Consider the following 275000-nt stretch of genomic DNA (forward strand, 5'->3'; position numbering starts at 1 on the left):
TGCCCATAATTATGAAAGTGGTCTAAGTCAAAATTAAAAAAAAAAAAAAAAAAAATTAAATAATTCATATATTTTCACGATATTGTCAAAAATGAATTATTAGATAATGTTTGTTATTACAATATTATATAGAATTCATTTAATGTTCAAATGTAATCCTTTAAATATCTCTAAACAAGAAATATATGACTTAGACCACTTTCATAATTATGGGCACAATTCATATTCCATCATTTTATAATGTGAGAGAGATCAAAAAAAATATTGTTTATTTAATTAACTCACCTTATATGTATATATATATATGTATGTTTAGCTTCGTTTAACTTCGTTGAATCTTTCTTTCTCTGTTCATTCCTTCTTTTACGAATAATCTTACGTGAAGTTCAATTAATTGTCATTTGTTTACACAAACGTATCTTTTCACCGAGTATTTTCACCAGAGTTTTAAATCACCATGTATATATATAGGATCACTTATTATAATCTATGATATCTTATTAATTGTATGAAATATATGTATGGGGGAGGGGGGAGAGAAAAGAAAAAGTTTCAACAAATCGTCACACTAAAGTTTGATACAAGTTTTCGATCACTTTTCGATAACTAAACACATTGATAATCTTATTTAGTATATATATATATATATATGTATCAATCTACTTTATAAACAAACAAAAAGATCGGATATTAGTATGCACTAATTATCACCGAATATATTTGTTCATTTGTTTCGTATCACCATATAATAACAATCACTTATGAATATAATATAAATAATCTAACGTCTTAAAACAAACCACCTGATATCGCGCAAAAATTCTCCCACGAATAATAATTCTTCTTCTCGTAGACGAAAATAACAGAATTAAACTACAACGAATCTTAATCGACAAAAATATATTTTATCTATCTTTATTAACCAACAACAAAAATGTAGAATCAAATTTATTGTTAAATAATTACAGAATCCGATTATACGCTAGAGGAGGATATATGTGTGTTGTCAATGAAATTAAAACGAAAACAAACTGTATCTCTCTTTTCCCAACACGCGTTTATAATCGGAACTAACAAAAACTACAAAAATGGGGATAGGTGCTTCTATTTTCTCTAATATTCTTCGATTGATGAAACGTTAACAAAAGTTTGAATTGAAGAACAAATTTGAAAGAACGAAACGAACCCACTACTCGCACTACTCGCAAACGTTGTTGCCGTCGGCAATCGACGATTGGTGATAGCCACTACCAGTTGTAATATACGCGTTGGAAGTTTATTCAGGATTCAGGTAGAAAAGAAGAAGAAAGAGAAATCGTCTCTTCTCACAGTGTATCTCTCACGGTGTCCTCTGACGGTGTAGAATCGATCGTAGCGAGACGTAAACTGTCTTCGCTCGCGCTGGGAACTGGACTTTTATAAAGTGCATACCTGTGTGTGCTGCTTGTATTCTCTCTCTCATGCACTCCCCTTATATATATATATATATACATATATATATATATATCTCTCTTTCTCTCTCTTTCTCTATCATGGTGTTCCCCATTGGTCTCCGCCAAATAATGATTACTTCTGGCCGGCGGATAATGCGTTGGCCTCGCCGGTCATTATCATAACCGTCGCCATTATCATCAATCATCATCAATCATCATCATCATCATCAGCATCACATCATCATCATCATCATCATCATCATTATCATCATCATCATCATCATCATATCATCATCATCATCATCATCATTGTCGTCGTCTCGGACGTAGTGCATAGTCGTGTTTTAGTATCCCAACATATCTTCTTCGCCATCATCATCATCATCAATGTAGTTACGATCATCATCATCATCAGCAGCATTATCGTTATCGTCATTATTACATTCGTTCCAGCAAGGAAAAGAAATAACGCCAGTGAGTATATAGTTCATCTCGGTGATTCAGGATTAGTCATTCCATCTCTCTTTTTCTCCCCCCTCCTACCCTCCTCCAGCCCCTTTCTCTCTTCGGTCTATTTCTCTCCTCTCTCTTCTCTTTCTTTTTCTCGTTCTCTTTTGTTTTTTTCATGAATTAACATTCTTTAATCTTGTTTATCCATTATTAGGTCTATCTCCTTTCTACCTGAGTTTTATATATTCATGGGGTTATTATTCTCATGAGAAACATCGATAAGGAAGGGTAGAATAAGATGGGGGTGGGTGGGGGGGAATATATTAATATATTTAAGAGACGGGACGAGAAGAAGGATTTATTTCTCGTTGGAAAACATATTCGCTTGGTTGATCTGAAAATAGTTGACCTATAAAGGGTCTCTGTCTTTTTCTCCCTCTCCCTCTCTCTCTCTCTCTCTGCGCTCTTTCATAATCCTAAATCAAGAGCTAAAGTTTTATTTCTAATTGTACGAATATCAGGATAATCTTCTCATTATCTTATTATTTGTTATTTTTTTTTTCTTTCCTTTTTACAAGGTTAACGAGTTAAAGATCTTTCGTTAGAGTTTGATGCGATCCGATCTGATCTGATCTGATCGATCGATCGGTGGAGGAGTAGTCGATCAAGTTGGTTGACCTTGAGGCAGGTCGTCGAAACGGTCCATCGTAAAATCTATAAAAGAAAGCAAAACATAGTGGGAAGGAAGAGAGAGAGAAAGAGAGAGTTGTTAAGTGAGGTTGAGTTAGGTGTGTGGGGGTGGTGGTAGTGGTGGTTGGTGGTAGTAACATAGTGCCAGTTTACTATATTCATTCTTTGCATTCTATCAACTCGCTTGTAAACCGGATTATTTCTGTCGATTACGTAACCTTCCTCCTCCTCCTCCCCTTTTTTCTCTTCTTCTTCTTCTTCTTCTTCTTCTATTACTACTATCTCTTTTTCCTCATTCTCTTTCTATTCATATATAAATGTCTCCCTACTTGCGAGTTGTTTGACTTCATTTTCTTTGACAGAAATATATTTAACGATGCATACATACGTTTTTACATACGTTATTGTAAATAGCGATCTTGAGTATTTTAATATATTTCTTTTTTTTTTTTTATTTTTCTTATTTTTATTTACCCGTTGAGATATCTCAGGAATATATCCTTGCAAGTTACCGACCGAGCAAGGATGCACTACGTTTGCGTGACTTCTTATCGGCTTGCGTACAACAAACTTTCGTAATGTCAGACAAATTATAGGAAATGAAGATATAACGTGATTTTAGTCTTTACATTTCGTATTAATATTTTTGAAAAACAAATAAAAAAAAACAAATTAGGTTATTACAATTTCCTTTGATTCAAGTAGTGTTCTATTTGAATTTCGCGCCATTTTGTAAAAGAAAAAACAAAAAGGGAATAAACCGAATATGATCGACAAATTTTGAAAATAAAAAACAAATACAAATTATTCAGTACTACGAGAAGAAGAATAAAAAGAGGAGGAGGAAGAGGAAGAAGAAGAAGAAAAAGAAAGTATCAAGTAATAGATTTTCCTGGATCGAATCGAGCGATCGAGCTTTTATTGAAATTGGCGAAGATCCAAAATGGCAGCCGGTCTAGCTTCTATTTTATTCGATTCGAGTGGATTGAGTGGTGGACGCCCACCGTATGGAGTTCTACGTCGACTGGCGAATCTGAAAGAACAACCTGGTGCTCTTAAATCGTGCTGTGAAAAAGAAAGAAAAAAGAAAAAAAGAATCGTCATAGATAATAATTGTGAAGAGAAGAGGGGGGTGAAAAAAAGTAAGAAGGAAAGAAATAAATAGAAATTCCCCCCAAAAAAAAGTCATACGTAACGAACGCGTTTACGTGAGCTTATAGTTATATATTTTCGTAAATCAAGATAAAAGAGAAAAAAAAAGGAGAAGAAACGAAAGCATCTATAATTAAATTTTAACATCTGACGCGTTCGTGCGAACTTTAATCTTCTTCTAATGTAAAAGAGAGAAAAAAGGAACGAGAAATAAAAAAACGAGATGGAGAACTTATGTAATGAAAGTTAGATGATTAATGTTTAATGAGAAGAAAAAAAAATCTCAAATAATATATATACAAATATATAAGAAGAAAGAAAAATAATCGAAACAAAATTAAATGTTTTAGAAATATATATTGCGTTTGTACAGGAATAAAAAAAAAAAAGAAGACGCCATTTTTTAAAAGCTTCACGCGAAGTTTTATCGACAAAGAAAAATGAAAAGTGTATTATCCTCTGCGTATATAAATGTGATGATACGCATATAAAATCTCGAGGACGACTGCTGAAACGACGAGAGGAAACGGGATTTGCACGATTCGGCACGAGGGTGAAGTTCATTGAGCACGAAGGCGAAAGGTTCAAGGTCGTTAAAGTACTCGGCACGGATTAACGAGAAGAGGGGAGACAGACGAATGAAAAGAGAGGTAGAGAGAGAGAGAGAGAGAAAATAGTAGGGGAAGTCTGGATCGGTAGGGAAGATTATGATCGTATCTAGGAGGCATGAAAAACGGCCAACAAGGGGTCCTTCGGAATTGAAAAAAATCCTCGATAGACGTGAAGCTATACTCAACAAATGGCGGAATGGTATGGTTCATAAAAAATCATTAATCAGTTATATTATGCTTCGTTAATTCCTTTGAAAAGCAATTCCGCTTAATTTATCTCCTCGTGTATCTCGTGTTACATGTTTGAATTAACGTAATGTAACTTCGAGAGAGAAAAAGAGATTACATCAAAGAAACGTTGCAAAATTTATCAACTAAATCGATTGTGTGTTGCCTCGATTAATTTGTTTGTTTTTTTTTCTTTCTTACTTCGTTCGATTCGATTAGTCGATAATGAAGTTACCAACCATATCGACCGTAGGAATGTCGATACGAGAAGTTTCAGTGTTCTTCCGAGCTGTGGCAGCACTTGTACTAATTTTCTATAACACTCTGTTGAATTTATTTATTTATTTATTTTCGCTTGGCTGCGCGGAGAGTGTATTATATATTATCTCGGATTTAATTCTTCGTATTGCATATTATACATAGATTAAAATCTGGAATTTGTTTTCAAGCACGAAACTTCGATTATCTTTCACGCGATCGGGATAACGTTATCGACGGTAAATTATAAAACGTAATTATTATAACGCGTTATTCTATTTTTGAATTTTATTTTTCAACTTTGAAAACAAACATCCCTCGTTTAGCATATCTCCAAAGTAAATCATAATTTTGATTGTACTTATCGATCGAATTTTTACTCCAAATTAATTTTTATTAATATTATTATTATTATTATTATTATTATTATTATTATTTTCATTTAATATTCATTATTAGAATGAACAGTTTTTTTTTATTAATTAACGATCGATCTAGATAAAAATAATAATAATAATAATATGTAGAAAGTTCAACCGAGGCCAGCTGTGCGTGTGTTGTATCGGTTCTCTCGAGTTTTTAGTTGCATCAACGGCTGCTGCAGTTCTTCGCGCCGACGCAGTTTAATACCTGCAGCTGTCTGTACCCTCGAAAAAAGTGTCATCATCTTTCTTAATTTTTTTTCTTTTTTTTTTTGTGTATTAGCCTCGGGCGTGCGTTGTTACTATGTTTTTTTTACGAATAAAAATTACCAAAGATAAATAAGCCATTTCAAAATTACACCCTTCGTTCGTTGTTAATTTGTGCGAGTGATAGCGTAGGATGAAATAATAGTGTTGGTTTGTTATAATTATTCGTACGTAACTGGATTGTTATTGATCATTATACGGATGAAACGAACGACTGCAAGTATGAACACAAACAATATATTTCAAATATATTTTAACATATAATTTCAATTGCAACTTAGATTGCTATGATTTGTTTTCTATAGAATCATTCGTTTTTTATTCTGCAAAAAAAAAAATAAGTATAATAATACAATTTTTTAACAGAATTAATCGTTAAACAAGTTATTTCACAATTCTATGATCAAGTATAAATTAATGTAGTAATATAATAGGTGACCACCCCCTACATTGACCCCCATTGAAAAAAACAACAAATAATGGTCACGGATAATTAACGAGACAGTAAACGTGATTGATTTTCATTAGTTTCAATATACAAAATAATTGCAAAAAACCTGATGTATAATATATATTAATATTATTATTAATATATATTGCTATATATATTATAATAGATATAATTATTAATATATATAGATATAATATATTAATATTTAATATAATATAATTATAAAAATAAAATATATATATGCTAATAATTATATCTATTATAATATATATTAATACATATATAATATTGATACGAATATACTTGAATAAGTTATATTTTAAAAATAATATTTAGAAAAAAGAAAAAGTAAAAGAAAAAAAGGAACAGTTAAATACTGTTGTCATTGAATATCATAGTTGACACGAATTGAATGCAACACTCTGCAATTGTCGGTCATGGTTCAGTCGATTTATCCGGATCTACTTGATAGCATTGACAGCAGAGGAGGATCCGGAATTCAAGTGGTATCTAATAAATGATTATACGTGAATACCTACAACCGTATAGATAGTTATGGTAACTCTAGGCGTTCACGGTTGCGCGCTTTAAAAGACGGTCGTCGAACCTAACAGCCGATACGAGTACGTTGACTTCCGTATTATGCCTCATAAAAGTCGGCCGTGCGATTGAATTTTTATGAATTTATTCTATGCAACTTTGTTTAATCGATCGTCCGAGAAAACAATTGTTTCTTGAAAAAAAAATAAAAAAAAAAATTTTTAACCTGTATCACGTGGCACGATAGGTGTATTAATAAAAATTTATTTATTTATATATATATATATTTAAATTTATTAACACACCTATATATATATTATTATATATTATAATATTAAATAATAAATTAAATATTACATATATATATATATATTATTGAATATATTATATTTATTTAATTAATTATATATAAATAATAAAATTAATTAAATTTTCTTTTTTTATTTATTTATTTATTTATAATTTTTTTGCACTTAAGGATAGACAATTTTTGAGAAAAGAATAGAAAGCAGCAAACGTGTAGAATATATATATGTATATATATGTAAAGAAAATAATACGTGGAAGAAACTGTTCTGTACTCGATTTAAATTTGTAAATTGTGTTTTTCTCTTAACATGATATCTATAAATCACGCGATCGAGGTAATAATCGCATTGTTGTTATTCCGCTTAAAGAGTACGAAAGTGATCTTTCTAATATCGAGATGAATAATACAAAAATCGTAATTCATCATCAATTTCTTTTTTTCTTCCACATGCTTCTTTATTTCTTTTTTATTATTTTTTTTTTATATCTGCTCACAACGATCATCATTGTCTTCCTTCTCGTTTCGGTTTCACTTTAAGTCGAGCGTGACTGCAAAATTGCAATTGCAACCTCTTCTCAACATCGTAACTGACATCACGATTTCGTTTAAATCCATTCAAATTGTTAAGATATTTTCGCCATTCAATTTTTTTAATCAACGTTAAATCGTCGTTGGACCAATTTGATTTGTTCGAATAATCTAACTTTTTTTTTCACTTCAATAACAACAACAACGAGAACAATTGTCGTTGCAATTAAAAAAAAATTTTTTAATATTATTTAATTTATTATTATTATTATTTTTATATTATTATTATTAATTATTTAATATTTGTCGATAATCTTATTTTATCTATAAAATATGCAGCAGTGTTCTTTGCAAGATAAAAAATCCAATCGCAATTTTTAAGGTTATGAATGAAAAATATTTGAATTGCAAAGATGGCGCCATAGGTCTATCGATTTTCTTCACACATAATTTTTAAGGTTATTATTGAATTATTTAATCATTTATTTTTCGGGGGTGGGGGAAGGAAAAGGAAAAAATTGTCTTGCAATAATTTGTATGCGTATAAAAGTAGTAACGTTTCCTATATGAATAAGTAACCTCGTATTCCATATATCCTTTAAAGGGCAAATGATCGAACTGCGAGTAATTTGAATGCGTGATGATATTCCTTTTCGCTCCAAATAACTTCTAACGTCCGTTTCCTATTTATTTTCTCAATTCCACGATCATTTCTCGGTTACTTTATATGATGCTTGAAAAATTATTTATAAAAACTTTTCTTTTTAATTCTAAACAAACAGATAAACTCAAAAAATAATAAAAAAAAACTCAATTGACTTATCATTTAAAATAATTAAAATTTAATTGATTTATTATATCATATGTTAATAAAAAAAAAAACATTAAAACAAAGTTTTGATAAACAACAAATTCAATTGAAATAATAAAGAATAATTGTAATTTTAAAATCTATTCTGAAATTCATATACTAATCCAATATACAATAAATCAAATCTATTTTATTGTTGTTGTTGTGTTGAATTAGAAAAAAAAGAAACAAAAAGCAAAATCACACAAAATAAATTATCAATTATGTCAAATAAACTCTCATTCATTTACAATTACTAAAAATCACATATTAGATATCAAAAAAAGGAAGAAACATTAGCAAAACAAAAAAACAATCAATTCGTCTAAGGACTACGAAGTATCGTATTAAATTTTCTTTTTAATATATAAACGGTTACACGATTTTCCACTACCACCCCATATTAAATGGTACAACAGTAACACGTACCATTACAAAAGAAAAACAAACAAACATAAACAAAAAGAGAATATAAAAAGGATTTGAAAAGTGGTAAGAAGGTTTTAGGTAGGTAGGGATCATTTAGCAAACGTCGACGAGTCGGTTAAGTATAATCAGTCGTGTGTGTTTGTGTGTGTGTGTGTGTTTCGTAGTGTTTGCAGTCAAAGTATTTTTTTTTCATAGTAATTATTATCGACCCTTTAAGCATAGGTAAAACACACGACGCGTGTTAGAAAATTTCTCCTTCGTGCTTCGTAGATTAGAGATGGATAAAAGGAAGATTAAAAAAAGAAAAAGAAGAGAATAGTTGGAAGGGGGATGGAGAAGAAAGAGGTGTAAGGGGGGGAAGAGGAAGGTGATGTTTAGATGATACTCACAGACCGACGCTAATCGTTCCTCCTTCGAGCAATGCACCTCGTAACTTTTAACTCGAAAGAAGATGAGTAGAATATAAGAAAATAAAGAAGAAGAAGAAGAAGAAGTAGATGTAGAGAAGTAGATGTAGAAGAAGAAGAAGAAGAAGAAGAAGGAACGAACGTTAAGATAATATACGATGCGTTGCGTTCATACTAACGTAATAACCGAGTGGTGTGCATCGTGATTTGTTTCAGAGGTGTGCAGCGGAGGTGAATTGCCAGAAGTAGAGATCATAAGTCTGCTGGAGGAACAGATTCCCAGGTATCGTCTACGTGCCGACACTCTCACGGAATTTCAAGGTCAGTGAACTTATCTTTACTTAACTTTAATTATCATATGTATTTGATATTAGATATTTGTTTTATTTGATTTGATTTTATTTTAATTTTATATTAAATTTATATTAATTTAATTTTTTTTTTTTTTTAATTTAATTTTGTCTGTCGTTTTCTAATTAATATTCCGTTATTAGTTATTACGAATAAATGTTAATTAATTTTCTAATTTTTGTTTAATTAGCATTTATAAATAATATTTATTTGAATCGATTTTCTAACAAATGGGAAAAACAATTTTTGATTTTTAAATGAAGGAAGAAATATTATTGAAGATTATTTTGTTTTATTTTTAATTTTAATTAAATTTATATTGATTTAATTTGATTTAATTTTGTCTATCGTTTTCTAATTAATATTCTGTTATTAGTTATTACGAATAAATGTTAATTAATTTTCTAATTTTTGTTTAATTAGCATTTATAAATAATATTTATTTGAATCCATTATCTAACAAAGGGTAAAACAATTTTTGATTTTTAAATGTAGGAAGAAATATTACTAAAGATTATTTTGTTTTATTTTATTTTAATTTGATATTCGATTTTGTGTTATCTAGAAAGTTTTGAATATTGATCGAAATCAAATGAATAATTTCGAGATTAGTTATCATTGAAATGTATAACATCGATTGGACATTTTCTTTAAACCATTTTTTTTCCCGATATACGACTTTCACGTTAGTTTCTTCCTTACACGAGTTAGAACCTGTATATAAGAGAGAATAATTAGCGTTGTGATAAAAATTCACCTAAGCAATGTGATCTCCAGACTCCTCCCCACCGGATATTATACCTGCATAAATACACTATCGGCTAAAAGTTTGAAAATTCTTATTTTAAATTCGTAGAATTAAGAAGAAATTAAATACATTTTTAAACAATCCAACCGATGTAAAATTATTTATTTATCGAGAAAAACTTACGAGTGGTACGTGTTGATTGAATTTAATTTGACAATAATTTTATACGGTAAAAAAATTCGATTCGAGAATTGTTTTAAATTGATTATGTGTATATGTGTGTGTGAGTGTGTGTAGAAAAACTATGCAAGAGTACGAACACAAAAAATACTAAAATCTCTTTTAAAACATTGTTCAACTTATTAATATTTAAAATATATATATACAGCAAATTTTTTTTTTTTATGCAAATAAGCAAATAATTTTTAAACTTTTAGCTGGTAGTGTATTCATGCATGTCCACTGCTTTCACACGTGGTTTTTTTTAAACATGCAGTTAAAGAGGTACTCTCGTAAGAAGAAGAAGAAGAAGATGAAGATGATGAAAAAGAAAAAAAAACACGTTATAGTCTTTACAAGAAGATAAAAAGAAAAAATAACAGCTTCTTTTTTTTAAAAAAAAAAGAAACACCAATCTTTCTTCCCCTTTATTTGCTTTTGTTTTTTTTTTCTTCTTTTTTTAAGACCTGCAGTTTCATTTAAAGTCAAACAAAACGGGTTCGCGTTGCAAGGTCTCGTCAAGTATCCAACCTCTTCAAGGTCACGGCATGTTAGCATAAGACTGGTTTAACGATGAATAATAAAAATTATGAGGAAGGTGACTTTGAAGTATACATGCAATTAGAAATTAAAAAATTAATGTTGAAAAAATAAAATTTGCAATCACAATTGCATTTAATATTTAAGTATAGCTGTAGTTTTTAAAGCCCTTAAGCATTATTATCTATATTTCTCGGTTTCTTAACAACAAAGATCATAATCTTCATGGTATAATTAAAACATAAATTGGATAGGCGTCGTTAGAGATTAATGAAAGAGCCAGGGGGAACCTTTGTCGATCACTATAATTTCTATTCATTATTTTTCTGCTTTACAAGCAATAAAACAATCACTGCTTCTGCTACATCTTCTTCTTCTTCTTATTTTTCTTCTTCTCTTTTTTTTTTTTTTTTTTTTTTTACATTATTATCTCGACTAATTTTGTTTATTATATTTTCTTGTTACGTATAAAATGTGTATAATATTGTATGCATAAGAAGAAGTAAGAAATTTATAGTATGGTAATAAATTTACATATTATAAATATCTCGTGATACGTTTAAATTGTTAATAATTTAAATAATTTGTATTAACAATACTGAATAGTTTGATATCTTATAAAAAAAAATATAAAAGATATTTATTATTGTTATACTATATTAATATCTTCTTTTTTGTTTCATAATTTAATTAACAGAATTATAATTTTTTTACGATCAATGATTTTAAATGGTTCACCTTGTAATTTTAAATGTTAATACAAATATATATTCTTAAGATATATATATCGTTTCAATATTCTAGCAAATATTTGAATCTTTATTTGACCGTGAGATTAAATCGATATTACATTTCTATTCGTACATTTATTTATTTGTTTGATTTTTTCCATTTCGGTTAACCTAAACAACCTTATTTCCCTTGACACACCGGTTCCAACACTGATCGAGTTACGAGTCTCCAAACTAATTAAACTGTATGGCCCGGATATATGGGACACCATGAGAGGAGCGTGACTAATCGTTTGCTTCTGTTGTTGTGAACTATGAGATCGTATCGTGTGTCGAGCTAATAAAATGAAGCTTTAGAACGGGATAGGATATTGGACCGCACCTTTCTCTTTCGTGTGTATTTTACAAACAAAACAAAAATAAAAACATACCCAAATGAACGTGAAAAATAATAATAAGAAAATAAATTTACTTAACATAACTTTGGACGTACATAAATTTGCGTGCTATAAAATAATTTCGTAAAAAAAAAGGAAAAATACATCGTTCGAATGGTCTTTTTCTGTTGTACGAGAACCGCCATCTTGTTTTCTTTTTGGTTTGTTTTGATTTAAATAAACAGAAGAAGAAAAAAGAGTTAAACGAAAGGAAAATATAATTAATTACAAGAATTTTTTTTGTTTTGCATGATAATAATAATAATAAATTAAATAATATACATAAAATGATTGATTTCCGAAGAAAGTTACTTCCTGTTGTAAGAAAGCGGCCATATTGTCGTTTTATTAGAGATAAAATGATTATATTTATTTACTTATGAAATACTACGTGAATAAGCATGAATGAAATTTTTTGATTAAATCAACGTAATCGGGAAACATCGTCGAAGCGGAAAGAGTTTATTTGTAATCGAGTGACTTTTTATTTGATAATTGTTCTTAATCGAATATTTTTTCGGTTTTTTTTTTTTTTTTAGGTTACGAGAACGCCGATTGGTTTGTTCCATCGCCGGCGCTAAAAACCGAGGACGTCGATTTGAAACTAACGCCGGATCAAATCCGAGAAACGCTCAACTATTTCCGTGAGTACAATATAATTATTAGTTTATTTATTTATTCAATTTTTTTAACGGAGAGAATCAAACGAAAAGGCTGGAACACAACGACGTTCACGTTTTTCATATTAAATTTTTTTAAAATGAATTTTAACAAACGATAGAACGTCAACTTTATCGGAAATATATTGACGTTTATTTTTAGAAACGATTAAAATGATTGCGTGAAAACAAATAAAAAAATATTCACGGCGCAGAATATGGAATTGATGGGATCGAATATAAATCGCATTAGATGTTAGATAAATTCTTATCTTAAGGGTGGTTATAGCGATTCTTCTTATCTCTAATTACGTGACACTTCAGTTAGCGTGCCGTCGTAGTTTTTAATATTTTTTTAAATTATTATTATTTATTTCTTATTTGTTTTTTTTCTTTTTCGCTGTTACTTTCATTCCTGCACGTTCTTTCACTCTGGTTCACGGAAAAGATAAGATTCGTTGACAAAGATAGGAATCTTATTTTATCTAGCAAAGGTATTTAAGAGACAGAACCTTCTACGATATTGATTGGTCGATTTTTGATGTTCCGAGTTGCGCAGTCGATACGATCTTGTCACATGTCCATCCAACGATGTTGCGATTGGTGGCGATAAAAGAGCGCGAATCACGTGACCACACAATGTATTGTAGGAGAAATAAAGAGTACGACGAGTGTTAATAAAATGAAAGTCAATTTTCAATCAAATATTTATTATACGTTATGTTGGAAATTAATCAATTTGTAGTAAGGATATTTTTCTTGTTCAAACGGCAAAGTGAAAGATCGTTTGTTAGATAAAACTTTAATCACTTCTCGAGTTACGATACGATCGATTGATTACATTCTTATTACCCCAGATACAAACAAAAAATGTTGATTTCTTCTTATTAGAAAATAAATATGTAATGTAAATATATTTGTTTTAATTATTATTTCAATAGTTAGATTGTGTGTCGAATAATTTGCAAAAGATTTTCTTATCGGTATCAAATTTCTTCTTCATCCTTTTCTTTTTCTTTTTTTACTTTCGCGATACTTACTTTTTTTTACTTTCGCGATAACGAGGTATTCTTATTCGATGAAAGAAATGAAAAGCAATAATTAAAAAATAAACGTAGAGAAAAAAATCAATACGATAGATAAGAACATTCACACACACGCGCACACGCATGTACACGCACACATATTTAAACAAACAAACTAATTTATCATTGTCGATAATAACTAATCGCTGGGCTTTACAATAGAATGTTTCATCGATGTTTTCGAATATCGACATTTATGTTAAATTAATCAACCGCGAAAGAATAATTTATTATATTATTTGATTGCAATAAATAATATATCTGAAAGTGTTTGATGAATTAAAAGAAACGTATTTTAATATTTAATTATCGGCAAATCGTTTGTTGATTATATCGAAGTTCGTTGAGAAAGTTCTACGAAGATTGGAAGTATCACTGCATTCCGTTAGGTTTTTTCTAATCTTATAGGACAGGTACTAGTTTCACCGTTTGAAAGGTAATTCGTAACGAGTAAGACGAGTTATTGAGTATTTTCCTTTCCTTTTTTCATTTCTTTGTTTGTTTGTTTGTTTACTAGGTCAATTTTATTTAAATGGATAGTTTAGATTTGAATGAAGTCAATGGAAAGAGAAAAATCTAAGAAAATGAATTTACTTGTCAAATCGTTCGAATAATTCAATGATATTAAATAAAATCAGATAAAATATAAATAATTTCGTTAATTAAAGTCCCCTACGGTTTTAATAAAAAAGAAATATATTCCCATAATAAAAATAATAAGATATATATTTTATTTCGATATCAAATAAATATAAAATTATAATATATGAAAATATATTTATATATACTAATTTTCTTTTTACATACAATAAAAGTTGTTCGTTTGTTATAACATTTCAAATAAGTATAATAAATTTAAAACACACAAATTTAGAACGTAGAAATAATGATATAATATATCAAATATTAAATTAAATGTTCAAGTTTATATGTGCAACGATTGTATAATTTGGTTTTTTTTTTTGTGTATGAATGTACGAAGAATATTTTTCTTTTTCGTGATGATGTTGTATCCCTCCCCCTCCCCCTCCCAAGTCTATTTGATAATTGGCGCATGAAAATGACTATGTCACCCTTTCTCTTCGCATTTGTCTCCAATTTATCTTGTCTTTCATCTGTATACCTTTTATTCTTTCTATTCTTTTTCTTATTTTTTCTTATTTTTTTTTTTTTTTTAAACAATCCATTATCCATAATTTTAATCAATTACCAAAATGTGAGCTCGTTAGAGTGAAGCTCGTTAAAGTATACACACTACACGAGAGTATTCATCTAATTAAAATTATCAATTAATATTCGATCAATCGATTTCACGACATGAATGTAAAAAAGGAAAAAAGAAAGAAAGAAAAATAAAGAAAAAATGTACTACTTCAACCGTGGATGTATGAATATTTTATAAACGACAGCTTTCAGCTCTCCTGACTTTCTATGTTTAATTATTGAATCTTGAAGTACCAGCAATGATTATGAAAAAAACAAAATTTGCTTGAAGTAATAATTAAGAAAAATAAAAATTAAAAAATGTGTACACGATGAGATATATATATATATATATATCTTATATAAATCATATAGATTAAAAAATAATTTATTACTATGTACACGTGCACACGTCGAAATAAAAATCCGATTAAGTGATTAGATTGATTTTGTACAAAAATTCGCGATGAGTTTTATATCTCAAAGGAAAATAAAAAAACATCGATATGCATGAGCCAATAATAATTATGAAAGACAATTTGTTCGACGTATTTTATATTGAGTTTTGATCGATAATAAACGTTGGAATTTTTAGTTTTTTATTTTCTAAATTAATAATACTCTAGAATATGTATATTTTTGTTTGTGTTTAGTTTATTAATATTTTATATCTAAAATAAAAATAAATTGTACAATTTACACTAGTAGTATGATCAAATAATTTTTCATATTTTATATTAAAAATATTTAAAAATATATAACACCGAAAAATAACTGATATTAAATATCTAAATAAAAAATTAAATTTATAATAACTTACATTAGTAATAAAATACAAAATTCGAAATATTTTATATTTCCAATTATTCAAATATAAAGTACATTGCTAATTTTGCTTTCTTTCAAGTATTTAAAAACCACTAAAAATATATTTAATATCAAATATTCCAATATAATACCAATTAGTTCGACCCAATAAATAAATAGTACTCTTAATTCAAAAGAAAAAAAAGAAAAAAAATAAAAAGGAAAAAAAAGAAATCAGAAAGTGTTTCTATTCTTCGTGTCTTCTTTCCACTTTGTTAAAACAATACACAATACATTTAGAAGTTAAATGATAAGATCTCATCGATCGGCTACACAACAGTTTGTTATTTAAATTTTCTACGTTCCTTTTATTCCACCGAGAATACTTCCAGATAGAATATTGATACCTTAATGGGTACTACAGATACATATACATTAGTCACACACATACACCCCTATTTTTACATTTTACTTATGTTAGATAGAATGAAACATTTAGGTTACTTGGTTCATAGGTCATTCGGTAAAAGAGTTCATCTCGTTCGAGATCAACGAATTAGAAAGTACCCCTCTCGGTCCACTTGTTCGACCTCATGACCGTACAATTTTTCATCGACTCCCCCCGTACCTCCCTACCTCACCGCCACCCCCTCGCATACATTAAAAAAACATCATTCACAAAATTTCTCTCATTATTTATTGACCATCGCGTAAAAAAAAAACCCATGGAAAATGCAAAATTATTCATGAAAAATTCATCGTATCACGATTTTTAATGTTACTTCATAGATTTAAGTAAAGCATAAATTATTTCTAACATTTATTTCAGAGTAATATTTGTGTGCGCGTGCGAATGCGTGGGTGTGTGGGTAAAAAATTAAATTTACTTTTGTCTCGCCGAGACGTACGTGTGTTTGTAAACACATTAATATTTTTTCTTCTTATTAAAGAAAAAAGAAAAACTCGTAAAAATTTATGATCTTTTCGAAAATAGACAAATTTTTATTAACTAACGCAAACTAAAAAAAAATAGTATTATATTATTGTAATAATTATTCTACAAAAAATGTGTGTTTATCAATTAATTTTGTTTCCCAACGCATTAAATACATTTTTTATAAAATCTTATATATTTCTATTTAAATTTTAAATCAATACGAACCAAGATATATATATATATAATAATAATAATAATAATAATAATAATAATAATAATAATAATAATATTTTCTTATAATATACGTAGAAAGTAAAACGCATTATATTCCAATTACATCGAGCTATCATTTCTTCTAAAGAATCTAACATACTCACCAAGTAAAGAATTACATTCGCTTTATCTAATATTATCTATTTCTCAACTTGATAGATCTCCAAACGTCGCGTCGTTTAGAACGAAAAACTCTAGTCACGAAGGTTTTCTAAATCATGTTCTAACGTTCCCCACGTATCTCTCTCTCTCTCTCTCTCTCTCTCTCTCTCTCTCTCTCTCTCTCTCTCAAAATCCATTTATTCCAATCTCTAAACGTGTTTTCCGTTAGTTTTGTCTAAAAAAAATACAAATATTGACCATTAATTTATGTACTTTGAATAAACTCACATTCACTTCCTTCCAAGTGGTGAAGGAGAAGGAGGGGGGAGGGGGCAAGAAAGAAAAGTAAAATGATTTAAAAATAATAAAAAAAAAACAAAAAAATGAAACAAGAGAAGAAAAAGCGTTAGAAATAGTGAAATGTGTCCGTTCGCACTATAAATTAAACGCTAAAATTCAAACACACTTTCCTCCAATCGTTTTTCCTTTCTATCTTTCTTTCCTTACTTACTTCCTTCCCCTTTCCTTTCCCTCCGTATTCCCTTTTTTGCATACGTAAGAGGGTGTAACTGGGCGTGATGGCGACAATGATGACGATAATGTGAGTGATTAAGGGGGAAAAGGAATTGGTGGGAGTACTAAATTTCCCTTTTTAACATTCACCGCTCTGACCTTTCACCTTTTTTCCTCTCATTTCTTTTTTCCTTGTTTTCTTTTTCCCCTTCTTTATCCGAGGAGACTCGAGAGAGCAAGAAAGAATACCCGTCGGTGAAACTAACACAATAATGTTAAAACTACTTGTGCCGCATCGTGAATAATGAGATGGCGTGATACCGTAAAACAAAACAAAAACAAAACAAAACAAACAATTTCCTAGAGACATTTTTTCGCACGGTTTTATTATTTTCCCCATTTTGCATTCACCTCTCCCTTGGGCCTACCCATCCCCCCCTCCTACCCCCTCCCACCTCCTCCTCCTCCTGCTTCCTTTCTTCTTCCTCGAAACTCATTTATCGCTCTCGTTTTCTTTTCGTCTAACTCACACGTGACTTTCCCCATTCATGAAATTATTTTACACCGGGAATAGAAGAGTTTAAAACGTAGTCATAAACATTCAACCATAATCACTTGTCCTCTCTCTCTCTCTCTCTCTCTCTCTCTCTCTCTCATAGATTATTTTGTTTTATCTATTATTTTTTTCGCTTTGCTTTGCTTTACTTTTTTATCTTTTTTTTCTACCACCCCATTTCCACGGTAATCTCTACTATTAACAATAAGTCGAACTTAATTTTTTAATGGCGTGCAACGGTATTTGCTGTTGTTGGTTGGTTGGTTGGTTGGTTTGTTAACGGTACATGTGGTAGGGCTTGTAATGTCTTAGATTTGAAAGTTTATTCCTGTTCAGAAGAGAGAAAGAAAATGGTGACATTTATGAGCGATCATAAACGTTCCAATTGGATTCAAGGCTAACTTCGTTCACATTATTACGATTAAATTTAAGATTTGTTATGGTAGATAAGAATAATTCATCTCTCGCATTGTTTCACGTTAGATTCGTATGCGTGTCATTTTATTTTGATGTGTCTTCTTTTTGCTTTTATTAAAGGTTTGTAACAACGATAACGCCATTTTGTGCCTTCCATGTTGGAGGGTTAACCGGAAGTTCCTAGATTTTTAAAATCAATTATTCTCTTTCGAAATTAAATATTTATTTCTTAAATTATATTAACAATAAAGTTTTATATTCTGTAGAAAAAGTTAATTTAGTTTAAACATTATCGTGAAAGAGTAATTGATTTTTAAACTTAACTAGGAAATTTGTGATCTCGTCTAGGAACTTTTAGTTTATCTAATATTAAAACTTCCTACATTACTTATTGATTAAATCCTATATTTTCCAGTATTCTTATTCTACTATTATTCTACTATTATTTAAATCTTCCAATTATAAATAAATCATTTAAATTATTTAAATCTTCCAATTATAAATAAATCATTTCAATTATTCTCATATTCTTTTCCGTGTTGATCATTGACGCCATATTGTATCTTCCATCTTGAATAAATGAAAGCATCGTGTTGTTGTTGCATTTGAAAATAATTCGATTATTCCAATTATTAGATCAATTCGATTGATGCCATTTTTTCTTTCATCATCTTACCTATGAAAGAAAGATAAAGAACAATGAACAGATCTACAACGAAAGGGAGAATTTAACGTAAATATTTTACCCACGGATATTAAGCATCGTCGTGAGAATGATGGTTCTCCATTGAAAAGTTAGCTGATTTGATACAAAGAGCACGGCTTTCTCATAGGCCCTCATGTAACGGATTGAAAGTAACTTTTGCTGTATGCATTCCACGTGTTTGTAAGGAAATAGGGATGTACACCTCCTTCCTTCTCTCGATTTTAAACTTCATAACCATAATAATTGATTGCCCCTTCTTATCTATCTTCGGGTTTGTATTTTTGCCGATATTTACTTCGATCCTATTGTTTTCTTCTTTTTGATTATAGTTTGGAATAAATAATATACATGAGATCCGTTGAAAATAAAAGTCAAATACAATCTCGTCGAATCTCACAATATTCTTACTCAATCATTTCCGCATTGATGATGCATTGGAATACATGAAAATATATCTAAGTGTTTATGTTTTTTTCGAAACCTGATCTCTTCTTCCGATATCGTCTGCAATTTACAAATTTTTCTTTTCCATTCTTGTCGAATATCGAGTATATATTAAAAAGGAAAAAGAAAGTGGGGGTGGGGGCGGGGACGGTAGGATTTTGAAATATTAAATTTAAAACTAAAAACCATTAAGTAGAAACTACAGTTTCAACGAGTTCCGTATATCGATGACGTTATTTGAAATTCTGAGAAAACATCATCCCTTAATTTAGAATTAATTGAATACAACATAGACTTTTTTTTATTGTTAACATAAATATTTAAATATTCGGTATAACATTACGGATTGAATCGGATAGATTTCGATACGTTCAAATTTCATGGTTTCACTTTCGAATCGATGATCGATTTAATAATCATAATCATCATTATAATGTGAGCTAACACAATAAGTGAAAGAAAAAAAAATATATAATTCCTACGGATGCGATAAGAATGGAGAGAGAGAGAGAGAGAGAGAGAGAAAGAGAAAGAGAAAGAGAGTGAGAAAAATACGGGCTAGTTCATTCGTACACACACATACATACATATATATATACATACGTGTGGTATGTGCACACGTTCAACGCTCTCAGCGCGAGAGGAGGGAGGTTGCCGGGCGCGTCGCGCTCGACCAATCACAGGCCGCGCAACGGACCGAACCGTGGTACTACTCGGAGCTCCTCGGCTCCCCTCGGTACCCCTCGGTACCCCTCGGCTCAGGCTAACTTCGCGGTGATCGGTTCAGTCACACTTCCGCTACCGTCCGGGTACGATGTCGTTCGTGCCTCGGCTCCGGTTCAAAGTTTCGTATTTTTTTTTTTTGAAAATATCCGAGTGATATCGTCTCGAGTAGTGTTGTCTGTGCATCCTTGATTACATTCCTCGTCATTATCTTTTTATCTCCGGTGAATGCATAGTGTTTCTACGATTCTGTGTTATCAAAGGTACGAAGTGCGAACTCTGGATTATTATACATTATTTATATACAAAGATAAACAAAAAATAAGGGATCTAAAGATTATCACTAAAAATCGAATTATTATTTAACTATTCGTTTTACATCATTCGGTTATTAATACACAAAATGTGAGAATTGAGAAATCGAATTTATTAACCGAGCGAAAATAATATTCTGACAAATTAACGAAGAAAAACGTTTCGTATTATTTTTATATCGTTTCTTATCATATACACTTGTTCTTATCCGATCTTATTTTATTATTATTGTTGTTGATCGATCTTTTACTTCCTCCGTTCTTACATATTTCATATCTATAAAGTTTCTTGACGATGATTAAATGCTTGAATAATCACAGACTCGAGGCGAATTTTCTCAACTTGTTGGTCACAAATAGAAAGGAATAAAATATGAAATAGTTTCAATGTGTATAAATATATGAGATATTGATTAACCCGGGAAATGTATATCGCAGTTAGATTCGTAAAGGTTTGGCTATGTGCGAGAATAGGTCAGTTCCCGTGTCCTCGTGAACGATAAAACTAGGATGCTGCGCAAACGTCGTCCCAAAATGAAATACTCCCTTATTCCTAGTCGAACTTAAACTTTAATATTATATTCATTTATTTCCATAGAATATACACATACGACGAATATAAATAGAAAAATATATAAAAACTAATGGTATACGAACGAATTCGTAATCTTGTTTCATATATATTAGAATTTATTTTGTATTTTGTAGATGCTAGTTAAAATCGTTTAGAGGTTATGTTTGCTTACTCATGCGTTCCGAATACTTTTCTCGATACGTTTCCATCTCTTTCTATCTATTCATCCACATATCTATCTGTCTCTTTCTTACTTTGAGGCGCGCGCATACAGTAGCAGCGCAGTTGCCGAAGAAAACTACGAAGATTGTCGAATACGCACGAGAAAGATAAAAGGAGGGTCGTAGAAGTTGGTGAAACATTGACGGGAGATTCAACGTTGGATATTTTCGTCTCGGTTTCCCTCTTTTCTTTTTTCTTTTTCTATTTATCCACTTCTCTTTCTTTCTATTTTTCTTTCTCTCCCCCATTTCAGTAACGCACATACTCGACCTTGAGAAACCTCCTGGAATCTCTTCCAGATTCTTGCGAAACGATTCTTACCGAAAATACACGAGAGATGTGTTCGGATCGGGACATTTATCTTTTCGATATTATATTATTCTCGATTAGTTTTGAACTGTAAAATTATTAACGAATAAATATTGTATCGATTTCTTTTTTTCTTTTAATTAGATTTATCCGATCGATTTCCCCTAAATTGATTTATTTTAATAATTTGTTTTTCTTCGTTTAGTTTATCCTCGAAATTAAATGGCGGGGGCTGCGAAAAATGGCGCGCGCATTCGAATTTTACAGTTCGTTAAGTTTCCTCAATGTTTTTTTCTCGTCTGTATTTTCCCCTTCATATTCTTTTTATTTTATTTTCAAATTATAGCCTCGTGTCTTCCACTATCGGCATTCAAACGATTAACAATGAAGCGTTGCGCGACAGTTTGGAATTACGCAATGTGGCTCGTGTCGGTAATGTTAGTTTAATTCCAACGAACTCGTGCTAGATTGTCGTTAATTTTTATTCCCTCTTGTATAAATACATATATTAATTATATTTATTATTACTTTATTATTATTATTATTAGAAAAAGAATGAGAAAAAGTAAGAAAGAAAATGGGGAAAGTTATTGTTAAATGTATATGAATTTTAATTTAAGCGATTACGTTCGAGACTCCTATCACATTTACATTAAATAACTTTACGCATATTTGTAAAATATATAAAATTCCGTGAATATTATAATTTTTATTTTTCCTTTTTATGAATATTTGAAGAAAAGAATTTGATTAGAATTAGAAATCTTAGATACTCCATTATCCAACACTTCGAGGAAATAATCTAATCGGGAATTTGCAAAATAAATCTAATACATTGAATTGTTAATATATTTTTTTATTATTTTTTTTTTTCTATCATATATATTAAACTTAATAATACGCGTTTTCTTTTTACTTCCGTAAATATTTGGAAGAAACAATGCAGGAAATAATTTAATCATGAATTTGCAACGAATGCAATAAAAAATATTTATAACAGTATAAGAATAGTTTACTCTTATCTGTGACGTATTGTTCGCATAAGTATCGCACAATTTTGTATTCTATAATTACGGTAAAATAAAAATAAGAAAAAAAAAAGAAATTGATTATATTAATAAAAAATCTAAGATAAATAATTATCTAGCAACATTAGAAACTAATCTAATCGATAACATGCGATAACTTTGAACATTAACACCAAATAAATTTCTCATACCTGTAACATAATTTATAACCTTTTGTTTCAATATTTATTTTAGTTAATAAATATCCGAAGAAAAAGTATAACAACAAATCGATGACACGTAATCATCACTTACATTACTTTTTTTTTTAATTTCTATTTGCGTTTAATTGAATATAAATCGATTTAGATTTAATAAATAATCCCCAAAAATAGAGAAAACAAATTAATAGAAGAAAGACGAATTTTCGTTTAAGTATCGTTTATAGTAATTTAAAGATGAATTTGTAAAGTCCCGTTGATAAAAATGAAAAGAAAAAAAGGAAATAAAAGGAAGGGTTAATTCTATAAAAAAAATAACAAGGTGCAGTGACACATGTTCTTGTCATTGTGTGATGAAGCCTCGCCTTACTTCAAATGTTGAGGTATTGAATATGTGTGTGAGTGTATGTTTATTGTACCATTAGAAAACGTAACACACTCCACTTCGCGTCAATGAACAGGCTTTCGTCCGCTCCGATTATTTAACCTAATTAACTCGCCACTCGGTATATGCAGCTCATTATGAGTTTTTAATTACGTCCGAGTATTTACGATCATGTGTTGGCAATCGATCTTTTTATTTTTCTTTTTTCTTTTATTAATATTATTTAAATTCCAAATTCCCTTTATATTTCGAATAATAAATGTATTAATCGTTTGTCGTTAAGAAAATCTGATTAAAATAAGATTTTAAAAAATTTAGATATTTTATTTAAATTATATTCTAACGTGGTGTGGGTATTTAGTATGATTTGCATATATGCAATAAAGCTACAATCAAATTTTATTTTTTTTTATTATATTATATACAATATTATATAGAATAATTTGTATACACGGTGTATATAAAAATTTATATATATAATTTGTCTATGCGTAAATATATAATAATAATATAATATTTATGCACCGTGTATTAAATTAAAGATCGTTGCAATTAATTTTAAACGAAAAAAAAAAACTAAATTTTATTTTCTCTCACAAATTAAAAACCATCTAACTCGAGTAATAATAATAGTATCAATTAATTTTTAATTACTACGAATAAACGAGTACGAATTTTGGTTGAAACTTTGGATATAAAAAATGATTAACATATCCTAGCTCGTTGAAACAATTTATTTTACATTTCAAAATCTACTACTTTCACACACTCGTTCGATAATAATATAACATTATTAAATCACTATAGAAATATACATATCTATACAGAGACAAAAGTGTGTTCCGTATTGTCTTCTGATGATTGTTAATTAAAATAATTGCTTTTGCTTAGTACACACGTTGGAAAGTAGAGATTAATCAGTTCTCATTGTAAGAGAACACTTCTTTCTCATTCATTGAATAATTTAGTGAATACAATACAATGGTGATGAAGTTAGATGAACCGTTCGATCGTATCTAATAACCGTGGCATCTTCTTTTCGAATAAATAAGATAAAAATTACGTCAAGTGAACACAAAGAAAAAAAAAAGAAAAGAAAAGAATCGTGAAATCATTTCAACGTTTTAATTATTTTGTTCGATACTTTTTTTCTTCTTTCAGATTTTTATTTTATCCTATTTTATTTTTCGTGTTTCTAAAATATAAAAGTAACTTCAGATTTAGAATTTTTTTTTTCTATACCTAAAATTATATATATATATATATATATATTATATGAAATATATAGATAGTAGAGAAATATATATTATATATATTTATTTATTTTTAAATATATATTTAAATATATATTACTAATTAAATATATATATAATTTGTATATAATTAATATATCTTATATATCAAATATTATATAAACTCGATATGAGTTTAACTCAAACACACACAAATAAATATCATATATATACTATATATATATGTGTCAACTTTCTTTATCAAAATTCTACAGTCAAATTTACCAGTCAATAAAAGCAAAGAGCACGCGTGACGTAGTACACTCGTTTAAAAAAGAATTCCAAGGTCAACAGACTAATCGTGAGATTAGAAACACTAAAGAACTCAAATACGTGCATGGAACGATTGTTAAACTTTCCAAAAAAAAATGTGATTGAAAAATGTGATTAATGATTTTATAATGCAAATCTGTTAAGATAAATTCTTAACGCGACTACGATTACAAAGACGAATGAAAATGGCTTCCTTCTTCCTCTTCTTCTTCTTATTCTTCCTCTTAAACTTTATTAGCACGTTCCTCTTCCTTTCTTTCCTTTTAAGACGATGCACGATGCATTCTATCAGGTGACTTCGTGTTTATTAAGTGCTAAGAATTTTCTTATGCAATTAGTTCGATTACTTTTGTTATACTTCAAACACGAAGAAAACACACACACATACACGCATACACTTGAAACAATCGGTAAAAGTATTCATTTATTAATAATTGTTGAATCTTTGATTTTTGTTTGAATATTAAATCATTTAAAATTTTATGAACGTGTTGCGTTGATTTAAATGTTTAGATAGATTTTTGATAGAACTTTATTGAATCGTTGTAATTTAATTCATTCGAAAAATAATACTGCAATTGTTGCATTTTCTTTTTTCTTCATTTAGATGTTTTTTTTTTTTTTTTAAATTTCCTTTCTTAATTCATTAAATCGATAATTCTTATCGTTTCTCGTATAATATTATCAGATAAAGTCGAACGCTATCATTCTTATAAGATGCCATTAATTACTAAATATATAATTTTTTTTTTTTGCTAAAGTATAAGAAAATTTTTGTCGTTATTATTGTTCATTGTTTTCTTCTTAGAAAAAAAAAAAGAAAAAAAAAATTGTCTACATCTATTGATCATCGATTGATGATGATTCAGCTATCATCTACGTGACTCTAACGATAATTAAAAGAAAGAAAAAGATTGTGTCTGTGTGTGTATGTGATACGATAGAGTCACTAAGAAATAAAAAATGGGCGGGAAATTTACAAATTTATCTTCCTCGCAAATTTTAATTTACGATATGAAATAAATTGTATTTTTCGACATTAACGAGGACACACCGTACGTTTCGAATTTGCGTTAATCATAATTAAATTATGATAATTATCAGCATCGATAAATCTATCCAGTAAATTTATTGTTACGTATTTTCCAAAGTATTTTCGAATGATCGTACACGTACAATCGAGTTATCGTTCTTAACTACGTTAAATGTCACGTCATGTAACCTTGCATATTAGTATCAGCTAAAGTCATTTTCTACGCTAATGTATATTCGACATTATGGTTAACTTTATCAAGTTTACTCGAAGTTTCTTAACGTTTATTGATTTTTTTTCCTTCGACATACGATTACGCAACTCTTTAAACTTTTATTCTAATTTTTATATAAAAAAAAAAGAAACAACAACAAAAGAAATAAAATCATCATGAAACATGAATTATTTTAAATATTTTCGAATAAAATAATTTCATGCGTAAATGTATCAAATTCAATTTTAATTTTAACGCACACGATTGTTTCAATAAACAACAATTTAACGATTTTTGTTCAAATATTTGTTATTATCAAAATTAAAAATACATTTCAAAATAATACGCAATAGTCGACAATTATAATGTGTTACTTAACATTACAAATCAAAAATTCCAATTTTATTTCGTATTTAATCAAACAATTTTCACATTTTTTATTCGATTATTTAAATATTATCTTTTAAATTACAAAAGATATTTGACGAGATAAATGGATGGATAAAATGGGATTTAAGAAGCCTAAAAAAAGTATTATGAGAAATATTTTCGTGAAAGTATATTGGCAAAAGAAAGTTACGAATTATTTCGATCGGGGTGGGTGGGGGGGGTAGGGGGTCCTTTTGTAAGAGAGGTGTCTTCCAATCGAGAGAATGCATCCGTTTTCGAAAGCTGAATCATTAATCTCTTTCTTCTCTCTTTCTCATGGAACATTTTCCTGAAGGGGTCCCTTTCTCCGATTAAAAAAAAATTCCCTAATTTTCTCCAACGCACACGAGTGTACTTGTATATATTTTTATATATAAGTATATTGACGTGTATAATACATACATGTTATATTGAAGATGGGTATCTTATAACCAAAAATGGTCTCAATAAATGTATCACATTGGAAAGAGCGAAAGCGAGTTGGTAGTTCCACCTTTCGACGGAAAGGTGAAGATTGATCGTTTTCAATGTTCGTTTAAAATCATGTCTTCGAGTAGTGAAAGAGTTGTATGTATATATATGGTTAATGTATGTATGTGTGTTGGGTTTGTGTGCGTTCCAATTACGTCCAGTTTGATAAACGTTCAATTAATATCAAATTTCTTTCGAAAAAAATTCGTAATTCGATCTGTTAAAATGTATATTCCGCGTATTTTTATATTTTAATATTTCATTCGTATTAATTGTAATTTTCATTAAAAGTTGTAGATTAAACAACAAAAAATATCTTACCTTTTTTTGTAGTTTCGAATTTAAATTTGGTGTATAAAGGATTTATATATAATTATAAGAAAAAGAAAAAACAGTAATTTTTGCGTGTAACAACAAAAAAATTGATTAAGTTAATAGACTAAGAAAAGATTTAATTGCGACCTTTTAAGCATGATCGAACACGATTTACAACAAAAAAATAAGAATACATCGAGTACTGTTATATCAGTCGTCATTTTTTGTCCCCCCCCTCGTCCCCCCATTAGTTTTTAGAATTTAACAAAGCTTCAACAAAATCCTTTCGTTTCATTGAATTTGTTTGCATGAATGTAAAACACCAATGGGGGAGAGGGATGGTGAGAGGTTTCCTTCGATTCTCCGTTATCATCATGCGTATCCTGTTAGGATCTCGGATTTGTTCTTTTTCGAATTCTCGATTCTCGATCGATAGAGTTCATTGAACCTAACAACCGATGCTTCGCTCACCGGTTTTGTGATAATCTTTAGATCAAATTCAATTTAGATTAATTTCGAATTAAATAAACCGTAATTATTTATTTTAATTTTATATTTTGAAAAAAACAAATAATATAGGAAACATTCTGATGGAAAAAATTACTGAACATCTTCGATTTCCAATCGAAAAACATTGATAAACTCGATTAAAATCTGATATCTCACCCAACGATTAATAAAAATCATCAGTGGGGGTTGGACTGTGAATAGAAGAAGAAAACAAAAAAAAGTGTTGTGAATAAAAAATAATGTAAATATAATTAAGACAATGACAACAAAATATTAAACGTGTATTGTCAGTGAATTATTAAATAAAAAAAAAAAAAACAAAGACTCATTTACGCACCATCAAAATAAGAAGAAAAAGAAGGACCAATCCGAAATCCCGATAGACGAATTCAATTGGATCATGAGGACATGAACGACACGAGTTTAAGTGAATCCCAAGAAAAAGCGCGTTTAACGGCACCACCAAATCAAAGTAAAGATGGAGGTGGTTCGAGATGGTTCGTACCACCGATTGCCACCACAACCACCGCTGAATCAACGTTCGAAAGTCTCGCATTGGACGTTTCTTACGCGGGATTGGATATGTCAGGGCATGATCTTGTTGATCATGCTACGAGTAGTTATCGAGAGACGAGGAATGAGAGGAGGGGGGTTGTCAGAAAAGAAGAAATACAAGGAAAAACGAATAAGGTAGATAAGAAGGAAGATGACTTGTTGTGGGACGACATTGGTGTCGTCGAGTATTTGGAAAAAAAACTTGGACCACCTGACGAAAGTACACCCGAGGAACGTGTTGAAGTTCTTAAAGAAGTTTTAGCCGAAACTGACATTCACGAGGGCGACGGGGATCTATCGGATTTTCTCTTTCACGTAGCTAGAACAAAATATGGCAGGATTTACATCAGAGTCATTCGTACTCTTCTACTAAACCGAGGTAGGATTCCTCTGATTTTTATCATGCGATTTGTTTAAATGAGAAGTTAGGACAATTTATATTTCTTAGGTTTTTTTTGTACAGTTTTACGTAATATAATTTTGAATATATTTATACAACCCTTTCACGAAGGCGGAATTAATGAATGAATCTTTGTATCATTGGTATACGCCTTAAAAAAGGGTGTCTCGTATTTTAAAAATTTTCATTACAATATGTTTCCTGTTGTAAAACAAATACACTTTTTCTTATTTTCTAAATTAAATACGTGTATAGTTGCTACAAATTTCTTTAATTAATTTAGTATTAATAATTCATTGGATGCCGTATATAACCGGCGCCAGTCGTGAAAGGGTTAAAAATAGGTTAAACAAAGTCTTAAAAAGAAAATCTTAACTTATCTCAGTTACCATACTTAAAATCCTATGAATTCAATGGGATGATAAAAAATATTCGTTTAGCGTTTTAAATTAATCGAGAAATTATATCATCAATTCTAGAATCTTATCGACATTTCGTGTTAGGGTGATTTAACTAACTCGTTTATTTACCGAATGAATGAGGCGTCAATGAATTGTAATAATAGCAAGATAAATAAAGAAAAAAAGAGACACGTTGGGGAAAGAGAGAGAGGGAGAGAGGTTTAGCTAGCAGTGGTAATAAATGTTTTCGATTTTCTTTACGATTATGGTAGGTGTAATCTGTGCTCGGGTAACCGTGTAATTGTAACTTGCACTGCGTCTCGCTGAGTGACGCGAAGCAAACGTATATATCTGTCTGTCTCCATTATATTTCCTTAAATTTTTATCAATTTTTTTTTTTTACATACACACATGCGAAATATTTTCTTATGCACGTATTATATTCATTCCATTTCATGTTACGAATACTTCGGTACATGTCGTCAGAATTTAAATTTCATTCGTATGGAAAATTTGCAATATAATAATTTTATACGAATAAGAAAATGACTAATATTTTCATAGTTCTGCTCAGTCGTTTATGATTCCTGATTACTTATGATACGACGATTGTGTTACGTGACATTAAAGAATAATTTTTATATAAAGTAATTATACATTCTTGTTGGTTATTTCGCGTGAATACTTATGAAAAATTTGTAAATTACATTTTTCGTACGCCTTTTCTCGTGCAAAACACACCTTCGTGAAATATATTCGCAAGAATTAGAAAAGATTTTTATCGTTCGACCTTGAACACGAACGTATCACGAACGTCTCGCAATTAGTATCGAAAATCCGACTAGATTTCAAGAATTACTTATCGAAAATCGAAAATTGGATTCTTTATCATTTTTTCTTTCTCTTTGATTGAATATTTAAAAAAAAAAATTATATTCTTACAAGATGGCGGATGGCGGTTCATTTTCACTCCTCGTAATCTTCTTTCATCTTTCGCATAGGTAAACGCTAGTAAATAAATTATCTTAAGAAAGTTTTTACATCTCTTCGATGTAATTCAAAATTTCTTATAATTGGTTCCACGGGGCATATTTTGTCGTAAGAAGTTGGTAACTGTATTTCTCATAATAATCGACGAAACTACCGTTCGCCATTATTTCCATTGCCTCATTCAATTCGACTTTATAATATTTCCTGTAAGCTTGAGAAATCTTCTTTTCATCGGATCTTTGAAGTAAACATTTTCTCTGATTTTTATTTTCTTTTACTTTCATCTTCGCTTTTCTTTCTTTCGATATCTTTTTGTTCTATTTATAAAGAATTTCCGGTAATTATTTTTTTGTTATTACAATTTTAGCGGTTCACTTCTCCCGTTAATCCAATCACGTCGATTCCTATCTTTCAACCAATTGTATTTGAACACAAGCTTTAATCGTTGTCATCCATTTTTCTTTTTCTTTTTTTTCTTCTTCCTCTTTTGCAATATTCTGCGATAATTGTTTCTGCACGGAAATACATTTATTCATATGTTTCTTACGTAAGAAATTTCTTCTCGACGTCACAAGAGAAAATAATATATCAATTTCTCACACATATTTCTATAAATGTAATTGTAATTAGTTATTGTGTGTCAATAAACGCGTGCCATGCTACTCACGTTCTTTTAACGTTTTTATGATCGATATCGATTGCTATGCCAAGTTTTACGTGTGTCGACTTGAAAGAATGAAAAATATAGACATAATAATCGTAATGTTTTGTTAAACGAGAAGAAACAAGAGGCGCCTTAGGACAATGAACCGATGATCGATTCAAAATAAAAATTAAATTCCCTTTTCCCGCCAAAATTTCGCCAAATCAAAATAATAATATTTTATCGCATTCTGTGGAGAATATGTTAATTAATTTTTCTTTATAAAAATAAAAGAGACTCTATAGTATTTTTATAATAATTATATCGGGTGTTATATAAATGTGTGCTATCTTTGTTACAAAAGATCTAAATTTAAACCCGCCAAGTTTAAACGCGAAAAATATTCTTATGTTAGTTAAAGAGAAGAAAAAAAAATAAAATAGAAAAGAATTCATTATTCTTCAGTACCAAAATAGCTGACACATAAATCGAAGTTTTATCCCTGGTTAGTATAATAAAACCGATCTATTTTCATGTGGGATTCATTCATACAAATGTCAGGAAAACTTAAACGTTGAATGGATCGATGCGTGGTTGGGTGGCATACATGCAATAGGTCACAAAGTTGTATATTCTCTTTAAACCCTTTAAGGCCGACCTGTGAACGCCCTTTTAAGAGAGAGAGAGATAAAAAAAAACGTATAAAATTATTTTCATAAAACATAAATATACCGTTTACCGACGAGGAACGTGAAATTCAAATAAACGAATTTTTTTTCTCTCTTTATATAAAAAGCATAAAATAAAATTGAACAAGTAAAATAATCTATCGAACGTTTAAGAAAGAATGAGAAAGAGAGAAAAAACAGGGAGGAGGGATGTTTTTGTTCGGTCGGTAAAATACCGGCCTATCGGTATAGAAAGTAACGACATCTGCCGTGAAAAAGGTGCAACCTTTAGAGAAGAACGTAAAGGAGGGATACATTGAAAGGCAACATGGCGGATTGATCCAGTCGTGGAACGTTTCTGACTACGTTCTGATGATCTCTCTAAACAGTGATCATTTTCAGTTAGCACAGTATCGTGACATTGAAAGCAGCTTAGTTTTTATCGTAAACGCAAACAGGATAAACGTCATTGGCAAAAAGGCCATTAAAACAAGTTTGAAGGTTATTGCAGTGTTTTCAAGAATGTCTACTTTTAATCTTCGGTGCGATATCCTCGAAGGTTGAGATATATATATTTTAATACACGCGATTAAGGATCGCTTTTTGAACGATACTTCGTTATTGAATGGTAAATATATAATTATATATATTTTTTTTAATTATTCTTATTATTTATTTATATAGTTTAAAAGTATACAATTTAAATATTTATATGTAATGCGTGTTGCACCGGCTCACAAATAATCTTGTCATTGTGTGTCGATGTCGTTGCCATCGATGATTGGCCGATGAGTAGTTTAAGATCGACACTGATTGGTCGGATCTCTCGGTAGCTTTTGTTTTAAGATAATATTAACCCCCCACGAAATCGCGGGATTGAAATTTCTACCCCCTGTTTCCAAAAACGCGCGCGCGCGCGTATTTTGGTGTCCTGTTTTTATTAACGAATAATTTTACTTGTCTTCTTTATTTTTCTTTTTTTTCGCGCGTTTTTTAAACGCATTTGATAAAATTCATTAATTGGAATTTATTCGTCGCAACGAAGATTATCTCTAGACAAGAGTGATACTTAACAGCGTCAATTTAACGATGATGCGCTTTAAATATTTCGTATGAGTCATTTACGAATGTGTATTCGTAGCGTATGACGATAAGAATTTTAATATATTCCTATTAATCTTCTATTTACTATTTTTTTACACAACTAGTTAAAACGTTTGAAGAGAAAATAATAAAACGATGAGAATTCAAGGCCATAGAAAAAAAAAATTCATATCACAAGGAATGTTTATACTCTTTTGCAAGATTTACTAGCTTAATTATTTTTATTAATACGTTCGATTATTTATATTCAATAAGGAATTTCACAAACGAGATAATAATTAAAACAAAACAAAAAAAAATGACAAAGTTAGAATCAATCGAACGTGAAGAAATAAAAGAAAATGCACAATTTATAGTGTACTTGACCGTGTGGGGTATATTACAATGAGACAAAAAACGTTTCTTGACGATCCTTGACGATCCTTGACATCGTTGTTGCACATTGTTTTGCGAGTATTATTTGAAATATGATACATATATTTTGTAAATGTACGTGTATATATATATATATATCTGTGTATATGCGCAACTACGACGATTTGTTTTTAAGGCAACGAACGAGGCTATAATAAGTTAAAATTGTTTTCTTTTTGAGTTATGTGTTTTATTCATACTGGAGTTCTAAGATCGTGACAAATAACCTTTAACTTTTTTTTTCCTTTCTCTCTTTTTATCTGTCTATTAATATACTACATTATTATGCAGCCTGATAGATACGTATAAAAAATAAGTTTACGAGATAATCTAGAAAGATCATTTATGTATATGTACGTGTATATATATGTATATGTATAGGTTCGTATACGTAGAGTTGATTCGCGTGTAAAAAACAACTGATTTGTAATCAGTCTGATTCTTCCCAATGTTATTAATACCGTGCCTATTTAAAATACGAAAAAGGCTTCGTGGATTTCATACAATCAGTTTGGTTGGTGCAAAGTCTTATGCAAGACTCGAGCTACTACCCCCTCGAAGAAAATCAATAATTACCTGTATCGTCTGCACCTTTGTTTTCTTTCGGGATACTCTTATCATGAGAAAAATAAACTAAAAATGATTTTTTTTTTCTTTTTTAAATAATATATAAATATATATCATATATACATGATATCATAAATTTTTTATATTTTTAACAAAAATAGTATAACTACAAATTATTATATATGTATTTAATTTTTTTTTCTTTTTTTTTTTTTTTTTTTTCTTTTAATTTGGAATAATACAAAAAAAATACATATACACATTTGTATTAATTTATTAATTACAAATGAATATCAATGTCATATGTTTTATATTTGTTTGAAAATATTTTTCTCTTTTTAACTATAGCTCATAAATGCATTTAATTTGATCACGTTTTTAAACTTGAATCAATTTCGTGATTTAATGGTAGTGGTTTAACAAGTTTATCAATAAATGAAAAAAAATAAAAAAATCCTCACAACGTGAACTGGAAGATCGTTTAAGAAAAAGAAAATCTATTTATTTTCGATTTAATCTAATTTATCATAGTTGAGATCAAAAACCGTTAATTTTATGAGTAAATTGCATCAGTTCTTACATTACATACGATATCGATCGTCAAAGAAGTATATATGCACATATATATATAGTTATATGATATCATGTTGGTATATCACTCCACACGGAAGTAAAAGTAATTTGAATCTGAAATCACGTGAAATAGGGTCATTCGTATTACGTCAAGACGCGTTTAGATAATTGATATTAATTAAAAAATTAGATAAGAAAAAGAAGAAGAAGAAGAAAAAAAGATAGATTAAAAATAAACTCAAAAAAAGTTTTGATTTAAAATTATTGATTTTTTTTTTTTGATTTTGATTAAAAAAAGTTTTGATTTAAAATTATAAGCGTAGGAGAGAAAGAAAACGTTCGATTATTGAAATTCAATATCGTCATAATCAGATCGTGAAATATACTAGCAACAATATTTTCATGATACATGGAATTAATAAACACTAATATATCTGTGTCGTTAACATTAAACTCGGTTTAACTTTACAATCCGATGCAACACGCATATTCTATTACATTTATGATTATTTATAATAGACTTTTATACGCTCGTTACTTCGAACAAACCCCAACGTTATTATTATTATTATTTATAAAATTGAAAAATAATAATTAAACATATTTAAATATTGATATTACAATTGGAAAAAAATAATAAAACAATATCGATAATTAAATAATAACTTTGATCAAAGTTATAAGATTGCACTATCAAGTTAATTGACACCAATTATGTTGATTAAATAATAAACATATATGTGTAAAAGAGCCTAATAATAAATATAATCTCTTATTAAATTGGTTAATAACAATATATATGTGGGATGCGAGCGCCTTCAAGCCAAACACTTAAATAGGCATTCGTGAGGAGATTGGACGGTGGGCCCTGGATAGCTCAATGGTTAAAGAGCAGTCGCCCGGAAAGCGGAAGATCCGGGTTCGAGTCCCGGTCCAGTCGGTCCAACGGCCCGATTTTTTTCACGAATCCTACATATATGATAAGTATTAGATTAGTGTAACTAATATGGGGTTTGCGAATTGGGTAATGAAATGGTGATATGGGGGTAGTTTTTGGTGTTGGAGTTGGTCCGTGTAGGACCTCTTTTGGTGTACCCTGGAGGACGAAGAATCAGAAAAGCAAAACTGGAGTGCCAAGCTGGAGGAAATCGAAGAGGAAGCAACCTCTTCGAATCTTCCTCTTCCTCATCATCATCCTCCTTATCATCCTCATCATCATCTTCATCATCATCATCCTCATCATTACCAATCACAGTATTATCAGCAACCACAACAACAGCAAGAACAATCTCAACAACTACAGGAAGAGGAAGAAGAATCCCAGGATGATGATCCTTACGAATACGACGAGGACATCAGACCTTCAACGTCATCAGTTTCATCCGAGTTTGATTCAACTTCGGATAACTATGAAAACGAAGTGGCTAGAGTACTTCGTCTCGAGACATACTACTCGCAAACTGGTTCAGTACCTAACGACGTACCTACAACTAGAATCAGCGCGCCCTGCTGGGACTGCAAAAGTTGTGTCGAAGGGACGCCATTGTTTCTTCTCGGTTCGCCAACCGACACACCCTGCACTTGCATATCCTGTCAGTACTATATTATCCTATCAAAACAAAACGCATATTCTTCTATCCGTCCAATTATATTTATATATATATATAACAGGATTAATCATACTAAATTATTTTTCACGAATATTTTCTAATTTTTTTTTATTATTTTTTGATACAATTCTTAGAGGTAATCGTTTTACCTCGCTCAAAGTTTTGGCCTATTTTTAACTTCTTTTGTATATAACAGAGTTTTAATCATGCTAAATTATTTTTCACACAAATATTTTCAGTTCTTTTTTATATATAAATTTTAATCGAGGTAATCGTTTTACCTTATTTCAAGTTTTGCCCATTTTTAATGGGATTTTTTTAAATATGACGTTCATTGGAAAAAGAACCTCCCCCCTCCCCCCTCATCATTTTTAAATAATGGACGTATTTTTATAACTTACTTCGAAAACTTTTTAAAATATTCTAGTGCTAAATATTCTTTGTTGTTGTTGTTTTCAAATTTGAATATTACATTTATTTCGGTATTAGAATTTCAAACAGAGATATTAGAATTGCAGAGAGAGAGAGAGAGAATTGTTTACAGAGTATGGAAACTACTGCAAGGCATATCAATTTTTAAAATTAAATATTTTGATAGTAGTTTATATACGAAAAGTGCAAGTTAATAATATTTTGAAAACGTTTCGATAATGTTGTTGAATATGTAATAAAAAAAAAAAATAATTCTTATGCATTCGAGATCAAATATTTTTATAGGAAACATTTTATGGAAATCAGTATTACGATGGACACTTTTTTGAGTGATAAATTTAAATGATTAATCCTGGATATATATATTCTTTTTTATCCCAGAAATGATTCAAAGAAAAAATGAAACGGATCAATTTATGATCTGCTGATATTTTTCTTCGACGTGACGAGACGAGTTTTCTTCTTCTTCTTCGTTTTTTTTTTTTTAAAGATCTTTCTTGTCACACGTTAATTCATGTGATTTAAGTTTGTACAAAATGATTGCACGTTTGTAAATCAAAGAGAGTTCGTTCTTTTTTTTGCAAAGAATACGTAATCAAGTTTGATTCACTCGTCCTGTTTAGTTTACTTTTGTTTTTTCCTTATTTATATAGTGCCAAAACCAATACTTGCTTTTTAAGGTTTATTAGTAAGAAGAAGATAACGATAAAATTGACATGATCACAAGTAGTGATTGTGGTAGTAGTAGTAGTAGTAGTAATAGTAACATTGTGTCAGCGTGTCCTTGGGATTTTTTTCTCTTTTTATTTTGTCATTCTCACGACAGAACCAACCACAGATTTTCCTTATTCTTATTGCGTACGTCACGAACAACTCGAGATTTGCATTGAAACGTTATTCGTCTCGGAAAGTGAATAATAAATGATGTATACGCGATTTCAATATTACACAGTTAACCAAAAAAAAAAGGATATTTAAATAATTTCATTAAAATAATAGATTTGCATTCACAATTTTTGAACTTGAAATTATTGATTAAATATTTTCTCACCTGTAAAAATTCATATATTTTAATATAATATATTTATTTTATAAATTATATGATTAATATTTTACAAAACAAATATATATTATAATATAATTTATATTTGTTAGAAAAACAAAACAAAAAAAGTTAGAAATTCACAAAACAAGTAGTATATTAATTGAAAAAATAAATTACATATATATTTATTTAATAATAATTAAAGAAAGATTTTCTTTAGATCATCGTTGAAAGAAAAAGAATATAAAAAAAATATGGCGGATGCGTCTGACACTATAAAAAAAAAAAACGCATAAAAGTGCTTCCAATCCTCCTCTTCCTTACCTCCCCATCCCCCTCTTCCTTCCTTTATCGTTACTTATTTTATCTTTAATATCTAAGTGATAAAACGTGAGAAGATCGTAAAGTTACTCATAGTTCTTCATTCGCACCTTTAATTAAATGAAAACTCGTCTACGTTCTCGTCTTCGCTTACAATCCTAAACTTTATCACGCAATTTCAATGCTTTTCTTTTTTTTAATCTTATTTTTATTTATTTTTTTTTTTGCTTTAGAATTAAAGCTGCTGCTTGGTAAAAAATAATATATACGTTTTGTCGAACGAGAAAAAAAAATAAATATATATTTTACGCGTATTTTTTTTTTTTTTTCTTTTTAGAGATGTAGACACATTTGACACGCACACACACACACATACAAGCATGCTTGTCATACTTTTTTAGCACGTGTCACTGTAAATATATCGAGTGCTTTGTTTCACTATTGCAATTTATTCAATTTTGACTTTTTTTTTTGTTTTTAAATAAATTATTTTATAATTATTTATTATACGTTTGAGTGCCAGTAATTGCGACAATGGTATCAGTTAAATAATTAAAAGAAAAAAAATAGAAATAATGTCTTTGTTTTTATTTATCTTATATTATAAATTTATTTTAATGTATATATATAAAACAAATTGATTATTTTTACAATTACCCAATTACATTTATATATTTATTATATACATGATTTCCCCTAAGTTACTTTAATGAATAATTGCAATTGCATAAAATTGTTAGAAGGAGAAAAAAATCATATTATGCAACGTCGTTAAAATTTTTATTGGTAAAAATGTTCTATTACGTGGACAAAAGAAAAAGAAACGTGCGGTTAACTTATGCAATTTTTTTACTCATGCGAGATAAGTAAATAATGTTAATAAGTAAAATACGTCACATACGATATTTTCTAAGTAAGATAAAACAAAAAAAAAATATATAAGAAAATATAAGAAAAACGTAATTGGTTTTTCATGGTTGATGGTTATAAGCGTGTGTGTGTATGTGTGTATGTGTGTGTGTTTAAATCGATTCGTGCATTGTTCTTTGAGATTATTTTCGATCATAATCGCGAGAATGGGTCCACCGTCAGAAGTATGAATCATTCTCCTCTCCCCTTACTTGGAATATTCGCACGGATTCCAATCCTATTAGATTAGCCGTATATCGAAACTGGTTCTGGTGACAAAATGAGATAAGTACTCCATTTTAACCGGTTTTCAATGTCTTTCAAATTATTTTTTTGCACGTTGTGTCGCGTTATGGGGGTTACTAACATTAATCGAACATTATTTTGCAAGAAGTAAACATTTGTGTGATTTTATTCAGAAAAAATTACAACAAATAATTCTACACAAAATTTATTATTATTATTATTATTATTTTCTTTTTTTTTCTAAATTTAATTATAGTAATTAAACAAATTCTACAAAAATAAAAAATTATGCAATATAATTATTAATGTGGTGTTAAAATTTTTAATGAAATACCATTTCGAGGATTTCAAAAAAAGAAAAGATAAGAGAAAATGTCAAGGAGAATCGTAGCTAATGTAGTAGTTTACTTTGATAAAAAAAAAAAATAAAATATGGTTGGTATTAGACCATGCATCATAAGATGTGATTCTTGATTCGTCGTCTTCCACCGGTCGTACTGGTTCGTTCAGGTAAAGGAAAAGGAAGAAAAATACCGATGCCCAAAGGGAAAGCCATAACAACTATAATAATAATAATAATAGTGTAGGATGAAAAACATCAGGGACTAGTTTTCGATGGCCATCTTATGGCCACAGTCTAATTTCTTGTTTAGAAACTGAATCTGTTGCAATCGTTGGAATTTAAACAAGGTTTTTTTATCCTCTTTCCTATTAAAAAAGGAAAGTAAAGTTTCAAAAACAGAAAAATAATTTTTTTCTTTCCTCCTAATAGTAGTTTTACATATCAAATTTTATTTTGATCAATTTTGTTCTGGAATTTGTTCGATAAAATTGAATTAAGTATCATTAACAAATCTTTCTTCTTCAAAGGTTTAAAAATGAATCCATAAATACGTATATACATTTAGATGTATATAAATGAATTTTTATATTTATAATAAATATATTTAAAAATATATTTTTTTAAATCCTAATAATAATAATAATAATACAATTCAAACAATCGACAAATAAAATATTCAACACTCGTTTGATCCTTTGAACTGAAAAATATGAATATAAATAAAACCAACACAGGGCCGTATATTCATGGATATGCAAATTGTTCCACAGCACACAGAAAGAAAGAGGAGAGCCTTGAAAAATATCAAAAAAATTGAAAAAAAAAAAAAAGAAACTTTTCAAAACGTACATTTCTTGATGAACTACTCGATATTATTTTCCTTTATTGAAATCAATACTAAAGATAATAATTCTTATATATAAATATGATTTATATTTAATATAATAAACGAATTAATTATATCAAAATTCTATCAAAATACATAAACTGGCCTGAACACATACACATACACATACACACACACGAACAGAGACACACGTGTTTAACATGTTGTTGATGATGCTGATGAGTTTTCAACACGTGCTTATACATTTACCCGGTTACTATGACGCCTATGTAGAAGAAGATGATGATGCGTCTGCGCCGATACCTCGGCTTACAGTTTCCCTTGGATCGATAGGATGCAAGAGAGTAGTTTATTCAGATATGTTGCCGGTAGAAGAAGAGTTGCTGGTGATATTATACTAGTAGACTTCACTTAGAAAACAGGGAAGAGACACATAACACACAAATCTACAACAACACAACGCCTTAGGGGGGCAGGGGTTTGATTGGTTGGTTGGTTGGGTTGAGTTGGTTGGTTCCGTGCATTCACCCAAGCGCGTCTTTCAACTCTCTTACACCTTCTCACGTTTCGTCCAGTTAGTAGGATTACTATACTACCAACAACACGCTATCCGTCCTACAAGTTTCAAATTTTCTTTTGAGAAAGGAACGACGAACCTAGCAGTTCAGTTACAACACCACCAACATTCTGAGAGATCTGATCGTATGGTCGGCAGATGGATTTTATGTGAATCACACATTCTACTTGTTCAAATAATCTTTTAACTCATATCTTCTTATTATAACGAGTGATTTTTTCCTAAGTGTATTTTATTAACACTTGCTGATGGATTGTTTGTGAACAAGGGACAATGTAAATATTGGACAACTATAAACGAGTGGTGGGGTGGGGATTCATCTATGTTTACATGGGCAGTCTGGACAGTCTGGGCAGATTGGATTTGTTAAGTTCATTTGTTGAATGTTTCATCTTGATAAATTATTAATATACATTTAATCATCGACAACACAACATGTTGTCCCGTACTTTAGGCGTATTTACTATGCGGAATAGAAAATCATCTTCTTCTTCTTCTTCTTCTACTTCTTCTTCTTCGATTACTAATAATACCGGGAATGATAATCAAGGTATATTTAAAAGCAATTAGCAATAATATTTTTCTAAGTAATTATAATCATTGAGAAAATATTATGGGATTTGATTTATTACTATGGTCAAAGGTTGATCATTATAAACGGTATTTATGTGAAATTGCTTAATGACCCGTTGCTATACTTGATATTAATAGTTAGGTATAATCGGCTTTTTTCTTTTTTCTTCTTCTTTGATCACACGTGCGTTGAACGAGAAGAAAATTAATATTATACGTCACGTAATTTATTCGATATAAAAGTGCATCTGAAGAAATGTTCTAAAACGCGTAGGAGTTTTTTACGTTTTCTTTTTTCTTAATTTAATTTTTAATTTTTTGGTCAATTCTTCAAAGTAATATCATCTTAATTCAGATCTTAAATCACACAGTAGATATTTATTATTATTATTATTATTATTATTATTATTATTATTATTATTATTATTATTATTATTATTATCGTTGCACGTCAAATTTTTGTTTCAGCCTTCTTCGCATTTTAATATCAAATTGATTTTATTTTCTGCAAACATTTGTCACCAATGTACACAATGTTGTAATATTCCAATATTAATCGTTTACACGTTGTATTTAGTTTTATACATAAAAACATGTGGTTTTATTGTAATTGGTAAAACTGTGCATGCATCAAAAAGTCGAATGAAATTATTATTTGTTTCTAGTTCTATGCAGCGACCGTGTGAGCCAAATGACCAAGACCTATAATGACATTGAGGCAGTTACAAGGCTTCTGGAAGAAGTAAGATAAAAGAAAAATAAACTTTTGACACACAAAAATGAACAATAAAGATTTCAACTTTAACCAATTAATGATTTAATTGATTAATATATTTCCATATTTTTCTTATGGAAAAACAAGTATTTAAACATTTGTTAATTTATTTAATAAACTATAGTAAACTTCTTGAACAAAAAAAAATGTATAATTAAATGAAATGATAATAGAAAATATTTTACTTTTATCATCTATAACGATCACAGCATTAATTGGTTAAACAACATTAACATTCTTAGCAAATAAAAAGTATCCTATACATTATTATTAACTGTTTATTATTTTCTTGTAGAAAGAAAAAGATTTGGAATTGACGGCACGCATTGGTAAGGAACTGCTGACGCACAATCAAAAACTTGAGAGTACTGTTAACGCCCTAGAATCAGATTTGAAAGAGGCAAACGAAAAGATCACACAATTGAATCATGAATTATACAAGAAAACCGAACTCATTCAAATTCTTACAAACGACGTTGACGAGTCGAGCTCTGAAAGTGGTACACCAACGGGTTTACGTGGTATCAATTTGGACATGATGCAAAGGAAGATAAGTACATTAGAAGATGAGAACAAACAATTACGTAATGAATTTTCCAAGTTGATAAACGAGACGAACGATACCGAGGAACAAGAGGCCCGCCTTGTAAAGGACATTGCTTCTCAACTCGGTTAGTTGTAATTATTATTTCCAAATTTAAACGTGTTTAAGTGTTTAATTATAATAATGTATTGAAATAAAATAATCGTGTTTTGTTTTTTATTTTTTTTTTTTTTTTCATAATGTAACAGCAAATGCCAATATGGAGGTGGACGATATGGCCGATGAGCTTGGTCGACAAAAAGAAGAAAATAGGTTACAGCATGAACAAATAATTAGCCTGACTGCTAAATTAGCTGAAACTGAGCTCAGGTTAGCTCAACTCTTGGCCGAGCATGATGAGGTCGGTGCGACTCTAGTCATTACCAGAGATAATCAGAACACCCTTGCTAGTGAACTTGCGGAATTTAAAGAACGATATGCTGAGGTATTACTACTCGTAATTTATATATTCATATTTAACCGAGAAATTTTTGATCAACATATTATTCGAGTACACTTGCGGGGTACCAATGGTGGTACTTTAATGATAAAAGGAATTGAAAATTTGACTAAATCCTCATGAATTATTTTTCTCTTTCGGTTTTCTTTTTTTAGGTTGTTAATCTGCTATCTGAAACGCAAGAACAGTTGCGTAAACAAAGAAAACGTGGAATGCCAACCGTAAGAGGTGGATCGCTGTTTCCTTCGATGGGTGCTGCACCACAACCAGACTCGATAGCTTCGGAATTGGAATCTTCTCTATATTCGGAATTGAGTCTTGATTCTGGTATCATTACTGATCGAACGTAAGTTATAAAATGTCATGGTCATTCTTAAATACTTTCATGTGTACGTGTGTGTATTATTAATGTATTATTTAACGATGACAATTTGTTTTCTCTATTTGATTTAGGCCAACCTATAAGAAAGTATTCGAAACAGTTCGTTGTGCTTCGCGAGCGTCGTACTCTAGTGCAGATATGAATCAATTTCCTCGTATAGGTTCAATGACAACATCAACATTATCTAGCGGTTCGATGGGTCCACGTATGAGTTGTACTCAAGTTAAATCTAATGTATCTTTTGGTTTTCCAAGTTTCGATTCTACCGGTCACAGTGAGAGCGAAGGTTCCCTTTTCACTGAGTTTGATGATTATCCGTATGTATCATAGTAAATACGTATAAAAAAAATAGTCTATGAGAAAATGATTTCTAATAAGTGTTTATTATGTTTGTCTTTGTTAACAGAGGACCACAAAGGATTGGAGTGCCTGGTGCACCGGGTGCAGCCGATTTGGAAGCAGCTCTACGTCGATTGACACCTGCGGAGGTGCTAACAAGACGAGCATGTCTGAGTACTGGTGCTGGATACAACTATGATTACGATGGTGGTATCGCACATTCACCGCCGAACTTTTTACCGTTTGGTTGTCGAACACCTGACAGTATAATGTCAACTGGTAGCAGTGGTAATCTAAGCGGTTTCAGTGCTAATGCCGGAAACGCTTGGAGAGTTCCAGAGAAATTACAGATAGTAAAGCCAATGGAGGGTTCGCAAACGCTACATCATTGGTCACGATTAGCTACGCCTACTTTAGGTGGATTATTGGAAGATAGGCCAGGTGTTAGAACACGTGGTGGACGTGCCCTTGAAGATATCGGTTTATTGACTTTTACTTTGTCGGATTTAGAGGAAGACGAGGAGTACGCGAATCCTGGTAAACTCTTCCAAGATACAGGCTCGGTGTATACATTTACGAATAGCACGGTACTTCATCCGGACGAGCATACGAGCGTGACACCAAGTATCGTTGGTAGTAGAGTAGCAACGGCACCAAGTAGCGCTGGAAATTCTGGAAAGAATAGTCCTAGAACTCGTAGCAGGAGTAATTCTACCTCGACTTTCTCGACTACACTCGGCTTGGCCAAGATGCTCAATGAAAGAGGAATCAAGGCTGTAACACCTTCCTGCGTAGGTACTTCATGCGGGGCGACACCTAATAGTGAAAGAAACTTCATACCAACGGCCACACCTTGTAATAGCCCAGACGCTAGTCCACCAGCAACGAGATCCACATCACCACCACCTGCAACGTCGCAACAAGAAAATACTTCTCTATCTTTCAGCCTGTTAAGTAGCGGAGCTGAATTATTGAAGCGTACATTCAGTACCGAATCCTCCACTCAATCGCAACCTAACAAAAGAACGAGATCAAAACCGTCGCTTTCAAGATCCGAGAAAAAAGCACTTTCGGGAATACGATTGGTCGAAAAACTTGAAAGAATAGGAATAGATGCTATCATGTCGACGACTGTTGGTTCCTCGATCTCACCGTTGGCACTTCAGGGTGCTTTGTATACGCGACGTTCGATGAAGAGTCCAATGGCACAACTGACCTTCCTCAAAGGATCGATGCCTTCGAGCGTCAGTCAGGAAAGATTGTTCACATCCTCGTCATCCTCATCCTCGGTTTCCTCTGAATTTAGATCGAAACCAACTTTGGAACGTCATATGAATGACGACGATCCTAGAAATAAGATGGACGATGACGACGATGGTGGTTCTTCAGTTGTGTCCTCTGCTAATTCTAGTTTAGATTCGCCAATGAGATCGTTCATTTTAGAATGTGCGTTTGCTACTCAAGATAAACGAGATAGCGATGCTAGTAGTAAACCAACTAGATCAGATTTAGGAAAAGTTATGGCAGCGGCTAATATTGCAACACCAGTTACCAGAGAGTCCATTACTCAAACCGCCCTAGGTTCCATCAGTTCATTATTCTTTGGACGCAAGGGTGGTCTTTTGTAAAAATCATCTTTCTATTTGTTTTTTTTTTTCTTTCTTTCTTTTTCCTTTTTTTTTTTATTTTTTTTGTCCTTCTCTTTTCGTTCCATTCGATTAGCCATCGTGCTAACGATAAGTTGAACGTGTAGTAGTCAGGATCTTAGCAGATTAATGGAGGTGCATTGATTCGTTGGCAGCAAGAATGATTCCGTTGGTTTATTCATTCATTCATTCATTTGTTTGTTTGTCCGATTAGAAAACTTGAAACATTGTTCGTGTTATTTAACACAAACACATTCTACACAGTGCTCTCATCTGTGCGACACTTTATTTCGAATTGAAACATTCGTGTATGTGTATATGTACAATTACGTATACTCATACACATCTACACACATCCACATATATAATTATATATATTTTATTTTGTTTGATAAATACTTAATCCTTTGCAGTCCGACGTCTTCTCATTTTCAACTTCAGTATCTTCACGCATTTATAAAATAAAATTTTGTTTTGTTTTGTTTGTCAATAGTTTTCTAATATTAACGAGATTTGTAATTAGTTTACTTAATTAAATTTAATATTCTAATTTCCTCCACAATATTATTTACGTCGAATTTAATTTATCATTTTATGTTTAAGTTAAACAAATTATCACTGCTAATTCTATATCAATTAATATTTAGATATCAAAGTTAACAAAAAATCTGATCGGACAGCAAAGTATTAATATTTTTAATAATCATTATTAAATAGAGTACTAATAATCAATCCTCTCTATCAGTACAGTACATACGAATCCTTTTAGTATCGATCACAATGATCATATATAGTGACAACAACAAAAATATCTTTTAGTCTAAACAATGGGAATGTGTCGAGTAAACCAAAAATGATGAAAAAAAAAAGAAAAGAATAACGAGAAAAAAGTATATATAAATATTAATAATAATAAAACACAAAAAATAAAGATATCACACAAAATAATTTATCGATCAATCGTTTATGTATTCGATGATCGTAAGAGAGCAATATAATTCAATACTTGTATGATGATAATGATGATGATGATATGAATTACATTGATCGAACATGAGTGCGATCTCTTCGATCACCTAAAATGATTGCTTAAAAAAAATCTATTATGAAAAAACACGAAGGCTGCTCATATAATTATTGTATATAAGAAGACAAAGTTTTACCGCTAGTAAGTTAGGAAAACGAATTTACCGTGAAAAAACAAGTATGATGTGATTTCAAAATGATTAAAGTTATTACCGATGATTTTATTCATAATTATTATTATTCAAAAACTAATGATGACAATGATTTTTTACAAACAAAAATTCGATGTTTACTAAAATACTGATTTTTTACAATTAAAATAGTTTTTCTTTATTTTTTTATTTATTTATCTTTTTTTTTTTTTCAAAGCACAAAGAATGATCAACTTTTTCTAAATCGTTCTCTTCAATTTTTGTTTACTCGGTGCTAATTTATTCTCTTGTTTTCCTCCTTTTTTTTTTTTTTTTTTTTTTTCGTTTCCTCACTTTTAACACTCGCTTTTATTATTAGTATTATTATTTTTATTATTATTATTATTATTATTATTATTATTATTATTATTATTATGATTGTGATTATTACTATAAATGTTCTCTCGAAGATTGTAGATTTTTCATCGGTCAGATACTCTTAAAAACGACGAATTTATATTTGTACGTACGTGTAATGTGTGCGTATACAGTAGAATCATTTCCAGTATATCTGAATGAAATTTGAAAGACAAACATAATTGTTCCGGTTATTACAACACAGTGTTTAGATAATAATAGAGATAAGTTATTCAGATAACTGGAAATATTTCACTGTATATATATAAAAATGTATATTTTAAATCGTCTCCAATGTTTCTTTCTTTTTTTACTTAATTTTACGCGCACGATATTATTTGTTATTTTATATGATTTTATTGAGTAACGATTATACTCGGTAAAATGATATTTAAAAAAAAGAAAAGACGAAAAATTTGGTGCACGTTAAAACCATTAATAATAATAATAATAATAATAATAATAATAATAATAATAATAATAATAATAATAATAAAGCAAGAAACTTTCGAGACGAAATATTAATCTTCACGAAAGAACACGAATAATAAAACGGTATATGGTAATCGATCGATGCTATTGTCAATCTTTGTTTATTGAAGATTGCACATTTAGCATCGATTTTTAACTGGATTCGTGTTGCGATAATATTATTTATGTATTAGAAAGAAGAGATATCTTTTTGACAAAAAAAAAAAAGGATAAGAACAACGTTAGAAAATCCTTTCTTTTTTTTTCATTTCTATCTTTCTATCATAAATATATCCTAATTATTATTATTATTATTATTATTATTATTATTATTATTATTATTATTATTATCATTATTATTATACTTTCTAATTATCTTTTCTTTTCCTTCCTTCTCTTTTAATTCTTTATTTATTGTCAATTATATTATTTCAATAGAAAGAAAAAGAGAAAGAGAGAGAGAGAGAAAAAGTGTGATTATTTTATGTATGAAGGCAAACAATGTGTTGTATTATATAAATAATAATTCGTCGGAGGTTTTTATTTGGCATTAGAGAATGAAAATAAAGAAGAAAGAAAGAAAAACACAGAAAAGAGAGAGAAAGAAAGATAGATTAGATTAGATTAGATTAGATAAATAGATTGAGAAAAGCAGAAGAAGAAGAAGAAGATTAAAAACATTGGGAAAAGAAAAAAAAAAGAAAAAAAGTAAAACCGACAAAACCTGGAGCCTTGTACATAAAACGTACAAAGAAGTATATAATAAAACTATGTTGGAAATCTTAAACGTTAAACCTTAGTTTACTTTACCGTCGTTCGTTTAAGCTTTAATATTTAATTTATTTTATTCCGTTATATATATATATGATTCTTTTATGTTTTTCCCCTTTCTTCAATGATGAAACATTTTACGATTAAACGGGCCTAATAATAATTCGTTGTTTAGCTTAGAATAAGAGAAAAAGAAAGGGTATTACATGTAAAACCGTAATTTAATATCGTCGTATAACGCCAAAGAATTATTAACTTCTTAAAATTAATGGTGGAAAAAATTTTTAAACATTTTCGAGAGAAGTTGGTTTTTTTTCTCCTCTTGAATGATCATTTATTTTTTTTACATTATTTTCCGTTTGTGATTTTGTTCTACATTGTTTTTTTTGTTTCTTTTGGTTTTTTTTTTTCTTATTTCTCCCAGGATTGATTTTGTAATTGATTGATTTTTTTCATTTCTTTTTTTATTTTCGTCATTGTTTTTCGCCTATCAGCGAAGAAAAATCGTGAGAAAAGAAAGAAAGAGAGAGAGAGAAAGACAAAAAGAAGGAAAATATACAAAAGTGAAGATGCAGGATGAATAAATACAAACGACCGACTGACTATGGCAAATGTAGTTAACTTAAAATGAAATAATGTATGTCGTAAAATTAATGAGAGACTTGCAAAGAGGATTTAGAAACGTAAAATTTATGAGAGGACACACTTCCTTTTTTTTTATTTTTTTTTTTCAAAGCGTTCTTTTAATTTTTATTAAAATTATAAGATAAAGAAAGAGCATTGGTGATATAATACGTCAATAATACAATTAATATTATTTATTTTTTTATCATATCAATTTTGAATTATTATTATACAAAATATTAAATTGTGCTTTGTATTCTTTTAATATTATTATTATTATTATTATTTAATGGAAATATCTATTACGATCTTCTCAGATCGTACAAAATATTATATCGAAGAAAATATCAAACTAAATGACACTACCAAAGTTATAAAGAAAAACAAAACAAACAAATAAATATAAAAAGAAACATCATCTATGCACAATTCGTATTACTTGTCAATCATTGAAAAAAAGCAAAAAAAAAGAAAAGAAAAAAAAATTAATACACGACGATAATGAGACGCAAATAATTGTCGCTCAAAGCAAAGCAAAGCAAAGCAAACAAACAAAAAAAGAATGTAACGAATAATAGTTAAAAATTAACCGGATTTCATACATGTTGCTTCCGATTTTCAAGTCTCTGATTATATACATGCGTATTTACCTGTACGTATTATATAAAATGAAACTAAACGAATATTGACCTATGTATCGTTGTTAGAGGCGATATATCTGATATATAGATATATATATAGCTTATGTTAGTAGTTCGAAACCGAGGCCTTAGAATAAATCCCATGAATCCCCCTTTCCTCCCCATCCCCCTTTATATATTTATTTTTTTATTTTTTATTATTATTATAATTATTACTAATAACAACACACATAATACGATTTTATATTTTTAATTCATTTATTTATTTTTGCCCCTGACACCCCCCCCGACGACGACTAGTCTTCTCTGAGATGAAAAGAAAAAAAAAATATATGAGAATAATAGAAGAAAGAAAATGAAGATTAAAATAAAGCATCCTTGGAAAGATTGTTCTCGTAATAATTTGAGATTAACGCGGATTATATAATAATTATCAATTATATTTAATATTGATAATTTAGTTTTTGATGAACACGGATTTGTTTTGAAAATATTTGCCAATCATTTTTTGCTTTCACATAATCCGATCGTGCCCCCTTCTACCCCCTTTTACCCCTTCTACTCCTTCCCCACTTAATTTCTCGATTCGTTGAAAGAGAAAGAGAGATTAACAAAATAATACAATAAAAAACACTTTTTGCATTTGTTAATTAAAAACAGAAGATGATGATGATGATGATGATGATGATGAAAAAAGGTGGTCGGAGATGGGAGTATGTGTACGTTTAAAAAAAAATTAAAAATTAGTTAAGATCGATAAGAAAGTGTTTGCACTGTAATAAAATGAATTGTTGCAATATAGCGATCTATGCGCAATACATACCTCCAAATCGAACAATAAATATATTTAAGTATATAGGCTGTGTGGTTTTATTCATACCTTTCAATCGAGACAATTGTTTAATGCACAAAACAAATTTAGTTTAATATTTAGTTTGTTTTTTTTTTACGACAATGATGGATTCAATTTATATATTTCATCAATGTAAAGTGACAATCGTTTTGTAATTTAATTGAAAGTCAAATTTTGCGTGGAAGATATTTATCTATTTATTTATTTATTTATTTATTTATTAACTGGATAAATTGCATACATAAAACATCTTGAAAAGAAATAATATATAATGATAATTTATTCGAATGATATATTTTTAAAAGATTAGATCAATCATAGTGCACACACACACACACGCGCGCAGCGTGTATTTCTATTTAATTTTACTTTAATTATCATGTAATTTGTATTCTACCCTGATCAGATTAACTATAATTTAATGATATACATAAAATTTGTTATATGTTATTTATTTATTTATTTATTTAATTATTTAGTTATTTATTTAATTCATAAAATATTTATTAATCCCTGTCTCGGCAGGAGGGAATCTTTTTGGAGCCAGTACCCACGTTCGAATAATTCATTTTGTTATTTTTAACTACAATCGAAAATGACAAAATGAAAAAAAAATATACTTATACTCTCTAGGGGTTCTAAAATATCGGTCTAATAATTTATTTTGTTATTTTCAACTACAATTGAAAATTGTAATTGTAAATTTTCAACTACAATTGAAAATAACAAAATGAATTATTAGACCGATATTTTAGAACCTCTAGAGAATATAAGTATATTTTTGTTTTTAAATATTTTAAGTAACAATAACATTGAAAAAATCAACCAACCTACGAAGGGGGTTAGTTTGTTCCACCATGGATCCACTCGGGCCAACTTTCCATTTGTTTGGCTAAACGATACCCAGGACTGAGTGTTTGTGATACTTCTCTAGCAGCAATGGCACGAATATTGTCACGAAATACACCATTAGAAACACCACATCTAAACAATTTATGTGCAGCTTCTACCATTTGATTGCTCGCATTTTTGTCTACAATACAACATAAAAAAAAAGAATAAAATATAATCGAATTATTTTTATTTCGTTTTGTTTTTGTTTTCTTTTCTTTTTCTTCTTCTTCATAGTTAGGGTGTAAAAATTATTTCGCACATATTACATAATTAAAATTATTTCGTACCTTCGAAATTACCAATGAAAGCTACTCCGAGAGAATTTTTATTGAATCCTAAAGTATGGGCCCCTTCTTTGGTCCATCCTGCACCTTCGTAAACATTACCATCGCCACCGATGATGAAACTTTAATCAAATAAATTATCGATTTGAAAATATTTATAATTATTTATGTTAATACGGACATTTATAGTCGCGTGTCAAAACAAATTTTCTAAAAAACACCAAAAAATATTTTATGAATTGCCCTAACAAATTCGTGCCGATTTATAAAATATGAAGTTGAAAAAGTTTATATCGATTTATAATAAATATTTTCAAAAGTATCATTTTATATATTTTGAATCTACGATATCCGATGATCTGAATTGTTCGAACTTTCTAGTATTCATATGCATCATTATTAAAACGTTTTTATTATCCGAACACTGTGTAAACACTTTCCTCTTTGCTTCGTTTATTATCAAAAAATCAACATCGTAGTATACCATTTGTAGAATATTATATCTTTCTTATTGTTTCAATATAAAATTGATATTAAAAACACATTTAAAATAATACTCAATATAACGAAATAACGAAACGGAGGCCATTATTCATATTTTCGTATAATACCCGAAAGGATTAATAAACAACAATAATAATAATAAAATCAAAATTTAAAAAACAACTTACTTATAACCAATATCATTCCAACCAAGCGTGTCCATGTGATAAGATTGAATGGATTGTACTCTTTGTGAACATTGAGATTGTGTGTAACATTCCGGTGTAACAGTATGATGTATTATTACATATGGTAATGGTAATATAAGGTAATTAATACCTTTCGTCGCCCTTCCTCCCCAGGCAGCCTTACTTATTATGTTAGGACAATCGCCATCTAAAAATATTAAATAATAAAAAATATCACATCGATAAATTATTACAAACATGTCGCAATAAGAGTGCACTAATTCATTTTATATTTATAATCTTTTATAAATCACTTTAAAAAATCTTTTAAACTTGTTTCAAAGTGTCTCAAACTCAAAACAGGTTTCTTACTTACTAGTATAAGACACATGAAGTATTAGAAAAATGGCTAACAATTGTACGATCATTTTTTATATCAATTTCCTTTATGTGTTTTAATAATTGTTTCGTTAAATTGTAATAACCCACCACTCGATGATACTAAGAGTATTTTACGGAAGATTGAAAATTGAAAGAGTTATATACAAGTTTAAAAGATCAAAGGTCAGAGATAATGATTGACGCAGTAATAGTTTTCAAGTATTTGTAATTCTGTAAGTGATAATTTCTTGGAATATTATCCTCATATATGCAGAAAATACTTTATTAACCGGATGAAGATAATATCATAATATTTATTGAAATTATCTATTGATTTTTCATTTTGAAATTGTATATAAAATTAAACGTAATAAGTGGAGGATTTTAGATAAAAATAAACATTAAAGAATATACGAGTACAATAAAAAAATGACTTTTGATTTTTTTAATATTTATTAAACATTACATAGATTAATCACGCATACATACTTATGCAGTAAGTATTGTTTTAATTTAAAGAAAAACTTGTATTTATGAAAAATAGAGATCATACGACCATAAAGTGAAACAATTTGCATCAAAGGTATCATTTCTCTCTCTCTCTCTCTCTTTCAATTAGAATTTGATGAGAAATTATATATAATAAAATTATATACAAATATATTTTTAATTTCTTCTTTTCTACATTTTTTGTTTTCAAATTGTGTCACTCAACGTTTATGCTATTACCTCACAAAAATTTCAAATTTGCCGCCTAATATTCTTATGATGGCAGGGTGACGTATATATGTATTATGTAGTAAGTAACCTAACCTGTCAAAGAAATCTAATTTGATTTTTTAACCTCGTAAAAATTTAAAGACAAACTTGTGTATTTTTTAAATAATGGAGACCGTACGTCCATGTGGTTGTAAAGGAATACGTAGTTGCTTGATTTGCGAAGAAGAATTTAATATAAAAAAATTGAATTTAAAAGAAAAATTACAAGTAAGCTATTACTAACCAAGATTTAATTATAATTGTACTTTATCTTTTTTTTAGAATTATCTTTTTCTGATTTATTTATTTGATAAATTCATTATAATGTTAAAAACATGTAACATCTTATTCATATTTACAATCCTAATTTATTTTTTAATTGTAGGAAAAATCCTCTTATGTTTATTGTCCGTACTGCGATAAGGCATGGCCTGGATGGGATATAGAATTGTACAAGCAACATCCTCATCACGAGGGACAACCAATAGATTATCCAGGCGTTTTTATTCAAGTAATTTTGATATAAAAGTGATCACATTATGTAAACGTGTATTATTCTGATATTTGATGATTTTTCTTTCGCGCAGTTGGATTTTTTAAATACAGAAGAAACATCGACTTTAATGAAGTTGCTAGATGAGTTACCGTGGGAGCCATCGCAAAGTGGTAGAAGAAAACAAGTGTGTAAAAATGTTCACTATAGTTAACATTAATTTTATCATTTGTATTAACTTATTAAACATTAACTTTTAGAATTTTGGTCCAAAATGTAATTTTAAGAAACGAAAATTACGTTTAGGTACATTCAATGGATTTCCTAAGATTACAGAATTTGTACAAAAGAAATTCAACGAAGTTCTAATTCTAAATAATTTTCAAACGGTAGAACAATGTACTCTTGAATACAATCCAAAACGAGGAGCTTCTATTGATCCCCATATAGATGATTGTTGGATATGGGGAGAGCGTATAGTCACGGTTAATGTCTTAGGTGATTCCGTATTAACGATGACACCTTATACTAAATCGATTACATGTTACAATCTAGATTGCATAGAAAATTATTCTTCCGAAGTTGATACGAAAGTAGAACCACCACAGGAAGACATTGTAGTACGTTTACCTATGCCAGCTAAATCATTAATGGTTTTATATGGACTTGCGAGGTATATTTTATCAAACTTCTATGCAATATTTTTAACGCATTAGTTATTTAACAATACAATTATTTTTATAGATATAATTGGGAGCATTCAGTGCTTCGAGAAGATGTAACGACAAGACGCGTTTGTCTTGCTTACAGAGAATTAACACCGCCGTATCTTAAAAATGGTAAACACGAAAAAGAAGCATCTGAAATTCTTGAAAAAGCAACCAATTTTTGGTAACAATTAAATAATACCATTGAATAGCGTATTTGCAAAACAATTTTACTGTCGCATTATCACAGTTTCATTTTAAATGTCATGTGATATGGAATATAGCAGCTAACAAAAGAGGTATCAAACGTAAAGCAACAAGATTAAAATAAAAGTTATACAATGGAATATATTAATACAGTACGTGTGAATTTTTATATTTTATTTTATTCGTCTCTTTGTTTCCTTACGAACTAATACCATGATGGAGAGAAAAAGTGAATAAGTTGTAGAAAAAAATTTATTCTCGAATTAATTACAATATATCTTATACATGGATGACACCATCAAAATTTAAGTATTATAACTATGAAAAATACTTTCCCGTAACAGTTATTTAATTGTTTATTAAATAATACTGTTACATTTGTAGATTTTTATTATAGACAAGAGACAAAAAAAAATCTTGTATAAACATTGCGAAAATGTGAGCAAAGATAAATTCAAACGAATGTTTAATTTATAATTAAAAAATGTCTATTGTCTTTTTCTATGTATATATATATATATACAATTCGTGAAAGTAATATGTATTATTTTAACGTGACATCTATATTCTATTTAAAAATTGCTCGATAGTCTAATATTAAATATATAAACTTTGGTATCACATTAAATTAAACTCGCGTTTATTTAAATACGAGCTTGGGTAGAGAAATATACGTATATTTATTAGTTATTAAATTACTTTCTCGTTCTCAACAAAAAAAAAAGATTTATAAAATTTGATATGATTTTTATTTCGTTCGGTTCGGTAGAACTTTGTGTAAAATGTTATTGCTAAAAATTGTGTATAAGATTTGTTTCGTTAATCTTACGATTGCAATCAAAAAGAGCAAAGAAATAAAAATGAAAAAAAAAGAACTACAAATGTTTATTGTAAAATAGACAACTGATAGAAAATACTGATATCTTTATTTTGTAGGATAAGGATCGATCGTGAATAATAAATCGTCCTTTTGATATACCTCTAAAATGGCACACAAATAACATATTTCGCATTAAATGGAAATTATAAGACTAGCAATTTGCAGTGCTTTTCAATGGATAGTCAGGAGACTGCATGTATACAACAGGGAAGGTTGTCAACGGATCTGCCTTTCCAAGAGGTTGATAACCGTTTACGATACTCTCTCTCAATTCCCACTTACGTCTTTCTCTTTCTGTCTTTTGTCGTCTGATGGCTCTACCCAACATACACGCGAATACTATTCCAGTCAGCTGAAAATACGACAATATTTATATTACAAATAAGTTCATCGAAACATCTTACAAATGATTCATCGAATTTCAAATAGTATTAATGATAAAATACTGAATAATATATGAAAGAGAAAAATTTCAATGTAACATTGATGAATCATTTGTAATTACCCTGTATTATTATACCAGACAATAGGTGTGGTAAATCTTTTTAACAATTATATCAAATATCAACCTTTCGCACTATGATTCAACACGCAAAGCTGTATATACCATATTCGATATTATATTTTATGGTTCTCATGTTTGGGCTACAAAACTTATAAATATAAATATGTATCTTGTTTATATATTAACCAACCTGAATAAGAGCTATCGCTATAGCTCCTGTACCAATGTAAAGTGCACTGCGATGAACTATGATGGAAAGTCTGCTCATGCAGCCTATTTCATAAGGAATCTTACACATAGTGTTATTTCCATCTAATTCGGTAATTCCACAGCAGGAGTTAGGTATACCTTTGTCGTTTTCTTGATCAAATTTAATTTCATCCCAGTTGTATCTACTATTATAGCCACAACAGTGTAACTGTAAATACAAGTACAACGTGATTACATGTATATTAGAAAAAAATGTTAATTCAGCTAATTAAACTCAAGTTCTTTATTGTTTATAGATTAATCGTCGAATCATTAATAATCTTACCCTGGATTGCATGAAATTAACTGCATCTTTAGTTTCTTTATTCGTATTGTATTCATGCATTGTGGTATTGATTTTACTCTCCAAAAGATCTTTCACTGTGTCTTGTAAAGTGTACGCTGCAGTTGCGGCAGACAATTCCATCACCAAGACAACTGTTAAGGAAACAGCAAACTAGGGGGAACAAAAGAGATAAATATTTGCACAAATTTATTCGATCATTTTTAATGAATTGTTTTTAGTAATAATATTTGCAATACTTACGACAAGAACCATACAAGTACTTTCTCGAAGAGCACCGCAACATCCGAAGAAAGCAATTATAAAAACCAATATGCCAACTACGATTAAGAGTGTGGCTGGTGAGAAGTATCTGGGATCCAAGAAATGAGAAAAATCTTCGTAAACGGCATAGATCGTTGAACCAACCGATATTATCATTACACCCGTCAACTGAAATCAGTAATGAATTATTATTAATTAATAATTAATGTAAAGTTTTGTTTTTTTTTTATTCGAAGACACGTGGATCGTCGAATTTCTAGTGTTGATTAAAATAAAATCATACGTGTTATTTTTTCATTTTAAAAGATTTCTATAAATCAATATTGTATCATCATTGAAAATACATCGGAGCGTTACGTTCATCGTTTAAAAGAATGCTATCATCGTTGAAAGCGATAACGTATCGCTGATTACAATTTCCAATCAATGTGAACCAATCGAGGTGTTAATTGTTAATGCGAAATTAAATAAATATTTTATTAAATGTTTTATTAATTGATCGATGATGTTTTTATAATTAACCAAAAACCGTGTCGGGGGGGATTGTAAATATTATAAAATTATGTAAGAGAATTTAAAATAGAATCTTTGTTTTTTTTTCTTTTTCATTTTTTCATCATTTACTTTAAGCAAATTTAAAAAATGTTTCGATATGACGTATTTAAGAGATCGATTTAATTATACCGCACATTAAGAACATTCATTTCTTGAATTTGTTCTTTTTCATATATACTTTGTGAAAGAAAAATAATAGTTAAGGAAAAGAGATAAAATAAGATCATCTATCCGATGACGATTTACCAGAAAACATTTTGTTTTCGTTCGACATTAATACGTGGATCATAAAATTATCTCTACTGATAAACCGTTCTTCGTGTCCTTAAATATATAATCGATGTTAAATATTTTTCTTGGAATGATTTTTAATCTTGATTGATATTTTAAACACGTTGCAGACAAATTGCACAACATTTCGAATTTGATATTACAAGTGAAACTAATTTTTATTATTTACAAAATTAGTAACAAATGATAAGTAAATTTTAATTTCGAACAGAAAACCTTGATATTTGTAACTATTTAATTATAATAATCACATCTCTCGATATTATAATCAAATAATTATCTAGATATAAAAATAATGCAAAGGAAATATTTTCTCATTTTTGACACGTAATATATGATTAATACGTATAAATTTATTATTTAATAATTAATTAATTTATTATTTAATTACGATTAACGTATAAATGATTAATAATTAATTTACAATAAGAAAATAATAATTGCAATTGGTGTCGCCATTCAATGAAACCTGACAGTAGAAAATGGCGGCACGATTATATATATATATATATAAATGAACACACAAAAAAAATATTAGGAACGATAAAAAGAGTTAGCTGGTAAGTAAAGTAAACTTTATTTAACCTTTCTTATTTCTTGCTATCAAATGAGAACGAATATCTCGAGCAGATATCTTTGAACGTCATATTATCTTACAATTAGTTGATAATTCATTTGGTATAACAGAATTTACACAAATCGCGGATAAAGAATTGTACGTAGAACGAATATTAAGAAAATTAACAGATTTAAAAAAAACAGGTATATAATAAAAATATGAAAAGTATTAGATAAAATTTATAAAAAGAAAAAAATGGAATAAATTTTAATCTCAAACGTCGCGACATACAATAAACAACAAAATATAATTTACGTATTACTCATCGGACTTGTGTGACTATCATTTTTTTTCTTTATTATTTTTCTTATCGCAAATTGCACCACATTAAAACTTAACGTTTTGGTAAGGAAAAGAAAAACAAAAAGAGAGGAAGGAAAAAGGCTATAACAAAATATTTTTTTCTTGAATTATTATTATAAGCATCGCAGGATGTATATGTGTTTTTATACAATTAACAACGATGCAATCATATTTTTCAGAACGTCATAATTTGAAACAAATATTGAAAATCCTCTTTCTATCGTTTTAAAACATTAACTGCGTTCTTTTTTTCTTTCTTTTTCTCTCTCTCTCTTTCTCTTTTTTATTTTGCTATTTTTTTTTGGATTATAACGACGAAGTTTTATGCACCGAGACGTATGGTTTTATCAAAATAGCTTTGAGTTTTTTTTTTTTTAGAAAAGCTCGACGTTGAGCTCAGTAAACATTTTTTTTGTACGAAATGCATTGGACTACAACAGTTCATAGAAAGAAAGAAAGAAAGAAAATAAATCGTCGGTTTATTTCCTCGAATGAGAAAACAATGGTGGTAGTAAATGGATGGAGGAAAAAAAAAAGATCAATAATAATGACAAAATCTAAGTATTTATTCTACGAATTCGTTCGTTCCTTGTTTCCAAAAAAATTAATTAACACTGACGAAAGACGTTGAAAATATTTCTTGAATATTTTTTTTTTAATTTCTACTGTACGAATATTTGAATTATTAACTATATACATAATTGTACGAGTGGAGGGGAATGTGTGTGTGTGTGTGTGTTAAGTATTATGTAAATATAATTAAAGACATATATTTCGGCATTAAGAAGTAAGGAAAATTTCAAAGGTTCAGTTAGTGTTACACTCAAGGACAAACGAGACGATCAATGAGGAAAGAAGGAAGAAACGATCGAACGTACGTATGTATAGTACTACTACACATATATATATATATATACACATATATATATATGCATATGTATTCATGCATCGATGTACACATTATGCATGTAACTACGTATTCTCTAATTACAAAGTATTCCTATTAAAAAAAAAAAAATAAAGAAAAGGAAGCGTGACCAAAAAAAAAGAATGACAAACAAATTTCGCGCACGTAAGATTCTAAGTAAAATATAGTATTAATAATTATAATAATAATAATAATAGTAATAATAATAATCGAATAAAATGAACGCGGACAGGAAAACGAATATGGACGAGGAAAATTTTTCAAGGTCAAGTATACGAAGTTAGCTTAAAAAGAAAAGAAACAAAATGAAAGAAAAAAACAATATGGCTTCTTTCTTCTTTTAAACCAAATCAAAATCAAATCGGAAATATATGGTGTAATAATTTGTTAAATCGTAAGATTAAAATAATCATATGTAAAATTCGTGTGAGCGTGCGCTTATGCGTGCGAAAATGTAAAGAAAAATAAAAAAAATAAAAAGGAAAAAGAAGCATTATATGTACAAACCACAAAAAGTGAGTTGACAGCGCAAAGAAGATATTTGATGCAACGTAGGCCAACATCGAGATGTGTGGCCGCCATTTTGGTCCTCTTCTTAAATTCAGGTAATTAATAATGGTCCACAGAGAGAGAGAAAGAGATAAAGAGAAGGATTGATATAAAAAAAAAAATAAAAAAATAAAAACAAAATCAATATAAATATATCAGTTATAAGGAAAAAGAGAGATCCGTGCACTTCCACGCTCGGAACAACACCGACTGCTGTTGCTTCTTTCAACTATGGCAATGACTATGTTATCGTCGAGGAGGCTATTTTGCCTCGCCTTTTCGACGATCGAGCGCCTCCTTCGATATCTTTCCGCACAATTGATAACACACACAACACAACCAACCGCAAGAAAAAATTCATCTAGAATTAATTATACATTCTTACAAATAGATATTAATATAATGACATTATAATGTTCTACGTGTGTTTTTCTTTTCTTTTTTATTATATTATACTATATTTGAATTTGTTTTTCTTCTTCTTCTTTCTTGTTTTTTTACATTCGTCATTTTTTTTCTATTTTTTTTTGTTATGTTACAAAGTCAAGAATCCTGTCGATCCTGTCTGTCAAGGATCACATCGATTACAACCGTGTATATACCTGTTTTCAACCTAACTTCTCGATTACATCAGTTTTTTTTAATGTGGCTTCTAATGGAACGTAGACGTAATACTTTTGCAGTGTCGTAATTACCTACCGTGTTCAAAGGAAACGGAGAAGAGCAATAATGTATGCTTCAATATCTTATTCGATATCAAATTATATGTTGGAATGAACATCCAATTAATGGTTTTAATGATTCATTTTCATTTTATCCATTAAAAAATAATTATTTTTTTATCTCGTATATATATATATTATAATATATTATAATTGTTTTTAATCTATAATAAAAAAAAACACGTAAAATAATATATTATTATATTGTAATTACAGTTTTATTTTATAATATAATTATATAAAATTATATTTTATTATTAATACACGAGAAGAATAGGGTATATCAAGTTTTATAATAAAACGTAATATACATCGTATTATGTTGAAAGGTTTTGTGTAAGGAAACCGCGCTATCAGGTGCTAGAAAGATATACGCGTATTTGCGAACAACTACTATGATCCATTGATATCAGTATACATATGTTATACTTGTATGCATGTATGCGTTATCGTTAAATGGTTCGCGTATGGTCGAAGATAAGTAAAGTGAGTCTCTCGAGTAACAGGTGGATTCAAAAGTTCTTCATAAGTATCAATCTTTCTTATAATGAAATACCTAATGAATTTTATCGAATTTTATTCTATACGTTTTTTTATATACTTATGATTATTTTTTCTTTTTTTTTTTTATTTCAATGAAACACACACTAGTAAAGTTATGATTTTAAGTACACGCGAACTAACTACGTCATTATTTATTCGTAGACGAAATAAATGATAAGGTGTGCATGTTACCTATAAGCGTGACAAAGAAACACGCGAACTTTCTAGTAAAAAAGCAAAAGTTTCATTTTTTAATCGTCATCTATGATTCATACATTCTTTTTCTTTTTGAAAATAAACTGACATAGTTCTATTCGTCATATATATATATGTTAAAATTATTTCATAACAACGCTATTGATTTGGAATAAAATATTTAATTTAATTATATAATTATATTAATAAATATTTAATTAATTATAATTCCAATTTATAATTTAGAATAAAATGTACATTTTCTATTTTTTGAATAGGTAATATTTATTATGTAATATAATGCAAAAACCGATGATTACGTTTATATTTAATTTATATTTTTGTTTTGTTTATTATTAATTAAAATCAATAAATAAATTTGTTTCTAATTGTCAATCGTTAGTTGAATTTCACATAATCATCGGCTCGTACGTGTACATATATATACGTGTGTGCATAAAAATAGAAAAAAGAATTGGTAAATATGATTTTTATTAAAAATCTATAGAATCGTCCACAATGGACGTTGACATTTTTGTTTTACATAAGCATTACAACACACACATCAATTTTTTTAATTATAACAATAACTTACTAAATCGTTGCCAAATGACGCTTTTTTCTTTTCTATTGCTTGAAAACACAATATATATATATATATATATATATATTATATATATGTATAATGTAATAATAATAAAGTAAAAGGGGAGAGAAGTGTGTAATATAAAACGATCGTACAACATGTGTAACTATACACGTATAAATCGATCAGACTATTTAAAAGAGGAAGAGATTACTTTTATGTATACGCACATATACATGTATATATGATAGTATATAAAAGTATATAAACGAGAAATCTGTTGAAGTCTCGTTTATGATGGAAAATTTAAATCTTAATATTTTAAATGGAATTCATTGCTGCGTCTTATTTAAGATATATTTTTTATTTCTTTTTGTTGTTGTTGTTGTTATTGTTATTGTTGTTACTTTATACACTTTCGTAACTATTTCTAATAGATCGTGCCAGATAGATGGAAAAAAATATGCCTATTGCCTGTAATCAAATTTTATTTTTAGTCATTTATTCATTTATTTATTTATTTATTATTTCATTAATTAATAAAAATAAGAATAGAGTCTTTAATAACTAATTAGAAAAAGATTTACCTGAATAAATGCGATACCAAGACCAACACCACCTAGTTGCACAGCATGTGCCTTGATGTATTGTTCGAACGTGTATTCACATCCTTGCTTATGAACAGTGTCCGCCGTATTGTTACAAATACTGGAACCAAACTGTCCATACTTTGTAGCACAACAACTCAGCGGAAGATCGGTATTGTTAAATTTGGCCATCCAATCGGTGCTATTCGTAACACCGCAACATTTAAACTAGAATTTGAAAGAAAAGAATTTTATTGTTTTTCCTTCGTAGGATAATTTTTTGATGACGCACATCACCTTAAATATTACAAATTAAATATTTTAATATACGTTTATGTTTTTTTTAGATTGTATCTCTCCATATACAGAGTTATATACAAGGTTTCCTGTAATCGGTGGTACAAGCAAGCAAGCAACAGCAGCAGCAGCAAGGAATGATTCTACATGAAAAATTAATTCGAAAATATAGAAACAAATTTGTTCATGTAAACAATTGGTTTAGAGAAAAATAAGTTTGAAAATTTGTCGAGTATACCGTACACACTACGATTATAGGAAATTCTGTATATTTTAATATGTTAGTATATTAATTATCATATATATATATATATAATATTATTACTATTATTATATAAATTATAATAGTATATACATGGGAATTTTTTAATTACGTATATATATATAAATTAACATATTATAAAAATAATAGAAAATACATTACTTCGCGTTGAAGTTCGTCCCAGAATTTAGTAATCTCTACACTCTCGTTATACCTCGGTATAGTAGCTTTCATCTTGTTTTCAAGAACTTCGCCTGCATCTGATCTCAGAACGTAACCAGCAATTCCGGCAGAAAGTTCGAGTATGAAAATAAATATTAATAGACCCGTGAACTGTGAACAAAAAGAAAAAAAACATAATTATTAACGTTTCAATTTATTCGATAAGAAGTTGTAAAAGTTATTGTTTTTTTGTTTTGTTTTAATACTTACGGTAAGCAGCATGCAATAATTTTCTTTCACGGCACCGCAGCATCCGAAGAAAGCAATGAAGAAGATAATAATACCGATCGCTATCATCAACGATGGTACCGACAAATATTTATTGTCAAGGATGTGATTGTAATTATAATAAACCGTATGAATAGTCGTACCCAAGACCAGGAATACTATTCCCGTCATCTGAAAATAAATAAAATTCAAAAATAAACGTAATGCTTCTTGTTAACTAGTCTCATCGACGTATATACAATTAAAAAAAAATGTAAGAAGAAAGATTATATTAAAAAATAGATACGCACGAGTATTCATATTCGTCGTTAATAATAATAAAATAGAAAGAAAAGTTATAACTTTACGATTGTAATAAATTAATATTTAAGCGGATAAATATTTTCCCTATATTTTGATTTAATGAATTAATTAATAAGATATCCTGACACAATTAAAATTTCCATAAATGTTATATAAATATTAACTTTACATTTCGCACAGGGCCCAGCGAAATGTAGATACAGGTCTGTTTTTATGAAACAGGCTCAAAACTTTTCAACCTACTCACGTAGCTATATCTAATTTATAAAAAAGTAATCATTTACGATTAGATAAATTGATTAAAAATATATATTACATACATGATATATCATAATGATTTAAAATACGATAATACGAGACTCTTTTTATTAATTTTTCTTTTTGTTTATTATAAATTACGTGGAAATATTCGCGGAAGTTATGCGAGCAAAGGTGGCGTAACCATTGTATTATATTTTACGAGCTCAAACATTACATCGTTAATAGATTCCAACAACTTTTATTTATTCAATGTGTAACGAGTACTGTTAATTATTTAATCAAGCGACACTCACAAAATGTTCCATTTAGAATCGTTCGCTTTTCAATTAATCGATAAAATACTAACATAAGCGAATTCTTCTTCATTCTCTTTCTCTTTCTCTCTCGTGATAGATTCTCGCCATTTTAAAATTGCATTATTTAAATTAGCAAGAAAGTGATATTCTCTTTTTTACAACTTAATCTAATTCACATGACTTAGAGTGTTGGGGACATGTTACTGATCATTTATATGGCTTCTTTACCCCCATTTTCTCTGTCTTATCTTTTTCTTTTTGCTTTTCCTTTTTTTTTACTATTTAGAACTATCGTTAACAAGATAATATTCATATATACACCCGTTAAGCATACGTGTGTATGTATTTTTTAAGAACAAGTTTATATTGTTTATCGTGATATCGTAGACTAGACAAAAAAGAAACTTTTCTTTATCGTTAGATTAACTAACAAAAGTTATTTTTAATGATGTAACGAGGAAGAAGGAAAATTTCAAGATTTTCAACGATCAATATTTTCGACAAATATTAACGTTTCATCGAATAATTATTGCTCGAATCATAATGGGGAAAGTTAGAAAAAAACGAGCTTGATATATAAATTATCATATGCTATTTCTATCTTCAATAATACTTCAAATGTTGAGTCATGCGACCAATCAATGTTTACAATATCATTTTTCGAAGAAATATATCAGGTTTATCAAGGGAGAGAGAAAGAGAGCAAAAAATAATTATAGGTTAGAATTTTTCAATATAAGTTGAAAGTGTTGATTCTTTGTTTACCAATGATAACATTTCTTTTTGACTACGCCATCTTGCTTTCGTGGCAATTAAGTATTTCTTATTTATAATGAACAATGAATAAATCTTTCCCTTAATCATTATCATTTTCAGTCCCTCTTTCTTGTACTGAAAATAGTTTTGTCGTTGACAAACAAACAGAAAATAGAAACATCTATTATTCAGATAACCTATAATGAACTAGTAATATTCTGATGATTTGATTAACATTTCTAAACATTATAAAAGCATTAATAAACGAAAATGCATCTTGACGTAAAATTTAATAAAACGTAAAAATAAAAAAATAAAAATGTTCACGTTATTGATTTCGTATAAAAAAAAAAAAGAAAATAATTGATTAATTATCAAATTATTGATTAATAATTTATTCGTACGAGAAAATTTGCATAACAGTACGTATTATTTAAATGCGTTTATTCGATGTTATATAAGAACACAGTTGGTCTTGAGGTTGCTTTTATACCGAATAAGACAAGCAACTCACATGAGCTGCGGTGTCCGAGCGGTTAAGGAGATGGACTTGAAATCCATTGGGTTCTACCCGCACAGGTTCGAATCCTGTCCGCAGCGAAATTTTTTTTTTTCGATTTTTCTTTAAAATTCAATTTTTCTCTACCCTATCTATCTTATCTGTTAAAGATAATATTTTATTTATATTTTTAAACCGTAATAAAAATATATATATATATTCCGTTATATAAACATTTCCGTGCGCGCGCATGTAGATACGAGAGTATAAAAAATATCATATAACTTCGAAAAGTTTAGACTAAAAGATAATTAAAAATAAAATTATTCCTACGGCAATATTTTTTTTTACGTAATAAAAATGACCAAACTATCATAGATGGATCGAGAATCGATCGACGCCGAAAAAAAAGAATAAAGAAAATGAAATCATCGTGAAAGTTTCATGCGTCTGATAATTTTTACGATCTTTCGCGTAGCCAAAATTTACCGAGAACAATATTAAATAAACAAACTACGTCACTCGCGCGAATAATCTTCGCGATATTTTAAATCGAACGTTAAAAAGAAACAAAAAAAAAGACAATCTTGAACGTTTCCATCTCTACGTTTGCGTTCTCGTAACATTGGCTGCATCATACCGTACCGTGTGTTTTCAAGAAAATGTTTAATATGAAACGAAAAATATGGCGTTTGGTGTAGCGAAACCGTATAGCATTAAAAAATAAAAAAAAGACAGGAAAAAAAACAGAAAAAAACAGAAGAAAAAATAAAAAACGAAAAAAAGATTTCTCTTACTATATATATATATACACCTTCTGCGAACAAGAGTCAACGTCAGAAGACCGGTTTTCTTGGTGGTAAAGAGTTAACCTGGTATTCAGAATCTATATTTTTTTTTATATTATTTCTCGTCTTTCTCTTTCTTTCGTCCCGTCTTTCCCTATTTGTTTTTCGTACACGCAAGAAAAAGAAGAAAAAAAAAAGAAACAAAAAAACAGAAAGATTTCGATTTTAAGTTTTCAAAGTTGGTTACATGAATCGATGACGATTGTCTCGTAAGATGAAAATATTGATAAAGAAGAAGAAAAAGAAAAAGAAGAAGATAAGAGAAAAATAAGAATGAGTATAGAAACGAAACGTTAAGACGTATTTTCCACATGTGATTCATACATTTTTCTTTCTTCGACGTTAGAAGTCGAGAATAATTTTTTTAAATAGCGACAGCAGCAAAAGTATCGGTTATACCACCATTAGCAACAGCAGCTAGTGCAGCTGGTGCAACGATCTCTTTCACCTTGAGAAAGAATAAGACTAAAAAATATTCGAGATGCAGGAGGAGTCTTCGGCGTTTGACGTACTTGCTTACACATACATATACACTCGTTGTACATATATATATAAATATATATATAATATGTGTATATACGTCTTCTCGTACTCGTGGCACTTCCAATGATATATATTTCAGAGAATTATTGCGACGTATTTATCTATTTCTATCTCACTCTACTTATTTATCTATGTCTCATTCATTTTCTCTCTCTCTTTTTCTTTCTCTTTTTAATATGCACTTGCACTAAAAAAAACCACTTGCACGTATTTATCGGCTAAATCCCGATCGTTCACACTCAAAACTTACCACAAAGGCTAAATTGAAGATAAACATAAGGTACTTGACGCATTTTGAACTAGCCGATAATTTCATCGATGCCATTGTGTCGGCGATGTTACCTGTGTAAGAAAATAGAAAATAATGTAATGCAAGATATATCGTGAATGTAAAAAGATGGAAGTTAAAATGGAGAAGAAGAACAAAAAAAACTTATCGTCTTCACCGAGTCTAGAATACTTGGATATAACAGAAAAAAAGGATAAAAGAATCACGCTTACTTTTTCTTTTTTTATTTTTTTTTCTATCTCCGTTTCTCTCTCTCTCTCTCTCTCTCTTTCTTTCTTTTTAACCGAAGTGTCTTGCTGATGGTAAGAATATACACTGATTGTGTCAGAAAAGTATAAGTAAAAACGAGAATGAAACGATGATAATCCCGCTAAATAAGATACTATCGATAGCCGTACATTGGTCAAGCGAGAATGCTCAACTGCGCATGCGCACTCGCTACGTTTTATCCGATCTTTCACGATTACAACCGAAATTAAACGAACGATTCTAGTAGAACACGCGGGCTTCCTAAGCTTGTTGTATGTATGTACATCACGTAACTACTTTGTGTCTTTCTTTTTTGTGTTTTAAATTATAATATATATTATTATTATTTGTGTTTTTAATGAGAGATGTTTAAGAACAACATACATTTCGTTGATGGAATAAAAAGTGAAAATGTTCGTTATTAAGGATAAACTCGACAATGCAATAATTGTGTTCATGTATGTATATTTGTAATTTTGTTAATTTTGTTTTTGTTATGCGAAATTTTTATTGTTTTTTTTTAAGTATGCATTGGTATATGTGTGTAATTTAAAAATTAGTAAATTAACGAAAAATAGAAATCTGCCATTATTGACAGTAGGTAATTTTCAAAAATAGATATCTACTGTTACCGATTGTTGATAAATTAAAAGATATAGACATCTATTATTATAGACAGGTGATAAAACAGGAATCTATTATTACCTTTTATAAAATGAGTCTAATATTAGTATAGGAATGGGCTTTGTACGGAGTTTTCGCATACAAAAAAATTACTAATATATAAGGAAGGGTTGATACGAGGTTGAGAAGAAGGGTGAATTAGTTAAAACTTATGTTAGTTGACAAATTTTGTTAATGAATATATTATTTCGGATCTACAAATTTCTCTTATCTTCCGCCATTTTTTATTGCTCTTATAGATCATTTTCGAGACAACAAGAACTGAAAAAAATAAATAAAAAATTTTAAACCTTTTTAATTTAAATATAAAAATTTTCATCGCGTATAAATTTGATTTATATGCATTGTAGTTAGCAGATTTATTATATTATTTATATGTTTTGAAATAACATCTACGCGTGTAACCGAGTTATAGATATTTGTTACGAGTTAGGAATAATTTATCGTAGAAAACACTTAACATTCGTACAATCCTGATACCCAAGGGGAAAAAGCGCGTGCGCGTGCATCGAGCACGCATGCACGTTTATACGTTGCAATTATGTAAGGGTTTGCAATGATAGGGGTCTTTCTGACGTGGCCGACATTGCCTAGGAAATTTTCTAAGCCACGGCATGTTGCGTGTAATAGATTAGTTCTACTTGGTGTTTGGATCAATGCCATTATGCTATTAGTTACTAAATACAGGACAATGCATTTAGATATCTGATTAAAGTTTTCTTTTAAACAACTTTATATATATATAGAAGAAAATTCGTATTCGATCCAATCCATTATAGTAATTTGACGTAGACATATTGAGTGTCTTGATTTAATCATTTTATATTTAATAATAAGAAAATTGATTTGACAAATGTGGGCGCTGATTAACTCCAAAAAATAAATTTGTATTACCTGATGACGCGAACATCTTTGGTCACATTAGCAACAATAGTAATTTCTTCATTCGAATAATCTTTAAATTAGAATTTTTAATAACACTTACTAAAAATATATACACACGTATGTATATATATATACATATATACGTAAGAAAAATATCTTATCAATATAAATGAATCGTACACTGAAGTAATTAACTACGTAATAATTTTAACAATATGTCCGACGTAAAGAACCATACTGTGAAGTTGCCGTTTTATTAATATATTATGATCTCGATATTATTTATACCATATCTGCATTTTTAATCTGTATCATGAAATACCAAATGAACAATATGTATATTAGTATTAATATAATCGATGCTAATAATACTCATAGAATGATTTAAATACGTTTCAATCAGGACAGATTACTTTTCTTTCTTTTTTTCTTTTTTTTTTTCGGTTGATATCGAATTTCAACGAAGCTTAACAGTTTCCTTCGTGTTAGAAAAGCGAAGCCCCTGAAAATGAACGTTCTAACTAACGTCTCGGTTTGCAGAGAGGGAAAGATGGAAAGAGAAAAACAGAGAGAGAGAGAAAGAGACAGAGAGAGTGAGAGAGAAAGAGTGAGGTCAGTGAATTTGCTGTCTGCCACCTACGCGAGGTCTGCAATTAAATTAAAACATACATCGTGTGTGACGAGAACCATCATATAGTTTATTCTCTTTTATCATCGGGTGCATCGTACTCGATGCATACGAGTTTTTCTTTCATCATTCTGACGGTTCATATTCGCATATGTGTATATGAATATACCAATGTAAATTTATTTATTTCATAGCACGAGAAGAGTCCTATTAACGCTTTTCGATGTATTTTTAAAAATTATTTTTTTCTTCGTCTTGCATCAAACTAACTTTAACTATTGAACTTTTTATAAATTTGTAAGAAAAAATATATTTTCTATTAATATGTACGTTTTTCTTCAGTACTGTATATATATGTATATATGTGTGTGCACTTAATCACGTGGATTCTTTTTTTTTTTTTTTAGAAAAGTTTTCCGAATAGATGAATTCGAATTGTAGTAGATGTATAATTTCTTTTTCTTTTTTACGAACAATTCTATCATCACTTCAGTCGGGAGTTGGGAATATTATAAACAAAATATACAAAATATAAAGATAAATATTAAGGAGACTATCTTGCGCAAAAAACGAGAATACAAATGCTTGAATTTTCCTCGAAAGTAACAGCTGTTCCTGCATAACTAACGAACGCGTAAAACTAGGAAGGTGTACACAACTAACGCGTACAGGGTGTTTCAAATGTTTTTCTATAACTTTTCTCATAACCTATAATCATTGATACATATTTAAAACTTCTATATTTGCATAAATACATTTTCATTTTATTTTCTTTGTTGTATTCACATAGCCGATTTTTTATTATTATTCTTTTACGTGTCATTTGGAAATAAATCATTTCTCAATGTAACGTAACTTCGGTTCAATGGCACTTCCTTATTTCTGCGTTACGAAGCTCGTTAGACCAATCGGAAGGACGCCATGAGTGACCGCGAAATTCAATTCGTTCGATTCGGGACAAGGGTAAATATCGAGAATATTATCCATCTATTTTACAGACTGGATGTATATTACTTAAATGCATATATATATATATATGTGTGTGTGTGTGTGTATGAAAGACACAAAGTAATATACCATTGGTAAATGTTAGATTTAAATCGATGTATCATGAAAATGGGGAAGGGTGAATGAAGGATAAGCCATGGGTGACGAGGGACGATAAGGTATCCCTGTGTTAAAAAAAGAAAAAAGCAGAAAGAAAAGAAAAAAGGGCAAAGGGGGAATGACAATCGTTCTTTTCGAACTATACCCACCTCGCATAACTAACTTACGTGTATATATCGTATATATATACACGTTTTTGTACATTTGTATGCGTACGTGCGTGTGTGTGTGTGTCTGTACGCCGTGGTAATTGTTAACCAAGGATCCTATTGAATCGAAGTAGGGCTGCCACGAACCAAGTCCACCCTCGTATAAAATGATCAACCGAGCCCTTCGTTATTTTTTTTTCTTTTCCTTTTTGTTTTTTATTTCCCCTTAAAATAATAATAACAATAATAATAATAATAATAATAATAATAATAATAATAATAATAATGATAGTGATAATAATCAAATGTTTCCTGTATTTTTGGTCTGGTCGTTTCTCATTCCCGTTTACGATCCAAACGAATATACAAATTGTTTTATTTCTTTTCTAGACAAATTTTCTATTTCAAGTTCAATTAAAATAATGTTAAACATACTTACATACTTTGTCTGTTTTTTTTTCATAAAGAGTATTAAAATTCGAGAGAAGGAGAGACAGATAGAGGAATAAAATAAGAACGTTCGGGTTACGTTGATAATTAGCTGAGTCGCCATGATGCATCTTTTACCGTCGAGACAGTCCTCAGCATCTCATAGGTGCGCCGTAGTATAAAATGGCAGGGCTGTATATTCTAAGACACAACGTTAACGATAATACAATCAACAACTATAAAAAATCATTAAGAAATACTTTTGCAATTGAGTTTACTTCGAAAGCGTCGATAATCGTGATCGTTAGTCATAAATATTTCAACATCATGCATTTAAAATCAATGATTACGGATCGTTGCACCGCACAATGTCCTTTTAAATTCTCAATCATTTAAACTTCGATTATTTTCAGATTCGACGTAAGAAGAAGAATCAAGGATAAATACAAAATTGTATTCTCGCGAGTTACGATTTTTCCTATGATCGATAAACCATAATCTATGAGGATGAACGCTAATGGGGAAAAAAAAAGAACGAAAAAATATTTGAAAAATATGAAATGGAAAAAAATCACCTACCGCTTGATACATCCTTGAGCGTGCGCCCAGGTAAATGGTGGTGGGGGGTTAAAAGAGTTGCGCGCGCATGCTGCCATCGTATTCTCGGGTAACACAACAAAAATACATAATTCTAGGCGACACTTCGTAACGAACGTTCGAAGGGGTAGTAACGTTCGATTCTTATTCGTACAAGATCGTTGATATAATTCAAAGAAATTTTCATAACGTTTTAAGTGTCAAATAAATCATTCACTTTATTTAATATAATTAAGGCGAAACGATAGAAAAAAACGAATAGATAATATATTTATATATATATCCGTATTAATATTTTCATATTTTTCGCGCCTAATCTAAAACAGAAAGTGAAATAAAAAGTGAAGGAAAAAATGGTGTCCGGCACTATGGCTTGCGTGAAATACCTGCTATTCCTTTTCAACTTGATATTCGCGGTGAGTAACGAGAACTAACGGTGTCATTGTACTCTCTCTCTATTTCTTTCTCTCTTTCTCTTTCTCTTTTATTATTGACGTTTTATAAAAAGAAAAAGAATTTATTTTGTATGCGTATGTGTGTGTGTGTAATCTTTATCTGTCACTCTCTTTCTTATTTACTTTTTCTTTTTTTTTTGTTATTAAATTTACATGTTATATTTAACGTAAGAAGAAATATCATCATATTCATGATGGGGGATTATCTTGTTACTCATTTGTTTATTTTATCGATTTTAAATAAGAAATAAATATTATGTGTGTGTGTACGTTAATATTATATTTATATATATATATTATAGAAATAATAGTATATTATATAGTATAAATATATTTTGTTGATAATTTTATGGTCAAGCTGGACTACGTTACTTCATCTGTAATATTTCGATTCGAATTTTTGAATTAAAATATTTTAGAAATTCAATATCTCCAATGAAAATTTATTCTTCTTATCGCATATTTTGTATTTCTTATTTTTCATTTATAAATCAACGAACTATACAGATTATATTCAGCGATATAATTATTTTTGTTTTTTTCTCGTTTTCCTTCTTTTCATTTTTTATTTTTACAGTCTGTAAGAGATAAAGAGAGAGATAAATCATATTTGGGGGGTGGGGTGGGGTGTTGAGGGAAAGGAAAGGAACGGTAAATAAAAAAATAAGTAAAACGAGAACACTTTTAATGTTGGTAATCATTCGTTTGTAAAAGTGTTTATTTCCCTTTTTCTTCGATTATTTTCTTCTTTTTCTTGTTTCTTTGCTTTTAAATCATTGCGTGACTCATTCATTCGTCGAAGGAAAAGTTTCTTCTCCACCGTTCGTCGTTAGCTTTCTTCTCTCCCGATAGGAAATGGACGAACCCATGAGAAATGGTTGGTTTGGTGTGGTGGGTTCCTGTCATGGTTGTGTGTGTAGTAGTCACTGAAGTGGAAAGAAACAAAAGGAAAGAACTTACAAGAAATGTGTAGGCTGCGTGTAACCACTATAATAATATAACTATATTGTATAATATAGTAATATTGTAACTTTAGTTGGTTACTAAAAATAACCGTGATGTTAAAAATTCATGATATTTTCGTATTTAAAAAAAAAAACATCTTCTTCTATCTTTGTTTTTTTAAGATTTTGTTTTATCTTATTTATTTATGTTCGATTAGAAACCATATTTTGATAATTTTATGATCAAGTTGTTGAACAGCATTCGAATACGAGAGAGAATTTGTATTCTTAATTATTAATCATATATCTCTTAGTATTTTTTTATTTCTATTTATATTTTATTTTATTTATATGTTTCTCATTTTATTTTGATTTTTTAAAGACACGTTCGTAATTTTATCAAATGAAACCGTATACGAACGCGAGGTATTATTTCGTTTTTTGATAATGCATTCGGTATCTTCATATTTTGATATATTTTATTTCATTTATTTCCATCATTTCAAGGGTTCAATGGGATCATTTAGTCGTTGAATTGAATTACGTACGAATAAAAGATCATTCCTTTTTTTACAATTTAATTACATTTTATTTCAAATTTCTTTCCTCTTAATGTGTGTGTGTGCGTGTGTTTTTATCTCTCTTTTTTGTCCTAATTCGTTTATTTCAATTTCTCGCGACCATTTGAATTCAATCGAATTACAATACGATAGAAAAATCATGAAAATAAATCAAATCAATTAGGAAACGCGTCCGATTGAATTTACGTACTCTTCGAAAGATAATAAAATTGAAATAAAAAAAAAAGAAAAAAAAAAGGAAAAAAAATAAGAACAATTCTATTCGATCGATAAAACAAAACGTTAATGAATAAAAAATGACAAAGGTTTCCTTTTCGGTTCTAATCGATGTCTCGTATATACATAAATTACATTTATATAGATGTGTTATACATAGTGTAAAGCATACGACATATATACGAAACGGAAAGAGAGAAAGATATACGAAGAAGAAGAAGAAGAAGAAGAAGGAGAAGAAGAAGAAAAAACAAATTATTCAATCGAGGTTACTTAAAACTCGATTTTTACCGATGATAATTGTTTTCTTTTTCCTTTCTCAAAAGGAAACCAGGTCAGAGTTTTTCGAACTCTGACGTTCGCTCGTACATTTAATATATTTATTAAATCCCCCTCTGTCTTCTCGTTTATTCCCACCCACCCCCTCCCCTCTGCAATCCCTCCTATTTTCCCGTTCGGGCAAATAACCCTCCACGATTGCTCCATCAATAATAGCTTTCTCTATCGTTTCAATCGATAAAATCGTTCTTTACTGCCAAACAGTAAATAGAAAAAAGAAAAAAAGGTACTTCGTGTAGTACAACAGTAAAGAATATTTTTATCGGATTTATCTTAGGTTACTTTTAAATAAATATATATATATATGGTACATGTTTTATAGTGGAATATAATGCAAGTTAATGTAACATTCGTGTACTTAACTTACTTAACTTACTTACTAACTTACTTACTTACTTACTTACTTACTTTACTTACATGAATGTCCCATTTTTTGTGTTCTTAAGATAAATGCGCATATTGAATATAAAAAGAAGAAAAATTATATGTTCAGTGTTTGAAGTATACGCTTTTATACAGGGTGAACTAACATAAGAGTTCCCAGGGTGATCTTTACAATCGGATTAATCGATATTATTTTTAAAATAACGTAAAAATATACTTTTGATTATATCTTGTGTGTGTTTCATGATATTATACGTTATCATCAACATAATTAAGCATTGGCATTAACAAATTTTTATAAACGCATAATAATAATATATTCAATATAACCTTACTTTTTCGGAGTTATATTTTGATTCCTTTATGTTTTGATAATTTGATTTAGGAATTAGGAATAAAATGTTCCGCAGACCTATCGCGAGAGTATAATTAATTTCTACTAATTAAAAATATACGATACACACACACACACACACGTTTCGTATTTTTAATCGAATTGTTTCAAAGAGTGAACATTTTATTTGTTCGAGTTTCCAAATTGTATATAAAACAAATAATATTTATTATGAGAAAAGTATATTTTTGTATAATCGTTAACGAATACATTATTTATTCCTTTTAGAAATGATTTCGATTTATTATGAAACATCCTGTATTACTTTAACGTGAAACGCCCGTTGTTTTTTTGTCCCAAATGTAAAAAGGGGAAATCAACTTATCGAAAGAGGAGAGTAATGTAATAAATATATGTATACCGGGTATAACAATAAATACCCAAAGAAATTGTCAATAAAAAATTCGTCACGCGTGTAAAAAAAAAAAGTAGTTTATGTCAACGCAAATCCTAAAATATTTATCTCTCTAACATCGAAAAGATGATAATGATCTCAAAAGTTAGTATTATTTCAAACGTGGTTAAATATTTGACTACATAAGTATATTTAATTTCATTCCAGCAAATAAAATAAACCATAACTGGAGAACTACACTTATCGGACCGTACTTGAAAGTGTACAACTCGGAAATAAAACATTTTTGTGCCTGTACGTTGACATAAGTTATGTTTATTTTTTCTTCTCTACGTACGGGCAATTCATTTCCAAAGTTTTACCCGCGTATTTTTATTAAATCTTTAAAAAAACACAAAAGAAAGTATTTTAAGGTCTAAGAATAATATTCAATTGGCTAACCTAAAATCCACGTTGTTTTATTTCTTTTTTATTTTTTTCTGTAAAAATAAATTAACCTAATAAATACATTTATGTTCATATGTCACAAACTGTTATTAAAATTAAAAGTATTTATATATATAAAGATAATTTAAAAAAAAAGTATTCATTCCTTGACAGACGTTAACAAAAATAAATATCAAACTTAAAATACCTAATTGATAAGTTTTCGTTGACGAACAGAAATCAACCACGTCGAAACGATTTATTTTATTTCTTTCTCTTTATAAATATTCCATTTCTCCGAGAATTCCCGTAAGGATTCCAAACTTTTGGCAGATAGTGTACAGGCAATGCCCGTCGTTTTCTGTCGAAGGGGGGTCAACTTCTCGAGAGAATAACACACATATATAAATATAGATGTGTTTATATATATATATACATGTGAGAATGTAGGGTTGTACGTAACCTCCGTTAGCCAAGCTTTGCAAACCATATAACGTTAGACGACATGTTTTGAACAAGTCAGAGGGAGAAAGTACGATAGCATCGATACCATTGTAACTAACGAAGTATTATGGCGTCATATTGAATCGACATTTTATATACTACCACTCGTCTTCACTATTACGATTTATATATCACGTATTATACTCTACCTTTTACGTTTCGTCAATATCCTACTACTACTATTACTTCTTCTTCCTTTTCTTCTTCTTCCTCTTCCTCTTCTTCTTCTTCTTCTTCTTCGTTTGTAGGTGTTAACTGTGTTCTTCTTATGATTGAATGTAAATGTATAAACGGAAGTATACGTCCGATAAATGTTTAGAATTAATGATTAACTTTCTTTGGATTTCTTTCCCTTTTTTAGACACTTCGATATCGTATAAATCTTTCTCGAAGGATTAACATTTTACTTTGTATCTTTTTTTATTCACGAATTGTTAACATAATTGTTCCGGTAATTACCAATGTAGGCTGTAAGTGTACCAAAAAATCAATCCAATTTATTTGATGATTCATTTTAATGATATAAATTGTTTCAATAGATAAAATATATTAATATCAATTTTGTTTTTATTTTTTTTTTCCATTTTTTTAGAGTACACTCTCGTAATTACCCTTCGGCACGAAATATTAATTCAATGTAATTGGATTAATAAATTTATAATTAGTTGTTAATATGTTGATAAGTTAAATTGATTTTTTTTTCTTATAATCGAATAATATTGTTTAGAATTAATTGAATACTCAAAGATAATTGTTAAATCATTTATCTCTAGGACATTGTTTATTAATTATTAAATAATTATTAATAAAAATCGTTCGAGCGTGTTAACGTTGATATGGCTTAAAAAAAGTATTATAAACAAAAAGGTTAAATTATAACGCGTCGTTCGGTTTTATACGTTTCATTTATTTCCTATAGGTTACATTTTCTAGAGAGAGTGTGTAAAATCGAGTGAAAGGAAACCATGAAAACTTATTCTTTTATTTATCTATTTCATTTCTTCCTTTTCGCAAGTAGATATTATCTGTTACATAAAAAATATATTTTCGGAACGTTTTTTTTACGAATGATCGAAATAATGGGAAATCAGGTAATGTTAGCAATTCCTCGGCATTGCCCTCAATGCAAAGCGATTTTGCTATTCTGTGTTCTTGGTTGTTCTGTGCTGTTGGTGTTCTATAGAATGCTTAAGTATTATATCCAATGCTTAGGAAAAGTCCGTAACAATTCTTCTGTTTCCTACGTTGTCAAAAAAAACGCTTTGCATTCAGGGCAATGTCGGGGAATTGCTAACATTACCTGAATTTCCACTATTCCGGTAACATATATATATAAATATTTATATAGAAAGTAATCGAAATAAAAAGTATATGTGTTTGTGTATTGTTCGTTTTATAATAGGAGCTTTAACGTGTTCTACCTTGCCCTCTTTCCTATAATATATATATATATATATATATACTATATGTATACAAATATACACACAACTTGTATAGCCTTGTCCCCAGACGAACACACGCCCTACTTACTTAACTCGTCTAACGGATAATTCTGTCCTTAATTAAAACCCTTTAGTGGGACGCACTCGTTTTATCTACATATCTGCATCTTCGTACGTTTTGTTTCCCCCTTAAAATCTTATTATTAAAGATTAAGATAGGTTAGGTACGATTATCTAAACTTTTACTATTAGAAAGGTACCATGATAATAATAATAATAATAATAATAGTAGTAATAATAATGGCGGTAAAAGAACTTTGTGATTGGTCGATCGTTTGGTATTTGATTTTAAGGTTAACTTTCATTTTCTTTTTCTTTTCTCTCTCCTTCGTCGTTTTATATCATAATAAAGTAGAAAGATAGAAATATTGTTTTTCCTTCCTATTACTTTTTTTCCTATTTTTATCGATCGATTCGATGCCACCCGAATCGATAACTAAATTCGTAATTCGTTCGCTTTGCCAGTGGTCGTTCTGTTTTTCGCGCGAAGATATGAATGATTACTTAGGTCGCACATGATCGATTTCACTATAGAGCTTGGTGATATGGTGGGGGGTGGGGGTGGTTTATAAGCAAGTACCAGAAACTATGTCTCATGGACGTGAAATAACTTTTAATTTGTCGAGGGACGAGCTAAATGTTTTTTTCAGCCGACAATTACAACAAATTATCTGGAAATATAAATCTTCTATGATTGAAAATAATTTTTTTCATTTAGAGAGAATATAATACAAGGACAAAAAATGAATCCCTTTCTCTTTTGTATATATATATATTATATTATATTATATAATATAAGTAGGTGTATTCAAGGTGCGTGTAAATCAAAGTAAGACAAAGCGTGTGGGTAGAATCTTTGTCAGCGTCTTTAAAGTAAACTCTACCTACGACTGTCAGATATGCTATTACATACGTAGAAATATATAAGGTGGCTGAATATTTTTTTATTTTCTTTTTTTTATTTTTTCGACAAAACTTATCAATATATTTTACCATTTGGAATAGAAAAATTGATATATCAACAACATTTTTAATAAATACTTCAAGAGAAATAATATAAATTATTACCTTTCTAATTGTTTTCTGTTTTTATCTTCAATTATGCAATATATATTTTACAAATATTTTATATAATAATACCCAGTATCTCTCTAGCATAATATATACTAACATAAACATATAACTATTAACTTTCATATTATTACGTTTCTATCTTCATATATGGAATATTTATTTTACAGACACTCTATATAAAATTACCTATTGATATTGTATTCGTTTTATTTCCCTTCTCTCTTTCTCTCTCTCTTTTATCTCAGATATTGCTAATAATGTCTTCGTAGGAACGTCTTTATTTGGTTAAAGTTCAACGACTGCTGAAGTTGCAGTCTCGATCGATATCTTCAATGAATTATTAATGAATAACGACAAAGATAGAGACAACATCGAGCTTTTACTATCCTTACGAATCTTTGTTTCCATTTAATCATGAAAATTAATTGATTCTTAACTTTATCCTATCCTACGAAACATCTTCTTCTTCAGCATCATCATCATCATCATCATCTTCTTCTTCTTCTTCTTCTTCTTCTTCTTCTTCTTCTTCTACATTTAAAATAAGTTTACTAATGAAAATAAATTTATTGTTGCAGATAAGCGGTATCGTCTTCATCTCCGTAGGCGCAGTAATTCTGGTAGTTTATCGCGGTTACAACAATTTCGTCGACAGCTGGTTCTTCGCTGCACCTATCTTAATGATAATAGTTGGCATTATAGTTTCTCTGGTGGCTTTCTTCGGTTGTTGCGGCGCAGTAAAAGAAAATCATTGCATGTTGATAACTGTAAGCACTTGTTCCTTTTTGTTTGTTTTCTTTTTTTTTCTTTTTCGTTTATTTGAAAACAAAATAAAACAGAGATAATTAATTTACCGTTATTTGCGGCGCCATTTTTACAATTTTGCCATATTACATTTTATCGAAACCTATATCTTACATTTTTTTATTATTATTATTATTATTATTATTATTATTATTATTATTATTACTATTACTATTCTTCTTTTTTCAGTACTCGGTCTTCTTGATGATTATTTTCGCACTCGAATTGGGTGCAGGTATCTCAGGATATGTAATGCGTAGCGAAGTAGATTCGATGTTGCATAATCGTTTGAATGAAACATTTTACCAATACAAAAGCGATGAGAGCATTCGTAAATCTTGGGATGTAATGCAATACGACGTAAGTGTATTTTAATACTAAACAGACATAAATAGTCTTTTTATAATATCAATCATTATAGGTGTTTTTTTCCGTACACTGGCACATTATACTCGACATTTCTTAGAATCGTATTTAATTTCACAGTCTTGTTTTTTTAAAAACAAAAAAGTTTGGTTTTTTTTTTCCTGACTGATATAAAACTTTTAGTACATTCATTAAAAGTTTCTATAGTTTTTTTTTCTACAAAGTAATTGATTTTCGTAGAAAGAAATTCATCTTTGTCGGCCATTTTGTTCGTAAAAGAAAATAAAATACTGAAATTGAAAAAAAGAATTTTCCATTTTTTCGAATTATAAATACGTACAAATACGAATATAATTATTATTGATGAATAGATAGAAATATTCATGTCTCATTTGTATCGTAAAAGAGAAGAAGAAACAAAATGGCTACGTGATTGAGAAGGATAAGATTTTTTGAATTTTTCTATAAATTATTGTAAAAAATAGATGTAAATATTCGCTTTGTAAATTCTAGATCGATATATTCTTCATCTTTTTTTCCTTAGTATGTTAGATTATTGCATACTATATGATACGTGAATATACGACTCGTATATTACTACGTCTATGTATTTCTCATAACCTTACCCACGTAGCAACTTACACGTATCGTATCTATCTTTATTTGTACGTAGCTCACATTAATGATACTATATGCAAAGATCCTTGAATATTTGCTAGCATACTGAGTTTCTTATACGTCTAATAATTCTTCCTTGTCCTTAGCCTTTCCTATAAAATATCTAAAAAAAAATGATCATCTGTTTATATTCATTACAAAGTATTAAAAAATTCTTTTATATATATATTGTATTCAAAGAAACTATCCACACTACGTGTATATATTGTTTTAAATATTGTTTTGCTTGTGATATTTAAGCTCGATCGATTACTATGGTAAAGTAAACTTAATATAAATCTGGTATTTACGCGAAGTGTGTTATACACTGGGTCATGTTATATATAAGTATAATGTATAAATGTATAGAGTGTCTCGTTTGAATCACCTTTTATGTTATCTCTGGTTGGATGTTAATAATAATATAACAATCATAATCATTTATTTTTCTACAAAAAAAAAATATATATATATATATATATATTTTATTCAATCGAATCTTATATTTTTATCGAAATAACTTGGAAAATTCAAATAGGACACCATATACATATATTACTTACACAATATATACATCTTCACCGGTGAAAGGAAAATTGTGTAAGAATCGTTGGAATCAATTACTAAACATATTTCCGCTATTAAATACGGGTTAATCGTAAACAACATCAACAACAACAACAATAATAATAATAATCGAAATATGTAGTCCATGATCATATTCAAATTACGAATATAATTATTTTTCTTGCGTGATACCTTTGTAATAAATGTATTCATTGATTTTCTACATTATTTTCTAGTTACAATGCTGTGGTATAAGAAGTCCAGCGGATTGGGCCACCAATGGTTACATAGATAACGCTGTACCGAATTCTTGTTGTACGGAAATTTCAACCGAAGAAAAATGTGATTCTAATTCGATTTATTCCAATGCCGATGGGTGTATGCCTAAATTAGAAAAAACCATTAAATACAATTCTTTAGCATTGGCATCCGTCGGTGTAGGGATCGCTCTTACTCAGGTAATTAACAATTGATATTTCATTTAATTTTTAATTAAATCATATTTTTGTTTATTATGCAAAAATAAAGAACAATCAATTTAATACGAGAGACACGCACTGAATATGCAATTGCGATTATAAATCGTATAACAGGATAACATTGGAATTAAAAATGTTATTAAAACATAAGCTTCGTACGAGTTTTTGTTAAAAAGAAAAACAACCCCGGAAAAAAATTATTAATATTCATTTTTATTTATTGATTTCAGTTGATCGGAGTAACCTTTGCGTGCTGTTTGGCTCGCTCGATTCGTCGCGAGTATGAGACTGTGTAAGCTGACAGACACAAATATTAAATTGCAACATGCCTAACATGCACTTCTTTTTTTTTTTTATTATATATATATATAAATACTGTTCTGTTACACACTAGTTACATCACCCTTACATCTTTGTTATGTTAATTATATATAACTTACAATTCTCGGTGCACAATTCACATATCTCAAGAGTGTATTTTTTTTTTTCCTTTTTATTGCTTATCTTACTGACCACACTTTGCGTTGAATACTCTTATCTCTCTCTAAAAACAAAAACAAAAAATAGGGCTTGATCAATGAAAAATACATATTGGACGTATTATGGTATTGGTATACTAAATACAAAATCGATACTATTTTTGGTATTTAGGCTTTCTCTATAATCGTGTAAAAGTCTTTTTAATATGTTTTATATAAACATATATGTATATATGTTCCCATAATTATGAAAGTGATCTAAATCAAAATTACAAAAAAAAAATGAGTTAATCAGTTATTTCACACCACATTACTTTAAACTCAATTAATTCAATGTAATTTTCACGATATTGTCAAAAATGAATTATTAGATAGTGTTTGTTATTTCAATATTATATAGAATTCATTTAATGTTTAAATGTAATCCTTTAAATATCTTGAAACAAGAGATATATATATGACTTAGACACCACTTTCATAATTATGAGCACATATATAAACATTCTTACATTAAACTTACCAACACATAAAGACTTTATATGTATATTACTGTAATAATCTACTATCACTATCGCAACACACACATTGTTTTTTTGTAAATCCTATTATATAAATTTGCACTCTGTGTAGGTAACTATATGTTATACATACGTAATACCTAATCGTATATAACTTCAGCTTTGTAATATTGTTATAGCCGAGCCATGGATAATAACACGATTCGAAAAGTGGCATATAATATAATTATTGACCGGCACAAATTATTTCAATATTTGTTAAGAGCATTATGTAAAATGTGTAAACTTTAATCAAATGATCATCGTTTATATTATCTTATTAGCAAGACTATATTTTAATAGTGTTCACTCGTGCCAACCAACCTTTTCGAGTTCGAATATTATGTTTAACAAAAGGAAAAGAAGAAGAAGAAAAAAAAAAGGAACGATTCAATTAATTATTAAAATTTTCTAAGAAGTTTTTTTTTTAAAGAAGTCTCTTGGCTAAGCAAATATTCGTCTTAAGGAATAGCTTTGACGATGATAAACGATGACAAAAGATATATCGTCATCTATTATTATTATTTTTTTTTATTTTTTTTTTTTTTTTTTTTTTATTTCTTCTTACACTCATCAAAAAATATAATTCTAAATTTAAAGAGCGAGACAAGCGCAATTTATGTTAAAAAACAAAAGCTTCTCTTATTTCTGTATATTCGTATGAATATATTATAATACATGTTATTATTTATTAGGGCTCCATTGTAATAATGCTAGTCTTATTTGGATTTCATTGTTTATTAAACATTGATGATTATGTAAGTACTCGAGAAAACTGTACAGTTTCAAATGTATCTGTGATTTTGAAAATCATGATTATTAAGCAAATTAATTATTTCTTGATACATTTAGTTTGTTTTAATACGAACGAAAGAAGATTTCTTTTCTTTTTTATGTTTTTTTTTTTTTTTCTTTTTTTAGATTAACAGATATATATCATGTCGCCCCCCCCCCTCCTCTTTGTCTACACGAATATTAAACAAGTATAATAGATTTTAGGACGAATATTCATATATTGATATACCGTTTGATATATGGTCAAATATATATGCGTAAACTACAGTTGTAAGAATTAATATTTATCTATTATTAAGATGTTCTGTTGTTTATTACGGTGTAAAGTTTACGTAGTGTTATAATTATAATTAATAGCCATATATATATATATATATATATATATATATATATATATATTTATAGAATATACAGGGTGTCCTGTAACAGATGATACGAACGAGCCGTGAATGATTCTACGAGAAAAATTAAATTGAAAATGTAGAATCGAATTTGTGTGTATGAAACTTTATTTTGGAGAAAAAAAATGAATTTGAAAATTTGTTTAATACGTATGCACTTGAATGAGCTTGCAAGCCTGGAAATTAAGAAACTTGTTCGATCAGCGTAAGAATATAGAACCAATATTAGAAATATCGTCAATGAACAAATTCTTTTTTGATGAGTGGAGGATTTTCAATTTAGCTTTTTATATACTCATTCCTTGTTCGCAATTGTATCACCAGTTATAGGACACCCTGTATATTACAACATCAGATTCAAATTACTATTTTATCTTTAATACTTTGTAGAGAGAACACACACACACACATATATATATATATATATATATATATGTATGAAGAATTAATTAACGAAAAATATTTTCTACATAGTGCAGGTAAAATAATACAGAACAAAGTCAATGCCAATTATATTCATTGTTATAAAACGAAAGGTCTGACGACTTTGGACAATGCTGGTAATACAAATTTCGCTTAAAATTACGTTTTTCATCAATGGAATGTTTGCTTTTTATATGTTACCGCTTAATCGATATGCAATGCACTTATGTTAATCAATTAATGTATCTCTAAAAAAAGAAAATCTAGTGACGTAATATTTTTACTTACAGCGAAACCACAGCGCACTGATCTGCCATCAGTTAAGGGGCATTTTTCATAATATTGTTCATCATACATTGGCAGAAAATATCTTTATATTTCCATTGCGAATATGATCCATTTTTATTATCGTGCTTGAAACAAAACCAAAAAAAATGTATAGCAAAGAGGAATGATGTTTTTAAAAAAAATAATTGTGTTAAAACAATACATTTACTATACGCGTAAAAATATACGTAGGAGAGAACATATATATATATATATATATATATATCTCTTGAAAAGATTTTTAATCGTCGAAGTACTATTTTCTGATTTCTCTTTTTTATGAAATAATTTTCTAAAAAAAAAAAAAAGAATAGGATGATTTACTGCCATTACATGCCAAAAATGCCAGAGTGAGCACAGCGACTATAAAAGAATGAAAAAAAAAATATATATATATATATATATATACACAATCTTACTCTCTTATTTTCTTTTTATGTAGAATACTATGAGATCATCGTAATGGAGCAAAAAAAAAGTAAAATAAAAAAAAAATATATAAAAAGATGAATTATAAAAAGCGTTTGAAAGAAAAGAGAAAAGAAAAGGAAAGAAAAAAGACAATGACAAATTAATGCAATTTAACGTGCCATATGTTTCGCAGCTATGATATAAAAATAATAATTGAAAGAAACAAAAAGAGAAAAAAAAAAAGAAACTTTTTTTCATCTACGTAAAATATGTCTTCGCTCCTTGTAGAAGCATAGTTATTCTTCAACATTCTATAGTAAATGTGAGCTACTTAATCATACTACTCGCGATAACTTAACTACCACATCATTCCTCTTTAATTTATTATAATACGTGAAAAGAAACAATGAGCTATTTTTGCCTAATCTTCCCTCCAAACGGTGCAGCGTGGATCGATGATTATCTGAGATTTACTTGCAGAAAAAAAACAAGCTTGTGTTCTAGTATTCATTATTATGCAAAATAGCTTATTGATTCTACTGTATTTAAATACGAATCATCTAAAACACGACATACATTCTATGTGTGTCTTCTCGATAAGTAAAAGAAAGGAATTATTTCTTTTTTTTTTTTAAACAATTTATTTATTTAAATATAGTTATCAAATGTTGCAGCAGTCTTTACTTGTACCAAACACGTAATAATATCGTATTTATTCTATAAATGTGCGTACTTTTATTCGTAAACGATAAAGTATAGTAAGGTATATATATATATATATATGTATACTTCATATATATGTATAAAAAACAATATGTATATACATATAAGCAATGCATATGCAATATTTCCTCCTTCGTATCAACGCTTAACGCGCAAATGAACAAGCATCTATGTATCTTGATATTTTTAAGACAATTTCAATGAAATATTAAAATGATTATTAACATTTCCAATTTATCAATAATCAAATCCTTCGTGTCATTAAATATTAAAATATTCTGTACCACATGTTCTATGCCGTTAGGATTGTATTATTAAAAAAAAAAAGAAAGAAGACTTAAAATTGTTACCCTTAATATGCATTCTTATATGGTAAATTGATATAATATTGATCGTTAATATAAAAGAAAAGATCCTTTACATCGAGTCAATTTAGTGAATCAAAGTACTTGCAACCGATATCATGATATTGTTCTATTATTTCTTTAAGTTTTTTAACTATTGAAGAGAATAAGTTGAAACTAGGGCAGTTATTGTTAACGACAAGTTATGTTAATGATAATAATAATAATGATGATGATATATACGTATGGTACTTGAAATTTGCTACAATATTCTTTCACTCAATTGAAAAATCATTATAATATATAATTATTTAAATGTAATGGTACAACGATAAAGAAAGAAAGAAAGAAAGAGGTGTAAAAAGATTTTAAATGATATTTATATCATGTATGTATGTATGTTTTAAAATGCACTCTGATAGTATTTAATATGCAAAAACTTAAAATAAATATAAATGAAACATTAATAGAAATAATTTGTAGTCACACACATGATATTATAAACTAACTAGCTAACAATAAGAGATATATATATAATTAAATATATATGATTTAAAGTGTGCCTAACATATAGAAAGAGAGAAGACATATATTATAAAATGATTAAAATAGACAGGAAAAAGAAAGAAAGGAAAAAAAAAAGAGAGAGAGAATTTTAATGTCACTTAATTGCCTTGCGCAACATAGCTTGTCCAAAACTAGCACCTGTCCAAAGTTCGCTCCTTTTAATTATAATAATCGTCATTTTTCTTTTTATAAATCTCAATCAGATTCTTGATATAGATTGATTATTGGGCAAGAGATAAGACTGATAAAGATTAATATAATCAGTATTAATGAGAGAGAGAACCATTGGTATTTTACATATAAATATACCGTATTCTTACAACACAAGAGAGAGTGTGAATTTATATTTAAATTATATATTTTACCTGCTAATTTCTTTTTCTTTTTTTTTCTCCTCTTGCAAAAAAATGTAAATTATAAAAATTAATCTATATCGATAAAGAAAAAAAGAAAAAAAAAGAAAAGAAAAGAAAGGAATTTGTACTTTTTAAGATAATTCTATTATTTTAATGTAACTCATTGATTACCTTTTCTTGGCAATTTAGGAGCCAACGATATGTCCTTATTAGCACATATTTGTCTAGCTTTTATGTATATTATAATAAATTAAATACACTAATCTCTTTCTTGTATTTGAATTTTTTTAACATACTTATATACCTCGTAACATAATTTATGAAGGATAAAAAAATGATACTATAATAAGTTTATAATCGGTTTTATTTAATTGTAATTTATATTTACGCAGACCGTTCGCGGTAACAGACTAACATCCACCATTGATTAGGATTAGTGGATTTCTTATTTCTTCGTCTTCTTCTGACATTTTGATATTGTTAAAGTTGCAGCCTCTTTTCATTTCTTTTAATAAATAAAAGAGATTACAATCCACGTTTTACGCATTGATCAGTTAAATAGTTTTTGCGAATAGCGCATGTTTATCTCTGTGAATAATGCAGCCTAACTTTGAAACATATGAATTATATTTAAAATATGCAAAATAATATTTCTGTCTGATAAAAATTGCTGAACGAGATGCAATTTAGTCAATAAACTTATAGATAAATCTTTACAAAAAAAATAAAAATAAAAAGAAATAGAATTAATTATTTTCTTGGAATGATACATTTTCCCTGATGATTTGTTACAAAAGGAATACAAACGTAGTATGATCTTCAATTGGATCATATTTAACAGGATATTAAACTTAATTAGTAAACTGCATTATGCACTTCCACAGTCGTATAATTTTTTGTTTTTTTTTTTCTTTTTTTATCTTTCCGTGTATTTAGTTTTTGCAGCTCTCTCTCTCTAATTAAGGAAGAGCAAGATTGATTATATTCCACTACTACTCTTATAAACAACAAATGCACGTTTGACAAATATGTGTGTATGTATATCGACGTATTTACAATTCCTAAGTAGAATCAATGCGCCGCGCCACTTTCACACTAAGCAACATACAAAATTTGTATACTCGTTCAACAGTTTACAAAAACCAGGTTTACCTAACATTATTCTCAAGTAATATTCTCAAGTAACCGAGTAAAATTATGCATGAAATAGTTTATATATCTATAATGGAGGTAAGAAAAAATGAACGAGAGAAAGAGAGAGAATTAAAATCTCATCTCGTCGTCATGCAAAGTCATTCCACGCAGTAGTGATATTTACAAGAGAATTCTGACATCGAAGAGAAAAATCTTATAAGCTTAGTTTACATCATAAAACTGTACAATTTTTTCGATTGAATTGAGTTTTACTGATTGTTTATTACAAGGTATATAAATTGCAGTCACACACATTACCACCCAGTTTTCCAAGCGACAACTTACTCCTTTGATCAGAATTATTTACAAAGTGGTCTGCCGGTCCACCTTGCCATTAAAAGTAATCATCTTTTGTCTCTTGCCATAGATGTATTTTAATTATATGTATATAGAAAAAAATCACTTAGAAAAAAAATGTCTATAAATTCGATCATTAATAATATAATCCCAAAAAGAAGGATTATCTCTTTAGCTAAAACATAAATTTCAGTACTTTCACTGTGAACACATTGAATATGAAATGGCTATTACAAGAAATTACAAAAAGGAGTAAGATAAATCTCAATTTGTCTTGTAGCACAGCCATTTTCCTAAAGAAAAAGAAAAAAGTACAAATACCAAAGAGGAAACAACAAAAAGTAGTACAAGTAATGGAGACAATACGGAATACCTATGACTAATAAGACAATTTATACATACAGATGTAGACAATAGAAATTGCAGTTTCTTCAATGTACTAGAGTTTGAATATACAGGAAATGATATTTATTTACAGTTACAAAGATTTAGTAGGTGGCCCCAAATATTATAATTGGATTTAATCGTTCTTTCGAATATACCAATATATACTCTTTGGAGATGTACTGGGTACAAATTTTTAAATAGGTGCACATAATGACGTGGTGTTTATAGCCAATTTCGATGGGATTAAAATCGAATTAAAATGATCATTTTAAAAAATATCATAAATTGAGTAAATATAAAAATATGTAGGTTTACACATCGTGGAGAATCGTAACTTTTCTACATTCACATTTTACAAACTATGCACCTAGTTCGACTTATAATTTATTTGTTTTGTTTTTTGTTTTTATTTTTTTTTTTTTTTAATAATATTGTTCATGATATCACCTACCCTACAAATGTTAGCAATATCGGCTTAGTATTGTGTTTGCATACAATACAATCCATTTAAATACTATTCTTGTCAATAATTTTTAGGTGAAAAAACTCCTATTTCATGCCCTAACACATTATACTCGCATACACATCCATTCATCTTAGGCACATTACATCCTTGAAACAAAGCACATCACAATCATGGTCAAGCTGATCTCAAAAGGTCTTCACGTAAAGTTTTTCTCGATCAGTATAATCATGGATTATTATGTATAATAGTTAGTGAGTGAGACGTTTTCATGAGAACAGCAGTTGATGAGAACTTGGCATGAGACTAATAGGAGTTACATATGTATTACAAATATGTTCATGTAGCGTAACGTTTGGTCCATAGCCGTGCTATGCGATCGTGTTCTTCTCTGTTTTGTAAATATTGTGTTGCTATACTACCCACTAAAGGATCAGCTGTAAAAGAGAATAATATTAATCATTCGCTTATAACACAAATTGCTCTCATTTTTAAAATATTTATTAATTAATCATTATAAAATATCATACCTGGATTACAGTCTGTGAGAAGGGAGCATATAGAAAGTAACACTTTCGAAATGGTAAGTGCGGGAGACCAATTGTCTTTTAATATGTCCAAACAGATCACTCCTTGACTGTTGATATTGCAGTGATAAATACGTGTTCGGAATGTTACCTGCAAAAAGAAAAGAGTTCTATTATAAATGTTTATCTTATAAATATTACAATTATATTCATTAATCCCTTACACTATAACAACGTGTGAGACTTGTGATACGCTTTATGGATCAAGCATAAGAAGCACAAAATACAGAACCAACTTTGTCATACAGCTCCATACTTTAGCTCATACGGCAAAGGATTAAATAAATAATATAATAGTAAAGATTCAAAGTTCTAGTTTACCTTTGGAGGTTTAAAGGGGTATTCCGGAGAAAAGTGTATGTCAAGAAAAAATACACCTCCTTCGTATACAGAACCCGGAGGACCCAGTATCGTAGATACCCATTCATATAAATTATCTCCTTTAGGCCCAGCACTATAAAAAAACAAAGATAATGTTGAAAATAAAAAATGAGATTTGCATAACGTTTATGTTATCGTAGTAAATAAGACAGTACAATGATGTAACAAATAGATACAAGAATGTATAAATAATAAAAATATGTATTTATAACTATAATCAACAAACCTGCAATTGGGAGGTGGATCTAACGTGATTTCTGCCAATTCTTTCTGTATCCTGCGATATAAGAATATCAAACGAATAAAAATAATTATAAAAACAAGGAATATAATTTCCCCGATGTAAACATTAAACGATTGATCTCAAAGTTTTAATACCTCTTAGCAGAAGTTCCTAGAGCTTTCGACATCTTTGGATTTGGCTTGGTTTCTTTATTTTCTGGCTTATTGTCTGCCAATGAGGAACCACGACCTCTTCCAGTTCCACTTGAGCCTGCCCCGGACGACATGATTCTACAATATATAAATAAAGCATAGGTTATTGTTATTTTAAAATGATTCGTTGCAATAGAAAAGCTTTTAAATTTCATAACCATTTTTTCATAATACATAAAGATAATTTACATCCTATGATGCTCAACACTTTAAACTTAATTTTTAATTCTTTTAAAAAACAATATAAATAAAAAAAAAATCAAAAATACGAGGAATACGTTTATTACAAATATTTCAAATTTCAAACAATGTTTGTTTCATGTACAATAATTTTTGATCATTACAGTAGAAGTTGAAATTAATTGAAAAATTAAAAAAAAAGAAAAGAAAAGAAGAAATTAAAAAACGGGAAACTACAACTAATAATTGAATGGTTCATCTCTTTCAGGATGTACGTAGAAAAGGAGAACAAAGATATCGATGTATAGAATAAGCCATAGTAGACATTTTCCTAGGTTTCTTTCATATCTATTTTAAATATCTCGATTCGTTTGATCGTTTGGATGTTCGTTTTAACCGCGACGGGATAACCGCCTCGAGCATCCTCGAGAACACGATCCCTAGGAGGACGTACCGCCCGAGGAACGAAAGGAAAGGAGAAGGGGAAGGAGTAAGTGAGTGAGTGAGAAAGAGAAAGACAGACAGAAAGAGAGAGAGAAAGAGAGAGAGAGAAAGAGAGAGAGAATTGGAAGTGGAGGAGGAGGAAGAGAAATAGGAGAGAAAGAAAGAAAGAAAAGAAAAGAGAAAAGAAAAGAAAAGAAAAGAAAGAAAAAAAGAAAGAAAGAAAGAAAAAGAATCAAATAAAGAAAGAAAGACAGAGAAAAATGATAGATCGTAACGAAAGGTGTTTAAATATCGGATTGATAGAGAAAAGTATAAAAGGAGGTGTTGGGTAAAGGAAAGCGCGAGGGACAATGGTAGGGTCTCGTACCTCGTGTGTATGATGCGTCCGTCCACGCCGTGTTTGCAGTCGTCGTCGCGCGAGGAACTATCTCTCGCCGGGATTGGTGGGGAGGGGAGGCGCGGGCCGAGGAAAGGAACGAGGGAAAGGGACGAGAACGACGACTTGGCGGCGGTCCGCGTAGGAGAAGAGTCGCGCGGACTTTGCGATGATTCGCGGCTTCGCCGGTTCTCTTCTCGCTTTGGAATAAGTGGGAGAGAGAAAGAGAGAGAAAGACCGAGATAGGGAGAGAAAGAGAGACAGATAGATAATGGAGGCCGCGCAAGCACCACGCGCGCAAGCTCTTTCTTTCTCTCTCTCTCTTTCTTTCTTTCTTGCTTGTTTGCTTTTTTTCTTTTCTTTAACAAATTTAAAAAACAAAAATATAAAAGAAGGTTATACGGAAGATTACTATCGATACTATCGATACTATCGAAGAGAGATTTAAGCTATTGTGTATTGTTCTTTATATACTTTGTTGTATTTTGTCCCTTTTGTTATTATCACTCTTTTTTCCTGATTTTTTTCTTTCAACCAGCAACTATTCGCGAAAACGAAGAGATTAATAACGTCAAATATATACAATCAATGTATAATAATTTTTGATTTTCGTTCTTGTACCAATGTCCGACGTGATCGATGCTAAATGACCGATCCCTGGGATCACGCAAGTAAAGTCAAGATAAAGAAGGGTAGGGATGCACGCCGACCTTTATGTATTACACTATTCCACATAGGGAAAAAAAGATGGGTAAACAGCACACAAGCGTTAACGTAAAGCAGAAATACGAATCGTCGTCACTTTTCCTTCTTCCTTTCTTTCTTTCCTTCCTTCTTTAATTTTCTCTTTCTCTTTTTCTGTTGTCCTCTTCTCTTGTTCCTGTTGTTGTCGATCTTCTTCTACTTTTCAACATCCCCGAAACTACCGACGTTTCACTCACGTTCTCCTCTCACGATCATTTATCTCCCTTTCATGTCCCAAAATCGCGACCACGGCTTCCTTCGTTCCACGACGAGCGCCGAACAAACGTGCGCATCTCTCTGATCGTCCTCGCCGGATGTTGATTCTGCCCGGCCCCGTCACCGCCGCCACCGCTACCACTACCACACTTTTCCTCCTACTCCACGATACATAACATACCGCCACCACCAAATCACCATCACTACCAAACAGTTATCAGTTACACTGCAACGAACTTATAATTCTTACCGCTTGGCGGCGCTCGCAATACTGATGCACTTTTCATTCTTCCCCCACCTATCATATATTCTCTAATATTTTGTTACATTTTTCTTATCTTCTTTATCATTCATTTTTTAATACGTTTTATCACCTGTTCAATCTACAAAAGTTAAATATCACTTTCCCTTTTTTGTCGATAATTCCATTTCTTTTCGTTAATTATTTACGCGTCTTTCTTCTATTTCTCTCGAACACAATCGCGATTGGTCGAAGTTATTCTTATTGAAATCGAGCGAGAATTTCTATCATTCGATTGTATTTTTCTTTTCTTTTTCGTTATTTATTGATTAATAATTACTTTCGTAATTTTTGTTACTATTAATTTAGCGTTTATTTTAAATTCATTATTATGTTTTAATTCATTACTATGTTTTGATTGGTCAGTCGGAAATTCTAGTTTCGTCATTGGCGTTGCTTTTTAACTAACGGAAAATATCAACATACTGTTTTTAGTTTTTAGTATTTTGATGACTAATCAAATGTTTTTTTATTCTATATAAAGCATCGAGAACGTAAATAATATTTCAATTATATAATTGTGATAAATATGATAATCGTTAATTTCAACTTCTATCGGTAACGGCGCTGCTGTCTACTTCCTATCTAATAACATGTCGATAAAAAAGTTTTGAAGTTATACTCATAAAGTTATTCATTGTTGTTTAAGTCTGTATTACGTCTTATTTGTAGTTATTTATGGAAATCGTATTGTGTAGTTACAATATAACGAAACGGGTTTGATCATTCTAGTGTTATATTATTAATATCTTTTATATTATATAAAGATCGCATATTCTTGGCATTCGTGTGTTAATGTATATTTTGTAAATTAAGTTGCACAAGTTTATAATTAGATAACAATTATTATCGAATCAGTGTGTTAAAGCAACTGTTAACATTCCACAGTAGTTATTATTAATATTTATTAAAATGGGTAAACGACAGCATCAGAAAGATAAAATGTTAATATTATTTCTACATTTTGGTTTGAATAGGTTAGGTTATTGATACAAAATTTATATTTAAATATATATTGTAGGTACTTAACTTACACCGAATGGACAACATTATACGGTGGAAAAAGATCAGGTCCTTTAGAATCTACCGAAGATACCACTTTCAGACGTTTACCTTACGATCATTGTTGTTTGAGTTTAAAACCATTCGAACATCCTTATTGTGATGCACAGGGACACATCTTTGAATTGGAACCACTTTTGGAATATGTTAAAAGATTTAAACATAATCCTGTAACAGGAAAATCTTTAGATCCTAAAACGTTAATTAAATTAAACTTCCACAAAAATGCACAAGGACAATATCATTGTCCGATTCTTTTTAAACCGTTTACAAAACATTCGCATATCGTTGCAATTAAAACTACAGGAAATGTAATGTCGTGTGAGGTAAATAGAAGGCTTATCAATTTAACTAAAATTATTATACTAATGGATAGAAATTGTATTAACGAAGATATATTTTTAGGCAGTAGAACAATTAAACATTAAAACACGCAACTGGAAGGATTTAATAAACGATGAGCCTTTTACAAGGAAGGATATAATTACTATTCAAGATCCAAATAATGTGACAAAGTTTAATTTATCAACATTTCATCATATCAAAAATAATATAAGAGTCGAAGACGAAGGTAATTCTATGATTTTATTACAAAGAATAATTTTTTACATATTCTGTTTTTTTATTGTGAGTTTATTATGAAACTTTGTTTACGAATGTTTTTTTTTTAGATGCCAAAAAGGAAAGGTCCGATCCAACCGCAAAACTTAAAACAGTGTCTATGGAGACTAAAGAAATATTGGCAGAATTAAAAAAAAATTATAAAGAACCAGAAGCAAAAGAAGAAATTAGTAAACCACAAGCTGACAAATTTAATGCCGTTAGTATTAATATTTGAATACGTAATTATTAATGTTTAATTAATTTTTAAATAAATGTTTACAGGCTCATTATTCGACTGGTGCAGTAGCTGCGGGTTTTACATCTACTGTAATGCCAAGAGAAACAAATCATCAAGCTGCGGTAATTGCTGAAGATTTGGTTCGTTACGAACGAGTCAAGAAGAAAGGTTAATTATCATATACTTACATATTTTTATATTTTATAAAAGTAGAAAGCAATTAATTACATTAAATTTTTGTTTATAGGATACGTTAGATTACTCACAAACTTTGGTGCCTTGAACTTAGAACTTCATTGTGATATCGTACCGAAAACATGTGAAAATTTTATAAAACATTGTCAAAATAATTATTACAACGGTACCAAATTTCATAGATCTATACGAAACTTTATGGTAATATATTGAAATTATAAATATTATATTATTTATTAGTATTACCAAGTATCTTAGATATTAAAATTCTTTAGATTCAAGGAGGAGATCCAACAAACACCGGTAACGGTGGAACATCTATTTGGGGTAAATGTTTTGAAGATGAATTTAAACCAAATTTAATTCATCAAGGAAGAGGTATTCTTTCGATGGCAAATTCTGGACCAAATACTAATGGATCTCAATTGCAAGTATCTCAAAAAGAAATATATATATAATAATATTTTATCAAATATTATAAATCAACAAACGTATACATATAATCAAACGATATCACTTTACAGTTTCATCACTTTTCGATCGTGTCGACATCTCGATCGAAAGCATACAGTATTTGGAAAAATCGTCGGAGGTTTAGAAACGTTAAACACAATAGAAAAAATTGAAGTAGATAACAAAGACAGACCTATCGAAGATATCGTAATACAAGGAGTATTAGTCTTTGTAGATCCCTTCCAAGAAGCGGAGGAACAATTACTTGCTGAAAGAGCAGCGGAAGCGGAAAAATTATCACAGGAAGCGAATAAAAGTAAAAATGCAGATAAAAAAGAAGGAAATGATGTTCTCAAAATTTATCGTACTGGCGTAGGCAAATATTTAAAGATAAACAAGGATGAAAAGTGAGTGAGACATTTTTCATTAAACATTTATATATATATATATATAGATTGCGTTAAATAAATAAATAAATTCATTAATTTCGTTTACAGAGCGAATAAGGATGAAATTCTGACGACGGAGCCACCCGTTAAAAAGAAAAAGGTCGTAGCAAATTCGTTTGGAAATTTTTCTTCTTGGTAGAAATAATAATATTTAAAAAAAAAGTAAGATAGAGTATATTAATATAAAATTAATAATAATTAAAAAAAAAAAAGACAATTTCTATAAGGAGAGAGAGAGAGAGAGAGAAAGAAAGAAAGAAAGAAAGAATATTTTTTATTAATAAATGAATCTACAAACCATTCTTATCTTATTCGTTTGATCCTACGTTATATTAAAATATAAAAAAAATGCACAAATTTTATTAAATTATATATATATATTTATATATGAAGCGCATTCCTATAGATTATATATATATATATATATATATATATATATACATATATACTCATATATTTTAGATAAAATATAAATGAATTACGTAGTATCGTTCGAACCTTACTTATTTAATGTTTATACAAAAAAAAATAAGAAAATAATATATATATATATATATATATATGTTTTTATCAGAAATATGTACGTCCTAGGTAATAAGGTCAGTGTCGAGGGAAAATCTGGATTGCAAGGACTTCAGTCGTCCATGTTTGAAGTTTGAATGCGCACAGTCGAATAGGTCGGTCGCGCGTCGTGCCGTAATTTGCGGTATTTTGGACGATCTAACGATTTCAGTGCGTGTATTTAAGGATATTTTGTGTGCTGGATAATCGAATAATTAGAATCACCGTACCATGGATGATTTGGGTGAGTAATTATTAAACTCTATAACATACGGCCGATTAAATCTAACCTCAAATTTTCACTTGACGCATCGAGTCTGTCAAGTTCTGCTTGATTAACGATTTTATTTATTTTTTTTTATTTTGATTTTTATTTTCATTCGTTCAATTTGTCCATTTTTTCTTTAAATGGTATATATAGATTTACATTTAATTTGCTTTATAAATTAACTTTTTTTAATTATTTATACGAAAAATGGACGCTACAACGTGTCATCGTGTATCTAATTATTCATATAAGAATGAAAATTGACAGTATCGACGTTTCAATGGATCTTTGATGAATAGATTATAAATTTAATAATATGTATATATATAATACGATGAATATTATAAATATAAAATTAATTTAACTGTTATAATAATTTTATTGCAAATAATGTATAACATATTTTTTACTGAATATCATATTCATTTTTTATTAATAATAATTATTATTTAATTTTTTAATTTTATTTAATTTTATTTTGTAAATGTATTATTAATCAAAAGACCCGAAAGAAGGGAAAATTACGAATTAAAAACATGTAACACAGTGTAATTATAATTATTTTAACAATAATTATTATTTTTACTTATCAGTTACATTCAAATATTCGAGGACATCGTGTGAAAAAACTTTCTTTTTGTTAATACAATTAATGTTTATATAGTGTCAAACTGTGAAAACATTCTTTATGTTTATGTATGTATATATACATAACATACATACTCATACATATGTACATATCATATACATACATATGTACATATAATTTCATACTTTCAAACCATGACCGCCATGTTTCTTTCAAATTAATCTCACGAGATGTCACTGTTTATGTATTTATTGAAAACTTTACAAACACATTTCAACATATATATATATATATTTTTTTATTCTTATCAAGAACGAAGTATTAACGTTTAAAAAAAAAATATATATATATATATATATAATTTAAATTTAAGGCAATAAATTAACAAAAAAAAATTAATTATGATAAAACACACTAGCAAAACGAAAATTGTTCAATCTTTTCCTTACCTTCATTTTTTCATATTCTTTCTTTCTATTTTCTCTTGGGATTAGAATGATTCTAACAAGTATCCCCACTTGTTTTCTTGTCTTCAGTATAAAACAATAAAGTAATAGGTGTTTTGTTGAATGCTGTAGTCAAGTGCCAACGATCGTACGTATTTTTAGTGAGTTTCTCGTCGTCCCCGAGCTTCCTCGTGTTTCAACGTCGCTGTTGATAGCTAGAAAGGTCCCACTGTACGTATATATATATGTATATATATATTGGGTTAGGGAAAAAGTTTCTTCGTATTTGAATGCAAAAGTGAAAAACAACTTCTTTTTTTTTATATTATGTATCCAATTTTCCGCAAATAATTCAAAACAGTTTCGTGGCCGATGTTTGATTCCTCATCGATAATCACGACTACTAATATGCCAATTAAGCTGAATTTTTTTCCATCATTTCAATCGTTTTTTCCAACGATTGATCGTACAGACCGAGACGCACTTTTGACATTTAAATATCCAAATTAAAAATGCTTTATCGATACGGTCATCATGTCTATAAAAACCATCAATTTTTTTTATCAGCCTGAGCAACATTCTTTTCTATTTTATAATAAAATTTCAAGACATGATAATCTTTAATCGGATAAATTAATGTCACGTTTTTTTTTATTACTCCTCCGTTGATATGTCAGCTTTTAAACGCACTCGAGTATCGTTGGATTCGATTAATATTAGCAGATTTATGTACTGGGGAAAATACGAAAAAACTTTTTCCCCAACCCAATATATATATACATATATATACATATAGTAGATATGTGCATACAGAAAGATATATAGGGCCGAGCTCCTGAAATATACTTAACTTTAGTTCGAACTTCCCTTTTCTTGACCCCTCTTTACCCCTTCCTGACCATTTCTAATGTTCCTCCACCAACTCTCTCTCTGCATCCACCAACATTCGTCGACCGAGTGCCAGTTCTCTTACGTATACTTCCTGGATTCCTCCTCGGGATTACTCGGGGACGTTTTAGGATATACACTTTTCACGTTCTGTGTTAAATCCTTCAGTGCATTCTGTGCTTCTTTTCCGAGTGAGTCGTTAAAAAAATCCCTATTTTGCTCTTGTTTATTTGGTAATTCAGACAAAATATTTTCATTAGTTCGAATTCGTTGAAATTTCTTACGAATTTGTTTTATTTTAAATTAAAAAAAATCGAAATATATTTGTTATCTTTAGATTAAACGTTTATTGTCAATTCGAATCTAATATATCGATGATTTTTCGTACGAAATAGTTATAAAAAAGTTTTACAAAATGGCGATTATTGTTGGACTTACTTCGTATTCCAAGTTCTTCATCGTTCTTTGATAATCTTCTTCGTTTTTTTTAACATTGTCGTTAATGTAATTTATTAATTGTAGTGTTTTTTCAGTTCGAATTTGATTGTGATTTGAAAGTTTCGTTAACAGTGCAATGAAGTGTATGAGACATTCGCGTCGAATGAAAGAGGCGTGAGAGGGAACAAGATAATCGCGTATTTCGAGAGATTACATATAGTTGTATCAAAAAATATAAGTATAATAGTATACGTAGGATGATCGAGTTATCGCAACGAACTATTGATCCGCGATAAACTTGCTATTACTTTCGCGTATCGACATTTTTAATAATCTTTCTAGAATATCTAGGATACCTTTTTAAATCTATTGATTTTTAAATTATAAATTTATACCAGAAATTCATATACATTTGGATATATAATATTTAATCTTATTTTTAAAGATTTTTTTTTAATAAAACGACATCCCAACATTTTTATTAAATCATTTTTGATATAAAAAAAAAAAACAAAAATCATTGATGTTCAATTTTAAATTTCCCAATCAGAAAGTTTCAAAGTCTATTTACATGAAATTATTTTTATTTCAAAAACATTAATCACATATATTAATTCAAGATACTTTAACGAAAAGAGATATTTCATCATCATTTAACTACTCTTGATATAAAACAAGAGTAATTGTTTTATAATAAATGTTATAAAAGAAATAAAAAGAAAAAAAAATACGTTTATAATACGCGTTAGTTTCGATGTCATCCAGCAACAAGTGGTCGCAGTGGCGCGTGGTCAGACGATTGGTCCCTTCCATCCCTCTGATTTGTCAGCCAATCGGTGACTATCTAGGTAGTACCACGTGACCTAGTAGCGCGTGTCTCGTTTATTCCACGCGTGTCTGTCCGTGCGCGCGTACGAATTATTGTGTACAAACGAGAGACGCGATAATGCGTGTTTTATTATTTATTAGAATAATATAAATCTTTCGTAATATTTTGTGTGCGTGCAAAATAAAAAAAAAAAATAAAAGTAGAAGAAGAAGAAGAAGAAAAACATTAAATAAAATAAAAAATGGCTATGGATCGAACGATGTACGGAAAGGTGCAACCAGGCGCCACTTATCAGCCATTTAGGATCACCGTGAAGAAAGGTTCACCTCCTGGATGTAAGTGTTTCGTTTCGTTGTTGTCAATGGTCTTTTAATAGAAAAATTATATATAAGAAAAAAAAAAATAAAAATGTTGGAGCTTCTCAAGTTTCTCGTTACCACCCGTAGAAAGTTTTCTATTTTTGTTTCGTATTCGTAATTACACCGAGGACGGTGCGAAATACTATTACGCGTTGCATAATCCTTACGGAGTTTACGCTCGCGGCGTATTTTACATGTAACAAATACTACCCGCACGGCCTCCTTACATAAAAAGCGTTTGATACCGGTATGCGAGTGACAATATTCATGTTTGTTAATGTGATAGTCTATTGAAATCATTTGTATAAATAGCTTACGAGTTAATTTACTTTTTTTTCATTTTTCTTTTCTCCCTTTCTCTCTTTCTTTATTCTTTCTTTCTTTTTCTTTTTTTTCTTTTTATATTAACATTTTCACAAAAGTACATTGCACCAGTCAAATAATACATGACTGTACGTCATGTTCGATCATGGTTTTAAACGATCGTTATCGCTTGCGTAATCCGTTACCATCAATTTACGCCAATTGTTTTATCGGTGGGCTTTTAAAAACCTACGCCGAGCTGCTAGCAGGAAACAAGCTTTTTATACTTTTTCCTTTTACACGCGATAACATTTCTCTTTTAAGCTCTAAAATATTAATGAGATCTAGTGATACGTAAATAATGAGATAATTTGTGAAACATTGAACTTGCGGAATACTTTAGAATTATCTTCATTTTCATTTGCTTTTGTCTGTTACAACAGAATTAAGGTTTTTTTTTTAATTGTACACCGAATTATTAATAGAATAATTGTAAATAAAACTTGATTAATTTCTTTGGAGGAATGGTGGTGGAGGGGTAGGAGGGAGGAGGAGGTTAAGTGGAAAAAAGGTCGAGTACTCTTGTGCAGCCTCACATTCATTCTTCTTTCAAGTACCCTTCACCCACTGAGAGTATTACCTTGACACTAAACATGCCGGTATACTTATCGAACTCATTATCCAGTACCACCCCCTTTTTTGGTATGACTGTAAATACCGTCAACAGTAGTTTCATCAATCGTGTTAGTATCGTGTACCACTTTCGAAAATAATCTTATTTCTTCATTCTATTTCTTTCATATCCATAAATAGGATCGATCGAATCGGAGAAATAAATTTGCGTAACATTCTTTTTATTTTTTTGTTTTCCTTAGCGTTTCATCGAAATTCAAGATCAATAAAATGAAGAATTTAATCGGTCGTATCGATTGTCGGTAATGAAAATTTCTATGCGTTGTTATTTCGAGATCTCTGCCTTATCGACGATTGATAATTATTCAAAATTTGATCATACAAAAAGTGTAATTTTAAAAAGAAGAACATTGTCATAATTCGAAAGGAAGTATTCCAAAAATTAAATAAATTCGACGATGAACATGTTGAATGAAAAGATTTTTATTTTATTCACGATCGATATTACTTTTATAATATCATTAGGCAAAATTAATTTAAGCTAAATTATCGCAAACAAAATTATGAAATAATTTAAAAAAATAAATATATATAAATTTGCGATATATTTCATTTTTGAATTATTCACAAGTTAACAAGTTTACAAATAGATTTGTTGAATAAAAAAATAAAAACACAAATTGTAGCAGAACGTTAGGCGTGGTGAAAGGTATACGCGAGACTCTTTGTAAGAACTGAAACTATAATCGTAAGACAGTTTGCTTCGCAACGAGTTACAAAACGCCGGTTCTAAATGATCGAGAAATCGAATGGTTTGAAAATACGAGGAATATGAGAATCCACCAAGTGGAACGAAGTGTTATTTGGAAAATGTCAAAGTCTTATCTCTCGTTTTCGATCGTTCGTTTCGTTTCATTTACGCAAGGAAGAATTTGATTGTGACGTCATAGCTTTTTTACACAGGCGAGTGTGAAACCACATAAGGAGAAATTCTTTCCTTGGAAATGGATTGGTCAGCATCCGGATGACCAATCAATACAACGTTTCTTCTCCTTATAAAGTTTACGAATGTTGGTCGTACGTCGCGTTCACGTTGATAACGCGAAATGAATTCATTCACCATGACGAAAGGTGAGGTTTAAAATTAGACACGAATATTCGAATAATTCATTAGTCATTTAAATATACTTTGCATTAAGATTAATTATATTCTCATTAGAAAGCAAATCGGATTTTATCTTCGACACTGAGGGGGTTCCAAAATGGCCGGTTTAACGACTGTTTGTTCGTCCAATTGATTAACGTTCGATGACGTGAAAAAAAAAAATAAGAAATAAGATAAACAACGGGTCTATGTATTTTTTTCCTTCCTTTTTTTTCTTTTTTTTTTTTCGTTTCAAAGAGTTAGGCTAGTAACTATTCGAGCAAACAGACAGTAGCAGTAAATTTCTACTTGACCTCGAGGAAAACCGTACAACGCACAGTTACGTGTATACTATTCGTGTATTTTATTTTGCAATTCTAAGTACGATGAAATCTAACGAATAGACGAGAAGAAACATTTTTTCGAATAGATTCAAAGTATCTTTGATAGATCCAGAATATAAATAACATTTGCTTTCTTTATCATCATCATCATTATCATCATCATCATCATCATCATCATCATTATCAAAAGATAGAAATAGTGTCTATTCGATTTATGATGGAAAAACTTAATCGTAGATTTCAAAGTCCTCCATTGATCAAGGCAATCCCTCTTTCTATTGAAACGTTTCTCATTCTAGCCTTAATGTGATTGGCTTCTTCGTTCTCGTTAGATTTTCTTTTGTTTTTTTTCTAACCAATCAGCGTAATTGCATTGAGTCACGCAATATTGTCATATTTTACGCGAAAAAAACACTCTCGTATATTCCAATTCGTAACCTTTTATTTTTTTTTCTTTTTCCTCATCAATATCTTAAAGTTTCTAATATAAGAGTGTTTTAAAAATTATTGAGATAAAAATAATTCAATGGCATTTTATAATAGAGAGAGATATTTTTGTCACATAACCTAAATTACGTAACATTGGAAATAATTTAAAAGAAATTTAACGGTGCGTTAATTTAATCAAGATTTTTGTAGAAATTATTCATTAATTATTAACGTTTTTCATTCATATTCTATTTTCTTTTCTTCATCGTCATTTTGATTTTCGATTCAAGGTGAAATTCAGGATCGATATTCCACTTCTTCCTCCTTGGATCAGATTTAGAGTTCAGAACCATATCTGGCTCGAGCATAAGCCAATACAACTTCCCACGCTTCGTTTACTAAACCCGTAGGTTGCTTCCTAGTGTAATTAATGTTGCAGAAGGAAGTTGGATTAATTTATGGGTTTTTATATATTACAATCATCGATTAGTGGATGATCGATTAATATAAAATATCTTCACTTTTCTATTTCCAGTATACTTATTTTAAATAAGGTTTAGGGTTTAACAATTGTTCCCGATCAGTCGCAGTGCCAAATGTTTGGGATAATGATTAATAGTATAGAAAGAGATAGTTGTGCATGTAGATATAAACGTTCATATGAATCTAGAGAAGAGGTAGCAAGAGGTAAGGTAAAGGTAGTTTATTTCTGTAAAGTTTGTCGTCTTGGATCTAGGTGAAAATGTTCTGTGATCCTAATACCGTGGTTCCCAACGTGAGATAATTTGATTTTTAAGGGGTGGGGGGTGGGGGGTGAATTCAACGAATTCGATAAACAGTGAACTTTTGTTCGTCTGTTATTCTCTTTCATGGGTGTCACGTGTTCTTTGAAAGATTTGTTTTTTTAGATCAAGTTAACGTGTACAGGAGTTCACTTTTTCATTAATAAGAATTATACATCACGTGGTGGATTGTGGTGGGGGTATCAGAATTTTAGAGACGTTTAGATGGGACATGGCCAAAAACAAAGTTAGGAACTACTGGACTATAGCAATCAACTAGATGGCAAAACCGATTATCACGTAACCACCGATGATGATATTTTGTAGGTGCAGCTTTTAGAGATCAACACGTGTGTCTTGAAGTCAGTTCTGTCTGGTCTTGCCAGACGATCGGGCCTTTTTTTTGATAAACATTTTTGTTTTTTATTCTTTTTACTCCTCCTCCTCGTCCTCCTCCTACTCCTCCTCCTCCTCCGTCAGTGTTGTGTTGCTTTTTAACCCTTTCTATTTCTATCTTTCTTTCTTTTTGGTCACGTGACATCGTCGATCCATCATCGGTAGGTTTGACCTTGATCGCCATCCTCGTGGAAGGACTCGTGGAATTTGCTTTTTTTTCCCTTCTTTCTTCCTTTTTATTTCTTTCTTTTTATGCTCTTCACAATTTGTAACAACAAATTTATTCGAGTACAACGAAATCGTTCAGAGTCTTTTCGTTTGTTTGATATCTACGAAATTTGTGATTATGGTTGAACTTTTCTATTTGTTTGCGTGCCGATACAATTCGTAGGAAACTTTATGCGAATTTAGTTAAGGTGATAGGTGGGTTGGGTGATAGTGATGTTATGATAGTTGATGATGGAAATAAAATTGTTTTTTTTTTTTCTTTTCTCTCCTCCACGTCTAACAAAATTTATTATTTTATTTCGTCAAATATTTGAGAGATTTTATTCTATTTTATTTATTTATTTTTTTCTTTTTTTCTTTTTTTCTATACAGTTTTTAGGAAACTTGCGTGACTGTGCATAATAATGTTTCGACGATGCATATTAATTGATGAGAAATTATTTCGTTTGTTTTTTTCCCTGATAGAAAATTGGATATTATATTAGTTTAATTTTTTTGCGTACCACGCGCATCTTCAACGTACTGTAAATAAATTTCTATTTGGCAAAGTATCAAAAGTAAAATAGATCTTAGCACAAAAGGTTAACTTTTATGTTCTGTCTATCCGTCCATCCATTTGTTTGTTTGTTTTTCTCTTTTCTTTTTATTTTTTTTTTCGTTCTCTCATATAAAAATTACTGATCAGGATAAAAGTGTGATCTTGCAAGAAGAAAACAATGTAAAATATCGCGATAATTTTTTCCCCTAAAAAGAAAAGAAAAAAAAAATACTTTTATTTTTTGATGCACACGTCGGTAAAGTAGATCCGTTGGATGCAAATTTGACATCATGTGCGTTCACTTAGTTAGTTCGAAACATTTGTTAAACTCGAGAAAAAGATTTATGACGGACCCGCAAATAGATCTTAAGATTCGTATCCGATCAAAAAAAAAAAAAGTAAAGAAAAGAAAAAGAAAGATCAAGTGGAAGTTAAATTTTTGTCTGGCATACACATGTGTGTCCTGTAAATCCATATTTTTACATTTGAGTAAGCGTTCACGGAATTTTTCGAAGAAATCATTTTTTTTGTTCTCCCTCTCTCTCTCTCTTTCTCTCTTTTTAAATTCGCGCAGACATTATTTTACCCTAAGTCAAATTTAATATCGTTACGAACGTGATCTTTCTCTCTCTTTCTTTCTCATTCTCATTCTAACCCCGTTCTAATTCAAGATTTATTTTTGTCTTATAATCGTTTTACTAGCCAATCACGTGGCACCCTTTTCATCCAGAGTTCTATGTAATAAATGTAGATCGATGTCTCCCTGTTAAAATTCACGCAACGACAATTCTTGAAAAATTTTGAGACTCATTTCTGAAAAAAAAGAAAGTTGTATTTAATTCGTACGTGCGGGTGGTGGGTGTGCGTTCGGATTGGAAAAAAATAAAGAGACACCACGATAAAAACTTGTTAAATATGACGGACATTATGAGACCCATGTCGCCTGCTCGTTTGGCGACTATCCAGCGACATGCACGATGGGAACAACACGTTAGTAAGTATCATCCTTATCGCAAGAGAAAAACGTGATTTAAACAAAAATAAATATTTTTCTCCTTTTTTTATTATTATTATTATTATTATTTTATTTCCCGAATGATTCAATGTTTTTTATCTAATAAAAATATGCGTCGACACGTTTGGATGTGCAATTAATGCTCGTCGGTGTGGATTTTTTCTTATTTATTCACTTTTTTGTTTTTTTATGAATAATTAATTTTCATTCTTATATGTTTCTATCATTTATTCGAATTTATGTTTTTCTTTTATCTCTATATCTAATTTAATTTTTTAACGAACGATTCATTTGTGCTGCGTCCTTTCTTTTATGAGTGTTTCTTTAACTCTATTTCTTTTTTTTTTTTACTCTACGAGATCACGTACACATTGGTACGAGTAATATCGACGCCCGGATTCGTTAGACAGTATGAATCAGATGTATAAAATAGGACTCCTGAAGTTTAACGGGCTTCTGGCCAATATTTAGGTTTCTCATTCACGCATACTTACATACATCCGCGGTTTACCATTTCCGTATATCTTACAACACTAAGCCTCTAAAAAAACATTCCCTTAAAATATCATTCTTTATTTGTTTGTTTTAAAGTTGGTATCTAAAAAAAAATTTGGGATTTAAATTCGACTCGAGAGAAATGAGAAAGAAAAAAACAAAAAAATTACGATTGAGAAATAATAGCTGCAAGTTTCTCGTTTAATTTTACTTTACTGGCGTCCATTTTGTTATCATAACCTCAAAATATTGTACACACGAGTATTTTATATTAATAGCAATCAATATAGTCTCAAATTGTTGTAAAAGCATTTAATACAATAAACAATTGCTATAATCTCGAATCATTATTTTACACATATGTGCAATTTATATATACAAATACATTTTTCTTTTAAGTTTACGACATTATTTCGGCGTTCATTTTATTCATCAAAGCATAGTCATATTACGTGGAATATTTTATGTGGCAAAAATTAAAAAGAATTCTTTAACGATTTAAAAGATAGAATTACAAAAAAAAAGGAAAAAAATGAATAGAAAAAAGTTATCGAAGAATATTTTCCTTAGAAGATCCTACCAGTTCATTATCGGCTTGTGTTCTGTCTTTCTTCGTATCAGAAGTTAGCTGATACATCAAGCTGCATGTTGTGTTTGAAAAGAGAGAAAGAGAGAGTCAAGTCAGGCAGACAGAAAGATGAATAAAGAGAAAGAAGAGTCTAGGAAACTGTTCTCTCTAACACGAAAGCAGCATCATCGTGTTTCTACCTCTAGCATCGAGAATTCTCCTACCATATTCTTCTCACCTTCCCCCTCCCCGACTCTCTTACTCCAGGCAACCATGGTGATTGGCTCTCTCTCTTTCTCGTGGCTTCGCCTTTACCAAGAATCTTATTGACAATCAGTATCGTTTCGCCAATCGAAGGTTTCACACGCGAGAGTATTTCTTTTTAGTCGTCCGATTGGTTTACTTTGTGACACACGTGATACCACGTCATTTAAAAATTTTTAAAACAAATTTTTAAAATTTGACATTTTGTTCGATAGAATCTTATTTTTTTTTCTTCCACCTCAATAAAACTGTGATAAAAGCGAACGTGCGGGTTGGTGAGATAGAGAGGATTTGTTATTATTATTATTATTATTATTATTATTATTATTATTTTATTACTGTTAGAGGATTTCTCTTATGTAACAATTTCGTTGAGGTTATAAATTTTATGAAAATAAATTTTTACCGACAAATCGTAATTATTTACAAGTTTATTTTCTTTACGAATAATCATAATATTTTTTCGAGGTTAATTTTTTGTAATGAAGATTTGTTTAACGAATAATTAATAAAACAACGATTATTGTGGTTAACTTTTGGAAATAATCTTTGCAAAAAGTAATACAACAATTTGCGTGGATATTGTATTCACGTAATGAATATTTTTCTCAAGAACATCGTCGATGATGTCTCGTACAATAGAAGAATAAGGTCATTGACCTTTTGCAATTAGATGACATCATCGAGACGAACTAATAATTTTTTTCTCAACTCGTTTCTCAATTCTCATTTGCTCGATAAAGTCGACGGATTTTTGAGCTTGTTCGTGGCTTTCATTTTTTTTTCCTCTCTTCTTCTCTTATAATCACGTATCTCTTATATTCACGCACGTTTTCTTTGAACAGAGTGTGACGAGGTAGGATGTGAAAATATTTCTCAACATTGATAAGTCACGTCAGTCGAAAAAATATCTTAAAGTGACAGAGAGTGAAGAATTACAAAGTTTTCCTTTTGTTTTGACGTTGAACTTTTATTATTTGTCATGGAGGAACAAGATATTAGTGCGTTTCAATCTAATACAGAGAATCATAACATTTACGAGGCTTATCAAGGCGACAAAGCTGATAACAATCTATTTAATCTTGGTAATTATTTCTATTTTTCTTCATTTATACACGGGGTGTTCCAATAATTGTTTTACTAACAATGAAACCAGAAAAAAATCTAGTTCTTGTTTATCAGGCCTTCAAAATAACAGGATCGTAGTCCTATACTTTTTTAACTACAAAATAATTAAAGATTTATATCTAAAAATGATAATAAAATATTGTAATTTTATTATTAAATAAATATTAATAATTTTTTCCTAATAAAAAGCGACTTTTGGAATGCGTTTTATATTGTATATGTGCACATATTTGATTTGTATAGGATACGAGTGGGGATAGAGTAAAACAAATATGGCGTCGAAGAAAAGGATTAAATGAATTACAAAATAATGAACAAAACATAGGAATATAATTCTATTAATTAATTAATATTGATTCGTTTATTTCTTTTTCTCTATTAAAAAGCGACTGTTAGGACACTGTGTATATTGTTATATACATAATTATATACGATATTTGATTTGAACGAGATACGAGTAACGATAGAGAAAAACAAAGATGGCGCCGGAAAGGATTAAACTACATTTTTTCGTCTGTCCATTTAATAATATTGTCTGAATCGTACGTGTGTATGTGTGACGTCATCACCAAATCCATTCGATAAACACATTTTGATAAACATTACGAAAGTATTACCAAAGTGTTTTAGAGATTTGTCCAATCGAATATTATCATTTATATATTACGAAATGATTTTGGTTATGTTCGAAAAATATTTCAAACAATTTTATATTCATTGTTTTGTTTTGTTTTTTTTATATTTTCCAGATGCCCTATTAGCGGATTTACAAAACACTGTATCGTCCGAAGGCAATCACGTCAGTAACAACGCTACACCCGGTTACGGCTCGTTAAATGGTGCAAGAACGCATAACACGAATGCATACAGATCGTACGAAAGTAGGACCTCTCCATTACCGTCGCAATCGGTAAGTCTATTTATTTTATATTCAATTAATGATTTACAAATTTTAAATAGGTCATTTAAATCATTGACTTTTTAAAAGTAAGTTTTAATATTCTAAAAAATTCATCGATGCAATATGTTCAATTAATGATTTATCGAACGTTTGAAAGTGACTAAAATTAATTATCATATTTTTTGTTCTCTTTTTAATAATAACTTGAATATTAAAAACAATAAATTAAATAAAATAATGTATTTATAAAAGATTTCACGTTATCGACTGAGAAAAAATTCCTCCGCGATATTTTAAATCAACAGGCGCCATATTTGCATGAGATTATTCAATAGGAGGAACGATTTCTTTTCTCGATCGTTCACCATCCTTCTTAATGAATCGTAAACGAAGAGGAACACCTATGTATCACCGATAATTTTAGACACCGTTATATCTGTTATTATGCATCTTACAAACGTGATACCACTTTTGTTTGTGATAATGAAAAGTATTCAGAAGACAAGGATAAAGAAACTATGATATCCGAGATATTTATATAAAAGATGGCGTATTATTGGGTTGCATCTGAGGTTTCGTCAATACTTCTTCCTTTTTTTTTTTTTACAAGACGTTTAACACAAAACTTTTATAAGCAACCCTTTAATACAACCCTCTTAAAGCAATCCCGGATAATATCTTTCAAGGGTTTAAGAAATATGCTGACGACGCTGGATTTTTGTTTTTCGTTTATTTTCCTTGAATTCTTTACCAAAGGCATTTTATTACACTGCTCTTTGTGAAAGGTTATATAAGAGAGTGTAATTACGAGATGATGTTTATTGAAATTGATCTATATGCGATTTTCAAGGCTTTATAGACTACAACGAATGATTGGAGTAGTAAATTTGAATTTATTGATCGTATGCATTGTATGCATCGTATGTGAAGAGAAGATTTAAACAAATATTTCTATCAGGTATTTATCGACTGTACTCAAAGATATTTAAATAAATGAATTTGTCTCTTTTTTTTTTGTATGGAAATCAATAAAAAAAGTATTAATAAAAATCTATCTGTAACTTCGTTACCAACTTGATTATTTGTCTGATATAGTTACAACATTATTCTGATAGATGGCACTATTAACGTAACGTAGAAATCTGCATACATATTATCCTATCCCAAAATATAAAAAAAAAAGGCATAGAAATACAGAAATTTGTTCGATTAATCATTTCATTTTAAAATTTACTATTAACAATTAAAAACTTTCGTTTTGATCAAAATTATGAAAAAAATATTTTATAAAATATTATTTATAAAAAGAAAATTATTTATAAAAATTTATTTATAAAAATATTTTAAATATTCAAAAATATTTTATGAAAATTATGATTCGTAGAATCGAATAATGAGAATAAAATGTAACAAAGAAAAAAAAACAGAAAATCTGCATTATCGACGATCGATCGAATTGATTATCGATAGTTAAATTTCGCCGATAGATGTCGACAGGGGCGTCGAATGCGCCCGCCTGAAATGGCGGGATCGTAGTCGAATTTAAAATTTCGCGTTTGACCTTCCCTCGATTTTCCATAATATCCCGAAATAGATCGATCCCGTTGAGAAGCGGGTTGTTCGTCGTCATTATTTCGACGACGGAAGCGACTGCCTTTACGAACCAGAAGGAATCCGTAAATAAACTTCGCACGTCGATATATCGCGATTGAGTGCCAAATTCGATTTTCCCCTCGAGTATAGTATATTAGTTTTGTCTTTTACAAAGATAATAATATTCATATTTGATTCTTGGATTTTCATCGTTAAATCTAAAATTTATCAAGACAATTTTTCAAGATAATATAATTCGATTAGATAATAATAGATTAAGATAGTTTTATTTTGTTTACAAAATATTTTGTGATGCATTTTATAAGCTTCGTAACAATATTTGTTTTTCGTATTTATTTAATTAAATTATATGTATTCTTTTTGATTATACTAAAAGAAAAAAATTTTACTGTGATACTTTATACTGTATTATTATTATTAACAATTCAATAGAATTATCTTTTTAATTTTAATTCTCGTAATTTTTTTCTACCAAAAAAGATACACCAAAAACATGTAACTTGATAATAAAAATCGATAAAGATAGTCGTAGGGGTGGTGGTGATGTCTGGACAACTCGAAAAGTTAAGAGAACTCTTTCAAGCATGTGTGGCGTAAGAAGTATCTAAAGTTAGAAGCAATATGGTGTCTAAAATCGACTCCTTCTCTCTCTCTCTCTCTCTCATCGTAGCTAAATATCCTCGACTTTGATGGAGTTTTTTTATTTTCCTTTTTTTTTAAATACAGTCGTCAATTTTCCCCTTTGACGCGATCCGAAATCCCAAAGTAAAAACAGGTCAGTTGATTTAACTGTTTTCGATTATTGTTGTTTATGCAATATTATCATGTATGGTTTCATTAATTGACCTAATATATTTTGTTTTTTTTTTTTCATTTGCCATTTGTCATTCGAGTTGAATCGAATTAGAGAATAAATTATTTCTATTTCATATTAGAAATATCCAAATGAATTTCTTTTTTTTTTTTTTTTTTCTTTTTTTTTTTATAACACGAACACACAAATGTGACATACGAAAAGAAAATTCATGAGGTTAGAGAACGAGAACTATAATAATAGTTCATGTAAAGAACAAAGTACGCAGATGTATTATCGATCGTTTTTCGAATAACACCTGCACCTTTTCCCGTCAATTTTATCGATTCTTCTCTAGTTGCAAAACTTACTGAATTATTTATACCTTTTGCGTTTCGCTTCATTCGCGTGAAATTTTTGTTACTTGCCTTAGAAAGTCCACCGACTCCGAGATTCTTGCTGGTGCTATTGTTTTTTTTTTTTTTTTATTTTCATTTTACATTACGAGTTTACGCTGCATACGTTAAGTTCTGCATTACGTATAAGATATGCAAAAAAAATAGAAAATAACTATAATGAAATATTATATTTTAATTTTTTTTTAAAACAAATATTCACACGCAAACGTTAACAAACACATGCACATATTCGATTATATGTTAATACGTATATTTAATAAATTTAACGATACAATTATTTTCATTTTTAATCATCGAAACGTACACCAATATAAAAAAAAATAATATAAAAAAAGAAAAGAGACAATAAAATAAAATACGTAAGCAAATACTTTTGTTTTATTCTTTTAGTTTTCAAATATAACGGGAGAAAAAAATAATATGGTATAAAGAAGAAGAAAAAAGGTGGGTGGGGAGGGGAGGAGGAGGGGGATTGGAAAACACTTGCATCACTAGAAACACATTAGAATATTAATAGTTATAATAGATCTCCGATTATGCAAAAGAAAAGATGAAAGAGAAGGAGGTGTAGGTGGACATATTTATTCGTAGCACTAGCAAGGCCGATAATAATAACACGTTTTTACTAAATGTGAGCTTAGATATCATCATCATCATCATCATCATCTGGATCATCTTTTATTCGAATTTCACAAAAGAAAAATGATAAAAGAAATGAAATTTCGATATTACGACGAAATCACAAATTTCGCGTGTTTTTCTTATCTCCTGCAATGCCAAATTGTTTATCTTATGTTAGTTAGATATTCGAGGAAATGTTTCCTACGTAAGGTTAGATATATGTTTCATTTTGTTATGTTGACATATCTTTCTCGTTGTTCGTCTAAACAAAATTTCATTTCTTACTTTTGCAATAATGTGAAATTTTCGTATTAAACGTAAGATTTTTTTTCTCTTTATTTTCGTTAATATTTCTTTGTCTATTTTATATTATTATTATTTTTTCTTTTTTCATTCTATGAATGAACTTATTAATTATACTTTTTCCAACGGTGTTGTTAGCGTAAAAAAGAATAATAGAAGTAAGTAAAATCAATTGCTATGATAATGTAACCCTTTGAACTCGAATTTCATATCTGAAATGATGATGATGATGATGATTATAATAATCGTAATTTACAACAATTTCTCTTACAAATAAACAAAAAAACAAAAAAAAATTGCAATTATTAAATACGATGCATGTCAAAAGGAAAAATTATTGCTACACATTGATTGTGCGTGTGTGTTCATTAAAAACGTTTATTAATAATACGTGGAATTTGTTTTTAAGGTTTTTCTTACTTATCAAAGTGTGGTAACATTTTTGTTTGGTAAAATAACGAATAATTTTATAACGATAATTTAAATATGATTTAAAGCAAAAAAAAAAGAAAAAAGAAAACAAAAAAGTATATTTTCTCGAACGTGTGATATCAAAATTTACAATTCCTTCTGCAAAGGAATTAAAATTCGATTATTTGTCGTATGGTTTTTGAAAAGATTTTCGTTTATATATATATCTCTCTCTCTCTCTCTCTTTCTCTTTCTCCTTCTCTCTCTGTTTCTATTTCTCTTTCTATTTCTATTTCTTTTATTATCGTTCTTGATATTTTCCTGAAACGTTACGATTTAGCATGATAATCCGATACGTCTTGCTGACATGTTTCTACTCGTTCGCTACGGATATTTTTGGATCAGTAAATTTGCAGGCAACCTAGTTTCCACTCGCAGGATATTCCGTTTCTAATATTTTTTAATTTTTTTTTTTTGTATATATCGTAAAAAGGATTCTTCATTTTCGAATGCGTATACGCAATGAACAAATTTTTGCAAACGTATGCACAAATTTTGTTTTTTCTCTATGCCAAATCGATCCACATTAAAATGTAACATAATTTTTTGGTTTACATAACACACAAATTTATATTCATCGGTTAATATTTTTAACGTAATAAAAAAAACACAACCGATACAAGACAAATAATTTTCATAAATTAATTTCTTTCGTTTTTGATCTATTATTTTTTTTTTTATTGAAAAAACAAACTTAAATCAATCTTTCCAGCTGAAATAAACTAATTCTAATACTATTATTATTATTTATATAATTTACTTTTATGAAACAGAATAGAAATTATATATGAGAACAGTTTGTAACATTTTACGTTGATCACTGTTTAATTTAATTAAAAACAAAAATATATAAATATATACTGGGTGTTTCGTAATACGTGTGACCCACTTCAGAAATGAACAGGGGTCAAAGAAATAATGAAAAACTCGTTCTATTAGACATCGTATCAAAGTTACAATTACTTTTGTGTTTGAATAATTTCTCGACGGTTTTTATCTTTATTGAAAATGATCCAAAATGACTACCCTCGGTTGGTATCCAAATTTCTTGCAGTCATCGTATCACCGAATTCCGCAGACCTTTCCAAAATTCCAGATACGAGTTGATGAATCTACAGTTGACTCAACAATTCTCTTCTAAACACGTGCTCGAAGTTCTTTAACTTTAAGTCAAAATAGATTCCTAATACGTTATTTTCTTTTTAAATCGGCTCAAAGATCACAACATTTAAACGTTTGTAACTTTGAACATAAAGCAAATAAAACAAAAATGTATTCTTCTGTTAAGAAAATGACTGAACATTTAATATTTATAACCGATTCAAATTTCTAATGAATAAATTTAATTAAAAAAAAAAAAGAACGCGTGACGTCAACGACGATCAAGAAATATCTGCAAGACATATTATAACATTTATAAATTTAAACTGTTAAGATTATTTATCGCGAATTATAGAAACGCAATTACGAACATTTTTCAACGTTTTAGTAATCCCTAAATCATTTTTGAAGTTACGTGGTATCACATATATTAAAAAACATTCTCCATGTATAATATATTAGACAATAGAAATAAATTCGGTGCCATTTAAAACAAATTTCGTTATATATTTATAAAGTGATCGTACACTTGTTATTATTCGAAATAATTTTTCATTACTTTCAAAGAATTTTCGTCCACCTGTTGAAACAATCGTCGAAAAGAAAATAAAAAAGAAAAAAAAGTATATGAGTGATTTTTGATATGAGTGAATTTAAATATTAAACTTATTGAATTAATTATTAATAACTACTAAAATACCTAATAGAAAAGTGTATATAAAAATGATCTTGTACGTTGAAAATGTTCATTAACATACACACACACACACAAGTATTGCCGTTCTATTTTCGTTATTATTATTAGCTTGTAAACGTCCAAAAACTAAATTGTCGTAATACTCAATAAATTATTATATAAATACTGGAATTATTTTGATCCTTTCTCTATCTCTCTTTCTCTTTCTGTTTCGTTCGAAATGAGAGATACGAGTTAAGACGATAATTTTGTATCAAAAACGAGGAGACCTTCACGAGGATAAACTTATTGGCAAGAGTTTGAATTAGATTGGTAATATATACGTAAACCTTGTTACACACGTTAGTCTCTCTTAGAACTAATTGATAATGTATTTACAAAGGCACTTTCAGTATAGTCGATAATGACATCATGTTTTGAAAATAATGTGCGTATCTAAGGATTTTGGCAGGTCGATAGATAAATCCGAGGAAAAGAAGCCAACAATTTTGCATTCACGTTTAGATATACATATAAACATATACACGTCTATTTACATATGTACAAAACATTAGATTATGTAAATTAAAAATATCTCAAAATGTGACAATATTTGTGTTTCTATCGTTCGTTCATTTCTAAAATCGGCAAATTTTATTTACCCGTTAGGAATAATACGAAATTCAATTTTTCATGTTTCTATAATTTTATAATTTGTTATCAATTTTTTAGTTTAGTATCAATAATTTAGTTATCAATTTATTGACAAGAAATTATATATAAATATATATTCTTTTTTATTATTATAATCCAGATATATGATATATTATATCACTTATTTGTTATATAATATGTTAATAGTTATATTATATATAAATATATATTATATATTGTATATAATTTTTACAGTGTTTTTTTTTATATGTATGAAATTTTTTATATAAAATTTCTTTTTTGTATTAAAAAATTATTGAATCGATCATATTAATATACATATTTTATATAATAATAATTTATTACATTACTATATTATTATTATTATTATTATTATTATTATATATAATTTTTACATTATCTTTTTTCTTTTTGTTTTTTTTCATGCAATTATTTTCACATATACTGAAAAATAATTGAGTCAAGAGCATAGAACAAGATCTCGTTGTACGAATTTAATAATTTCTCTATGATTTATCATCGATGAATCACGTTTTCACATCTGACGAAAATTCGTCACGGACAAGTCATAACATTTTTGCATATATAAATATATATTTATATCTTCTGGTTCGTGATATACGTGTAAACATACACACATATACACGCATGCATACATACAGAAACGTATGCGCACGCATTTATGTATATTTGTTTTTCTTTGGAGTGGGGGATGGGGATGGGGCTGGAAATGGGGGTGTGATGTGTTGGTTTGTTTTTTTTTAAAAGAAAGTATTTTTAAAAGGACACAAACACACGCGAAAGAAAATGAAAAATAGTTTTTTTTTCTGGAAATTTGATCGAGAAAAAGAAAAAAAAATGGAGAAAACATTTAGTAGTCGTGTTTTACGTTGAAAATTATTACAAATATTACAGCCGACTTATCAAAATCGTGAAGCCATCGAGGAGACCATTACAAAATCATCGAGTACAACTTATACACAAAATCCAAACACCGGTGGGAAGATGCCGTCTTTGAACAATAATCTTTCGGAATTGGACACGTTGCTTCAAGATTTGAGCAATGCACGTTACAATTCGCATTATCACGATAGAGGTTTGTTTTATTAAATAATTTTATTAATATATTTATCTAACAATATATGTATATATATAATATCTCGAGAAAAAATTAATTATTATTCATTTTTATTTGATTATTCTATTAAATATTGATTAATTTTTTAATTTTAAACTGATTGAATATTGATTCGATTATATGAAATTATTCGATATATGATATTATATCTCTTAAAAATATTTACTAATAATTATTATTCCCCCCCCTCCCCCGTGTATAATATTTTTTTAATATTATAATTTTTTCTTACAATACCATAAATAACATATAGAAAATTATTTATATATTTTTTTAAATACTCCCAATTAGTTATTAAAATAATAATTAAGAATTAAATATCTACTTAATATATGTGTATAAACAATATTTCAAAAATATTATCCAAGAAAAGAACTTCAGGGAAAATAAACTAAAAATTCGATTAACAATACTCGTCCTTTTAGACAGTCACGTATCAACGGGGGGTGTTAATGGGGGTACAACTAGTCCGATGCTTCGTTCACCGAGTAGTATGTCAGCCCCTCGTCCCACCGTCGATGCTTTGCTCGAGGAATTAAACACAGCGGTGCCTAATGGGTGAGTACAAATTTTCATTAAAAAATAATAATAAAAGAAAAAAAAAAGAAAATTAGATATTCATGAAAAAATGTATATCGGAGGCTTAATAATAAACAAAAGCCAATCGAGAAAAGCAAAACAAAAAAACAAAAAAATATTGTACAATTATCAGGGAATATCCCAGCGATGGTAGAGTCAAGGTCACCATAAAAGAAACTTCAACAGAAATTCAACCAGTCTATGATGGTTATCCTTCGAGTCAGCATGGTTCCTTGAATCGATCCGAGATTCAACAACGTAGTTATGCCAACGGTCATACAGCCAGTAACGCAACGAAAGAGCTGGACGATTTGATGGCCTCCCTTTCCGAGTTCAAGGTATAACTTATTTGACTCTTAAAATAAAGAGACAAGAAGAGAAGGTGATGGTTACTTTAAGGGGATGGGGTGGGGAAAGGGAATGAGGAAAGAAGGTTGAGACGTAGCTGATGATGCAGAAAATTCAGATCAATTGTCAAGGATTCTTAAAGTAACAAAGTGAACAATACTACTACCTTATACTACTACTTATTATTATCAGAAATCTCAATCTATTGTTATTTGATTTTTTTTTCCTTTGTTCCTTTCTTTCCTCTTCTTTTTTTTCTTTTTCTTTTTGTTTGTTAAAGACTTGACATGTAATAATATGCGCGGGCTATTCACATTCTACCAATTCACTGCAGAATCAGAAAACAGTGATGATGTTCAAAACCTACTACTCCTGCCCATTCTTGGCTCCCCGAGTTACCAAAATAACTTTCATTCCACCATCCACCACCAGACCAGTAGAATTACCTACCTACCTACCTAACCGTTTACTCTCTTCATCTCCTACTCCACTTCTCTTGATTTTCTGTGTCTCTACGTGGGGAGATAGGAAAAATATGAAGGGGGAAGGTGGGTAAGAAGAAGTAGCAGAAGAAGAAGAAGAAGAAGAAGAAGGGGTGAGGAGAGGAGAGATGTCTAGTGATCCAAGAAGCTGCCGAAAGCTTCTCGGTCAGTCTGCAAGCTCGCCTGTAACACTCGACATCTCCCACAGTGAGGATCTAAACAACACTTCCTCCCTTTTTTTATCCTCTCTCTTTCTTTCTTTTTTTTTTACTCTCTCTTACGTTTCAATATACCTCGACAAATCATACCTTGACACATTTTCTCATTTAAATCATATTAATTTTAAGCTTTTGTAAGCTTTCATGATTGAGATTGTTTTTCTTGTTTCTATTTTCTTTTATTTTTTTTTCGTAATGAATATCATAAATCACAATTAAAAACACACACACACACATACGAGACAGAAATAATAATTTCGATTCCAAGTACATATATATATAGGGAAAGGAAAAAAATAATAAAATTTTGAGTAGAATATATATATATATATATATATTTTTTTTTTTTTTTCAAAGTTTTCCCCCTCACATTTATTTTCCAGATCAATAGCAGTTCTCATCAACATCAAACGGTGACCGATTCTCCATACGCTAAGCCAAATAAAGCTACTAAAAGTTCGCAAAGCCCGTTGCCACCGGCTGAGGGTACACCACAAACGAGAATACACATTACAGAAACTCAATCCACACATCATTATCAGCAACAGCAGCACGGAGAAAGTCATACAGCACAAGCCGCAACACAAATCAAACAGAATCAATTGGATTCTATGCTAGGAAATCTTCAGGCAGATATGAGCCGTCAAGGTGTTAACACTACGCAAAAGGGATGTTGCAATGCCTGCGAAAAACCGATCGTAGGACAGGTGAATGAAGATGAAATCACAACCCTCTTTCTATTTCTATATATATATTTATATATCTATGTGTTTTCTTTTTTGTTTTCTTTTTTAATCTGTTTCTATTATTAACAATTACATTTTTATTTAGGTAATCACGGCCTTGGGTAAAACCTGGCACCCTGAACATTTCACATGCACTCATTGCAATCAGGAATTGGGTACTCGTAACTTTTTTGAAAGAGAAGGACATCCTTATTGCGAACCCGATTATCATAATCTTTTCTCACCGCGTTGTGCTTATTGCAATGGTCCAATTCTCGATGTAAGATATATTTCAAGATCGTCAATTGATACGTTTCGATTAAATATACTTGTCGATGTATTTAAAAAAAAAATCGCACAAGATATGATAATAAAAAGTGTATATATATTTTTCTTTATTTTTTGTTGTTTTTTTGTAGAAATGCGTTACCGCCTTGGAGAAAACTTGGCACACGGAACATTTCTTCTGTGCCCAGTGCGGAAAGCAATTCGGCGAGGAAGGTTTTCACGAACGTGACGGAAAGCCATATTGTCGGGAAGATTTCTTCGACATGTTTGCACCAAAATGCGGTGGTTGCAATCGTGCTATCATAGAAAATTATATTTCAGCTTTGAACAGTCAATGGCATCCGGATTGTTTCGTTTGCAGAGTAGGTTTTATCACATTCCTTTAATAATAATAATAATAATAATAATAATAATTAATTATTTTTAATTAATATAGACAAGAAAGAGACACAATAATGCGTTGACTTTTAACAGGAAGTTCACAATTCGCAGAGTTTATCTATTTGGACGAATCGATAATTTTCGATAATTTGTTTATATGTCATCCTTTTGTGTTTTAAATATTAACAATTACAGGATTGCAAGAATCCGGTTTCCGGGAAATCTTTCTACGCAATGGAAGGAAAACCAGTCTGTCCAAAATGTGTTGGAGTTGATGAGGAAGAAGATGAGGAGGAAGAGACGGCTTAAATAAAAAAATAACAACAACAATAACAAACAACAGAAAAGAAATGATTTTTCGATGTTCTCACTTCACAGTCGTTGATTATTACTATTCTATTTTCTTATAGAAGATGTCTATTATTTCCCCTTTCACCCCCCTTACCTGAAACCCCAACCCCTCGTTACAGATGTTTGATTAATCCATATTTATATCTCTCGTTGGCTCGAGAAATGCAGAGCCAAAATTATTTTTTCTTTATTTTTTCACAGATGACAAATGTTATTGAACGATGAGCAGATAATATATATGTATATATATGTATATATATATACATACATATTTTTTTTGTTTATCACACAAAAACACACATGTACACGCATAAGCGCGAACTTTGTATCGCGTTAGATATTCTATATTTTTTTTTTTTTAAAAGAAAGAAAAACTAATTAGGTTGTAGCGTTCACGTATAATTTGTTCTCTTTTTTATTTTTAATTTTTTTTCTTAATAATAATAATAATTATTATTTTTTATTCGAGCACGATGGGGGTAGTTGAAAAACAATCCATTTTATGTAATCAGTCTTATGTTAAAGATTGTTATTTAAATAATGTACGATGGGTAATAATATAATGAGAGAAAAAATATGTAATAAATTATTTGAAAAGAAAAAAAAAAAAAAAAAAAGAAATAGAAAATAAAAAAAGAAAAATAAATAAAAAACAAAATACACACACATTAAAAAGACAGTAGGGTGACATTGAAATCGCGTGCGAGGAACATATATGTCGCACGCGTGTTCGTGAATGTCCGTGTGATTCACACACGGCCGTTAAACTGTGTCGTTTAATTTTAGAAAAATGTGTTTCTCGGTGTATACGATCGCATTTAACGTTATTATTTATTTATTAATATTATTGCTTGATATATATATATATATACCGTGCATGGTAAAATATTGATTTTATATTTTTTTTTATTTTTTATTTTTGTTAAATTGTATTACATCCGAAAATGATTACTATCGTAAAAATAAATGATTAGTATTCTTGTCGGACACATGATCGATTAGTATATACGCGCGTGTATAGTTAGTTTACATAAGGAATACATAAAATGAGATTTTTGTCGATATGAGTTTTATCGATTTTTGTACATTTGTGTTTTATGGTATATACCATATATATATATATATATATATATTTTTTGTATTGAATATAAATGATAGAATTTTAACACATTGTTATTCATCGTTATTGTTATTTAAAATAAACTTACGTGTTTATAAAAAAGAAATAAATTTCTTTTTTTTATAAATATTTGGATTGTACAAAAAAAGTATTGCGAGTGATAGCGAATTGAAATGTTTATTGTACATTTTCAGTGTTTTATTTGTTATTAATTTTATTATTTTAATTATAAATATTTGAATCTCGTAAACAATTTCTTGCGAATAACAATGAGTTGAAACTTCTAATATACACCTGGTGACTGGGTTGAAAAGTTGTGAGCCTAATGTAGAAATAATTTCTTTCGATTGAATTAACTTTTATTTAAAGATGAAATAGTTTTTTTCTTTTATTATGGGTGAAAACTTTTCAACCCGTCATCTCTCCGTATATACAGGATTTCCTGTAATAACTGATGATATAAACGAATTAATTTTACATGAAAAAATATATTTATATTCAAATAATTGAATTTTTATCTATAAAATTATTCTAATTTAAATATATATATATATATATATTTAAAATCAAATTGATATTTTTTGCAGGACTGCAGGCAAAAGTTTCAGGGAGGGTCCTTTTTCGATCACGAAGGATTACCATATTGTGAAACACATTATCATGCTAAAAGAGGGTCATTGTGCGCTGGTTGTCATAAACCAATAACAGGTAAATACTACAAGAACACAATAAAAAATATAAATTTAATTATAAATTAATTAATAAATTATTTCTTCTTTTTTTTTTTAATTTACAGGACGCTGTATAACTGCCATGTTCCGAAAATTCCATCCAGAGCACTTCGTTTGTGCATTTTGTTTAAAACAATTGAATAAAGGTACATTCAAGGAACAAAACGATAAACCATACTGCCATGGGTGCTTTGACAAACTTTTTGGATAAGATCATCTTATAAATAAATAAATATTGTTAACACATTCATTATTTATACGGTGATAAAGTGAAAGGCTGTTTTACTTGAGATATTGTTTTGGAAAAAAAGAAGAAAAAAAAAATACATTTGAGGAAGATAAAAAACATGAGAAGAAAAAGAAAGGAAAACTCATACGAATGATTCACAAAATAATTATAAAATAAAATTCGTAGAGGTGCGAATCGTTTATATATCTACATATACGAATTAGATTAAATGAAGAAAAAGAAGAAGAAGAAGAAGATGATGAAAGTTAATTAATCTTTTTGCTACAGCTTGATACAGCCTTTTAAGATTTTTATACGCCTTTAATTCTTAATTAGAAAAGTAGATATAGATGTTAGTTTCATAACATTTTTATTACATCTCTCCTTCTCTATTTCACAATGAAAATAAATTTAGTAGAGTCTATGGACATATAATACGCTTTGTATTATTGTCTTCCAATGCTTAAACGTGGACGTACATAACACACACACTCACACATACAACATATACATATGTAAATGCACACACGAATAAGTGCATACATATTTTAAAGGAAGGACATTAAATAAAAATACGACATTTGAATTTGCATCATAAATGTATAGGGAATAATGAACAAAAAAGAAAGAGAAAAAAAAACACAAGAAAGAAATATGGGTGCTAATTCTATAACGCGTTTTAACTAATTTCTTTTTATTTTTATTTTCAATTAATGATACCTTTACGCGGAGAATATTTGTAATTATATAAATATTTATACATATAAAGAAAAAGAAACTAGAACACTGTTTGAAACGAATACGCGTTCATTAAGTTTCATAATTTTATATTAATGCATAAATAATATTTATGTACAGTTAAAGCAAATTAATTCCGAGCAAGCAACGATAATTCGCATTTTGTCGTTTGATTTTATCTAATGAATTATTATCTTTTTAAATTGTTATTTTTTTGTTGTTAGTTGTTGCAAATAACGATCGAATAATCGCACGCGTTTAATTTTATCGATCAATTTATCGAGGATATGACGTTGTAATAGTAAGTGTGCATGATACACTTTTTTCTTGACAATTTGTAACATACAAACGTATGTAACACGTGTAAGACGATGTAATAATACAATAATAATAATAATAATAATAATATTAAATAGTTGAAAATATGTAAGTAAAAAATATACTACATGCATTCGCTACAAAACATTACAATTGATTATTTTCTTTTCAACGCAAATCTATCTCTCCGTATAAATATATTTCAATTTATAGATTAAATCATTTTCGATTAAAAATGATCACCAATTGAGAGTGGAGATCAAAGATATATAGAAAATATAAATATATGGAATTATGTATTTTTCATTATTTTGATAGATTATCTTTATTACTCTCTTTCTCTTTCTCTTTCTCTCTTTTATGGATTTGAGGGGCTTTTTTTTTAATACTTTTTTTTGGACACAGCCCACCTTTCACGAAGGCCCTTCAACTGCCTTTTTGGAGTCAACAGCACATAGGATTCCAAAGCGGTCAACCATCCAAGTACTAACCATGTCCTCTTCGTTGCTTAACTTTAATGATCGAATGAGAATTAATTTATCCAATGAAGGAAGGTCATTGACATGAAAAATATGATACAGATAATTTTTATTTGGCAAATTATCTGACAATAAGTAGATTTCCTTAATTTTTTAATAAACATTACATATTCATATATCTCTCTTCACAAATATATTAATTAATATATTAAATAATGTACACGATGCGGTGAAAGTAATTACCAAATCTAACGTTAAAAATATAAAACTAAATCAAAAGAAATTATTTTTTACAAATTTATATAAAAAATATAGATAGAATCTCACTTTCCCATTTAATATTTTCTAATACTATTATCTATTATTCAATAAATTACATGGAATTACTCGTTAACCTTTCCTTTTATACAATATGTCTACATAAAACATATGCAATAAATGCATACGTAAAAATAAAATAAAATTCATTCATCTGTTATTCTCTCTCACAATGAATTCCAGATGAAACAATAAAATTTCTATTTTAAATATTTTAAATTAAAATTTCTATTTAAATTATATTTAAATGCTTTAATTTCAAAGCAACATTGGAAATAATTCTGTAAAACTCTCATGCCAAGTATCTGTTAAACATAAATTATTATGTTTGTTACTGCTGTTATTATTATTATTCTTATGTATATCAGGACTAGGGGAACCGTGAGACTCATAACCACCATCAGAAAAATGTGCATCTGATTTATTTGAAGAATACGATGTATCAACATTGTCTGAATATATACTCGAAGGTGACATAGTGTCTGTGCATGTGTAAGCAGGTGAATATTGATCTGAACAAGAAAGATGCATTGTCATAGATGTTACATCATCGACATGATAAGCATTATCAGAACTACTTATTTCTTCTACGCATTCTTGTATGGCTATATTATCTTCCTGACCGGGATAGATAAAAGTTATAGAATTAGTAGTTTTGTCATAGGTACCATATACTGTTTCCATATCATTTATATCCGGTTCTTGTTTAACATCTATTTCATTTTTAATAACAATCGGTGTTATTCGTGAATTATCCGGAACAATCTGTGCAACATCTGCACTACATTTAGAACGCCAAGAATTACTACCATTCAGGCTTCTATCATCGATTGTATCGGTTTCCACATTTTTTGATGTCTCCCCCACCATTCTTTTTGTATTGTCAGATTTTTTAACGGTATTTCCTTCGGCCGAAACCTAGTGAGATAATGAATTTATTATTAATGAGGAAAAAACTGAATTAAAATGATATAGAGATAGACTAGAAATGGATGAACATTCTTTTTTTGTAATATCTATGAATACTATTACAATATAAACTTTGTGTTCACATAGAGTAATATTACATCAGAATACATTCATCCATTTCTGGAAAATCCAATAATAAAAGAAATATAAGATTTGATACGCATTTATAAGAAATGATTATTCAAACGAATAAATCTATTTTCCCTCAATTAAAACTCACTTGTTCATCTGATCTATGAGTATTTGTTTCCATTTCTGAGGTAACTTCTCGAAGAAGGCTTTCCGCAAGTTCTTCGAGTCTGTCGATGTTGTAATCTTGGAAATCTCCAAATAATTCTTCGAGAGGAGGTAGAGGGTCATAATTTTCAGTAATATGGTTGCTCCTGGTGTTAGTGTCAGGGACGATATCGACTGTACTGTTCCACCCTTCGGCAGAGGGTTTTGTGGAGATACGGCAGATCCCAGTGAAGGTACAGGACAACTGACTCGTGCCTGACACGATGAACATAGTTGCTCACTCATATTACTTGTTTCCCTCTCTCTCCTCAATTTTTTCGCTTCGCTGACAAGCAACTCGTTTTGCGACTTTAATAAAGTACATTCTTGGCTCAACACATCGTTTCTCTGTTTCAAAATTCTCACCGTCTCTTCCAATTCATCCAATTTTGCCTTTTTCCTATCCCTCGACGTTTGTGCTGCTACTCTGTTTTTTAATTTTCTAAATAAAATATAACAAGATGGACGGTAAGCAAATTGTCTAAATATTTTAATTAAATTTACTTATTGTTAAATGAAATTAAATACATGAATATATCAATCAATCAACATACTTTCGCTGTAATTTTTCTTCCCATGTAAGATGATCAAGACGACGTTTCTTTCCTCTACCGTTACAAACATCTGGTTTGAAGAATGCACTATCTTCTTGAAGCTCTTCCTGCTTAGGTATTTTCATCGTAATATCCATATCCGTTTTGTTAGTCAAATACGATGTAGAAAAATTAAATTTAGAGACTGATCTGACAAGCTCGTTGGTGGGCACAATAGTAGAGCTTTTTGAAAAGCCCTTAGGAAATGAAATAACAATGCTCTTCAATGCAGTCATATTCATCCATACATTTATCAATTACAAAACAATTAACACTTTTTTAATTTAACCCGATTTGACAATTCAAACCTGTCCTTTCAACTACGTTACTCCGACTGACACAAAACATAACAAATGAATTAAATTTAAAGACCCTTCCGTTTGCGTTGTCTGATGCAACAAAATTGAACTACTGCGTGCAAGTAGTATCATCAACTGAGGCATCTAATTTACAACTGTCCTCTCATTGGTCGACGATGTTTCCTTCTATGAATATGTGGCGTTTGCTTATTGGCTGGAAACTACGATAGATGCACGATCAATCCAATAGAAATACCATATATGTGTATATATATATATATATGTATGTATAAATATATCTATCTATTCCGGCGTATATTCCACGTTTGCGTCATTTTTATCATTTATTGCCCTCATGTTATTTAGTATCTACATATATACGATAATAAGTCATTGAAAATGAAGAAGTTTAGTGATTCATTAAGAGGAAAGATTATTTATTCAAATTAGTTTCATTAAATGTATAATATTTATACTTCGTAGAATTACTTTACATTTTTCCTTGTTTATTCCCAATGTATTATAGATAATAATAATAATAATAAATAAATATCTTATTGTATAATTATTGTATAATTTATAATGTAACTCGTAAATATATTTTTATCTTTTCTCACGATTAAAGTTATTATATGAGTTCGAGATCGTTATCACTGTTTTTTTAATTTTTTTTTTTAAGTTATTTTTTTTGCTATACACCCACCAATGAGTAAGCAATCGTTTAGATAGCAATTTTTATTGACTTTTGTTTTACATATTTTTATAAATATTAAAAATAACAAACTGTGTTATTTTCATATGTTTGTATTCCAATAAATATGATGCAACAGATCGAGTTTTTATAAAAATAAACATATCAAAAATATTATTCTTTTTAAATAAAATTCATAGAGAGGAAAATAAATTCATGTATATAAACGAGAGAAGAGCGATTATTTTGAAAATCATCAATTGTTTATATCTCCTGATAGATAAAAAGAAAGTTTACTGTAATATCGACTGAGTAACATCAATTTCACTTTCTGTTTTTAATTCTCGTCACTAGGGGCGACAAGAGACTCAGTCGATAACGAGAGTCTCGTCGATAAGGTAAGAATCTCGAAGCTCGAAAAAAATTATTTTAAATTAAAAATTATTAAAAATTTTTTTAAATTATACAATATTAGGATCCGATTTGTATAATTCTTTAATCATATTCGATGAATTTTATCGTTGAAATAAATTGTTTTATATATAAGTCTGGACGTAAATAGACGTACGTCGTATTAATAAAAATTTTTATCGAAGTTGAAGAGAGAGAGAGAGATATATATATATATAAAGAACTCGTAATCCACAATTATAATCCGATAAAAGCGGCCGAAGCAGTTCCACCGTGACTAACTGGTTTTAATAATGTTAAAAACTTTTCCTGCGGCGTGTTGCGGTTGAAACCGGAGCGGTGCACATTCCACGACGGCTCGAGCGATGCGACGACGATCTGAGATCGATGACATTGAGCCGGGGATCATGCTAAAGATATATTAATATTTATATACCTTTCACGCATACGGATTTACACGGATCTCACCGCTTTCTTCGATCCGTTATACATATGTACATCGAAATTCTCTCTTTTATTTCTTTTTTTTTTGTTTTTTTTTATTTGCACACGACACATCCATCTTTTTTAAGTTAATATCGATCGATAACGTCAAGGAACAAAAATATTGAAAAATTAAATATTTCGCATTTTAATTATTTAACATCAATTATCTGCAATTCATTCGTTTATTCGTCAATTATTTATTTATACTTGAAAGTATTTTTTTTTTACCGATGTTAATAAAAATTGTATTATTGCCAACTAATTTTTGTGTTTTCTTTGTTTTTTTTATATTTAATTAAATTATTGTTGAACGATAGGGAGGAGAATTCTAACAAATTATTTTTCTAAGACATTCGTTAGAAAACGATATAAATTTTTGAAATAAATGAAAGAAAAATTATGCGAGCGGATGGTACATTTCGCAATGGTTGAAATAAAGAAAATTCTCTCTTTGGAGAGAATTGCGAGAGGAAATAGTTATGGAATAAATGGACATAAAATGAAAACGTGGGCGTTCCACCATTGGATATACCACCTGCACTCTCGGTTGCATAGAATTTCTAAAGGGTCATTCGTTATCAACGAGCGGGGGTGGCTCGTTCTCATTTTACCCCGTCACTTTTCTAGCTCGTTTCGCCGCATTTGTACTTTATGTCGCCCTTTTACGTTTTTGCTCGTAGATTGTACGTCTCGACAGAAATAAAAAGGAGAAAATAAATAGATAGATAGATAGTTAGAATAATAAGAAGAAAAGGTGTCGATAACGAGTCTCGATATATTTATACCGTTAACGATTTATCGACATTGTTGGAGAAAAAAATGAATAATCCAAAAATTAGAACATAATAATAATAATTATTTTGTTAATTTATATGAATACACGTTTTGATTGTATAAATTAAAAAAGGTATACAAAATTAACGTTAATTGATCGTAATCGAATTAACAAGATCCAAATATACGTAACGAAGCAACTTGAAATGATATATAAATAATAGTCCAGTTAAAATATTGAAAATGAAATTATATAATGTAAAATAGATAGATTTTTAATGAATATATAGGAGCAGCCAATATTCTTGACGGTCAAGGTCTTCGTAGGAAAGATTTTGAAGGAAGGTAAAATGAATTCTACGACGAAGCTAGAAAAGGGAATAAGAAAGGGAAGGGAAATGAAAATAAAGGACAAAGATAGTGTGGCGCCAATGAGTAATACTCCCCGAGGGCTAGCACAAGGTCACCAATCTTGGCGTGCATCAAATAGTTAAAGATCAGGGGAGGATAAAAAGGTGTCCTCCTCGTGCATTCATCATTGCTATCCAGCAATCAGTGCCAAGCAACATTATCGGTCAATTTACCGATGCCGTGACCAGTTTGGCATTGCGAAAAAGAAAATAAAAATAAAAAAGAAGAAAAACCAATCTCTCGTTATTTCGTTCTCCTCCCGAGAAAGAAACTTTCTTATTCGCGGGACCAATCTCGCCATTTTGTTTCTTTCATTTGTTTTTCCCCTAGCGGCCATATTGAAAACAAAAATGACCTCTCTTCGATTCGTACAGTAGGTTAGAGTTTCGTTGGTAATTATCGAAAAAAGAAAACAAAAAAAGATTTTTGCAATCTGGAAGCAATAAAAATCGAGCACTATGATAAAATATTAAGAAAAGCGTGAAACGTAAAAATGTCGTCGGTGGTTCTTGGATCGAGTTTTGCACGCTTTTCAAGCAATGCCAGTACGCATGTGCGTACGAGAACCACGCACGTGCCTTTTGATGAGAGAAAGAGAGAAAGAAGAATGTTGGCGCACTTACTTAAGTATATAAAGCGTATAAAAGTATAAGAAGGAGGAAAGGAAAAGAGGAGAATATATTAAAGAGTTGGGGAGAGAGGAGGGGGTGGGGGTGGGGATGGTGATGGGGGAAAAGAAAGAAAAAGAAATGTACGCTCACACGCGTTTATGTCGCGGTAAATATTCAGTGCAACGTGTAAAAGCCCGTTATGCTAGACGAGAAGAGGAGGTTTAACGTAGTGTACAGGCGCATATGCATTAGCATCGTGTAAGCTATAAATAGATGTACCTGACCACAAAGATTCCCAGCAACCCTTCAACCCACCTTCCATCATCATTGCTTCTCTTCATTCTCTTTTCTCACTCAACATTGATTAAAAGGGCTCTATCCTGTGTACGGCTCCTATTTTAGTTCTATTTGATTTTATTTTCGCAATTTTTCCCATCTTCAATATTCAATCGAAATATATTTATAATTCGAATTTTTCTATTAAACAGTTTGTTCAATTGTTATTTTGACTTATTATTATAATTTTTCTGTGACGAAAGTTTCTTTCTCTTGTATTATTTATTGCAAAAGTTATTTCGTTTAGTTTGAATTGGCGGTAAGGTTTGAAACAATAGATTTAATTTTATGCTCATAAATTATATTTCAGAATCACGTCGATTAAGATGGGCTGGCCAATAAAATTATTGTTATTTCGATTAAATTGGATTACATAATTTTTTTCATGAAATATTTGAATATAAATTAATAATAAATTTGGTTGGTTTGAAAGAATTTAATTAAATAATATGAAGTTGAAGTAGTCGTTGGGTGGTCTGGTAAAATATTTCCAATTGGTCTAGGTATAGATTTTGGTTATTCAGAGGCAGTAGTTCAGAACTAGATGAGGTAAAGCTGCTGAGTGTTCTGATCTGATCGGTAATGTCCAAAGAATTGGTCCAGAACTAAACGTGGCAGATCTGTTAGGTGTTTCACTTGATTTTACAGAACTGGAACATGGCTATGTAGTATAGACTCCCCAGGTGCTTTTGCTCGGTTGTTCGGAGCTAGTATATTCAATGTTAGATGTTTTAATACTGGACGGATACGGGTAAGGAATAGAAATAAGAATATGAGGATAAAGTAGATGAGTTAGAAGAGGTTTTATCTGGAAAAGGACTCATTGCTGTATCTTCTTCTACACCTTTTCTTGCACCTATTTCTGTATTAACTCTTGCACCTATTCCTACATCTGCTTCTACACCTTCTATACCAAACCAATTTTGATATCTTTTTATTTACTTTCACCCTAGACACCAACACCTAAACCCAAACCTACATCAGCTGCTACATCCACATCAGCTCCTACTCCCAGACCAACTCCTATATCAGCTATTGCACCATGTTCTAGTAGAATCTGTCGTATAACAATTTATACGTTTATAATGATTATATTTTGTATACACGATTAAAATAACAAGTTAGATGATCATTTTCTTATATAATTTTTTTCTGAACTTACCATGGAAATAATAACGAAGAGTAGAGAGAATACGATAGCCTTCATGGTTGCTTTTTCGTTCTTTGCTTCTTACTGCAATTGCGAATTTGAAAACTTCGCGTTAAGTATTTATACTCAATTTAGAAATTGCTTATTTCGAAATTGATGTATTGACAGGTGATAATGATATTATACCATATATTACAATACTCGTATAAAATGTTGTTTAAATAAAGATATAATTTGTGGTTACGGAAACAATGCTCTTTTCCGGCATTCTTATATGTTATCATATGTTATCTTATATGTTATTATATGCTATCAATTATTAGTTTATGACGTATGTTTCAACTTGTCAAAACGTTGAATTCGATTGCTGCAATTATATTTCGCAAGTTAAAAAGAGATAGAAATAAATAAAGGTTGAAACCAGAAATATTGGTGCAATATGAGGACTTGTGTTTTTTTTTTTTTTATTGCATTATCTATTAACAAATTTTTTTTTTCTTTTAAGTAAAAAAGAAAATTTACTTAAATATCAACGATGTAACGTTAATCAAAATTTGATTAATTCAATGAAATATAATAAGCCAAAAATGAATTTTGATTTAAGCTATTGTCTTATTTCTTTTACTGTTGTTGTTGTTGTTGTTGTTGTTTAAATTGGACATTATTATATAATAAGTTTATATATTATTTCTGATTAATAAATTATTTTTAAATAAAAGTTTTTGTCAAAAAAATTGAAGAAAGAATTTTATATATTTAATTCGAAATAACAATCCTATAAGATTGATCGAAGGAATATTACAGTGACTAACTGGTTTTAATATAATGTTAAGAACTTTTTCTGTCGCGTGTTGTGGTTGAAACCAGAGCGGTTACGCCATTCCATAATGCGTAGTGGGTCGGAAATCACGAAAACCAGTTTAAAATAATAAAACGTTTTTCAATGTAGTCGAAACTTTTGATGCGCACGATAACTGAGAGGGGAGGGGGGAAGAAAAAAAGATAAATAATTAATCGCGTTTTATAAAAAAATCCAAATATTATTTTCTAATCGTCAAACCAATACAAAAGATACGAAAGCGACAAAATGTTTCGATCGATCGAACAAAAATCGAAATAAAAATATATAAAGATAAATAAAATGAAAATAAAATAAATCAAATAAAAAATCAAATAAATAATAAAAATTCGTTCTCGAAACGTTGAAACAAGGTTGTTGCATGATATAACAATAACAGTTGTTAAATTTATTAAAGTTAAATGGCGGTCAAGGTCAAGGCAAAAATCAGGTAAGAAGATTCAGAACGAGGTGCAAATGAATTCTTGCAATGAAGATGAAAAAGAGAAATAGAAATAGAAAGAGAAAAGAAGAAAGAACATACGAGGAAACTAAAATAAAGGACAAAGATAGAGTATAGTGTGGCGCCAAAGAGTACCCGCCGAAGGGGCTTGCGCAAGGTCACCGACCTTGGCGTGCATCGAAAGACTAGGATCAGGGGAGGGAGGAGGTGTCCCTCGTGCATTCATCATTGCTATCCAGCAATCAGTGCCAAGCAACATTATCGGTCAATTTACCGACGCCGTGACCAGTCTGGCAACGCAATAAAAAAAAAAAATAAAAAAAAATATAACCAATCCCTCGTTGCTTTGTTTTTTTTTTTCTTTTTTTTTTCCTTTTTTTTCTTTCGCGACGAAGGAGAGCAGTGCGTGCGTGCGTGCGTGCTCTTTTCTTCTTCTTCTTCTTCTTCTTCTTCTTTCCGAACCAATAATCGCCATTTTGTTTCGTCGGTTGCTTTAAATAACATTTCTTTTCCTTTCGAAATTTCCCCTACCCCCTGTGAATCATCCCGTATAATAATTGAAACGTTATAATTATAATTATTCGATGCGATAATTTATTTCATTTTCTTTTTCTTTTTCCTTTTCTTTTTTTCATTCCTCATCGATTCCTCGTACCTCGTCAGCAGCCATGTTGAAAAATGTCTTCTTATTCAAATCGTCATAATTGAAATTTCATTATTATTATAATTAAACGTTATTAATATACGGCTACTCTGATCATTCACATCATTTCTTTCACCTTTTATTTTGTTTTATTTATAATTTAACATTTTATTTGACTTCTTCTTCTTTTTTCCCTTATTGCGAGAAAAAGAAGGTTAGTAGTCGGTTCGGTGGCAGGCAGAGGGGGAGGGGTAGGGACATTAACGTCAAATTCGAAGAAAAAGGAACGTATCGGGTTCAATGGTGATATGGAGGTGATGGTGGTGGTGGTGGTAGTGGTGGTGGTGTCGAATCTTAATCTTATATCACACGTATATGTTATATAGTAATAAGTATGAGGGTATATATACATTTACATCTGTGTATGTATATACAGGTTAGAAGATTTAAGTACCACGTGCTTATAACTTACAAAAGCAAAGTTATAAGTTATAAAGGCGTCGCGTACGGGGTCTATGAGTTATAACTGCATAGATGGTAATTTATAAGTAACAACTGCCGAAGTTATAACACGCCCCAAGTCCAAGGAAGGAAGGAAGAATTTGCTGCACTCTCCGGACAAGGTTCTTCTCTTATCTATCTGTCGCTCTGAGATAGACGGGAATTGAACGTAAATTACAGTACGTGCCACATCGACATAGCTGAATTTAAATATTTCATGGAAAATCTATGTGCAAACCGGTTTTTAGATTCTCTCTCTCTCTCTCTCTCTCTCTTATATATATTTCTTCTAATATTTTGTCTCTTCCCCTTATATTGATTTATTTTAACGTAATTAACATTTCTATCGGAATGACGATAATAATTTTATACAATTGTTGTATTGATAAACAAATTATTTGTCATTTTCAATATTCAATTTATAAAATTGTACAATTTTATTTAATTTTTCTTTAAGTTTAACTTCTTCTTAGTAGAAGAAGTTAAAGGGTAGGTAGAGGGGGAAATAAAGTTCCCATTCACGTTCTAATTCTATCTCGTTCGATTAATTTCAATATTAACAAAAATAGTTCATTAGTAGACAAGAGGAGAAGTATTGAAAGCATATTTTCTCGTAAACATTATTTAGAAAAAAGGTTTTTTTTTCTTTTTTTTCATGTATATATATATTTATATTTATAAATAATCCTTGAGTAGAAATTCGCAACGACGATGGAAAAGCGTGAAATGTGTGAACGTCGTCAATTCTTGCAATCGAATTTTGCACGCTTGAAGCAAAGGTGGGGCGGGTGGCAGGTGGAGGGAGGGTGGTGGTGGTAATGTTAACGCATGCGCATACGAGATATAAGCACGTGCGTTTCGAAACGTAAGAAGGTAAATGAAAAAAAGAATGATGCATACACATTTATTTATATATATATGTATAGAAAAGTATAAGAAGAAGGTGTAGGAAAAGATGAGAGTAAAAAGAGAAAGAGAACAACAAAAGGAAAAAAGAAAAGAAAAGAAAAAAAAAAAGTGGTACGCACACGCGTTCACGTCATGGGGAATATTCAGTGCAACACGTAAAAAGCCCGTTATGCTCGACGAGAAGAAGAAGGCTTAACGTTGAAGCATAGGCACATATGCATTAGCATGGTGTACGCTATAAATAGATGTAGCAGACCACGGAGATCTCAACAACCCCCTCAATCCACCTTCCATCATTGCTTCTCTTCTTCTTCTTCTTTTTCTTCTTTTTCTTTTATCTTTTTTTTTGTTTTTATTTCTTTTCTTTTTCTTATAAAACGAGAGGAGCATTCTCTCTCTCTCTCTCTCTCTCTCTTTCTCTTTCTCTCTCTTTATCCTGTTTGACACTAGTTTCTTTTCTCTTCCCCCCCCTCACCCTATTCTTTATTGTACCAATCAAATTTTCTTCTCATTATTTTGTTTTCTTTTCGAAATTTTTCTTTCGCAAGGATATTTTTCGAGGATCGAAAAACCATTGTTGAATTTATTTTTCGGTTCTTATTGTGCTTTTGAAAGTTTAGAAGAATTACGTGCGATATATTTATGTAATATGTTAATAATTACAATACTCTTATGAAATGTAAATAATCGTGTAATTTACAGTTACAAAAGTAATGGTCCCTCTTTCAAATTCTTATATGTAATATTGAATTAAATTGTAAGTTATTAGGTTTTTACGTGTATTCTAATTGTAATATAAAGTTTTTAATGAGGCAATTAATGCGAATATGATGCAATTCTACAACTTACAGTTCAAACATAATTGATATTATTCAAATTGTTACGAAATTAATTTTTTGTTTTCAATTCTTGTTAATCCTCCGTCGGCATAGTAGATTTTATTAGTGCCACGGGGGTGAGATTATTCAATGTTGTAATTATTTAAAAAATTTGAAAAAATTTATTAGTACTCTAGAGTAACTAGAATATTATTTAATAGTATGTTTTATAGTTTATAATTAATTTAAAAAAAAAAAAAATTATTAAAACACGATAAGACGCACAGTACAGAGAGAGATGTAAGGTTAATATAAATTATTATTTTGTTGAGGTTTATTAGAGGGATTTACGATGGATATTGTTTTCTGTGCTAATTAAATATATTTTAGATAAATATGATTACATTGTTGAAATTTTAAAATATCGACAAAAGATAGATTAAAAAATCTCAAATTATTCAATAGTTATAACAGACGCATTTTCTACCAGAAGGTATAACAATGGTGTAAGGAGATGATGTTGTTGCTGCTGAAGAACTTGGAGTGGTAGCACTGCTTGGTGAATTTGAACCAGATCCTACACCAACTCCTAATCCCAGACCAACACCTACTCCGGAATTACTTCCTACACCTGCTCCAACACCTACTCCTAAACCTAATCCTACACCACCAGATGGTTTAGTTGGTTGTGCCGAACTGGGAGAACAGGTAGTAGCGGTAGGATAAGTAGGTGGTTTAGTAGGTGGGGGAGTTGGTTTGGTTGGTGGTTGAGTTGGCTTGGTAGGTGGTTGAGTTGGCTTGGTAGGTGGTTGAGTTGGCTTGGTAGGTGGTTGAGTTGGCTTGGTAGGTGGATGAGTTGGTTTGGTAGGTGGATGAGTTGGTTTGGTAGGTGGGTGAGTTGGTTTGGTAGGTGGGTGAGTTGGTTTGGTAGGTGGATGAGTTGGTTTGGTAGGTGGATGGGTTGGTTTGGTAGGTGGGTGCGTTGGTTTGGTAGGTGGGTGAGTTGGTTTGGTAGGTGGATGAGTTGGTTTGGTAGGTGGATGAGTTGGTTTAGTAGGTGGTTGGGTTGGTTTAGTAGGTGGTTGGGTTGGTTTAGTAGGTGGCTGGGTTGGTTTGGTAGGTGGTTGGGTTGGTTTAGTAGGTGGCTGGGATGGTTTGGTAGGTGGTTGGGTTGGCTTCTGGGTTGGTTCGCAAGTTGTAGGTTCTTCGCTTGAAGAAGGTCTGGTAGACCCAGTCGGTTGTGACGAACTAGGAGCGCTTGATGATCCAGAACCAGAACCAGATCCTATGCCTACTCCTAATCCGAGTCCGGCTCCAACACCTGAATCACTTCCTACACCTACTCCAAGACCTAATCCCAAACCTACTCCTGCACCACCAGATTGGCTTGGCGCACTTGATGCAGGTTGGCTTGGAGCACTTGATGCAGGTTGGCTTGGAGCGCTTGATGCAGGTTGGCTCGGAGCGCTTGATGCAGGTTGGCTTGGAGCGCTTGTTGCAGGTTGGCTTGGAGCGCTTGGTGAAGATTGGCTTGGGGCGCTTGATGATCCAGAACTAGATCCTACGCCTACTCCTAATCCGAGTCCGGCTCCTACTCCATCTGGTCCACTTCCTATACCTGCTCCAACACCTAATCCAAGACCTAATCCAGAGCTTGGAGCGCTTGATGCAGGTTGGCTAGGAGCGCTTGATGCAGGTTGGCTTGGAGCGCTTGATGCAGGTTGGCTTGGAGCGCTTGTTGCAGGTTGGCTTGGAGCGCTTGATGCAGGTTGGCTTGGAGCGCTTGTGGCAGGTTGGCTTGGAGCGCTTGGTGAAGATTGGCTTGGGGCGCTTGATGATCCAGAACTAGATCCTACGCCTACTCCTAATCCGAGTCCGGCTCCTACTCCATCTGGTCCACTTCCTATACCTGCTCCAACACCTAATCCAAGACCTAATCCAGAGCTTGGAGCGCTTGATGCAGGTTGGCTTGGAGCGCTTGATGCAGGTTGGCTTGGAGCGCTTGTTGCAGGTTGGCTTGGAGCGCTTGTTGCAGGTTGGCTTGGAGCGCTTGATGATCCAGAACTAGATCCTACGCCTACTCCTAATCCGAGTCCGGCTCCTACTCCATCTGGTCCACTTCCTATACCTGCTCCAACACCTAATCCAAGACCTAATCCAGAGCTTGGAGCGCTTGATGCAGGTTGGCTAGGAGCGCTTGATGCAGGTTGGCTTGGAGCGCTTGATGCAGGTTGGCTTGGAGCGCTTGTTGCAGGTTGGCTTGGAGCGCTTGGTGAAGATTGGCTTGGGGCGCTTGATGATCCAGAACTAGATCCTACGCCTACTCCTAATCCGAGTCCGGCTCCTACTCCATCTGGTCCACTTCCTATACCTGCTCCAACACCTAATCCAAGACCTAATCCAGAGCTTGGAGCGCTTGATGCAGGTTGGCTAGGAGCGCTTGATGCAGGTTGGCTTGGAGCGCTTGATGCAGGTTGGCTTGGAGCGCTTGATGCAGGTTGGCTTGGAGCGCTTGATGCAGGTTGGCTTGGAGCGCTTGTAGCAGGTTGGCTTGGAGCGCTTGGTGAAGATTGGCTTGGGGCGCTTGATGATCCAGAACTAGATCCTACGCCTACTCCTAATCCGAGTCCGGCTCCTACTCCATCTGGTCCACTTCCTATACCTGCTCCAACACCTAATCCAAGACCTAATCCAGAGCTTGGAGCGCTTGATGCAGGTTGGCTTGGAGCGCTTGATGCAGGTTGGCTTGGAGCGCTTGTTGCAGGTTGGCTTGGAGCGCTTGGTGAAGATTGGCTTGGGGCGCTTGATGATCCAGAACTAGATCCTACGCCTACTCCTAATCCGAGTCCGGCTCCTACTCCATCTGGTCCACTTCCTATACCTGCTCCAACACCTAATCCAAGACCTAATCCAGAGCTTGGAGCGCTTGATGCAGGTTGGCTAGGAGCGCTTGATGCAGGTTGGCTTGGAGCGCTTGATGCAGGTTGGCTTGGAGCGCTTGATGCAGGTTGGCTTGGTGCGCTTGATGCAGGTTGGCTTGGAGCGCTTGATGCAGGTTGGCTTGGAGCGCTTGATGCAGGTTGGCTTGGAGCGCTTGTGGCAGGTTGGCTTGGAGCGCTTGGTGAAGATTGGCTTGGGGCGCTTGATGATCCAGAACTAGATCCTACGCCTACTCCTAATCCGAGTCCGGCTCCTACTCCATCTGGTCCACTTCCTATACCTGCTCCAACACCTAATCCAAGACCTAATCCAGAGCTTGGAGCGCTTGATGCAGGTTGGCTAGGAGCGCTTGATGCAGGTTGGCTTGGAGCGCTTGATGCAGGTTGGCTTGGAGCGCTTGATGCAGGTTGGCTTGGAGCGCTTGTTGCAGTTTCGCTTGGAGCGCTTGGTGAAGATTGGCTTGGGGCGCTTGATGATCCAGAACTAGATCCTACGCCTACTCCTAATCCGAGTCCGGCTCCTACTCCATTTGGACCACTTCCTACACCTGCTCCAACACCTAATCCTACACCTATTGCAGATGGATTGGACGGTTGTGATGAACTGGGTGCACTTGGTGCGGCTGAACTGGCAGTGGTTGGTGCTGCAGAACTGCTAGATGGTCTAGGACGTGGACTTGGACGTGGACGTGGGAGTGGTATAGGTATTCTAGGTCTTGGAATGCTAATAATATCATCATCAGCTCCTACATCGTCTCCTGCACTTACATCTATACTTGATCCTGATCCTACACCTACTCCTATTCCTGTTCCAGATCCAATATTGTTGCCGGCACTAGCTCCTAAACTTGCTCCTGCACCTACATTGGCACCTACATTTACTCCTTTGCCTACATTTCTTCCTGCGCTTGCTGCTACATTTGCTGATGCACCTACACCATTACCGATTCCTAGATCATCTCCTATATTATTTCCTGCACTTACTCCTACATTAGAATTTTGTCCTACGTTGCTGCCTACTCCTAAATTGTCTCCAATATTCTTTCCTGCGCTTGCTCCTATATTTGATCCTTTACCTACATTGTTACCAATGCCTGCATTGGATCCAATATTTCGGCCTGCACTTCCTCCTACAGTCGCTCCTTGTCCAACATTAGAACCGATGCCTACATTCGATCCAATATTTCGTCCTGCACTTAATCCTATATTCGATTCTTGTGCTACATCGTTACCTATTCCTAAACCGGAACCTATGTCTTTTCCTGCACTTGCTCCTACATTAGCATTTTCACCTACACTATTACCTATTCCTAGATTTCCTCCAATATCTTTTCCTGCGGTGGCTCCTAGATTAGCTTTGGAACCTGCTTTGTAACCTATTCCTAAATTATTTCCTATATTGCGTTTTGCAGTGGCTGCTACTTGTCCTGATTTTCCTACTTCAGAAGCTATTCCCAGACCCGATCCAATATTGTTTCCTGCATTGGCTCCAATACTAGCTCCATAGCCTGCATATGATCCTATTCCTGCATCCGATCCTATATTTCTTCCTGCTCTTATTCCTACACGCGATGAAGAACCTACTCTATTGGCTATTGATAGACCTGATCCTATATTGTTTTTTGCACTGACTCCTACACTGGCTCCTGCACCTACTCCAGCACCTATTGCTGGACCACCAGGTTCTGCAGCTTTTGCTGGACTGGGAGTTGGGCCAGGTAGTATCTGTTATTTAAAAATTTCAATTAAATCTAAAGTTATCTTTTTATAAACGATCAATTTAATATATCCTAAGATATTTTGTATGTATTATGAACTTACCGAGTGAGCTGAGGCCGAAGCCACTAAGAAGAATAAGGAGGATGCGAAAAGCTTCATTTTCGCTTGTTTCTTATCCCACTTTTGAATTGCAATGCTTCACCTTCTATATTTATACTCAGTGTCATGAATAGAAATTCATTTATTATCCACAATTTGACAAACGGTATTGAAACAGTAACAGATGTTCTGTCAGCTATTACGATACTAGAATGAAGTGTAAATGTCGACATTATTTGTATTACAGAAATAATACTTTGTTTCGTATACACATTTGTATTATAATATCGAATAAAACTGTCGGTTTTTATTAACTTTTCACATATATCTTAATCTTACTTAATATCAGGTTATTTCGAAAGTTTTTACGTACATTGTAAAATACACTTGCGACGTATTTTTATTACGTCGTTATTGGGATAACAATCGGACAGAAAACTTGTTACATAAAACGTTGAATTTGTTAAATGTGACAAAGAATTTAAGGAATGTCATTTCCTCTTGTCGTAAGTCATTTTCTCAAAATCGGATTAAAATTTTCAGAAAGTTCTGATGTATACGTGGGCAGGGTTGAAAAGTTTTGATAAATTGTACTTTCACTAGGTTTTTATTAAAGTAACCACACTCACTTAGTTGTCAACCTAATAGATAATATATAATATACCCTACATTTTGTATTTTAATATCATTTATTCGTGTTTGAACAATTTCATATAAACGGATATAGAATTTTTATGAGAAAATATTTTATATTTATCGAAGAATAGAGAAATAGTTTTTCCATGGTTTTTCCTTTCCCCTTTTTGAATCAAAATATACCGAAACCTCGAATGAATGAATTGTGAATAACATAAAGATTTGATATTTTACGAGATTGTTGGTGAATAATGAGTGGTGTGTATTCAATATATGAGGTATCAAAATATATTTGTTAACTATAGGTAATATAATAAACGAGTAATGCGTGTTACTTTTTCCTCCAACTAAGAATCCCGTGAAATCAAGGTTCGAGTTTGCAGTATTCACGTTTGCAGGGTTAATAAGGCGTCGATGTAAAGTCGGTGTGTGCAATTTAAAAGGCCATTTTCTTGGCGCGAGCCGTTATGAGATACCGGTATATCGGTCGATCTGGAAGCCCCAACAGCTTCTGTTTTCGGCAATGAGGATGTCAGACAAGTTACGACACGAGCAGCAGGTGTTACGCAGAGATTCTCCAACACAACACTACCAGTTTACTACCAACCCATCCCACATCCCTTCCTCCCTCCCTCCCTCCCTCCGCCAGCTCCCCCCTTTGCTTTTATTTTTTTTTATTTTTTTATTTTCTTTTATTTTCTCTTCCTTTCTCTCTTTCTCTCCGCTTATCGTTTTTCTTTGATCCTTTTGGTTGCCTTCAGCACACCGGTAAACTTCTTCTTCTTCTTATTCTTTTTCGTGCTACCGTCTGCTGATCGAGATCGTCTATACCAAACCAAACTCACCAGACTTCGATCGGAGAATCTTCCTACTGAATTTGCATTGCTCGAGGATATTCGATCCAGTTTGTTAGAAACTCTTGAGAAATAAAAAGAAGGAATAACTTGACAAAAAAAAACAGAACAGAAAAAAAAAGGATTTATTTATAATAATGATAATAATAATGATGAACGTTTTCGTCTATTTTCTTTCATTATTATTATTATTATTATTATTATTCTATTGCAACGTCACGTAACTTTATAATCAAACGATTTATTTGTTATTCGTATATTATTTAACAAAATTTTCTATCCCCGCCCCCTATTTTTTCTCTTTCACAGAAAATAATTCACAGCTCGTATATCGTATAGAAAATCAATATTTTTTTCTAATTATATTATATTTATACGCGTATGCGTATGTGAACACGGAGTAACGGATATTAATGAATTTTATTCCTATAGCAAATTATTTTTTCTTATACAACGTAAAAACAACAACGATCATTATTTTAAAAAACCATCGTTTGATAATGATAAATATTTAAATTATAAATAATAATTATATAAGTATCTCTCATAGATATATATATATTAATTATATATTTAATCTTTAATCACATCTGAATGTTATAGAATATACATATATTCTATACATATATATAAACATAATGAATGTTATATATATATATATTTAATCTTTAATCACATCTGAATGTTATATAAAATTTATCCAATATTAAATAATATATTACATATAAGAAAAATATAAAACGTAGATAAAATATGCGCCTGTGTATAGGCAACACGACATACTTCGAAGTATATCCTTTGTCATCCAACAGATGTTATCCAATAGTTTCTTGCAGGTTAATTACATTAGAATCAATCAATTACGGTTAACGAAGAAGAATAAAAAAACAAAAAGAAGAAGAAAAAGAAGAAAAAGAAAAAGAAGAAAAAAAAAGAAGAAAAAAGGGAGTAGCATGAGGATCAATTTGATCATCGTACTCTCTCTCTCTCTCTCTCTTTCTCTATTTCTCATTCTAACGTATGATTAGGTCTGCACGGTCGTTACGACGATCGTCCCTGATCCCGAAGTCTTGGCACAAACTGCAAGGCCGCGAGGGAGTCTTCGAGGGCTTCAAGGTCAGCGATAGTATCGAACCAGAATAGAAGGAAAACGAATCGCCAATAAGAGAGACAAGGATGGGTAAAGAAAAAGGAAAATAAAAAAAAAAAGAAAAGGAAAAAGAGAGAAAGAGAGAGAGAGAGAGAGAGAGAGAGAGAGAGAGAGAGAGAGGACCAGTTCGTTGCATAATTGCGTCACGTTGTCCAGGAATCACTAGCCGAGTGAAGACGTGAGCACCAACAAGAGTTTGCGAAAAAATTTCTCGGCAAACTGGATTCCGTTTCGTTCGTGTGAGTAAATCTTTCCTCTTCGTGATACAGTCTCTCTCTCTCTTTCTATCTCTCTCTCTCTCTCTCTCTCTTTTTAGTTTTATACAAACGCGTGTAGGTGTATTAAGGGATCATCGTCTTTGCGATGAACGAACACGAACCTCGCGTAAACTTACGTTTTCTTCTTTACTTTTTTTTTCCTTTTCTTTTGTTTTTCTATTTAAATTTTTGCATTATTTTTATTTAAAAGAAAACATAAAAATAAATATAAAGGTAGAATAATATATAAGAGAGAAGAACGATAACACTGTAGGTAGTACCATCACCGATCGTTCGTCGATCCAGAATTGGCATTCCAATTACAAACGATCGCCATTTCGCGATCGAGATCATCCTAGTTTCTATCGATCCTTGATCGATCATTCCCACCCTCTATTTATGGTTATTTTTATCCGTCATAGTGATAGTGATAGTGATAGGTAATGATCATTGAAAACTTTGTGCTCGGTTAGAAGATACATTTGATTTGTTTTTCTTTTTTTCTTTTCTTTATGCCCTCCCCCTCCCTCTACCCCCTTCCCCACCCCCCATTCTTCGAGGACAACTATAACATAATATAATAATTTATTCGAAACGTTTCTTATTTTTCTACGTTTATATTTTTTCAAACATATATTTTGCTATATATACGTAGTAAATTGATTTAATTGATTAGATTTGTTTTTTTTTTGTATACGGTGGTACGAGTTTATGAATATTATTATTATTGCTCGGAGTATGATTTAAAAATAATTTCTCTTATTAAAATTCTTAACCGTTCTCAAGATTTTTTCCCTCTGTTTCTATATCTATTTTTATTTGTTTTTTTGTTTTTTTTTTTTAATCATATTATCCTTCTCCCTTCGTACGAACACATTTCAAGTGTACAAAAAGTATAAATAAATTGTATAACATATCGACGTAAATATATAGCCAATGAGAATCTTATTGCATAGAAATGAGAGAGACCAACATGTAAATGGTATAATGGTCGATTTAAAGGGTACATTGTCTTCCGTTTGGAATTGCATGGTTACCATACGAACGTACATTGTGTGAGTTATAGCCATTAAAAAGATACACCGTATATAAAAGTTGAACTTGTCTTTATCTCGACGAGTAACATTTTCATGGAATCGTGTATAACATTCTTTGAACATCTTTAAATCCCCCCTGCCCTTTTCTTTTCGTTGTAATTTGTATCTTTTCGATTTTTACGTTTCTTCCCCAGTTTTCTTTCTCTCTACTTTATTTTACTTTTGGACTCTATTTTTTCGATTTTATTTTTTTTCTTACCCTGTCGTGTACACACATTACACACCCCTTATTTTAACGACATAAGTATGGAGGGGTACACGTTGGATTATGTTAAAAAGTAATGTACAAGTGTGTTAATGTACAAGTTATGTACAAGTGTGAGGGAAACGATAATCAAAAAATTATTTACGAGAGTTCTTAGCAATGGCGTAGATATATTCATTTATTTTCATGTTCTCCTATTACTCGAATCATTTTATCAATTGACAATTTCGATCGTTAATTTTGTATACAAAAAACAAAACAATTTTATTCGTTTCCCCGATTCTCCTGATCACCAAAAAAAAAACAAAAGAAAATAAACAACAACAACAACAACAACAACAACAAAGACAAAAAGATATTTTCGTAGATCGCATTAAAATCGCAAAAAGAAAAAAAGAAGGAAGAAAAAAATCAAATGTGATGGAATATACAATTTTTAAAGCGGTCATATTCGTTAAATACGGATTGGTAGAATCTTTTCCACGGCACCGGTTTTTCTTCAACGTTTCCTGTTGCAAATACGCGCCGACGTTTTATTCGAGTTGTCCGAGTACGAATCATGCTTGCTTGAGAACGTCTAACATAACAGAAAGAAATAAAGATATAAAGAGAAAAGGAGAGTGTGAGAGAGAGAGAGTGAGAGAGAGTGACAGAAAATGAAAAAGAAAAACATTAAGTAAGAGAGTGAGAGAGAGAGAGAGAAAGATAAACAGAAGTAAGAGAGAAAAAGAGTGACAAAGAGAGAGTAACAGAGAGACACATAGAAAGAGAGAGAGAGAAATAAATAAAAAAGATAGACACAGTAAGAGTGTGAGAAAGAGGGAGAAATAGATAGAATAAGAGAGACAAAGAGAAAATAAAAAAGAAAAACAGACTGAGAGAGAGAGAGAGAGAGAGAGAAATAAATAAAAAAGATAGATATAGTAAGAGATATATATATATATAGACAGAGTAAGAGAGTGAAAAAGTGATAGTAAGAGAGAGAGAGAGAGAGAGAAAACGATTAAATGATAGAGGAACGATTAGGAGGCCACGCGTGCATGCCTTTGCAACGGCTAGCATGAAATTATTAGCAGTGGCGCCAGTTATCTCGCCTGAACCTCTTTCTATCTCTTTCTATCTACCTTTTTCCGAGCTTCCAATAACCGCCTCCCACTCTATTTCTTCCTTTTTTTTTTTCTATTTTCTCTCTCTCTCTCTCTCTCTCTCTCTCTCTCTCTCTGTCTTAGTATATTTTCTTATTTTTCTCTCCTCTTTATAATTCTCGAGATTTCTCACCTTACTACTTCTCCACGTACGTATGTTGTGTGATGTGTGTGTACGTGTACGTGTACGTGTTTGTTTGTTTGTTGTGTACGTTATCCCATGTGTTGGATATTTACAGGGATTTTTTAATGACTGACTTGTCAATGAGAGTGATATTTTTGTATAAAATTTTTCTTTTCCTTTCTTTCTTTTTTCCCTTCTTCTTTTTCTTCTTTTATATTTCGAATATTCGATTAATTATTATTTTAAAATCGAACGAAAGTTTACGTGAAATTTTCTATCGAAACATATAGCGCGAATGGATTGAACAAAAATTCATAATCCTTTTCGATCCACCCCCCCCTCCCCCCATAACAACATCATCATTTTCAATTAATTCGCGTTCATGCTATAATAAATTATCGCGAAACGTTACGTCGTTTCTTTTTTTCTTTTTTTTTTTTTAAAGAAGATCAAAGAACATTGAAATATAATTAATCGATCCACGATTTAATTGGTAAAAATAATAATAATATTAATAATATCGTAAGGAAAAATCTTTGTTACTAATTGTAAAGATCTATGAGTGAAATAGAATTAAAGTTTATAAAAAAAAAAAGAAAAAAGAAGTCTTAAAAATTGCGTTATAGTACGTAAGAAAGATTTGTAAGAGGTACTCTTTCAAGGCTACGCCACTGTACTCCAGGTAATTGCTGAGAATTACAACCGTCCGTAGTCAGGTCCCGTGCAAACCCACTGCCAGAGTAATCTTAGCGTTTCTCCGTAATCCAGCTAGTGGAAGACGCAACCTTTCGTTGGGTTTTATATATACTATTTTCTATTTTATTTTTTACCATCTATAATATTATATATATATATGTAATATAAATAATTAGTATAAGAGATTGACCCCATTGATCTTAGTTCACAGAAGGTTTGCGTGCTCACACAAATATATAAAATATAAAATTAAATAAGAAATATATATATAAAATTATTAAAATAGATGTCTTAGGAAATTTGGACGGGATAGAAATTGAATTAGAATTTGATCTTGTTAACAAGATCAAAATAACGTTCGAAAAGAATTTCTAACCCGTCCAAATTTCCTGAGACACCTATTTTAATAATTTTATTTCCTATACAAGATAAAAAACCAATTAAATTATATATAAATATGTCAGAAAAAAGTGTTGAATGGTTTAAGAGGGGGACACATTATCAGACATTATTTTTCTATCATCAACATTTTCCAAGATATTTAAGTAGATCGATTTAAATGGGACACAGTGTATATACTATCAAATATAATATAATCATAATCGTATTTTTCATTTTAATTCCTCAAATTTAATTAATATAGTATCAATAATATAGTAACAATTATTCGATCATTTATATAATATAAAAATTACCACAAAAACATAATATTTTTTATATATAGTTCCATAGTATTTTTATATATAGTTCCATCTCATAAATCCTGTTTATTATTTTTTGTTTGTTTGTTTCAAACTAATCCAAACGTATTTGAATTCTTTCCGATCGATTATTAAATCAGCTATTCAATCGAGAACTCGACATCAGAATCGTTTCACAATACTGAAGATAATAAAACAGAGGCGGAAAGAAAAAGAGAGAGAGAGAGAGAGACAGAGAGAGAGAGAGAGAGAGAGAGAGAGAGAGAGAGGGTATGGTTGAAAAGGGGAAGGGGTAAAGGGGTGGGGGTAAAATCTATCAAGAAAAGACAGGTTAACGGTAGCTCATACCGATGTCTAACGATAGAGTACATTAGCATTTTTATTTGAATTCTTTTCTATTACCGCGATACATCATGAAGTTTATCTAATCAGTTTTAGAAAGGTCCATTGAAGAAATTTATTGATTGATTGATAAATAGTCATCTCTTTTAGATTTCTCCGATGAGCTTTAACATACGCACATATAGGTATTATATTAGTCTTAAGATATTATATTAGATTATACCGCTTTAAGCGGTTACAGAGGATTAGAAACGATTAGGATTATATATATTGATCTCCTTTTCTTTTATTATTCATATTTCTCGTTTTTCTTTTTGTATTTTTTTAGTTCGGTACCGAGTTTTAATAATACGTTATTAATAGAACACCCTTTTAGTGACGCGTGTTTTGTGTCAAGATTAGAAGGATTAAATGACGTTGACATAATATTCGATTGATTTTATTTTATTGAATTTTTTTTATATAATTTTGTGTGTATTTTGTTTAATATTTATTATAATTATATATATATTATATAAATTTTATTATTTACTATTATTTATTATTTATTATATAAATAAAATATTGTATATTTTCTTTTTTTTTTTTTTAAGAGTATGCTTTAATTCTATGAAAGAAAAGAAACATACACAAAGGATATGTTTTGCAGTTTACATTTTAATACTATGTAAATGTGAAGATAATGTGTATATAATATATTTGATAGTGTAGATTTTTTGATGATCCTGATTTTGGTAGTTAACCTACTTATTACTTTGTCGACTAACGGTCTTCGCTTTCTTTAATTTTATATTCTTATACTTCTCTTTTATTCTTTGATACGTTCTTTTCTGTTTCCTTATCTTTTTCTCGTTTATTTTTATTGTCTTTTTTTATTTTTTGTCTTTTGATCCTCGATATATTTAGTGGGAGGTGAGAAGGTAATGAAGACAGTGACGAAGTTGTTTGATTAATAGAGAAAGTATATATTTTTTTTTCTTTATTCGAATAAAGGCAACGTGTTTTTTTCTTTTTATATTTACCCATTGTTTATCAGTGATACTTTGATTTCTTTCTTTTTTTTTTTCCTTCAAAAGATATGTGGATTACGTTCGTATCAAAATTTTTATTCGAAAAATCCTTTTAATTGTCTCCTTTTTTTATATATTAATTTGTATTGGTAACAACGTTCCGTTTTATTAATAATCCGAGTTCTTTTATTCCTTTTTAATTTATTTCTTCTACCAGCAGTCTATAATTCTAATACTAAAACAATTTTTATATGTTTTAAATATATATATATATATATTAGGTTGGTAACTAAGTTTTCGTTGTTATTTTAATTTTTTAAAAATTTATTTTTCAATAAAAATTAACAAATAATTAATCAGTAACGTATTATCCCTTGTTAAAATTAATAAAAAAAACGGCGGGAACTTAATTGTCAATCTAATATATAATATAATATATATATTTCATATTTAATCGTTGATCCTTGTTTTTCTTTCTCGAATGCAATCATTTTCTTATTTGTTCTTTCACACATAATTGATCTAAATTATTTACATATTTGCTTTTTTTTTTATTTTAACTTTCAACAAATTTTCTTCCGGTCATATTATAATATTTTTGTGTATAATATTATGCATAATATATTATATAAATTATTATACATAATAATATTAATAAATAATATATAAATTATTAATATAAATAAATATATAAATTATTAATTTTATAGTAATATATTATATATAAATTTTGTATAATATATTTATATTTTAAATTTATATTTTAAAATAATATTATTATATACGAAACAAAGTAGAAGAACCTCTTGGCATTATCGAGATAACCGTAGTTAATTAAGATCTCTATTTCAGCTACTCGCTTCGAGATGAAAGATTAAAAGAAAAAAGAGCACGCGGAGAGGGTAGCGGAGTGTGGAGGTGGGGTTGATGTAGGGATTGGGGGAGAAAATTGATAGAGAGATAGAAAACGAAAAAAAAAAAAAAAGAAAACCAGATAAATGAAACGAATTTAGCCGCGATCGTTTGGTTATTTTCGCTTCAACGATGCGTAAAGATGACATCTCGCTGAAGACGACGCATTGAGATATCGACTGTTCCTTCTGACATTTTTCTATTTTTTTTTCTCTTTCTTTTTCTCTTTTATTTGCAAGTTTCTTTTAAGGGACACTCGACTTTCGGCTAGATCGAATTAATCGTTCGTAAATGATCGATGATCGGCAAATCGATCGATCGATGGATCGTTCACTCGTTCGAAAAGATACAAACAACCTACACGAAGAAAAATGAACGTTTTTCAAACAAAACAAAAAATAAACCAATATGCAATTGCGTATGTGTATGTGTGTGTGTATGTGTTAAGTAATTATGACTGTAACATAAGTTAAGAAAATTTGATAACAATTAATGCTGATACTAACACGCGTTTTCTTGTAATTTGTTAAAAAAAGAAAGGATAAAAAAATGTTCGATAAAATTGTACTTTATTTAATTGTAAATAAATGAAAATATTTTTCTCTCTATTGCAAATAAATTATTTATTTATTTATTTATTTATTTACGAGATGAACATATTAGTACATAAATTTAAGATAAAAAAGATCAAGTTAAAAAGCAAATAATAATATATATACATATATATAATAATTAATAAAAATTAGTATATATAAATTAAACAAAAGAAAATATAACAAAAAGGAAAATAATAAAAAATAAAAATAATAAATAAAATAATAAGTTAGACACACCAAGCAAAATTAAAGATGCACTTGATGCACACGTATATTATAAATATATAATTATTCGATTACTTAATTTACTTTCATATAATTATTATTACAATACAATTAATCTTTATTGTAAGAAGAACGTGGGATTAATAAATTATCGTATGTTTTTTTTCTCCCCCACCCCTCGTTCCCCGTTCCTAATAGACAAAAACAAATCTCATAAATTATTCTTTCATTCGCGTTGACATTAAAGAGTTTCAATAAGATCTACGTCCTTGTATTACCTTTCTAATTGTAAGTAACGTTAGATATAAAAAAAAAAAAAAAACAAAAAGAAGGAAAATATGTGAATTTTACGCGAGACTTAGAAACATCAGCATCGTTGTGGAGACAGGTAAGTGTACATTATTACGGTAGCAGAGAAATCTGTTTTCTCGGATCGAGTGAATCAACAACAACGTGAGTTGATACTTAATCGATTGAACGTGTACATATATATATGTAATATTTATGTATGTATACGTATATATCTTTATAGAGTAGATAATTGTTAATTATGCAACAAGATGTCATCGTCGTAGTAGTCATCGTCTTTGATTATTTTTCTTCTTCTTCTTCTTCTTTTTCTTCTTTTTTTATGTCTTCTTTAGTATAATGATATAGCAAGTGGTTTAACAGTGGTATGCAGCACGATTTCATTATTACATTTCGGATGGCCTAATCGCTAATAAGAATTTATGAGTTTCGTGCTGAACGTTGGCAGAATGTGAAAGTTGCTAGTGTTCTACGTGTGTTTGTGTGTGTGTGTGAGGGTGTATGTGTGTAGAATATTCTTAACGAGGGAGTATATTCGTTTCTTAGTTTACAATTTTTTGTCTATTCTTACAATACTTGCACACAGGGTGGTTAATTTAAAGTGTTACATGGATATTATTTTCTATACAAATGATTATATACACGATCATATTGCAATAGGACACGCGGTATAGTGTTATTATAATAATTAATAAATCTAGTGTGTGAACAATATTTATAATATCGTTCGTTGTTAACGCGAAATTACTTTTTTTATTTATTTCCCATTTTCTTCTTTCTCTTTTTTCATGATGATAAAAAAATAATAATTATAAATAAAATAGGAGTGAAGCAAGGATTTAGATGACGATAATTGTTAAATGAACGAAATAAAATTAAAATTAATAGTACACAGTTTTTTTATATATAGTTTGGTTAATTTTTTCAAACAAATATTAAATTAACGTTCACATCAATGGTTTAGAATTGAAATAGTTTGATAATACTTTATATGGATCACCCTGTACATGTACACACATATTCAATATTATGTAGATACACGTGTGTATGTATTCGCATACGAACGAGTATATGCGAACATAACGGCGATAGGAGTGCAATTATTAATGAATCCAAGTTGCAGTTGCAAGTTGCGTTCTCTATTCAACACAAACACACGCTATGACCTTTTTCTCGCACCATAGAAAACCCGAGTCAATATGCTTTAAACGAAATAATACTTGTTACGTTAGGTTACTTCAGTATAAACATTAACGCTCGATTTATCGAACTATATCGAGACTCTTATCGCAAATAAATAATCTTTCTCTCTTTATTTCTTCTCTTGAACAACGTTACACGTTCAATATTTAATCTATTTCTATTTCTAATGTTTTCTTACCAGTAGTCATTGAGATATCTTCACAAATTCAATTTATTTTGATTATTTACAAACCGTGAAATATTATTATTGATTAGTCAATATTTTACGATATAATTATTATTATATTTATACGATATAATTATTCGGAGGGAGGGGAGAGGGAGGAGGACAAAAATTCGATAGAAATTTATTTTGTAATAAAAAAAAAAGTATATAAAAAAAAAGAAAAAATTTCTATAAAATATATTTATTAACAATATAATTATTCGGGGAGGGGAGGGGGTTAGGGCAAAAGTTCGATAGAAATTTATCTTGTAATAAAGAAAAGGAAAAATTTCTATAAAAGATATATTTATTAAATATTAATTAAATATTTCTGAAAATTATATATTATAATGTAAAGGAAAAAAATAAAAAAGAAAAACATTTCGATTTATTTCATATATCTCTGATGATTAATTTAATTAATTTAATCTTATATCGAGATAGAAATTAACTACGAGCATAATTAGACAATAATCGTTAGAAAAAAAAAGAAGAAAAGAAATTCCGAAAGTATATAACACATTCACAGATATTCAACTATAAATTATTCAACTATAAATTATTATACACAAAAAAAGAAAAAAAGAATATTAAACGATCTATTTATCATTCTTTGTATAAAAATAGTCAACCGAGAGATTATCGTAAATAGGAATTACTTAAAGAAAAGTATACTTAAAAGTATACTTCTAAGAAGAAATTAGGTAGAAGGATTACTTCCAAATGCACTATTAAAAAAGATCATCATTTAATATAATAACTTGAATAGTCCTTATGAAAAAAAAAAAAAAAAAAAGAAAAATACGAACATTAAACGATAATAAAACTCACACAAACACAGGGAAGAATGCGAACGAACGTTAAACCTTTTTCTGGCCTCCTTTTATTTGGTTGTTTATTTTTGTTCCGTTTTTATCTAAATTTCATCGCTCTCGAGTTTCATTAAAAAATCATCAAGAGATCGATTAAAAAAAAAAAAAGAACAAGATTTTTAGAAAGGATTTGTGTTTCTTAAACGAGTACTTTCGAATTAATTTTGACAAAAGAGAAAAAAAAACTAAAAAAGAAAAAAAGGAAACAAATGTATCGTTAACAACGTTTCATTCCAATAATTTCTAATAATTGTATTATATTAAAAAATTATATTTCTTCATTGTTTTTTTTTTCTTTTTTCATATATTATAATTTATCTTATCGAGAGATATACGAGTAATAATAATAATAAAAAAAAAAAAAAAGAAGAGAAAAAAAAATCAATCGTCGATAATTTGCATTTGCGTTGAAAAAAACGCTGTGCTGAATTTCTAGAATAAAACGGAGATACCGGAAAAGATTTGTACTATATCTATCGCGCATAAATTACTACCCATAATTTAACAATCACAATTCGAGTATAATAACGCGTCGATTTATGGGACGGCTCACCGTAGATGACTTTCTCTCTCTCTGCTAACAATGATAATAATGCGATCGTAGTAACGAGGAAGGATAATCCTAGCATTTGTCTGAGAACTATGCGATGGGAAATATTCTAGAATGAGATAGAGAAAGAAAGAGTTAGTTAGAATGGGAGGAAGAGGCGGTGAGGGGGGGTTAGTTGATTATTCTACTACCGGTACATTTCTAAACTTCTATGATAAATTACGTATAAAGTCAATTGTTATTATTAAAACAATGAAAAGGGGAAAAGAGAGAGTTCGAACGATGAGATGATATTCGATTGAAAAATATTGATATTTTATTAAATTGTGTATATTCATTGAAAATAATTTTGACGTAATAATTCGTGATTTTATCGTGATACAATAATCCTCCCCCTCCCTATTACGTTTCTTAGAAAGTTATTCCCATTGTTCGTTATAAAAATTGAAATATTCATTTGATATGATTAAATTGTTATATAATAAACCTAAATAATGTTGAATCTATCGGATTTTTCATACTATTTTGTTTTTTTTTTTCTCTTTGAATAAGTTTTATTATACTTCGATTTTATAATTTCTTTTCTTCTTTTGGTTTTATAAAATTTTGTTAATTAATAAATGTGTTTTGAATTGGTTTAAACAAAGAAAAATTGCAGCAAAAGTCGAGGTACCAAGATTGTAACGGTTAAACGATTATATTGTTCACGAATCACTTCTTTCACCTACTCCAAAATTTAATCCAACAGCTAATCCTAAATCACCAGGTGAATTGGACGGTTGTACTGAACTGGCAGTGTTTTCTGTTAGACTTGTACTTGAATCAGGTAGAATCAGTTATTTAGAAATTTTCTATAAATTTAGAATAATCTTTTTCTAAACGATCAATTCGCTTGTTTCTTTATCCTATTTTTGAATTGCAATGCTTCACCTTCCGTATTTATACTCAGTTTCATGAATAGAAATTGATTTATTATCCACAATTTGACAAGTGGTACTGAAACGGTAACAGATGTTCTGTCAGCTATTACGATACTAGAATTAAGTGTAATTGTCGATATTATTTGTATTACAGAAATAATACTTTGTTTCGTATACACATTTGTGTTATAATATCGAATAAAACTGTCGGTTTTTATTAACTTTTCACATATATCTTAATCTTACTTAATATCGGGTTATTTCAAAAGTTTTCACGTACATTGTAAAATACACTTGCGACTTATTTTTATTACGTCTTTATTGGGATAACAATCGGACAGAAAACTTCTTACATAAAACGTTGAATTTGTTAATGTGAAAATGAGTTTAAGGAATGTGATTTCTTTGTTGTAAGTCATTTTCTCCAAATCGGATTAAAATTTTCGGAAAGTTCTGATGTATACGTGGGTAGGGTTGAAAAGTTTTGATACTGTGACGAAAAATTGTTTCATATTGAGCTCGAAACTTTTCAATTAACTATACGCATTCGTAAAGTTTCGGGTTGTTCGGAAAGTTTGTGCGAATTGTTAAAAAAATATACAAAGTGCATCATTTGATATTATCTTTTGACATAAAGCGAAAATTTTCTTTTCAATATTCAATGATCTAATATTCGAACGTTTTATTATTTCGTTTATTCAAACATTTACGGGGATAACCCATTGTTACATAAAAAAAAATTATCGAAAGATAAAGATAATATATAAAGATGGTATAAATATATAATACTGATAGTTAAATAAAATAAATATAAATAAACAAATTAAATTGAAGTATAAATAAGATACATAATAATAAAGATAAGTATAAATAAATAAATATGACATGTATATAGAATAATTATAAAAAAATAAATAAATAAATAAATTAAAATATAAAAAAGAAAAAAAACAAAAAAGATTATTCGCATGTTTCACTATAGAAAAGATTCGATTATTCAAACAATGTGTATACACTTTTCAACTAGTTTCGTTTAATTTTACAAACAAATAATCGACAACGTGGTACATACTTCGTACAATATTATACCTTTCTTATTGTTCTAAGTATTAACACTTTACCGACCGCTAGAATTTCAACAACATACGTCGTTCAGCCGCAGATTTTACTAACAGATTCTAATAACAGATTTTAATAAGATTCTAATAACAAATTACTGTTCATGTAATGATAATGACTGTTCATCGCCATAAGCTATCGGTCGACGACAAAAAGCTGATTAATAAATCGGTAAGTGTCGATGCCAAAAAACCTATTAATAGGCTACCGGTCGATAAAGTGTCAAAATTGATATCCAACGATTTATTTATAATTCACGTATAATTGCATCGATGAGTGTTTCCACGAAGTATCGTTCAAATATTTAGATAATATTTTTATCTTTAAAATACATTTATATTTGTTAAAAGTAAAATTGGAACTCCCCTGCTTGGAATGAAACGATCGACAGTTGTTGTATCGACTGTTTGGCGCCATAGTTCGCGAAAGGGATTCCATGGTGTTTTACTTCTCAAAGGAATATTTTACGATGCCGTATGCGGTCTACGTACGTTACCACCCGCGTTTATAGACGATTATACCTGTAGAGTACTAGAAGAAGGTCTTGTTCCGATTTCTTCCGTACGAATGAGTTCTAATATTCCCTGTTGTGATGGAAACAGGAAAAGAAAAACAAAGAAATTTACAGATACAGAAAAAACAGAATAAAATAGAAAAAGGAAAGGAAGTGCTGTGAGATGACAGGAAATAAAAATGAAAGGTGGAATGGTGAATAAACGAATAAGAAACACGAAGATAATTTATAACGATCAAAAGAGAGAGAAAAATTGTGGATGATATAAAGAGAACAAGAAAATAGATAATAATAAATTGTTAATCAGAATAACGGAAGAAACAGAAGACCGATTAAAATAACAAAATAGGAAAGAATATCAGAAATCTCGTTACAATATTATTCGTATTGAATTGATTGATTGGTAAAAAAGAACAAACAAAAAAAAGAAAATAAAACAATTTGATTCTTCGACGAGCGAATTGGTTCGATTGGTCAATACTTTCTTTAAAGTATGATTTTTTTTTCTCTTTTTTTTTATGGTGGAGTTTACGGGGAAAAATGTTCGAACAAACTTGGAGGGGGAGGGTGTCTGGGGCGGGGAATAAGAATGAGAATAGGAATGAGAAATAAATTTGGATTCTTCTTCTTTTTTTTTATTTTGTGTTTCCTTTTGTTTTTTATCTTTTTATGGTACAAACTCCTAATTCCGTTAAAGTTTCAAAGGTGTTCTCCTCAATTAACGTCATGGCGCTAACTTTCACCGCGAGGCACCAGCAGCACAAAGCCGTTTCGGTTACGCCTTGTTATCTTATTGCTCGTCTTGCCGCGCGTGCCCGTGCCCGTACCCGTACCCCGTACCCCCACCTATATCCGTGCCCCCACCCGTGTCCGTGCCCCGTGCGCGCGCAAGTTCACCTCAAAAGGCTCGAGCCGATCGCGTGCGTCCATTTTTTTTTTAGTTTTTAATTCACCCCTGCCCCTCCTCCCCCTTCCCCCTCTCTAATATAAGTATACGTAATAATAATATTACACGCACGCATGTTCATTCGAATCCTAATTTTTCACGATGTCAAATTGCTATAGTTTATTTCTTTTTTTTTTAACACTTTATCGACCGCTAGCCTATTTATCGGCTTTTCGATTGCCAGCGCTTTTCGACCGCTAACCTATTAATCGGCTTTTTGATTGTCAACGCTTATCGACCGCTAGCCTATTAATCGGCTTTTAGCTATCGACGGTTTTCGTACAGTTGGAAAATTAGCCGGTACTGGGAGTAAATGCGCGCACGACTAAGCCGGTACTTAGTGAGTGGCAGCATCAACTACGAGCGGTCAATAAAGTGTTAATTAATGATTTTTTATGTGATTTTTATTTATTCATATAATATTATTTAATTCATATTATAAGTTGGTTATAAGTACCTCTTATTATTACGAATTACGCGTACGGTGAGTCACAGAAGTATTCGTAAAACCAACTTACCCTCCCCCTTTACCACCACATCCCAGCATACCCTCGTTGTCAATTTAAAACAAATTTTTCTTTTTAAGTTTGCAATAAGGGTAGGTAAGTTTATTTTATATGCTAATGATAATGATACTTTGATTATAATAATATTAATTAAATAATAATGCATATAAAATATTATTATTATTACTACTAATGATAATAATAATAATAATTATGTATAATTTATTGCTGGAAAAAAAAACAGAAAACAAAAAACAAAAAATGAAATATATCCTCGTACGATAATAATTATTTGTTTTTCGTAAATAAAAGATAAAAAGTTCAGACGATTTATAATATTTATATTATTCGTTGATTATTATTTGCGATTTGATGAAACTGTTCGATCGAAATCTCACACCACTTATTCTTTCCTTTTTCTTATCTCATTATTTTCCTTCCTACTATCTCTCTCTCTCTCTTTCTCTTTCTTTCTCTTTCGTTTTCTTTCTCTTTCATTTTGTTAACTGGTACAATGTAAAGAGAAGATGTAGACATCGGAGGATACAACGCTCCAATTCGTGCACTACAGTAGATCGGTGATTGGGTTCATGGGGTCAACTTATGTTAGAAATAAAGAAAATACGAAAGAAAGGGAAAGAAAGAGAAAGAGTGTTGTTTAACGTTCAACGATGAAACCTGCAACGTCACGACGTGCATTCGTCCGAGGAAGGACGGTTTCACTGTGTGAGATAGGGACGAAAATAAATTCCCGATTACGAAAGTGCATTACACTCGTAGCTAATTTTAAACTTTTTCTTTGCGACTAAATAAAAATAAAAGGAAGGAAGGAAGATACAAATAGAAAGAATATCAGTTAAAAATAGTAATAATATGTCTGAATAAAAATATTAAAGAAGAAGAAGAACGTACAGAGATTGTACGATGATAAATCAATGAGGAATCTTACGAATTGAACAAAAAAAAAACGATTATGCATTTGAGAATAATCACGAAGCATTATATCGTTTCGAGAATTTTTGAATGAACAAATTTTTAATTATCGAATCGTCCAGTACAAATTCTATCTTTTTTTTCTTCTTAACTTTCTTTTTATCTTTCGTGATTATTTATGACAAATTTTTGTTGAAATAAACCAATTGTGAGTAACATAACGTAAGACAAAATTTCAACACACGAACCAGACTTTTTGTAAAATTCGTATTATCATTCGACTGGCGTTAATTGGTGTATCAAAAAAAAATATCACATAAGATTATTTATTTATTTTATTTATTTATTTATTTATATTTATATTATTTTATTTATATTTATATTATTCTATTTATATATTATTTATTTATTTATATTTATCTTTATTATTATGTATCACAGTATGCGTGACAGGTAGGAATCATCGATTATTTGTCGAATGTATAATAAAAATGGAAATTATTGATCGAAACCTGAACACCTATTTTCATCTTCTTCTTTTTCTTCTATTTCTATAAACAGCAATTTGTTCACCCCCCTCTCTCTCTCACTCTCTTAACTTTGCTATAGAAAAAAAAAAAAGATAAAAAAGAAAAATACGAACAGAGAAAACGTAGAACGAGGGGGAGTAAAATCTCGAAGAAACGTAGAATGAAAAAGGTGCAAGATATCGAGATAGGATGAGAAGAAAGAGGAGGGGGAGAAGATGAAGGTGGTGGTGGTGGTGGGGTTGGTGGTTAGGGGGAAAAGGGGTGGAGAAGACTTTGTCGAGACGTTGGTCTCGTGTTGCCGATGCATCACTGTAATTGGAAGCGTGCATAATCCTGTCTCCTAGTGTTGCAGCACACGTTAGTACGATTCGAATTAATAAAACAATTAGCAGCACCAAAGGGTGGATGAGGAGGGGCTTCAAACGTTACTGTTTTCTTATTTGTTTATTTATTTATTCAAACATTGACGGGAATTACCCATTGTTAAATAACTAGAATAAATATTAGAAGATAAAAGATAATATAAACATAATAATGATAAATAAAATAATAAATAAATAAATTAATTAAAATATATAAAAAGATACATAATAATAAAGATAAATATAAATAAATAAATAAATAAATAATCTTACATTGTGAGATTGTTGTTATTGTTGTTGTTGCATTGATATCATAAAAAAACAAAAAAGAATAAAAAAAAAGAGAAATAAATAAATAAGGAAGGAAAAATGCGAGGAGGAGGAGGAGGAGGAGAAATAAGAAAAATTAGGCTCATTTCTTTGACGTTTATGCACGAGAATTGATATTTTCGATCGTATTTTTAATTATACCTATATACATATTTTTTTTTCTTTCTTTTCATAGAGATGAAAAAAAATATTCAATCGATATTACCTCGCATGCAACAAGTGGTTGGTATTATAATAAACGAGTCGCAACGGGAGAAGATAAATACAACCAAGTCGAATCGAATTTCACGTCTTGGTCGACACGTCCCTTTTCTTCATAGGCATCTTCGCTATCTGAAATTGCCTACTGGCTCTGATGCAAATTGTACGTTCTTTCGAGATCGTTTTCTTGTGAAAGACAGAGAGAGAGAGAGAGAGAGAGAGAGAGAGAGTAGTCGAAACTATTATTCTCTTTCTCTTTCTCTTTTTCTTATTCTCTTTCTATTTTTGTTGTTCTTTTTTTCTTTCGTTTCACATCTTCGTCTATTTTGTTATTTAACTACTGTCGTTCCTCTTGTCAAGGTTACGAAATAGAAAAATATAGAGAAAGAGTAACAAATAAATTCGCATCGTGCTATTTGTCACTCTACCATTTTGTCATAGTAATTTTCGTGACTTGTGTGTATGTATGTATGTATGTGTGTATGTATGTGTTTAAGAGAGTACTTAAATATTGTCGTAAAAAATATAATTTTGGATGAAGAAAAAATAAAATAGAAATAAGTGTCTAAGAGAAAGAAAAGGTTGATTTATAAAGTTAAAAAAGAAATGAATAGTATAGGATTTATCGTTTTTGTTTATTTTGTTATTCGAGTTAAAGATTAGAGGAAGAGACACGAGGTGGTTTAAAATTTGTAATCGAAAATAATTTTTTCACAGTTACAAAGAGAAAATCGAACAACGACATAAATGTAAGATTGTCACTTTTGTCATTTTTCATAAATTTATTCGCGAACACCCACCCCCAACCCCTCCATGAATTTCGTTTTAGGAGCTTACAAAAAAAAATGATGTAACGCGAATGTCGCGAAATAATTTAATGCCAATTCGACTGTACTGTATCTAAATATATGATAACTTATATTTAGCATGCATTATAACCTTCGCGCGTAAAGTAACAATAAATTTTGTTACGAAAAGAAATATGCGATAAAATCTAAAAATAAAATAAAATAAAATAAAATACGCCGCCGAAGTTCAATGATAATACGAATTTATCGAGTGTTGTTTTTTTTTCTTTTTTTATTAAAGAAGAAAGAAGAAATACGAATGATAATCCAAAAAAAAAGAAAAAAAAAATAGTAATAAAATTTAACGATACTCGCAACCAAAAAAAAAGAAAAAGAAAAAAACAAGACAAACAATGAATCTCGTTTTACACCGTCATATTGTAATGCAATAAGAAAAATGATGATACGATAAATTTTCAAATTGAAATCTTTAACACTTAATACGAAAAGGAAAAAAAAATGATTTTTTTATTATAATCGAGAACTAATAAAACATACGTATATCGTTATAAATACGTTTACGTATTATACACGTGGAAACAAGTAAAAAGAAAGACAACAAATTTTAGAATAAAATCTCGTAGCATTGAAAAGAAAAATCCACTTCTTCCCTCCCGTCCCCACCCCCTTGCCCCGTTTCAAAAAACATTTTTATTCTCGTCACTTAGTGTAATATCACGTGTATATTATAAAACAATTTATAATACATGTATATGACGAAGGATAAATATATATAAAGAAAAATTAATAAAAATATAAATAATTAATATTAATTTAATTTATTATTTATTATTAATTATAAATATATTTAATTATAATTAATAAATAATTAATAAATATATATATATAAAATTTGTTAGGAAGTGTTACATCTTTGCGTGTGTACGTACACCGGATATACGAAAAAGAAGATGATCGAACAGACAAAAAATTCGATCGGGATGTGATAAGACCAAGAAGAAGAATAAGAATAACAATAACAATATGACTAAGTATAAAAAGAAGAAGAAGAAGAAGAAGAACCAGTCATCAAACCATAAGTTTTGTTTCATTCCGGTAGACATCGACGACATTTTCTCTTCAACCAGTGAGAACTCGATGATTTCTCGTGTGCCACGTACGATATGATGACGCGACAAGGTAGTAGAGAAAAGATATATATATATATATATGTATATATGTATTTATGTATATATATATATATTTTCATGGTTGAACTTTTCGTTGAAGAGATCTTATCAGGTTTGAGAAGGGCGTAGGTGGGCTTCGAGACAAGAGAGAACCCACGTTTATATTAATACTCGGCCGATCGTATCGCGAGCTTTTGACTTAGGCGTAGGTACTGCGTATAAATTATATCGAGAATGAAATAAAGGAAAGAAAATGAAAGAAATAGAAAGAGTGAGTGAGTAAGAGAGAAAGAGAGAAAGAGAGAGAGAGAGAAATGATATTTCCGATCACGAGTCGAGTAGTAGTAACTCGCAGTAACGCCCTATAGAAAGAAAAAATAAACCTCACCTCCCCCCCACCTCTTATCTTCTATAAAAAAAAAACGATGGAGAAGAAGAGGAAGGAAAAGAAAAAAATATATCTTACGATCTATCTCGTTCTATAAATTATCCATCTCGAAAGTTCACGTTTTCCAATTTGTCAATATGTATATAAAAAAAGGGGGAGGGGGCAAATTTATGTCAACGTTTGTTGACTTGATTTTTCTTTTTTCTTTTGCATGGGATGCGCGTTATGGTTCTTTGAATATTTTTCGATAATTTTGTTTTCGTTTGGGTTAACAATGAGTTGAATGTAAAGGGGGGATAGGAAGTGATGGATAGGGGGAAAGGGTGGAGGAGGAGGGGGATCAAGATATAGTTTCTCGATGCAATTAGGAAAACGTCGAGAGTGAAGATGGTGATAGAAAGGAATGTTGTTCGTGGTAGTACAAATTGAACCACGATCTTCTTTATTCAGAGGATTGATTTGATTGGATTTGATAATAAAATCTGATTGGTTGAAAATATTAATCTGAGTTTCGTTATAGTTTTAAGAATGATTTGTCGAGAAACATGAATAATAAATGATGATCTTATCTCGGTTGAGATTCCCATAAGAATATTTACAATTTAATATTAATTAGTATGGGTTAAAGAATATTCGAAAATGATTATTAATATTTTTCTATATATTTGATTAATACTTTTTACAAATTTTTCATTGTACGTTAACGAATTGTATATGACTTGTAGATATTAATGCGTTTAATTTATCATTGTAATTATTATCATATATAGAAAGAAAAAAAACAAAAAAATATTTATATGAAATGATATTAATTTATTTGTATCTTATGTAATTTATTTGTCTTTTTTTTCATTTAATTTAATATAATAAAAATAGATAATTAATACTAATATATATGTGAGATATTTATTATTAAATATTATAATAACGATGAATAATGAGAAAAAAAAGAAAAATATCAGAAGCATGATCGTATAATCGAAAAATATTGGAAAAAAAAACAAAACAAAAATATATATATCTTTTCACCTAAACGATAAATAATTATTAAATTAATTATTTAATTATCAAAATATTTAATTATCAAAATACTGTGTAAGAATAAAAAAAGTAGAAGTATCGTTTAACCAATCGTATGATAGTAAAAATATACAAGAAAAAGAATGAAAAAAATGAAGGAAAAAAAATGAAAAGAAAAAAAGAAAAACAAAAAGAAAAAGGAATATGTAAAAGTAAAGAAGAATAAATACGAGAAGAGTTAAACTTTCTCGTCTAAAAACGACGAGGATATAACATGCATATCCCATCCGAGACGCAAAATGTAGGTTATGTCGTAAAACGTTGGATGAGCAACGGCGAGGAGGGTTGCCGTTCGTCGTCGTCATCGTCATCCTCGTCGTGATAGACGAAGAGGTAAGAAAAATAAAAAGAAAAAAAAAAGAAAAAGAAGAAGAAAAGAAAAGAAAATAAAAAGAAAAGAAAAGAACAGAGTCAAGTAGAGAAGAGAAGAGAACTTGCTTTTTCACCTCAGCACCTCTCATCCTCTCATACTTGCGGTCTGGAAATGGCCGTAAGGTCAGGATCCACGAGAGAAGGTGGATGATTTCACCTCGGCCATATTTATTATCCTAATCTCGGCATGCCGAGAGAAAAGAGTTGTAGTAGAAGAGACCGAGAGTACGCGTGCGTTCTGGCCTACATTTCCACCGCAAATTGCTTCGTCGGATTTTTAAACTACGAGACGAACCGACAAAGTCCTTCTTCTTCTTCTTATTCTTATTCTTCTTATTCTTCTTCTATCATTTTTTTTTTTTGGTTTTTATACTTTTATTCCTTCCACTATTTTATTCTCGATACGCAAATGGAATCTTTGAATGATCGAAAGGGGGGTTGTGTTGGATGGTGGCACGCATTGGTAATTTATTCTTCTTCTGATTCCTTTTTTTTTTTTCTTTCTTTTTCCTTTTTTTTTCCTTGTTGTTTTTGTACTTTCATTTTAGGTTTGGTACGATAATGCACTGGTAATAATGACATCGCAATAATAGGGTTGTGGTGGTGGTGGTGGTGGTGATGATGGGGGGGAAGAACGAACGTGAAACTATGCATCATCGAAATATCTTTATATTGAGATGAAAATAGTTTGCAACACGAGATAGAAAGTTAATATATTTATATATATATGTTATATTTGCCCATAATTATGAAAGTGGTCTAAGTCAAAATTAAAAAAAAATTAAGTTTATTAGTTATTTCACACCACATTATTTTCAACTAAATGAATTCAATGTAATTTTCACGATATTGTCAAAAATGAACCTTTAGATGATATTTGTTATTTCAAATGTAATCAATTCAATGTAATCTTTTCTTTGAAATATCTTTTAAATACTTAGATCTCAGTTTTCATAATTATTGGCATAAATATTAATTAATAATATCTAATAATTAAAATAATATTCTAAATAATTATCTATCAAATATATTTTAACGATTTCAATATTCTTACATTAAAAATGAATATATAAATGAACCGTTAGATAGTGTTTGTTATTTCAATATTATATAAAATTCATTGAATGTTCAAATGTAATTCTTTAAATATCTCGAAACAAGAAATATATGATTTAGACACCACTTTCATAATTATGGGCACGTATATATTATTATGTGTATAATAAGGAAACAATGTTTTCGATTATACGTATTTGTATAACAGTATAATTATTCGTATTAATCATTATATCGCTTTAAACGTTATCTTAACAGTATATCTAATTATTCTCTTAAGGCTTTCCCGTTCAGTAGTTAACATCGGTCGGGGGACCCTTATCTGTTTAATTAGTATCCTCGTGTAGATTCTTATCAGTGAATTTGAAGATCTCAATCGTTAACGCGGAACGTATACTGAAAATTCGTCAGTAGATTTTTATTTCTTTTTTATTATTTCGTTGTTGTTGTTTTTTTCTTTTCTTTCTTTCTCGTAATTAAAACGGTAAGAAAAAGAAATAGGAATTAAAAAGAGAGAAGAGAGAGACGGAAAAAATGAATGAATGAATGAATGAATGAATACGAAAGAGAAAGTAAGTAGTAATACGAACGAGTATGACAGAAAAAAAAATATGCTAAAGGTGTGAATGAAAGAGGAAGAGAGAAAGAGAGAAAATAAAAATGAATGAAAATTAAACGGGGAAAAATTAATATTGTTTACGCATATAATTATTATAATAGATTGAAAACAAAAATTATTTTACATATTATAGATAGATATTTAAATATATTTCAAATATCAATCCTAATTTAACTCCATATTTTTCTTATATTAAAAAAAAATATAATAATAATATAAAAATAATAAGAAAAATAATATAAAGAAATAAAAGAAAAGAATATTCCAACGAAATCATATTAATTCATTCCACCTGAAAAAAAATCAAACAATATAAAAATAAACAAAATCCAAAAATACGTACACGTATTTCGAAAACACAATAATAAACAGAAAATAAAACGCATAATAAAATTTTCATCGATGCAAACTAGAGAACGTTGATGAATCTTTAATCCCGATCTTGTTTTTGCCAAAGTGTCCTACCATCGAACAGTTCTTGCAATTAACGAAGCGTGTCTAATGACTTGGCCAATGGCGAACGGACTAAACGACACGATTTTCGCCCACGCTTAGCTTAACCGACACAGGGAATGAAAAGGATCGATCTATCTCGATATCTTTCGAGAACGTAATTACGTCGGCGTGTCGTGCATACGACATACTACACATACATACATACATACATATTTACATACATATATACATACATATATACATACATATATACATACATATATACATACATGCATACATACTTGCATACATACATGCATGCATACATACATACAGACGTACTATACATACATACATACATACGTGCATACATACATGCATACAAACTGCATACAAACTGCATACAAACATGCATGTATACATACAGACATACTACACGTACATATATACATGTATATAAACATACAAATATACTTTCATTACACATATACATACCACATTACATTCATACATGGGGTACATGCAACATTAGCTTACAATGTACCATTGTCGAGTGTTTCCAAGCGATAACACTCGATCGATTTCGTTCAATGTCTATGGGATTATACTTACGGGAGACGTGTCAGCATCATCCTTCCTTTACCCCCCTTTCCCTCCTCCCTCCTTAAATCCTCCCACCCCCTACGCCCTTCACCTTCTCTCAGTTCCATTTTCTTTTTCTTTTTTTGTTGTTGTTTTACTTCGTTTCTTCATTGTACAGTTTATTTGACCTTCTAACAGTGGATCGTGAAATAGTGATATGCATTTAGAAGGTATAATAAATGTCAGTGGTGCTCATTTAATTATTATTTCTAATACGTATTTTAATTTTCCTTTTTTTTTTATTTGTTTATATATATATATTTAAATTATTCGAAATGTATGTCACGGGATGGGATCGTTGAAAAGAATTTTAATTGAATTCCATTGAAAATTGTTCATTGTTCATTTCATATAGATTTCTTATAACGTTATATTGTTATTTATAGATAAATAGTACTGCATGTGATACTGTATGTGATTACCACTGGTATATAAAGAATATGTGTGTCTGAGTATATGTGTTATGTATATGAATTGTATAGTTGTTCGAAGTTGATTTGTTTAAGCTTTTGACGTTTTACCGATGTGTATGATCGACACGCAAGGTTACGCCCACGCATAATCGCGAGACTTCATGCGAGTTGTATTACTAAGCTGGTCTTATCAGGGTTGTAACACGGTAAGCGTGGTAAAAGGAAAGAGATAAAAAAAAAAGTAAAAGAGAGAAAAAAAGAATAAAAAGGAGGGTGGACAGGAGGGAGAAATAAAACAATGTACGTGTGCGTGTAAATATGTTTTTGTGGTATAGGAGAAACGATCGATCGGATTTATGTTCTCGATCCTTCATGTTACTAGATTTTTTTTCTCTTTCTCTTTTTATATTTATCCCCGTTGTTTCAATCTGTTTTTTTTTTCTTTTTCTTTCTATTTACCTTTCGAAAGCTCGATCATTCCGCGTAATCGTATTTTTTTGTCTTTTTTTCTTTTTTTTACTAGAGAGATGTCTCAATGTTCCGCGATTGAAACGAACGAATAATAATACTTTTCGAAATGTAAATTCAACTTTTGAATCGGAACGATCCCTTATCGTATACGGTAACTCGAAACGAGCAGTCAAGATTTTCTTCTTCTTCTCCTTCTTCTTCTTCTTCTTTTCCTTTTTATTTCTTTTTTTCTCTTTTCTCTCTCTTCTCCTCACGCGATTTCACAGCTGTCGTTCTCTTTCGAGAACCAGGAAGAAACGGGTTTACCAATTTCTCGTTCGTTTCCCTTTAGATCCTTCCTACTTGATCATTTGCTATATTCTGTTACGTTATTATATCTGTATTATGTATGAAAGAGAAATAAATTTGAAATATATATTTGATATTTAATAAAATTATCTAGGTTCTATTTTAATGAAAACTATTAAAAGATATTTTTTCATACGTTTCAAATATCTTCTATCTTTCATTAATATTATTATTAATTAATTGATTAAGTTAATCAATGTATACAAAACAAAAAATATTGAAATACTGTTGGAATATTGTACAATTTATATTAATAATAATAATGTACAATAATTAATATAATTTACTGTGTTCTTATTTGTTACGATATACTAAATATTTTTAATTATAATTTATTATAGTAATATGCTAAATATTTTCAATTAAAAAAAAAATATTTAGAAAATTAATAAATTTATGTAACAATTATGGAAAAAATGTTATTTATTAATAGATCTTATATCAAATCGAATATAATAATTATAAATAAAAATTTGGAATTATATATATTGAAACGAAATAAAATCTTCGATATTTACGAAAAATATTGAAATACTGTTGGAATATTGTACAATTTATATTAATAATAATAATGTACAATAATTAATACAATTTACTGTGTCGTTATTTGTTACGTTATACTAAATATTTTAATATACCAATATACTAAATAATAATTTATTATAGCAATATACTAAATATTTTCGATTAGAAAAATAAATTCAGAAAATTATTAAATTTATGTAACAATTATGGAAAAAATGTTATTTAAGAGATTTTAGATGCAATCGAATATAATTATTATAAATAAAAATTTGAAATTATATATATTGAAACGAAATAAAATCTTCGATATTTACGAAGAAACAAAGAAATAAAAAAAAATGACATCGTACGAGTGAAAATTATAAGATCGTTGCACAATATATAATTATCCCGTCGCATAATCGTTACGCAATATTAGCAATATTATTATTCGTAACCTACTGACCTATCGTAGAAGAAATAGAAGAGAGAAAACTCGATATTATTATACCTGGTGTAATACTTTCCAACAGGTGAAATCGATTCTAATCGTCAATTCAATCTGTCCAATGGACGAATATTCGTTCATTGTAAATGTGTTTTATGGATTTTTTTCGAACAGTTCATCATCCATCCGGAACGATTTCCGGCATTAAACGTCTATTGTCAGATGATTCGCGATTTGTCCGTGTGTGTGTCTGTGTGTGTGTGTATACCTTTGGACAAGGAAAATAATAAGCAAGGTGTTTCGATAAAGAAGAATCGATGCACAGCAGGGTGCACCTTTCGATAATCCACCTTTCGTTCGAGAGCTTTACCAATCCCATTGATGCAAATTTTAATACAAATATATTCCAGACGCTTGTGTGTACATTTTTATTATTTTTATTAATTTTTTCTTCTTTTTTTTTTATAAATATTATTTTTATTTTGTATTTTCATGCCATGTTACGCTATTGAGAAAACAATGTTATTATATTCTCGATTCTTTTGAAATGGCAGGACAATAAACGTTGCTACATTTGCTCGTCAAATCGTTTCTATGCTTTCACGTCGATGCATTTTATCGTCGTTTATATCGTATTTAAATTTTCTTTTTTCTTTTTATTTTAAATCCTTAAATACACGTTGTATGACGTTGATAGGATTTATTGTTGTTTAATACGAAATTGAACTTTACGCGTATAATCACATTTTTTTTTCTCTATTACAATGTATTTAAAATTGTTTCATATATTTTAACAAAATAAATTTATTAAATTTTTTCTTTTCTTTTTTAAATATTTAATCGATACAAATGATTTAACAATTTCTGTCGAAATATTTTTCTTCCTTACTTTCGTGGAAAAATCAAATTTCTTTTTTCTTTTTCTCCCCAAGGAAAAGACAGAGAAGATTTTTTTTTTTTATATTTGAATGAAAAATGTTTCATAATGCGTGTAGTTAAAACCACGATGATTATTACCCATCGACCTTTTTAGATACCATGGTTATTACCGAGTTAGAGAATCGTCCTATCGTTCGCGTAACCTTTCCCTCGATATTTCACTCTCTATGGCTCCTGTCAACTTCAACGTTATGGGTTTTATGTGTATATATATATATATATATATATATACGGTTCTAACCTCGTTAGACTCACTTAACTGTTTCTCTTATATTACGGATCTTAAGTCTGGGAAAATCTAACAAGATTCATTTTATTCCTATATTGCGTATTCTATTCTATTCTCGTTTCATTATTTTCTCGTCAAATGGTATTAACAAAGAATAATAAATATAATATTTATTATGAAAAAAGAGAGAGAGAAAGATAATTTTAGATTAAATTTTATAAAAGGATACAAAGAAACAAAAAAGAAGAAGCATAGAAGTAGATAAAGAAAGAGTGAAATAGAATTCATTGTGATATATATAATAATCTAATAATTAAATAAAAAGAGTATGTTACCAACAATAAAAAAAACACTTCAGAAATTTCATTTCGCGTCAGTTGCACACCTACTTTTATTTTTCTTTAATTTTTTTAATTAACTACAAAAATAATCAATAATATCATAGAAAATAAGTGTGTGGTGCTGTTCTTTTCAAAAAAAAAAAAACAAAGGGAGCAGAAGAAAAAAGATATCAAAAAGATGTTAAAAACAAGATTACAAATAATAAAATAAAAAGAAATAATAAAACCTCGAGATGTACAAAAAGATGTGCGAGAGATGACGTCTAACGTGTGTGAGACGTGGTAGGTGTGTCAGAGTTTAACATACGTTGCATATAACCCGGTGACATCGGGTTGTACTCATTCAGAATGGCACTTTAATTTGCAGGTCGGTTGTAAAACTGACCGAATATATATATTCGCAATATATATACATATATATATTCGCAGGTTTTCGTTTGTTAACTGTCATACCTACTACAAATGAACAATCTTACCATGTGGTACGTGTGTTTATATGTATTATTACTTATTTACTTACATATTTACACGTACACACACACGTACACACGTACACACACACACACACACACACACACACACACACATTTTTTGAAGATGATGATGGTGATGGGTAGTGTGGTAAGTGATGGTTATTAACCGGGCAACTACAAAAGTGGCACTTCCATTTCGGCTGGAGGCTGTAAAACTTCGAACGAAGGGTTGATATGCGGCTTCCCGCCAAGGTCTGATAATTGTTCCTACACAGTTAACCCGAGACTTGTGGTTTATAATGAGACACACACAAAGATACCCCGAAACCCTTTTATTTTTTTATCCCTAACCTTCCATTCTTTCCATTCGCGATTATTTCTTTTTGTCGGTCTCTCATATTCGTCGAACCAGACAACCATACTTTTTAGACCTATGACCGAGTGACGTCACTCACCACCAAATTGCTTATAAACGCTTGTCCTCTTTAGGCTTCCTTTTTTTTACAAAAAAAAAATACAAGAGTTTGAAGAAAACATTCTTAGAAATGTTCGATAATGTTTCGAATGTTTCTCTTCCCTCCGCTTTATTTTTATATATATTTTTCTTATGAACAATTTAAATTTGTTATTAGATCATTTTTTGTTTGTCGACTCGAAAAAATTATTTTTCATTCTCCTGATATTACACTGAGATTTATAAATTTTTATTCAACGAATATAATATTAATTTTCTTATTGAAAAAACAAAATATTTGAAATTACAATAATAACGATTAGAACTTTGTTATTAACCCTTTCGACGGATAACATTGTTCAACATTTACGATAATCAAATTCGATATTAACTAACAAAATGACAACTATCTAGATAACTTGAACTTACTTTGAAATTTTTCGGATTTTCTTATTGAAAGAAAAAATATTTGAAATTATATAATAATAATAACGATTAGAACTTTGTTATTAATCCTTTCGACGGATAACATTGTTCAACATTTACGATAATCAAATTCGATATTAACTAACAAAATGACAACTATCCAGATAACTTGAACTTACTTTGAAATTCTTCGGATCATATCTAATATAAGTACTTTGGATTTTCTTCCTATAAGGATTTAGATACTTCGAGGTTTTGCGATAATATATATAAATAGGAGGATCACATAAGAGTATATATCCGAAGAAATTCTCTCTCTCTCTCCCCCTTCTCTCTCTCTCTCTTTCGATCCTGATTAATGGCTTTCGAGATCTTGCCGGGCTGTAAACAGTATTAATCAGGATCGAGTTTACTACGCATGGTAGTAAGCAGGAATCGCATTAATCAGGATCCATACTTGTGAGTTGGATACGAAATATACGTTTAGCTGAACGTGTCCACCGATACCGAACGCATCCGGTATAAACATCGTTTTGATTTACGTCCTGACTTCCGTACGTCCTACCTGCCATCCGTTTCTGATAACCATACTTGAAAATCGAAGATAATTTCACGTATAGCACGTGCTAAACATTTTTTCTTCTTTTTTTATCTCCATACTAATCACACACACACACACATACACTTATATGCAAACGTATAGAAGTAAATAGATAAGTGTGTGAGTGAGTTAGATACTTCTAGGCGTACCTAAAAGCTTGTTCCAACTATGGCAACACTTACTTCGTCTGTTTATAATAGATACCTGTTACAACTTGCTCTGTGATGTTGCATAGGAAAATAGAAAAAAAAACAATAAAAAGAAATATATATATATATAATAAAATCTAAATGAAGTACTAGAAATTGTAAATGTATATTTTAATTATACGGAGAAAGTGGATTAACGTTCTTTTTCGATTTAATTTGACTCCATATGTTGTTCGGAGAAAGTGAATTATTAGTTTGCCTATCGTTCTAATTCTAGATAGCTTTTATATATATATATATATTTTTATTATTATGATTTATTACTGATCCTATTGTGAATTGTTAAAATCGTTCTTTAATCAAGTAGTATAAAAGAAAGAAAAAAATAAAATAAATTAAAACATAATACAAAACAATTGAACTTAGCAATAATAATAAAAATCCGATTAACTGATTAAGATCCGAAATAATACAACATTTAATTATATATAATTAAATTTAAATTACAATACAATATTTAAATTATATTTTTCTCCCATATCTCCTCCCCCTACCCTAATCAAAAAATTATATCAAAAGAAGACTGTAAAAAGAAAACAACAAAGCAGTAAAATGATCGATAACGTTGAATGATACTCTCAGTAGCAAAGTATAATAAACGATAAGTGTATCTTCACCGTCAAGTGGATCTTCTCGAAGGAATGGTGAAAAGGGTGAGAGGGTAGGAAGGGGGTGGGGGTGGGTGGTTGTAAGGGAGGAGGGGGAGGGGAGTCAACGCGAAACGTTGACTCGAGTTAAGCAGGGAATACGTAACGAAGCCTTCCTTCTTCTTATTCTCGTTCAGCTCGTTCTCGTAGCTTACACGTTTCCTAGCCAACATCTGAGACGTTAGTTCGATCTCGAAAGCCATTAATCAGGATCGAACGACGACCTCTCCTCGAGGTATACACATTTCTGATCCCTCTGTATACATCAGAGTTGACCTTGGATTTATGGCGAGAGCTCGACACCGTAAATGACTCTTTTCTATCTATCTATCTATCTATCTATCTATCTATCTATCTATCTATCTATCTATCTATTTATCTATTTATCTATATATACATCTTTTTCTTTTTTTCTATTTCTATTTTTATTTCTTTCTTTATTTATTTACATCTTTTTCTTTTTCTTTCTTTCTTTCTTTCTATTTATTTATCGTTGACTCGAAGTTGCACCTGTGAATCGCAAACCGTGTATGCCAGGACTGACAAACGAGGACATCAAATCTGAATAAGACCGATAAATATTCTCTGGTAACATCTGCCTTCATAGTCTACACTCTTAACAAGTAGACATTCTAACACCAAAGCACCGTTTTATTCCCCCGAGACGTGTCTATCGTTTATCTCTCTCTCTCTTACTCTTTTTGTCTTTCCCTTTCTCTTACTCTTTCTCTCGTAAACTTATTTTCTATTTATGAAATAAAAAATAAAAAATACATTTTATTTCTGTTATTTAGACGATATCTTGTACTGGTCTCCGAGTAGAGTATCCATAATTCATATTTTTAATACTGTTGTTAGTTTGATGACAAAATATTATTTATAAAAATGTGTATGCATATATATATATATATATATAAAATAAATATTAATGTTGAGACTTGGTTTATTTCAACCAATCATTGTAACCAGTTTTGATAGTTCCCTTGTTAGGGACAATAATAATAATAATAATAAAAATAAATAACAACTGTGTCCGACTATTGCTGACACTTAAATGTCGTTGCACCCTGGTGCATATCGATTCTATATGCCTGGAATAAGTATAATATTATTAAAAAAAAAAATATATAGATAAATTATATTATAAATATTTATATGAAGAATAAAAAATAATGAAGACTTGCATTACTTAAATCTACCATATTGTGTGATCAATTTAAATACTTTTAGTGTTAAATGACAATAATTAAAAAAAAAAGAACAAAATAAAAAATAAAAATAAATAAGAACTGTCGAATAATTGCTGACACTTAAATGTCGTTGCACCCTGGTGCATATCGATTCTATATGCCTGGAATAAGTACAATATTATTAAAAAAAAAACAAAATATATAAATAAATTATATTATAAATATTTATATGAAGAATAAAAAATAATGAAGACTTGCATTACTTAAATCTACCATATTGTGTGATCAATTTAAATACTTTTAGTGTTAAATGACAATAATTAAAAAAAAAGAACAAAATAAAAAATAATAATAAATAAGAACTGTCGAATAATTGCTGACACTTAAATGTCGTTGCACCCTGGTGCATATCGATTCTATATGCCTGGAATAAGTACAATATTATTAAAAAAATATATATATATATATATAAATTATATTATAAATATTTATATGAAGAATAACAAATAATGAAGATTTGCGTTACTTAAATCTATTATATTAATCAATTTAGACACTTTTAGTGTTAAATGACAATAATTAAAAAAAAAAAAAAACAAACAAAACCAAATAAAAAATAAATAAGAACTGTCGAATAATTGCTGACACTTAAATGTCGTTGCACCCTGGTGCATATCGATTTCATGCCTCGAGCGAGTACGCTTCGAGCCGTGTTAATGAACCGCGGAATGCAATCGCGAATGCAGCAGGGAAGAGGACGGAAGAAGGAACGTTCATCCGGTGATACGAGAACGAGATGATGAGATGATGAGGAGATGAGAGAAAGAAAGAAAGAAAGAAAGAAAGAAAGAGAGAGAGAGAGAGAGAGAGAGAGAGAGAGAGAGGGAACATCGAGCAAAAGGAGGAAAAAGAAGGACGGTGAGGGGCGGGGGAGAAGGGGAGAGGGTTCGAGCAGGGTGTTAAGTGGGTAGAAAGAAACGACGAGGACGAGGACGAGGACGAGGATGCACGCTTTCGATCGGTCTCTCCTCATCCTTCGAAATCCTTTCTGCAGGTGTCTCTCGTCGTTCCTCGTTTCGCTAATCACCGTTCGATCATCGTAATGAATTATTTTTGTTCTCATTTTTCTTTTTTTCATTTCGGTCTCTTTTATTTCGTTTTTGTTTTTTTTTTGTCATTTCTGTTACGCGCACACATTGATGTCCACTCAATGTGAATTAAACTCGACATAGCGTCGGACGTTATTCGTTGAAAGTTTTTCCTCGATCGAGTCGCATCTTCTTCTTCTTTTTCTTTTTAATCCTTTTTCTTCTTCTCTTTCTTACTATCTCGCGTGATAAAGAAAGAGATGGAAGAAGAAGACTCATTAACTTCACGGCAATTGAACGTTGAATGAATGAACCTGTCAGATTAAGATCGACCAAGGTCTATCGATTCTCGATCGACATGATGAGAGAAACGGTTGACTTTTCTTTGAGTTATTTCTTTTTTTCCTTTTTTTTTTAGAACGAGGCTGAGGAGATGCGGGGTCGTTGTTTGGTTTCTTCTTACATTGTCGATAAATGTTTCGTTCGATAATTGAAATGTTACGTTGGATGTTTAGGATGTGTGATTCGAGATTATCTTTTTTTTTTTATTTACAAATGTTTAATATTATTAATTAATAATAAATTAATAATAAATTTATTAATAAATAGATTAAAATTATTAAATAATTTTATTTATAAATATTTTAATAAGGAAGAAATTAATCTCGGGGAGTGGGGTGGGCGGAGTGGGGGAAAGAAATAAATTTTTGTATCATCTTGTGAAGATACGAAAATCGAATGACGTATGAAAATGATGAGAATTGTTTTTCTTGTTTCTTTTTGTTTGTTTGTTTGTTTGTAGAAATTAGAAAGCACAGAATAGACAAATGTCGATACGTGATACGCATATAATACATAGTAAGACTCTTGTAACAAGAGTTAAAAAAATTAATTTAAACTTTCGTCGAGAGATATATATAATAAGTGAATGACCTGTACTAAGGACATCTTTTCCTTCCTCTTTCGAGTTGATCGAACTTCTTAAGACTTCTACTTCACTTCGAAAAAGCATCGATGCATTTCGTTACGGTAGGGGTATCAAGTATCGAGCTCTCGCTTTTAACTATTGATCATTAATACCAGATTTCCGTTGTTGTTCGATGAAACGTTAGAAGTTTAATTCCTTTTGAACGGATATGCATTGTTTTTTTTTATTTTTATTTTTATTTTTATTTTTATTTTTATTTTTATTTTTATTTTTATTTTTATTTTTATTTTTCCTTTTCTTTTTCTTTTTCTTTGGGGGAAAACTTAAATATAATCGACCATCGGAAATCAATATTGAGAGGAAAATAATTGGAATAATAAATTAAAGTGATCGATAAGTAAGAATTAATTTGTGTTTGACAAATTTTGGAATTGAATATATGATTGTATATACGTTGTGCATTTGTTCGTTAATATATATATATATAATCAGGTTTTTATTGCACAACTTACAAGTTTTTTACAATGTCTTATCATTCTATCACATATAATTATCTCACATTTTTGGCATGCTCTTAACACACCCCTCGTATACCACTAATTATCACCAATCTTAAAATTATACTATCTCATTTGTTCGATAATATAATAATTGTTTAAATTAATAGAATTAAAATATTTTACAAGCTTTTACTTTAATGATCCTTTAAGTTAGAAAAGAATTCAAATATATATATATATATATATTTTTTTTTAAATTTATTACATAAGAGCTACTTAAATAATTATTTAAAAAAATGTACATTTAAATAATTTTAATCAGAGATACGTGTTGATATACTTATGTATTTGATAGTAGAAGAGGATGAAAAAAATAAAAAAGAAATAGGGTAACGGAAACGTGTGCGCTTTCACTCTGTGTAAAATTTCGACAAGGAGTTAAAATATAATCGAAAAACGAGAAGTTATACTCCAATGGGAAGTTGGAAAGATGTCCAGACCGGAGAGTTTCTTTCTGGGTCATCTTTATCGTCGATTCTTACGCTTACGTTCCGACACGAACGAAATTTCGCGATCTTCGTGTCGTCCACGCAACCAACCGTGCAAAAAGGAAAAGAACGAAGCATCTACTCGTTGTAAAATTATTCGCGAAACTGTGTCGTGTAACCGTCGTCTCTTCACGTGTTTCTCTTCAATACATTATGCATATGGGATATTTAAAAGTTATCGATTAAAAAAAAAAATATAAGAAAAGAAAAGAAAAAGATTAAAAAAAAAAGAAAACAAAAAAATAAAAGCGTAATTTAATTTCGTAATAATTAATAACCTACACTTCTGATTCCCCCGATTGAATTTATTCATTTTTCCAAGACGCGATAATTCACCTTAATTCATTCCAAATTCTTGTTACGATAATACCTTCTATTTTTTGTCTCTTTCTTTCTTTTTTTTTTCATATTAATTGAAACTTTATTTCAAATATAAGAATCGTTAATTTAATATATATGTGTAATATAAATTTAAAGAGAAAATCTTATGGGAAAGTGTGTAATGATCTAATGGCGACTATGAGTAATCATGAAATAAACAATTAACGGACTAATGGTCCGTAGATACAAGATTACTCGAGAAATATAGAAATAGAGAAGTATAGTTAGATTTTGAAAAAAAAAATAAAAAAATAATATATATATATATATATTTCCAACTCTCGTAGTTCCTTGCACTCGACATTTTGCATATATATTTCCGGTACGCGAGTTGCGAGGAATCTGGTCCTCATCAGGAAGCAATCGCTCGTACGGAGGCTGCCAAATGGTAGGCCGTTAATATCAGCGATTGCGAGTCGAACGGAAAAGAAGAAAAGAATGACAAAAAGAAGCAACGAAAAAAAGAAATAATACAGAAAAAGAAAAAAAAGGAGACAGAGAGAAAGAGAGGAATACCACACATGCATATTAAATGTTACGCTTATTCACTCACACTTATAATCATACGGAAAGAATTATGCATATTCATATGCGTTACATATATGTATGATCAATGCATTACACACAAACACACACACACACACACACACACACGTATTTATATTTAAAAAACAAAAGAAGCTCTAATTTGTGAAATAAAAATAAACACACACTCACACACATATACACACAAACGTAGAATTAATTTCATGTGTATACGATGATGATATTCAATTGAATCGAAATTTTTGTTTTTTGTTTTGTTTTGTTTTGTTTTTTGATTAAAATTTATTGTAAAAATAAATGAAGTTTGACCCTTTAGTCGGGAGGACGAAATCTTATCGAACTTTTCAAAGGAGGATCAGGAAACGTTGATCCTCGAGAAGATCGATCATTTACCGTCTCACCTGTCGATCCGTTCACACGTTCTCGAGTCCTCCTTGTTGAAATTACTCAGAAGGGGAGATCCGTTTCGTTTTCGTGTAGCTGATGAATTATTTTTGGATCTTCCCGAGGTCATTGCCATGCCATTTTTAGGCTCTCGCGTGTACCATCATCATCTTCTTCTTCTTCTTCTTCTTACCCATATTTGTTCGAACGATTACTAAGGGGAAGTAATGACTCGCTGCTTTCGAAATATTTTCCAAAGATTTCTCTCCTTTTTCTATCTATCATTTTCTATTTTTTGTTCATATACTTTAGATTTAATAATCATAAAACACTTGCAAATCGTAATTCCATATTTAAACGTAAAATAATTTTAATCTTCTAATCGTTAGTCTCCCTTCTTCTATATCTTTGGCACGTTATCAGAAATATTTCATTATACAAAAATTCATTGTATAAAAGAAAATCGTATAATTTACTCGATCCTGTACATAATTTAATACTTAAAAAAGAAAACAAAGTATACAAATTTCATTGAAAATAATTCGGGACAGTTAACAGAATAAAATATTTTTGGCACGTTACCATAAATCTTTCATTATACAAAAATCCATTGTATAAAAGAAAATAATTAAAAAAACAGAAAATCGTATAATTTACTTGATTCTGTATATAATTTAATACTTTAAAAAGAAAACAAAGTATACAAATTTCATTGAAAATAGTTTAGGACAATTAACAGAATAAAATATCTTTGGCACGTTATCAGAAATCTTTTTTTATACAAAAATCCATTGTATAAAAGAAAATAATTAAAAAAACAGAAAATCGTATAATTTACTCGATCCTGTACATAATTTAATACTTTAAAAAAACAAAGTATAAAAATTTCATTGAAAATAGTTTAGGACAATTAACAGAATGAAATATTTTTGACACGTTACCATAAATCTTTCTTTATACAAAAATCTATTGTATACAAGAAAATAATTAAAAAAACAGAAAATCGTATAATTTACTTGATCGTGTACATAATTTAATACTTTAAAAAAAAACAAAGTATACAAATTTCATTGAAAATATTTTAGGACAGTTAACAGAATGAAATATTTTTGACACGTTACCATAAATCTTTCATTATACAAAAATCTACTGTATACAAGAAAATCTCGTATAATAATTAATAGTTAACAGAACAAAATATGAACGATCACACATACACACATCAATGCATGATAATTTATAAAGTTACAACCTTACGATATATACATATATATAATAATAAAATAATAATAATTCAAAGGGGATATCGTTGAAGTAAGATAATAGTTACACGTATTGTAGCTACCGTCTCGTGTAAAACGTTAGGTTCGTCGTATCAGTTGAACGTTCGTCAACAAGTCTCCTAGATCTATAACTTATTGTATTTTTACAAAGAAGCGAAAGTGGCAGAGAGGTAAACGTGGAGGCAAGCAAGCAAGCAAGCAAGCAAGCAAGCAAGTAACCAAGCAAGCAGCAAGCAAACAGCCTTTAACTGACGGTAGCATAGTAGGTAGGTATATATTGTAAAATATATATGTATACCACAAGAAGTAAGAAGCAGCTCACAGTACAGAAACACGATAACCATAACCCGAGAGACCGACTTTCGGTACTTTATTACCACTTCGAAATGACACGTCGAATATATATCGCCTTCTTACAAATTACATTCTTCTCGAACGCGATCGATCTTTTCTTCCATTCTGACACGACATCTAGAAACACGTCTTCTTCTTTTCAAAATGAGAAGAAGGAAATAAAGAGAGAGAGAGAGAAAGGGAGAAGGAAGATAAATAAGAGCCACGATAAAGATCATTTTAGAAAGTAACTACAGAATACAACACAGTGTTATATAGATACCGAGATAATATCATTTTTGGTGATAATTAAAATATATTATATGATATTATATTTTTTGTTACTCTTAATAGCGTTGATTTCAATTCTATCGTTTTTATTTTATACATGTGGTTTTCTTTTTTAAAGAAATGATATTTAGTATCTGACAATATTTGCATGAGATTATATATCACGTTATATTTTTTTTTTGTTTTATTTCATTCATTTATTCTAGTTAGATAAATTATATTTATTTGCGCGCTTAGAGTTCAAAATAATGATTTAATGTTATATCTTTAACGCGTCCTTTTTTGAGTATTTTAATATTTCTTAATATTTTTAAACACATACCCCTGTGTGTGTATCAGTTTTATACATATTATTAATTAATAATTATTTTTATATTATTTAACTAGCAAATCAGGTTATCAAATACCTGTTCGTACGAATTAGCATTTATATAGTGTCTCCTTAATTATGTACATAATTTATCACGTCAATTAACGCATTAACTTCTTTATTTAAAATAAAAGCTCGAATGGAAGTTACAGTTTGGATTTTTTTTTCTCTGACTCTTGGGCTCGATCATAAAGTTGTCACCCATTTGATAAGCCTCAAAAAAAAGAATGAAAAAAAAAAGAAATGTCTTCTTCTTTTGTATCTCCCCTTATTTCTCCGTATCTTCCGGTTTAGAACGATGCAATCGGTTCAACGATCGTTAACCGATCATATTTTCATATCGTACAATTCAATTGATCTATTCAAACTTCAGATAAACAAACTGCTTGCACACGTTTTTTATTTCGATCAATAAGCGAATAATCTTCGACGCAATCGGTCGATATTTAGTTGAAAAACAAAATTATGCGATAATAAAAATAAGTGAATAGAGGTAAAAGAAAAGAAAAATGATTGGAAAAATATTATCCGAGGCAATTTCTTTGATTCTTTCTTCCGGTATAAAACGTGCGATCCGGTTAAACGATCGTTTTACGATCGATCTTACAACATAATTCGACGTTACGGTAATCGATCGGCTTTCTGAGGTAGAAACGCGTGCCGCCGTTAGTCAGACGATCGGTTTCAGATCGGTAAGGAAAAACGTAACACCGGCAGGCGCCAAGTTAAAAGGCGCTACGCGAACGCCATTTCCACCTTTCGATTTTGCACGTGCTATCGATTAGTCGTTCCTTCTTTCTCCCTCTCTTTCTCTTTCTTTCTCTGTTTTACTCTTATCGATCGCGTTTACGTTGTATCGATAGATCCCTAGATTTATCTATCTATCTATCTATCTATCTATCTATCTATCTATCTATCTATCTATCTATCTATCTATTTATTTTTCAACTATCTATCTATTTATCTTCGAAATTATCTTTGTTCTTTTTTTCTAACGTTCCTTTTTCTTTTTTTTTCCTCATTATTTCATAACGATCAAGATAAAAGCAAGATTGCAAGTATCTAAGTAGCAGATACATTTACCCTTTACTTCCGCAAGAAGAAATTGTTCTCCTCTTTGCCCTTTCATCTTCGGATTCTTCTTGGGTTTTTTATTTCCTTTTCTTTTTTTTTTTATTAATTTTATATTTTCTATCAATTGATTCTAAACACGGAAGGAACACTCCTCTTCGTGTTTTACGATTTTATATAGATGCTGTTCATTATTATATATTATATTAGTCTTGAAATTAACCAATGGGTAATATCTTAAAGATCTTATTACTGTCAGCTTATTTAATAACTATGACTATGACTATGTGTAATATAATGTAATTATTAGTTATATAAAGGATATTGGTATATTAGTTATTAGAAGCTATTTTGTTTAATTTTTTTTTTTTTATTCTAAAACAGTAAAAAAAAACAATCAACCGTATGAAAGGAGAATAATTACTTTTTACTCGGCATGCTATTTATATTTATAAGTTTCAACATATTTTTAGCTCAGAGAAAAGGAAATCTACAATAGGAAATAGCTAAGAAAATAATCATATTTGTTAAATTACATATAATTATAATTTCACATTTTTATATTAATACCGTGTTAATTATATATATCAGGTTGTTCGGAAAGTGATTTCGCTTTTACCAATAACAAATGAAGAAAAATAAAAAATAAAAAGACGATTTGTAATATTACTTTCTTAACAATCCAAACTATGGATTATTTCTTTTTTCTTTTTTATTACAATATCGGTTTTTTTATGTTGTTGTTGTTGTTGTTGTTGTTGTAGAATCGTCGACAAATCTATTCGAACGTGAAAGCCGATACGCGTAGATCAAGATCTCTTAAGGGGGACATTTCGAAGGAATATTTTTTACTCATGGATTTGCCCCCTACGCACGATCGAGATCGTGATTTTTAATCTACCTAGCCACATAATAAATCTGGTATATATCCGATGGCTATAGGAAGATCCTGGAATAACGTAAGATCCGAAGGGAGTAAGATCGAAACGATCGAGGGAGAAGATCTTTATCCTATACGATTCGTGGAACGATAGAAGCAGATCTTATCGATCGGTCTATGATATTACGATCGTTTAATAAATCGTCTCACGTGAAAATAATTCTCGATTTAAATTACAAAAAATAATAGAATTTTATGAAATAAGAACAAGAAAAATATTTCGTCTCTATTATTTTTGCGATTTTATTAATTATATATTATATATTTTTTATTTTATTTCTATATATAGAATAGAATAGAATATTTAGATGATATATATATATTATTATTATTATTATTATTTATTTTTTATTATTATTATTATTAACTTTTGTATCGATTATTAAACCTTCGTGCAAGAATAATTATTTGATATATATCGTTATTAATTTTATTATTATTATTATAAATTAATTATCTCTTCCAAATGATTATTATTTTAATATATATTGTTTAAATATAATTTTGCAGAACAAATTTCTATATATACATCATCCAAATATAAATATTTCATATCATTCTTATTTTTAACTTTTGTATCGATTATTAAACATTGTATCAATTATTAATATATATCGTTATTAATTTTATTATTATTATTATAAATTAATTATCTCTTCCAAATGATTATTATTTTAATATATATATATTTTTTAAATATAATTTCGCTGAACAATTTAGATTCTTCCTCCTACTTCTCTATCACGTAATCTCTATCAATCATAAGAAAATATTTTTAAAGGAAAATAAGACAAAAAAAAAGAAAAATTGTAAAAAAGATGTAACTATATATAGAATAGATAAGATTATCTTTCAGAAAGAGAGAGAGAGAGAGAGATCGCTGTTAACTTTCTTATTTAAGAGACTACTCGAGCTGACTTCGACTGAAAGACTTTACTAAGAATGAAAAATTCGCGGTAACGATCACTCTCATAGCGACCTGTTATTACTCGGTAATAGTGTTAACTGCTTTAACGGTGATGGCGCCTTCCATTACGCGTATATGCACTTACACATGTGCACATTGTAACGCAACTACCGTGTAAAAGAGCGAAAGGCCTCGCGGTGAGAAAAGGAGACCAAGAAAAATCATTGGCTAAGTTCGTATTCGCTTTCAAAAGGAGACCGACACTTGAGATTTTCCTAGGTGATAAAGAAAATTGCTGAAAATTGTTGGCTCCAGTTTGAATCGGAACAACGTTTAAAAATAATCTAACAAAACGAAAACTTTTCAACATTTTATACTTCTTCCCTTTTTTCCTCTTTTCTTTTTTTCCTTTTTTCTTTTTCCCTCCGTTTTACCGATACCAAGCATGCGAGTCGTTTATAAGTTTGAACTTCTTTAACAGCTTTGAAAATTAGGCTTGCGTATTTGTTAATTGTTTATGGTATACCATAATATTGTTTATTACATGCATAATTATTGTTTCCTAACTTTTTATTGTAGAATTTTATTAAAATTATTCTCACGTATATGTGTGTGTGTGTGTGTCTATTCATAATTATGAAAGTAATCTTATTCAAGGATCTCAATTGATCACTTTTGCGTTACTTCGATCTACATTATAGTAACGTGGAAGTATTAACAAAAAAGAAAAAAAAAAGAGAAAAAATAAATACATGAATGTATATGACTTAGGTTACTTTCATAATCATCAGCTCATATACATCGTATATACATAGAATACCACATTGCACATGTAATTATACCCCGTTTGATAAGCAAATTGTATTTCTTCATTAACTCATTTTTACAATCTATAATTGTGCATTATGCATGTAACTGTATACACCACATTATACAATTATATTTTTACTTATGTATAAATAAATTGTAAATATATATATATATATATTCGTTTTATTAATTACTTTTTACAAGCTATTATTAAATTCACCAGAATAATATTTATAAATATATACATACGTGAAACATTATTTGATGAACGTTTGATAAGAAAATTGTATAATTTCTTCATTTTCGCAATATAATTTCCGCGATAAGAGATCTTTCTCACTTTGGATATTTATATTTTTTATTACCTTACATTATTGCCACACTTTTCTCGTCGTATCGTTTTTCCGTTACGTTAGACACCGTTGTAGAAAAAAAAAAAGAAAAAAAGTTACATATACTTTACGAGGTGTTTTTAATTTGAGAACGCGTACACCTCTAATGATCTCCAGCCCCTCCCCTCAGCCCCAACCCTCGCCACCCAGTTTCCACGTATTGATTTAAAAACGATATTTCGATAATTTTGTTGTTTTGTTTCGTTTCAAACCTCACTTTCCTTCCTTCCATCCTTCTGCTTACGCTTATGCTCAACTTGTCGTACATTTGTACCGTTTTTACGGTAAAAAAAAAGAAAAAAAGAAAAAAAAAGGGGAACGTAAACGTAAACGTTAAGCGCATTCTTTGTGTACGATTTCAATTTCACCATACGACGTCCTCGTTACGTATTGCATCCTATGGCCTTCGTAAAGATAAGACGACGGTTCCTCCCAGTGAAAGTTATTAAAACCTTGCCAACGGCTGATATATGCTGTTAGACGAGAATTCGATCGTTGATTTAACGACGTCCTTCCTGTTTCGGATAAAGAACACTGGTGGCAACGAGGAGAATAAAAAAAAAGAAAAAGAAAATAAAAGAAGATACGCAAGTAGATAAAAAGAAAAAAAAACCAAAACCAAAACCAAAACGAAAAAAAATCCAAATGCATTCGGCAATGCCCAGCCCCCTAACCCCACCCCATTCCACCCACTGCAATATCGATCGAAAATCTACAGGATGTTTCAAAATATTTGAACACGTGTTAAACGGGATTGTTTATATTGTTAATAATAAATTGTTAAAAATAAGGAAGAAAATAAGGGTAAAATATGTTCACACGATCGTATTAATTCGATGAGATTTTTATCTTAACGTATATAAAATTATCTCTTTGAAATTGTGTTCATATGTTTTGAGACACCCTAAGTAATACGCGTATATATTTCTACATATTTTTTCATCGATAAAAGTATAATGAAGATGGGAGTAAAAAAAAAAGAAAAGAAGATATAGTTAGTTGAATTTCGAATTATTAATTAAGCTCGTTTTATAGAATTATTATTATTATTATTATTATGATTATTTTTTGTCTCTTATCAGAGTTATAAACACACATTTAAATAAATGTTTACAATCCTTTTTACGTTTGATCGTCGAATTTGGTAAAATATTTTTCAGATAAGTTTCTGCAACTCGGTGAAACTTTCTTGGGAAAGATCTTCTTTTATAATTATTCGACTATTATAATAAGTATAATTTATTAAAACGTATATTATAAAGAATACAAAAAAATAGAAATTTATATTCGTCAAAAGCTAACTGTTCCTTCGATAATTTCTATTATCAAACCTGTCATCATTTAACATAATTTTAGTTGTTATTTTTTTTTGTTTCGAAAAAATGATTAAAAAAACGATAATTAAATATTCAATATTCGTTACTTGAAATATAACATTTTTAAGAAGATAATACAACATCTTAATAAAATCTATAATAATCTAAAAATAATCTTCTTAAAAAAATCTATATGATAAATCAATCGAATTTCTTTTTAATAAAAAAATCATATTCCAACAGAATGTTTTTTTTTTTTAACAAACCTATCGAGATTTTTAAGAAAAAGAAGCTGATTCGGCTAGTAGTATTGTTCCAAGTATAAAATTCTCAGAGATCCGTTTGGTACACTGAGTAATATGAGGAGGAAGAGGATGGGAAGGGTGAGGGGGGTGGGTGGGAGGGAGGAGGAGGAAAGGATCGCTCCTGGCGCCACGTTATCGTAATCACCATGGACTTCCTGGTACGGCAATCGAGACGACAAGCGAGAAAGGACACGAATCCAAAGGCGTTCCTGGAATGTCCAACGTGCATCATTTCTCTTTCTCTTTAAACTTCACATATGCAAGTAAGCTGGATTGTGGCTGACGTCAGCTTGTCGACCTGGCAATTCGATCCGGTTGGAAATGCGCACACTCTTTATAAGTATTAAATATTATTTATATTTATTTTTCTCATATTTATATTTATTTTGTTCTTTTGTGTGGACTTTTTCAAATCATCCACCGAGATATCTTAATTGAGGATTTTTTTTTGAACCAAAAAAAGATATCTTTTTTTTCATTTTGTTATAACTTAAACTACGATATCTCCGATTTTAGGACGATTAAAATTAGTTAGAAATAAATTATATATATATAATAACAAAAATAATTAAATAATATATATTTAAATATATATAATTATTATAATGGGAAATAAAATTGAAGGATAATTCGTAATGAATTTCTTTAGAAACGATACGGTATCCGTGAATTAGAATTCTTGAAATATTTCATCCTATACCAAGAGTAATTCGCGTTTATGCAAAATGTTCACTTATGCGAACAAATTCAATTATCGATAATGGCGTTACGTAATTTCTAATTACGTGTTCATCTTAGAGACCGGTCGTGATTAGAACTTAGAGAACGTAGCGAATTATTTTCCCGACTGGAATATACACGTTCTTAGTTTGTGTAGTACCAAGATTAAAGGATTACGTGTCTCATTATAGAATGATTTTCGTGAACGTAAACGTCGTGGGAATAAAAAGTCTTTATTTTCAAAAGGATTCAAAATAACTCTCACACGTGCATTTATCCTATACGCGTAAGTACGAGCAAACTGTAAGATAAAAGAAAAAATATACAAAAAAAAAAAAGATAAAAGAAAGAAAGAAAGAAAGAAAGAAAAAAAAAGGAAAAGAGTAAAAGCAGTGAAATCGTGTAAACGCACACGTAACTTACACGTTGTTAAATATATTTACGTACTATCCCACGATCATTATAGATAAATCTAAGAAAGTGATTTAGTTCGTAAGAAGTGAATCTTTGTTTCAACCAATTTAGGATAATTGATTATTTTAATCGTATTTTCTGATTGGCTCGTTAATTTAGTTGGTCAGTTATCGAGATTTCAACTTTCTCTGATTATCGATCCATTCGTCTTTTATTAGTAACTCTGTAAACAAAATTTGATTTCAACAAAAATTCATACAAAATTTGTTAAATATTATTTTAATATACAAATATTATAATTATTTCCAATCTAAATTGTCATTTGACTGATTCCTATTTCTTTTATTACTTTTAAAAAATCCTCCCTTTTTTTTTTTTGGTTGCTAATCCAATATTTTACAGAATTATAAATACACATAGATATATTATTGTTATGCAATAAGACATAGTAACACGTATATCGTATTTTAAGCTCTCATTGAAGGTTATAAAGATTGAAAAAAGCTGCAAGAAAAACCGGAAATACGACTGGTTGTTTTATTTTAACGAATCTTTCCTCCTACTTTTATTCAACGAGAAAAATCTAAGGTACTTCTAGGGCAATTAAACGTTAAATTATTGCGTGGATTAGTGGAAAAACGGCTGGCTGGTGTCATCCAAGAATCGAATGAAATAACTTTTATTTATTTTTTATTTTTTATTTTCTTCGACTCGACTTAATGGAAAGTGAAAAGTCATAAAGTTGGAATGGGCCGAACAGGAAGCTGGAAGGGTCATCGTCAATACTAATATTTTTTTCTTTTTTTTTTCTTACCATAAGCTAATTTATTTTATAGTTTTCAACTAAGTCTAATCGATTTTCTTCGGATTTTCTCGATAATTCCACGAATATTTAAGAATTCTCACAAAATGTAATTAACAATTATGTTTTTGAATAGAATGAAAAAGAAAATAAAAATAAAAAAAATAAAAAAAAGAAGGTTCAATTAATTTTCCATCAAAAATTTCAAGACTCTTATCAACGAAGATTTGCACACTTACAATTAGATTAAATAATTACGTTTATATATATATATTTAAATATGCGAATAAACAAACAAAAACTATCAAGTTACATTTTGTAAATATATTTAATTAACGTTTTCACCCATGAATGACATAAGTTCGTTGCATTTCACTTTGGAAAGTCTTAGGGAAGACGAAACATGGGCTCACGCATTCGAGAGGATTAGCTATCGTTACCACGTTAATAAATACCATCGCTAATGTCACAATTAGATATTAGAGGATTCCACGTTCCACTTACATGTAGAGGAGATCGTCCAGATGGCCAATCGGATTCGATTTCAAACTACGTGAAAGTTCTCTGTCGGAAATAGAGACTACGAAATTGGATCGAACGATTTGGAATATTTACTAGAAACTCAAAGGATCATTTCTACGGATAGGAAAGTTGAACGTGTCCAATTTGATATTAATGAATGTTAATGAGCATTTGAAGTAGGTTCTATGCAAGGATATTCAATCTATTTTTTTCTTTTTGTTCTCTCTTTAATTTATTACATTTTTTTACTTTTATACGAACTTGTTATAAACACGAAATTACATAGATACGAAATGAGTGCATATTGTAATTAAGAAAAAATAGGTCAAATTTATACTTTTTATGCGATTCCGTTGTAAAGTATATACGAAAATAAAAAAGATTAATAATAATCGAACAAATTGGTAACTAATTAGCACTGATATTATGTTAATAAGTTTTTTTTTTGTTATAGCAATGATTCTCGTGAACGTAAAATAAAAAAAAAACACACACACAAATGTATGAATTACGCATAAAGTTTGATATAATTGATAGAACGCATGGTAGATAGGTAACGTTGATTGTTCAGTAATTTGACGTTTATTACGAAACGAGTATGTTTGATACACACTGGCAAACGTGCTGTCATTCCAATCGAGATGAACCGTCGAGTGAAGTGAAAATGGTTGACAGCTGGCGGCCCTGACTTCCGATCAACTACGTCGATCTCTCATGCATTATCTCTATGACCGTGTACCGAGATACTCGTGTAAAGCTTAGACGACTTCCGGCTTAATCTCCGCTCGTTTTATATCTTACACGAGAGAATTATATACTACTACTATTACTACCTACACATGCTAATATCTTCAATTATTATTCGTTATTTAAATCTCATGGGTTGCGCGTTATAATAGAATTTTTTTTTTGTTTTTTTTTGGGGGTGGGGGAAATTAAGTACACGTGCATACATACATATATATATATATATACATATATATGTGCGTGGTGTTTGCGTATTGTACGCTACTAACAAATTAAATTTAATTATGTGAAGATTATATAATGTGCTATTTTAGATTTAATAATTAGAATAATGATTAATTTTTTAAGCCGAATTTTTATAATACATATTTTGTTAGATAATATGATCAATCGATTTTTCACGATATAGATAAATAAAAAATAATAAATAAAATAAAATTGTGTATATATATGCGTATTTTGTTTTTTCTCTTAAATTTTCTTTGAAATTTTCATATACGTCTGTCACGCGTGTCCTTAATTTTCTGTATTAATTATGAACATTTTTTATAATCCTATATTTGGAAGAGACAAAGACAAATACTCGAGAAGAAGTCGACAGTAAATTATTTATTCTCGATTCGAGTATACAGTTTTCACCGTTTAATTAATTATTTCACGGCAAAGGTTCCTACATCTTTCTCGAGAAACGTGTGGGTGGGAAGATCGAGAGAATCCCAACGCGAACGTTAATCATCCCATTCATCGATCCTGCAAAGATCGATGGCACCATGACACCATATATGTATATATGCATATATAAATATGTATGTGTATGTATAAGTTCACGTAAGTTCACACTGACCTCTCCATTCTTTAAAGGTTGCTTCGACCGGTTGAGAAAAATGATTTCGCGATGATGGTAAAAAAAAAAAAAATTAAGAAAAAACATTTAATTCAAGTTTTCAAGTACTCTATGACAAACTTAATAATATATATAATTGTTTAAAAGATATTAATAAAATAATAAAATAATAATAATTCATAAAACGCGAGATAATGGAAGATACTATAAATGAATTATTCGAATAATCAAATGGTTTGTTAATTGACAATCCAAAAATTGTCTTTTATTTATTATCAAGTTTTAATATTTTTTGTATCGTATATATATAAAATATTATTTTAATTATGACCGTATTTATTTGATTATCTCGTACGCATATATTATACGTAAAATGAGCGTACAAACCAATTTCTACCATAATTTATTTGTTTTTCAAACTATTTCTCGCGCGTGGAAGAAGTAACGAAGGAACGCGGATGTGTCGCGGAATGAAAATAACTCGGAGAATCCTCTTTCACTCTTTGTTTCCCTTTTTTTATTAAATTTTTATTTATTTCGTTATTTACTTAGGTGGCCTCGACAATCGTATTTAATTGTCGCGAATGAAAGGACATTAAATGTAAGATCGCCTTGATCGTCGTCGTTGTATGGTTGTCGCGTTGTCGTCTTCATTGTCAGATATGGTAGTCTTACTAGGTCCTTGAAAAAGAAAGGAAAGACAAGCATCTTTCAGAAGAAAGTGTACCTATGGTGTACAGTGTCCTGAAATTACCTTGACTGGCTTAACTACACATGTGCATGGAATTTCAAGGCTTTTTTTTTATATTACATTGGAGGGATGTTTAATGTTCTACGAATGTCATCATTTATGTTATACCAAGGTGCGCCAAACATTTCACGAAGATTTTTAGATCGTAAATTTTACACATTATGTATAAAATCGAGTAAATTAACGCGAGGAAAATTTGAAGAGCAAACAAAATGTGCATTAATTAATTGCAGTGTTAATAAAATGAATTAAACCAGAGATAAAAAGATCTATCCTGTTACTAATAAAATATGCAATAGAATATACAGTTTTTCACGAATCATTCCAAAAAAGGAATTTCTCATGTGTTCGTCAATAATTGATTGAAATCATTACAACCAGTAGTTCGTGTCGATTAGGATCTTTCATCCTCGACATGATTGAGCACTGGAGGGATTTTAAATTTGTTCACTCACTGAATAAGAAGTTCTACGATGGCTCCAAAACACTCCTACTTCGTAGCAAGTATAGCAAATTTGAAAAGGAAGACAATCTGTGGTCATGTCTGTAAAATAAAATAGAACAAAACGATAAGTTATCTATAATATGATCCAAAATCATATCAAATAAAATCGAATAAAATGTTAATAAAAATGAATACTTACACTGCATTCCCATGGGATGAAGCTTAGTGGCACCATGGTGATGCATTTCGCGTGAATCTAATAACGCGTTATTAACGAAAATAAGAAACTATAGATGAGTTTCTTATCGCGAAACCGAAATTTAATTATACGACGAACAACACTGACTCTAATTCGCGTTTGATTTTAATTTATTATATGACCCGATCACTGATTTTACAACTACTTTCAAAGACTGCTTTGCACGCAGTCAATGCAAGTACAAAAATTACACACTTTATTTGAAATCTTCATTGATGCACTGATTCTCTAATACGCGAACAGTCTGTACGACTGTTTATAGATAAAAATACAACTTTAAACTCGAACAAATTCTAATGCAATTCATTGCTTTGGTCGCAGTGTTAATTTATATATAAATTTTTACAAATAATTCGCGGAAACGCGATAGAATTGAAATTAACGAACGAACGTGCTTCTATCCGTGATTTTAATTATATCTAAACGATCAAACACTCCCGTGCATTGCATCGCGCACGATTGCAATCTGAAACATAAATAAAAAACAATACTATTAATATCATTATTATAAGTTAAAACTATTGAAATTTTGGTGGAATTATTTAATACAAAAAAATACTTACTTCGAGTCTTCATTGATAAATGCACGATGGGTCTCCTACCCTTAGGATGACGATGAGCACACGTTTAAACCGAATATAAGAAACTTTCCGAGTTTCTTTACCCGAAAAGAACGAAACTTTTACATACGGCGAACAACACTGATTCTAATTTCCAAATTTTTTAATATTTTATTTTAACGATACCAACACACGAATACTTCATTGCCTACGCGCACGATTGCAATGATGTTCTGAAACAGAAAAAGAAAAAGAACAATTAATATCATTGTCGTTATAAAAAAAACTATTAAAATTATCATAGAAATGTTTGATAGAAAAACATACTTACTTTTAGTCTTCAGTGATGATTGCAGGATGGGTATCCTACCCTTAGGATGACGACGAATAAAATAAAATAAAATAAAAAATCTGAAAAGCTGAAACATACTAAAAATTATGAGTTATATTATTATTAAAAATAATATGCAAATTCAAACAATATCAATCTCACTATTTGTATGTAATTGTACACAAAGTATGTAATGTTATTAAAAATTGTTAATTAAAATTTTTATAGTTGTTTAAATAAGACAATAACTGTAACTAACACTCAACTAAGAGTATTCTAAAAAGTAAATCTATTTTTTTACCATACTTAATAGTGAGAATGACTTTTTATAATATTAAATTTCACCGTGATAAAGATAGAAGTAAAATTATTAGATAATTTAATACGTCGTCACTTTTGTATGTCTTCACTTGTCGAAGGCCGGAAGGAGAATGAGATACGTTGCTGTTTATCCTTGAGAGTGTCGAATGTTCGACCGTTTTTGTTTTGTTTTCGGCTCGAGAATACCTGCGAATATATATACACATTTATATCTATCTGTACGTTAATTGTTTTGTTTTCTTATTCTCTTTCTCTCTCTCTCTCTCTCTCATTCTCTTTCTCACTTTTTCTGTAGCATTTTTATGTCAGATACACTTATAAAAATAATAACGTTTACCTCGATGAATTTGAAGACAAAAAAAGGAAATACAATTGTAAGGGTAGGTATATGTATTCTTGCTGTATTCTCCCAATGCTTGGAAACCTAAAAAAAAACGTTAAAAAAATAATATTATATTAGTACAACATAAAGAAACTCAAATATGTATGAATGTGTACGAGTTATCTAGGTTATGTATACATACCTGTATATATGTATATGTGACCAAAATCAAATTTAGTATAAAATACGATAATGATGAAAAATAATCTATTAATGCATTATTAGAGCATCATTAGAAATGGAAGTAAGTATCGATTCCGTGAAAATAAACTGGAAATTAGAAAAAAAAGTAACATTGGTGAGATTTGGTGCGAAGCCGAGTAACATTGATGATTATATTTTCACGGATATCTTTCGAATTGTTTAATATTTCGTTTTAAAAACACTCACGTATAACACTCACATGCTTGTAGTTATCGTTTGATATATATATAGAAAGGTGTACGTTAGAAAATATTTTTTAATTACCTGTATATAACGGGACGACAAAACTTGCGTGCGATCTCCAGCACCGACGCCGCGAAAAGAAAGAAGGAAAATTAGTAAAGAGCGCCTTGTTTTTTTCTCGCGCATATCTTTTTTATAAATAAAAAGTTTTAAGCAAGACATATAAACAACATTTAACAAAAAAACTTTAACAGAGTACAATGACTCAATATAACGGTGGATTTCGAGGAAAACAGTGCATTAATCTTATTTTTTCGTACTTTTAGACAACAATAGACACTTTTATCGATTAATAAAGAATTATTTTAATATTCTAATACACTTAACTTATATTACAAAAAAGTTTTACCCTCGAAGTCATCATTGCGCAGGAGCGTTAAAAAATGACATAAAAATGATAAAAATGCTAAAATCAAAGCGTTATAATCTTAAATTTTATTAATTAGATACATTATTCCCTTTATACACATGCGTAACGTTCGGAAAGTCATATAAACAACTTTCAATAAAAGTAATTTTCTAGAGGACAATCACTCAGTCCAACGGCGAATTTCGAAGAGAACGGTTGACAGAACATATACTCCGAGCTTTTAAACAACAATAAACATTTCTATCGATTAATTAATAATTATTTTAATACACTAACACACTCTACTTGTATTTAAGATTTTTTAAACACATATGCATTGGTTTAAACATTACATACCTATTAACGTACTTTGAATATTAAATAAATTCGATCTGATGATTTACTAGATGAAAATTTTACCCCACCTCCTCGAAGTCGTCACTGCGCAAGAACATTAAAATAAATATACATTTATTCAAAGAATTACATAAAAATGATAAAACTACTAAAATAAGAACGTTATAATCTTAAATTTTATTGATTAAGTAGATTATTTCTTTTATACACATGTGTCGTTCGGAAAGTCACATAAACATCTTTTAATAAAAGAATTTTCATAAAAGAGAAAGTGCCAGTTTCAAGGTGAATTTCGAGGAAGACGGTTGACAGAACATATACTCCGAGCTTTTTAACAACAATAGACATTTCTATTGATTAATTTACAATCATTTTAATGAACTAATGCAGTTTTCTTATATTACAGCTAAATTTTATCCTCGAAGTCATCACTGCACAGGAGCGTTAAAAAATGACATAAAAATGATAAAAATGCTAGAATCAAAGCGTTATAATCTTAAATTTTATTGATTAGATACATTATTCCCTTTATACACATGCGTAACGTTCGGAAAGTCATATAAACAACTTTCAATAAAAGTAATTTATATAGAGGACAAAGGCCCAGTCTGAAGGGGAGTTTCGAAGAGGACGGAGCTCCGAACATATACTCCGTGCTTTTTAACAACAATAGACACTTCTATCGATTAATTAACAATTATTTTATTATTATAATGTACTCTTTTTATATTTCAGATATTTTCAATACATATCTACTGGTTTAAACATTACATACATATTAACGTACTTTCAATAGAAATAATTTTAATATATTTTTATTTTATGTTCCTTTAGATGACTTTTTTACACTTAATTTCGTTACTGTGCCAATACATAAACATAAAATTTACCGATTACTTATACTGTTTTTTTAATCAATTTTCTGCTAGACTTCGACATGTAATTGTATTACTGGCGAATAGATGAAATTCTTTGGGTAAGCACTAAAAGTGATGTTCCTTAAAAAACGTTCTCTCTCTCTCTCTCTGTCTCTCTCTCTCTCTCTCTCTCATTCTCTCGGTTATATTATTTTATTTTCTTTAAACTATATTCGGATGTGGACATCTTTAGGATGCACATCCCTCGTGGGTCTTCGGAAGCGGTTACCTCCTCGTGGTTAGACCCGGGCAATGGTATTTTACTTTCAGTATAATGTTTAACATATTTTATATGCTAAACATTCCATTGCAAGTAAAATCCAGCTAAAGACCGCTTAACATAAACATTATAATTGTAATTAGTTTCTTTCATTTTCCTAATTAATATCATATCAAAATTCATTTTATTGTTTTCCCTTTAATACTCCCTTCATATTATATTTCACATTAAAATACTCGATTTATTTTATAGGAACACTAATCTTGTGCATTCTTTCAGCCGTTTTTGACGTGCAGTGCGGTCGGTAAAGTACGTCTCGGTCCCGTTCGTGTTCGCGTTCGCATTCGCGATAAAAAACTTTTTTATAGTTTTTTATTTTCGTTACCGTCCACCCATCGTCATCCTAAGTGTAGGAGACCCATCGGGCATTCATCACTGAAGATTAAAAGTAAGTATAATTTTTCTATGAAACATTTTCTATGATAAATTTTCAATAGTTTTCGATTACGACGAAGATATTAATCGTTCCTTTTCATTTTCTGTTTCAGAACATCATTGCAATCGAGCGCGTAGGCAATGAGGTACTCGAGTGTTTGCATCGTTAAACAAAAATCGGAAATTTTTCGGGTAAAGAAACTCCGAAAGTTTCTTTTATTCGGTTTATACGTGTGCCATCGTCATCCTAAGGGTAGGAGACCCATCGGGCATTCATCACTGAAGATAAAAGGTAAATTAATTTTTATATTAAATATTTCTTTAATAATTACTTATAATTTTTAAACGATAACAATGATACTAATCGTTTTGTTTTTTCTTTTTCTTTTTCCAGAAGGCTAAGTGTTTGTGTTAGTGTTTGAACTGCGTGCAATGCAGTTGTAAAAATTAGAATCAGTGTCGTGGTCGCGATAAGAAACACGTAAGTTTCTGATTTTAGTTGGAACCGTCTACGGCATCGTCATCTTAAGGGTAGGAGACCCATCGGGCATTCATCAATCAAGATAGAAAGTAAATTCATTTTTCTATTAAACATTTCTTTAATAATTACTTGTAATTTTTAAATGGTAACAATGATACTAATAGTTTTCTTATTTTCTTCTTTACAGAAAGGTAAGCAAGTGTTGGTGTTTGATTTTTGAACTGCGCGCAATGCAGTTGCAAAAAATTAGAGTCAGTATTTGTGCGAATAATTAAAAAGTACAATTTTTATCGCGAAGGAGAGTCATGTTTGTTCGAATTATTAAAATACAATTTTTATCGCGAAGTAGAGTCGTGTTTGTTCGAATAATTAAAATACAATTTTTATCGCGAAGTAGAGTCATGTTCGTACGATAATTAAAATAAAATTTTTATCGCGAAGTAGAGTCATGTTTGTTCGAATAATTAAAATACAATTTTGATCGCGAAGTAGAGTCAGTGCATTCGGTCATCGTCACCCTAAGGGTAGGAGACCCGTCGTGCATTCATCAATGAAGATTAGAAGTAAGTATACTTTTTATGAAACATTTTCTATGATAAATTTTCAATAGTTTTTGATTAGGACGACGATATTAATCGTTCTTTTTCATTTTCTGTTTCAGAACATCATTGCAATTCGTGCGCGAAGCAATGTAACGGGAGTGTTTGATCGTTTATAATTATAATTTAAAATACGGATTAGAAGCACGATCGTTCGTTAATTAAAATTCGGTCGCGTTTCGCGTTCGTGTTCGCGTTCGCGTTATTTTTGAGATTTATATATTCAATTAACTGCGAGCAATGCAGTTAATTGCAATAGAGTTTGTTCGTATAAAATTATAGTTTTTTAATTTTAAAACAGTCGTACAGACTGTTCGCGAAGTAGAGTCAGTGAAGTGCATCAGTGAAGTGCATCAGTGAAGTGACCGCCTATCGGAAGTGAAATTTTTGTGTTTGCATTGACTGCGTGCAATGCAGTCTTTGAATTAGATTGTAGAATCAGTGTTTGTACGAATAATTAAAGTAACATTTTAATCGCGAAGTAGAGTCAGTGACCGGACGTAAATTAAATTCAAATCGTATCGCGTATGTAGATTCAGTGTTGTTCGCCGTTTAAGAAAAATTTCGGTTTCGCGATAAGAAACTCTTTTATAGTTTCTTATATTCGTTTACCGCGATATTAGAGTCACGGGAGTGCGAGGAAAAGTGCATCGAGGAATTCTCCGATGGGTCTGGTGGACGAGGGATGCAGCTGGACCATTTGCTACGAAGTAGGAGTGTTTTGGAGCCACCGCAGAACTTCTAATGCTATCTGTTCATATTGCATACATGTGTCATTTTATTTTAAAATGCAACATATATGTAATATAACAGTTAGCAAGTCGTGAGTTAAAATTTAAAGTCCCTCCGGTGCTCAATCATGCCGAGGATGAAAGGTCTCAATCGGCACGAGTTACTGGTTGTAATTATTTTAAAAAATTATTGACGAGCATATGAGTTATTCCAAACAAGGATTATTCCTTTTTTGAAATTGCTCATGAAAATTGTATATTTTATTGTATGTTATATTATTAGTTCAGGATAGGTCTTCTTGTCTCATCGGTTAAATTCACATTTAATTAACAGTGCAATTAATTAATGCACTTTTTTTTTCTATTACGTGTTTCGTTCGCGTTTAGTAGTGGTGAAATCGAGTATTAATTTACTCGATTTCGTCTAATAAAGCATGTAATAAATGTCTTACATGCATTGCTTCGTACTTAGTTTATTTAATCGCGATTATATTTTTCAATATAATAAAAAAATGAGCAAGAAGACAAACCCATTCGCGACGGATAGACTCTGGCTGTTATATGGTGGCTCAAAGCCCAGTTCTTTCATTAGAACAGCCATTTAACAAAGAGTCGTCCGAGATTTTTATTATTTTTTTAAATTCTTAAAATCTTTTTAACGTAATTAGAAATGACTTGTATAGTCATAGCCCGCTTAGATTTATTTGAAAACATTTTATTATATTAATCAATTTTAGTTTAGGCTTTTCAGCATCTAATTTACTAATCCCCGTTTCTCCCCCCTATACTTTCTACGTTCTCATTTATGCGTGTGCCCAGGTGTTACACGTATGGGTGAGAAACGGTTAGTATAGGTTTTTAGTTTTAAGTTTTTCCCCCTATTGGCGTCTGTCATTGTGCTAGTGATTGCACGGTGTACATTGCACATGTGTGTGCGGTTAGGAATGTGCATTGTACATCGTTTCGCGATACGTAATACCGCGCTTATTATTTTTTAAAGTTATTGAATAAAAATAACTTGTAGAGTCACGCGTACGATACGAAATTTTCTTTTTTAACAATCGTTTTGCATAGTAGAGTTTACTGCATTTATTTGCGGAAACTATGATATACTCGTATATAACTAGTATGCAATATATACTAGTTTATACTTGTATTTTTGCATTAGTCATTTATGCAATAATCACTAGCCTTGACAGACGATTACAGCAATTGGTACGTACTCCCATAAATTTAGAAAACGCGTTTGAACTAGGGTGTCGGAGGTGCCCCGGGGCATGCTCTCTAGTTTAGGCTTTTGCACCCTGGTGGTATGTGTGAGAACCGTGGAGTGAGTGGATGGGTATGCATGTGTATTTTTTTGAGCGAATGTGAAACTTCAATTATAAGTAGGTAGGACCCCGGAATGGCACGTGGCATACTTGCACTTTTCAGTGCGAGTCCCCACCTCCGGGTTTTATACGGAATTGTCACAAAATTATATCTTTTTATTTTATCTTACTTGTCTTGTAAATTTTTTTGTGACAATTCTGTAATATGTATTATGTATCATGATTCAAAGGGATTTGCAACCATTTAAGAAATTTATTTCTATTTCGACTCTATCTCGTTCGAGATAGAATCGAAATCATCCGCAAAACCTTTGATGAATTGATACTTAGTTTTAAGTATTATAATAGCACTTCGCACTATCGCGATTTAATCTTAGAAATGTTTCATATAATTCGATATAAAGAATAAATTAAATAAAAATATTGCAAAGAAATGCATTGCATTTTTATATTATTTTTATTTCAATTCGATTATATTACTCGATAGTAAAAGTGTGAAGTGTTATTAGGTCATCGATTAGCATAATTAACTGCTCGGACATTCGATTAAATGTGCTCGTGTAATATGCGCACAGTTGATGAACTTTTAAGTTCGTTGATTGTCCACGAGCTAGGATAGCTAACGGGAAACGCGAATGCATTTTGTAATAATTAATAAATAGAGTCACTCCCCTAACGAACATCGGAATTATTTGCAAAAGATGTATGATGAAAGAAAATAAATGGAATTATTTCATATATATTGTAATGTGAAATGTATTTCATTTATATTAGTGTTATAAGCAGTTGAGAGTAATTGAGTGAAAATGTCTATAAGTCGTTTCTAAATTGTAGGACCATAATCTGGCATATTATAACGGTTTGGTATTAGAATAGAGTCGATATTTTACATAGTTAATAATATTCCTTTCGGCGATGAGATATCTCTCGACCAAAAGGTAATAATTATTTTCTATGTAAAAAGCTCAGGATGTTTTACTAATCACATTTTTTTTCAGGGTTGTGTTAGGGTCGGTTAGGTTTTTTTTATAATATAGAATCAGGGACGATTCTAATTCTATATCATTAATCGTTGTAATATGCCAAATTATGCGAATACTTTTTGGAACGATTGACGTTTTTGGTCAAAGATTCTTTTCATGCTCGCACGTAGGGAATGTCCGACAGTAGGCTTGAAGAAAGAAGAGGCTAAAAGCCGAAGAGGCTAAAAGCCGAAGAGGCCCCCACTTAATTGTGGCTCAAGAGGGCAACTACAGACTTAATGAGTTATTTTCAAGTTCGACAGCATGGTTGAATTTTTTGAAAATAGCTCGTGGTCATTTGATATTTTTATTGTTTTATTTTTTGTTTTGCTCGTCAATAATTTATAATGGTTATTAAGAATGGTAATAATTAAAATAGTTTTCTTTTTGTTACAGTTGACCATCGTTGGATTTGCCATACCACCCACCAAACATCGTATAATTTTTCCTAAAAATAAATCGAGTATTAGCAAAATTTGATTTTAATTGATATTTCATTTAAGAGACAGAAAATACTTTAGAATCATGATAGAGTACAATACCATTTCCGAATTCCCCCTCCCATATCATATCATTTTCTGATTTCCTATTACACACAGTTTCCCCACTTTTCATTCTTCATTTCATTAGTAGAAACTAATTATCTTATAATGTTTTTTAATGTCTCTTTTATTGTTTTAGGTATTAAGATTTAATCAATTATTATATATATTTAATTAATTTTCATTTTATTTTGTTTCAGGATATGATTAATTGAAATGCATTTGTAAGTATTCGATTTTGATCTAAAAAAGGAACATGATTTCGATGCATTCATTGGTTTTTCACAAATCTAAATTAATTTTTCTTTTTTCTTTTTCAGGTTCGTTTTCAGTATTTTTTTTTCAATGGGTAGCGGGTAGATTCTTTCTTTCCGAAGAAAGGTCTACTTCAGGGATGCGACCCTGCCCACGCGAGCCTTGATTCTATCTTACTCCCAAAGATAGAATAATGTCCTTATCTAAAATTCCACCCACTCCAAACGATCCTATTTTTAATATTTTGTTGGTATTATAAATTATGTGAAACGGGGACCAGAAGTCGACTGAATTATGGTAAACGGTAGTATTTTAATATGTTTATTACTTTAATATTGCATCGCTCTCTCTCGTGAGAAAAATCATTGTTATTGCACTTTCATGGATCAGTGCAAATTATATTGTAATTAATACTATAATTTAGATGGATTGGAAATTATTAAATATAAAATATTCGTAACTTTTAATCCCCGTATGTGCATTTATTGAAAATTATACTATGGGGTGTTACTTTTCAGTAAAATCACCGATGTTACTTCAATTCTATTTAGATGCATTCATCGTTCTTAATTTTGTTATTTAGTATTCCAACTTTTCTCTTCATTCTCGATAATTTATGTAAGATTTTTTGGATGTAACTTATAGGGTGGGGCCTAAGAATGAGGTTCTTTAAAAACCGTTCTCTGTTAGATCATTTTCTTTCATTTCAATTTTATTCGGATGTAAAAAGTTTCACTTCAAAAGGCCCACTTTTCCTCTTTTTCCTTACCCCTTTGTTTTTTTGTTGCAGGTTACATAGGGGGAGGACCACACGAGGACTAAGTTATAATAAAATATAGTATAAGATAATTAAATGTATAATTTGAATCTATTTATTCTTCTCCCCTTAGCATCGCAGGCGTGGAATAATTATTTTTAATGTATTTTTAATGTATTTCATTTGTTCATAGGTTACATGTTTTTTCGATTCTATTCATGTTTCACTCCCCGTTTATAATTTATTATTTGGTTTTTCAACTTTTCTCTTCATTCTTGATAATAATTGTAAGGATTTTCCGAATTAAACTCTTAGGATGGGGTCTAAAAGTGGGGCTCATTAAAAAACTTTCTTGGGGCTTTCATTTTCTATGGTTTCGATTTATTTCGGATGGGGCATCTTCAGGATGCACATCCCGGGTCTTCGGAAGCGGTTACCTCCTCGTGGTTAGACCTGGGCAATGGTATTTACTTTCAGTATAATGTTTAACATATTTTATATGTTATACATTCCATTGCAAGTAAAATCTAGCCAAAGACCGCTTACCATAAACATTATAATTGTAATTAGTTTCGTTTAAATCCCTAATTTATATCATATTCCTTTTTACTCCTTTCCTTGATTCCTTCTATCCATTTAATGTACGGAAACTAATTACTTTATAATGTTTTCTTAATAATTTTTATATTCTTACATATATTACTTGGAACAAATCAAGAATTGTCGAAATTGAATTTGTATTTTACATTTAGGCGAGCTCACAAACGATATATTTTATTAACAATTATTATTACGTTTTTAGTATTCATTTCTCTTATCTCTTGAAAATCAAATAAGAATTGTTTCATCCTAATCGTAAAAGAATTCTATTCAATTAATTATCATTTTAATATTATGTCTATAATAAGATCATCATTTCGAATGATCATCATAATCATCATAGTATAATATTTTATAAAACCAGTTGATGATTCATTCGCAATACTCGTTATTCACAATATTACATTAATTAAAAAATATTTTCTATAAAAATTTGTGACGAAATATTATATAATAGTGGAATAAAAATGAAAGATATTAATTTGAAATAAAAAGGTGAGAAGGAAAGGAAAGGAAAGGGAAGGGTAGGGGAGGGGAGGGAAGGGGAAAGAAAAGTTAACTCGAAAGATTATCTCTTACGTGGTAAGTCGTTTAAAAAGTTTGCAAAAGGAAAGTTTACGATTATAAGCGAATGCAAATCGATGACTTATCGTGCCACTCTATCGACTTCTTGGAATTCAATTACTAAGAGAAAGAAGGTAAAAAGGAATAAAGAAGAAGAAGAGAAGAAGAAGGAAGGAAGGAAGGAAGGAAAGAAAGAATGAAAGGAGATAAAAAATGATCTTAGGGATGGTTAGGGAAAATCGAAAAGAAGAGTAAGAGAGAAAGAGAGAGAAAGAGAGAGAGAGAGAGAGAGAGAGAGAGTATAGGATAAGTCGAATAAATTTCCTGACCAAAAGGAACACCATGAAGGAAAACGGAATTCCCCCCTTCATTTTGCATTCAGTCACTAATCTAACGCTAATCATCGTACATCTGGAGGATACTGAATACGGAAGTAATCGCTGTCCGGTAGTTATCGATAAATTTAACTCTTTAAATATTATTTTTATAATATATAATACTTGTTAAATAGAAAGAAAGAAAGAAAGAAAAAAAAGAAAAGGTAAAGAAAAAGAAAAAATAAGAGAACGAAAGATAGTAATACAAAAATAATGCAAGTTTATTTTTGTGCGTTTGTGTGTGTGTGTGTGTGTGTGTGTGTCTCTAACTTTTTGGAACTTATATATGCATATAGTAGGATATTAACGTGAATATTAGTGGATATTAGTGAAGAGATTTAGATGATGATTTTCTTCGATGCATAGAAGTTCTCCTGTTCTTAATTGATTCCTTTTAGAAGAAGGGGTTTATGCGATCATCGAGCTTGAATACGTTGGCGTTTATTTCCAACCGAATCTAATCGGTTTCACGTGGACGTCTGTTGGACAGCATGAAAATCGATAGTATATTTATATATATATATATATATATATATATATATGTATATGTATATGTATATGTATATGTATATGTATAGTTCACAATAAGTATAGACGAGAGATTACATACTATGGCGCCATCCTATCTTGCTGAAATTCTTGATATCATGTATTTTATAAAACCTTTATAGAGAATTCTTTATTTAAGATTAATGTCAATCTATTGACTAAGCCATCCCTTAATCTATCTTTTTTTTTTGCTTTTCTTTTTATCTTTCAAATCGGGACACATCTAATAATATAATAATTATATATATTTATTATATCGATATATTAATAATTATTTGTATAATAATTATATAACGATATTTTATTGATTCTTTTTTTCTTAAATTCAATGTTCGGAAATTTTAATTAATATAATGTGATATTTATTTCACAGTTATTTTTATCAAATGGGGTGGGGGAGGGAAAGAAAAATACTTGTCAAGATATACGAAAGTTATAAAATTTCTTTTGAAAATAATATATTCATTTTAATTATCATGTGTTAATGTTTTTTACATCTCAATAATCTTATACAATTGCGTTATTTTATTTTATTATTTTAAAACAAAATCATTTTAATTATCACGCGTTAATTTTTTGTTACATCTCAATAATTTCTTACAATTGTGTTATTTTATTTTATTATTTTTAAGAAAATAATATCGCACAGATATTCAATCGTAATAATATATCGTTGTTATTTAAAATGAAAAATCACATATGGTATGCATTATATTTTTATTTTACATTTTTGAGACGCCTTAAGCGATATATTTATTGATAATAAGTTATTGTTAAGAAAGAAAATCATGAGAAAATTTGTAATAAAATCTAAAGACAAGAAAAAGAGAAAGAGAGAAAGAGAGAGAGAGAGAGAGTTGGTCCTCGTAAATGCGAGGAATTCTACTTTGAACTCTTTCGAAGCTGGTGGTCCACTGGATACCACGACGAATCTCTTTCTTTTCTTCTCTCTTTCTCTCTCTCTCTCTCTCTCTTTCTCTCTTTCTTTCTTTCTACTGGCATCGAGAGAGCTTCATTACTCTGGCTTTTTACTCGCAGACCCTGAGTCACGAGCAATATTCCCGAAGCAGAACGGACATCGTTCTCAAATGCAACAAGAGTTCTTCGGTAGTTCACGAAAACCTTACCCTTTTTTCTTTGCTTTTATTCTTTTTTCTTTTTTATTCCTTTTCTTCTTCTTCTTCTTGTTCGTTTTCTTCTCACTTTCCTCGATGTTGTTTTTTCTCTCTTCGTTCAATGGTATCCGATAATTCACATCCTTCCTTTACCACCCTCTCATATTTTTTTATTTATTTATTTATTTATTTATTTATTTCGTTCTTTTTGTTGGTTTTCTACAAGTTGCAGAGTCTAACAAAGTATAACCGTAAACGGAGATTCGACAATTTTCTTTCTATTTTTTTTACACTTCAATTTATTTTTCATTTATCTTCGTAATTTTTTTCCCTTGTGTTAACTAATTATATTTTTTTTGTTCATATTTTTGCGCATGACTGATTAATATAATAAAATATTTGAACGCAATATATTCGCGTGTTAGATAGTTATAATTAATTTCTCTTCTTTTTTTTCTCTAGCTAAAATTATTCCAGTCGACTATGCAATATTTATAAATCATTATTTGTTCGTTTGTTTAATAATCGACCCGTTTATTTTGAAAATTATTTAATTTCATTTGTCGTTAAATTGTAGTAACACGTACCCATCTGAAATTTAGGTGTCGTAAAAATAATATTTCACGTTAAAGATGGACCCCCCCTTAGGAGGTAACTTTCAAAAGAAATAATTCAAATGTAATTCCCGTTGACCAATAACAATAAAAAAAAAAAGAAAAAGACAAAGAAAAAGAAAAAGGTAATTAATTAACTTACAAATAACATTTTGACTCGCAATACGTAACACCCATATACCAATGTCACGTATATTAATGCACTTTAAATGTTACAAATGATCTATACGATCGTTCATTTTTAACCCCCTAAATCGATTATTCGACCCGAACTTAAATTTACGCGCTATTAATCATGAGAATGAGTTTGACCGAGTTGAAACTCATACGATGAGGAAGAAGAAGAAGAAGAAGAAGAAAAAAGAAAACAACAAAAAAGTAATAATGATAATAATAAAAAACAACAACAACAAAATTAAATCGAGTTCTTCAACCGGAGTCGATCATTCAAGAAGTCAGAGTTTCCTTTGTGTCAATGGTTTCGGTGCCAGAATTAAAGGAACTTCCTTCGCCATATTTTTTTCATCATTCTGGGCCACGTTACAAATGCAGTGAAAGCAGGGATTTGACGCTTATAAAAATTGACCTCTTCTCACCCTCGCCAGTTCTCATATATTTTTTTTTAAATGTATGTACTTATACTTACCCACTCATACACTTATACACTTACACACACACACACGTTGTTTTCTTGCGTGTATTACGCGAGATGCTACAAAAAGATGTTCGCAAATCTTATGTTAGTTATATCGTATGGCTGTTACTTTTGCTGCGGCATCTTTGCCGACTCTTTTAAAAAGAAGGATGAGGATAAGGATGAGGATGAGGATGGGGATGGGGAGGAGGAGGATCTTAATTCTTCCAAGTCGATAATTCACTCGTATAACACCGAAAGAAGCCTAACTTTTGCGCCCTCGAAAGGAATCTTTTCGTTTATCTTTTTATTTTTCTTTTTTTTTTTATATCTTTCTTTCTTTCTTTCGAACGGTGAAAGCGGAAACTCGAGTCCTCATTTTCGACAATCGAAAAATATAACTTATAAATAGTTTGAACGAATAATAATAATAATAATAATAATAATAATCCTTGGCGTTATATACGTATTTATAATATATTTCCGGGATTATGTTCATACGTAGTATAAAAATTCGTATCCATTATTTTTTGTCTTTTTTGGAAAGGTTGTGTTTCTATGGGGACGGTCACGTATTTTATTATTAGGTCAATAATTGAATTAAGGAAAAGAAAAAAAGAAAAAGTTTTATGGGGAAAATTTTTCACCCTCGCGTACGAGTTATAATTTGTAAAAGGATAATTACGAAAAATATTTCGATACTTTATATAGTTTTCAAGTTAAAATTGTCACGCGTTAGTATACTTTTACTTATGTTAATAACGTAGGATCGTAAAAGAATTAAAAGTTTAAGTGAAAGAGTAAAATTTATGAAACATTTATTAATGTATACTATGGGGATAAGATTTTAATTCTTGGTGCAATAGTTTTATGCGATGCACTGCTTTGTTCTCGAGAATGAAAGAGAGAAAAAGGAGGAGGAAAAAGAAAAAAAAAAAAGGAAAAAAGAAAGAAAAGATGAGAACACACGTGCGAAGAACGATAGATCCTCACGAGTGAGTTTATCGTTGCAATTAACACTCTCGGTGCCCGTCTGTTTTCCGACGATCTTCTTTTCTCTCTTCTTTCTCTATCTTATATTCTTTCTTTATTTCTTTCTTTTTTTCTTTCTTACACACAAACGTGCTCCGCAGCAACCAGCATCCGCTCATTTTTCTTCAAACTCGATTCGCCGAACAGAGATACTCTTCTATCTTTATTTTATTTTATTTCATTTTATTTCATTTCATTTCATTTTATTTCATTTATTTAATTTTTTTAATTTAATTTAATTTTATTTTATTTCATTTTATTTTATTTAATTTTATTTAATTTTATTTAATTTTATTTTATTTAATTTTATTTATTCATTTTATTTTATTTCATTTTATTTTATTTTATTTTATTTTATTTCATTTTATTTAATTAATTTAATTTTATTTTATTTAATTTTATTTTATTTAATTTTATTCATTTTATTTCATTTTATTTTATTTATTTTATTTAATTTTATTTAATTTTATTTTATTTCATTTTATTTCATTTTATTTTCTTGTGTGTTACATTCCACATATCTCTACAATTCTCTTCCTTACTGTATATTTTTTTATTATCATTATCTTTCACTATCTCTCTTTTATACAATCATTCCGTTTTTATTGTTATCATATTTTTTGTCATTTCGTTTTATTACAATTTCCTATCACTTTTTATATCAATCTTATTCCTGTTCTATGTTATAATTTTCTCACCCTTTCTATTGTTATCAATTTCTTTCTTTACATTACATTTCATAGTCCAGTCAACGCGGGCCTTTTCCTCCATGTCTCAGGAAAGAGGGTAAGAACTTGATATAAGGGTAAATAGACGACGCTGAATCGAATGGTGCTAATTTTTTGCGGTAAGAGTGCCGTTTTTGAGTAAAAGGGTAAAAAGGATAAAAATTGGTAAAAAATGGCTTTATCTTAGAATCTAGGCATTTAATCGAAAAAAGTTTCAAACAAAAGTTGTAGAGAATTAAAATATACATAAAAAATGTTCTATGAGTTATCTTCGTATTTTCAAAAATAAGCGAATAGAATTGGATTGAAGATGGGAAAATAATTGTAAGAGTGGGGAAGCAAGTCCCGCCTCTCAGTCGGCTTTTTACACGCGAGCGGGCTAGTGTGCGTGCGAGCGTCCGTGTGCACTAATACACAAACGAAGGATCTTCGGCAATCTTCGGGACTCTCGGTCTTGAATGAAAGTGCGAGTGAGAGAACAAACCAATATTTCTCTTTTTATTTATCATGCGATAACGAGTATTATTGTCCTTGGCCATCGATTGTTGAGCGTTCTGATATTTCTCTTTTCATATTTTTTCTTTCGGTAGCAAGAATTTTACGTCTTGGCCATCGAGCGTCGAGCGTTTGTATACGAGTGCGAGTGAGAAAGAAAACCGATGTTTCTCTCTTTCTATTTTTTCATTCGGTAGACAGAATTTTACGTCTTTGCCATCGTGTGTCGAGCGTTTTGTATATCTATATATCGGCGTATAAGCGCGGCATTTTTAAATCGAATCTTGATGCTTATGGCACGCCGTTTCTTTATTTATTGTCAAAATAATGAACCTTGAGTAAACAAAAATAATTCATTTTAGCAGAAACTATTATTATTTAGTTGAGAGTAAAATAATGAATTAATTTTGTGCCTCGCCATAAAATTAATTAGAATAATTAATCGATATAAATTCTTTGCCTCACAAAAATTTATTTGTATATCAAATTGAATACGTATTCTGTCTAAGACGAAATTTAAAATTTAAATATTTTTCCTATTAAATTATGCATTTTATAAAATTTTAAATTACTGACTTTTTGTCTCGTAAAAATTTATTAGTGTATCAAACTAAATACATATTTGAAAAAGAAGAATTTTGTATCCACACATAAAATTAATTCAAGATATATATGAAAGGATATTCTAAAAACGTGGAATTTTTTTTTGTCTATACATAATTTTAATTCATTTTTATTATGTTATAAGAAAATAGTAATGCATTCTGATTTATCTTCGAAGTCTTAAGAATTGAAGAATCTCATTCGAGATTTTACTTTCTCATTTTATTCTTATCAATTTCCGTTTCTATATACCTCCCACAATCTTAATTTTCTTTTTTTTCTTTTCTTATCAATGCACCATCATTTTCATTTCTTTTCCAATTAATCATCAATTTATCTCCTTTCCTATTGCTATCAAAATTTTCCCTATTCTCTTTCTTTATTTCATTACGATATTATTTCCCTATTTTTCCTCTCATTCCCCTCCCCATCATTCAGTTTCTATTTTTCTCAATTTTTTATAATTTTTATTGTAATCATTTCCTGTCTCTTTTTATCCTCATCATTCATTGTCCCTCTCTCTCTCTTTATTATTATCATCATTCCCCTTTTCAATTTTTTTTTCTTGCTTTACGTCGTTCCTCTTCCCCCTACTCCTCCTTCCCCAGTCGGTTTTTCTATAATAAAGTTCCCCTAACTCATCTATGGCATTTCAAAACCGGACGTATGATTTACGTTGAAAAACAATCTGCCATTACCCGATTTACAGTAACATCAAATATCAGTCAGTGAATTTATAATATTCCATTTATATCTTCTCCAACCCCCCTTCTCTCCCACCTCCCGCCTTCTCCCCCAACCGCAAACCGGATGACCGACTACTATTTTCCACTAGTCGTTCTTTCCCCCCATCCCCCTTCCCCCTCTTCCCCCTTATGCTACTATCTCTTATGGATGTGTTTTTTTTTGTTTTCTTTTTTTGAAGTATGTTTGTTCGAGAATTCTTGACGACAACGAAGACGACGAAGACGACGACGAATAAGGGGTGGTGAAGAGGTTGAGGAGGAGGGAGGAGGAGGGGGAACGGGGACTGCGAGAAGACGTCTGAGAATTTTGAGGGGATAACGAGACTGAAAATATCCGAAGGGTACTGTTATGGTCCAGACGACGCTTTGCTCCTCGTCGCCATTTAAATATTTCATTCTCTTTTTGTTTTTTATTTTTTTTTTTTTTATTTTCTACCGTGAAAAATATCGAGATTAGGTCGATTCGAGAGAGAAATAGAGATAAATCAGTTCGTTGTATTAATACCGACGCGTTTTAAGGTTTTATTTCAAACGAAAAATAACAATAAAATTAGAGTAATATGTATTGATAATAATAATAATAATAATAATAATAATAATAATAATAATCAAATAATGATGCATATATGCATTACGCAATAGTAATTTTTCTTCTCTTACGTTTTAGTATTTAAAAGAACGAATACAATTTTGGGAAAGAATTTAATTTCAACATTAGAAATAGATATATATATTTATCTAACATGAATAACAAATTATAAGAGAGAAAGAGAAAGAGAGAGAGAGAGAGAGAGAGAGAGAAATTAAAATGAGTCTCGTTAAGAATCAATCTTTAAGGCTATATAATTATCGAAAACAAAAAATAAAAAAAAACAATAAAAAAATAATATACGATTCACCCTTAGGGTTCCATCCTTTTACTCGAAATTATAATATACACGGTGTATCCATGTAACATTAATTATTCTTACCGGAAAAATGTAAATAACACATACACACGCACACACACACATACCCACACACCCATATACGCTTATAGACGCGTGCGTACGTAGAAAAGAAAAGAGGATAGAAAATAAAAAGAAGAAGAAGAAGAAGAAAAAGGAAAAAGAAAAGAAAAAAAAAATAACTATGGAGAGAAAGTTTCGCGTAGGCAAAGAGATATGTGGAGATTTAATTACGGTGTAATCACTTGTGTGTAAAGCCCCCCATGGTCCGATAGGAAAATTATGAACCACGGAAGGAGTATTATTTTCTTCGGAGTATATCGACCCCCTCCTCCTCTCCTACCCCCTCCCCCCTACTTCTACGTGTATCGAAGTATTATTTGCATTCGCGGTAGCCTCAGGTTAAACCGTTGCCGATCGCTACCGAGTTAATCGCGCATCTTTCGATTCAGAAGCTACCTCCTCCTCTCCTCTTCCTCTTTCTCATCCTCTTCCTCTTCTTCATCCTCGTCTTTTTCCTGTTCCTCTTCTTCTCTTGTCCGGACTTTCTGGTATCTCACTGGTTGGTTGGTTGGTTGGTTGGTTACTTTCTGCGATAACATCGGTTAACGCGAACCTACGTTACACACACACACACACACACACACAAGCGCGCGCGTAACCAACTCAATGATTTTCTTTTTTTTTTCAATTTTTATCTTTTCTTTTTTTTTCTTATTTTTTTTTTGTCAAGTTTCTTCCTTCAATATATTGTTTTTTCTGTTTGCTTTTCAACGCCATGAAAATGGAATTTTAACGAGCCACGTGTGCGCGTGCCCTCTCCCCCCCTTTTTCTTTTTCAATCTCGCGGATGGAAAGATAAAAAGGAAAGTGGTATTGGAATCGTTCGAAGTATTCGATGGTAAAATGGATTTTATTGGTATTTGATTACGTGGAAAGGGGGTGGGGGAGGGGGAGAATGATAATTGGGTAAAAAGGAATAATAAGATTTGGATAATATTTATCGCATGGTTTGAAAGAATGTTAGGGTTGGACATGGAAATTGTTCTATAAAAGAAAAATATTGTCAATATTTTTTAAAAGAAATCAAAATAATAATCGTGAAATTCATGTAATGACAAATTTTTTATTATCTAACGTATTCGATATAAAAATCATCATCATGATTCGTGAAATAATATAATATAATATACATATAATATAATAAATAATTTGTTTTCGATATTTAAAAAAAAAAAGATATACGAACGATTGCAATCAAAATAGTAATCGTGAAATTCATATAATGACAAATTTTTTGTTTTCTAACGTAATCGATAAAAATCATCATTAAATTATATTATATATATACACACATGTCTCGTAAAATAAAATTAATCAAATAATAATTAAAATAATATTCAATTTTTTTTTCTTTTTTTTTGAGAATAAACATTCTAATGATTCGTAATTTTTGGCAAAAATAAAAAAATGTAATATAAATCTCTTCAAAAATTATTCTATCAAAAATATCATAGTCCTTGGATGTTAGTTTAGCAAAAGTGATTCTAGTTTTCAGATATCTCGTGGCCAAGGGCGCCGAGATATAAACTATCGTATTATAGTGGAAATGTACGTCGGTAAAGTATGTGAAAAAAAGTTTCGCGTGCTATTTTCGTCAAGCCTTGTCTCTCTTTCTCGAGGAAAACCCCCTCTCTTGTCTTCCCCTCATCTCCCCAGCGTCCTGTCGCGGTACTTATCCTCTGGACAGGACAGGTAGGCGTATAAGTTACCGTGGACCGGGTTAGGTAAAAAGAAAAAGGCCAGACTCTTACTGAGAAATTGTATTATATACATAATATATACTATATGATTAAACTAAACTACGAATTATTTTTTCCAACCAACGTGAATCACTATTAATTCTTTAACATTTTTTTCGTAACATTTTTCGTAACATTTATTCCAATCGATTGTATTCAAATTTATAAATAATAGAAAAAATGGTTATTTTCTGTCGTTGTTTAATTTCCAATTATTTTTTTCAAAAATTATTGCAATTGTTATTAAATTTAACACGGATTTCTGTTTGGATTATTTATCACGTGAAATTATTTTAATCTTGTTATAATGATTATTAAATTATATTTCATGAATAATATCTTTTATAAAAAGTATACTATAATCATTTTTCTTGTCATCACACTTGACAGATGTAATTTAACAAATGTAATTTAACAGATGTAATTTAACAAATGTAATTTAACAATATTACGATTATTATCGAATCAATGAAATTATGTAATAGGTTTTTTTTATTATTACTCTAAACGATATCTCTGATATTTTAATTCTTCTTTCATAAAACTTTCTGACACATACACACACACACACACACACAGAGTATTTTCTTCTCACGATTTTTTTCGAACTTTTAACATTGTTATTATTGATAAGAGAATCAATTGAACGTGCAATGATTTATAGCGGCGCCACAACAAATCTTACGCATATAATATCATATGTGTAATACTTATTCGTATTTCCGGTTGGAATAGAATTGCATACGAACAGAGAAAGAGAGAGAGAGAGAGAGAGAGAGAGAGAGAGGAGCGATGTCATTCGTGAAAGCACACGAATTCCAAGAGACACGATTTATCGTATCCATTCATGTATATTAGTGTCGTTACCGGAATTCTTTTGAAATGCTCCGCCAATTCCGAGAACTCAACAAAGATTTAAATGTAAAGATAAATATTTGGATGTATCTATATTTCGTTAAATATAGATATATAGATATATCATTTTTTATTTATCTTATAAAAATTAGCAATATAAAATTAACGATCATATTATTTTTTTCTTTTTCCATTGGAAAGAAATTACGATTTCATATAAATTTATATAATTGAAATGCAATCGTTAAATGAAAAATAATGATTTCGCGTATTTTATTAACATTTCTAATACGTTTGTTAATGCATCGAGTTTTATTTAATTGCAAGAAAGAATATTAAATCATGTTACATATGTAGATTATATCAGCGTATAAATAAGTGAAAGAAATTAGAGAAAAAACATGAATTTTATGATATTATATATATTCAAATAATTTCTATAGGTGTCTCATAAGATAAATCATAAAATAAATATAGTTTAATTTTTTAACTTACAGGTCATTGATCCTAATTACTGACCACGTGCATAAGGAGAAAAAATAAACAAAACAAAAAAGAAAAGATAATAAAAATTTCACAATTTAATTGTAAGATATGAAAAAAAAACAAATATATATTGAAAAAATAAAATCGTAAATTAAATACAATTAAAACTTTAATAACAACACGTCAATGAACAAGTATAAGTATATATATATGTATATGCATTGATTATTATAAATTATAGTCCTTTCTCTGATTACAAAGTATAGGAAAAGGATCTATGCAAGTTATGGGGAGAAAAAATAGTTGATCTTAAGTATAGTAGAATGAATATCGTGTGTTGTTGGTTGTATTGAGAGTTAAATCTAGTCGGGAAACGAGGAAGCGAGCTTTCCTTCACGTTCGTTCACGGACGAACGAGTTCTCGATCGTACTATCGATCGTACTATCGATCGAGCTCTCGATCGAATGCGACATCCTCTACGAAACCGATCACAACAACAATACCTTTTCGAGTAGGAGAAGATTAACGATCATACTCGTACACTCCTTTCGTGAAACTTTCAGAGGCAAGAGAGGCCTCTTCAGCATTAAAAAAATATAATATTTATTTATTATTTATTATTATTTATTGGTATTTTTCTATAGAATTATTACAAAAGTTACTCGTTCAATTTGTTATTAAAAATATCATTTAATAATATTATTAAAATATAATTTAATATTATTTATTATTATTTATTGGTATTTTTTTATAAAGTTATTACAAAAGTTACTCGTTCAATTTGTTATTAAAAATATCATTTAATAATATTATTAAAATATAATTTAATATTATTTATTATTATTTATTGGTATTTTTCTATAAAGTTATTACAAAAACTACTCGTTCAATTTGTTATTAAAAAAAAATTTTAGTAATAATAATGAATTATACAAGAATAAACATATTTAACCATTGCTTTAACGAATTCAATCATATTTTGTTAATATTATATTAGATTGTTTAATTATTTTTCTTTTTTTAATCGATGTTTTCATAAATTTTAATCCAAACTATGAAAACGATTAGAAATTGTCTTCGAAGTTTTGATCGAACATGTGAATTCATGACGGTAATTATTTTTTAAATATTAATAAGAAGATATATATATATATATATTTCCAATTCTTCTCATGTTTCAAGGCCACTCTCTTTCAAACAAACGAGGAAGTCTCGTCTAGTAACCCCCGTAAAAGAAAAAAAAAGAAAAAAAGAAACAAAAGATATCCTTCCCCTCTCCTTTTGTTTTTCCTTCATTTTAAAAAAAATCAATGACACCGAACACCTTGAATGAACCGTACACCAACTGTTGGTTAAATCAAAGTTCACATTGAAATACATCCCCCGTGAGAAGGACGGATAAGATTACCATAGTAAATGGGGTTAGCATGATTAACCCATGGACCACTTTCTAATACAACCAGAAGCACGGAAGCAACCAGTAAGATTAGATTACAAAAAGGGTTGTTGCTTAGGTAGGTTAGAGGTAAAGGGAGGTTAGTATTAAAGGTACGGGAATAATGTTATGGTTTAAGAGAATGGGAATGATGGAGAAGGTGAAAGAAGGTGGAGGAAGTAGACGAGGAGGAGGGTGAGGGTGGAGGAGGGTGGGCAAGCAAGCAAGCAAGTAAGCAAGTAAGCAGCCAAGCAAGCAAGGGGAGAAGGATAAAAGAGAAGGTACGTATACAGGTGGCTTTGAACGAACAATGCTCACGACGCAGTTTCCTACAATGGAGATCATAATCAAGACTCTCTCGACGTGTAATGACTTATGGTCGTTCGCTCATGGCGAACAATAGATCGGTGACAGAGATGTTTATGGCGGGAAACCGTCCTGAATCGGCAAACCACCACACAGGCTTCTTTCTTACCTTTAAAACAGAAAGAGAGAGAGAGAGAGAGATAAACAGTGAATATAAGTGAGTTAGTAAGAGAGAGAGAGAGAGAGAAAGAGAGATTGGTTGATATCTCTTGGCACGATGCTAACAAAATCGGGTATGGTTTTATTACGACAAAAAAAGGAAAGAAAGAATGAAAAAACAAAAAGAAGAAAGGAAAAAAAAAAGGTTTGTACGATATTACGACATAGATTAGATGGGTCGTATATAAACGTTTGAGATTGTCACACAGGTGTTCAGGATCTATTTCCATAGGATTGGCTAATAGGTTTGATGTCAGAATTTGTGGGGTTGTTCACTTTTTTTTATATGACTGTCAGACTAGTATTATTTTTTTCTTTGTTCTTTCTTCTTTTTTTTTCTGGAAAACGTCTTTCCTGTTGTTTGAGATATTTTTATTATTTATATTTAAATTAATAACATAATATATATATGTGTGTGTGTGTGTGTGTAATTATTTTTCTTGTGTGATCATTACACAAAATTTGTAATATTTAATATAATTAATCGTATAAGAGAGATTATTATAATAGTTCGTTATTTCGGGATAAAATAATATTTACGTAACCAATGACCAATATTATTTGATTCATAATTTCGATTGATAATTAAACAAATGTTTTTTTTTCTATTTATACAGGAAGGAAGAAAAAAAAAGGTGTTACCTATCCCCCCCTTTCCCCTCATTTAAAAAATGACGTCATTCATCGCGTAATCTTTCTTCTGGTCGCGCATAATGATACAGAAAAAAAGAGATATACTTTTTTCTTTTTTTTTTTTTTTTAAACCATTCGTTTGTTCGATCGTAACGAATATAACGGTGGGTATGGTTAAACTTGCATCCAGATATTTTACTCGTTCTTTGACAGACGAACTTTAAAGAGAACGTTAAGGTATATATATATATATACACACTTCTTTTTGATTGGATCATTCCGTGCTGATCAACGAAAAACTTCGTCCTCTTATTCTTCCTCTCTCTCTCTCTCTCTCTCTCTCTTTTCCTCTTTTTTTTTCATTCGTCCAAACTGCCACGAGGGGTGACACGAACCTGCAATTTAAACTGCATTTTCGTGTGAGCCGTTATAATTGAAGGCCGGCCAACTACTTATGCTTCTTCATATCTTTATATATATATATATTATTTTTTTTTATTAATAAAAAAAGACATTTGCAATCTCATATATTTAAATAAATAAGCTTAAAGAATTTGTTTGATTTACTAAAATACTAATTGTTGTTATAAATGTATATTAATTTTGATAATTTATTAATGTATGTAGCTGAATGTTTATTAATTTATGTGTTACATTTATGTGTTATATTTATGTGTTATATTTATGTGTTATATTTATGTGTTACATTTATGTGTTACATTTATGTGTTATATTTATGTGTTATATTTATGTGTTACATTTATGTGTTATATTTATGTGTTATATTCATGTTTTACATTTATGTGTTATATTTATGTGTTATATGTATATGGTTATGTGTGAAGAGCTCACGTAGGTCATGGTATACTTACACCCTAATTGAGATCCCTTCAGTTATTTAGTTTTTTCTTTATCTCTCTTACCAATTGATAAATTCATGATAATTTTGTACTTTGATATAATGTATCTACCCATCGAAGATCGAAGATCAAAGGCCACGATCGTCGTTCTCCTTTTTCGATTTACAAATGAGTCCGACTTCGATTCGATTCGATACGATACGATACGATCCGATTGGTGGTTAGTTGGGGGTAATTTGTAGGGCGAGAATGAAATTCGATGTCGAGAATAAAAAGATGTTACTCGGATTAAAGAAAAGAAAAAGAAAACAAACAAAGGAAAGGTGTATACTCGAGACAAATAAATTTGTAATAATCGTAAATTTGAAATCGATGATAATTCGAATTTACGAGCAATTTTTCTTTTTTTTTTTTTTAGCTAATTCTGCGTTGGTAGACAAAAAAGAATTGTTGAATAAAATTATTTGTAATATTAAAACTGTCAATTATGAGCCAACGTTAGATTGGATTAGATTGGATTAGATTGGATTAGATTCCTGTTATATTATTATTTATTTTTTTTTTCTTTTTTATATATTAAGTATAATCATTTTCCTGTTCTTATAATTATACTGGTAATATTAAAAAATTCTATTGGAAATTAGTATTTTGCATAATTATCATATTTAATCAAATTGTATCATAATATTCGCATTTACATCAGAATGAAATTGTACTACCCACATACACACATACATATATACATTCATAAATTACGTCAATTAATTAATATGCATCGAAGTATGTGTGTATCATTTCTTGTTTCTCCTTTTTCTTTTTTCTTTTTTTTTTTTTTTCTTAACATTATTTTACCTTATAATTTCACACAATCGAAACGTTAATAACGAGTAAAAGTAAACGAGAGATAGATAATCGAGCTATGATCATAGTTCGCGTTCTTATGCCTTAGCTAAAGGACTTTTTTTTCTTATTTTTTTTTTTTCTTTTTTTGCCGAGACAGTGCCAACGAGCCGGCGCCAGAGAATTTCTCATGTCGCGAGCCGTGTTTGCGAGCAATTAACAAGAATTCCAACGAAATGAGCCAACTCGTACCTACTCCACCGTGTCCACGTGTGTGTGTACATATATATCAATTTTTTTTTTTATTCGATACTTTACTATAACGCTCTCCTTCTTATTAGTATACATCACTGTACTGTCATTTTTCATTTACAGTACTTTTATCATTTGTAATAGAAACTAATCGTCCATATTTTCTTTTGTATTTCTATTGTTATTAATTAACATTTATATTTAAACACGTTTTTATATTTTTTGATAATTCATTTATGATTTCATCTCGTAATTTATTTATGATTATTATTAAAATAATCCAATGCTTTCGATATATATATATATATATTTTTGTTTTTAAAGAAATAATTATACTTTCTATTTAGAATTATAGGTCGATGTAAAAGGTGCGAGATAAAAGATTCGTACAATTGTTTCGAATATATTTTCAACTTAAATCAAATAATAATTATCGAGGATAATTTGACATAGTACAATTTACAATTATTACAACGTTAACACGTGAATATGTAATCAACGAAGAATAAAATATACAAAAACAATGAGATTAATTGAAAAAGTGATTTATTTCTTGGAAAGTAATTCAGTGAAATCCATTAGTGTATGCGATAATCTCTTCATTATTCTCTTTACTCGATGCTATTATCATAAATATTCGGTTTAGACCTCTGTTCTTGAGAAAACACTTAGCCTCTTTCTCCACACTTTCATATTTTCCATCCATTTCTCTATATTTCTTTATATGGTATACCAAAAGAGAATATGTTCGTGATCATGTAGTAGTAGTAGTAGTAGTAGTAGTAGTGTATAGGGCTGTGTCAATCCAAAGGTGCAGAAAGGGTGGAAAAAACAAACAAAAATCAAATATTTCATTCGTACTCACTACAATACCAAATTTTAATCATACAATGCAATATAATCAGTGATAACAATTTTATATCATCAAATTTACTTTATATATAATATTAAATAATCCTATTAACATTTGTGAAACCACTGATGATAGAACGCGTTCCAGATCGAGTAAAAATTTATTTCCCATGTCTACAAAAATCTGAAATCAATAACGATAAGAATCAACCTTTATTTAATTAAGATAAAACCAAAAGTTCGTGCATCTTTAAATTAATATTTCCCTTATATATAAAATAATTGTATAGACTTGACGAAAAATATTCCACTATCTAAGACAACACAATAAACCATAAAATCCATCAAAAATAAACAAACAAAATGAAGATTAAAAAAGAAATAAAAAAAGAAACATCAATTAATCGGTTTAATCGGATGATAAAGTGTTGATAACCGTAGTTAGCAACTGGGTAGCAAATACTCGTGATGCATCCCTGATACTTCGTAATAGTAGTAGTAGTAGTAGTAGTATAGTGTAGAAGAAAAATAAGAAAAAAAAAACTAATAATAAGAAGAAGCTCGTGTAATGCTCCTGAGGCATCTCGCGTAGATTAATACCAAGATACGACATTGTGAACTTCCACGTTGCATTATATGCGTGTAACGTACCGGCCGACTACTCACGTGATATGTCACCCGATGCCGACGATGCTATCGCGTAAATGCGCTTTGAACGACGAAGAAGAAGACGACGAAGACGACGACGAATGAACGAAGACGAGAAGTAGAAGAGAAGGACCCCAATGAACGTTGTGTATCAGCCTTTAAGCCAGGTATAATGGACACAAACCACTTTGGTATGCTTTTTCTTTTTCTTTATTTCTTTCTATCTTATTCTCTCTCTCTCTCTCTCTCTCTCTCTCTTTCTCTCTTTCTCTTTCTCTCTTTCTTACTCTAACTCTCTCATTTTTTTCTGTATTTTTTCTTTTCGTTCGAATGATTGGAAAGTACTGGTATTCCAGCTGGTAAGTACTCGGGAAACCTTTGGAGAATTAATGGAAGGATCGAAGGGTCTTCTTCTTCTTCTTCTTCTTCTTCTCTCTCTGTTTCTTTCTTTCTTTCTTTTGGTTTTTGTATTTTCTATCTATCTTTCTCTTTCTATTTTGCTCGGTGATCCAAAGGTACAGTGAATTGTGTAAGCGGCATAACTTACGTTCATCTTACTTTTTTTTCTTTATTTCTGATCTTTTTATTATTATTATTATTATTATTATAGCTGTCGATAGATGATGGTTAGGATAGTATAGTATAGTTGAGAATTAAAGAGAGAGAGAGAGAGGGATATTGGTCATGAAATGTTTGATTTTTGTTATGTGTATCTTGGATGAGTTTATTCAGAGGATTATTTAAAGTACCAAGTGATGATGAATGTTGAAATTACTCGATGTCTCAATCATTATATGATGTAGGGTAGTTTATGGTGTTCGATTAAGTTTGTTATATTGTTTATTGATTATTTCAAATTGTATGGTAATGTAAATATTTTTTTCTTCTTTTTTTTTTCTTGTAATATATAGATTTCAATATTAATTCTAGATACTAGAAATATCAAGAATTATTCTATACGTTTTTCTAACTTTATATAAATAAATGATTTTATAAAATACATTTTATTCTAAAGGGAAAAAGAATCCTTAATTTAATTCCAATTTAAAAAAGAAGACACACACACACACATAAGATGTTATTTTTAATTTAAATTAAATAATATATAAATTTAAATCACACAAAATGAGAGCACGTGTATGAATTAATTTGAGAATAATTTTTGTAATAGTTGTAGCTGTATTAGAATAGAAACGATATGAATGAAATAATAAAAAAAAAACAAAGCAAACGTATAATTAAAAATCAAATAAAATGTCGTCGCGAAATGAAATTGGATTTTATCGGTTTGTTTTATGGGGTTTGAGTTATGGTTTTTTTTTGTTTCAAGATTTTTCTCGTAGCATTTGAGCTTTTCTTCGAGGTGGTTCGAGGAACGCCTCAAACTCTTATCGAGTGTTTAATATCCGACGAGGAACACATTTGTCCGCGGTTTGTTTGTCCTGCATAAGTGCGTGTACAGGTGCATAAGCCAAGCCAAGCCAAGCCAACCCAACCTAGACAGCAGACGCAGGTATTACCCGACGACGAATGGTAGAAGAACTCTGAGCGTGTTTCATTCTCTCTCTCTTTCTCTTACTTTATTTCTTTATATTTTTTTCTTTTTTTTTTATTTCTTTTCTCACAGTTTTGCTTCAGCAACGTTAGGAGAAGGTAACGCTGCTGCGTTTGTCCTCGACCATTATTTACCGAATGATGATGCTCTTCGGCGCCCTTAACTTTCGTCATTTTCTTTTTTTTTCTTTTTTTCTTTTTTTTTTGCCAATACTCATTCCACGCAAGACGTTAAAATTCCGCGAAAAAGAATCAGTGTTGTTTTTTTTAATTTCTCTTTTTGTTACTTAACGAATATACCATACTTATTAAATATGTAATTTAATTATAATTACAATTTAAATATATATTTAAGATTGACGATTAAAATGAACGGATTTAATACACTTTATTTGTTCGTAAAATTTGTCGTAATAAAAAAAATATTTGTTAATTTACCTTTTTGTTACTTAACGAATATACCAAACTTATTAAATATGTAATTTAATTATAATTACAATTTATATTTAAGATTGACGATTGACGATTAAAATGAACGGATATACATTTTGTTTGTTAGTAAAATTTGTCATAATAACAACAAAATTTTTTTAATTTACCTTTTTGTTACTTAACGAATATACGAAACTTATTAAATATGTAATTTAATTACAATTACAATTTATATTTAAGATTGACAATTGACGATAAAAATGAACGGATATACATTTTGTTTGTTAAATTTGCCATTATAAAAATAAAATACTTTGGATAATTTTTGTACAAAATTTCAGATCGAAAGATTACGATTACGATTTTACGATCTTACGATTTGAAGATTAGATTATCATAATTTCATGTACGTTACCTTTGCTATTGCGTTCATATCCTCAGGACTGACCCAATCTGCTGTGTTCACTTATATACACACACGCATACACACGTGTGTGTACGTGAAATCCGATCGAAGTTGTGTTGATAGTGTTGAGTCTCGCGTGCATGAAATTGCTCTAACCTGATCGATAAAAGTAGCATAAAACCTTTCTATAGTTAAACTAGGTTTCATGGTAGTAGTTTTCCATAATGTTAGAGAGGTTTTTATTTTTATATTATCGAAGCAAGTAAATAAATTAAAGGCCTTTTTCCTCTGCACCCCCCACCCCCACCCCCACCTTCTCCTATCTTCTACTTTCTTTGTAAGAGAACTTGCTAAAAAGTCATTAGTTGGTTGAATTACTTCATTGCTTGCTGCAAAATGAAAGAAAGAGAGAGAAACCATAGGATATATATCGTGATCCTTTATTTTTCTATTCTCGAACTCGTAACACGTCGTCTCAGCATTCTAGGTCACTCGGTAATTCCGTCGAATTACAAGAAAATTAGAGGCGCCTTAAAGGAGCCGTGAAAGGTGAACCTATTGTATATAAGAATTTATATACCCTGACATAAAATATCGATATTCATTCGAGTTGAATTTTTATGTTTGTTCTAAAATAATTGGACTTCGAAACTTTGAAATACAGAAAGTTGAATTATTAATTGGTTCATTTATATATTTTTTCTATATATATTTTACTATATAATTGTTATAATAATTAATAATATAATATTCATTATATATTTTCATTTATATATTTTCTCTATATATATTTTACTATATAATTGTTATATGAATTAATAAATTATTTGATCGTCATTGAAGTATACGTTGTACAACACGTGTATGAGTAATTATTATAATTAATATTTATACTCGAATTATTAAACTAGATTTATAGATTGATTAGTGTGTTTAATATAAAAATTAATAAAGTATTAATTATATATTATATTTAATAATAATCGTTGTGTTTCAAATGAAAAAAAATTGAATTTAGGTTGGACACTTATCGAACATTCTAAGTAGTAACAGTCAATTTCTTCTAGACGTTATCGGACGTTTAAGTAGTACGAACGAATATTTTTCTATGTGCACAGACCATTTCACTTTTTATACGTTAATTACGTTTTACGTAATTTAGAAAATAATATTAAAAAAAGAGTAAATTCATATTAGTACAGAAAAAATGAAGAAAATGATTATTAATTATCCGACGTGTGTCAATTTTCTAATCATATTCTTTTGAATTTTTTTAATACAAACTAGAGAAATAAATGAAATAAAAGAAATAGAAAAATAATAAAATGAAAATTCAAAAGATAGATGTTAATCTGACCGTGCGAAAGTAAAATAGTCAAGGCTTGCTACTATACGAGATAGTTATATATATACATATATTTACTTACGTATGTGATTAGTAAGTAGTATTAGTAGATAGATCGTAGTAGTACAACAGCGGGAGACAAGAAGATTAATGTTATGAAATGAGCAAATTAGCATTATGCAAACCTTGCATGTATCACCCGTCTGGGCAATAATTTAGAGAAGATGCACGAGGTGAAAGCGTTGCCAGGACATCGGAGAGCTCGGATCAATCTTGTCCGGTATATATCATTCGTAAAGATTAGGTCGATCATCGAAGAATTCGTATCCTTCGATCGAAATCATTCCCATGATTTATCTCTCGATCTATTTTTATTTTCTTCTTCTTCTTCTTTTTTTTATTTCTATGAAAATATGAAAGTTCGTATATAAGTATTTCGTTTTTTTTTTATCATAATTAATCTTGTAGAAATATATACATGTGTGTTTCTGTGTGTGTTTTTGTGCGTGTGTGTACATTATATATTAATTATTAATAGTAAATCTAAAAATATTATAATTAATAATAATTATGTACTACGATACGAAAAATCAAATTACGTGAACAAAAATTTTGATCGAACGATCAAAATAAAAATTATGAAAAATTAATATTTATTAAATAAATTAATTTAAGCTGTACCGAGATAAAGTAAAAGAAATACGTTGAAAAAATCCATTCTTTCCGATACGAATTTCACGCGAGTTGTTAACACAACCCAAAAGAAATAAAAGAAACCTAGTAACGACCAAGAGAAATAATATATTTTACTGTATAGTAATAAAGAGTTAGATACCTAGTTCAGGAATCGATTTCTAATCAGTGTTTGTCGCGTTTCGAGGTCCCCTCATTCGAGGTCAATCTGAAATCCGATCTTAGAAAAGGCTAAAAGCAATCGGAACGAGCTTGACGCTTACACGGCATTTCACTTAGCGAAACAAATATCTATCTGTGTGAATGGTGAATCGAAAAAAACGAAAAACGAGGGGGGAGGCAAAGTTAAAGCAAAAACAAATAAGGAAGAAAGGAAGAAAGGAAGGAAGAAAGGATCAGAAATCAGAATTAGGTTCGGTGACCTCGATAGAAAGAAAAGTTAGTCCAAGGTCATAAGAAAAGAAGAAGAAGTAGGAAGAAAAGAATAAAATAAAATAAAATAAAAATAAAATAAAAAAAAAGGAATGAAGAAATAAAGAAAGAGGTTTCTCGTATATGAACCGACCTCCTCACGGAAGGCAAACCTCGGTGTGTTCGCAAATATTGAATCTTTGCGATTGGTCCGCGATGGGTACTCTTTGTAAAGAACCACACACAAATTGCCGAGTCAGAAAAGATAGAGATAGAGAAAGAGAGAGAGAGAGAGAGGAGAAAAAAAAACGGAACTTTAAAACGAGAAAAAGAGGTACTCGAATGTTATGTGCTTGGAAGTAGTCTTCACGAATTTTCGGACCTTTTATTTGATTTTATTTTATTCTCTCCTTATATGTGTGTCTGTGTGTTTTCTGTGTGTCAGGGACGAGAGGACAAGTTACTCTTCTTTTTTTTGCTCATGATTTTTACGATCATGCTAATCTTATTTTTTCCTATTTCTTTATTCCTTTTTTTTGGGGGGGGGGGAGAGTGGGTATATTTGGAATACGTTTTGTTTTTTCTTTTTTTTTTGAAAAATTAATGAATAAAATTTGTCTATTACTTTGCACGTTAATTATTGTAAGAAATATCAAAGCAATGTTTAATTGTTTTTTTTTTTTTAAAGATTGTTACGGTTATTTTTAATCATTTATTTTACGCTAATTTGTTTTCTTTTCTTCTATTGTTTGTTTTTTTTTATTACATATGATATATATGTATAGGTGTATTTGTATTGAAAATTTATAGGTGTATGTAAATATCTATGGTGAAACGTTCGGATAAATCGAAAAGATCATTAAACGGAATGACACGTAAAATTGTTCTTCCTGTTATTTTCGCGTAAAGCAAATTCGTTGGCGCCAAGAGAGAGAGAGAAGATGAAGTTTAAGTAAAAATCTATCACGGTTTGGTAAATATTGAATAATCTTATATACTTACTCGGTCTCTCCTTTTTTGTCAGCGATTTTTACGGATTATATTATCTCTTATTGATTTCTTTTTTCTCTCCTTTCTTTCTCTTTGCGAAGAATTTGAATTTTTTTTTTTACGTTAGTAAAAAGTCTTCGTCGTCGTCGTCGTCGTCGTCGTAAAGCATTAGTATCGATGTGAAGTTAATTAAGCATGAAATGAGTGGTATTAATAGAGTAGAGAACGATGAAAAGAATTAAAAAAAATACAAAAAAAAGGTTCTTGTTTTTTTTTCTTTTTTTTTTGCTTTTTTTTTCCACAACGACCACGCTTCGTTGGACATCGTTCTTTTTTCTCTTCTTTATTTTTTTTTCTTCCATCCGTCAACATTTTTTTTCCTCGTGACTAAACTTTGGTATTAATGAGCACTTGAATAATAATAAATGCGTTCGTTAAAAAATATCATAGAAATGAAAAGTTTATAATAAATTTGAAAACTTGTAAATTTTGTTTATACTCTTAGTTCGATTAAAATTTTATTTTTTTTTTATTGCGTACAAATAAATAATTGTCTGTCAAACGTACACCCTCGTTTTGCAAATTAAAAAAATAATTACGTTTTGTTTTTATTTAAAAATCTTTATAATGATATTTTCGTTTCTCTAATGATAAAATTATACAAACACGTATATATATATATTTTTCTTATAATATTGTGTAACTATTTAATAAAGAATTATATTTTTCGTTGTAAATCTATCATAATGGAATTTTCATTGAATTTATTATCGCAAAAATACATTTCTCGTATAGGAAGAAGTTTCGTACTTGCTAACAAATCTTTATCGATTATTTCTCTCTCTCTCTTTCTTTCTTTCTTTCTTTCTTTCTCAACGGTAGCATCACAAATCACGAGGAACAAAGCTATCGTTTATAAAATGTTTAAAGCCTTACGGTGTAGAGAAAATCGTGACGTTGTGTTCGTCCACGGGGAACGATGATTTGCTCGACTAGATATGGGAAATAGCGATAGAAAAGATCCCAATGTGGAATTTCGTAGAACTTTCGTATAAAGTACAGTTGGTATACACGTTAAAACGAAACATATAGAAATCGGTCTATCGTTAGACCAAGAGAGAAAGAAAGAACGTAAGATCAAAGCGTACCTTTTCTTCTATTTTCTTGTAAAACTACGAGTATCGAAGAAGAATTGTCCCCTTTTCTCTTCCTTCGAAACAATCGAGGGAAGTTTTTGAACGAAACGTGATTCGCATCGATGAATAAATAAAAATAAAGAAAGACGTAATTGAAAAATGTTAATAAAAATAATGAATAAACTTCGTAGTTGAATTAAATGAATTGTTATAAATGATCATTTGACATTTGATTGATTTATATTCTATAATTATTCGATTGACAATACGAGCTAATGCATGTATCTCGAATAAATTTATTAAATGGGTAAAAATTGAAATAAAATCAAATAATATTTATATTATTATTAACAGAGAAATACCTGGTAATGAAAATTAGAAAATAAAATATTAGAAAGGAAAAAAAAATATATACTTGAAAGTAGATAGAGAGAGAGAGATTAAGTTTTGATTAGCAAACGCACGTTAGCTTACTATAATATAAAAAAATATATAATTTATACAGTTTATCATCGAATTAGATTATAATTTTCTCTCATGACTAATGAAGTTCAATTTAATATCGATTAAAACACACATTCGTACCTACATATCTGAGTACACGCTTATACACATATATATTCATAAAACGGGAGAATAATAATAATAATAATAATAATAATAATAATAATAATAATAATAATAAAAAGAAATATCTACGATTTAAATACGGAAGGTCGAGACGTGACTTCTCGTTTCTTCGTTTACACGTATCTTTTTTTTTTTTTCTTACGTTTCCTTTTCTCTCCTATGAATACTATTTACACACTAATACACATTTATATACATATTTATACACCTATATACACTTATTGAAAGTATGTATCTGTTTAAACTACTGACAACTGGACGGAAAAACCTCGACAGGTCTTTCTACACTTATGTACACGACACGCAGCAGCAAACTACTACTAATCGTTGATGCTTATCACAAATTTTTCTCTTATCGGGTTAATTGTATAACCTTTCAAATATAATACTGAAAACTCCGGCAGCTATACTAATTACACGCACAAAGTTCTTATCGATATGAATTTTTTACTATCGTTTTACGTTCTTTCAAAATCTTACGAAGTTATTTCGAACTATCGCGTCATTTTCTTGTCAACTATAACACAATTCCAATGATTCATTTAATCGAACCAATTTCAAAAATTAAACTAGCGTATAATATATAATTGATTTTTATACGGCCGATGAAATTTGTTAAAAAGTCAAAGTAGATATTGTTCGATTAGATTTATTTCTCGCACGAGCACGTATATACTATCATTAGTTATCAATTTTTGATTCTTTCAATAAATTTGTTTATTTCAACAATTGACGCATCAAGACACATGAATATTTTTCGATATTTAATTTAATTATTCGAATTTAGAATAATTCTTAAATATTTTAATTTTATTATATATACAAAGGGGTAATGGTTGAAAAGTTTTGAGCCTAACATTGCAAAACAATTTCTCAAAACAAGTTTCTTTTGTTTTAATCGATCAAATGTATATCTTATAATTGATAATAATATTTTAATATATAATAATTTTATATGATAATTTATATATATATGTATGCGTTGAAATTCGTATACGTTATTATACGTAAATATAAATCGTTGGTATATTCAATATGGTAACGCAAATGGATGAAAATGCTAAATTCGTTCGGTATACAACCGACGACCGTGAAAATAGTCGTCGCCAATCTATTTTTGCCTTGAAATTCAAGGCATTCCAAAGGGAAGAACCGCAAGAAGAAGCAAGAAGCAAAAAGCAAGAAGAAGAAACGTTTAGTATCATCTCGTGTGAAACATCCCGAACGATTTGTTTCTTCGTGCTTCCCGCGTGGTTAATGTCAAAGAAATCTCAACATCCTATAAATTAAATTATATTACAACTCTACTGACTCGTTCGCGTCTGTTCTGTTATTTTTGTAACTCGTTAAAAATAAAAATTATAAAATAAACCGAAAAATTCACGAAAATGTGTGAAATGATTAAATTGTTTTCTCTCTTGGAATAATTTTTATTTCGAAAAATAAAAAAAAAAAGAAAAAAAGAAGAAGTACAAATTTGTCTCCGTCGAGGCAGGCTCGAAACTTTTCAACCCCAACCTCTGTTAATTTTATTTTATATCATACTAATTAATATTTTAAATATATTTTCTATTACAGTGTAATTTGATGATATTCGATATTACCATTCAATTGGTGTATATTAATTTATTTATTAAATTAATACGTATTTAATAATAATAATAATAATAATAATAATAATAATAATAGATGGAGAAATGGTTCGAAAGGAAATTTTGGGTTTTTATTTGAAACAATCACGAGTGACGAATTAATTGAAATTAATTCGATTTACACACACCAGTTTAGTGTGATTGCATAAGAATATCCCATGCGAGTGCATTTTAAAATGGGAGAGGTTTAACGTTTGTGCATCCGGGTTTGGTTGCTACTGCTGCTTCTCTCTCCCACTCGTTGCATCTTCCTTGTGGTTTTGGAGGACACGTAGGTATCGACCTTAATACCTTTCAATGAGTTTTTAAAGCAAGCAAGCATTCGTCGTGTCCGGCTCACACAGATGTACTTCTTTTTTTTTTCTTTTTTTTTTCCAAGAGATCGTTAAATTGCATCCTATTGCGAATACGAATACGAATGAACGAACGAACGAATGGGAATGCACTTTTCCGTTATTTGACGACATTCTTTCTCTATCATTTGTAATTATTCAATAATTAGAATTATTATTGGAAAATATATTCTATAATTATTAAATGACAAATAATTTGTTAGTTAAATATTTCTCGATAAAATGTTTAATAATAATTCTTGATATAATAATAATAATAATAATAATAATTAACATCAAAATTTTTCAACGTAATATAAACGAAATGAAGGAAATGTTAAAGGTATAATAATTGAAATAAATCATTCAATTTAGATAAGATTTAAATGATAGAAAATTTCAATAGATCTCGATGAATATTGAAAATAATTGCACCAAAATCTCGTAATAATAATCATAATAAAACATTTCTACAAACTAATGAAAGATCCTATATTACGTGAGGTAATGAAACATAAGTTAAATCGTATAGCCTTGAAAGCCCTTATCATTCAAACACACGTGGTTTTTTCCTGATATCGAATATCACGTTTAAACGAATGTTACTTACCTATCAGTGTTAGATAACAATCCCAATTTAAGCAAAAAATATATATATGATATATATGAAATTCTAACAAAAAAATTTATTATTAAAATTAACATAAGTCCATTGAAAACATTTGTTTATACAAATTAAAATAATACAATATATATATATATATATATATATCACAATGCTTTTTTTTAATAGATAATTGACTTATTGATTGAACACGTGTCTCTAGTTTGGTACATGTTAACTATTACACACCTACATATATTGTGTGAACAAGTAGAAGGTGGTGAGTCAATATTACGAGATGTTTACGATAGAAAATCGTTGGTTGGTGGACCACACACGATTAAATGGTGTACGATACGGATACCCATATCGGTCGTTTACATTAATCGACCAATCGTACGTACTCGTGTAAAATCGTATTCCTACGCACAGACACACACACGCACACATACACACTCTTTCTCTCTTTCTCATACGTGTTACATTACGTTCTCGTAGACGCGTTACAGCGTAACGTGTAAGTAACCTTTCCATTTCTTTTCTGATTCTCTTTCTTTCTGTTACTCTTACAAGTTGTTACAAATTACGCGTTACATGGAACACCGAAGCAAACTCGGTGTGCCCGGAGTCTTGTACGAGAAGAAAGATCGAACTTGTGTTTCCTACCTAAGAGATTTACAATGATCTATGTGTAAGTTTAATATATACATATATATATGTATATGTATATAAGTAAATACATATAGAACTATGTGTGTCTGTGTGTGTGTGTATGTGTGTATGTGCGTCTCTTGGCACACTAATTAGGACATACGTGCTGACTTATCGCGACATTACATCGCAAGGAACGAACGTGATCGAGATAAAGATTGAATTGCATCGCGTGCATTTATCATGCTCTTTTCTCTCATTCCTTTTTCGCGGATCATTGCGCCTTACGTGTGAGCATTATTCGAGAGAACGCTCCTTCGATCGATAGATCGATCGATCGATCGATCCATTCGATCCACTCGATCCTGTCTTTCTTATGGAATCGACACCATATATACATATATATATGTATATATGTTGTATTGTGTTAATCTATGTGTATATGTATTATACTTTTCATTGTCTCAACTTCTTTATTTAATTATTTTATTCTAATTTTTTTTGTCATTGTCTCACCTTCCTTATTTAATTATTTTATTCTATTTTTTTTTCATTGTCTCACCTTCCTTATTTAATTATTTTATTCTATTTTTTTTTTATTGTCTCACCTTCCTTATTTAATTATTTTATTCTATTTTTTTTCATTGTCTCACCTTCCTTATTTAATTATTTTATTCTTTTTTTTTTTCATTGTCTCACCTTCCTTATTTAATTATTTTATTCTATTTTTTTTTCATTGTCTCACCTTCCTTATTTAATTATTTTATTTTCTTTTTCTTTTTTATATTTCATATTTTTTATTTTTTTAATTATGTTGGTTTAATGTTAGAATTTTTTAAATTGATGTATACTTATTAGTTGTGTTAATTTATGTTTTATAGGTATTTAGGGTGAATTAAAAAGTTCTTCGTGTTTTCATTGTGTTTAAACTTTACATTGAAATTTGTATAACGGATTGTTTTTGTAAAATTTACTTTGGAAATGTTATTAAACGCACGTACTTTTGTTTCAGTCCTAATGTACTTCTTTTTTTGTTTTTTCCTTGTTTATTTATTTTATTCTATTTATTTCTTATTTTTTTTTTTGAATCATGTAAATCTAGTGTTACACATCATTTCAGATTGATGAAGTAGAATATTTTTTTTTTTTTAAGTAGAATTAACGAAAATTATTATTGTTATTATTTATTTCATTTGAATTTGTTTCACCTACGTTTTAATTTACTTGAGAAATTTGTATTTTTCTTCTTATCGTTTAAGTCTATATACACGTTTAATTTACATCGAATAATAATTTGGACGATCTATCTTTTTTCTCTTTTCTTTTTTTTTTTTTTTTATATATTAGTTTCGTAAGTTTCTATTTATGTGATTCGAAAGATATTTTCGAGTTGTATGTATTACGAATGTTTACACATGGAAAATTCAAGAGAAAAATTGATCATAGGTGTTAGGAGTTAAGCAAATGTATCTTTTTAATGGGTTTCCATTTCTTTTTGATTTATCATTTTCCTGAGTGATATATTTCATACGTTTAAATCGAAATTTAATGGGGAAATGTTTTCACGATAGAAGAATAAAAAAAAAAGAATATTTATATATATATTTTTTACGGTCAATCTTTCTATGCCCTTGAAATTTTGTTTTTCTTTTTTACAAAAAATATAAGTCAAACAATTCAAACAAAAATAGGTAGTTCGATCGCAAATTAAAAAAAAAAGAAAACAGAAAAACACGGCGAGAACTCAGTTGCCAATCTGATAATAATAATAATAATAATAATAATAATAATAATAATAATAATAATAAAACGTCGGTTACGTTATCTCTCGAAGGAGAATATTAATAAAATATTAAAAGAAAAAGAAAAAAAAGTTGTACAAGGTTAGGGGTAAAGGGGGGGGGAGAAACAAAAAAAGAAAAAAATTCCAAATAACGGTTATCGAGAAAATAATGCGAAAGAAGCAAAATGATTATACAATTTCGCTTAGAAATGTTTCCACCAATAGGGTTTTAAGCAGCGCCTTTTGATCATCGAGAAATAATATTATTTAAGCGAACCGTGCAAAACAAAAGGGCAGGCGGGCGGGCGGTAACCGGAGAGGGTGTTGGTGGTGGTGGAGATGGCGGTGAGGGGATGAGGAGGGGGAAAAAGAGAGAGATAGATAGATATCTCATTCCTTAATACCTGCAGATGAAGATTCTACGTCGATGATCATGATTATCATCTCTCATTTTCTTTCTCTTTTTATTTTTTTTTTTCTTTCCTTTCCTTTCTTTTTATCCACTCACCAAGGAGGAGGAGGAGGAGGAGGGGATTATAACCAAGCGGAATTACAAGGGCCGAAGAAAACAACGACGATACCCTTTCGACGAGCAACACACCAGGTGGGGGAAAGGTGGGGTTAGATGGGGAGGGAGGCAGGGGGGATAGGGGAACCCCATCGACTGCAGAAACTCGATCCTATTTTTATTTCCCTTGTTGTGTTGGTGTGGTATTACTGCAAGCGGCGGGGATATGGGACGGTGATAAGGGAAATTTGTGTTCGCAAACGGCAAAAAAAATGTGAATCGACGAAAGGAAGAGAAAGAATTTTATTGGTGGTATATGTTTTGTATAAAAAAAAAAATGAAAAGAAAAGTAAAGGTAATAAAAACGTAGGTTATCGTTACAATCGTATTTTTTCTTTTCTCGAATCATTCGATATATTAGATTACTAATAGAAATAGAAATAGAAATAGAAATAGAAATAGAAAACTTTTGATCGATTGATACCAATCACCTTTCTTAAGAACCTTTCTAATTATCATACATATATTTTCTAGTCTAATCGAATCAAATAATAATATACACCTATAATTATTTATATCTTTTTATTAATTCTTTTTTATTTTTTTTTACAAATGAAACAAGATAATTGTAAATGTTCTCGTTCGTTATTAATTTTTGTTAATTTGTATTCACGAGGGTTGAATTGATTTGTTTATGATGAAAATGAATTTGCATTTTTAATTTACAATCACTCTGACACAACCGATTACATACATTTATACATTTTTTTTTAAGGATATATATGTTACCGTCAAAGAAAAATGATTTATACATTTCAAACACATTTCTCTTCAATTTTTACTCCAATAATTATTTAATTTCAATCATAAAAAAATAAATTCTTTTTTCTCATTGATAAAATTAAAATAGAAAAGTATTTTGGTTCATTTGCAAAAATACAAACTAGTTGGATAATAATATGCAAATGAGAATTTATTAGTATGTTCTTAATGTTGTTCATTAGTATACCTATATCTAGTACCTACATTTTGAATCATAATTTATAAAGAGAGCGATTAGATATTAGACCACACCCACATATACACACATATACACCCATATATATAAATTTACATAAATATAAACACATATGCACACGTATATACATATACATATAAATACATAAGCACACGTATATACATACACATATAAAGACATATGAATACATATGCAGACGTATGAACACATATATACTTAAATACATGTTTCTACGCATTACTACATCCCCATGAGTTGGATTTAAGGGCGTCTCGTGTTACGTCCGGCTCCGGGGCTTGGAATTCGATCACGATTCAAGTCGTTATCTCGTTTCAATGCGAAACAGGTCGATCGAATCGTACGGAAAACACTTGACCCGTGAAACGCATAATCGGGACCGGCGCCATCGGTTGATTCTCAAAACACACTTACACATATATATATGTAAGTAATACTAAATAGAGTGTGTTGGTTGCATATTATATGCATACGTGTTCAAATCTTACGAAATCGTCAGGCACACAAATAGCATAAACACACCGGTGACTCACATTTCATATAGTTGTATCGTAAATGCATTTTCTAGGTATAATTTTTGATATGATAAGGTAATTTAAACAAAATAATGATTAATTATAATATTAAATCAAAAGTATGTTTATTTTCTTAATTAAATGAAATTTTTTGATAAATTATATTTAATTGTAAAACGTGACAATGTATATTTATATTGGTCATCTTATCTTTTGATTATACGAGAGAATTGAATTACAGTTTATGAAACTTTGTAATAATATGTTTATTAAAGTATATTCTATTTCTTTTTCCAAGAATTATATATACCTACTTATGTGCGTTCTATTATTATCGTATTATTTAATACGTAATATTGCATCTTGCATCCTGTTGCATATTACATGCAATATTATATATTAAATATCAGAAATTGTTTGGATAATAATTAATATAAAATATATCAAAAAAGATACATAACATATATATTATATTATTATTATATATTATTATATATTAATATTTATTATTATTATTATTATATATTATATATATTATTTTATGCATACGTTATATAATATATAACAAATCAAATATAAACGTACAATACAATATAAATAAAAAAAAAAAAACAAAAAAAGCCCTATTACGAGTATATAAAAAATATATAAAATAAAATATTAGATATATCACATTGAGAGTATATGGGATACATAATACATACACACATACACACATATATATATTACTTTAGTGGGTTGGATTAGACCGCTGGCATTATAAGTACATAATAAAGACGAGAGGTAAGACTAATGACGGCAAAGTGGAGGCACGCATTATACCGGAGCAGCACGTAACGACGATGTAACATTAATCAATGTCCCTTTTCATCCGTGCGTGCGTGCGTGCATGCATGCACACGTGCACACGTGCATACGTACGTAAGTGTATATATATGTATAAGTGTGTGCATATTCGCTCATGCACGCTTCTAGTTGCCGCCGGTTCTACTCGACGCACCTCGTTTGGCTCACAAAGAAGTCATTGCCTCTTCTAGACGAGCTTCCATGAAAATTTCTTTCTCTCTTTCTCTTACTTTCTTTATTTTTATTCGAGTGTCGTTCTCAACTATTCGTCCAAGCGTAACGACCAACAAGTTGACGACGACAAAGGTATCAACCGATTACGTTTCCACGTTAATTACGATGCAAAATCGTAAGAAAATCAATTAGTGATAGGGTTAGGTCAGGATTTATTAATAAATCATTTTATCTATGAAATCATGGACGGATTTTCTTTGTTGTTGTTGTTGTTGTTTCTTTTTTTTTTTGAATTTGTTTTTATTTTTTTTTTTTAAATCTATTCGAATAATAAATGTTACTCATGTGCATCGAACGCTTTCGACGATTACGTTTCACTACTGACACTTACGTTTTTGTTTGACTATTTTTGTATTTTTTTTGTCGTTTGTTAAAGGTTAAAGGAGGGAATAGTAAATACGTGAGTTACGTGGGCGAATTGAATGGAGTTGTATAATTGTATTTTACGTTTCATTCATTTTATCTGATATCAATGAAACATCTGACGTAAATATCTTTTAAACGATGATCGTATTTATTTTCATTTTTATTTTTTTTTGGAGAAGGGAATGTTTTATGAGGCCTTTTTTTCTTTCTATAGTGTATAATAATATTTAAATTATCTCGATTTTTATTTGATTTATTATCACAGAGAATAGATCCAACGTATAAAAAAATAATTTAATTTGTTATTCAAATTTGAAATTATCATCAAAAATTGATCAACAGAAAAATAATTTATTAATCTTTTTTTTTTTATATAAAATTTCTTTAAGCTTCTTCGAATATATTTTATGTAAGATCAAAATTGATGACAAATTATTGCTTGATAAAATTCTAATTCAAAATTATATCGATTATCTTGATTTTTATCGTGACAATGAAGTAATCGTTAACGAACAGTATGATCAAATGATTTAAATTTGCATTAAAAAAAAACGTCAATGTCGAAGAACGTTCGTGAACGATTTTTCTTTCGATCTCTTTTCGTGATATAACGACACCGAATCGAATCATTTTCGCGAAAGACGAGCCCGATATTTTTCACTCCTTTTTCTTTTCTTTTCTTTTCTTTTCCGAGGTGAAACACCCAAGTGAATTCGTTTCAAAGTAGTGCGGTCAGATTAACCGCTTCGCATTCCTATCTTTGCATTCCCTTTGGTCGCCATGTAAACCGGATTCGGCAAAGAAAATGCGTACCTTGTTCCTCCCCAAAGAAGATTCATCGAGTTAAACAAAAAAAAAGAAATAAACAAAAGGGAGAAAAAAAATGATCAAAAAAAAAAAAGAAAAAAAAAGAAAGAAGAAGAAAATATATATCAAAGAGAAGAAGGAACGGGGTGGATAAAGCAAACACCATGGGATGCCATTGCAAGGAAGGGAACCTTGCATTTCAAAGCGTTATCATACTAACCAAAGAATGTTAGAAATGTTTTTCTCGATCCTTTCGATTGGTATTTTCTTCTTTTTTATTTTTATTTTTATTTGTAGTCCCCCTTCTTTTTTTATTCTTTTAATTCGTATTTTTCAATAGTCGCATTCCTTTCTTCCTCCTACTCTCCTCCTCCCCCCACACTTCATGTAATAATTTCTTTCCTATTATTTTTTTTTTTTCTTTTTTTTTTACGCAATGACGAGAATCCGATGACTCTTCCGTTAACGACGAGGTATTATTCTGTTGTATTCAGCAAGTAAAACGCAGCTATACGATTATCCACGGCGACTGCATTCGATCTGACGACCTCCCACAAAGTACAATGGTGCATTATTACTTTCGGAATTTACGATCACGACGAGCTTAATGAGAAACTTATGAGATCGTTGTGTAAACGTTTGAAAATTTTATCGAAAAGAACAATTTTGTTACGAATCTTTGAAATTATTGTTTTTTTCTTATATACGAAATGAAAACAAAAAAAAAAGCAAAAAATTCCATTTACTTGTTAATTAAAAATTATACGAATAATTTTCTAATTAAATAACGTAAACTCTCTTTGAAATTTGTATAAAATTGTTAAATAAAAAAAATTCTATCTAACAAAAAATCGAAGAGATTTTCTCTTCTTAGAAGATTTTCCCCCTCCCACCCCCCAAAAAAAAGATATCGAATAAAATCAAATGAAATCTTGAAAATTTCGTTTTAGATACATACTAATAAATATATATGACGTTTGTAGTAGATATTATCAAGATTCGATCGTGAACCAACTCGAATCTACGATAGTTGAGTTGAGTTTTATCGAAAGATCTCAATTTAGAAATTCAAAACCACGTTAGTTGTCGTTCGCGTGTTAAAGGTATCGATTGAAAGTGTTAACATATACATACGTAAACATGAAAATGTGCATGTAAACGTAGTTAAAAGTGAAATAGAAAAAATGGAAGGGAGGGGAAGAAGAAAAGAAAGGAAAAAGAAGATAAAAAAGAAAAAAATAGAAAAAAAAGATAAAAAACAGTTTCCACGTCGTCTCTAGCGACTATCGTTTGACATTTGAAACGCAATACAAATTGCAAAGGCGATTCTATCGTATCGTGAGAAACGTGGATCGATGTATGTACCTTTTATATGTAAGCGCGAAAAACGATAAAGAAATAGAAAGAAAAAGAGAGAGAAAGAGAGAGAGAGAGAGAGAGAGAGGGAGAGGTTTCTCTTAGCAAAGTGTGTATATGTAAAGGAGAAATGAAGTAGAAGGAGGGAAAACAGGGAAGCTGCATTTGGCAAAGTGCCTCTCTCGTTGGATTCGAATCGAGACGACGAGAATTGCCATTCACGAGAGTTACCGTTACTCGTTTTCTACACAAATCGAGTAGAAATATACATATATATGTGTGTGTGTGTGTGTATATATTTTTACACAGGGTGGTCTCCAACTATCTAATAGAAAAATTCAATTATTATTATATATGTAAATAATTATTATTAATTTCTTAGGGTGGCCTCTAATTATCTAATAGAAAAATTAAATAATTATTATATATGTAAACAATTATTATTAATTTTTTAGGGTGGACTCTAACTATCTAACAGAAAAATTAAATAATTATTATATATGTAAACAATTATTATTAATTTCTTAGGGTGGTCTCTAATTATCTAATAGAAAAATTAAATTCTTATTATATATGTAAACAATTATTATTAATTTCTTAGGGTGATGTCGTCTCCAGCTATCTAATAGAAAAATTAAATTATTATTATTTATGTAAATAATTATTATTAATTTCTAAGGGTAGTCTCCAACTATCTAATAGAAAAATTAAATAATTATTATTAATTTGTTAGGGTGGCCTCTAATTATCTAATAGAAAAATTAAATTCTTATTATATGTGTAAATAATTATTATTAATTTCTTATTGAGATATTGTTATTATTATTCTACGTTGATTCGTGCAAGTCTGCCTTAGACGTTTTTATTCTATTCTTTCTCTTTTTTATGTCACAAAAATTGTACGGTCTTCATCGTCATCTCGTACGAGTATTTAAATTACTTTATCTTTATTTTATTTATTAATATATGATTCTTATTAAAAACTCGATGAACATTGTACGAAACACACAATTCTTCTATTAACTTTTATATTAAGAAAATACTAATGAGACAAAAATTCTTGCTGCAAATATGTATATACACGTTTACAGTTATATTTCTTTTTTTTTCTACATAAACGTACGTAAATTTTATTTTTTCCAATAAGAAATTCATAAAAAGAGTGTCAATTTTAATCTTTAACGTATCACACGTGAAAATAATTGGTTAGTTCACACCACATCATTATTATTATTATCATTATTATTATTATTAATATATGGTTCACCCGATAGATTTCCGAACGCGAGTAATAGGCAAGTTACGTAATGATAGTTAGATTTATAGCACGATTATATTTTTGGTATAATAGTGAAGCCTTTTATTTAAAATTCGTGTTAGTTGCGTTGTTCGCTACCGGGCAAATTTAAGCTTGTTCGCGCAATCGGTAAAGTTTCCCCGACGTTTGGAACGAAGTTGCAGTTGCAATTGCAGTTGCATTGCAAAATCGATCCATGGATAGATAGATAAATCGATATATGCACACGTATACTGAATGTCATCGATTACAAGTAGGGATAAGTATTTTTTTTTCTTTTTTTTTCTTTCCCTTTTTTCTTTCCTTCATTCTTTTTCTTTTAATTTTATCCCCGTTTAGATCGCGAATACTATTTCTGTACGTCACCTTATCTATCCCAAGATATCTGACATTTCGGTTAAATCGATCTTTATAATCGACGCTCATTCTATCCTGCATATTTTTCAAGCATCGTAAATTGCGAATAAATATAATACGCGTAGTCTGTAAATTGAAAATACAAAAAAACATATACTATTATTTTATCTTATTAAATTTACAAATCAAAATTGTACGCAAATTATATTGCGTAAAATTCGATCGAATCTAACAAATCGTAAGATAAATTTATTACGAAAGTAAGTGTGCATTGAAGATAGATTTTAAATCTAAAAATGTGAATAAATTTTTATTTTAACGTTAAATAAATACGTTCGTTCGAAAGATCATTGTTTTTCTATGTATAGGCTCAAAATTTTTCAATCCTCCTCTATGTATTAAACACACAATACACACACACATTTTTATTATATATATAATTATTACTTTCATTAGTTTTTAATTTAAATATGAAAAATTCTTGCTTGGGATCATACGAGCTATTATATTTTTTTATTTACACTTTTACGCGTTTCCTTTGTTATTATTATTATCATTATTTATGATGAAGAATAAAAAATGACCGAACAGTGAAATTTTGTTCGTACTTATATAGGGAGGGATAAAAAAAGAAAAAAAAAGGAAAGAGGAAGAAATCGTCGAAGTAGAATGGAAATAGAGATTGATCGATTTTTTTGGTCGTTTAATGTCGAAATAGAAAACAAATGAAGGAGGGAATAGGATTTTATGATACAAAATAGAACGAGCGTAGTCGGGGCAACCACGTCCAATTTTGGTGGCACCATAAAGTAGGGAAATTCCAAGCACGTTTAAATAAAGTAAACGCTTATAGTGTGTGTGTGTGTGTGTGTGTGTTTCTGTTGGTGTAACGCCTACGAGGAGATAGTATGTTGCTCGAAGGTTCCGCGGCATGGATCTTTCGATTTACGATGGGTTTGTCTCGTGCAACACCAAAGACGTGCTTGCTTGCTTGCTTGCTTGCTTGCTTGGCCCTTTCCCTAACACTTTCTTTTTCCCTTTTTTTTTTTTTCTTTGTTTCAACAAAAGATAAAAACGTGACACTTTACTCACGTACGGTAGTCACCCATTTTTCACATGAAATTAATCATCATCTTAATAATAATTACTTTTGATCTTACTGTTGTAATATACGTAATTTTTTTAAACAATTTCTATTAACATTATTTTTGTTTTTTAAATAATCGAACGAGATAGAATGATATTCTCATTGGTTTATTCTTTTTAAAAGAATCAATGTATTAATTATTTTTGTTTGTTTTCTTTTCTTTTTTTTTTTATATATATATTTTAATATTAATTTGAACAATTAATTTCATGTAACGTATATTAATCATTGTTTTTTTTTCTGTTTTCTTTTTTTTATGTATATTATTATTACAGAAGATCGAATTATACCGATCGTGAATTTTAACGTTACTTCGATTTACATAATATATGCCCTGCAGTTTTAAACGAGAGAAATTTTTTTTTTTAATCCATCGTGTGATCTTTATCGATCTTGATTCTTTCGATAAATCGATTATAAATCGTATAGAACCAAATACGAATACGATTGTAAATACTTTGTAATACTTTTTTTTTCAAAAATTTCTTTCCTGCTCAATTATTGTCATTTTCATTCTTTCTTTCTCATTCTTTCAAAAAATAAAAATGACCTAATCAAAATAATGTAAAAGAAATTATATCTTTTGCTTTTTATTCTTTTTTTCTCAACAGATGAACAACGGTGTGTCTGTGAAATCAAATGTAATTAAAAATAATATTAACTCAAATTCAAATCAGGTTATATTTACAATAAATTACTACTACTACTACTACTACTACTACTACTACTACTACTTCTGATACTTTTATTTTAAAACAATTTTTAAAATATTATTATTAATATCAGGGATTTGGAAAATGTGAAAAATTGTCGATAAAATGAAAATATAATTTTTCATTTCGCGTCTAACTATCGAAAATTAATTCAAAACCAGTTCAACAACGTTACGTGTGTGTTTGTGTATGTGTGTGTACAGTATATCTCCAAAATTATGATAATAAAAGATAAGATAGTACAAAGTTTAAAAGCCCCGTAGTAGGAAAAAATATTTTCTCGATTAAGTGTAACACAATTAAAAAAAAAATCCCTTATATAATTAATACCAATCAAAAAAAAACTAATAGAAACTAACGTAATAGTTATCAATTATTATTCGAAAGAAACATGTTGAAAATACGTAATAATTTTTGTTAAAAATACATCTAAAAAAAAAAAGAAAAACATTTCTTGTTTTATATTTTAAATATGTGTTTAAACGAGTTGATAGAAAAATTGTTGGACAATTATTGTTTGTTTGTTTTTCACGATTCAAGACAATGTTTTTTTTATCTATCCCATTGACATTGTATAAATAAAAGGAAAGTTTGACAAAGACAAAAAGTATCGTAGTCTGAACCAACGTCCAATATGGAAAAGTATATATATCTACAATGAATTCATCCACGTCCCACACTCGGCAGAGCAGTCGCAATAAAGTTTACGACAGTTAGAAACAGGGCCGGTGACTTTAGTCGCAGGACGGAAAAAGAAAGGAAAAAAGAAACAACGAAAAAGAACTATAGCCCCTATATTTTAGAAATCTCTCCAAAAATTTGGGCTTTAAATCATGACGACGAAGAAGAAAAAAAAAATCTGACCTAACGGATCTCTTTTACGTACACTCGGTTGGATTTTTTGTTTTTTCTTTTTTTTTTTTATTAATAATGTAATATAAAATCAATTCTCGGATAGAATTATAAATAATTTTTAATGATTTTATTGATATTAATTGTAAATTCAAAATTAATGTTATAATGATAAGTGTAATAAATACAAATAAATTTTATATTAATATATATAATAAAATTTATATGAAAATTATTATACAATTTTGTTATATCTGTTTTGGTATTTTAAAAAAAGGCTAACAGATTAAATTCATATTTATAATTACACTTTTATTTCATTACTTTTATAACAAATTATATTATAATAAACGATGATAAGACTTATCGAATATTCAAATAGTTGACAATTCAAAATTTAACAAATAATAGAAATACATTTGATCATTCTATATTTTATTGAAATCAATTAAAGCAACTAAACACATTCCTAATGAATATATATTTATAAATCGTTCGTATTATTTATTCGATTTCATTCAGAGATGATAGTTACGTTTGAGTTAAATAAAAAAACAAAAAAAGGAAAAGAAAGGTAATAAAAAAAAATGAATATTAGAATAATTTGATGTGGGTTAAAGGGTTAAATGAAATGAAATGAAATGAAATGAAATGAAAGAATGAAAGAATGAAAGAAGAACCGGCCCTGTTAGGATAACAGTATCTCTTCGCGGCAGATAAAACTTGGCTGAAGTCGAAAGGTTTTACCTGCACATAGGGTCCCAACGTATCTTTATCACCTGGTTTTACTGCGCCACCTTCGAACTGTCATAACCGAGTACGTCTCGTCGTTTTCGTCATCGTAGTAGTTGTAGTAGTAGTAGTAGTTGTTGTTGTTGCGTGTCGTAGTACTTGTTTCTTATTAAAATCAACGAGTTTTATTTAAAAAATAAAAACAAAACAATAAAAAATGAGCACCCACGTGTTTTATACCAACAAATCGCGTGATCACTCATGTGAATGTTTTGTACGTATTTTTCTGTCATTGATATTTTGTCGTTCGTTTTGATTCTTGCATCTGAGGAAAAAGGATTTACTTATGCAATTGTAATGCAATTGTTTTTTTTCTTTTACGTTAACGTATTGCAGTTGGTTTCTAATCGAAAGAAATATTCCCGATTGGTAAATGATTTTTATATTGTTAATAGGATTGACGTGTTTTGTTTTTTTTTAGAACGAGCAAATTTTGATATTATTTGTATTAATAATGATTAAAATTTTGATAATGGTTTAATCGAATATTAGGATATAATATTGGAGAGAATATATATTAATGAAATAATATATTTTATTTAGAAAATAAAATTTATCTATCATACAATAATATAATTTTATTTAAAAACGAAACAAATTAATAGATAAAATTGATTTTACACGCGTATAAATATAATATATTTATACACAAATTATTATTATTACATTTATAATACGTATATATGTTTGTCGATGTTTATAATAAAAGAAAAAATTATTAAAAAGAATAAAGATAAGATCCTCATTAATCTGTTGGAAAACAAACGAAGATAAGAAAATTCAACTCGTCAATTCGAAAGTGAGATGAGGGAAAAGTATAAGGCGGGGGTGTGGTGTGGGGAAAGGGGGGTTCGGAACTCGTCGAGTGTGTGGATTTAATTAAAATCCTGTTAAGCCGAGAACGTTTTGAGGATTTTTCTCAAGGATTACAGACAAGTGGACTTACACTAACAAGGCTGCGACAAATACGTGCAAACCTCTGATTTTTTTCTTTTCAAACTTTCCACACTTCTACTGATCCATGAGGAAATAAAAAATAAATAAAAATTGATTGAGGTTAACACGATTTGCGAAAAAATAGGAGATAGTACAAAAATTTCGTAAGAATTCTTACGCTCATTTGTGTCTCTTATACAATTAAAAAGAAGAAGAAACAAAACAAAACAAATAAAACGAATTAGATATACTTTTTACAATAAAGAAAATAAAAAATAATAAAATAATGAAATAAAACAAAAAATCGAGGAAAAAAAACAAAAACTCCCCCCGTCGAGGATTCGATCCGGCGATGTCAGAAACACGAGACCCCATTGAGACCGTGCCGGTACCCGTTACGCTAGCGTAGCAAAAGACAAAATTTTGTAAAAGATTTCCACTCACATTTTTTTCACACAATGATTGACTAATCAATTTTGAAAAGGATGCAAAATATATTCTCTCTCATGGATCACTGCAAGTGTTAAAAGTTTGAAGAAAAAAAAATAAATCTGAGATTGCACATGACTGCCGTGCCTATGTAAGAATATGAACGGAATAAGTACGAAGGAAGAAGAAGAAAAAGAAGAAGAAGAAGAAGGAAGGAAGAAGAAATGAGAAAACAAGAAGAAAAAGACAGAGAATCATGAAGTAATAACTCATCTCGATCTCGAGTGAAATTTCCTCTTCGCGAAACGAAGTCGGGATCTAATTAATAGAAATTAATTGCGTTGACCCGCGAAGGAGGACGACTCCTCTTTCTTCCTTCTTGCATACGAGGATGCACTCTCCCTCGTAGGTGCGTAGGCGTTAAGGATGCCGGAGGTCGAAAGAGTAACTCAGAACTCGCCTACCTCCCACCACCACCACCACCACCACCACCCCTGTTCCTTTTTTTTCTTTCTTCCTTTATTTCTTTTCCCTTTTTTTTGTATCCTTCGTAATCTCACTTCAACGAAAAGTTTCTCTCGATGACGCACACACACGAGAGAGAGAAAGAGAGAAAGGGAGAGGGAGAGAGAAACCCTTTCTTTACGAGCACTATAATAAGTATAATAATAATATAATCGTGAAAAGGTGAGATCCTCTTTCGGTTGAGCAAGAAATTGTTAAGAGGAAAAAAGAAAGTTGCTAATTGTTTCATTAACGTTTTTTATTTTTTACGTTTTTATTTTATATATATAATGTTTTTCTTATGTAATTGGTTGTAATTGGTTAGGATGAACCCAATAGTTCGTGCGTTTAATCGTATCGTTTAATGATAGTACAAATAGTTTCAAGTCAATAAAATTACTTCGTATATGCAAGTGTGAAAAATATATATTAATTTTAAATATAATATAATTAAATATATAACATATCTCACATACACACACACACACATTATTTATACACAATTTATATATAATTCACAATAAATAATAAAATATTAAATATAATAATTAAAAACGTACGCGGAGAAACTTTTAGTTCATTCTAATAACACCAGATGTATCTCTCATATTAGATATTTTATCCCACAGAACGTTATAGAACACATACTCACGGTTATTTTAATTGGCCAATCCTCATGGTAGGTAGTTAGGTAGGTAGAATATGTAGATGTTAAAGGAAAGAAAAAGGATAAAAGTTAAAAAGTGTGAGTTAGAGAAAGAGGTGTCTGTCTGTCTGTCTGCCTATCTATCTATCTATCTATCTATCCATCTATCTACATATATATATGTATGTATATGTATGTGTATCTCTTTAAATGTGTTCGTGTGATCGCCGCCGTCGTCGGCTAATTAAAAAGACGTTAGAGACACCTCGATCCAGCCGGCGCATCGAGATGACAGGGCGAACTGAAGAAACCGGCCTCGAGGGCATTCCGCAAGGAAGAAACCAAGCAAACCAGCAAGAAAGAGAGAAAGAGAGAAAGAGAGGGAGAGAGAGTGAGAGAGAGGACCCAAGATAAGAACCGGCAAACGTCATCGAACTCGCGATCACCCTCGATATCGATCCTTCCTCGCAGGATTCATTTTTTCCTTTTGTTTTTGGGACCTTTTTCTTTCCTCTTCTTTTCTTTTTTTTTTCTTTTTCCCCTCTTCCGTTACGGAACTTTCGTTCTCGTTAATTATTTATACGCCGGATGAAATAATTTGCAATTTTTGTTTCTTTCTTTTTTTTATTTTATTTTTAATTTGATTCGATATTTAATATTGCAATATCAATTTTGATATGAAGTAACAAAATAATCTTCAAATATTTAAGATTACATTGTATATGTAATATATAAACTTATTAGATATTTCATATGTATTTGTATTGAAATTAGGATTCACATGATTGTTCACTGCATACCCGAAATATTATTAATCCATAAAAATATTCACCATTTGAATCTTTCGACTCTCTCCAATTTTTGATTTCATTCACGATACAACATATACATACATAAAATCACAAAGTTTAATAAAAACAAATACATAAAGTATCCCATAACTTATGCACACTATCGACATAAATATAAAAAAGAAATCATTCGAGATAAGAACAAAATAGGAGTCATTTTTAAGATTGATATTATCTAGAGGACACTTTGATTTTCAACTACTAGGGATTCGAAACGTAAAAGAAAGAATGTAAGCAAACAAACAAACAAAAATACAACGAAACAACCAAAAAAAAGTAGACGGGGTAGCTAGCGTAGGTTGGTGTTCTCGGACAACAGCAAAAGCAGAAGCAGAAGCAAAAGCAGAAGCAAAAGCAGAAGCAAAAGCAGAAGCAAAAGCAGCAGGAATAACAGCTCGTGCGAACTCATGTAGAAGTAACATACATATGTATATATGTGTGTGTGTGTGTGTACGTAGGTACGTAGGGTACGTAGAGATAGGTTAGTCGCGAAGGGGAAAACGTTCGGTAGGGCTCGATGGAATGGGGAGGAGGTTAGGGGGGTTGGGGAGGGTGAAGTGGGGGCAGGAGGTCCGGTTAAAGAGGTAGGATCGTTTTCTGCCGGTAGTAAGAGCCGATCCTTCGTTATCGGACATCGGGTTGGGTGCACCGGCCTCATCACGCCTCGGACCCCTCCCCGAACAGGTCCCAGGGGCCCAGTACTACGAGTAGTAGTCCCAGCATTGACTTCGCTATACGTGTTGGGGGGAACTTTGCCTTACAACTCCCCCCCCCTACCCTACCCTTCCTACTTATTTCTATCCTCTTCCTACCCCTACTCTTAGGACTGCTGGTATATACCAAGTGCATCGCTATCATATAAAGGCGTTTGCCTTCAACGTTACTACCGAGCATCGATACTTGTTGCATCGAGTTATGCAACTATGTAGATCTCCGATATAGAACTATTTTATTTTATATTATACATATTTCCTTCTCTCTCTCTCTGTCTCTTTTTCTAACTTCAATTATATTATATACGTGTGTGAATGTTTTCTGTATATAAAATAAAAAATCAATATATTTATATATATTCGAAAAAATATCTTTATAGATATTAGGAGAACAGTAGAAAATTCTTATGGTATGTTAAAAAACATTTTGTCGTAACACCTGGATCTAATCTGAGATACCTGAAAGTGTTTGAAAAGAGAGAGAGAGAGAGAAGAGGCAAAAAAAAAAAGAAAAAAAAGAAAAAACATGAAATAAACAGAAGGCAGGCACCTGGGACAAGTCTGTAATCCGAGCTACAGACCAAGCTGATAAAGAGTTCTTCCTTCTCTTCTTCTTATGGTATGGAATGGTATAGCCCGAGTTAATGACACTTTACTCAAGTCAAGGACATCTTTATATCGCAGATCTGCACTGTCTTCTTTGGAATTTACGAGAAAGACGGGGAAAAAGAAAAGATAAAAAGGAAGAGAAAGAGAGAGAGAGAGAGGAGTCTCGAAGGATACTGAAAATGATGCTAAAGGTGTGCTGATATATATACATACACACACGTGTGCTGATATATATATACATACACACACGTGTGCATGTTCTCTCTCTTTACTTTAAAGGAGTTAACTCAGTCACTGTTTGAGACTAATAATAATGTATTGTTTGTGAACTCTAAGATTTACCTACCTACCTACCTACCTACCTACCTACCTACCTATCTAACTATCTAACTATCTACATATCTATCTATGTGTATGTCTTTTAAAAACTCTCATTCTCTTCTTCTACTCACTTCTTGTCTTGCTCGTTTTAGTGGTACTGGACTGTCCACGACGTGTTTGTCTTGCGGTGAGTGACTTGCAGACCGTTCCAGTCCGATATAAGAAGAAAAAACACGGACAATCCTGAAAATACTCGAGACTTTAAGACCAAGGTTTCAATCTGTTTCAATGACACTTCTTTTTTCTTAATAATAATAATAATAATAACAATTATTATTATTATTATTATTATAATTAATCTGTCTATGTAATGTGTTCTTGTGTTCATCTAATGTGTGAATATTTGTGTGATAAAATGTTTTGTGTTTTGTTTTTCTTTTGATTGATTGAAAATTCAGATCATTAGAATCAAATGATGACCCAATTTTATGTGCTTTTCAATTTTTATATATATATATAATAATTTATTTAATTTTGTTTTTATTGAATTATTAAAATTTGCTTGATTTATTTTAATACTTTTTATTTCAACTTTATTTTAATCCGATTGATTGATAATATTCTTTATTATGCAAATAATGATGAGACAGTGTTACTTTATACAATTATTATTGCTAAGAATAGATTTAAAAAATAAAAATGAATGATATATTAATCGATCATTTCGAGTTGTAACGTTGTTAGCGTAATATTATCATAATGATTGATCATTGAAACTACTCGAACCGATCCAACCAAAGTCTAATCCTGTCACTTTTATTTTTCAAAAGTATAAAGATGAGCCTATGCAAATTAGAATGATACAATGTTGCCAATGTAATCGTAACACGTTATCAATATGATTGATTACATTAAAAATAATATACGAAGTAATCCTGTAGAAGTCTAACATTGTTATCTTATTTTGTCGGAGAGCATGAAAAGGATGGTCATTTCAAATTGAGATACAATGTATCCAATGTAATGAGATATTTATCATTATGATTGATTATATCAAACCTGATTGTATCATCCGGTACAATTTATAATATTTTTCAAAGATTCTGCATCATGAACAGAATATAAAACGTGATTGTTAATTGAAATAATACGTCGAACGCGTAAAAATAAATGAATTGCACAAATAATATTATTGCATACAAAATGACAATTGACAATTTGTGCGATTAATTATACCTAAACCAATATATTATTACATACAAAATGACGTTTAATTTATTCCAGATCATCTATTTGTTAAGCATAAAATATAATATTATTTAGTTACGCAACCCTGACGCATTTGTTCGTTCGAAGAACTCTCCCAATAAATTCGAGCTTCAGGTGTTTAACAAATCGAGAGAGGCCCGGGATTTGAACCCAGGATCTTTCGCATACCGAAAGAACGCTCTACCACTTGAGCCACGAAGACCTGTATAAAATATAATATAATTAAATTACATAAATATATTTAGAAAAAATGGTATAGCGATTTAATCAAATTTAATAAACCCCAATTGGTGTGTTAAACGAATTGAAATAATTAAATAGGGAAAATAAAATTTCTCTAAATGTAATCGATAACAATTCGATGACGAGTAAAGTTTCGTGATCGAGATTGAATATAACGGGTGTAAAACAATGAGAAATTGGGGGAAGTGTGCCAGAGATGATCGTTTGACTGTTGTGTAGTACACGAACGTGGTTCATCGAAATGGTACACGCCTTCCTTACATCGGTTGATCGAGTTCCTCACTCAGTCGTAATCTCACCCACACAGGTTAACCACTGTGAAACGGTCATGGTATCGCATAGCGATACCGTAAGCAGCAATATGGGCGGGTTGTATGATGTGCTTGCGCGACCAAGTTTCTCAATGATGAAAACAACCAACCAACCAATCACTCGACTATATTATTAATTATCATAATTATTACTCTCATCTTTTTTTTCCCTCTGAGACAGTTACGGTACTCTTGAATTTTCCATCATTTTCCATCATGGATACGTCAATTTCCCATACACGTATTAACACGTATTTTATCCAATCGTGGAATATAATGTTAGATTTATTATCACACTTTTTAGCATATATAATCAATTGTTTCATCAACATGCAAAAATATTGATTTTGAAGATAATTAAACAGTTTAATATTATACGATAATAATAATAATAGATATTATATATCAGTAAATAATATATATACACTTTGAAACGATTTGAAACACGTTTATGTTAAACGACACTACGATTAATTGAATGATTAGCTACCCATAATATAAGAATAGATTTTCTATCAATAGAAAAAATATTTGACGATTATATTTATCTATCAACCTATCCATCCATTTATCTATCTATCTATCTATCTTTCTATCTATCTATCTATTTCTATTTTTCAAGGTAACTGACTGCCCTAACGTTTCTCGTAACCAACTCGTCGTTATCCTCACTCACTCACTCACTCACTCACTCACTCACTCACTCACTCTTTCCTTCTTCCTTGAATGTATTTTTTTCTTTTTTCTTCCTTTTCTTTTCTTTCCTTTTCTTTTTTCTGTCGAGCTGCCTAAGGCATGTCTTCGATGGCGAACACGCTGTTAAATATAGCGAGGGCATTCATAAATCAGGCGAATACCGGCGATGTTAAAGGGGCGGTCGTCTTGCGTGGGCTGACCGAGCGAATGCGAATGCGTGGAGGAACGTTAAGGCAGGCATAATAACTGTGTGTGCATGAGAAAGAAAGAAAGAAAGAAAGAAAGAAAGAGAGAGAGAGAGAGAAAGAGAGATACAAAATGGAGAAAACTAAATTCTTAAAGCATCTTGTGGACCACCCCTCGATCAACCTTATCTTCTCTTTCTCTTTCTCTTTCTATTTCTCTCTTTCTCCTTTTTCATTTTATTTTATTCTCTTAACTTTATCAAATCTTTTTAGAATCGATCAATGAAAGGATCTATCACAAATGATTTCCTTTAGATTCGATAGATTTGTTCTTGAGTTTCTCTAAATTAAGAGATTTTATATCAAGTTTTTTCTATTAAATTTGGATAATTGTGATTTTTTTTTCTATTAATTTTCTTATAAATCATATAAGAAAGAAAGTAAAAGATTTTATATAGTAGTCAATTGATATTTTAAATAAAATTTAATTATATTTATCATTCTAACATTAATTTTTTGTTTATTTGTTTAATTAATCTTTTTATCATCAAACATAAATTCATAAGATTCTTAGATCGATTCTATTCTTTTAATAATTTCAATAATTATGATTAATTTTATTCAATTACGTAGAATCGTTAGATCGATGAAAGATAGTTCTACTTAATTTATTTATTAATAATTAATAAAGATGAGAATAGAAATAAATTCATATGACGGAATACAAGAATACCACCTTGTTTACCACCCTTGTTTAACAATGGAATAGTTGGGTGGTGTAAGAAGAGTAAAATAAAAGGGTTACCATTTATGGTGTTGATGTTTGGATAAAAGTAGGTCATCTTTAGATTCGTAGGTGTCGAGGTTGAACTGTTAACAACAGGTTTCCCATTCATTCTTCCTTCCGGTGTACCTTCATTTAAGAAAATAAAATGTTCAAAAGAAATATGATAGAAGTATTCTGATTCCAAAATGTAGAAACCTAGGGAAGACACGATACACCTAGTAACTCCTACACATACGTCCTAGTAACTTTTGGGAACCCTTTATACCTTATTTATTAACAATTAATAAAGGTGTGAATAAAAATTCATTCGTACAATCGATGATGAAATACAAGAATACCATTGCATAGAAATAGGGAAAAAAACTAGACAATTAGGTGGTGTAAGAAGAGTAAAATTACCATTTATGGTGTTGATGTTAGAATAAAAATAGGTCATCTTCAGATTCATAGATGTCTAGGTTGAACTGTTAACAACAGGTTTTCCATTCATCCTTCCTTCCGGTGTACCTTCATTTAAGAAAATAAAATATTCAAAAGAAATATGATAGAAGTATTCTGATCTCAGAATGTGGAAACCTAGGAAAGTTACGGTACATACTGAGAAAGAGTATTACACAGCACTCGGGTGGCGCTCGTCCAAGTGGCTCTCATGGTAACCATCAATCTTCGTTTTATCTTCTTCTCAATGGCCGTCGTCTAGTCGTCGCTCTAGGTGGGCGTTTGTGATGTTTGCATCTTTAACGACGACTATCCTTCCGAACTCAAACTCACCGTTACGTAATCCACCTTTTCTTTATTCTTCATTTCATTTCATTTCCTTCCTTCCTTCTTTCGTTTATTTCTTCTTATGTTAGTTAGATCAGAGATGTGTTTGTTCGACATGAGAGAAAGAGAGAGAGAAACGTGGTGGTGAAAGTGTAAGCCTGAATGGGTCAATGTGGTCCCAATCCTTTCGTTAATTGCTTTACTTTTAACTCCTTTTCTTTCTTTCTTTCTTTCTTTTTTTATTTTTTTTTTTTTTTATTTCTCTTACTCGAACTCAGTAGATCCTTGTTTCGCAATACTTAACTGGGGTAATCGAACAAAGAGATTGAAAACAACGATTCGGTTTGTTGTTATTCGTCGAATAACGAACGTTTTCATTCAAACGTTTTTAATAGTTAGATTTATTAACGTTAAATGATATTGTTATTATAGTTGGTCATATTGATTAATGAATTTCAATTTTTTACTTTTCATTCATTATTTTCATTTAATTTATAAATAAGTTAGCAAGTCAATATTAAAATCAACACAAAATTTTATTCCAATTGAAATGAATTATTTCTCGCTCGTAAAAATGAAGGTACGAACGAACGAATGAATTCGAATAAAAATCACGTTGTGTCAAAAGAAAAAGAAATAGAATTTCTTAATTTAAGTTAAAAAATAAAATTAGTCAAAGTTCGAATAAAAAAGTAATAAATGAGAGAATGTTCCAAAATTAGACAAACCCGATCTAATATTAGCGTCATTCCCATAACGTGAACGTGAACTGAAAAAAAAAAAACATACACGCCACATTATTCCGGAGAAGATAATTTTGGAATTTTTGTTCCTTTTTTATGACGAAAGAAAATAATCACGAAAAAACTTTGAAACAACCCTAATAACGTGTCGATGCTATACGAATTCCGTAAAAAAAAATTCTTTTTGCTTGTCGTGAGTAGTTGAAAAAGTAATGGCGGGGTTTGTTCGATGTAAAAGCATCTTTGAAATTGAAAATAAAAATACGAGGGGAAGATTTTTAAAAGGAAAGGGAAAAAGGAAGGAAGTTTGTAGGTTGTACACGTGGCATAAATGAATACAAGGTCATTTTTGAGAATGAGTAATATTTTGAAAAAAACTATAGGAATATCTAATATTGAACCGAAGTATACTAATTTATTCTTAACTTTTTTTTTTATAAACAATTGGAAGAAACATATGTAAAATTAAATAGGTTGTTCAATTCCTTGATACTTCATTTGTAATTCAAAATTCATTTCATTTTTAGTTACATATTAAATATCGTTTTTTTTGTTAAAAATTCTTTTCTCTTTTCCATACAAACCTCGAAAACTTTTGCTACAATTTGTTAACGTAAATAAAAAATAAAACAACACGCTTCTTGGTAACTATTGATATAATAATTTAAAATAAATTTGTATATTGAATTGAGATATATACCGAAATAAATTACACAAAATGAGAGAAAATAAAATAGAAAAAAATCAAAAAAACCCCCCTTCAAAAATTACGAATATTACTTTCTTCTTTTTTTCTCTTGCCGATCGAATAAATTGTCACACACACACACACACAACACACATACACACACACACACACACACATAAATGCAAATACGTTCTTTCAAAAAAGAAACCGATAAAACGATGTACTTAATAAAAAAGTGCGAAGAGAATATCTTTAGATCATTCGTATGCTTTTTATTTTTTTTTTTATTCACTTTTACCGGTATCGGTAGCGTAATGGGTCGACTAAAATTATCGCTTAGGGTTGGAAGATGAAGTGGGGTGAGAAAAAGGGAAGGGAAGGGAAGGAAAAAGGGAGAAGAAACTTTTGGGCGTGAAACGATGTGATCTACTGTGCATAATACTTGAGTATGGGGTCCCATTGGACACGCGATAAAAGCGATTGCATTAAAGTAGTCTCGTAAAGCAAACTGTGCCAAGGGGGAAGTGTTTCGAGGGTGGAGGGGGTTGGGGGAAAGGAAGGAAGGAAGGAAGGGTTTCTTAGAAAATAACGAGGCACCCCTCGACGATTTATTTCCTCGACTACCGAACTGACTTCGCGAAAAATGATAGTTCAACCGTTCCGAACCATTCTAATTCGTTCGTTCATATTGAATCTCTCGAAGAAAATTTATTCGTTATTTTTCTTTCATTTTTTTTCATCTCCAAAGATATATTTTATTTGATTTAATTATTTCACACCGATTCGATATGAATAATAACGATTAATTTCTATTTCAATTATTTTAATTGCATCTTTTATTCATCTATTTATATATATATATATATACGTTTTCTAAAGATATAAACGAGAAATATTTATTTTTATGAAAGAAAAATATAAGAGATTATAAAATGAAGAAGAAGTAAAATAAGAAGAAGAAGAAGAAAGAGAGATAAACAGATAGGGAAAGAGAGAAAGAGAGAGAGGATGAATTTATTCTACGTAAGCGTATACGTATTTGGATCACTATGACGTCATTATCATCTTCCGGTACATTGGTACAACTTCATATGGTCTTACGAAATCAATTGAATATATAAATATATATATATTAAATACGCGTATGTTTTATAAATAAAATAATTTTATATATTATTATATTATATTATATATATATATATATTTATATATATATATTATATATTTACAAAATAATATTATATATTTATAAAATATATAATTATATTATATATTTTTTTTATATATATTTTTAATTTTAGATATATATATTATATATTTATTATATTATATATATTTATATTAAATACGCATATGTTTTATAAATAAAATAATTTTCTTTTTTCCTTTTTTGCTTTTTTTCTATCATACTCTCTCTCTCTCTTTCTTTCTCTCTTTCTTTCTCTTTTTCTATTTTTGTCTCTCTAATTTTCTCTCATATACATACATACATACACATACATGTATAAAAAAATATACATACTCGTTCACTGTTTTCATTAATTTTGTTATTTATTATCATTCATTCTCATATTATACACATCTCACATATTCTATCTTTATCTTTCTCATTAATTTGCACACATACACATACAAAGATATATGCATACGAATATATATTATTTAATTGTTTTCGTTAATTTGTTCACTTTTCTTATATTCTATCTTTATCATTCTAATTAAGATTCTTTTTTTAATTTGTACACGTACATATTATTTTATTCTTCTTTGTTTCTTTCTGTTTATTTCTTGGCGTATATGTATGTGTGTGTGTGTGTGTGTATTTCATAAAGTTGATAAAATGAAGATGCAAATTTACATGGTTTAACACACGTGTGTGTGCATATATAAGTAGATATATATACTTAAATCTGGTGTTTAGATCACGTATGCAGGTAGCAGAAAAGACGTCGATTATTTATAGTCCGTTGCACTTACAAATGCATCGTGCCGGTGCACATTGAGAGACCCGAGAAGGTAGATTCTCTCTCTCTCTTTTTATCTCTTTCTCTTTCATTGATTTACTTTCTTGGCAAAATACAAACGCTATAAAGGTGAATCTTTTTAACCCGAACAAATTTATTTTCCATTTAAATTCGATCAAATTTTTATACGCGATTTTTCATAATTCTCATATATAATAATAATAATAATAATAATATTTTTAATTAAAAAATTAAAATTATTTAAAAAAAAAAAAAAAAAAAGGGAAAGAAACACCATACGAATAGAACAAAAATTTGCAAAAATCGTAAGTAATATAATTTCGTGCATGACGTTGCAAAGTTCTTGGAAAGGAAAAGAAAAGAAAATGTTCGACGATAAATCGATTAAATTTAAGAAAAGATTTTTGAAAAGATACGTCAACGATATACGCATTACGATTTCCTCCTTTCCGAAGAATTTTCGATCGTCATCTTCGTCATCGTCATAATCGTCGTTATCGTCATCGTTTAAAAAAAAAGAAAAGAACTTTCACCATGGTTTAAACGGGAAATACCGAGAACGGCAGGAAAAAGGAAATGGTAACGGTTAATGTAAAACGAAGTAAAAAAGAAAAACGAAATGAGATTCGTATGAAAAATTTCATCGACATTTTATTACTTCGCGTGGGAAAAAAAATTTGTAAATATTAAATCTTAATATAACAATAGTGTAAAACGATTAGAAAGTGGGATCCAATTGGTTGGTTGATTTAAATTTCCAAATTTATCCAGTTATTTGTTTGCTCGTTCAACCGACTTCCTAACGTCAGAAAGAAAGAAAGAAAAGAAAGAAAGAAAGAGAGAGAGAGAGAGAGATATTCAACGAAAACGTCACCAACAGGATAATACGATGAAGAAAATTCTATTTTCGATCCTACTCGAAATAGAAACTCCCAATTGCTTGTGTAGTCAATACATTTATAAGTATGTGCACATGTATATGTGAAAAAGAAAGAAAGAAAGAGAGAGAGAGAGAGAGAGAGAGAGAGAGAATATATCTGTGTGGTTACAAGCTTATCGGTTTTGCATAGAAACTAAAGATCTCAGAACAGATCTTGATGACGTATTGCATCCACAGTTTGTATCCATTACGGTGGTGCATCTCAAGTGCATGGAAAGGAGAAATATTTCGAAACGATTTCCGTATCCGGGCACATTGGAAAAAAAGAAAAAAAATAATTCAAGTAAAGAAAAAATATTTTATAATATCAATTTAAAATTAAATATAATATATATTATTATTTATATATTTTCATTATATTTAATTATACATTAATTACAATTTAAATTAATATATATATATTATTATTTATATATTTTCATTATATTTAATTATACATTTAATTACAATTTAAATTAAATATATATTATTATTATTTATATTTTAATTAAATTGTATTAAATATGTTCGAATAATATTTATAAAATATATATATTATATACGTTAAATTAGTTATATTTTTTGTAATGTAATAAAATTTATATAATTAATTTTTTCTGCAAGAGACACGCGTACACGTTAAAATACGAACATTAAACATTATATTATTTTGCTTGCTTCTTTTCTTTTTTTTTTCGTCTCAAGAAAATGATCTCAATCGAATGATCTCAATCGAATGAATTTTTCGCATTTCGAAAAGAAAAATATAAGAAAGACAAAAGAAAAAGGGGACACAAGTTTTTAAATATATCCCCGAAGTATGTCCTAAATTTTTTAAATAAGTTTCTGTGTTCTTATTTTCTTTTTTCTTTTTTTTTCTTTTCTCTACAGTCAACGTAAAAAAACGAAGAAATTACAACATTATTATACGATTAAACTACAATAATTTGCAAATTTACTTATTTTATCCATTACGTGCAACGATTGTAAATTTTGTTCTTTCATTTCAATATATTTATTAATGTAATCTATTGTTTAAGGCGCTTGGAAAAGTGTTGAAAAATATTACGATGTGAATAAAAGAAAATTCATTTAATTATTAGACAAAAATTAATTTTAATAATAAAGATTTAAATGTACGATACGAGAAAATACAAGTTGACAAATTAAGTGAAACAAATAAAAAAAATGTTATAACGATGACGTTAGTTAATTTCTCATAGGGGGAAGGGGAGGGGGAAAGAGGAGATGGGAGGGAGAAGGAAAAAAGGGGAAATAAAATGCGTGAAGATGTTTAACAAAACTTGACTTTAGCTTTCTACTTGAACAATCCTTTTATGGAAGAAAAGGGACGGCATTTGGAAAACATCCTTAACGATTTTAATTAACTCCGTTAGTTTCAACATAAGATTCTTGTTCTCTCTCTTTCTCTTTTTCTCTTTCTCTCTTTCTCTTTCTCTTTCTCTTTCTTTACGTACGCAAATATACAAGCTGACTATACCGTTAGACGCGAGTATTCGTTAGAAGAGAAAAGTCTCGGTTATATGCTTCTCTCTTCTTGTCGAATTTATCAAGGATTAAATTCGAATAATGATTTACGTTATGAAAAATAACGCAATTATTTGTTATCTCTTGCCATTATTGTTATTTTTCTGAGGATTAATCGGCTTATTAATATTATAACTTATCGTTCGATTAAATGAATAGGTATTGTTATTTTAAAAAAGAAATAAAAACAGAAACAAATGGTACTTGCTTAAATTCATGATTTCATTCAAATTCGAGAATAATTTCAATTTTTATTTAACAATAATTCATTGTGTTCAATATTTTCTTGATATTTTTCAACAATATATTATCAAAATATCGAATATCTTTGTAAATCTAAATAAGATTAAAATTAGTATTGTTTAATCGATCATTATTAATAATAATAATAATAAATAATATATATTCAATGTGTTTAGCACAACATATGATACAAATATTTAATATACTTATGAATCTAAATGAGATTAAAATTAGTATCGTTTAATCGATCATTATTAATAATAATAATAAATAATTTATATTCAATGTGTTTAGCACAACATATGATACAAATATTTAATATACTTGTGAATCTAAATAAGATTAAAATTAGTATCGTTTATTCGATCATTATTAATAATAATAAATAATAAATAATATATATTCAATGTTTAGCATTATTTTAAATAAAGAAAATTTGAAAGATAAAGAATATTTTTGAAATAACATATGATACAAATATTTAATATACTTGTGAATTTAAATAAGATTAAAATTAGTATTGTTTAATCGATCATTATATAATAATAATAATAATAATAATAATAATAAATAATATATATATGCAATGATTATTATCGTTTTAAATAAAAAAAAAAATTTGGCAAATGAATAATAAAAGATATCGTATATAAAATAGATTACACATCTCTCGAAGTGATCTAAATCAATTTTGATGTATACATGTGTATATAAAGTTTCATACACGCACATAATCATCCTTACTAGGATCGTTGGGCGTGTCACACGTCAGTGGGTCGACGAGCAGAACGTATCGCGATAACGTGTTTCTAGGTCACTCACCGTGCAATATACACAAGATCAACGTACTCATTTCTTTATCTTCAAAATAAGAAAATAAAAATGAAGAAAATGATATCTAAAGCAACAATGAGAAAGAGAGACAGAGACAGAGAGAGAGGGAGTAAGAGTAAAAGTAAGACAAAGGAAACATTAATTGTATCTTTATTTTCTTCTTTTTGTTTTCCTTCTTATTAACATCTAAACATTTGTTACACAAATCCATTCTATATTAATAATAATAATAATAATAATAATAATAATAATAATAATAAAATATTAATACACACGTTTTTATGCAAATATTTGAATTTTTCTAATCAATTTCTACAAATCGATGATTTCCAATCTCACCTAAACCACCTAAACCACTCGTCTAAATAAAAACATAGAATAAGTGATACTTAAAAGGGGAAAATATTAATTTTCTTTTCCATTCGTATTTTAATATCGACACATTTTATTGAATTAATCAGATAGAACACAAATACTGTATATTATATTTAAAAAAATATTACAAATACATACAAATATTCTCATTTTTGTAATCAATGTTTATCAATCGATTATCTAACAAACAAACACAAATAATATTGGTCAAAAGAAAGAGAAAGATCTTGAGTAAACAAAACTTATTAGCAGTGTGTATCGTTTTCTACTATCTCATTTAACTAGACTATTAACCTTGGCATCTTGTCTCGTAAATTTCCCCTTAACGGCTAGAGCAAAAGCTTCCTGGCTTACTCGTTGGTTCAACGATGCCAATAAAAAAAAAAAGAAAAAAAAGTAAAACGAAAAAAGAATCGAGTTATCGTAGTACGTACTCTATTTTAAATCGAAAGAAAATAATAGAGAGAAAGAGAGAAGAATACTATACTTTACACACAAACACACACACACCTACACACACATCTATATATACATATATTTTTTTTTTAATTAAATTTTTTGTTGTCTTGTTGAGTTGAAAGTTAGTCCGAGTGTCGTTAACAGGAAGAAAACGTTTAAGAAAGATAATAAAGAACCGTGTTAATTGCCTTTCCATTAAAGCCGCGAGAACAAAGGGCACGTGGTTGGTTGGTTGGTTTGTTCGTTGGTAAGATAGAAAGAGATAGAAAATAAGTTAATGAGAATATGTGTGTGTGTGTGTGTGTGAGAGATAGGACATTAGCAACCGGTCTCCGTGACCGATCGTTAACGGTTAGAACAAACGGTAGCGAGCACCCACGAAGAGTAAATCTTTTCGAATTACTATCAACACGAATTAGTATTGTCCACGTGGTCCTAAAGAAAAAAAAGTTAGTAACGAGTACCCTGATCGATTTTAACGATCGATCTCTCGACTCTCTTAGGATTGTGGGGGAAGAGGGTGGTATTCATTTGTTGTTGCTAATACGAAAAGTATGAAAAAAAAAAAAACAACAAATGTTGGAGGAAAATAAACGAAAGTTTACTATTAAAAATGGCCTATGTAATTAAACTTTCTTTTTCTGTATAAACGTAACACACTTTAATCGATTTTATTCGCTTATCTACGAGGGTGAAAGTAATTAATTCCTTGCTAAATATATACTATCCTTTATTTTAACTCGTTTTGTTTCTTTTGTTTTAGTGTTTAATTTGATTGTTGGGATTATTTAATCGTTAAAAATAAGATTGTTATTTCATTGTTGTCGTTGAGTGAAAATAATAATTGATCGAATAATTGTACGTATTTTTCTAAAATAAGGGGGAGATACAAACTTTTAAATTTCTAATTTTGTATATATTTGTCATTTACAATAAATAGAAAATATATTTTGCAAATTGTTACTTCTATCATACATATTTGTCTTATCAAATTATTCTAAAATTTTGAATAAAATATACTTTGAAATTATTGACAAGGTAAATTACAGTTGACAAGGATATTCGAAGATTAAGATTTTGAATTAAACCCTTAAAAATATATTTTCATATAATAATAATAATATATAATATATTATAAAATATAATATATATTATATAATAATAATAATAATAATAATAATTTAAATTATAATATAATTATATTATATAAAATTTTATTGTTTTCAATTATCTGACTATCACAACAAAAAATTATGGTCCCTCTTAACCCCCCCCCCACCCTATGTAAAAATAAATTTCAATATAGAAAAACAAAAACATATATTGGGGATCGTCAGTTTGACACACCTGTCCTAGATGGATAATGGATCATTTACCTGGGGGTCTTTGGTGTTTGTTATACGTACAACTTGGTAACAATATAATCGTGATCCCATGAGTGTTGTGCTCGCTTATAAAGTCGCTTTTCCTAAGGAATGGGTCCCGTTCACGTGAGACAATATGCGGAAATCATTTTATACGCGAATGCCCCCCAGGATAGAAACCGAACCACCATCACCAACCACCACCACCACCATCACCACCACCACCACCATTACCACCGTTATCGAGTTGAGACAATGAGATCGATGTTAGATCATATGAACGACTTCTATTGGTCTACTACATGCTAAGAATTATTATTATTATTATTATTATTATTCGATATTTTATTTAACAAATCGTATTATTATTCTAATTGTACTTTACATCTAAAAAAATTCATTTCTTTTCGAATAATCGTGAGTAGTTCATGTTTTCCAATGTATTTTTTTATTAAATATATCGATGTAATAAATGAAAGAAAAAAAAGAAAGAAAATCAAGCAATCATTGTTTGCAAATAATTCGTAAGTTTGCCATTCGTAATTTGCTTTTTTTCTTTTATTGGATAAAATTTATCGAATAGTAAATTTGGCGTGGTTATTAGTTTCTTTTTTTTTCTTTTGTTGCGAATTATTTTCAATGTATTCGACTCGTCTAAGAATAGAGTTTCATAGAAATTCAATAAAAATGTTACATATGCTAACTTCTGGATAGAAAGTCGTTTCGACGAATAAAGGACGGCTACTTACACCGTGAACGAAGATCTCATTACGTCTCTCCCGCGCTTTTGCATAACGCGAATTTGCATCGTTTGACATTTATTAAGAATACGAATGCACATTATGTCTCTTTCTCTCTCTCTTTCTCTCTTTCTCTCTTCTTCTCTTCTTCTTCTATTTCTCTGTGCTTCGACATCGATTCGTGATTTATAATAGTTAGGCACATTGTCGGTGCTAGACGTTTTACAATAACAATAAATAAATAAAAAAACGGATGCAGTTACAGAAGATTTTATTCTGGTAACATAAATTTTCCCCGCATACGAATTTTATCTAATATACATTTTTATTTTTATTTTTCTATATAAATTCTATCATTACCGGTTTACATTTCTTTCTTTCTTTTTTCGATTTATACAAAATGTTTTTTCTTCCGAATATAAAAAAATGGATAAAATTGTTTTTCAAATGTAATATATGTATATTGTAATAATTACATCTTTATAGTATAGTTTTATTTAAGAAATTGCATAAAAATTAAAAGAATGTTAAAATGAGAACGTTATAATCTTAAATTTGATGTATTAGATACATTATTACTTTTATACACATGCGCAACATTCGGAATGGCATATAAACAACATTTAATAAAAGTAATTTGATAGAGGACAATGTTTCATTTCAACGATGGATTTTGAAGAAATGTGTAGTTTTTTATTTTTATATTAAATTAAACGTTATAACGTTCTCATTTTAGCATTCTTTTAATTTTTATGTAATTTCTTAAATAAAACTATACTATAAAAATTATTACAATAATTATTAATAATTACAATATATAATTACAATTATTACAATATACATAATTATACAATATACATATATATATTTCAATATAATTATTACCATATATACATATATTATATATATATATATATATATTAATTATAATTATACAATAATTATTACAATATACATATATATATATTTTTACATTATATATTTATATATATATTTCTATTTATTTCAATATGTTTTTCTTTTTAAAGTAAAATGTTTTTTTTTTTAAAGTAAAACATTTATTTTATTTTTAATAACAAGTTTATATTATATATTCCCTTTATTCAAATAGAAATTATTTTTCGTCTTAAACCATTCTACATCACTAACTTTAGTAACATTTGAAAAAAAAATGGACGAAAGATTAAAAAAGATTTATAATTTCGACATAGTTCATCCGGAATGATATACGATCATTTCAAAATACTACAAGTACATGAGTTTCCAAAGCTTGAGACTGGGTAACATCATTTGATCGAACGGTTTTACCTTCGATCGTGCCAACCCGACAGACGTCGAAGAATGCGAACGATCGCAAACGACCCACCCATTTGCTGCTGCCTCCTCTTATTTTTTCTCTCTTTCTCTTTTTCTCTCTCTCTCTCTCTCTCTCTTTTCTCGAAGGAAAAGACACGCATCGTGTGGTTTCTTCTTCCTCCCTCTTGCACAATCGATCTTGGCACCGAACTCTCTTCTGGCGCCGAGTTGACCTCTGCTCTTTTTTTTTCTTTTTTTTTTTTTTTTATTCTTCTTTTCTTCCTCTCTTTTTTTTCTCTCTCTTCCACTCGTTCCTGTTCAGCCTTATTTTTTTCTATTTTCTTTCTTTTATTTATACCATTTAAAAATCATCCATCGTTGTAATAAGAACGAACGAGATTAATTGATTCATCTGTGATATTTTTGGGGGTTTTTTTTATCTAATATTTAGCCCTTTTTTTTTATTTATAGGATCAATGTTTGTTATCATCGTATGAATAATTTCATAAATTATTTTCATTTTTTGTTCAATGTTAAGGATCTTATTTTATGGATTTAAGAATACGAGCATTGTCATCGTAATTCAAAAAACAATTATTAATCTGTCATCGTCGTGTATTATATCGTATAAATAATTTAGAATAATTATTTCTATTCTTCTATTTTGTAATACACTTACGAATACAATCATTGGTCATCGTCAATCGTAATCAAAAAAATATTATTGATCAATCTGTTCAATGATCTTCTCTTTTTTTTTTATATCCAATATATATGCTTATTTATTTATATACAATCATTTAACATATAATTAACAATATCGTTTTTAATTTATTCAAAGATCAACAATTCGATTAGGATCCATTAAAAAGAAAAAAAAATATTGGATTAAAAATTTATTCGAAAACAATCATTTAACATATAATTAGCAATATTATTTCCGATTTATTCAAAGATCAAGCATCAAATTTTCTTACACTTATATACAATTAGATTACAGATTATAAAAAAAAGAAGAATATTGGATTAAATGAATTCGAAAACAATCATTTAACATATAATTAGCAATATTATTTCCAATTTATCCAAAGATCAAGCATCAAATTTTCATTCACTTATGTACAATTCGATTATATTCCATTAAAAGAAAAAGAAAAAATATTGGATTAAAAATGAATTCGAAAACAATCATTTAACATATAATTAGCAATATTATTTCCGATTTATTCAAAGATCAAGCATCACATTTTCGTACACTTATATACAATTAGATTACAGATTATAAAAAAAAGAAGAATATTTGATAAAATGAATTAGAAAATTATTAGTAATAATTATCGATTAGATAAGATTAGGTGAAAGGGTTAAGGTAAAAGAAGGAAATAGAGTTATACGCTAGCTTTGAAATTTTGTGTAACGTATAATAAATCTTATAATGCGTTTAGGATAGGATATGATTAGAAAGAGAAGAAGCAAGTTGCAGTCACGAACGTTTAGGACAATGAGCAGTTGCCGAAGCATAGGTGAAAGCAACACCGATCATCTTCGAAAGCTAGTCGAACGTTTGCTTAAAGAAACATAGTGAGTGAGTGAGTGAGTGTGAGAGAGAGAGAGATAGATAGAATATACGAGGCAAGAAACAATAGGCAGCCAATTACCCCTTTGAACGGCCCGATCTCTTCCGATTGGCTAACTCAGAGACTTCCGATAATGTCTTCTCTACCTGCTCGATTAGTATTACTACCTAAATCAAAGATTTTCTCTCATTGGATAAATAATCGTAGAAATTAGATGATCATGAAAAAATCATCAAATTATTCTAGTATGTGTGTGTGTTTATGTACGTTTATATGTGTCTCGTAGTGGTAACGTAATTTCGAATTTTTGCGTTTTTATTTTTACAAATGTGATTCCTTCTGCATGATTATTCGTCTTCGTTTTTATTTTTATTTTTTTTTGTTTTATCCGATCGTTAGAATGGTAGTATTTGATCGGTAATATGATTATTATAATATAGTTCGTGCTAATTAGAAAGTTTAGTTAATAAGAATATTAGATTGAGAATCGTAAGATATAATTGAGACGATTATTTTTAGAGGGGTGATGAGAGGGGGGTTGATGGGGAAATTTTGGTATAATTTTTTAATATTATTCGTTTAATATTATTAAATGAAACGAAATTTTGTTCTATCTATATTTAGATAGGAATAAATAATAATAATAATGAATATTTAAAAATTTGTTTTTGGGAAATAGAATCCTAGTAAATTATTGAAATCTAAATAAATGAAAAATTATTAGCTTTCTAATCTTTCGTTTTATTAATTCAAATATTATTTATATACCAACATGCAAACGTATAAAAATAAACGTGACAGATAATTGTTTCCCTTACAGTGAAATTAATAAAGAGAATAGAATTTTTGGTATCAAACTTTATTTCCTTTATATTTTTGTTTGTTTTGTTCTTATTTTTTTTTCTTATTTTTTTTTCTTTCTAAATAAGAACAAGGAAATAGGAATATCTCGATCTCGTGTTTCTGGACCAGTGATAATTAGAAGTGATTATCTTATACTACTATGTAAGAACAAGAACTTTCTACGGTTCAGAACAATGGTCGACGATAAATATTGGTCCGCCTATAATACTATCGTTTATAAAAAGCAAAAGATTGTTCTAAGTTTAAAAGGGGGAGGTTTTCAAATTACCCAGTTAGGCTTTCGATCGTTTCGTTTTCCATCTCTCTCTCTCTCTCTCTCTCTCACACACACAGACACACATACACAGACATATACGTACACTTTTTCATGATTTTTTGTCCATTCTTACTATATTTCATTCGTTTAGTTTTCTTTTTCGTTTTTAACGTTATTCGAACGATAAAAGATTTATTATCTAAATTTCTACGTTCTCTCAAGTGGCGATCGTTAAATGAATACTTTCGAGAAGAAACGCTTTTCTAGATAATCCACGATAACGATATCGAATACATCTCGTTCGATCGAAATAATATACCTACCTATCTACCTAACTTATACTCGATTTTCATCCTAACAATATAGATTTAGAGTTTATTTTGCTTTTATTTTAACGAATAATTTTCTCTTTCGAGATATTACTTAATAAAACCCTTTGAAAATCGATCCAATTAAAGATTAGTTAGTTTTGATTTTCGATATTTACGAATGGCACGTTATTTTGATTTATTTTTTTTTTCAAGAAGAGGTTAATTATTATTATTATTATTTCTTTTATTTTTTATTAACAAATGTCGAAAGTCGAATCGAAATCTTTGTTTTCCATCATTTCATGAAACAATATATTATTTTTGTTTCGTTTTGTTTTGTTTAATCTGATTAGAGATTAGTTTTGATTTTTTTTTTCAGTAAATTTTCTATTATAAGAATGACACGATTTTTTTTTTTTAAGGAAGATCATTATTATTGTTTCCTTCTTTTTATAGCAAATGTTAAAAGTCGAATCGAGGTTTTTTCTTATTTTATTTCTTTTTTTTAATGTGAAAGAATGGAAAAGAAAGAAAATAAGAAAGAGAAAGATAGAGGGAAAGAGGGAGAAATAGTTTGGCAGAATTCGAACGGGCGCCAGTGTTTCTAATTTTACGATCACGAATACACGAATTCTCTTAACGCATCGTCTCACAAGCTTCTCCAAGTCTGCTTTGCTTTGCTTTGCTTTGCTTTGCTTTGCTTTGCTTTTCTTGATTTTTCGAAAAGAGGAACAGTATGCATTCTTATCAACCTCAACGTTAGCAAATTTTATATATCCTTGGATGTAAAATATCTTTTACATATATGAAAACATTTTTAGATAATGATCAAATAAAAACTACGAGGAAAAAAAGTATTCGTGAGAAACAAAAAAATAATTCAATTATAATTTATTTTAATTATTGTTTTTTTATTGCACAACTTACAAAGTTTTTTACATTGTCTTATCATTACTTTACTTATATTTTTTCTCATATTTTTGGTTTATGCTTTACTCCCCCCCCCTTTATTCCTTAACAATTTATACCACATTATTTTTACATATATTTTATATATGTATGATTGACATGTATTTTTTTTTTTAAGGAAGATTATTATTATTTCTTTTTTTTTTAATAGTAAATATTAAAAATCGAATGGATTATATATTTATAATAATATATAATATTACAAACATATTAATTTATATTTATATTAATTTTATTTGTAATATTATTTGTCGAGAAAATAACAATAATTTTTTTTTTATCTATGATCAGAAACCGATAAAATATTTCGTAACATTTGAGATTTTAATAATTACGAGTATTAACACGAGTATTTTTATTTATTCCCGTCTATATCTTATCACTTTTGAAAATAATTGTCACCCGACCGGTGTGACAAGTGACGTCACATAGCTTTGTTCGGTAGCTCGTAAACATGAACTCTTATCACCGTTAAAGAATGCAAATCTCTGGTTAATAGTAGTGAGTCATTTTTTACGAGGACTATTTAAATTGTGTTAATTATTTCATAAATTATATCTTATAGTATCACATATATACAATATAATCATGCGATATGCATCAGGATAAATTTGAGAATTATTTGAAAATATATTTTTTTTTTTTTTTCATATCTTCTTTGTCGAAAGTTATTTCGAAATACGATAATTAATCGTGTAATTCGTTTCGACGAACGTGCAGTTTTTTTTTATTTTTTTTACTTGAAAAACACAATTTTCATTTTCTTTTTTCTTTTCTTTTGTTTTTTTTTTTCCGATGAAGTAAGCATTTATATTTAGCAATAAGCATGTATGTAAGTACTTACGTGTCTGCATAACTGATTAAGTATGCGTACGCGCGTGTGTGTGTGTGTCTTTTTACGAATGTATTTGTTGAACAAACAAAATAATGTTTATTTCCTTGATGTTCAACGTTGGTGCATTGACATCAATTTCTTCTTTTTCCTTTTTTTTTGTGTAGTTTACGTGTTCATAAATATTTCAAAAAAAAAGAAAGAAAGAAAGAAAAATGAATAAAAATAAATTAATAATATTAGTTCTCACGTGAATGTAAAAAAATATATATATATATAAAAGAAATAAATTGAAGATAAAATATCAACTCGCGTTATCAAAGTCGACAATCGAATGATAAATTTCAAAAAGAGAAAAAAAACTTGTACAATAACACCCCCCGTTTTCCAAATTACCCCACTACCTCACTTGACAACAAAAAATACTTTTATTTTTAAAAATACTATCAGCAAGGTTATTCGAAGCAAGACTTCCTGATTCCAGATGTCAGAATAAGATTTATACCGAACACCAAAAGGGAGACACCATATCCAACTGATCAAAGGAAAAGAATTCTGAGAGAAAGGTCTAGGAAAGGTCTAAAGTTCTCTTAAAGGAGTACACACAATGCTAAGAAAATCTTACAAAATTGTAAACTTATATTAAGCAATTACAAAAAAATATATATATAAACGAACAAGTACAAAAAGAATTCGAAAAAAGATAATTTAAATATTCGCAAGTATCTCTTGATGAGGTTAGGTCCCAGAAATTAGGTTAGATTAGGTTAGGTTAGCTGTTGAAATCTTTCACCCTGCAAATCTACAACAACAAAAAATAAACAAATAAATAAACGAACAAGTATAAAAAGAATTAGAAAAAAAAAACAATTTAAATATTCGCAAGTATCCCTTGATGAGGTTAGGTTAGGTTAGCTGTTGAAATCTTTCACCCTGCAAATCTGCAACAAAAATATAAAAAACAAAGGATCAATAGAAAAAACGAATTAGAAGAAGAAGAAGAATTCGTAAGATATCTCGCAAAAGGAACAAAAAGAAAAAAAGAAAGAAATAATACCTAAGGATATAACCTGAGGAGAGACAAAACAAGAATAAAGAAAGACAATTCAGGTGTTCAGCGATAACCCTTAGAAGAAGAATGACCTAAGGGTATTGTTAAGATTGGGACGGAAAGGAAACTTTGCTCGTTGTTAACTTGAGCAATAAAACTGAATAACAAAAAGAAAACAAGTCGAAGAAGAAAGACGACGATTTCAGGTATTCGCAAGATCCCTCGAGAAAGAAAGAAATAAAAGAAGAAGAAGAAGAAGACAAAAGATCCGAGGGTGTTGTTAGATCGGTCCAAGTCGAAGTAAAAGTTTGATTCTCTTAAATAAAAGAGAGAAATGACCTTTAAGATAGTAAAAAGATTTTCTTCTTTGGTTTGCTGTTGAGTTTCAGAGAACAGGGCAGAGGTGGTAGGGTAGGAAAGGTAGGTAAGGTTTAACTCGTAAGAGTTCGAAGGAAACTGAAGTTCAAAGTTAAAAACGAATAGGAATAGGAATACGAATACGAATACGAATACGAATGGGAATAGGAATAGGAAGATGAATACGAAGTCGAAGTCGAAGACACGAGGATGAGGAGGAAGAGGAAGAAGAAGAAGAAGAAGAAGAGGAGGATGAGGATAAGGATGAAGGAAGAAAAGAAAGAAAGAAGAAGAGAGTTGGTCTTGAACGGAATAGGAGGGCCCTGAAGGTAGGAAAAGAGCATCGGGAGTTATGCGCATGTATTAAATTTCAACTCTCGCCTGAGGCCAGACACGCTGCGCTTGGTTCCTGCCTTCCTTGCAACCTAGAGGTGCAAGGTGCAGCGAGTCGACCTACGACCTTGGCAGTCACGACTAACAGAGTCCACCAGCACCACTTCAAACGCATATGTATCAAACTCACTTACGTATAAGGATACCTATATAACTCGTATATGTATGCATGTATGGATATATGATAGTACGTATTTGTGCCTATGGATGGATAGATTAATGTATGTGTGTACTTGTGCGTTCACCAGAATTACCGCTTTTCGAGTTGTAAGCGCCATATAGTCAACGTTATCGATGCGTTCGACTAGGATACACCATTGAGGTCATACTTCAGGGTTACACCAAATTACGTTTATACTGAATTCCTCGTCCGATCGAATGGAACTTCCTATCTCTCTTTTGGTAAATCGATTTTAAATTACATTTTTAGTTTTTAGTTTGAATTACATTGCATTTAATTGTTTCTTGTTATTTACTGGTGTTGAGTCAATGCTGTAAAGAAATGTCATAGACAATAATATTGAAATAGGTCATATAATTATTATGTAAGATTAGTTTGTATCAGTTTTGTTTCTTGTTTGGGTCTACATTTATCAAGAATGTATCAAACTTTTATTTCTGAATCTGTAATAATAATAATAATAATAATAATAATAATAATAATAATAATAATAATAATAATTATAATAATAATAATAATAATAATATGCATTGAATATCAGGTATGAACAATTGAGTTGGGTGCATTTATTTCTATCAAATTTCTATAAAAAAGAATATGTAATCATAATCCCATGAAATCTTTGTGTATCTCAAAAGTAGCTTATCAAATTTATAAAAGTACATAGAAACAAATAAAAAGTATCTGATAATCATCCATAACAAATGTACAAGTTGTTCGTAGCAATTATAATTTAATTGAGTATAATAAATCAATACGAGTATATGAAAGGTATTGAAAAGTTAATGTTAAACGTAACGGAACATTTTTCATTGAAACAAATTGGTTATCTTTGAAAACCAGAGTGTGATTTCTTTTTGATAGATAAAGGACTAACGAATAGAAGAAAAAATAGAAAAAATAATTATAAAGAAAAAAAAAACAAAGAGAAAGATAAAGAGAGAAGACAAGGAAAGATCGTTTTCACCGTGGAAGTAGTCGGATAACAGCAAGAGGAATGGAAACGTTAGCCAGCTTTCGCCATGCAGATAGGAAGAAAGACTATGATGATGATTCTCTCTCTCTCTCTTTTTCTCTCTTTTTCTCTCTTTCTCTCGCTCACTCATTCACCCTTTCTCTTTCTTTTCTCAAGTCGTTATCGTCCTTGTCGAAAGCGGCCTCTACGATCGTGATCGGCAGGTGGTCATTGTCGAGAACCTTTACCAGCATGCACAACTCTGAATTTCTAATTGTAAAGCAACGTCATTAATTAAGAGAGAATCGGTACGGTACACGGTGGAGGAGTGCTCCACGTTACACTTACATTAATTGCAATAAACACTGGCTACTTATATTAACGGTCAAAAGTTTATTATCATTGGGTAAATAATTATTTAAAAAATTCAATGAATTATACTTTTGAAACAATCAAGATTGAGATTTATTTGATGATCAAAATTGACAGTACCAAGTGAGTATTTTCTCTGTTATACTCACATTAACAATAAGTGTAATACACACTGGTTACTTACATTAACGATCAAAAGTTTAATATCCTTAGGTAAATAATTATTTTTTAAAAAAGAAATGAAACAACCAGGTAGATTTATTTGACGATCAAAATTGACGAGTAATTATATTATTTTTTTCTTTTTAATTATAGGTTGAACATATTCTGACAAATGTAATAATTGCTTGTTCTAGTATTTTTAATTTAACACTTGTTAATATTTGATATAACAAACAAAGATAGTCTGAAAATTTATCGGTGTATGTATTAGATTTTTACGAAAAATCGGCAAATGATTCCAAACTTTTGATCAATAGTATAATACACACCAGTAGTAGTAGTTGTAGTATTAGTAATAGTAATAGTAGTAATAATAAGATACGTGTAACCATATCGATATTTATTCGTTTTGCTCTACGTGGTCGATAATCCAAACTCGTTTCCTTTTCATACTAACTTCTGTTAAAAAGAATACGGAGGACTCCTGCCTGTTGCTGCTTCTGAGATACGATAAGATATCATGGTCCCTGAAAGATAAGAACACGTTTTATAAAATCTAATCTTTCCTTTCAAGGACCACTGTGTTCTCTTTCTCTTTCATATATGAAAGAATAAAAAAAAATAAAAAACAAAGACAAAAAAGAATGACGATGTAAATGGAATAATGTAGATAAATGTTTACTTATATGCGTATTCGTATCGTGAAGATTTATTATATCTTGCTATTCAAATTTATTGGACAATTTATTAATATTTAATCATTAATAACAATATATATCGGAAGAAAAAATTATTTTATATATTCTGATAACGTGGGGACAAATTTGATCCACGTGACTTTAACAGGAATCGGTAAAAAAATCGGTTCAACAGAGTACACGTGAAAAAAGAAAAAAAAGGGTCAGATAAATTGTATTGGAAAAATGTATAACATAAAGATGTGAGAATGAGTAAACGTTATTCCAGTTTTTCGATGTGTCGGTGTTTAAAAATAAAATCAAATAAAATAAAAAGAAAGTAAAGGAAATGAAATGAAAGGAAAGGAAAGGAAAGGGAAGGGAAGGGTTGAGTTGTCTTGTCGGTTCGTTCGACATTGTCCCCCACACGCGTGGTGACACGTCACCACGATAAATCGGTGTCTTAGCATCGGTTTTATCGGTACACCCAGATCGTTTGTCTTGGAAGGAAGAAGTTAGCGGAGGCGGGGTCTTGAGAGGGTCCCTTGCCTTGAGGGTGTAAAAGAGCTGCAAAGGACGAGGTAATATGAGATGCAACCACACACGGCCTACGAGAAATTCTCTCCTAGTGGCTTAAACTCGTCCCATCTTTCTCTTTCTCTTACTCTCTTTCTTTCTTTATTTATTTCTTGCTTTCTTTCTTTCTTTCTTTCTTTCTATACGAGAGTGTTGTCCTGAGGCGCCTTCGCCTGGAAATCCTAAACCCAAGCGTGTGCCTTTCAGCCCTTGTACCTGTCACCTCGTAATGTCGTTAACCAGAGCTCTCTTCGGCACGTAGAACGCCGCCAGGAAAAACCACCTTTAGATCTTTACCT

General features: G+C 29.8%; 11 protein-coding genes, 1 long non-coding RNA gene and 1 other non-coding gene across 28 annotated transcripts; 8 read left to right on the forward strand and 5 right to left on the reverse strand.

The window, feature by feature from the left end:
- Positions 1–20393: 20393 nt before the first annotated feature.
- LOC122516640 lies at positions 20394–28249 on the forward strand. Its single transcript, XR_006303631.1, has 2 exons — positions 20394–20740; positions 28116–28249. It is a non-coding gene; the product is annotated as an uncharacterized LOC122516640 (long non-coding RNA).
- An 87-nt stretch (positions 28250–28336) lies between these two features.
- LOC122517156 lies at positions 28337–36111 on the forward strand. Its single transcript, XM_043635566.1, has 4 exons — positions 28337–28980; positions 35412–35536; positions 35617–35829; positions 36106–36111. The coding sequence occupies exons 1-4, from the start codon at positions 28455–28457 to the stop codon at positions 36109–36111; spliced, it is 870 nt and encodes a 289-aa protein (XP_043491501.1). The 5' UTR covers positions 28337–28454.
- Positions 32020–45614, forward strand: LOC122516639 (trafficking kinesin-binding protein milt). Of its 4 annotated transcripts, none has more exons than XM_043634613.1 (7): positions 32020–32331; positions 41930–42006; positions 42335–42710; positions 42832–43067; positions 43238–43428; positions 43536–43781; positions 43871–45614. In XM_043634613.1, exons 2-7 carry the CDS (start codon positions 41956–41958, stop codon positions 45429–45431), a joined length of 2661 nt encoding a protein of 886 aa, XP_043490548.1. In that variant the 5' UTR covers positions 32020–32331; positions 41930–41955; the 3' UTR covers positions 45432–45614. The 4 variants fall into 4 exon arrangements, with proteins under 4 accessions (XP_043490548.1, XP_043490549.1, XP_043490546.1 ...); XM_043634614.1 differs by lacking the exon at positions 32020–32331 and adding an exon at positions 35509–35953; XM_043634611.1 differs by lacking the exon at positions 32020–32331 and adding an exon at positions 35665–35896.
- Positions 45615–50869: 5255 nt separating this feature from the next.
- On the reverse strand, positions 50870–52770 carry LOC122516641 (peptidoglycan-recognition protein 2-like). Of its 2 annotated transcripts, XM_043634617.1 has the most exons (5): positions 52609–52770; positions 52233–52440; positions 51565–51683; positions 51214–51416; positions 50870–50966 (listed from the first exon to the last, which is right to left on the reverse strand). In XM_043634617.1, the coding sequence occupies exons 1-4, from the start codon at positions 52658–52660 to the stop codon at positions 51226–51228; spliced, it is 570 nt and encodes a 189-aa protein (XP_043490552.1). In that variant the 5' UTR covers positions 52661–52770; the 3' UTR covers positions 50870–50966; positions 51214–51225. The 2 variants fall into 2 exon arrangements, with proteins under 2 accessions (XP_043490552.1, XP_043490551.1); XM_043634616.1 differs by having other exon boundaries at positions 50870–51416; positions 52609–52763.
- Positions 52771–53399: 629 nt separating this feature from the next.
- LOC122516642 (alpha-ketoglutarate-dependent dioxygenase alkB homolog 4) lies at positions 53400–54927 on the forward strand. The gene is made up of 5 exons (XM_043634618.1): positions 53400–53600; positions 53758–53883; positions 53960–54052; positions 54126–54538; positions 54610–54927. Exons 1-5 carry the CDS (start codon positions 53499–53501, stop codon positions 54758–54760), a joined length of 885 nt encoding a protein of 294 aa, XP_043490553.1. The 5' UTR covers positions 53400–53498; the 3' UTR covers positions 54761–54927.
- A 756-nt stretch (positions 54928–55683) lies between these two features.
- LOC122516643 lies at positions 55684–71543 on the reverse strand. The gene is made up of 9 exons (XM_043634619.1): positions 71366–71543; positions 67625–67716; positions 63851–64039; positions 63581–63751; positions 62860–63087; positions 56961–57149; positions 56700–56870; positions 56355–56582; positions 55684–56011 (listed from the first exon to the last, which is right to left on the reverse strand). The coding sequence occupies exons 1-9, from the start codon at positions 71418–71420 to the stop codon at positions 55811–55813; spliced, it is 1524 nt and encodes a 507-aa protein (XP_043490554.1). The 5' UTR covers positions 71421–71543; the 3' UTR covers positions 55684–55810.
- Trnas-uga lies at positions 66003–66084 on the forward strand. The gene has a single exon. It is a non-coding gene; the product is annotated as a tRNA-Ser (tRNA).
- Positions 71544–72667: 1124 nt separating the features above from the next.
- On the forward strand, positions 72668–85455 carry LOC122516644 (CD63 antigen-like). The gene is made up of 6 exons (XM_043634620.1): positions 72668–72807; positions 80144–80332; positions 80559–80729; positions 82196–82417; positions 82669–82730; positions 85384–85455. Exons 1-6 carry the CDS (start codon positions 72745–72747, stop codon positions 85400–85402), a joined length of 726 nt encoding a protein of 241 aa, XP_043490555.1. The 5' UTR covers positions 72668–72744; the 3' UTR covers positions 85403–85455.
- Positions 85456–89765: 4310 nt separating this feature from the next.
- LOC122516919 (ubiquitin-conjugating enzyme E2-24 kDa) lies at positions 89766–93722 on the reverse strand. Of its 6 annotated transcripts, none has more exons than XM_043635143.1 (6): positions 93187–93722; positions 91509–91643; positions 91357–91407; positions 91071–91203; positions 90693–90840; positions 89766–90599 (listed from the first exon to the last, which is right to left on the reverse strand). In XM_043635143.1, the coding sequence occupies exons 2-6, from the start codon at positions 91637–91639 to the stop codon at positions 90502–90504; spliced, it is 561 nt and encodes a 186-aa protein (XP_043491078.1). In that variant the 5' UTR covers positions 91640–91643; positions 93187–93722; the 3' UTR covers positions 89766–90501. The 6 variants fall into 6 exon arrangements, with proteins under 6 accessions (XP_043491078.1, XP_043491080.1, XP_043491077.1 ...); XM_043635145.1 differs by having other exon boundaries at positions 93276–93720; XM_043635142.1 differs by lacking the exon at positions 93187–93722 and adding an exon at positions 92557–92739.
- A 715-nt stretch (positions 93723–94437) lies between these two features.
- On the forward strand, positions 94438–96968 carry LOC122516922 (RING-type E3 ubiquitin-protein ligase PPIL2). The gene is made up of 9 exons (XM_043635156.1): positions 94438–94770; positions 94848–95214; positions 95294–95459; positions 95560–95708; positions 95774–95897; positions 95977–96125; positions 96200–96351; positions 96449–96784; positions 96875–96968. The coding sequence occupies exons 1-9, from the start codon at positions 94739–94741 to the stop codon at positions 96963–96965; spliced, it is 1566 nt and encodes a 521-aa protein (XP_043491091.1). The 5' UTR covers positions 94438–94738; the 3' UTR covers positions 96966–96968.
- Positions 96969–97543: 575 nt separating this feature from the next.
- LOC122516920 (leupaxin) lies at positions 97544–123652 on the forward strand. Of its 7 annotated transcripts, none has more exons than XM_043635152.1 (11): positions 105242–105396; positions 106704–106995; positions 110221–110381; positions 117961–118141; positions 118609–118741; positions 118896–119100; positions 120194–120517; positions 120642–120815; positions 120955–121185; positions 123263–123383; positions 123472–123652. In XM_043635152.1, exons 2-11 carry the CDS (start codon positions 106917–106919, stop codon positions 123615–123617), a joined length of 1755 nt encoding a protein of 584 aa, XP_043491087.1. In that variant the 5' UTR covers positions 105242–105396; positions 106704–106916; the 3' UTR covers positions 123618–123652. The 7 variants fall into 7 exon arrangements, with proteins under 7 accessions (XP_043491088.1, XP_043491086.1, XP_043491087.1 ...); XM_043635149.1 differs by lacking the exons at positions 105242–105396; positions 106704–106995 and adding exons at positions 108412–108618; positions 109189–109428; XM_043635148.1 differs by lacking the exons at positions 105242–105396; positions 106704–106995 and adding exons at positions 108412–108614; positions 109189–109428.
- A 1610-nt stretch (positions 123653–125262) lies between these two features.
- On the reverse strand, positions 125263–127784 carry LOC122516923. Its single transcript, XM_043635157.1, is given in 4 exon segments — positions 125263–126406; positions 126678–126824; positions 126827–127175; positions 127288–127784. Coding segments are annotated over 4 exon segments (1437 nt in total). The 5' UTR covers positions 127569–127784; the 3' UTR covers positions 125263–125746.
- Positions 127785–137125: 9341 nt separating this feature from the next.
- LOC122517164 (fibroin heavy chain-like) lies at positions 137126–141484 on the reverse strand. Its single transcript, XM_043635577.1, has 2 exons — positions 141428–141484; positions 137126–141331 (listed from the first exon to the last, which is right to left on the reverse strand). The coding sequence occupies exons 1-2, from the start codon at positions 141482–141484 to the stop codon at positions 137126–137128; spliced, it is 4263 nt and encodes a 1420-aa protein (XP_043491512.1).
- Between the last annotated feature and the right edge of the window lie 133516 nt (positions 141485–275000).

This window comes from Polistes fuscatus, unplaced genomic scaffold (genome assembly GCF_010416935.1).
Source record: "Polistes fuscatus isolate 324 unplaced genomic scaffold, CU_Pfus_HIC Scaffold2, whole genome shotgun sequence".
NCBI classification, from domain to species: Eukaryota; Metazoa; Arthropoda; class Insecta; order Hymenoptera; family Vespidae; genus Polistes; species Polistes fuscatus.

Coding starts and splice junctions, on each gene's coding strand:
- LOC122517156 (XM_043635566.1), top strand. CDS start 28,455: ATGAACGACACGAGTTTAAGTGAATCCCAAGAAAAAGCGCGTTTAACG. Junction 28,981..35,411: donor TACTCTTCTACTAAACCGAG/GTAGGATTCCTC, acceptor ATATGGGGGTAG/TTTTTGGTGTTGGAGTTGGT. Junction 35,537..35,616: donor GGAAGCAACCTCTTCGAATC/TTCCTCTTCCTC, acceptor TACCAATCACAG/TATTATCAGCAACCACAACA.
- LOC122516639 (XM_043634612.1), top strand. CDS start 41,127: ATGTTGTCCCGTACTTTAGGCGTATTTACTATGCGGAATAGAAAATCA. Junction 41,242..41,929: donor TACCGGGAATGATAATCAAG/GTATATTTAAAA, acceptor ATTTGTTTCTAG/TTCTATGCAGCGACCGTGTG. Junction 43,429..43,535: donor GGTATCATTACTGATCGAAC/GTAAGTTATAAA, acceptor TATTTGATTTAG/GCCAACCTATAAGAAAGTAT.
- LOC122516641 (XM_043634617.1), bottom strand. CDS start 52,660: ATGATCGTACAATTGTTAGCCATTTTTCTAATACTTCATGTGTCTTAT. Junction 52,441..52,608: donor ACTTCATGTGTCTTATACTA/GTAAGTAAGAAA, acceptor TAATATTTTTAG/ATGGCGATTGTCCTAACATA. Junction 51,684..52,232: donor TGGAATGATATTGGTTATAA/GTAAGTTGTTTT, acceptor ATTTGATTAAAG/TTTCATCATCGGTGGCGATG.
- LOC122516642 (XM_043634618.1), top strand. CDS start 53,499: ATGGAGACCGTACGTCCATGTGGTTGTAAAGGAATACGTAGTTGCTTG. Junction 53,601..53,757: donor ATTTAAAAGAAAAATTACAA/GTAAGCTATTAC, acceptor TTTTAATTGTAG/GAAAAATCCTCTTATGTTTA. Junction 54,539..54,609: donor GTTTTATATGGACTTGCGAG/GTATATTTTATC, acceptor TTATTTTTATAG/ATATAATTGGGAGCATTCAG.
- LOC122516643 (XM_043634619.1), bottom strand. CDS start 71,420: ATGTACAAAAACGTGTATATATATACGATATATACACGTAAGTTAGTT. Junction 63,088..63,580: donor GGGACGAACTTCAACGCGAA/GTAATGTATTTT, acceptor TTCAAATTCTAG/TTTAAATGTTGCGGTGTTAC. Junction 57,150..62,859: donor TTGGTATCGCATTTATTCAG/GTAAATCTTTTT, acceptor TACTGATTTCAG/TTGACGGGTGTAATGATAAT.
- LOC122516644 (XM_043634620.1), top strand. CDS start 72,745: ATGGTGTCCGGCACTATGGCTTGCGTGAAATACCTGCTATTCCTTTTC. Junction 72,808..80,143: donor TTTTCAACTTGATATTCGCG/GTGAGTAACGAG, acceptor TTATTGTTGCAG/ATAAGCGGTATCGTCTTCAT. Junction 80,730..82,195: donor GGGATGTAATGCAATACGAC/GTAAGTGTATTT, acceptor ATTATTTTCTAG/TTACAATGCTGTGGTATAAG.
- LOC122516919 (XM_043635143.1), bottom strand. CDS start 91,639: ATGTCGTCCGGGGCAGGCTCAAGTGGAACTGGAAGAGGTCGTGGTTCC. Junction 91,408..91,508: donor CTAGGAACTTCTGCTAAGAG/GTATTAAAACTT, acceptor CTTATATCGCAG/GATACAGAAAGAATTGGCAG. Junction 91,204..91,356: donor GATCCACCTCCCAATTGCAG/GTTTGTTGATTA, acceptor GTTTTTTTATAG/TGCTGGGCCTAAAGGAGATA.
- LOC122516922 (XM_043635156.1), top strand. CDS start 94,739: ATGGGTAAACGACAGCATCAGAAAGATAAAAT. Junction 94,771..94,847: donor CAGCATCAGAAAGATAAAAT/GTTAATATTATT, acceptor TATATATTGTAG/GTACTTAACTTACACCGAAT. Junction 95,215..95,293: donor GAAATGTAATGTCGTGTGAG/GTAAATAGAAGG, acceptor ATATATTTTTAG/GCAGTAGAACAATTAAACAT.
- LOC122516920 (XM_043635149.1), top strand. CDS start 109,326: ATGGAGGAACAAGATATTAGTGCGTTTCAATCTAATACAGAGAATCAT. Junction 118,742..118,895: donor AACACAGCGGTGCCTAATGG/GTGAGTACAAAT, acceptor TACAATTATCAG/GGAATATCCCAGCGATGGTA. Junction 119,101..120,193: donor CCTCCCTTTCCGAGTTCAAG/GTATAACTTATT, acceptor TTTATTTTCCAG/ATCAATAGCAGTTCTCATCA.
- LOC122517164 (XM_043635577.1), bottom strand. CDS start 141,484: ATGAAGCTTTTCGCATCCTCCTTATTCTTCTTAGTGGCTTCGGCCTCA. Junction 141,332..141,427: donor CTTCGGCCTCAGCTCACTCG/GTAAGTTCATAA, acceptor TTTAAATAACAG/ATACTACCTGGCCCAACTCC.